The 288,358-nt window shown below is 34.2% G+C and overlaps 13 protein-coding genes and 2 long non-coding RNA genes across 16 annotated transcripts in view; 7 read left to right on the top strand and 8 right to left on the bottom strand.

Moving 5' to 3' along the window:
• LOC123658226 overlaps positions 1–1,770 on the top strand; it is a 1,905-nt gene extending 135 nt beyond the window's left edge. The window contains exon 1 of the mRNA XM_045593668.1: positions 1–1,770. This exon is cut by the window's left edge and continues 135 nt beyond it. Coding sequence (XP_045449624.1) covers positions 1–1,770 — 1,770 coding nt within the window.
• A 69,175-nt stretch (positions 1,771–70,945) lies between these two features.
• Positions 70,946–110,487, top strand: LOC123658489 (organic cation transporter protein-like). Its single transcript, XM_045593897.1, has 7 exons — positions 70,946–71,125; positions 98,937–99,115; positions 105,745–106,079; positions 107,693–108,013; positions 108,211–108,841; positions 110,024–110,136; positions 110,235–110,487. Exons 1-7 carry the CDS (start codon positions 71,053–71,055, stop codon positions 110,293–110,295), a joined length of 1,713 nt encoding a protein of 570 aa, XP_045449853.1. The 5' UTR covers positions 70,946–71,052; the 3' UTR covers positions 110,296–110,487.
• Positions 109,670–125,173, bottom strand: LOC123658495. The gene is made up of 2 exons (XR_006743891.1): positions 125,115–125,173; positions 109,670–110,129 (listed from the first exon to the last, which is right to left on the bottom strand). It is a non-coding gene; the product is annotated as an uncharacterized LOC123658495 (long non-coding RNA).
• Positions 125,174–125,193: 20 nt separating this feature from the next.
• On the top strand, positions 125,194–137,226 carry LOC123658490 (translation initiation factor IF-2). The gene is made up of 2 exons (XM_045593898.1): positions 125,194–125,258; positions 136,038–137,226. Exons 1-2 carry the CDS (start codon positions 125,244–125,246, stop codon positions 137,088–137,090), a joined length of 1,068 nt encoding a protein of 355 aa, XP_045449854.1. The 5' UTR covers positions 125,194–125,243; the 3' UTR covers positions 137,091–137,226.
• A 1,063-nt stretch (positions 137,227–138,289) lies between these two features.
• LOC123658494 lies at positions 138,290–153,393 on the bottom strand. The gene is made up of 3 exons (XR_006743890.1): positions 153,381–153,393; positions 142,312–142,316; positions 138,290–138,406 (listed from the first exon to the last, which is right to left on the bottom strand). It is a non-coding gene; the product is annotated as an uncharacterized LOC123658494 (long non-coding RNA).
• On the bottom strand, positions 139,747–140,543 carry LOC123658493 (histone deacetylase complex subunit SAP18). Its single transcript, XM_045593900.1, has 2 exons — positions 140,303–140,543; positions 139,747–140,221 (listed from the first exon to the last, which is right to left on the bottom strand). The coding sequence occupies exons 1-2, from the start codon at positions 140,375–140,377 to the stop codon at positions 139,817–139,819; spliced, it is 480 nt and encodes a 159-aa protein (XP_045449856.1). The 5' UTR covers positions 140,378–140,543; the 3' UTR covers positions 139,747–139,816.
• Positions 142,844–145,097, top strand: LOC123658491 (protein sarah). The gene has a single exon (XM_045593899.1). It carries the CDS (start codon positions 143,005–143,007, stop codon positions 143,680–143,682), a length of 678 nt encoding a protein of 225 aa, XP_045449855.1. The 5' UTR covers positions 142,844–143,004; the 3' UTR covers positions 143,683–145,097.
• A 4,038-nt stretch (positions 153,394–157,431) lies between the features above and the next one.
• On the bottom strand, positions 157,432–159,219 carry LOC123658225 (organic cation transporter protein-like). The gene has a single exon (XM_045593667.1). The coding sequence runs from the start codon at positions 159,217–159,219 to the stop codon at positions 157,690–157,692; it is 1,530 nt and encodes a 509-aa protein (XP_045449623.1). The 3' UTR covers positions 157,432–157,689.
• Positions 159,220–161,974: 2,755 nt separating this feature from the next.
• On the bottom strand, positions 161,975–184,446 carry LOC123658224 (organic cation transporter protein-like). The gene is made up of 3 exons (XM_045593666.1): positions 184,274–184,446; positions 166,751–166,862; positions 161,975–163,469 (listed from the first exon to the last, which is right to left on the bottom strand). The coding sequence occupies exons 1-3, from the start codon at positions 184,314–184,316 to the stop codon at positions 161,975–161,977; spliced, it is 1,650 nt and encodes a 549-aa protein (XP_045449622.1). The 5' UTR covers positions 184,317–184,446.
• A 19,977-nt stretch (positions 184,447–204,423) lies between these two features.
• On the top strand, positions 204,424–227,054 carry LOC123658406 (solute carrier family 22 member 4-like). Its single transcript, XM_045593833.1, has 9 exons — positions 204,424–204,431; positions 204,505–204,793; positions 207,094–207,197; positions 217,024–217,178; positions 220,293–220,461; positions 224,454–224,589; positions 225,330–225,641; positions 225,990–226,303; positions 226,743–227,054. Exons 1-9 carry the CDS (start codon positions 204,424–204,426, stop codon positions 226,963–226,965), a joined length of 1,710 nt encoding a protein of 569 aa, XP_045449789.1. The 3' UTR covers positions 226,966–227,054.
• A 21,188-nt stretch (positions 227,055–248,242) lies between these two features.
• LOC123658181 (monocarboxylate transporter 10) lies at positions 248,243–256,107 on the bottom strand. Its single transcript, XM_045593621.1, has 2 exons — positions 255,482–256,107; positions 248,243–249,800 (listed from the first exon to the last, which is right to left on the bottom strand). Exons 1-2 carry the CDS (start codon positions 255,744–255,746, stop codon positions 248,746–248,748), a joined length of 1,320 nt encoding a protein of 439 aa, XP_045449577.1. The 5' UTR covers positions 255,747–256,107; the 3' UTR covers positions 248,243–248,745.
• A 5,126-nt stretch (positions 256,108–261,233) lies between these two features.
• LOC123658180 (E3 UFM1-protein ligase 1 homolog) lies at positions 261,234–265,168 on the top strand. Its single transcript, XM_045593620.1, has 7 exons — positions 261,234–261,367; positions 261,531–261,615; positions 261,708–262,693; positions 263,137–263,575; positions 263,668–264,126; positions 264,198–264,409; positions 264,894–265,168. Exons 2-7 carry the CDS (start codon positions 261,533–261,535, stop codon positions 265,007–265,009), a joined length of 2,295 nt encoding a protein of 764 aa, XP_045449576.1. The 5' UTR covers positions 261,234–261,367; positions 261,531–261,532; the 3' UTR covers positions 265,010–265,168.
• Positions 265,169–269,135: 3,967 nt separating this feature from the next.
• LOC123658528 (prefoldin subunit 3) lies at positions 269,136–271,726 on the bottom strand. Of its 2 annotated transcripts, none has more exons than XM_045593922.1 (5): positions 271,620–271,726; positions 271,438–271,526; positions 270,960–271,202; positions 269,851–270,005; positions 269,136–269,471 (listed from the first exon to the last, which is right to left on the bottom strand). In XM_045593922.1, the coding sequence occupies exons 2-5, from the start codon at positions 271,498–271,500 to the stop codon at positions 269,384–269,386; spliced, it is 549 nt and encodes a 182-aa protein (XP_045449878.1). In that variant the 5' UTR covers positions 271,501–271,526; positions 271,620–271,726; the 3' UTR covers positions 269,136–269,383. The 2 variants fall into 2 exon arrangements, with proteins under 2 accessions (XP_045449878.1, XP_045449877.1); XM_045593921.1 differs by having other exon boundaries at positions 271,628–271,726.
• Positions 271,727–272,477: 751 nt separating this feature from the next.
• Positions 272,478–273,217, top strand: LOC123658529 (guanine nucleotide-binding protein subunit gamma-1). Its single transcript, XM_045593923.1, has 2 exons — positions 272,478–272,612; positions 272,685–273,217. The coding sequence occupies exon 2, from the start codon at positions 272,775–272,777 to the stop codon at positions 272,985–272,987; it is 213 nt and encodes a 70-aa protein (XP_045449879.1). The 5' UTR covers positions 272,478–272,612; positions 272,685–272,774; the 3' UTR covers positions 272,988–273,217.
• Positions 273,218–274,333: 1,116 nt separating this feature from the next.
• On the bottom strand, positions 274,334–277,065 carry LOC123658527 (DNA fragmentation factor subunit alpha-like). The gene is made up of 2 exons (XM_045593920.1): positions 276,442–277,065; positions 274,334–276,327 (listed from the first exon to the last, which is right to left on the bottom strand). The coding sequence occupies exons 1-2, from the start codon at positions 276,918–276,920 to the stop codon at positions 276,213–276,215; spliced, it is 594 nt and encodes a 197-aa protein (XP_045449876.1). The 5' UTR covers positions 276,921–277,065; the 3' UTR covers positions 274,334–276,212.
• Positions 277,066–288,358: the final 11,293 nt, after the last annotated feature.

Below are 288,358 nucleotides of genomic sequence, written 5' to 3'. Positions count from 1 at the left end.
ACCCTTCAAGAAAGGCTTAAGAGCAAGAACCAGGCGTTACCAGCTATGGGAAGAAATCCAGTCTTCACGAAAGAACAGGAAGCGGAAATGGCAGACCAAGTGAAGTTTCTCGGCAATATATTTTATGGCTGCACTGCCATTCAAATAAGGAAAATGGCTTATGAATACGCTGTTCATAATCACATAAAGCACAATTTTAACAATACTTTAAGAATGGCTGGGAAGGATTGGCTTACAGGATTTATGAAGCGAAATAAGTTGTCTGCTCGGAAAGCTGAGGGTACGAGCCTGAATAGAGCTAAAGCTTTTAACAAGCATGAAGTTTCTATATTTTTCAAATTACTTGAAGAGTTAATGGAGAAATATAAGTTTTTACCAAGGAACATATTTAATATGGACGAAACTGGCATCACATCAGTGCATTACCCGGGAAAAGTGATAACTGAGAAAGGCCAAAAACGTGTAGGCTCTATAACCTCTGGTGAAAGAGGGACGACAGTTACAGCTGTGTGTGCAGTAAGTGCTACTGGAAGTTACATTCCACCAATGCTTATATATCCTCGTCAGAGACATTCACTGGCACTGGAAAACGATGGTCCACGTGGTGCAGTATACCGGTACTCGAAAAATGGATGGATCAACGAAGACCTTTTCATAGATTGGTTGAAACACTTTGCTGCTGTCACAAAACCTTCTGAAACTGAGCCAATACTTCTCATTTTGGACAATCACAGCAGCCACATTTCTTTGAGAGCTTATGAATTTTGCAAGGAGAGTAACATAGTTATGCTGTCATTACCACCACACGGCTCCCACCGGATCCAGCCCTTGGATGTTTCCATTTATGGTACTCTCAAAACTGCCTATAAGCAGGAATGCAATATTTTGATGAAAACTGAATTAGGACGAAAAATCACACAAAACGACATTGCCTCGCTTTTTAGAAAAGCTTATCAAAAAATAGCAAGCATCCCAAAAGCTGAAGCAGGATTTGCTGCTACTGGAATATATCCCCTAAACCCAGACGTGTTCACGGATGAAGACTTCCTAGCTGCTGAAATTTTAAACAGCAGTGAATTAATGATATCCGTAGAAGAAAGGCGCAACCAGGATAATAAAACTCCAGAAGTTCAAACCATCTCACTGAACACAGAACCACACATGTCATCATCCAATTCACCATCACTTCTCATGGACCAAAACCAAATAGCACCAGAAACTAATATTGTGGAATCTACTCAAGTTCTGCTCCCTTTCATAGATAATGCCACTCCATCTACTTCAGCAGCTACCGCCAAAGATCTTCTACCAGTTCCAAAGAAATCCACAAACAGTAAGAAAGTGCAGGGAGCCTCTCGAAAACAACATGCAACAGTACTCACAAATACTCCTTTCAAGGAAGCTCTGATACAAAAAGAAGAAAGAAAATTGACGAAGGAAAAGAAGAAACAATGTGGCGTAAAAATGAAACTAGAAACAAAGACAAGGAAAAGACCAGCTAAACCTGCTACTGTCAGAAAGGTGAAAAAGAAGCTGCTTCAGGATAATAACAAGGATCAAAATTTATCAGACTCGCAAATCGATATGGCTGACGTACGCGATGATGATGACACCGATGTCGAAGATCTTGAGAACAAATGCATGTTATGCGACGATTATGGTCGCAACAACGAGCTTTGGTACAGGTGCGTACAGTGTGGCCTTTGGGCGCATGCCGAGTGCTCGGGTTATGAGTCACCCGAAGGCTACGTGTGCGATTTGTGCCGATAAAAAGCTTGACCGGCATTGCCAACCTGCCGACCGGGATTGCCCGCCATGTCGGTCAATACCGGTCAAAGTTCTTTTATTTTTAAGAGTTGATTATGGATTTTTTTTAATTAATATTGATCTCAATGGCTGTGATTTCGTAAGAAGAATACCTTAAGTTATGTTTTATAAAAGTTTTTTAGATAAATACTTATTTTTAACAGATTTATAGTTGTTTTCATTTAAGTGACCGGTAATACCCTTCTTTACCCTAATAGAAAAGAAACTTAGTAAAAACTTAATTGTAAAGAATTAGCATAATAAAAAAAAATATAAATGTTTGTCGGCATTAGCGCTGTCTTACGCAATTAGAAAGGAATTATTAAACAACAGATGCAACGATCGCGCCACCTAGCACATCGTTCGATAGTCACCTACCCTCATTTATTATATTACTCGAATTGTTCTGACGTGTATAAAACGAATAGTGCAACCGCCGAGGCAGTCTTGGCTCTGGCTTGGCACGATACATTTGTTGTATCCTGCTAGTAGCTTAACCTAGACTCATTCGATAATTAATTTGTGCATACGAATTAATTGTTACATATTATGGCAGATAACTCGAGCAGTGAAGGTGAGCGTTGATACGTATCTCAAAGGAGATCTCCTTAAACCTACACCTGGGTCGCAAGTCCTAGGCACTGCTCTGAGTTACTCCCTATGCCACACGATAGATTGGATCGGATCGCTGAAGAGCGCGCACGCATCCACGTGTTCGGTAGACCTTACAATTTTGTTATAATCTTTTTAAGTACTACCTACATAATATTGTAAAGAGTGCGAGTATAACCTACGCCCGCGCCCTGCAAATATAGAAAAGGAGCTTCCAATTTAGTCGAAAGACTACATGTTTAATGATAAAAGTAAAATAAAATAATTTCTATAATAATAATCATGTAAATAGTAATAATGTTTTACATTATAAATGAGTTAATATTCTAAACTAACTATTATATCCAATAGGAAATAGTAAACTTAAACATCGACGTTAGCTAATTTTACTTGATCGTAATGATGTTTAACGTGTCGTCGATTTATGAGTAGGGAAAGGGTATGGTTTCCATGGATTTTAACCACCTTATAGGGGCCTTTCCATATGGGAGACAGAGCTTTTCTTAATCTTAAGTGGGCTTTGAGATAGACCCAATCACCGACTTTGTAAGTGACAGGACGAGAGTGTTGATCATAATATCCCTTGGATCTTTCCTTAGATTTAGCAATGTTTTCGAGAGCTTTGTCACGTGAGAATTTGAGACGGTGATTCAGCATTTTGATATATTCAAGGTAAGTATTTGCGGGATTAGTTTCAAATACAGAATTAGGTAAGTAAGGTTTGTGTCCAAAAAGGAGTTCGTAAGGGGTAAATTTTGTCGTGGTGTGGACGTTGGTGTTGTACGCTAACATTGCGGTATAAACATAGGCTAAGATCTAGATTAGGTAAAACCGAATTTCGGGACCGTGGGGGGATGGGGGAGGAGAGGGTGGGAAACGTTACCCCTGGTACCACTGTCACACCTCGGAACCCCATGGTTATGGAGATATCCATGGTTAAAGTTTTGAGGTTAGAAGAAGAATTTCGAAAGTTAGAGGAACGCTTGGCTCCGGCGCTACGATAAGTGCAGCCCTTGCGTGCGAAAGCACGCTCACTCATGCTCCGTACAAAAAAAAAACGAATTATGGGGTTTTTGGGTGTGGAGGGTGGAGGGTGTAGGGGAATCTATACAAGGTAACACTGTCATACCTCAAAACCCCATGGTTATGGAGATATCCATGGTTAAAGTTTTGAGGTTAGAAGAAGAATTTAAAGCTATTATAATACCTTTGAGCTCGTACTGTTTGCATTGTGTGACAAATCGACACTTTTAAACAAAATAACGCGTCAGACATAATATTCTAATAAAATTAGTAACATTGCGTGCTAGAATATAGGTTTAGAAATTCGAAAAATACCCAAAACCGAATCGGAGCACCCCACTGTCCACGTGGTCTTGGTCTGTCCTACCCCTAGAGTGTTTTTTTTGTGCCGCGGAGGCGCGAAGGGAGGGCAGCCCTCGCCCGCCGTGCGAAAGCGCGCGAACGAATGCGTAGAGGAGCGGCGGAGGCTGGTCGCCGAAGGCGACCAGCCTCCGCTGCGGAACGGAGCATGAGTGAGCGTGCTTTCGCACGCAAGGGCGGAAGGGCTGCACTTCCCGTAGCGCCGGAGCCAAGCGTTCCTCTAACTTTCGAAATTCTTCTTCTAACCTCAAAACTTTAACCATGGATATCTCCATAACCATGGGGTTCCGAGGTGTGACAGTGGTACCAGGGGTAGCGTTCCCCACCCTCTCCCCCCCCCCCATCCCCCCACGGTCCCGAAATTCGGTTTTACCTAATCTAAAGCTTTACCTAAACATATTTATGCCAATTTGTTTGGTTATCGTTAACGTAGGATTTAAGATACTCCTTTAGAGTAGAATGACTTCTCTCTAGGGCACCTTGGGTTTGTGGATGATACGGTGATGACCACAACTGTTTTATTTTTAAAAATTCACATGTCTTTTTAAACAGGTCAGCTGTGAAATTTGTACCCTGGTCGGTTAAAATCGTTTTAGGGATTCCAAACAAAGAAATAAAGTGGACGAGGCATTCACAACATTCTTCTGCTGTTGCGTTAGAGATGGGATACGCTGTAGAATATTTAGTGAGATCATCTTGTAAGGTAAGTATGAATTTTAGATTTATTTGACCAGCATCAGGAAGAGGACCTACGATATCGAGACTAACTTTTTCGAAAGGAGCAGTGGAAGTGGATGTTATTTGCATCGGGGCTCGGTTTATCTGACGCAAAGCTTTGTTGGTTTGGCATTGAGAGCATTTTTTCACGTAATTTTCAACGTCGGTTCTCATATTTTTCCAGTGGTATCTTTCTTTGATTCTACTGTACATTCTGCTAGTGCCAACATGACCAGCGACGGGTATATCATGATTTTCCCTTAATATCTTGGGAATTTCACTCGGGGTTGGATAGATAATATTATTTCTATATATTTTAATAATGATGTCAGTGTTATGGAAAAGGAAATTGAGAATATTAAAGATTTTAATATACGAGAGTTTTACGAAAGGATCTCTAAAATCAGAAATAGCAATTTCCTTGCATGATTCATGCAAACCGATTAATAATTCATTGCGGAGTTGTTGCAAGGATTTGAATAGATCTGGGTATGCCACATCATCAAAATGATGAACTTTAGTAAAAAGGTAAGATTAGAAGGTAAGGTAAGATTTAGAACTTGTTTCTAGCCTTAAAAATGAATGTAATCTTCTTTCTCTATTCAGAAATTCTGTGGTATCACTTTGATTAGCTAGGACCTCTTCGATATAGGGATTTGTTTCATCGAGGTCAATGGAAGTTGGTAAGACAATGATCTTAGAATCTGTCGATAATAGGTTATTTGTATACTCGTGAATAGTGGTATTAAAGTTTGTTTTAGGATCTGAATTCTGTATAAGAATTATCAGAAATACTTGGACTTGGTATATCAATAGGTAAGTTATCATTAGGACTAGCAGAAGGGTTTAGAATGTCATCAGGAACAGGAGATGTATGAGTTGGAGTGTTAGGGTTAATTAAATTTTCATTTTCAGTAATCGCAGGAGGATTTAAAAGTTCATCCGGAGTTGGTGAATTGGTAGGTAAGTCAATATTTTCAAGGTTAGGAAGAGGAATCGGAGGTTCACCAAGTTGTTGTAGTGGATCTAAGAAAGGTAAGTTCCATTCGTCGAGACTCGGACTATTCAATTGATCTGTGTCGACGTATTCAGGATTCGGAGGATCTTGGGAGGTAGAAGGATTTTGCGTATTGGTTGGGTTAATAGTTGGATTAGAACCGGTTCCTATTATGTTCACAGGAGCAAAGGAATTAGGAGGATAGCGGGATAGGGCATCTGCAGCAGAATTAAGCTTGCCTTTTCTATATACGATTTCATACTCGTATTCTTCAAGTTTTAATCTCCATCTCTGGAGCTTGCTAGAGGGATCCTTGTGATTAAAGAGCCACCTTAGGGGACGGTGATCTGTTATTATTTGAAATTTTCGACCATATAAGTAAGGTCTGAAAGTTTTACAACCATAAATTATTGCTAAAAGTTCCTTTTCTGTTGTACTATAATTAGATTCGCTTCGATTTAAGGTACGGGATGCAAATGCTATAGGTTTATCTCTTCCGATAGCACCTTGAGATAGGACAGCACCGACGGCATGATTTGACGCATCACAAGTGAGTATAAAGGGTTTGGTGAAGTCGGGATAGCAAAGAATAGGAGCAGTGGTTAATTTGTTTTTTAATTCATCGAAGGCAACTTGTTGTTCGTTTTGCCATTCAAACGGGGTATCCTTTTTTAAAAGCTTAGTTAAAGGTTTGGCGACTTTGGAAAAATCTGAAATAAATCTACGGTAGTATGAAACTAGTCCTAGAAAGGATTTAATATCTTTAGGGGATTTGGGTTTTGGAAAGTCAGTTACTGCTTTAATTTTTTCTGGGTTAGGTTTTACGCCATCTTCCGTGATGACATGACCAAGGTAAGCGACTTCTCTTCTTAAGAACTCGCATTTTTCAGGTTGTAATTTTAGATTATATTCTCTTAATCTTTGAAAAACGGATCTTAGGTTGTTAATTGCAGAATTTAAATCGAAACCGTATAACACAATATCGTCAAGGTAAACGAAACAGCGGGTTCCTTGGAGACCTGATAAAGCAGTATTCATAAAGCGTTGGAAGGTGGAAGGAGCATTTTTGAGTCCAAATGGCATGCGAGTGAATTGATAGTGACCATGAGGAACAGAGAAAGCTGTCCTCACTTTATCTTCCTCTGCGACAGGGATTTGATGGAAGCCAGAAGAAAGATCTAGAGTGGAAAAATATTTACTTGTGCCTAACTGGTCAAGGATTTCATTAATTTGAGGAATAGGATATGTATCACCTATAGTGATGTCATTAAGCTGACGGAAGTCTATTACGATTCGCCATTTCTTTTCCCCGGAAGCATCTAGTTTCTTGGGTACCACCCAGATCGGTGCAGACCATGGTGATTTGGACGGTTCGATTATGCCTTGGTCTAGCATTGACTCTATTTGTTTCTGGACTTCGGCTTTATGGATTTCGGGAAAACGATAGGACTTTACTTGGATGGGATTTTCAGATGTAGTTTTGATGGAATGTTTTATAGCGTCAGTGTGAGTTAATTTTTCACCGGGAAGGTGAAATATATCTGAGTAATCAGAACACAAGTTAAAAAGAGCGTCAATCTCTTCTGAATTTAGGTGTGATACTCTCAGATGATTAAGGACTTCTTTAGTGCGTTTATAGGAATCATGGTGCTTAATATTATTAATGGGATATTGAGTTATAGGATCATGGGATATAGTAGGAGATTGATTAGTGTCGATTGGGATTAGAGTTATATTTAAGTTGGAATTTAGAGAAATAGGGGATTCCGAGGTATTCAATACAGAGACATTAACTCTTTTGTTATTTTTTACTTTTACTAAGCAATTAGCGATGAGAATATCCTTTATTTGAGTCTGATCTAAAATCAATCCTTCTTTGATTTCGGGATTAGAAACAGAGCATTCGATTATCATTTCAGATCGAGCAGGGATTGAGTATGTTGGTTCATGAAATTGTAACTTGATTTCTGATTTATTTATTCTTAGAAGATTATGAGTGTAGTCAATGTTGCATCCAAAAGAGTTTAGCATGTCAGTTCCAATTATGCCATCATATGGGAGATCAATTTCGTTTATGACATGAAATTTATGGCTTACAAATTTGCGAGGTGAATCGGTGATTTGTAATTTTAAAATAAAATGGCCTAGTGTTTTAGTTGAACATTTAACGGGATCTATACCTTTTAGACTTATTTTTTCTTTAATTAACTTGGGATGTTTCTCTATGCATGATGATTTAAGGATACTGACTGCGGATCCAGAGTCTATTAATAAAGATAATGGAGTCTGTGACACTGAAGAGTAGACAAGGATATGTGGAAGCAAGACTTTATCAGGGTTGGTAGTTATTTCGTAGATTTTGTTATCAATGTGGATTGATTTATTCGGATTAGTCTTAGATTCAAGGTCATTAGTACAGGAATCTGTGGATTTAGTATTTGATTCAGTGGATTTAGTATGTGATACAGTGGATACAGCGGATACAGCGGATTCAGCGGATACAGCGGATTTACGATTTGGTTCAACGAGGAGTTCGGAGTCACGGAAAACGGTGCCAGGTTTTGTATGGGATCTCGCACGACACCTATACGAGACGTCTACGAGTTTTTTGAATGGTTATAGTCAACTTCGTCGTGACCGTAATCGTCATCTTTCGAAATATTTGTTTCAACGAAATTTATTCGTGGTTTTGTGTAAGACGAAGGGTCACTATTACGAAACCGATTGTTGTTGAACTCCCGTTTTCGACAAACGTCTATCGAATGTCCTGGCGATTTACAGTACCTACATATTAATTGAGCCCTATTAAAAGGTTTAACGTTAGGGGTTTGACTATTTTCAGCGAAAGACTTTTTATACGGTTGGGCGTGATTTTTACTCGGCTTACCTTCTGTGAACGGAGTAGGAGCTTGTGATCTCCTATACATATTCTGTTGGATTGTCTCTTCACATACAGCAATGTTAATGGCTTCATTCAAGGTCGAAGGTGATTTACATCTTACAATCATAGATATTTGAGGTTTGAGACCCATTATAAAGTGATGGAGAGCAAGGTCTTCCATGGCGGCTGTGCGCCCAGGTATCTCAATGGCTTTGTGATTGAAATTTCGGTAAGAAGTTGTGAGAGGCAAGTTTCTATTTTAAGCGCAAACTGGCCTACTGTGAGCGACCCCTGCCTGCTTTCTTGTAGCTCCGTTAGGAGGTGAGAATAATGCTTACGTTCACCAAATTGAGTCTTTAAAAATTCTTTAAGTTGTTCCCATTTATCGAATTCTTTAATAGAACAGGCAAGTTGCGCCCTACCTTCTAACTGACTTAGTATATATTTTACAAGAATCGGCTTTTGAGCTTCCGACGCTAATTCTATGACGTTGTTACAATCTATTAGAAAAGAATTTAATGTTTCTCGGTTGCCATTATAAGGTTTAATAAACTTGAATAACACATTAAGATTCATTGTGATTTTAAGTTTTTTAGAGGTAATTATAGGTGAATTTACGAATTTCTTTTCTAAAGATTCGTAACTCTGTGACTTATACATAAGCAAAATTCGAGACAGTAAAAACAATGAGATACAATTACTATTAAATTAAATATGTATCACTTACAGGAACAAGACGTGGGCGAAAGCGATACGGTGCACCTGCATGTCTAGACGGCGAGACGCTAACGTTGCGGATTTCACGCGGGGACGATGGCGCAGTGGTTATCGGGCTCAGTAGGTTTCAACGGGTTCAGTGAGGTTCAATATAAGGACTCGGCGTTTAGTAGGATTAGTAATGAGGCTACTCGGACGGCGCAATCTGCAGCACTCTGTAGCTCGTAGGATGTAGTAGAAACAGCGGAAACACCGGGTGCGTCGTTGCAACACGGAGACAGTGGTTGTAATCAGGAGACAGTGGATGATTGCAACTTACACACGATTTAATGAACACAGTTTCTTGCAGATTTTTTCCCTCAGGATACAGTGAAAAGATAAGTTTATCGGCACAAATTTAGTCACTTCACTTAAGTTTTTCAGTTTTTTATTTCACGGAGACGGACCCGAGGATATTTTATATCCCTTTACGCTGCCACCAATGTTACACGGGTTCCGAATAAACAGTTTTTAAAAAAAAGATTTTTAAAAATTACAGAAATTATTTATTTGAATTGAACAATATTACTTTTAAAATAATAAAATGAAATACACGGAACTGGTATGGAAAAAGAAGTGTGACCGATATGAGGGATCCGAGCAGACTGACTGCGAGGTCCCGTCCCTACTGCTTCTTTAGAGACTCTTTTTTAACTGAGGTAGGGCACAGCAGGAATTTCCTGCTCAAAATACGGAGCAGCCCGACTGGGGTAGTACCTCGGCCTTACAGAAGATCACAGCAAAATAATACTGTTTTCAAGCAGTATTGTGTTCCTGTTGGTGAGTAAGGTGACCAGAGCTCCTGGGGGGATTGGGGATTGGGTCGGCAACGCGCTTGCGATGCTTCTGGTGTTGCAGGTGTCTATAGGCTACGGTAATCGCTTACCATCAGGTGAGCCGTAAGCTTGTTTGCCGACCTAGTGACATATAAAAAAAAAAAAAAGACAAAATGCTGATGCAGCATCTAAGGCTTGCACCACAGCGCAAAGGGGTGCATGTGCTAGCTATAACAGATCGCTATCAGGTATTTATGATAACAACCGTTACCGACGGCTTAACGTGCTCTCCGAGGCACGGTGGGGAGACCCACAAGGACAGAAATCCAAACCAGGGAGAAATAGTTGTACAAATACAAATATGTATCTATCCCGAGCGGGAATCAAACTCGCTAACCGGTATATAGGTGTGTACATTGCAAACGCACTACTCCACCAGACCGGTTGTTAATATAATATTTATATACTCTAAATACTTACATATAAATTAATGCGTAAATTCGTTTAAGTGGTAATTCGGTGTTTTAAGCGACTACACGCATCACTACACCAGAGCAATGAAATATAATATTCTTTTAGTGATATCTGTAAAATCGCATTTAAAAATGTATCTTGTTTATCACCTCTTTTGTTTACCTTGTCGAAAAGACAAATTGGCATGAGCCTACTTTACATATACATAAATAGATCCATTAATTTAAAAACGAAAAGACAATGCCTATTCTAAAAATAATAAAGGTATTGTAAGAATTTATTGTACGCAATTTATTACTAGGTATGCTCTAAGATTATTTTTGTTTAAGAAGTTGGTAACGTAAACGTTGCTAGTTCGGATTTTAACACGTTATTTGGTATCTATCAACATATCGGTGTTTTTTAAGCCCGATAAAACGTTAAATTGTTAAAATAACACAAGAAATTAAATGTTACCCAAGGGACTTTTTTTTTCAAAACATGAATAGGTACATAGCATTAAAATCTAAAGGTAATTTTGAGCATAAGAAAACCATGGCTGTTCTTGACGAAGCGCATTCAGGGCGTTGAATTTAAGGCCATTTTCGAGCATTGCGAGTCGTATGTCACGAATAACACGAAAGATATTGGTTGATTTATCATCGTAAGCTAGTGACTTCACGTAAAATGGTAAGAAAATTAAAAAGTAGGTATGTATAATTCATGGAAACCTTATTTATTTTTTAATAGAAATATGGTGTGTGTTATGTGGTCCGATTTAAATTTGATTGAGATTTGACATTTAATCGAAAGCTAATACTTGCTTTGTGGTTCCAGTATTTATTTTTTATAGGTATTATAATTAGACTAGAACACTTACTTATACTGTTAATTAACGCAGGTGAAACTATAACTAGCGTCATTGGATGTCCCTCGTGTTACGAGTAGGTTATAAAACAAACTTATGTATTATATGCTAAATTGAAAGATCTCTGTATCTTTACTTAACGACATAAACATTTTTGTTCAATAAAAACGTACTAACACATTAATATTAATAAGAACATTACGAACAAGTTCATATTTGGTTTACAAATATTTTTCACTTAGCATTAATTACGTTACTGTGCCATAGGAATTCCATGCTACTTTTTATTATGCCTAATTTTTAACTTTTAAAGAATATTTGATGAAATAAAATCGAAGAATCCGTTTGTTCGACTTAAAAACCGGTTATAAGAATTAAAGTTTAACCATAATAACTTCATACCGCCATTTATATTATTGGTGAATGTGTAGAGTTTTTTCATATTTTTTTACGGTCTACCTTGTCCTGGCACTTTATCGAATACAAAATAAAAGAATTATCCAATAAGGCGCTGTCGTTCCGAATTTATACGTTATAATTTTATTAATATAGATATATATATTCTACGAGTATATACCTACTTATAATTAATTCTAATCTACATTAGAAATCATATTTATATAGTTGTTTTAAAAAAATAGGCTAGTATTTAGGTTAAGCTTTGAAACTATAGTTACTAATTATAGCAGAGTCGTATGTATGTCAACTAATACAATCTTTATTACAACAAAACGCATATCGCTGTCCCCGGGCAATAAAGCAGTAATATCAAAAATCAAATTTTACAGGAGAAATAAAAGAAGCTAATTTGTTTATAGTGCAGTGTACAGTGATCCAAAACAGACGTTCAATATGTCAAATGAAAGCTATTTTTTTTACCAATTTAAGCTTTCAAAAATAATTTTCTTAAAAACAAATCGTATAATTTTTTAATGAAATAATTAAAAAAAATGAATACAATTCATAGATGACACTATTTTAATTGCAAGATCATTAACAATTACTGTTAAGATGTTCACCGGTTTTTTGTGTTACTTTTCTTAGAGTAATGCAATAATACATAGCTTAGTCGTAAGAGAATTATCCATGCAATAAAATGGTTATTGTCATTTATTCTAACGAAATATTAATAAAAAAAAACTGAAAAAAATAAGAGTGATAGATTGATACTCAGAGAAGCCAAAAATTAAATAACATTAAAAAGGGTGTAACCGGCGTATACCGCTTTATTGCCCGGGGCCAGCGATATGAAACTGCGTGGGATATCTAGTTATAGGTACGCGAAGTTTAAAAGCAAGACGTCGCAGATCGCCTTAGAATGAGGAAAGTTTTATTGGTTTTACTGTTCGAATTCATAGAATTCGACTGACGTAAAACGTTTACATGTTCTACACGTTTATAAATTTAAATTTATAAACAGATTTTACTGCACATTTTTAAGCCTTTCGAGGGTTTGATTAATGTCACAATATTGCGACAACTGCTTTTTAAACGACTTCAAAAGCATTCAAACATTATCAAATATTTTTTGTGTTACATAACATTTTACTAGGTGAACCAATTTTACGTTTCTTTTTTTTTAATATAAAGCTTTTGTTTTGTTATGTGGTCTCATTTAAATTAAAATACTACCATAAAATATATACACTAAAAACCGTCCAATAAATTCACTTACCTTGCAAGTTCAGAGACACGATTACAGAATTAACTATTTTACTGTTAAAATTAATAAAATTCGACGAGATAAATGCATAGATTTAATACAGTAGTGTAACGGGGGGTGGGGGTGACAGCGTGGGGTACATCATAACAAAAAATTGCTAGGTATTATATGTTTTTTTTATATATTTTATTACATAATTCTGTTTCGGGCTTTCAATCGCTTAATTTAATAAACGAAAAGTCTTTTATTATGAACACAATTTTTTATCATATTCATTAATATCATAATTGCTATACCCTACATTTACTGCGCGGCAGTAATGCACCTACGTGGGCGGCTCAAAACTAAATCGCATTGTATCACTATCGACACAAGACTTTTCCTTAAATAATTGTGTTTGCTCGCAAACGAAAAAAAACCGACTTGAATTACATCGACGAGTAATACAACGTAGATCGACGAAAAAATAGTCAAGTAACCACGCGTTATCAAAGATTACTCAAAAAGTAGTTATCAGATCTCAATAAAATTTATATGTGACCACATGACAAACATCAGCTTTCGATTAAATTAAAAATTATTAAAATCGGTACACCCAGTAAAAAGTTATTGCGGATTTTCAAGAGTTTCCCTCGATTTCTCTGGGATCCCATCATCAGATCCTGGTTACCTTATCATGGTACTAAACTAGGGATATCTCCTTTCCAACAAAAAAAGAATTATCAAAATCGGTACATCCAGTAGAAAGTTATGCGGTATAAATACAACGTAGATCGACGAAAAAAGCGTCAAGTAAAAACGTATTATTAGATATAACTCGAAAAGTAGTTGTTAGATCTCAAATAAATTTAAATGGTGGTCCCATTGACACTCACCACCTTTCGATTAAAAAAAAATTGTCGAAATCGGTCCAAACGGTCAAAAGTTCAGATGTAACATACATAAAAAAAATACAGTCGAATTGAGAACCTCCTCCTTTTTTGGAAGTCGGTTAAAAAAAGGTGCATATAATGGAAATTTTAAGTCACAAAATGACAAAATTATCGTACAACTAAAGAGCAAAGGTAAACAGGACAAACTAGTACCTAAAGCCGTCAGTAATAGAGACTTAATAGAATATTAGAAGTTTAAAGTTTCAATGTTTCAAAACAAAACTCAATTATCTAATTAATAATAAAATATATTGTTTCGTTTTTGGGATTGTCACTATTTAGCAAAATTACTTTTCAGAATTATTTTAAGAAGTTTGAATATATAGGAATTTCAACTCCTAACTGCGTTTCTTCAAATGGGGGTTTCTGTAAGTGTTATAGATCACGTTCCTTAAAAAAATTCTTAGCCCTTCTTAAAATTTTATTTTGTCTTAGAAACTTACGAGTATAATATAAGACCTACTCTGGCAACGTATTTACTTCTGCATAACCGCTGTGTTTTTTTTATATAACATGTTACTTCAGAACTTTTGATTTTGGGTTTATTGTTCGTGACAAAATAAATTTATCGAAAATTGATGCGTGTCCTCTGGTCTCATTTAAATTTAATTGATATCTAACAAGCTATTTTTTTATATACATCTAATTTTTTTGTTTGTGAGCAAACACAATTATATTTTGAAACTAGCTGTGCGACTACGTCCGCGTGGAATTTAATTTTTTTTTAAGTTCGCAATGTTACAAAATAAATAAATTTCTGAATTAAAAGTAGCCTAAGTTACTCCTTATTACATCCGCTATCCGCCAGTGAAAGTCCCGTTAAAATTGGTCCAGCCGTTTCGGAGATTAGCCGAAACAAACAGGCAAAAATTGTAAAAAATATTATTTTTGTATATGTACCGTGTATATATCCATATGCATTTAGTAAAAAGCGGTTAATTTAATATTACAAACAGACACTCCAATTTTATTTATTTGTATAGATGATTCAATTAACATCAAAAACGATAATATACTCGTATTTCTTATTGACATTATAAATATCTTACTTTATTCCGTTTTCCGTGATCGGAAACGCTTAAACAACTACATCGTAGGTGTTACGAGGTATGTACTTTCAATTACTTTACTTAATACAAGTTACGCAGACAGTAACCACAAAGTAACTTCAAATAACCACAAGCTCACCGTTTAACCTGTAATCGTTGGAACAAATATGTACAATTCTAAACCTTTGTTAATCAATTACACATATTTTTAGAATATAAAAAAAAGTATAAAATAAACGTTTATAAATCCAAGTTTTTAAAAAAAGTTTTCTTATCGAGAGAACGACCGGAATGTATTTCATTTGTATCTGATAAACTAGATAATTATTAGTAATTATTTTCGAGATTATGAGTTTACGATGTTTTAATTACGTAGTGGCGCAACTTTTTGTTTATTTTTTTTTATATTTAACTAAACTAGGTTAACAAAACGGCAAACAAGCGAACGGCTCATCTGATGGTAAGCGATCACCTTAGCTTATAGACGCCTGCAACACCAGAACCCCGGGAGCTCTAATCACCTTACCACAGAATCACAACACTGCTTGAAAGCGGTATTATTTTCCCGCGATCTTCTGTAAGGTCAAGGTACTTCCCCAGTCAGGCTGCTTATAATTTTGGGCAGGATATTTCATACTGTGCTTACCTCAGCTATACTTGCATCACAAAAATATTAACTTATTCAACAACTTTAAGGGTGTTAACTTTAGTTTAACAGTCTATTAAAAACTCATTCTCGGGCAGAGGCCTCTAATTAGGTAAAGTATCAACGTGACATTAAATTACTAACGATATAGGAAAAAAACTAGCGTGACGTTGAATAAACGATGTAAATCGTCGCAACAGTTTTATCAAACAACCAAAAAAATTACATACGATTTGAATAAACGTTAAGCTTAAAATATGTTCTCATATTGTTTAACGAATTATAAATAGCTTAGGTCTACAAAAGTAAGAAAACGTTAAAACAATGATTTTCTTTAACCAATCCACGTGGTTATGAACTTAACGGTTAGTAACTAGCACTAAGTTGTAAAAATTGAAGTAGGTATATATATTTAACTAAAATCTTGATATAAATGACACATCATCTAAATATTTTGTTGAAGATATAAATCGAACACGTGTTCATGATATACTAATTGATCATTGCATTCGTGAACCACAAATCACAAAGAGCTAGGGGTAGGCCGGACAGAAGTTGGACCGTGACCTCCATAATCCACGCTTACTATTCGAAAGGTCTATAACAAGTCACGCCTAAAATCTTTAGGGTATAATACCCCAGTCGAAAAGGCTTGTTTCAAGTTATGAATTACACACTTCAAGGCTCTACCATAATAAAAACAATCATCTACTTTTATTGCAAAAACTAACTGAAACATTGTACTATCGTGAACTTCAAACACTCTAAACGCTTTTTTCCATTAACTTTGTTCTCATTATTATTTTAAAGGATAATAGTACACGTAGATAGTATAATTTAGTCTATGATATACTTGTATGGAGACATCACATGCATTTAAACAAGGAATAGTAGTACCAACACCTACATAATTTATTTTTTATAACTAAAATAATATTAAATCAATTACCTTACTTATTCACTCCATTCCATTATTTGTATAAAAAATAAAGTAAAATATAAAACATAATATTTTATTAAATATTGTGTGTGATATTTTATTAAAAATAACAAAACAATAATTATTGCAAACAAAAAAAAAACATAAAAAATACGCGGTAATACGTCTCATTTCAATATGCAACTGTGAATAATTCACGTCGGTCAACCCCGTCTTAATAATAGTGACAAGTAAGTACGTTAACATTATTATGTATATACATACATATATATATATATATATATATATATATATATATATATATATATATATATATATATACATACATACATACATATATATATATATATATATATATATATATATATATATATATATCTGTGTTGGTCGAAATATTACAAAATTTGGACTTAACGAAATTAACAATCTCAGCATAAAGGGGTTGTTTCATTTTGGGCCAGGTCTTTGTACAGTATTCGAAAAAATAGTATAAAATCATAGAAATTAAAATAAAATATGCATTTAAGTAGTTTTACAGTGATTTAGAGGTAGTTTATAAAATTGATAATTGGGTACATACGTAGAATGGTAACTCTCGAAGTGCATCCACGCCATCTATCTATGTATTTTTGTTATCTATGTTAGATGAAATGTCACTATTTAAATAAATAAGACATTGAAATAGCCGTCTCAGCCCCTTTTCACAACCCATTACTAGACACAGGTCTCCTCAGAATCGACTTGTTGTTGGATGCGTAGGTACCAATTATTTTAGTTATTTATAATTATGTAAAATGTCATCATGACATTTGTGTACATGTCATTGTCAAAAAGGATGCCAAGTGGTTGCGATTTTAATTCTTAAAATAAAAACTACCTCGTAAAAAAGGCCTTTTAATGAGAAATAATGAAGAAATAATTACTATTTCATGAACCTGAACATTTTAAAATACTGTACAAATACCTAGCCCAGGCTCCATATAAATTTGAAACAACCCCTTTGAACCTGCAACTCCATGGTATCATAGAATGGATTCACATGTTGTAATCACTGAACCATAACTTTAAAATATGTAAATATTAAGATTTATGTCATTAATAGGTAAGATCAATGTAATTAATGTCCACAAGAACAATTTATGAATTACTGGGTTTGCTTTACAAATTGATCCAATTACACTACGTTAATTGACTAGACACTATTTGAGTGTGTGTCTTATGAAGTTGTTTCCAAGTTTGAAATATTTTGAGTAGAAATCGCAATTACGATTTTAAAATTTTGTTAAGGTTCTACCGTAGGAATCCAACCTTGAAATAAGAACAATTACAGTTGGTTATGTTTAACATAAAGGCAACAATTTGCTTAGGCTACTGGCGTTCAGTAAGGTGTGCGCTATACCCTTGACCGGAGCCAACGAGCTCAGTCGCTGCGCGGTTCGCTGTTGATATTCTCGTGTCAACTGTCAACAATACTGTTCAACTAAGCACCTGCTACAAAAGCACTCTACCCTCCCTTACACAGTCAGTTTGAAGTCGTGCGTCTCCAAATAAAAGACGCAGCCCGTTTCGTTTTTCAAAATAATTTTAGTTTTATCTAAGCAGTACAAATCTATGTGAAATATTAGTTTATAATAAGCTCACAGTAAATTAATTTGTGTGGAACTGTTCTTGAAGTGCTAACAACATGAACACATTACCTGAGTTGCAGGAGTTACTGCAAAAACCAGATAACAGGGCGCCGTTACTTACTGTTGAAAGAAAGGTTTCAAGTATGTCTTATTTTCTTTAACATTTTTACAGACAAATTTTTAAACTAAGTGACATTTGAATAGTAATATCCGTTACGGTAAATTGTAGTGTGTCAAAAATATGAATTATAATAGATATATGACGTTTTCAAAACGAAATAACTGCCTAATATAATAATAATAATAAAAACCAAATGTTTTGGAGTTTGAGTAAATTTCATTTTTATTAATGTTGTTTTAAATACAAGTAAATTCAATTGTTACTAAAACGCACCAAAAAAAAACGTACAAATACCATATTGTAAAATAAATAAATCTTTAAGCAAGCTTCAAAAACGAGACCGTATACCTCATTGTCTATATTTATTGTCGAATTTAGACGCGGTTGACGAAATAAATTCAATTTAATTGACTTTTCAAAACCAGACCAGAAAAAGACAAAAAAAAACTCCTGCGGTTACGTCTGCACTTAATGAAGATACCAGTCATATTTATAATCAATTATAACAAATGATAGCTAATATAATTATAATTATAATCAATTGTAAATATGAATAATGTTTAATAAAAAAAATATTATGACATATCCGCCGCAACATTTTGTAGAGCATTATTTTAGCATATGTATAGTCTGTATAATCTACTTGACCTCTCTCAATAAACAGGCTTTCTTAAACAAAATGATTTTGTGAGTCCGCCACTGGTAGATTTTAAAATGATCGGGGTTGAACAAACGAATTCCTTAAATCTATTATTTGTTAACGTTAAACATTGATAAGGAACTAACGAAAACTTGTTTTGTAATAAAAATATGTACAAGCATTCAAATAAGTCGAAGTAGCCATAAATACAACCAGTTTCTAAAGCACGAGACCAAATAATAAAATGTTTCAAATATCAAAATATTGTTGCATTTTTTATAAATTAATTGCGTCTTAAAAACGTCTCCAAATATACGTTAATAATTTGTAGCAATTATGTTTAATATAATAAGAATTTGTAGCAATTATCTATGCAAATAAATAAAAATTGAAGTGTCTGTTTGTAATAGGTATTAAAGTAGTCGCTTTTTACTAAATGCATATGAATATATACACGGTACATACACCAAAATAACATGTTTTTACAATTTTTGTCGGTCTGTCTATTTGTTCCGGCTAATCTCTAAAACGGCTTGGCCGATTTTGACGGAACTTTCACTGGCAGATAACTGAGGTAATAAAGAGGAACTTAGGCCAATTTAATTTCAAAAATTTATTTATTTTATAACTCTGCGAACTGAACAATAACTTTTCGTTAATTCCACGCGGGCGAAGTCGCTAGCACAGCTAGTCTATATAAATAAAAATGGATGTTGCTAAGCGAATAACTCGAGAATAGCTCGACCAATTCGGTATATTTTATTGTTTTGTATGTCCCTTAAGGCCCACGGAAGGTTTTAATAGTTTTAAAAAAATACTATTAACTTTTGACACAACGAAGTCTGTCCCTGCAACTAGTAGCTAATAATAATAATAATAATAAACCACTTTATTGCAACTAAAGATAGTATACATAGCAAACCTTAATTCTAGACACATATAGTGCAATGGGCGATCTTATCACTAAATAGCGATCTCTTCCAGATTACCCAACAGAAAAAAGCTAGCAGTGCAACGGGCTTGCGCAATAGTAATAACGTTTAATCAGAATACATATATAAATTTCTACAAACATACATACATATATACACATGCAACTAAAATACAATAAATAAATAAATAAATCATATAAATTTATATATATTTATATACACACATTCATACATATACACAAACACGGGTACATCAATACATACATACAAACACATACACATATACAAACACATATACATATATATACATATACATAAAAACAAACAAGTAAATACACATACATAAGCCAATGAATAAACGTACGCGATAGAGCGATGGGTATAAACAGTGGAAATAAGTATGCATAGAAATGCTATTTAAGTCATAGTGAGGTAGAAATGTAGCTAAGTAGCAGTGTAGCTAGTAGTGTTTAATATAATGACAATGACATAAAAATAATGTTTAAAATTAACAGCAATTCGTAAAACAAATTGTTTCTTGAGGTTATAACGCAATCAAAACAGGTGCATATGTCTGTTAATTAAAGTATGGTGGTAGGTATACAAGCACATATTTAGCCTATTTAGAAAGAGAAGGTAGTATATCTTAATTTTTTGTATTCCACATGAAAAATCCCAGTATCCCAAAAATCCCAGAAAAATTACCCGTATTAATCATCTTATACATTACGAGACTAATATACATAAACTATTAATAAATAAATAAAAGTTGTGAGGCCTTCGGGGCTTACCCAGAGTGTCCATCTCGTTAGGTAGGTATATACGTAAATAAAAATGTGATTCAGACACATACTGCTGTTTGCTTTTCATTATTATTCGTCATACGCATGTATTTAAATTTATTTAATCTATTATTTTTTTAAACTGACAAATGCGGATAAACAAAATATATTTTAATAAAATATTTAATCCTTGACTTAGACGAACAGATAAAATAGATACTAGTAAAAAATTAATAAAATATTAGTTTCACTCGCGTGGAAAATGCTGTTGCAAAATGTTTTAATCTATACTAATATTATAAAGCTGAAGAGTTTGTTTGTTTGTTTGTTTGAACGCGCTAATCTCAGAAACTACTGGTCCGATTTGAAAAATTCTCTTAGTGTTATATAGTCCATTTATCGAGGCTGGTTATAGGCTATATATCATCATGCTAAGACCAACAGGAGCGGAACACCAATGAAGAATGTTTCAAAATCGGGGGTTCTTTTTTCCTTTTGAGAGCTTCCGCTGCGTGCGCTGTGAACACAGTTAAAGTTTCGCAAAAATTATGTATGGAAAAATTGATCCTCTTTAAAAGTTCTAAAAAAGTCCACGACCACATATATATATATATATATATATATATATATATATATATATATATATATATATATATATATATCTATTAAGGTTGGCTGACTATAACCTTTTTATGCTAACCAAGTTTGTTCTAAAATAATGCATTATTTGCGAAGATGTTTTTATAAACATGATATTAATCCTTATCTAAATAAATACGTTATTCATCACAAGTATTTCATTTAAAACAAAATAGCGTTTTACATAATTCTATTTCAATGAGTATCTCAGGATATATCGCAATTTTAAAATAACATCGCAGCAAAATACTGATCAAGTATTGCGCGCGCCTCTGTTCCACGCGGACGAAGTCGCGCGCAGAAGCTAGTCATTTCATATACCACCAAATTTTACCCTCTTACGAATGAAACTAGAAAATAAAGTCATGGTATCTACGTTTCCTTCAAATTATAATGAATACCTATAATTATGTACATTTGTAACATCATTAATAAAATAATTCGGTGTCGCTTATCCTCAAATAACACACAATACATAGACGAAAAAATGTGTTAAGGACATTGACTGATTAAATCAATTTATTCCGAAGTAACTCTTCGTTTTATACAATTTCAATAAAATTGACAAATAAAAAATTTGTAAAAAACATAACAATTAAAATAATATGTAAACAATGTTTTAATTGTTTTCTCGTTTCATATAAATAGTTTATTTTTGACCGAAGAAATTATATATTAAAATTTGAAATAAAATTAAAATACTAAAATCATTTTTACCATGGAAAAACAATGTATTAACAATTATTAATATTTTCAAATTGAATTGATTTTAGTATTAAAGATGAAATTTAATATATCTATCTAATTGATAATACAAACTAATAAGTAAGCGTCGTGTGAATTCGTACAACTTCTTGTTTAAATGCAGTAAACGACAATGAAGGCAACGTACATTCAAACAAACCAGTATTAACGGACATTATGCAAGGTAAAGAGGAAGTAAAATAAAATTATTTTCTTAAACATAATTGAATCTAAGCGATACCAAACGAATGCGTGATTTTTTTAAATTGATTTCGTAATTGTGACAATAACATGTGTAATTAATAAAATAATCAGTCATTCTCGTAAGCGTTTATTTTAGTATTTAATTAGATTGAAATATACAACACTAAATTCCTACATTACAGGCGCAATATAGTGTCACAATAATGTGTTCATATTGTACAGTAACTACAAACAAACCAAGGTTGTATCTTAGGAAATATTTTAAAATATAATTAAAAAAGAAAAACATTTTTTTTTAATTAATTAAATGCTGAACGAAAAATGAATGAACGCGTCAAACATTTTTGTTTGATATGTCCTATATATCTAAAAAACATTTTTCTAATATACTATATAATATATACTTTCTAATAATACGACAATTTTCGTGAGAAAAAAACCTAAAATCTTAAAAGGTTTAAATTATAAAAAAAAAATTATAAAATAGAATATATAAATAGTAAACATATAGTTAGCAATCAATTGGGGCAACGGTCACAGCACTGGTTTGTGGCTGTTGCGCTGGTGGTTGTGGGCTCGACCCCCCCACATGATAAATTTTTCTATTGACCATACAGATGTTTGCCGTGGTCTGGATGTTTGTGCAATCCTGGTAGGTCTCCCCACCGTGCCTCGGAGAGCACGTTAAGCCGTCGGTCCCGGTTGTTATCATGTCCACCTGATAGCGATCGTTACTCATAGTAAATATATCCGCCAACCCGCATTAGAGCAGCGTGGTGGATTAAGCTCTGATCCTTCTCCTACATGGGGAAAGAGGCCTATGCCCAGCAGTAGGATATTACAGGCTGAAGCGTAAATAATCAAATAAAATTTAAATAACTACATTATGCGTACCAAAAAATTTACTTCGTATTGTGAAGTTTTTACACTTATTTTTTATTTACATGATAAATTTAAAACGTTTTTAAATGTTTATGACGAATTCACGGGTATCGCTAGTACACAATATACTTTGAAGTATGGTTTTTTATTTAATCGTACAAACGACTTACATTTGAAAATAGTTGTGTCCTCGCAAACGACACAAAACTTACTTCAGTTCACATCGACAAGTGATACAACGTACCTAAGTAGTCGAAAAAAATAACCAATAAAATACGCATTAATAGAGAATAGAGGTCGATCAAATTTTAATGAGACCATATGGAAAGCATCGGCTTTCTATTAAAAAAAGAATCATCGTAACTGATAACCCCGGTAAAAAAAATGAGGTGGCACGCATACAAAACACAGTCGAATTGAGAATCTCCTCCTTTTTGAAGCCGGTAAAAAATATTTTGAAGGACATTTTGTTTTCAAACTTATTCTAATGTCAAGGTTAATCCCACAAGAGAGTCGTAAATAGCATACTAATAGTAAATATACCTACTATAGATGCGGTCAAACCGCAAATCATGTCACATTATAAGTCTATGTCTTCCGCTGTCTGTCTGTCCTGTTCCGCTGTCTGTCTTTAAAATTATGCAACTGATTTTGATACGAATTTTTCAATAGATACAGTAATTCAAGAGGAAGGTTTGTATAATACATGCATAATATAGTAGAGAAACACTGATAATTTTCGAGGTTTCTAATGTGATGTCCGGCCGGGGGGGGCGGCGTTGCGTGCCTAAATAAATAATAATAAAAATAATAGTGCATCGAAGGCCGCGCTTCGCCCACCACACCGACTTTGTCCTAAGCCGAGGTGCGATCTCGCTAGAAGACACCCTTAGGACAAACGGACATCCCAAGGCCTTCTAAAGGGCTCCACTTTTTCCTTCACGGCTGGGTCTCAGTGCCCGGCCTCCCCACCTGCAGGAGGTTGGCTAATCATGCTTAACACAGATTACACTAATAATCCATATTGGATGATTAGCCTGAACTCAAATTTTGTATGTAATTAAACCCTTTGCATAAGTAAATTTTTGTAATTGTTACATTTCTTAAAAAAATGTTTATTTGAAATAAAGCTTATTATCATTATTATTATATAAAAATTATTTATAATAAATCCTTCTTTTCATCATTCATACTTTGCTTAAACATTACATCAATGACATGTTATTAATGTTAGAGTAAAAATTCACAGAACAACATTTTTCCGCGTCCACCTTGAAAGCGGAACTACGCTATGACGTTGTTATACTTGTGATTGGGACTGTTTGTGTGATTTCGATACTTATATTTGTATATGTATAAGCCATACGACTGTTTGTCATTGCCTAGGCGTTTATGTTGTAGTTGTGAATATGTTAAAACACAACACACACACAAACACATACCTACACACATATATATAGTTAAAATTCTCCTCCGAAACGGCTGGACCGATTTTTATGAAATTTTGTGCGCATATCGGGTAGGTCTGTGAATCGGCCAACATCTATTTTTCATACTACATAATAAATAAGTATTAGTAGTTAATAGTTACTAGTGTGTATAGTTGAGTCATGTCATATTTCACTGTAACCGTAGGCGTTAAAAACTATTTTTTATCAGGTGTAAAAAATTATCCGGTCAAATAAAAACTTGATTTTATGCCCACATTATAGATCATTTTTTCCGCATTCTTTGAATAAATCGCAAATATTTACTGATTAAATCTCAAATTTACGCCACAACAAGATAGTGTTCTATTAATCAACATTAATTAAGCACAATTGTTTACTTTCGAACCAAATATGACTGACCAAAACATAATATTGCATGCCCCTCCAAAAATCATCTTGACAAATGTATTTGTGAAAATATTGATTTAAGTAAGTAAGCAGTGTGGCCACGGCATCAAAGAATATAGCCACCCTCTCTCTTTCTGTGGGTGTCATAAGAGGCGACTAAGGGATATCACAGTTCTAATAGCAGCTTGGAACTTATAAAGCTGACCGAATGGCAGGATAACCATCCAACTGCTGGCTTTGAAATACACAGGCCGAAGACAGACAGCAGCGTCTTAGGTGCGACAAAGCCAGCCCTGCGGTCACCAACCCGCCTGCCCAGCGTGGTGACTATAGGCAACAAATGGCAGTGGACTGCAATAGGTTGAAATGATGATGATGATGAGTCACTTCTTAGAGTACAACGAAAAAAATTCTCGTTAGAAGTAAATTATCTTCAAACTTTGTAAACCTTCGCGTTATTTAAATATGTTATCCACAATGTGTAACAATTTCTACTTTATTACATGTTACTTAGTAATTATATTTATCATTAGTTTATTACCTCAGCCTTGAGCCATATTGATTAACTGAGATGATGAAGAAATGTATATAAACTAAATAAACTCTAATCCAAAACAGTTGAATATATACATATTTGAAAATATATGAAAAATATTTATATATAAATATACTTAATTGTTATCTTCAATATACGTTCATTGCTTACATACTTTATTAGTTTATAATAGAATTTATATATTATATTTCTATTCTTCTTTTTATTTATTTATGTATTTTTTATGATAGTGCTAATGATAATAATAAATTCTTTATTTTATTATAAGTATTTGAATGTAGACATTTGTATGTAAGTTTATTATACGTCTACACCACCTACCCAATTTAGATAATAAGTTTCCTTTCTATGTATGGGTTGTCTGGAAGAAATGGCTAATTAGCCATAAGTCCGCCCATTGTACTTCACTGTCTGTAACTATCTTTATGCTTTGTTTATAATATATTTGTGGTGTACAATAAAGTATGAAATAAAATAAAAATAAATAAAATAAAATATTTTTAAAAAATTATTACTTTATTTATTTATTTATTTATTTTATAGGCAATCCGACAGCGTTATGTTACAATAGTATGTTACAATATAATTTACAAATATGGCCAAAATAGGATCACACTGATATATAAAAATATTATTCTTTATAAATTACATAACTAGACACTATATTTAAAAAATAACAGAAAGTAATGAAAAGTAAACGGCTATGTTCCGTATCCTCCACTGCAGTTAGAGGTGAGTGTAAGACATGAGAAGGTGAATGCGTGTTCGTGTAGGTGTGTGCATGTAAGACGAAGGTGTGTTAGTGTGGGTTTGTGTATAAATCTGTAGGTGCTGGTTTTGAATATTTTTGATAATACTACGAAAAATGCATCATTTTGATTTCTTTTTTAAGTGCCGTCTTCGTTCTTAGGTAAAACAGGTCTAAGTTTGGATACTGCGTGTTATACGTATTGACAATACGGCAGAGGACCGAGTTACGTGCGTAATTAGTTCTTACTCGAGGTGTATGGAACAATGGTTTAATATGTCTAGAGCGTCTTGATGGTATTCGGAATTCAATCTGGGATAAAAGCTCACTGCAATCTATTTTCCCACTCACGATATCATGCAATAGGATAATATCGTACTGCTTACGACGTTGGGATAGTGATTCTATTTGGTAGTGTTTACATGAATCAACATAGGTGGGACAGATTCTGTAACTTTTGAAATTTAAAAGTTTTATAAATTTTTTCTGGAGTGATTCAATCCTGTCGATGTGTACATTGTATACAGGGGCCCATATACTACAAGCGTATTCCAGTATAGTTCGAACGAAGCAGAAGTATAAAATTTTGATACAACCTATATTTTTAAATGTGTTGCAAACTCGTGATATGAAACCTAGTTGACTATATGCTTTAGAAATTATTGTATCGATATGATTTACAAAAGTCATTTTGGAATCTAGTATCACCCCTAGGTCTCGAACAGAATCGACTCTTACGATGGGGACATTGTTTATAGCATAAGTATATAATATAGGATTCTTTTTACGAGTGAAAGTAATTTGATGACATTTAGCTGTGTTTACAGTGATACGATTAGTTAAATAATATATGTATAGATTATTTAGATCACATTGTATTTTGTGGCAATCAGTGATGTTATTAATTTTTAAATAAATCTTCTTGTCGTCAGCAAACATTATAAATTTAGAGTAAGTTAAACATGAACCAATATCGTAGAGATACGCATTGAAGAGTAATGGACCCAGTATAGACCCCTGAGGAACTCCAGAAATAACCGAAACGTAAGAACTTTGCACTCTTCCCAAGGTTATGGCTTGACTCCTATTTGTTACGTACGAGCTTATCCATCTAAAAAGGTCACCCCTTATACCCAGGGCATGCAACTTGTGTAACAGAATTACGTGATCAACCCTGTCGAACGCTTTTTCAAAATCTGTGTATATAGCGTCAACTTGAATACCACTATCCATTGAGCGAAAGATGTAATCTGTGAATACCATTAAATTGCTTACAGTAGAACGCTTCTTCATAAATCCATGTTGCTCATCCGGGATCGAAGAGAGAATTAACGGACTTATAGATTGGTATACTAATTTTTCGAAGATTTTACAAAATAAGTTTAATTTTGAGATTGGCCGATAATTCTCAATCCGACCACGGGAACCACTTTTATGAATGGGTATAACTAACGCTTCTTTCCAGATACTAGGAAAAGTGCCAAAAACGTTTAAAGAAAGATTAAAAATTAAGGTCAACGGCTTAGCTAGGCAAGAAGCACAGTTTTTTATAAACGTTGGAGGGATCTTATCACTACCTGGGCCCTTGTTAAGATCAATACTTTTTAGCAATTTTAAAACCACATCCTCAGAGAAGCTTAGCCTATGAATTGTATCAGTTGATTCCGCTAGTGGTTACATATCTTAATTTTCATATTTTTTTGTGAGAATAAAATTTTAAAACTTTAAGTGTAATTCACCTGAAGACTCATCGAAGTTAGTATACGTTACATTGAAACAATTAATTCCAGTCAAATTAATATTATTAAGACGCACTTAGATTTACTTTGGAATACATAATTCCAAAATGTTATTTCTCGCTGTTGGATTAAAGAAAAATTTATATAACCTTACGAAATCGTAAACATCCTTGCTTGTAAATTGCGTACAATAACAAATAAGACATATATAACGTAAACATACCATATGTGATCGACATTCTCGAGTGAGGGTATTGACCTGCGAACTGCAACTTGTTCATTACTGCATAAACACGTGCTTAACAACAAGTGGTAATGTTTTTTATTACTAATATTAACTTTGATTTTTTTACAGTAAAATAATAAATAACACAAGTATTTCGAGCACATTTCAGATAACAGGTAATTATTTAGTTATTTATTTATTAATACTTTATTGCACAATAAATTAAAGAATTGTACAAAAAGCGGGCTTAATGCTAACAGCATTCTCTACCAGCCAACCTTAGGACGTACAAGAGCAGACGTTTGTAGGTGTGCAAAATCAAGTATTAGTAAAATTCAGATAAAGAAGAAAAAAGGGAAGAAATATAAAGTAACGTTAGTGATTTTATAGTATACACATGAGCAAATAATTCATATATATATATACCATAAAAATATAAACATACTTATGTATACAGATACAAACTTGCATACATACATACACATATACATACATACATAAATACATAATTAATTAGTTTATTTTTTATTCTACGAAACTTACCGCGATTTTTATTTTAAAGCTCCCGATATTTCGGCATCGTAGCAGGCCATGCCCAAGTAGAACGCAGAAGATTTGTCTAGACCTGATCAGGATGAGATGAGATTTCCTGATCGGGTGTTACTTCACATAATTATTATTTTATTTATTTGCGTTTATTTTTTTCCAATGTATTATTTATTTTTATTTTTACTTTAAATATCAATCATTTTGATTTTTTTTATATTAATTATTTATTATAATTATTATTAAATTTTATTTATTAACTTCTATTAATTAACTACTTCCTACTACTTACGACTGGTTCACTGTGTAGAAATGGACTCCCCCTGCTAGACTGTCTTTTTTTTTCGAATTGTTGAGTACTGTTGGCCATAGCGGCCTTTACAGCGTCACCGGGGAGAGGGGCCGGGCACTTAAGGCGCCGGCCGCGAAGGAAGAAGGGGAGCCCTCTGGGAGGGCTCGGGGGGGAAAAACGCACGCCCTAAGGGTGTCTCCTAGCGAGATCGCACCTCGGCTTAGAGCGTCGTCGGAGTGGAGGAGGCGCTATGCGGAGCGCTGAGACGGCTTACGGACGGTCCGCTACGCGCCTAGGCGCGTGCGAGCCGTCAGAACGCGGGAACTCGCTCTCGCCGGCGGGGGCGGTGTGTGTGTGTTGTGTGTGGTGGTGTATATGGCGTTAAGCGCCGTGATCCTATCGTCAGGGTCGGTTAAGACGTGCATGGGACGTCTTTGTACGGTCTGTAAGTTTCCTCTACCTACGTATTTGCAAGCCTCTGCTACAAGAGGATTTGAGTGACTGTGCGCTCTCTCAAAATACACTGTAGCGAGTATTTTGAGGTGCTTCGCGATTGAATCGATCTTAAGGTCGCGATGTAAGTCGATATTACGCACGTACCACGGCGAGTACGTGGCAATGCGTAGAAACTTGTTCTGAATGATTTGGAGCCTATGGATGAGGGTTGGCTCCACATGAGCGAAGACAGGGCACGCGTAGGTCATAATAGGTCGTACGCAGGCCTTGTATAGTGTCGTCTTATTTCTAAGAGACATTTTACTCCTCCCGCATAGCAGCGTGTGCAATCGTGTGTTTCGGACCCGGTTGATGTGGGCTTTGAACGAAAGTTTACTGTCGAGAATGACGCCTAAGTACTTTGTTTCCTTTAGCCAAGGAATCGGAGTGCCGAACAGGGTTATGGTCCCGGGTCGACCTTTCGTCCAGAAGACGCGCCTGGTGTGCTTACCAAAGTGCACTGCTGCACTCTTTTCGGGATTTACTTCGATTCTCCATTTCCTAAACCACTCGCCGAGGGTGGTGGCCGCGGATTGGAGTCGAGAAGTTATAGCCTCGACGGAGGTACCGGTCGTGTAAATGGCCGTATCATCGGCGAATAGGGCCAGCTTGGTGGCTTTGTTCTTTGGAATCGGGATGTCATTCGTGTACAACGAATATAGAAGTGGCGAGAGCACCGAGCCCTGAGGGATTCCGGCGCGGATAGGACGGGGCGAAATCAGAGTGCCGTCGACCCGATATCGAAAGGTGCGATTAGACAAGAAGTCTCGTATGATGCGCACGAGATTATCTGGCAGTTCTAGTTGATAGAGCTTGTATATCAAGCCGTTATGTCGAATGCCTTAGCGACATCGAAGAATAGAGCCCCCGTAGTGTGAGTACGGGATGTGGCGAAACCTTTTAGGATGTGCTCCGTTAAGCGGTGCACCTGGTGAACCGAGGAGTGTTGAGCTCGGAACCCGAATTGTTCGTCATTGAGCGGAGATCGCATTTGTCGCGTGGCAGCCTTAAGGCGGGTGTTAATAATTTTCTCATACACCTTACCGAGTGTATTGAGAAGACTAATGGGTCGATAGCTCGAAGGGAGGTTCCTGGGTTTTCCAGGTTTGGGGATTCCTATCACGGTCGCCTCTTTCCACTGATCGGGAAACGAGTAACCGGCCAGAAAGGTGTTATAGATCATGACGAGCAGCATGATAAGCTGCTGAGGAAGACGTTTGAGCGTCTTGTTGGTGATTCGGTAGGGACCCGGGGCTTTTTTCGCGTGGAGTTCATTAATGATCGATTCTGCTTCTTCCGCCGTCGTCGGTGGAAGCGTATCGTTGGATGGCGGTGAAGCCGCCCTGCGTTCGACGAACCCATTCACCATTAAGACGAGAGGTGTATGTGATCGCACGGCTCAGTGCTTGGAGAGCATTGGCTCTCCAGACTACTCGCAAGGCACTCGGCCTTGTCCAGGTCATCGAGGGCTGGCGGGAGATTTGGCCTGATGAGGGGAGGTGTAGAAGCTACGGTGACGCCACGGAGTCTCTTCGCCCACGACCAGTAAGCGATGTGCGACGGGGTGAGTTCTCCTAGACGTCTACTGTAATAGTCATCCCTGAAGTCGGCGAAGCGAGCCTTCATCTCCCTCTGTAGGGCACGGAGTTTCCTCCGATTGTCGTCAGTCGGGTAAGAGTCATGGGCTCTGGTTTGTGCGTTTTTACGCCTAATAAGGTCTCATAACTCCTCTGGGAGATGCCAAAGCTCGCCCGGGCGGATTGGCATCTCCCGAGAGCAGTCATCGATCTTATTTTTAATGAAAGAAGTTAATTTTGACGCGGCCACTTTAGCTACATCTACCGAATCGATTGTGTCGGGTACCCCTTCGAGGTGAGATGAGTCTAGGGAGCTAATCTCTGATTCGAGCTTTTTCCAGTCTATGACTGTTTTGACGGGTTGGTGGAGATCCGAATCTGGTCCTAGCTGGATTAGGACGGGGCGATGGTCTGAGTCTAGCTCTGATAGTGTCTCGATAGAGCTTAACTGGAGTGTTACGCCCTTGACGATAGCTATGTCGAGCACGTCTGGTGAGTCGTTTGTTCCCCTATTTGGATAGCGAGTGGGTGTCATGGGCGCTAGAACATCTTTATCGAGAGTGGGGAGTGACGTCAGTCTGTCTAGTTCTGTTCCTCTGCTATTTCTCGTGCGGGAGTTTTAGCGGGGGTGTTTACCTATTGTTTAAGTCGCCGGCCAGAAGGACCGCGCTGCCTGTTGAGAGTAGCGACCTAATGTCGCTCTCTAGCAATCTTTTGGTGGGAGATAAATAAACTGACGCGATGGTGATGGCCTGGTGGCCCGTCATACTGAGTCGACACAATGATGCTTCGATTTCGCTAAGCGGCGGTGGGTCTAACGGCACGCAGTGCAACGACATTTTGTAATAGATAAGAGTGCCGCCGAGTGCGGTGACTCTGTCGTTTCTAACAAAATTGTAATTAGGCACATAAGGTGCTCTATGACCCGATTTGAGAAAAGTCTCTTGCACTAGCATGACGTCGACCGGGTGTTCCCTCAAAAATTGACATACTAAGTCAAGTTGTGGTCCAAGGCCGTTTTCATTGAAAGTAATGACACTGAGCGAACGTGGTTTAACTCTAGCTTTATCAGTCATTTAAATTTAAACATCAAATGATTCTAATACCGCAGCCATACGGTCTAATTGGAAACGGACTTCGGCTAGATAGGCCTTCATTCGTTTGACCTCTTCTCTAAGCTAGACTGTCTTGATAACTGTATAATATATACTAAGTACACTTAATAAAATCGATAGTGCGATTCAGGCTCAGTTCGCGTAATTTCTTTCAAGCTATCCTGATCTGGAGACCTGGTCCTGATGCAGTTATGCCTTACCATACTTGATAATATTTTACATCCGGCTATCCTTCTCTGGACTAGACTGGGTCCTGATCCAGTATGCCTAACCATACTTGATTATATTTTACATCAGGCTATTCTTGTCTGGACCAGACCTGGTCCTGATAGAGCTTGCCGGATCTGGCATGCCTCATTCCATCCTGATCCGGTCCAGATACATAATCTGGTTGAGCCTGACTTTTTTCCTAGTCGGGTGGTCACAGGTGACCAAAAAAAAAACACGGTAAGTCCCGTAGAATATAATGTTCATAGTGACCGTGAAAGTTTAAAAACTTCCAACTAATTAGTTACATTGTATACACATATGTAGATTGTTTTTACAGAATATCCTATTATAAACATTTAAAAATTTCTGTTCAGTGCCCTCTACGGTCGTCCGACTATGACATCATCAACTCGTCACTAATTTGTTCAAAGCAAATCGCTGTATCAGAAATATAATGTAATCTACTGCATCAAGATTTAAATACAAAGTACATTGTACTAATCCATTTACTAGAGTAACCACTTTAGAAGGCGAAGTGCATGAAACAAGTGTTTGTCCAAAACGGTTTTTAAAACCACACATCAGCAGTGGAATAAATAATTGTATTAAGCTCTAATGTTTACCTCTAAAGGTGAGCTCAGCGATTTAAAGAAAAGTTTGATTATTTACGTAATTATATGGTATTGATATGATGTTCTTAATCGTTCTATATTTTAAAGTGTTATATGTTGTTTCGAATTCTGTATAATTTTGTATTTATAGATGTTTTTTATATAAATTACAGAAGTAGTGTTTTATTACTGTTTTCTGCCCCTTTACATAGCATTTTATATGCCTACAGATTGTGTACAGAATATACCTAGACTCTTGTTTAACTGGTGTTCCGTCTTTGTTAAATGCATGTATATCGTAAAGTAGATGAAGTGAATTATACGAAAATCGTAGAACAATTTTAGTACCATGGTACAAATTTAAATATAATTTTTTTATCTCAATATAATTTTTATATTAAAGAGTCCTCTGTAAAACCGGCTTAAAAATTTATTGCTCTTTTATCGATGAGCTCATTTGCTATATCCCTTTTCTGTTTTATTTATGTCTGTAACTTTATTTTGGGTAAATTCTTAAAATTCGTCATTTCAGTTAAATTTTCATACAGTGATTCCTAAAATATTTTAGTGATAAATAGTGAACTTGTCTATATTATATAAATAATGTGTAGAAATACAGACGCGAAGCTTTAGTTCTATAAGTAAATACTGAAATCGTGAGGAAGTAGGTAAATTAAATCTATTAAATTTCTTCTCCATATAAAAGCCACATTTATATATCTACTCTATACAAATAAATAAAATTGAACTTGTCTGTTTGTAATATTAAAATAACCGCTTCTTACTAAATGCATACGGATGTATAAACGGTACATATACCAAAATAGCATCTTTTACAATTTTCGTCTGTCTGTCTGCCTGTCTGCCTGTTTGTTCCGGCTGATTTAAAACGGCTGGACCGATTTTGACGGGACTTTCAATGGCAGTTAGCTGGTGTAGTAAGGAGTAACTTAGGCTACTTTTATTTTAGAAATTTACTTATTTTATAATTCTGCGAACTGAACAATAAACTTTTTTGTTAAATTTCACGCGGACTAAGTCGCGGGCACAGCTACTACCTACATAAGTATGTAGCCCTATATAGAGCTCTCATAAACCCACTGTACTGATCTGTTATTTTTGTGTATGTGAATCTTACCCTTACAATAACGAGTTATTAACCGACTTCCAAAAAAGGAGGAGGTTCTTAATTCGATTGTTTTTCTTTATGTATGTTACTTCAGAACTTTTGACTCGCTGGACCGATTTCGATAAAAAAAATTAATCGAAAGGTGGTGCGTGTAATTTGATCCAATTTAAATTTATTTGAGATCTTACAACTACTTTCGAGTTATATCTAATAATGCGTTATAACTTGACTATTTTTTCGTCGACCTACGTTGTATTATACCGCACAACTTTTTACTGGGTGTACCGATATTGAATTTAATCGAAAGCTGACATTTATCATATGGTCACATTTAAATTTCATTGAGGCGTGATTACTATTACTTGTTGAATAATCTTTGATAATGCGTATTTACTTGACTATTTTTTCGGCTACCTACGCTGTTTCACTTGTCGATGTAATTGAAGTCGTTTTTTTTTCGTTTGCTAACAAACATAATTATTTTTAGAATAAGATTTGTATAAAATAACAAGTTTGCCGGATCAGATACTTTTATATAACAATATTTTGATTATTTTTATAATTATTTATTTATTTAATTAATTAAGCAATAGTACAATAAATGTACAACAATTTAAGTCAAACGTTTAAATCACTGTTACATACACTTTACGAGGCTAACAATCACCTATCAAAGTTTACAAAACTCATACTAGGTATTAGAAACTCGTAACAACATAAAATACTAAGTATGATAAGATAAACATATATTTTATTCTGACCTATTAATAGTAGAACCTTTGACAAGAAGGTAGATTAAAAATAAAAGAAATATCAAAAATATTTTGAATGCGACTTACCCTATATGTTTCCTGTCAATTAATATATAACCTTAAAGTAGATATAAACAATCTTAATATATTGAAAGACATTTACGTGAAACAGCGAGGAGCTGCAAGTACCTATTTACATACACAAAAAATTTCCTTACAAAAAAAATTAAACAGATATGACAATATACACACGTGTTGTTACACGCACATAAATATGCCAACCTAAACTTTCTATAACTTACTTACGTTATTTAAGCTTAGATAAAATGTCAACATGTTGTATTTAGTATACTAAAATATATTATATCAACTAGCTATACCTGTGCAAATAATTCGCACTCAAAAAGTATAATAATTATCACTTTGTAAAATAACAAAAAAGTATTTAAACGTGAGTTGATTTGAAATTGAACAAGGCTTTTCCCGGCCGTCAATCATGTTGACATTGTTTCAAAATTAAAGCAGTCATATACGAGTATATAATTTTAACAATTAATTAATTTACCAAAATAAAGCAATGCTAATTTTCTGTGGATGGCGGTAGAGCAAACAATTATCTATAAAATGATATATAATTTATGTTAATTAATTGTGAGTTTTTTTTTCTATAAAAAGGGAGACAAACATCTTAACCTTAGCTCATCTTGTTGTATGTATATAAAATTTTCGTGTCACAATACCCGAACGGATTCCTCCGAAACGGATAGACCGATTTTTATGGATTTTTATGTGCATATAGGGTAGGTCTGAAAATCGGCCAACATCTATTTTTCATACCGCTAAGTTATAGGGGGGGGGGGGGTAATGGGTTATTAACATATATGGCAAAACAACGTTTTGCGGGGTCAGCTAGTTAATATACATATATGATTTTTTAATTCTGTTTTGGTTTTATATGTGTGGATATGTGATATTGATAACATTGATAGATACTTAACCTTTCGGAATAAATATGAATTTTACAAACGTATTAACCGTATATGAGAAAGGCCAGCAGTAGGTGATTAAGACACTCTTAATATTAAATTTATTTATTTATTTATTTATTTATTTATACTTCACAACTTTGAGGTAATTTTAATCGTATTAAAGAGTTAATCTGGATTGAAAAATAGACATAAATTCGTTGTATTAATGTAAAAATACAAGACAGATCCAGTTACGATACTGGTTATAATATTTGGAGTTTATACTTTTTATAACTGAACACATACGCATGAAATTCAACAAATAACTATTTAAACTCTTACACAAAAACAATTTTAATGTCATTAGCTCTTCAGTACTCGCAAAAAAAAGAGCTTTTTAAGAGGAAAGGGTACCGGGTCTTTCTCCATACAAACGTAGTCGACTGTTTTCTCCCTGGATAATGACACTAGATCAAATATTTTTGTGACATAGAACTCTTTGCTGCCATGACCATGCCCCTATGTTTTGATTTTTTTCATATTCTTATTATCATAGGAATTAGGAGACTTCAAAAACTCGAAATATTGCATAATTTTTTGTACATTTTCAGACACTCATTAAAAAAAATATATGCATATTTTCAAAAAAATGAAAACATAGGGGCATAGCCGAAGTCTTCTTTTATTTTTTAAAAAAAAATTTTTAAAAAATTGCCATGTTCTGAGGAGAAAACAGTCGACTACGAAACACTGTTTTGGTCAAAAATTATATACCTAAAACGGTCTGAGCTGCAGTTGTCCCTTTCTTGCTTTTTGGAGGATAGGTCTGGGGGAGGGAAGGGTCAAAGCAATACGTATATACGCCAGCGAAGTGATGCCTCATAGTCGACAATTATATCGATACACTAGTGATGTTATTTTTAGTCGATATTTTCTAAAATTCGTATTAACAAAATTAAATAATTTCTCTTTTCATAACTACAATAAAACCGTATTTGTATATGCGGTTTTTATTGTAACACTGTGCAAACCTGGGCTAACGAAGGGTTTCGCTAACAAATAACAATGATAATTATGGTAAATAACTGTGTTGTTTGTTTTTGGTATCAAAAGGGCTCAATACAAGGATTTCAAAAAAGTATATTATGATTATTATTACCGTAATACTAATAAAAAATACAATAAGAAAGTTTAAAAAATTAGGAGTGCTCTTTCCCATGTCTATGCCAAGCAAGCTGCGAGCCGCGCTTCTTCCTCGCCTCCTAGGCGAAAAACAACTTCGGGGTTTACTCTTTCCAATATATTTTTTTATCAATTTCGGAATACTTTGTAAAAAGCTATGCATGGTCAAACATAAATAAATATAGGTACGTAGCGACTTTAGAACCTCCTCTGTTTTTTTTCATCGGTAAAAAATTGCTTAGTTGTTTTCTTGACATTACTGAGGAGCAGATTATTAAATTTGGTCGAATCTATGTACCTATGCGATTCGTATTTGGACTTCGCAAATAGAATCATATTTCTGAATTGCGTAAAAAACTCAAGTGGCCCCACTAGCGTAGCATTCCTTGGAACCCCGGGAACCTTGGGACCCTGTATCAAAATTAGTGGGGGGGCAGGCAAATGATGGGTAAAGATTTCTCACAAAAAATGCTTGCTCTCACTCACTCACTTCAGCCTATCGCAGTCCACTGCTGGACATAGGCCTCCCCAAGTTCGCGCCACACATCCCGGTCTTCCGCAATCCTCATCCAGCCTACACCGGCAATCTTACGTAGATCGTCGGTCCAACGGGCCGGAGGACGTCCTACACTGCGTTTGCCAAGACGCGGTCTCCACTCTAGGACCCGTCTACTCCAACGGCCATCGGTCCTGCGACACAGATGACCAGCCCACTGCCACTTCAACTTGCTAATTCTGTGGGCTATGTCGGTTACCTTCGTTCTCTCGCGGATAGTCTCATTTCTAATCCTGTCTTTGAGAGAGACCCCAAGCATAGCCCGTTCCATTGCACGTTGAGCGACTTTAAACTTGTGGACCAGTCCCTTGGTCAGTGTCCACGTCTCGGCTCCGTATGTTAAAACAGGCAGGACGCATTGCTCGAAAACTTTTGTCTTCAAGCATTGCGGAATCTTCGAATGCTTGCATTGAATTAAAATAAATGTTTATTGATTGTAAGTTATAACTTCCTCCTAGAATAGACAATAGTGAGTGTAGTCTGCTGTAGCTGTTCCTGTTCCATCGAAATCCTTAGGTAATTTTTTATCAGTTTTAGTTTTGAAAAACATCAAGTTAATACCTCCGGAAAATTGGATGCAAGGCTATTGAATTTTATCAGTAATAATTCCATGAGTTCTTTAATGAAATGAATGTTTTGAATTTCGGATTTTAAGCTAATTTAAAGAGCTTGTAGTTCCAAGCTGGAGAGTTATTAGCCTTGACCTGCAGCAATAGATGCGGGGGATCGTTCGCTTCAGCCTGTGAGGCCAATACTATTAGTGAATTCCTATGAATCTTCCGCATCTATATGGGGGATTCACAGGCGCATAACCTGAAGAAGAGATTCAACGCTGCCTCCAGGTCTTACAGGTAGTAAATCGCTAGGGCAAAGTTCAAACACAGCAGAATTGGCGAGAGACTATTGGACTTTCCAAATGGAACCCATGCCTTTTGTTTCTTACAAAAGCTGTCGAAGGTAACTTTCTTTAGTCTACACTTCCATCATTGCGCGAACCTGAAGGCTCTCTGGCATATTATGCGAAAAAGTAAGCGAAATTCTTTGCACTCTTTTTGCGTCGAATTCAACTCTTGACGATGAGGGAAAAGCACCACCGAACATTCCACGGTGCGAACACGCGATGCGTAATGTGCACTATGAGCAGTGTCGTTTGTCGTGTTCTGCATTATTTCGATGTCAAGAAGTCTAGTGGTGCTAATTGTATCCACCAGTGGTTTGCAACCAATGTGCGAGCTTCGTGCGCAATGTTTCCGCGTACATTCAAAGTGTGGAATGACCTTGCTAAAATTTGGGGGTTTTAAAGCGTCTAGTGTCTACATCTTTTCTCTAAAGGCCATGGGCGACGGTAGCCGTTATAAATCAGATGGCTTCGTCTGCTTGTGTGCCCCATTCTTATATAAAAAAGATTAATTCATTGTTCATAATGATTAACTGAATCCCGAAATAAACGATACAGAATGTTATCAACAATTGGGTGCACGCTTGACTCGGATAAAAGGGGACTGCTTTTCAGACTTCAGTCATTTCTGAAGTTAAAACTCTATAGGTATGTATGACAGTTTTTTTATTCTTTTTTCCAGGAAGCACAAGATTAAGGGACATTGTGGATAGCATTTTACTAATTTTTGCTTACACACCTTAGGGGCCCTGTAAATAGGGGGCCCCGTATCATTGATACGGCTGATACGGCAGTAGTTACGCCCTGAGTGGCACCCAATTCCCTACTTCGGGAATACGTATATTCTCAACTTACTTTACTCTATTCTTTTTAATCCTGTTGTACCTGCTTATCTAAAACGACGATTTAAGTTTCTTAGTGATTCCAATGAACGCAGTTTTCGTTCTGAGGAAAGCTTACTTCTTGAATTTCCCTCTCACTCCTCTTTTATTTATACTAAATCTTTCACTGTTCAAGCTTGTCGACTTAGGAATTCTATAGACGTGTAAAATCGGTTTCTATTTTTAACCCACTTCCAAAAAAGGAGGAAGCTCTCAATTTAACTGTATTTTTTATGTATGTTACTTCAGAACTTTTGAGTGAGTGGACCGATTTCTACAAATTTTTTTTTAATCGAAAGGTGGTGTGTGTCATTTGGTCTCACTTGAGTTTATTTGAGATCTAACAACAACTTTTCGAGTAATATAAATAATACGTTTTTACTTGACTATTTTCGTCGACCTACGTTGTATTATACCGCATAACTTTTTACCGATTTTGATGATTTTTAATTTAATCGAAAGCTGATGCTGATTTATCGTGTAGTCATATTTAAATTTCATCGAGATCTGATAACAAATTTTTGAGTAATCTTTAATAACGCGTATTTACTTGACTATATTTTCGTCTACCTTTGTTGTATTACATGTCGATGTAGTTGAAGTCGGCTTTTTTTCCTTTGCGTACAAGTCGAAGTCGGTCCACCCAGTCAAAAGTTCTGAAGTAACATATATACAAAAAAAAAAGAAAAATACAGTCGAATTAAGAACCTCCTCCTTTTTTGGAAGTCGGTTAAAAATCAATCTGATACGTATTATTATTTTCTGTTGGTGTTCAATAAAGTGTATTGTTATGTTATGTCATGTTAATCAACCACTCTTTAAAAAAATTCAATCGATTACGTAATTTGCCTAAATAAAAAAACATAAATAAAATAATAATTGAAAAAATCGCCTTCATGATTTTTGTAAGTGTACAGTACATAATTTTTTAAATTGGTGTAATTTATTTAGCTATCTTTGTGTAATTATTGAATTCTTATCTTGTTCCAGCTTTTTCAATTGACTTTCTAATAGTTGTTCTTCACGCAGGCGGCTTTTCTTGTTTTTTTTTTTATTTATAATATTATTTTTAACCATTGTTATATCGCCGCAATTATATGTTAATTAATATATATAACCTATACCCATGTATTGATAACTGCGACAAACATGAGACATTACAAATTATATAGGTACTAAGGCAAACATTTTATACTGTGTATGTACTATATTACATATATGTACTATACTTACACTTATACTATGTACTACATGTATACACTATAATTATGTGTGTATTTCATTACCCATTCTTACACACACCTCAACCATGTAATTACATACCTAATTCATAAATAAAGTACCTAAGTATTTCGATAATTACCCACAAAAATATAGACATGTATCAAGTCACAAAGAGTATCCAATTCAAAATAATAAAACATAAATAATAAGTAGTTTACGAAATTCAATAATAATAAGCCGAGTCACAGCAATACGATGCAGAACAAATTCAATAAAACAAGCCAAATTCAGAAAAATAGCACTATGCGCTATATGTACTCGTAGTCAATCACAAACGAAAGATGCGAATACTAAAATATCGTCAACAATTAATAGCTGAATAGCCGGCGCACGCACACTAACAAAACGACAGTCACACATAGAAAAAACGGGGCGGAGATGGCGCGGGGCGCGGTAGCGGCATGCAGCGCGACAGAAACATTTTATTCAAATACCTATTTTTGAAAAGTCTCTTCGGTACCCTTTCCTCTTAAGCTTTAAAATGGTATAAGCTGTTTATTATTATAAACTCCTAAATAAAATTAACTTTGACTTTTCAGTGTTTTAAATGAAATTTACGCGAGCTATAAGTTTATTCATTGGTGTGATTAGTGCAAGTTAAAAAAATATAAAATAATTTTTAACAAAAAAAAAACCGACTTCACACAGGAAACTAAAAAGTAAAAAATAAATTTACTTAGTACAAAGTAATTCGTATTTTGATTTAGTTAATCGGAAATGATTAAATAAATATTTTATAATTTTGAAGTCGGTGCCAAGTAAAACAATAACTACTCTAGTATCTACTCGTAAGTTGTATTCAGTTTTCTTTCATAATTTGTTTCATTGACTATTAGGTTGAATACTGTTATTATTCTGTTATTGGTTTGACATATCTAATAATATTGTTAGTTTGTTGTGTGTGTGTTGTTTGTATTTGTTATTGTAGCCAGGTTGTTGTAGTATTTCCTTGGCACCAACTTCAAAATTATAAAATATTTATTTAATCATTTCTGATTAACTAAATCAAAATACGAATTACTTTGTACTAAGTAAATTTATTTTTCACTTTTTAGTTTCCTGTGTTGTCGGTTTTTTTTTTGTTAAAAATTATTTTATTTTACAATTTTTAGTGATGGGTAGACCTAACAAGGATGCTTTTTCTCTTGTGTCGGGGGTCCGGAAACATACAAAATACACAAGCACAAACACTCAGACAATCACAAACATCTATATGGCCAATACAAATGTCTGTCGTGCGCGGAGATTGAACCCACTAACGCCAGAGCAACAGCCGGTGTTGTGACCGCTGCACTAAAGCGTCGACATACTATGAGTAAATTTCGCTATCAGGTGTACGTAATTACAACCGGGACTGACAACCTAACGTGTTCTCTGAGCTAGGTTGGGAGAACCACAAGAATTAACAACTAGACCGAAAATAAATATTTGTATAAACATAAATATCCACTCCGAGCGGGAATAGAACCCGCGACCGTCGGTGTTTAGGCGCCGCCGACACGGCACATGCACCATTATATCAAAGCGGACGTCAAACAGCAAAAGGTAACTGTTGTAAATTGTTGAGAAATTCCCTCGAGTGTTTATGGGCTCCATCATCAAACCTGGTCCTGCGACACAGATGATCACACAGCAGGTAATTGATATAAATCGTTGAAAAGTTCCCTCGACTATCTTTCGTCTCCATCATCAGACTGTAAAGGCACTTGTAACTCATATAGGTGCAAAGTTCTCATCAATAGAAACGAATAAAGTTCAAACAGCTGATAATTGCTATAAGTCGTTGAAGAGTTCCCTCGACTATCTTTCGTCTCCATCGTCAGACTGAAATGGCACTTATAACTCACACATATGCAAAGTTCTTATCAATAGAAACGAATTAAGTTCAAACAGCAGGTAATTGCTATAAATCGTTAAAGAGTTCCCTCGACTATCTTTTGTCTCCATCATCAGACTGTAATGGCACTTATAACTCATACATATGCAAAGTTCTCATCAATAGTAACGAATTAAGTTCAAAAACCAGGTAATTGCTATAAATTGTTGAAGAGCTCCCTCGACTATCTTTCTTATCCATCATCAGATCGACTTAACACTTAAATTTACTAGTCACCCTTACGATTTTTGAAAGTTTCCCTCGATTTCTCTGGGATCCCATCATCAGATCCTGGTTTCCTTATCATGGTACCAAACTATGGATATCTCCTTTCCAACAAAAAAAGAATTATCAAAATCGGTTCATAAACGAAGAAGTTATCTCCGAACATACATAATATATATATATATATATATATATATATATATATATACGGTCGAATTGAGTAACCTCCTCCTTTTTTTTGAAGTCGGTTAAAAAAACATAAAAATGACCATACATAGAATTAAAAACCAATTTTTGTTTTTATAGGCGTCACAAAATAAGAGGCCCGTTTGGACATTTGACAAATACCCTAGAACGGGACTGGGTACGAAACTGTAAGAAACTATAAAATAAATATTAATAACTTATGGTGTTTTTAAAACATACGTACGTTTTTTGGCGCGTTAAATAATATGATAGAATATATTGGGAGTATTATTTTCGCGCTTACTTAATATTACGAAACGTCTCAAAAACAGTTACGTTCTAAGTCTTTGTTTTAAACACTAGTGCTGTAACTAATTAATTACTGAATTTCACCAGCTTCATTCGATTTTAATCGTAATTAAATATTGTGTCGCGCTCTTTATTGAAAAAAAAAGAGCTTGACGCTCAAAGTCGTAAATAAAATTTTGACTTAGCTAATAAAGCGCGATAAAATCCGAAAAAAATGTTTCAGTATAATGATTAAAATTCGTGTAAACAATAGAAAACAATATAAAATAAAGACAAATCGACCTTTTGTACCGTTGTATTGTGTGTACCGTCAAATTACCTACAATATTAAAGCTTAAGTTAAATTTCTGATCAAAATTTTAATCAAATGCACTTTACATTACATAATCAAATCGATCAAATACTCATACAAACTTGAATCGATTTATCGTGAGTATCGAATACCAAGTTGTATAGTTACTTCGCTATTTACGTCCCGATGACATATGTCCAAATGGCCCTGTTATTTTGTGTGGACTATAAGTATCCTTAATTCCTTGTAACACGAGTAGAATGTCTTTTAACTTTATCCTTGCATTTGATAGATTCGAAAACATTTTTCATTCCTAATTTAGCTTAACCTAAAAACCAAAAAAAAACAGCATAATTCCTTAACAGTTTATGACAGAACTGTAAAAATAAGCTTATATTAATTATACTACAAACTTAATTAAATTGAATACTTTTGTTTATAAGTGACAAACACCAAGCAACCAACACCAAGGGATCCAAAGTATTTAACATATCTTTTTTATTATAACTATTTATCAATTTTTATAAAAATAATTTAGTTTTCGTCAAAGCTTATTTCATTATTTTTATCTAAATACTAATAACCAATATTATATTATTAATACCGTACCTGATATGAAGAGCGTTGTATCTCATTTTGTTAAGTTTTCAGGAGAGCGTTTTACAATTTTGTTGCATTTAAAAAGTAGCCAAGTGATGTTAAATAAAGCCGTATCCGTCCTCCCGAACCTCGGAGGACCCAGCGCCATCGCCATCACCGCGATGCTCGGCGATGACGAGTCCTGGAAGGCTATGGTCTCCTTTTGCGAGGCAGTTACGTCGCAGAAGGAGAACTACGAGCGGGTGAGAGAACAGGACGCCGACGAGGCCTCTCTCCGCAGGCGACGAACGGGGGTGTGTAGGAGGCGCTACTTAATGCGCCTCCAGTAATGCCCCTCTGCCCGGTTAGACACGGCGTCGTCGGGGTTGTTCAGAGGTGAGCCGGACAGTCCCCAGGAGGAGAAGTCTGGCCTTTTCGCCTAGGCCAGCCTGTCACTGGAGAGATCCTGTTGCCTACAGATCCGTGACCCTTCAATCAAAGCGGCTGAAGGCTCCCACAGGGGTTTGGTCGGTATTGCACGCCCAAGTGCTGAAGCCAACATACGGTCTAAGACTGCCTACTCGGGCGTCCTGGATATCACCCGTAAATGGGTTCCCCTGCGATAACAAAAAAAAGCCGTATCCGTAATGAAGTGAATTGTTCTACTATTAATTTACTTCATTGTGGATATATATTATTAAAGTTTTTTAGCATCAATCTGAATTAAGTATCTAATAATGACATTTTTTTTCACATGAAAATTGTTCTAGTGGTCGTATAAATACAGTTCATTGATATCTTTTTTCCCTCAGTATTTTGGTGGTATAGTTAGAAAACATTGTTTCATCAGTTACAATGTTCTTCATATCAGGTGTCGATATTTAATAAATAAATCCCTACAGATCATTTTGTCAACTCTTGTGATATTTGTAAAAAAACGAACTAACGATAAGTAGAATAGATATTACTTAGTGTTATCCACAGCTGGTGAAACAGGCCTCTCAATAAATACTATTTAACGGATGACGATAAAAATAGACTTTAAGAGCGGGAGGTAGAATCGGTCTGTAGGACCTGTTTCTCCTCTATTCTATATAAATACTAGCTGACCCCGCAAACGTTTCTTTGCCATATATGTTATTAACCCGCTTAATCCCCCCCCCCCCCTTAAAACTTAGGAGTATGAAAAATAGATGTTGGCCGAATTTCAGACCTACCCGATATGATAACAAAGTTTTATTAAAATCGGTTGAGCCGTTTCGGAGGAGTTTAATGTTTAACACCATGACACGAGAATTTTATATATTAGAGATAGAAGATATAACTATAACTTCAAGATTAATACATCCGAATAAAAATATCTCATAACTATAGTAAAATTCGATAGTAAAAAGGATTATGAATCAAAAACTTTTAACTGTAGGATACTGTCATCGGCCAAATAGCCAGTTACTGGTAAAAGTCCTAGTCCTAGTCCCTCAGTCTTGAAACTGAACAAAACTATGAATGTGTTTGATATTTTGATAATTTATCAATCAATTTCGTACCGAAATATTATCTTTAATTATATATCATATGTAATACATAATAGTGTATGCATCAATATTGTAAGCTATAAGAGATAATTATAATATTGTAAAGTTCAACATTAACTAACTTATTCATTAAAACCAAATCTTCATTTTATTAAACCAAGTGTTCGTCGTTTCGTCGTTATTATCTTAATTAGACTTTTATGTTAATAATAATATTCCAAGTACTAAAATAAACAAGATACTTAAAACATACATTACACAAACTATTAAAACCAAATAGTTTAGCTAAATAAAAATCTTATAGTTTTATAATGAAATGCGCATGTGAAAATAATTATAAAATAATAGAATTATTATTTTGGCTGAATTATTTTTACTAAGGGTTTAAAGCAGACAAACTAAAGAGCAAGAATTTGGTTAAATATATATCAAGCGTAAAATTTTGCAAGACACTATATTCCGAGGTCTTAAACACGTATTTTAGTCAATGCCTTCAAGTGATTGTACTTTTTTTTTATTTACCTACTAGTTACTGCACGCGACTTCGTCCGCGTTGAATAGTTACTTTAAAAAAAAAACTTGATTTTTAAACATTCTTCATTAGTGCTCGGCTCCTATTGATCTTAGCGTGATGATATACCTTCCTCGATAAATGGGCTATCTAACACTGAAAGAATTTTTCAAATCGGACCAGTAGTTCCTAAGATTAGCGCATTCAAACAAACAAACTCTGCAGCTTTATAATATTAGTATAGATTTCTTTGGCACGATTTACATCCATTAGAAGTTATGTCGTTTATAGGTTATGTTGTTCGATCTAAAACAATTAAAAAATAATTAAAAATAAATAAAGATTATAGTAGTATTGCGTAATCTCTATTTTAAAAATATCTTTACGAAATTTTAGTCGCATCTTTAATAAAACAAAATAATCGAATATTTTTCCTAGAAAATACTGTGTGGCAATAAATATTAATGTTACTTTTTGTATAAACAAATAATTATTAAAGTAGTAGATACTTATTGAACACAATAGATTTTTCCAGATCGAACTGAAGTTTTTATCAAGTAATCAAGTTAATTAAATTGGCCTCTATTTCGTTATTATACGCCCTTGCTGGTTCGGAAACACGCCTTTCTGTTAAAATGTTAGCATTTATCCCTTTACAAAAATATTATGAACACATATTATTTGTGTAATTTGAATGTAAATAGAGTATTTGATTACCTTTATATTACTAATAAACAACTTTCTTTGTTAGTATGATCTTATTATTATTACGTATATATTAAATAATATATTTTTAGAGGTATGGCACAGTAACATCCTGCTCAAAAGCTGGAGTAAGCCTGAGTGGGGTGGTACCTCGACCTTATAGAAGACTAAATAATACTGCTTTTAAGCACTGTTATGTTTCCGTGGTGAGAAAGGTGGAGGTAAAAGATCCAGTGTGGATTGGGGGTAAGGTCGGCACGCTTGCAATGCTTCTGGTGTTGCAGGCGTCTTCTAAGCTACGTTAATCGCCTACCATCAGGTGACCCGTACACTTGTTTGCTGAAATTTATAGCAGATTAACTGCGTGGTCCAGTCGATGTATAATTTAAATATATTTAACAACATATTTTAAAAACTTGATTATTTTGACGGTATGTTCAGCGGCATACGCATATGTATATAGCTAAAGTTATAAAAAATACTCTATTCATGTCTTTAGAAACGTAGTCAATATTCCGCAAAAACAAATATCAGAGTAACAGAGAAGAAACAGAGAGCATCTAGTTATAAAACTTCAAAATTTTCTACTCAAGGAGGCCTAATACTCAGTTACCTTAAAAGAGTAAAATCACGTGCCTAAAAATAATAATAGGGCCTAATCACGCTAATGGTGGGAAATTCGTGCAGGAAGTCCATGCCATCAGTTGACGACGATCGACTGATGAGGACTACAGTGACAACGACGAAAACCCAGTTAAGCCTGCTTGAAAGATCTTGTAACTTTTATATATTTACTATTTTTTATTTAGTCTAAATACCAAACATATCTAACGGTGATTTACCGAAAATGTGGTTAAAGACATTTATTTTGTGGAAAGAATTACAATGTGCGTGTATTTCTTGATAGACATTGATATTTTTTACGGTTAAGGTATAACGTGCTTTCAACATTCTTAAACATATCAGAATTAAATTTAATGTACCCACTAGGTTCTTTCGTAGTTTTGCCCCATTTTATATTCCACCTTATAATATTAATAATTATGGTCGAAATTCCTTTATTTGCAGATCTACTACACCATTTAATGACTTTTTGCGCGATCATCGTGATGTTGTTGTTTATCTGAATAAACCTTACTCTATTAGACGATTGGTGACCACCGAATATTTCTCTTCCGATAGCTTATAAAGTCTAACCAGTTTAATGATCCAGCTAAGTTCTCGAACCATCCTTAGTTTAATTTTGTTTTACTCTCAAACTGTTAAATAATATAGCACTCTTTACTTGTTAATTGTAAAAACTTCTAAATGGCTTTTAGTTTTTTTTTTGTATTTTTTTTTTTTTGTATTTCTAATTTGTTGTGTATAGTTGTAACTATTTCTGCATAAATAAAATATTATAAATATTATATTACTAAAATTGAACGTGATAAATATATACCGCGTGTAAGAATTTTTAAATACACTTTGTAATTATTATTTAATTTTGATAACAATTATTAAAATTAGATGTTTAAATTATTTAAAAATACGTAAATTACAAACGTAGACACAAATGCACGCACACATAATTACACTCTCACACACACACACACACACACACGCGCACACACACACACACACACACACACACACACACATTTATTATCCAAAATTATGAAAACTAAGATACGTTTCCGTTGAAGTTCATTTTATTATAATGGATTAAAAACAATTTTTAAAAAAAGTATATTAAAATACCTACTACGTATGGTGCGGTGGTTTTTTTGCTTCCAGTTTTATAATATATTCATAATCCACAAACCTGTTTAAAGCTTATAATTTTCCGGAAAGACAACGTCGAATAGGTATTTAAAATGTAAGAATGGCGTTCAAGTAAAGTTGTTTTGCATCAGTTCAAAGTTAGCTCATTAGGCATGGAACAATTATTGTGCGATAAAGTCAATGTCAGGGTGTGTCATGGAACACTCATTACACAATTTTAGCAATCCATGCGTGAGGTCGGATCGTAAATAACTACGTTGTTTTACTATTCCTCACCATCTTCTAAGCTTTAAATCTATTATGTACACATATTAACGACGAATAGTATCTCGCGTATTTCTCACGATGCACATGAGATCGTATCTTTATATGTATATACAAAAATACCTTATGCCCATAATAAAATAATATTAATTTTCATACCTACGAATACTACTACTACTACTACTACTACTACTACCCGATTTTACAGCAAAACATTTATGGATAATAAGTATATATTAGATTACCTGTGCCCGCGACTTCGTACGCGTGGAATTTAACAAAATAAATATTTTTTAGTTCGTGGAGTTATAAAATAAATAAATCTTTAAAATAAAATTAGCATAAGTTACTCCTTATTACCTCAGTGAACCTATACCTCAGTTTTAGAGATTAGGCGGAACAAACAGACAGACAAACAGACATATAGACGAAACTTATAAAAAATCTTATTTTGCTATATGTTGCATGTATATTTGTACATACATATGCATTTAGTAAAAAGCGGTTATTTTAAAATTAAAAGCAGACTCCAATTTTATTTATTTGTATAGATGTATAGATAAAATTATTTGATCATAAGTTAATCATATAATTTCTTAGCAGCGGAAATTACAATGCAACTGTGACCGTGTGATTTGTCAGTAAATAAAATAATTATTAAGATAAATAATTCATCGTTTTAAGACCCTGAAATACGATTCGTGGGCATCAATATGACACTGCGAATTGAATGCAAATGCTGGCCTATTATTAAATCTGTAGACATTGAGTACCTATCTGCTATTTTTCTAGAGCTTTATGTTTATTTTTTTCGTGGCCAAGGTTATATTTCGAAATAATGAATTCAATATCTTTATGTATCGAAATAAGACAGGTTTATCAGTCGTCTTCGTAAATTTATTGCTAATTATTTTCCACAAGTAAAAAACAATGACACATTCGAAGTTTGGTGTAAATCCTTTGGCAAAGGCACACATGTTTTGTTTAGGTTTTAACGTCTAAGTGCTATTTAACGGAAATAACGGAAAGTAGAGGAAAGGAGATCGACCAATCATAAATAAATGTCCGTCAGAAAGCATTATATAAGGGTTTTTTTTTATATAACTAGGTCGGAAAACAAGCAAACGGCTCACCTGATAGTAAGCAATTACCGTAGCGTCTGCAACTCCAGAAGCATCGCAAGCCCGTTGCCAACCCTATCCCCGATTTTCCCCAGGAGAACAGGTCATCTTACTCGCCAAGAGCCCACAACACAGCTTAAAAACAGTATTATTTAGCTGTGATCTTTTGAGAGGTCGAGGTACTACCACAGTCGGGCTGCTCCCATATTTTGAGCAGGAAATTTCCTGCTGTGCCCTACCCTCAGTTAAAACAAGATGGCGATACCATTAGTATTAAAGTGCCTAAATCTCCATGCTAGTACACACTAGATTCCTAGGTTATACTCCTTTAATTTTAACTACGTTGGTCTTTGAAATTTTTATTTCAATTTTATTTTATACTACTTTGGTTGATAAAAATATGAAATACCTATATATAATTGATATCGTTCTAGGTGACACTAATCGTAACTTCTCTGTGTACACTTCAATCGCTTTCACTACGCTGTGTCTTATATGACCAAAGGCTGTCTGGAAAAGATAGCTCTTCTAGCGATAATACCGCCTTTGTACACTGTTCTTTATTTGTAATATGTTATTGTGTTAATTTTTTTTTGTGTACAATAAAGAGTATTATTATTATTATTAAATACATTGACTTAGGCGCCACGTTGGCGCAACGGTCACAGTCATGGATTGTACCTGTTGCGCTGGCGGTTGCGGGTTCAATCCCTGCACATGACAAAAATTTGTATTGACTATGCAGGTGTTTGCCGTGGTCTGGGTGTTTGTGCAGTCCTTGTGGTTCTCCCCACCGTGCCTCGGAGAGCACGTTAAGCCGTCGGTCCCGGTTGTTATCATGTCCACCTGATAGCGATCGTTACTCATTGCAGGGAATATATCCGCCAACCCGCATCGGAGCAGCGTGGTGGATTCAGCTCTGATCCTTCTCCTACATGGGGAAAGAGGCCTATGCCCAATAGTGGGATATTTATTACAGGCTGAAACGTTACAACCGACATCTTCCTTCCTCGACGCCATCTTTACGAATTTCGAAGTGCCCTTTTTGTATTTTCTTTTTCAATAAGGAAATGGCGGTTGCACAGTGAAATATTAAAATTAAATAATATAAAAAATTATGAAATAATATTTTAACAAAACAAAAATAAATGTTAGTTTATTTTAATACAATAGTGTTATAATTATTCTTTTATTTTTATTTAATTAATCTTTTGTATCAAATGTATTGTCATGTACCTTATACAAAATTAAAAATCTCTATAAAAACTTTTCAAACTCGATACAGCTAAAACTATTACTACTACTAATTTACTAGCTATTATTGTTATCCATTACAGATTATTAAAAATAAGTAGGTAATTTAATTATTAAGCCTATGTCCAGACGTGGACTGCAACAGGCTGAAATGATGAAATATCATTTCATCATTTCAGCCTGTTGCAGTTTAATTATTCTTAATTTTATTGAAGTTTCTTTTGGCGCGTTAGGGAAAAATTATGAGAGTAAATATTTACGATGCGTGCGCACACCGTCACAAAAAACCAACAGCCTGAAGTTAGCTAGCCAATGAAGTATAGGTAACTTAGTGCGTACATAGTACATAGTACATATACATAGTAGTATAGTGCAAGCTGTTTTGCTATGGAACGACTTACCCGTGGCCTAAGACGAGCTAAAAGTTTGTTTCTGTTTAAGAAGCATTTGAAAGCATATTACCTCAGTCTATAATTATTTTAAACTCACTACATTCAATTGATAAAAGATCATTAAATTTGCCATGAATCTATATATTATACAATTACTGTATTTATATATTAGTGTGTATGTAAATGTTTTTATTTTTTTTTATTGCGTACGTATGTGTATAATGTATATGTATATATAATTGTTATATATTCTATTTTTTTTTCTTTTACTTATTTAAATCTGTATACCACCTGCCCATCTGAAAAGCAATATCCCTTTCATTATCAGGTTATCTGGAAGAGATTGCTTTTTAGCAATAAGATTGCCTGGTTGTACAATTTGTTACTATAATTGCTTGTAATTTTAATTTTTTTCTTTATTTAAATGTGCAATAAAGTATATTATTATTATTATTATTATTATTACATACACACTTTTTAACCGACTTCAAAAAAGGAGTTTACTCAATTCGACCGTAGAGATATCCCAAGGGTGGTACCATGATAAGAAAACCAGGATCTGATGATGGAATTCCAGAGAAATCGAGGGGAACCCTCGAAAATCGTAATAACGACTAGTGCGCTTTTTAATTTGTTTCGTCTAGTTACGTTGTATTCCTTGTCGATGTAATTGAAGTCGTTTTTTTCTTTCGTTTGCTAGCAAACACAATTACTTTACTTACTTAGTTTAGGTACTCAATGCTGTTTTTTAATTGTCAATGATACTAAAAAATTTAAAAAATGCTATATAAGATATTGCTATTTTGAAATACTGGAATGTCATAAAAGAAGTTGAATGAGAACTGGTTCCTTGACACGCCAAGGCGACCAGACAAATATAAATAGCACTCGTAAGAAGCTTGTGCGGGACACTAGTTTATCTTAGATTCGTCAGAGTTTTCAAAACTTCCGCTGCCTATTTAAATTATGTCAAGTTTGAATAGTATTAAATAATCAAAATTATAATTAATATAATCATTTCGAAGGCAACTAATTAAATAAGTATCCTATTTGAAGGTAAACAAAATTATAAATGGTCACTCCACGGCATTGATTGCATTAGTCACGTTCTTCTTTGGTTCTTATTTATGTCACCTCATTGATGCGCTTAACGTACGCTTCTATCTAGATGACTCTCCTGGTTTCATTCGAGTTGATATTTATGGAAACGATGGAATGTTGCAAATTTTTAACCCAATTGCAATAAATAAATCAAAGGCGCATTGCATTAATCCTGACAAAAGCATGCTCCAAACTCTTTAGTCGAATTATAGATTTGCTCACATTATACATATTCGTTATATAAGCTCGCTCAGGATGGATATTCGTGTTTGTACGAATATTTGCCTCCGATCTTGGTATCTGTACTTGTAGGTCTCTCTACCGTGCACACGAGAACACGCTAAGTGGTCGGTCTCAGTTGTTGTTTCCATGTAATAGCGATCGTTACTTATACTATATATATGTGGCCCTTCTCCTGTATGTGGAGATATAGGCCTACGCCTAGCAGTGGAACGATAAATGCTGAATCAATCAAAAATGTATCTAAATTAACTTATTTACTCACCCATCTTGTATGGAAAATGTTTTGATAGGAAGTAGGTTTGTACCTATTCTTGACACTTAATGTATAATTATTCTTTTTTGTCAGTGAGTATTTAATTAGCATTCAAGCATTGGAAGCTAAGTACCAGGTTATTATACTAACATCCAAAAAACATCAATTTTATACTGTGACTAGTTCATCAAATACCGGAAAATTTTCACAATGACGTAAAAACTTAAAATTTTGGAAGAAACCAGTAACAAAAAAATTACCTAAGTCTATTTTTTTTATTTTTATATATCATTAGGTCGGCAAACAAGCGTACGGCTCACCTGATGGTAAGAGATTACCATAGCTTATAGACACCTGCAACGCCAAAAGCATCGCAAACGCGTTGCCGACCCAATCCCTAATCCCCCCAGGAGCTCTGGTCACCTTACTCACCAACAGAAACACAATACTGCTTAAAAACAGTATTATTTTGCTGTGATCTTCTGTAAGGTCGAGGTACCAGCTACCCCAGTCGGGCTGCTCCATATTTTTTGCAGGAAATTCCTGCTGTGCCCTACCTCAGTTAGAGTCTCTCAGTATCTAACTAGATGGTCCAATTAAGTAAAACAATTCAAAAGTAATTTATAAATATCGATTAATTGAAAAACGTCTATTTTTTTAAAAACTCCTACAAAATTATAATAGCAAAAAGTTGGTTTCTATAATTTTCTCTTTAAAAATAAGCTTCAGCCTGTAATAACCCACAGCTGAGTATAGGCCTCATTCCCCGTGTAGGAGAAGGATCAGAGCTCAATCCACTACGCCATACTATGTGGGTTGGCGGATATATTCTCTACTATGAGTAACGATCGCTATTAGGTGTATTTGATAACAACCGGGACTGACAGCTTAAAGTACTCTCTGAGGCACGGTGGGGAGACCCACAAAGACTACACAAACACCCATACAACGGCAAACATCTGTCTGGGCAATACAAATGTTTGTCATGTGCGGGAATCGAACCTGCAACTGCCAGCGCAACAGCCACAAAAAAGTGCTGTGACCGTTGCGCCAACGCGTCGTCAAAATAAACGTCGTTGAAATTAAACACAACCAAATAGAAATAAAAATTTCAAAAATAGTCTAATGGAGAACCTCAACTTTTTTTGAAAGTTGGTTAGAAACAATTTCGTCAATTTTCGGTTTTTTTTAATTCAAATATCTGCCATGTACAGATATCGCGAGAATAAAATTATTTAACCGACTTCAAAAAAAGGAGGAGGACTCAATTCGACCGTATATATATATATATATATATATATATATATATATATATATATATATATATATATATATATATATATATATATATATATATATTATGTATGTTCGGGGATAACTCCGTCGTTTATGAACCGATTTTGATAATTCTTTATTTTTTGAAAATGAGATATCTCCAGTTTGGTACCATGGAACCAGGAAACCAGGATCTGATGATGGGATCCCAGAGAAACCGAGGGAAACTCTCGAAAATCCGCATAACTTTTTACTGGGTGTACCAATTTTAATGATTTTTATTTTAATCGAAAGCCGATGTTTAACATATGGTCACATTTAAATTTCATCGAGATCTGATTACAACTTTTGGTGTAATTTTTGATATTGCGTATTTACTTGACTATTTTTTCGTCTACCTACGTTGTATTACTTGTGGATATAATTGAAGTCGGTTTTTCTTCGTTTGCCTGCAAACACAATTATATACAATGAAATATATAAAATACAATGCAATTTGAAGTACCTAAAGAATGATTTTAATTCTTTTAGTCTCGAAAAATGCATTTGAAATTTAAAATCTAAATTGAACATATTATGGTACCTAGAAAATGCAACCATAGGAGATACAATAGATGATGTCATTGAAGATTTTGTTAACATTAGAAACGAGTTTGATAAAATTGACTTTAAATTAAATGTTTTGAAATGTTAGTATTTTTCACAAATCTACAAAATATTCTTGCACTGGGTCTTCGTGCAAGCTCAATTTGGACATCCAAAAAAATCGCACGGGTGAAATGCTAATACTAAATATACTACAGAATGTCTTTACATACAACGTTCACAGCTTTTTTTGTCATTAGACAATACAAATATATGTTTTTTTAAGAGGTTACTCTTGAATTGATAAATTATGGTTTAGTCTAATCCTATCCAACCTAATGTACTTAATATAAATGTGGTTTAAAAATTAACCTTAATACCGACTAAAGTACGAACATAGTAGGTACAGGTACCGCCGCAAACGTTAAGTCCCTGCATTTTAAATCTGTAATATTTTCGAAATTATTCATTTAAATTACATACTGAAAAGGGCCATATTAATCTATATTAAATGCACAATGTAATTAAGGTACTTCATTGTATAAGGATTAATGCTGTATTGCTTACAATCGCTTTGTTAATAAGCCATAATTTTTCGTAAAGGATAAAAAATGATTTTTGTAGGTTATTCCTAAGAGATAAACATATACCACCGCGGACTTTTTGTAGACCTTTTTAAGGTATACAATACTGTAGTACATTATTTTAATCTATTTCGTAGGTTTCAGCCAGCGTTTGCAATGTAAGCGCAAAAAAATGTGTTTATTTACAACATCACGTTAGAAACCTCTTCAATTATCAGTGTTTCTCTACAATATTGTGCATGTATTATATATATATATATTAACCTGCCTCTTGAATCACCCTATCTATTAAAAGAAAGCGTATCACCCTTGCGTAATTTTAAAGATCTAAGCATACATAGGGACAGACAGAAGCGACTTTGTTTTATACTATGTAGTGATGTAGTAAAAACAACGTTATTTTTTACCACTTATACTGAGAAGAAAACCCTAGTTCTCTAGCAGCAATAATATTATTATTTATCTTTATCATTATTTATATGATATTTTTTGTACATTTACAAAGCGAAAAATAATAAAAACTATAGTATATTTTTTAAATAAAATGATCTAGCGATGATAGAAATAATAGAACGCCTGCTATATTTTAATAGCAATGTTGCATACAATAGATATTTATTATTTTTTTCCATTTCCTCTTCTCTCGGTTATTTTAAGCAGTCCTTGAAATAAATCAGTTTTTTTTTTCTTGTAAAAGTTTTTAATGGGTGGTTACTGTTTACTGGGTAGACCGATTTCGATAATTTTTATTTTAATCGAAAAGTGGTGCGCGTCATATGGTACCATTTAAATTTAATTGAGATCTCACAGGAACTTTTCGAGTTATATCTATTAATGCGTAATTTACTTGACCATTTTTTCGTTGACCTATGTTGTATTATAACGTATAACTTTTCACTGAGTTTACCGCTTTTGATGATTCATACTTTTGTCGAAAGTTGATGCTTGTCATGTAGGTTCATTTAAATTTGATCGAGATTTGATTATTACTTTTTGAGTAATCTTGGATAACGCCGATATACTTGACTGTTTTGCGTCTACTTACGTTTTATTACTTGTTTATGTAATTGAAGTCGATTGTTTTTTTTTATTTGGGAGCAAACAAATATATTTAAACTCATATAAAGTATATAAGTGTGCAAGAAAACGAAAGCTATTTATTATGTGTATGTATTATTGTTATTATTTAATATGAGTATATATAGTTACTTATTATATTATAGTTATTTATTTATTATTGCTGTGTGGTTACGACAATAAAAAATATAGCCACCCCCTCTCTTACCGTGGGTGTCGTAAGAGGTCACTAAGGGATAATACAGTTCCACTACCATCTTGGAACTCAAAAAACCGACCGATGGCGGGATAGCCATCCAACTGCTGGCTTTGAAATACACAGACTGAAGACGGGTAGTTTTATTTATTTATTTATCATGCCATTTTTGTCGCGAACTTGTGGAAGCCTATCTCCAGCAGTGGCCTACGATAGGCGATAAAGTATGTTATTTATTATGAGTACCTCGTTATATTTAAAAAGAAATCAATAATTGGATTGGAATTGGATGGCTAAATAAAGTAATGAATGCATTTATTTCCGTTTCGATACTTTGAGCGTAGCCTCTCCCAAGTCGCTGATTACTCATTATATTTTACCGCGATGTTATATTCGAAGATGGTTGAATATACGACCAAACGTACCACCCATACTTGAAGACGACGCGTTGGCGCAACGGCTACAGGACTGGTTTGTGGCTGTTTGCGATGGCGGTTGCGGGTTCGATCCCCGCACGTGGTAAACATTTTTATTGGCTATACAGATTTTTACCGAGGTCTGGGCGTTGTGCTTGTGTATAGTGTGTTTTCGGATCCCCGACACAGGAAATAATCATACTGGGGGCCGTTAAGTGTGAAGCGTTTATTTATTAATTTATTTATTTATTCTTACCTCTTAACACATTAGTGCGTACTCGTCCTATTATCACATCCATGTCGTCACTACTTTCATAACTCGAAATAGTATTCTCCTCCTCCGAGTGCACCGAAACATGACCATCATTTTCTGAACAGCACTCATCATCCGAGCTAGCATCAGCAATACTTTGTAAGTTGCCTTGAATCTACTTATCTGAAATGGAAGCCATTTTTACCTAAAAAATCAAACAATTATTACAGTATTACAAGAGCAGAATAAATTGTGTGTTAAAAATAGACAAAAAAATACCATCTATATATTAATACTTTCATTAACGATTAGTATGGGGTTTCTTTATATATAAGTACCGTTATATCGTTTTTCCTAATACATCTCACAGGAGCGAAACAGTTATCTTAATTATTTATCAATCAACAAATGCTTACATTTTTTACAATGTTATCAACAAAACTAATTTTTAACAAAAAAAAAATGACAAAATTTCATAAGAAATGCAATCAATATGAAAACATATCTTATATATAAAATTCTCGAGTCACAATGTTAGTTACAATATTCCTCTGAAACGGCTGGACAAATTTTTATGAAACTTTGTGTGCATATCGGGTAGGTCTGAGAATCGGCCAACGTCTATTTTTCATATAAGTCATAAGGGGGGTTATAACATATATGGCAAAAGAACGTTTGCGGGGTCAGCTAGTATATATATGTTTATATACTGGTCTAAATCACTCACATTAAATATCAATATTGAAATCATAACTTATTTATCAACCTTAACAATAAAAAAGCTAATAATATTAACACTGTAAATATAATATAATATTGTAAAAAAAATAGTAACTTAAAATTAAATTTTATTTCCCTGTACATTATAAATTATTCAAATAGGGCGTTTAATTTTTATAGTTTAAGCAAGGTTAAAACAAAACTTAATTATAGATCCAAAATCGAAATGTATGCAAGTGACCTTTTGAAAGCACATGAAAAATGGTATACCCTCACGTCTTTGTATCATTAAAAATGCTTCAGATACCAAAATTCCTTAATTAACAGGAATTTGTTAACATAACCATTAAACATGGAATTAGGGTAAAAACTGGATAGTTGCCTTGATGGGATATATACCTCAGTATTGAATGCACTATGTTAGGTTTGTTTATTATGTTCGGGGCACTACCCGTGCAGTTCTCGATGCCACATATGCCACTGCACTAGGTGCTCGTGTTTTGTCCGTGTGAGCAAAAACTTTCACGGCTTTACTTTCACGAGCACTGAAATTATACTGGTGAATGCGTGACGAGAGCGTTACGAAAAGTGTGATCAAACGAGGCGAACGGAGAAAGAGAGAAAGAGAGGTGCGAACACACATTTTCTTACGCTTTCCTCTCATAGCCAGTTACATTTCGTATATCCAAAACACAGTGCAGGCCTATTGTGAAGGCCTATTGCTAAGGAAGTTTTACTTCGGTCGTGTGGTCTAAAGCCCAATCGTTTTTGGAGTGAAATTTTTTTAGACGCATGAGGGGTAAAATTTTAACGGATCATTATGCGTCACGCGCCACGAATTTTTAAAAGTCCATTGCACGTTGAATACTCCGGTTCTCGTCCTATTACCGAACCTGGGAACACCGCGTGACGTTGGCTTTTTGTTTTTTTTTTTACGATTCTTCTTTTTAATTAAATTGCCAAAGAAGTTTCACTTCTGACATGTATACTTTGTACACACGCCTTTTTTTTATTTTCTTTTCTGATTGAGATTTCAGTACAATTTCTGTTTCTTTGCAAGCATTGGAGCTTAAATTATACTGTTTATAACGTTGTATTGCTCAATAATTTTTTATTTATTTCGCAAATAGAAAGGATAAGTATCCACATCAAAAAGGATAGTTGCTCAATTGACTTGTGCAACTATACACAACTATAAATTCTTTAATGCGCAAAGACATATTCTTTCTGGTTTATTTTTTGTCACTTTTTTAACTTTAAGTAATCTTAAATAAAGTAAGAACTTCATATCAAAATGCCTCGTAATGCCACCGAACAGGAGATAGTTTAACACTTGCGTTCGAAGAACTTGATAAAAACCAAGGAATAAACGAAATTACCCGAATTTATAGCATATCCTCTTAAACCTTAAGAAGACGTAACGAAAGGAAAAACTTAGCAACTGGTAATCCGAACTATGTCATCGACTTAAAGTTGTATACTTAACTGTATAAATACAATATAATCTATTAGGTAACTCCTTATCTAATTGTATGTTTGACAATTTTAGGAAGGTCCTTGGCCTTAAAAATTAAATAAGACTAATAAGAAAATAACATAGACAGGCATCCTCACAAGTGACAAATATGGGGGATACTTTTTAAAAAATTTAAAAGTAATTATTTTTTACGTTAGGTTATTTATCTGGTACAGTAGGTAAGTATCCTTTCTTTAGAGGTTTAATAAAATAGGATTTACTCAAAACTACTATTATTTATATTTAAAAAACGGTCTATTATAAAAGATCAATGACCTATGTTACGATAAAAATTTTGAATACAAAAATAATAAGTAAGTACATATCTTTAATAACAGAGCGTTTTTGAAAACTGGCGCAACTATCCTGCTTTAACCCTTTTTCGAAGATTGCAAATATTTCTATGCGATATTATGACAGAAGCGAGCGAAAACATCGTCTCAAAACTAAAATTAGACTTTCCGAAAGCATTTTAATCTTATCTTTTCTTTTTATTGTAATACTTTGATGTCACAATTAGGTAGCATTCAGTAGTAATTTGGAAGACATTGTGAAGTGACAATACCCAATATTTGATATTCGCTCAACTTTCACAAATTTTTGTTAACGACTAGTTTTTTGCAAGGCGTCATAACGTTTGTTTTGCTTAAATTTACCGTACGATTTTTTTTTAAACCTTTTCTTTAAACCACGGAACATGTTTAGGTGTATAACATACCTTATATTAATAAACAATACCAGTAACGAAAAAAAACTAACAAACTCAAAACAATGAATAATTACCGTTATCTATAACATAATGTTACTCGTTCTTTAATTAAAATAAAAACAAAACGGGAAAAGGTAAAAGAAATGTATGTAGTTAGTCGTCATTTTTTAAATATACAATACATTTTATTTTCATTTACATTGATACTGTATACACAATAATTCATTATACTATACATATAATGTATTATACCTATATCTTTTATTTAAATAATCATCTCCTATTTGCTTGTATAAGTTTTTCGATAGTGTATGGATCAGGAAAAACATATTTCGGACTAAATGATGATTCTTCAGGTTCGTTTTCCAATAAAGTATCTTCCTTTGAATCAGTCTCGCCGACAAATTCGAAAACTCCATCAAATACAAAATGAAAAACATCGGAGATAGTATATTTTGCAAATCTTTTGAATAATTTGACTTTATAATCATGTAATATGCTCCTCAAAAATTTGATTACCTCTATTCCAATATCTATGATAATATCTCTGACTTGGGATTTCAAATAACTTATAACAGAAGGTATGTTGCCGAGACTGTCAACAAGTGATGAATTAAAATCTTGATTTCCAGAATCCAACCTCGGTGATCTGGCTTCTCTATTAACGTCCGCTTTTACTTCCACATTATAACAAACGATTAATATTGATACAGCAGATATGAGAGTTAGACGAAACATCTGAAAACAAGAAATAAAGTTAAGAAAAGAAGTGTAGAATAAATTTATTGTTTGTCAGTGTTTAAAGTAAAACCTAAATTAAACTTTTGTTCAATGCTAATTTGGTACGAAAGCAAAGATCCGAACTAGACATGATCTTCATCAATCTGCCTTGGGGATAATAATTATTTTATATCTACTTTATTATTTTAAAAATAAATCGCGAGCGGGTTGGCTGAAAAATTCCTGTCCAGGCTATATTATATTCGCGAATTGCCATTCAAACCAAATTTTAAAAGTAGACAACCCTATGTCGTCGTGTTCGCTAAGAAACAGCTCTCATTTTTATATAGGTACACATAAGGCAGATGGAAAGATCATGACTAGTTCGGATCTCCTACTATTACCAAACGTTACAAACAAAAGTAAAATTATCATAAAAATGAAGTTTATAAATATATTCAAATGAAGTATATTCTTATTTAGATATATTTTGTACCTTAATATTTACAAAAACATTAAAAAATAGCTCACCTTTTCCGTAGATTTTTCAAGGTCCGATGTGAATGGTCTTAAGGTACAATAAAATTTGATAAAAATATTGATGGGTAAAGTATTTTATACTTAATAAATGCTATTAATTAATTGATTATTTATGCAACTTTTTAAGTATTTCCAAAAGTTACATTAAGAAAATTTTTACATGAGCCCCATTAGCTAATTACACCTAATAATAATTTGTCATTGATTTGAACATCTTAATAAATAAGTTTTATTCAAATTCCGTACACGTAATGCAACAAACACGTGAATTGGTTACACCAGAAGAATTAAAAAACAGCTTGTTTTAGATATTTTTAACCGACTTCAAAAAAAGGAGGACGTTACTCAATTCGACCGTATATATATATATATATATATATATATATATATATATATATATATATATATATATATATGTATGTTCGGGGATAACTCCTTCATTTATGAACCGATTTTGATAATTCTTTTTTTGTTGGAAAGAAGATATCCCTAGTTTAGTATCATGATAAGGAAACCAGGATCTGATGATGGGATCCTAGAGAAATCGAAGGAAACTCTCGAAAATCCGCATAACTTTTTACTGGGTATACCGATTTTAATGATTTTTAATTTTTTTAATTTAATCGAAAGCTGATGTTTATCATGTGGTCACATTTAAATTTCATCGAGATCTGATTACAACTTTTTGAGTAATCTTTGATAATGCGTATTTACTTGACTATTTTTTCGTCTACCTACGTTGTAGTACTTGTCGATATAATTGAAGTCGGTTTTTCTTCATTTGCCTGCAAACACAATAATATTATGATTATTACACTAATTCATTATAACTTATGATCGTATCAATGTAATAGAATCATGATCAAATATAATAAAATAAAATATACATATACCTTTTTATGTCATTATTGTGAGTAATCCAAAACTGGTCAATTGTATTGATTGGTCACTGGTTCCACCTATACTCTTCAACAATGCTATACTCAACTTTAATGACAATGTAAAAGTCTAGGTATAACATTTGATAGATATCTCTCTTGATCGCCTCAGCCGGAAGTTATTTGTAGCCATCGGTTCAGTTCGTCGCCTTCAATACTTTCTTCCTTTGCCTACTAAAATTGCTTTAGCATAGTCACAACTTTTACCAATACTTGACAATTAATTATTATTTTTATTGATAATACACAAAATACCTAACTAAGGAAAAATCGTTATTAATTTAAAAAATTACTAAAAATATTCGATATTTTAAAATCCTGACTTCCTTATGAACGGTGTTTTTTTAGAATTAAAAATAGGACAACCTCACTCACGGTTTTGAGAAAAAAATACGTCAACACAAGTGAATGTTTACTTTCACTTTAACAAATATGGAAAAAAATCGTATAAACTATAAATATAAAACTTGTAACTATTTTAAACGTTTTGACGTTTATTTTATATTCATTTATTACAAAAAAAATCGAATGGTACTTTGTTGTAAAATTATCCTTGCGATTTCACTCTTGTGCGTGCATACTCTCGCTCTATACTTTTATTTTGTTTCATTTTTTAACAATTATATAGATATTATTGTTAATAGTTTATGAAAAGAAAATTCGAATGTTTACACGAATTTCACTCATAGCTGGAAGTATCCGAAACGTCGAACATCCAAAAAACACAATAAACCTCGATAACAGAGATAAGGAGGAAGTATAATCTTACGCAAAGACTCACCCTTTCATAAAAAAGAAAGTAAATAAATACATATTTTGTATGTAATTAAATCTAACTATCTAATACTTATCAAGAACCTTAAGCAAAACACTTTTACGGGCTTTTTGGACTTACCATTAATAATAATAAACGTCTCACAATCAACGGCCTCTACTAGGATTGTAATCCTGTGTTTGGTTGGAGGTCCGAAAACCCACAATATACATGCACAAACGTCCAGACCACGGCAAACATCTGTATGGCCAATACACATATGTTCCATGCGTGTTTATCGAACCCGCAACCGCCAGCGCAATAGTCACAGACCGTCCTGTGTCCGTTGCGCTAACCCGTCGTCACCCTTGACCCAGACGCAGCAACGTCGCCGAAATATCAGAAATTTTAAAATGACAAATGCAATCCCGCGTAAGTAAAAGGGTTAATAGTAGCCATGAAGTCATAAAAATATATATCCTTAAACAGTGTTCATAAAATAATGCGAATACAATCAGTTACAGTATTAGGATGTAAATAAATAAAGTGCCTTCTTTTCACTGCATCATTACAAAATTTCATGTCTGATTTAATTTGACCTCGACATAAAAATAAAGATAAGTAAATTATCTTTAGCAAGGATAAATATATTAAAGAGCTTATCTTTTCAACCATATCATTATGCTCTTATAGTTTTTAAACAAAAACGAAATAATACAAAATATCTGTGGCGACTTAGCGTTGATTATCCTAACAACTATGTATGTAGCTTTAAAATATCGCGAAAGTCGTAGACTGAAGACGAAGTAAGCATTCATTATAAATTCGAACAAATTGTAACTAACCTGGCCCTTCATAACAACATTAAAAACTACATAATTATGTAATTATGTCTGATGTGGATTTCATACAGATGCAAATAATAATAACAATAATACGCTTCGCTTCAGCCTGTAATATCCCACTACTATATAGGCCTCTTTCCCCGTGTAGGAGAAGGATCAGAGCTTAATCCACCACGCTGCTCCAATGCGGGTTGGCGGATATATTCCCTACTATGAGTAACGATCGCTATCACGTGTACATGATAACAACCGGGACCGACGGCTTAACGTGCTCTCCGAGGCAAGGTGGGGAGACCCACAAGGACTGCACAAACAGCCAGACCACGGCAAACACCTGTATGGCATTGGCCATCTAGCGGTCTGGCTATTTGTATTGACAAATGTTTGTCATGAGCGGGGATCGAACCCGCAACCGCCAGTGCAACGGGTACAATCCATGGCTGTAACCGTTGCGCCAACGCGGCGTCAATAACAATAATAAACTTAATTTATTTCCAAAAGTGCAAATACAAAAGATGTTGTTAAAAATATAGTAAATATTCTTAAAACATTATGCCGTATAAAACTATAATATTTTCAGTTGACAATGACATTTTGAACAAAAAACAATTAATGTAAATTTTATATTTCATTACTCTAACATCGTCATTACACTTTTGTTAATAGAAACAATATACCTATGTAGAATGCAAAAAAATGAATATACATATATATCATAGTCATTTGCTATGAAAATACAAAACAATGGGAACAGTTTATGGCAATTACATGAACAAATAAATTTTCTATTTCCATTACAAAATGAGTATTTAAAATACTACATTATCTGGACAACAATGCTTATTTCATATTTATATATAATAAAGAAGTTAATTTAAAAGATTTTAGGTTTGTCGGGACAAAACTAAGTTTTTTTCTGAAAAAGCTTGTACGAAGTCGGAAAAAAGCAGAATTGTCCTGTTTTATCTACTTACGTTGACGTTACGGTAAGTGATACGATATGTTCGTTAAAATTTAAAAGATAAAGCATCTAATCGTTTGACTAACAATCACATCATCATCGAAACCATTCTATGATAGGATAATTAAGAAAAAAAATATGACGCCCAGCTCACTTCGCTAGTCAGTCATACGGGTCAGCTTTCATTTATTATTCACTCACTCACTTCAGCCTATCGCAGTCCACTGCTGGATATAGGGATCCACAAGTTCGCGCCAAAAATGGACAATCCGCCTTCCCAGCGTGGTAACTATAGGCAAAACACATTTATTATTAGTTCTGTTCGAAACTTGAGGTGCTGTGGAATGCAATCCACCATACAAACATTGAAATTTTGCGTAATATTCATCATTATTACAGCCTATACAATCCACTGCTGGACATAGGCCTCCACAAGTTGACGCCAAAAATAACGTGAACTCATGTGTTTTGCCCATAGTCACCACGCTGGGCAGGCGGGTTGGTGACCGCAGTACTGGCTTTGTCGCACCGAAGACGCTGCTGCCCGTCTTCGGCCTGTGTATTTCAAAGCCAGCAGTTGGATGGTTATCCCGCCATCGGTCGGCTTCTTAAGTTCCAAGGTGGTTGTGGAACCTTGTTATCCCTTAGTCGCCTCTTACGACACCCACGGGAAGAGAGGGGGTGGCTAAATTCTTTAGTGCCGTAGCCACACAGCACGTAATATTATTTTATTAAATTTTTTTTTCGTAAATACACCTTTGTGTTGAGCATAATTAATTCAAAAATACTATAAAGTCTATGTTTTATTTGCGATATAAAAAATAGCGTAGTTTCAAATCTGACGTATATAGATTTTTCCTCAACATTTAGATCGTAGTGATCGAGCATACCAATAATATCGCTACCTAAACTTCTTATTATAGTACAATCTTGATGACATTTATAAAGAAGTGCTTATAAATCTCGCATTTAAAAAGTTTGACGTTTTGATTCCCTTTCAGAGACTTTGTTTTGGAGCAAATAGTGGTTGTTGCTCTATGTGTTTGTCCTTGTTCCATTGTCATTACACGGTGCCTTAAAAAAAAAACGCTAAGCCGTCACAATTGTTACCATAAATGTCTAATTTCGTGTATAAGAGCCCTTGTTCTCAGTGGAACATTTACATTACAAATTAAATCAGTACGGCTTTTACTGGCCGATATAATTCATATACTTACTTGGAACAAATCGATTTCGTTCGTGTAGTGTTCGGTTAGTATGGGTAAAACACATGAGTTCACGCCAAAAATGGCGTGAACTTGTGGAGCCCTATGTCCAGTAGTGGACTGCGAAAGGCTGCTGTGATGATGATGATGATGATGATGATGATGATGATGATGATGATGATGATGATGATGATGATGATGATGAGTGTTCAGTGCTAAAGTTGGCTGTGGTCATTCTTACTATCGCTAACTGAATATGTTTAAAAAACTCCAAATCTTAATGCACCGATATTTGATTACACATGCTTCGTTGCAAATTATATCTCACGCACTATTGTTTTTAGCCGTTACAAAGTTTATCTTATTCTAGCCTTTTCAGTTGATTTTCTATTGGTTGTTCTTCACGCAGGCGAGTTTTTTTTTTCAAATGATTATTTTATTGATTATAACAACATCATAACATAGTTTTAGCGTCATATCATACATGTTTTTATTTTATTTATTTATTATTTTAAAACTTTATTACACAACTTAAAATAATAAGGTTTTGAGATTATCGTTTCACCCAAAGACAGTCTTTACCCTAAAATTATGAAGTTTACATAAAGATATAGAGCGCCATCTAGCAGCGAATAGGGTGATTATTTCGTGATATATCATTACATAGTATAAAACAAAGTCGCTCCCCGCTGTCTCTATATGCTTAAAACTACGCAACGGATTTTGATGCGGTTTTTTTCAGTAAATAGAGTGATTCCAGAGGAAGGTTTTTATGTATAAGACATGCGTAATATAATAGAGGAACACTGATAGTTTTTGCAACCGTGCAAAGATGGGGCGGGTTACTAGTATATTTTTAAATAAGAAAAAAAAACATAATACTTCTTGAAAATTAACAAGAAAAATATAATTCATTTAAAATGTTGATTTGATATTTATTGATGCGATTAAACTGACTTGTTATTGTTAGTGTGTTTTATCACAAAAAAAAATGTAAAACTTTCTGACTGTGAGACAAAATTTATTTTTATTTAATTTAATTTGGGGCCTGTTTCACAAATTTTGGATAGCGCTGATTGACAGATAACAGGATCTGACAGTATTTTCTTTTTAATTAATTATTCTTTTTTACCGTCGAATTCTACTATATTTGTGAGATATTTCTATTCGCATATATTAAAATTGCATTTTATTAATTGAATTCAAAGTCTATTTGTATCGTCATTGTCAAATATCGCTATCAGCAACGGGTGAAACAGGCCCTGATCTAGTTTTCTACAAAAAATAATTAAATAATTTGGTGGACTACTTCAAGCGATTGTAACAAGGTTCGAAAATTTTTGCAGAAAAGAAAAAAACAAAGTAAGGACCAGTTTTCAAAAAATAAAATTTCAAGATTTGATAAAAATCATAACGTTTAATATATAATCGAAGATGCGAAGTCTTTGTCATAGATGAATAATTTAAATTGTTGTTCAAAATGTAAAAAGTATATATGCTATATCTACACGAATATTTTTTAAACTTTCAATTTTCTTATCAAAAACTAAAAATTATTTGTGTTCAAATATTGTTACCTATTTATTTAAGTCTATGAATATTACTTACATACTATTTTTTACAGATATATAAACCAAACTGTATCGATGTTTTACCAAACTGTTCCCCAGTTAGTGTCACTATGTTTTAATAATAAATAAATCATAATTTTAACATTGGCACAAATTTCTATTAATAATATATAAAAGATAGACGAAACTTATACATGTTACAAGTTTAGGATTAGTTCAAAGATATTTTATTGGAGACTGCAAAAGGATTTTCATCGTCTCTCTTTTTTTACACTTTTAGTAACTTATTATTTTTATGAACATATTTACATAATACTACGATTTTCTTATTCCTATCTAAAGAGACTATTTCCTAAATATTTTCCTTATTATCTGCATCTAATTTCCGCGGTAGATGCTCAATGTTCTGTTCAAGTGCAACAACCCGTGAGATATCATCCGAGGTTTTTAATTTACTACAACAACTTTATCGTGTTTTAGATTCGTCCTTATTTTTTGTTCATAACCCAACATAGGTAATTAATTATACTTCAAATAAAAAAGTAATAAGAACGTAACATATTAGTAGTTAGAGATATATAGAGTTTATTTCTAGAAACTCCAACAAAGCACTCCAATAAAGTGCATAAACGACATTTGTTTTTTGAATAAAATGTATTTATTTATAAGAGAAGTAGATATCTGTATGTGAAGTAATTGTTACTTCTCCTGAACTTTATAAATATTTTTATTGTATTGGCCACTGATTGCTTATCAATTGCATGATCACGGTTATGTTATAAAGCAAAACAATTGTTTGTTTTTCTTTTTATAAATATAACGGTGTATTTTTTGGATGTTTTTTTATTACTACGTATATTCAGTAAATTAGGTAGATAATACTCGTAAAACATGTAGTTTTGCAAATATTAAAAACAATTTGTAGGTACATACGTTGGAGAGCAGACATGTATTTTATTAGATACTTTTGTATATATTTTTCGTAAGATTAATTAATATGCTACTAATTTATGTTATTTATCGGTTGCGAGCGTTATCTCGAAAGTAGTAATGCCCATCTATTCTGTTGAGACTCTATTTTCATATTGTTAAAAATTCAAACTGAACTCACAACCCATTTCACACAGTTCTACCAAACCAGATCAGGTTTCATAAACTATTTTTAACCGACTTCCAAAAAAGGAGGAGTTTCTCAATTCGACTGTATTTTTTTTTTTATGTATGTTACATCAGAACTTTTGATCGTGTGGACCGATTTCGACAATTTTTTTTTTAATCGAAAGGTGGTGTGTGTCAATTGGTCCCATTTAAATTTATTTGAGATCTAACAACTACTTTTCGAGTTATATCTAATAATGCGTTTTTACTTGATGCTTTTTTCGTCGACCTACATTGTATTATACCGCATAACTTTCAACTGGATGTACCGATTTTGATAATTCTTTTTTTGTTGGAAAGGAGATATCCCTAGTTTAGTACCATGATAAGGAAACCAGGATCTGATGATGGAATCTCAGAGAAATCGAGGGAACTTCTTGAAAATCCGCAATAACTTTTTACTGGGTGTACCGATTTTGATAATTCTTTTTTTGTTGGAAAGGGGATCTCCCTAGTTTGGTACCGTGATAAAGAAACCAGGATCTGATGATGGGATCCCAGAGAAATCGAGGGAACTTCTTGAAAATCCGCAATGTCTTTTTACTGGGTGTACCGATTTAATAATTTTTAATTTAATCAAAAGCTGATGTTTGTCATGTGGTCACATATAAATTTTACTGAGATCTGATAACTACTTTTTGAGTAATCTTTGATAACGCGTAGTTACTTGACTATTTTTTCGTCGATCTAGGTTGTATTACTCGTCGATGTAATTGAAGTCGGTTTTTTTTTTCGTTTGCGAGCAAACACAATTATTTAACCATATTTAACACCTTAAAATTTAGTGATTCAATACTATCTATTTACAATATCAAACAGGTGACCTTTGATTAAGATCTACGTTATCAATTTACCAGGGTATTCCAATAAATAACCTTTAAAAGATAATGATGTTATTATCATCGATACAATTCTTAAATACTTTATGCGTGTTATTAAATAGGATACATGACGTGTCTTTGGTCAATAGTCAGTACTATATCATATTTAATTCAATGCATGCATTTTCATACTAATTATTACTATTAACAAGTCTACTACTCTACGAAAAGCATAAAATAGTATTTGGTAGTTTGTTGATATTACTTTTATTTATAAATTAATTACCACTACTAAGTCTTTTTTATAAATTGTTTCAGAAAATTATGTTTTTCCGAAAGCAACCGAAATATATTTTCTTGCATAAAGCTTGTTTTTAATTATTTTCAGAGATGTGTGATAAAAATGTAACTTCTTTTTTTAAAATAAAAAGTCTATGTTTAACTACAAATAAACAGAGTAATGAAAACTTGCTTAACAATTTAATTTTATCTCATTACACCTTTTTTTTTCTCAAACAATAAAACGAATAGCGTAATTATTACAAATAAAATAGTAAATTATTTTTTCTGACAAGTTATCATGAAATATTGTTTTGATATTACCTTCTGTTATCCTTTTATATCAAACTATAATTATACAATGGTCGGAAAGAAATATAATAATTTAAAAATAACTGTATTAACCACTACCAACAAGTAGTTATGTTTGTTTACATCGAAAGTGACGAAATTCTATTTTAATTGGATAATCCATGGATGCGGTTTCCATGTAGAGTGGCAATGAGCGAGGTCGCGAGTCCGGTGCCGTTTGCGTCTGCGCCGGTTCCTTCAGTCGCATGCTATAATTCGTAGCGATCCGGTGCTACACACACTTCAAACAATACTTACATCGTGTAAAGAACTATACCGCTCTTTAATATACGAAATTCGAGTGTTAATTATAAATGGGAGACGTTAATAAATTAAATACCTTCCCAGATATAATGAGAAAGTGTTTCAAAATGGGGCTCTTTAAAAGTAAGTACTTGTTTGTTTTTATACGTAATTTTTAGTTATAAATTCATCATTTACACTATTATATATAACTTTTGTTCCGTTATCTGGTTGAGAGAATTCACTCATCAAACGATTTTATTAGACATTTTTCTTTAAGATAACGTTTAAAGTCAAGCATATTTTTAGTGGGATAGAAAAATATTATTCTATATCAATATGGCAATATATTATTTAATCTTAATTACACTTTATCAATAAGAAAAAGGATATTGTTTCTCTCTGCAAGTGACACAGATTTTGTGCCAATCAGAACATTTATTTAATGTTAATTGCGTTAATAAAAGGTTGATACCAATATGCGTTGACCTCGAAGTGACTAGGGATAAGCGATTTCGTAAAATATTAAAGCGATATTATTAAACTGTAATAATACGAAACAAAGGGCAATACCGACATAAAAATTAGAAACCTACTTATTTTGTAATTTTTATGAGCGGCCTGGATCTTAATCTTTCGCTTAGACTCAAAACCGGGGTAACTGAAACTGAGAAATTATTTCACTTTCAATGTTAAGGAAAACGTTTTAAGAAAACGTACCGGAAATTCTTACACATGGATATACGTAAATTTACATTGGACCAGCGTAGAGCCCAACTGTGAATTAGAAAAATATACAAATAAGAAAATTTGTTTATTCTTAAAGATCTTAATTCGTGTTTTGTTGACGTAGCTAGTATACTATTTATTGCACAGCAAGGATTTTTTTTTAAAGTAAAACGTGAAATGGTATGCAAATTTAATAACACAATGGTAATTTTAAAAGATTTTTAACAATGAATTAATTGATAGATTAGTTAAATATTACTTTCATTAGATAAAATAATCAGTCCTTTGATTACATACATACATATTGCTATTAATCAAGTATTAGAAATATACATGTGTCAGTTATTTTCTGTTCTAAATTATACTCCACAACAACATGTGTCTTGTTAAAAGATGATAGTTTTATAAGTGACTAGCTGTGCCCGCGACTTCATCCGCGTGAAATTTAACAAAATAGTTATAGTTCAGTTCGCAGAGTTATAAAATAAAATAAAATTCTAAAGAAAAAAAAAATCTAAAATCTTAGCTACTCTTTATTACATAAGATATCTGCCAGTGAAAGTCCCGTCAAAATCGGTCCAGCTGTTTAAGAGAATAGCCGGAACAAACAGACAGATAGACAGACAAAAATTATACCACATGTTATTTTGGTATATGTACCGTGTAAACATACATATGAATTTACTAAAAAAGCGGTTATTTTAATATTACAAACAGACACTCCGATTTTATTTATTTGCATAGATATATCAACGTTTACCATAAAAAAGAATTTTTATTAATTGATTTATATAAAATAAGAAAAAATAAAATGGGATGCACAAGGATATAGAGAAAGAAACAATAATATATACTTAATAACAATAATTAAGGTAAAAAAAATAATAGTAGTATAATAGTTGGTTTAGTTAGTATAAATATAATATAATGAACCAAGGACATTTTATGACAATTGAATAAACCTCTGATATAATTTTAAATAACCAGGTTTTTACTAAATTGAATAAAACCAGGTTTTTGAATTATGTAATGGGGTAGTTAAATGTGATAATTTTCAGTTGATAAAATTATTAGTTACATTAAAATAATAGTTGTTTAAATAGTTTACATGAATATAATCTAAATTAACCAAGGACGTATGTGAATATAGATACATAAAATTGGCTTCAAAACCTTATTTTATTTTTAAACGCTTAAACAACATTATATCGAGACATTAATTATGTTTTTTTTTTTTTTTTTTTTTTTTAATTTATCACTATATATAAACTTTATTTATACAAAATATTATACATATTTACAATTCACAATTAAAATTATGTAATTAATTGTTTGATAAATATAAGAAATAGACCTAAACATATAGTGAGACTTCCAAAAAAGGAGGAGGTTCTCAGTTCGACTGTATTTTTTTATGTATGTTACTTCAGAACTTTTGACTGGGTGGAGCGTTCGTCGACTTACGTTGTATTATACCGCATAACTTTTTACTGAGTGTATTTTGATGATTTTTAATTTAATCGAAAGCTGGTGTTTATCATGTGTTTACATATAAATTTTATCGAGATCTGATAACTACTTTTTGATTAATCTTTGATAACGCGTAGTTACTTGACTATTTTTTCGTCTACCTACGTTGTATTACTTGTCGATGTAATTGAAGTCGTTTTTTTTCGTTTGCGAGCAAATACAATTATGTTTATATTAATAACACAACCAGAACGATTAAATGGCTGTTTTTTTTTTAAATATGGATTACTAGCTGTGCCCGCGACTTCGTCCGCGTGGAATAGTGACTTTAGACATCATTTTTTGGATACATCTTTTAGTTTATTTTGGATATCAGAATAGCTCTAATATTTTGTCTCTTCTCGTAAACTAATAAAACATTCACACCTTACATATTTCCATACAAACTTTCATCCTCTATTCCCTATTGTTATTTTACACCCTTGAGAGTAAAACTTTTACAAACACTGAATGTCATATTTATTTATATCGATTCAACAGCCTAAAAAATAAGTTTCAAGCTTCTCGCTCTAAGAACGGTGATACTTCGATACAACTTTTCATGCCCACCTTTCAACCTCTTACACCCCTTTAAAAAGTAGCCTTTCCCAAGCTCTAGACTGTGTACCAAATTTCATTTAAATCGGTTCAGTAGTTTTAGTGTGATAGACAGACAGACAGACAGAGTTACTTTTGCATTTATAATATTAATAAGGATTTAAATACAAATAGTTTCTTAAAATTAACGACGCGTTAGCGCAGCGGTCACAGCATACAAAGGATTTTTTTTTCTTTATTACTTATTATAACGTAATTTACAGTAAAAAAATAGTATTGTTTATAAATAGTTACTGTACTCAAAAGCCATTCCCACATTATTTAACACTTATTCTATAGATAATGCGGGAAAGGGGGGAAAAGGATTAATGGATGATGACGACCTTACTAAACTATGTTATACTAAATTTTCAATACAAATCTGCATTATACTTTACAATAAAGATTAGCTGTGGCCCGCAATTTGAAGAATAAATGTATTGATATTTTTATATTCCCTAATGGTATAATCTAACAAAAACAATTTTTCAATTCAAACAAACTTTTTTGCGTTATAATATTCGTATAAACTATGGATAGTTGCAATCAAACAAATAATATTTAAAAAAAAAAAACAAATTCTATTTCTATTTATGGATGTATGTATATGTAAAATTTTGTATATATATATATATATATATATACACAAATATACATATATATATATATATATATATATATATATATATAAAATTCTCGTGTCGCGGTGTTTGTAGTTAAACTCCTCCGATACGGCTTGACCGATTTCATGAAATTTCGTATGCATATTGGGTAGGTCTCAGAATCGAACAACATCAAGGGTAATCCACCCCTAATTTTTTTAATTTTTTTTAGAAAAATCATTTATGTTTATTTTATTATGATTTGGCGTTGAAAAATACATACAACCCTAAATTTTCACTCTTCTACCACAAACCCCTATTTTTTATTTTTAAATAGCATTTAGCGGCAAGACAACGTTTGCCGAGTCAGCTAATATAAATATAAACCTACATATAAATATAAATTTATATTTAGATAATTTAATTATTTAGATATATGTTCTGCATTAGTTTATGCCGTGTTTGTTATATATATATTATGTATTTAAAACTTGGTGAAAGGGTCGTTATATTAAAATAAAGGTTAAATTATTAAGCTAATATACTAAGTCGTGATTGTAATGTCAATTTTAAACTTATTTCGACATAACTGGTAAAACGAAATTTTCGCAAGAGACTGCATAAAACAACTTTTGCTTTACGATGTACCTCTCAAGAATGTTCGTGAGTAGAGTTTAAATCAATGTAAATACATACCTTCACATTGTATTTTATATGCAAGTATATCCTTATACACGCTTGGGCCTGTAATATCCCACTGCTGGGCGAAAGCCTCTTACCCCATGTAGGAGACGGATTAGAGCTTCATCTACCACGCTGTTCCAATACGGGTTGGCGAATACTATGAATAACAATCGCTATCAGGTTTATATGATAACAACGGGACCGACTGCTTAACATGCTCTCCGAGGCACGGTGGGAAGACCCATAAGGACTGCATATACACCCAGACCACGGCAAACTTCTGTATGGGCAATACGAATTTTTGTCATATGCAGGGATCAAACCCGCAACCGCCAGCGCAACAGCCACAAACCAGTGCTATAACCATTGCTCCAACGCGTCGCCATATATTCTTATAATTGTGAACATAAACAAAGGTAAAATTAAGAAAACAATTTCTAAACCAAACCTACAAAACTTACCATATACTAAGAGAATATTCCATAATCTGTCAAGGTAAATAGTTAATTTCCATTAAGTTATGGATTTAGTGAATATTTTAATATATGTGATGAAATGTATTAACTAAAAAACAACTTGAATTATAGGTTTATTTAACCTGAAGCAGCAGTCGATTTTACACGTACTTTGGTACGTTAATACGTGGTTTTTTAAAAATATTTCAATATTGTATAATTAATCTATATAAATAAAAATGAATGTTGCTAAGCGCGTAACTCGAGAATGGCTCAACTAATTCCACTGATTTTGTTTTTGTATGTTCCTTAAGGCCCGCGGAAGCTTTTAATACTAAAAAAAAAACTTTACTATTAACTTTTGACAGAACGAAGTCTGTCCGGGCAGCTAGTATATTAATAAGTGTATATATTTTAGATACTGATACAGTTGTATTTAATTTACAAATAAATGTATTTAAAGCTATTTAAAAAAGCATATTATTTCCGAAACAATAGGAACATTTTTCCGTTAAAGCGGAAATCCAATTCTCGCAAAATCCAATTAATAAAAAATATTGCGAAATTGTACAGTATTTAAATATTGTACGATACTGTCAATTTTGATTGAAATATTAGTATGTTTAAAATTAATTAACAGTAAAATTATTATTAGGTTAAGGTAAATTTAATAGAAGTGCAGCAAGAAAACATGTTAAGATACACGTCTATCAATACAGGTTTATACAGTCCACTACGCAACCACCACAATATAAATATATATTAACAAAATAGTATTTATTTTCTTGCTGAATTTCTGAAAGTACCTGACAATATCACACAACAAGGCAGAAGCTACTATATAATCCGCGTTGTTCCTTATCTAAGAAAAACAAAGAAGTAGGTACCTAATATTGTCAGAATAACGGAAGTCATTAAAAATTACAAACAGTACCATCCTTCTTAATTTATTCTTTCCTGTCCTATTAATGCTAGAGTTAGTCGTACTTTGTCAAAGTTCCAAACATCTTCAATGAAATCAAAACTGGTTCTAACATATATCCTTCCTACTTATTTGTTAACTATATATAAATTTGTTTAATGTGCTTTTAAATGTAAATAAAGCTATGGAGAGTAAACTTTTGTGAAATTATATTTCGTAAATATAATAAAGACAACTACTGTTCGCCCAAAACTCGAAATTTGACCATAATTAATTTAAATTATAAGTTTGAACATTATTAAGGTTCTGTTGTCAAAGACTATACTTCTATAATAATAAACAAATAAGTGTATATTACTGTGTTTCAAATACATGGTAATGTGTGTAATGATTGTTTTATTAAAATATACTGCATTCTGCACTCCTTCTCTAGATAAACTAATATAAGTGTGCGAAATTTCATACTCCTCCATCCGCGCAATTTTTTTAAAAACCCCTTTTTACTCTGAGCACTCTGAGCAAAAGTATATACTTTTTGCTTCATTCATGATTAATATGTAGATAATAATTATGTGAACAAACAGAAGCATTTATTTTTACACCGAATTTAGACAAGTCCTTATACGAGTACGAAACATAATTTAACGTTATACTTTTCACACAGATATAATAAACAATATTCATATGCAAGAATAATTATGTTTGCAGGCTAACGAAAAAAAACCGACTTCAATTACATCGACAAGTAATACGACATAGGTAGACGAAAAAATAGTCAGGTAAATACGCATTATCAAAGATTACTCAAAAAGTTTTAATCAAATCTCGATGAAATTATCATTTAAACGTGATCACACGATAAACACTAGCTTTCGATTAAATTAAAAATCATCAAAATCGGTACACCCAGTAAAAAGTTATGCGGTATAATACAACGTATTAGGTCGACGAAAAAATGGTCAAGTAAAAATGCAGTATTAGATATAGCTCGAAAAGTAGTTGTTAGATTTCAAATAAATTGAAATGGGACCAAATGACACGCACGTCCTTTCGATTTTTTTTTATCGAAATCAGTCCACCCAGTCAAAAGTTCTGAAATAACACACATAAAAAAATACAGTCGAATTGAGAACCTCCTACTTTTTTGGAAGTCGTTTAATTATAACTCTTTACAAACAAAACAGTCCTTGTAACCTGGACATAAAATCGTCATTTTTTTTTCATTTAGCCTAAACCTTTTTTATACAAAATCAACACCCATTCATAACGATAAATGAATGCAACAACAGTACTAGTGTCGTAAGTCAATAAATATGATTATATTATTACTACTATTACTAACAAATGACACTTTCTTTGTTGAAAGAACCGTCAAAATAATAATTTTTTAGCTACCGAACTTAACAAAATTAAAACGGTTTGTTTAGAAAAAGGTATGCGACCGATCCGACAGAAACTCGGGTCCTTTATTCTGAAAAGTTACTTTAAATGAAAAAAAATATATGGAAACCGAGTATTAGAGACATGACACGATATGTTTTAATCACATCACTGCGATATCGCATGTACTCACTCACAACATCACAATAACATGATCACGATTTACAAGAATAGTCGAAGTTACACTGTAGAAAGAATTCTTAAGTCATCTTAGGTATCTTAACTACTTTTAACTATTTATATATTTGCAAATATAATTTAATAGTCGAACCAATGTTTTTAACTATCTCACAATATTTTTATTAGATTTTTAAAGTGAATTTTAAATGCGTGCTGTGTAAAATTATCTACGTGAATTTAAATTTAATTTGCCTATAATTGCTTTAATTTTTGTGGTACAAAATTATGATTTTTTTTTTCATTTTTTGATTTTGGGTACGTTTATCATGAAGTTAACCGTATATTCTTTTTTATGAAGTTGTCTTCAACCGTAACTAATTTTGCTTATAATCTAAAAATGTGAAGAGTTTGAGACAATTTGAATCGTATCAAAATCAATCTGAACATATTTGATGGTGACATATTATATGCAAGTGTGTTGGTATACTTACACTAATGAATCTACATAGTGATTTGCCTTGTCTTGCATTGCTAACCTCGACAAAACTATGTTTGTAATACGTTCAAGATCAAGATATTTTAGTCTGGTACAAAAAAAGGAAAATTTACTTATAAAATAAAAATAACAGCCGATATTACAACAAATCTACCTAAAAAGGCGAAAAGAAATAAACGCAATAGATTTTAGAGGTTTATAGGTAGATGTAGCTGAAACAATCTTACTTTTTTTCTTGCGTATCGTAAATAGTACAATCACAATACTTAATTGCATTTTCATTTACTTATATATATTACATGCAGTTTGATTTAAAAATTGGTATTCTGATAAACTTTTTCTGACGAAGTTAATTCATTACCATTTGTTAGGTACTATTTATATAGTAAAAAATATGATAGATACATGCGACTTTGTATGTGTATAATATAAGTATAAAGAAAACAAATAAAACCGATAGTAAATTTTATCCCTAGAGCGTCATGGACAAAGTAAATTTTTAACATTAATTTATGGTAAACGTTTTGTTCGTTTAAACTGTAAAACAACAATTTTTAGCCTTCACCAATTAACGCAAAAAAATAAAAAAATAAAACAATTTAAACTAGTATGTCAAATTGTCAAACCCGAGATTGACATTTTCTTACGAGCCCCTTACCTTTGTTTTAGCATTTCTAATTACGATTGATATTGAACGATCGGTTATTAACTAGACTAACCGGTTGCACGGGATCAAGGTATATGTACAGTGTATGTACATGTCGGAAGCGGTATCGGACTTCCGGGGGCATAGTATTATTAGATTTTGATTTGACATAGGTGTAATTAAAAATAATATATTACTATTGTTATTAATTTTTAATAAGCTATATAAGAAATATTAAGACTACTACGTAATTTGATTAATGGACACTAGTACTAGTAAAAAACGTTACATGATAAACAGGCTTAAAAACTGACTTAAAAAAGGTATAAGGTACAGTCCGTGACCATGGTTGCTCTAAAGTATGAGCAACGAAAACGTCGGGCACCTAAAAAACTTAATAAACCGCGATAAAATCCGAAAAAGTTATTTTATTATAAGGGATGACATTCGCGTAAACATTAGAAGACAATAAGTACAAAGTATAATTAATTATTGTTTCTATATACTTACTTTTTATAAACTAATACAAAATAACCCACAATCATGGTACTTTTACGAACACAAACAAAAAATATTTTGTACTTAGTTATAATTACGACTCGTCCATCCGCTCTAGATTAGGTAGAACATAGGATACGTTACAATGTATAAGATTCATAGAATTAAGCAAGAGACGCAAACTCAGCGTCTGGTCGGCCCACCCTGACATCCGCTGGGCACAAGACTGTAGTAGTTAAGCAGAGATATTAAAGCCTCCAAATCGGTTACATGTCTTTCATTTTTTTTAATATAAATTAAGTTAGTTAATAGTAAATTAATATAAATTGTTTCCAAACGCTCCGAAACCAAAAGTGGCGCAGCCGGTGAGGATTCTCTTATAGACTCCGTAGTTTTCGTGTTTTTCGACGTCGAAATTCGTCTACAAAAATTACGCGAATATTCTACGTGAACAGAGATCCTTCGGACCAAATAAAAATTCTTTTGTGTCTCGAGAAGCAGAGAAGACAGAATATGGGAGTAGCGGTTAAGTTATTGTTATTCTTGAGATCAAACCTTGCTCATTATAACGTTGTGAAATTGATATCTCCGTATGAAATTATTCGGTCTTATCTTTCTTAGAATAGGAACATAGAGTAGTAAGGAACATAGATACTTCATTAAATTAAATATTAAAGTTCGAATTGTATTAAAGAAATTAAATAATATTAAATTTTTATAATATTAATGTTATCATATTTCATTTTATAAAATTAAATTTTGAATTGAATTAAATAAAAATTAATTAATAAATTGTTATAACTTTAGTGTTATGATATTTTTTTTTAAGAAAATAAAATTGAAATTGAATGAAATAAATTAAATTAATAAATTGTTATAATATTAAAGTGTTATGATATTTTATTTAAGAAAATAAATTTCAAATTGTTTTTAAGAAATTAAATTGTATTAAATTGTTATAATATTAAAGTGTTATGATATTTTGTTTAAGAAAATAAAATTAATATTGAATTGAATAAATCAAATTAATAAATTGTTATAATATTAAAGTGTTATGAAGTTATGACACATAATTTTCTAAAATTAAATTTTGATTGAATTAAATAAATTAAATAATAATTGTTAAATTGTTATATAATTAAACATATAATAAGTTTAAATTTATATTAAAGGCTTACATTTTATTAAATGATCTTACAATACATTATTTTATAAATTTACAAATTATATTTTACAATTTTTGTTTAATTTCTAAATTTGATTTTTATTACCATTTTATTTTATTGTATGTGTGATTTTTTTTTTCTCTTTTGAAAGTGTTTTATATTTAAGACAGTTGCATCCTCTGATCATTTCATTAATCTATAATCATGACAACCACAACCGTATCACTAATACCAAAAGAAATTTTAGATTTAATTCCGCTATATAGTGGTGATAAAAGACAGTTAAATCTTTATTTACAAAGATGTCAATACGTGATTGAACGTTATAATGGTAACGAGGAACAAAATCTTTACGTTTTTCATGCTTTAACGAGTAGACTAAGAGATGATGCAACTGCGCTTTTATCTGAACGAGAGGACATTGTAACATGGTCCACTTTAAAAACTCTGTTAATCCAACATTTTGGAGACCCTCGCAGTGAAGAGTGCATTAATATTGAGTTAGAATCTTTAAAAATTAATCCAGGTGAAACCTTTCTCGAATTTTGTAATAGAATACAAGGTGTTCGTTCATTATTAATGTCGAAGGTCAATTCAATCCATGATCCAGATTTAAAACTTGCGAAGTCGGTTATTTATAATAATACAGCTTTAAATGTGTTTTTATATAACCTCCCGGAAAATATGGTGCGTATAGTTAGGCTTAAATCACCCACAACTTTAGAAGCAGCTTTAAGTATTGTTCTCGAGGAAGTAAACTTCTTAGAGCAATATAAAATGCGTAATCATGTACATGGTAATAGCCAAATTATGGGTTCATGGCCACCGATTACACAACCATTTGGTCACAAGCCCAGCTTACCTTTTTATTCTAAATTTAATTTTAATAATTCTCAAAAGGCACCTCAAATTCAAAGTCAAGGTCCACTACCAAGGCCATCGTTCGGTTTTAGACCTCATTTAGGTTTCCGATCGCAACAAATTGGGTACAAACCCCCACAGCAGTTCGGGTATAAGCCCCCACAACAACTAGGGTACGAACCCCCTCAGCAATTTAGCTTCAAGCCACCACAACCTCAACAACAAACCAATGATGTATCCATGAGAACAGCTCAGCCAAAAATGCAACAAGAATTTAATTTAAATAAATTAACCATGACTAACTGTGAAGAGAATTTTCCATGTGATGAACATTATTATTACGACAATGAATGTTCAAATGATATCAATTACTGTTATGATGCTGATGCAAAAATCAACGCCTTAAATTCAGATGAAGAAAATCAGTCACAAGTAGTTAGTGTTGATCAAAGCCTAGATTGCGGTGATTCATCAGCAATGACTATATCAGATTTAAGTCAAACAGCAACAGCTAGTTCTATAGAAATTCCTAATGAAAATGTAAATAAAAATGGCTATCCTGTGCGATCAGAGTCTAGTAGATTGGAAAAGATTCATTCAGACTTGAATTCAGGGCTATCTGGAATACCAATTTTGAATGAGGCCATAGACACCAAACCTAACCAGATTTTAGTTTTTCCATGGCTCAAAAACGATATGCAAGTAACAGATCTATCGCGTGATAAACAGAAGGTCTTAAAAGTTTTCTTACCAACAGGCAAACCTGAGTTAGTAAAAGAATTATTAAAACAATACATAAAGCCGAAAACAAAGTATTTTATTTATTTTAAAGAAGAGGAACATCGGAAAATATTCAGTAATATAATTATTCAACTTTTTGAAAATGGTTTAGTTAATTTCTATGAATGCACAGAACGGGTAGAATATGTTGAAGATGAAGGAGAACAGAGAGCCATCATAAGTAAACATCATGAAGGAAAGACATGCCACCGGAGCATTAAGGAGACTTTAGTTCGGATTCGTAGAAATTACTATTGGAATAGAATGCAGGAGACAGTTACAGCAGTTATAAATAGTTGTGAAGCATGCCGGAAAATGAAATATGATAGAAAACCCATTAAACCTGTTCTGCAGCTGACAAAAACCCAGGATGCCCCGTTTCAGGAAATGGTTAAGGAACATGCAAAACGGATCAGAGTATTGTTAACGGGTAAGATGGTAGCAAAAAGGAAAACGGTTAGGAAAAAGACAAGTGGTGAAGCTAACATTGAGTTTCCTGAAGGAGAAATTGTTTTTGCAAAGGACGTTAATAAGCGTAAAAGCAAAGATAAACCAAGATATGTGAAGGCAAGAGTTATAGGACGTGCCGAGGGAAATATCTTACCCCTAAAGCTTGGAGACAGAAACACCAAAACTCCTATTAACGTTAAACGTCCTCCGCAGGTTCTGCTGCACCATGGTAAAGGAAGGGAAAGCAAACATTCAAACCGACCACTGGACTATAGTTAAGCTTGTAAGATTAGAACAAACTAGTAATGATTTAAATCACATTTTCATAAATTACCAACAAATGTGTGGGATAATTGATTTGAATGCATCATACTCTTAAGAACTAACAAGCACTAAGATCCATAGACTTTTTACGCGATATAACAATAGAAAAATACAGACAACTAGTACCATAGAAACATTCTAAGAGAGGTTTTATAAATCCTTTTGGTTCCGTAATAAAAATAATAATAATTACTAATCTGGATCATAATGATGCGGTTAAATACGATGAACTTATCTCAAATCTAAATACCTAACAACCAAATTATTATTTCAAAGAAACTGACAACAGTCTCTAAAATGTTTGATCGTTTTATTAATATAACTGAAAGATGTATCTGTGAAGCAGAATAATTGAATTTTTGTAACTTATCTTACGGAACTATGTATTGTATTTACAAGCAACTTTCGTACTATATTTGTTAGACTAAGTGAAATGGAAATAGCATTAGTATTAAGTCTCTATATTACATCAACCAATTACAGATAACTCCCATTATAATTATTTTAAGATTATTCATTACCAATTTTTCATGAACCACAAAACAAATCTGTAACCATTATTCCCAAATATCCTTACCTTTTGGCGAAAGGAATAAAGTACTTACCGCTTGTAAAACCGTGCTGTTCATTGTCGACCAGCGACCAATTCCTATGCACCAACGAGCTCTAATAGAATCAAATGTCGCTAAGAAGATACCAATTAAAATGCATATGACTCTATCTAGGGCATGTGTACTCAACATGAAAGGAATAAGTTTAGATGAAGTGAAATATATGGCCTTTTCGTTGAAACATAGTGCAGTGATTAAAAGTGTTTTGAATGATAAGAAAGACAATAACTTCAGTGAAATTTTAGGATATGTTACATTAGTTCTAGTAATTTTAAGTCTTTTGTTTTTTTTTTTTTATATATATAATATGGCTAAAATCGCCAAAATGTTTATTATTTAAGCAAAATCATCGGAATGAATCTCAAATCGATCCTTCCGATAATTTTCCTCTTAGGGATGGAGGAGTTATAATTACGACTCGTCCATCCGCTCTAGATTAGGTAGAACATAGGATACGTTACAATGTATAAGATTCATAGAATTAAGCAAGAGACGCAAACTCAGCGTCTGGTCGGCCCACCCTGACATCCGCTGGGCACAAGACTGTAGTAGTTAAGCAGAGATATTAAAGCCTCCAAATCGGTTACATGTCTTTCATTTTTTTTAATATAAATTAAGTTAGTTAATAGTAAATTAATATAAATTGTTTCCAAACGCTCCGAAACCAAAAGTACTTTTTTAAATGTTTAAGGTAGTTTAATGTATTTTTATAAATAAATCAGTAACCTTTGAATCACATTTTATAGAAAATATTTAATACTGCAATCTTGTAAGGAGCGGTAATGTTGAACAATTATGACTGAGTAGTAAAGATGACTACCTAGAGTTTATCATCAGATGCTTCAGCCTGTAGTATCCCACTACTGGGCATAGGCCTCTTTCCAAACCAAAAGATATACCCAAAAATACCGTCCAAAGTCACTATTCCACGCGGACGAAGTTACGGGCACAGCTAGTTAATAATACTTCAGAGAGAAATCGATATTTCGGAATAAAAATCACCATTCTTAATAAAGTGTTCTATATCTAGTAGATGTTAACAAACCCCCTTAAATTAGCACCACCTTTGCAATATATTAGTTAGTAGGACCTGGGTGACCGAGCTTAGCTCGGTATTTTTAGTAAATCGTGTTTTTTGAAAATCATATTTAAATACGAATTACATATTGATAAAATATGAATAATATTTTTCGATTTTATTTTTTTTAGAAAAAATAAAAGAAAAAAAACGATAATCGATGTGGAATACGTGAGGATTCGAACCATGATCTTTTCGGCCGAGCGCGATCGGCCGATTTCCCCGAGCTTATTACAACTTTATTGACAGATGCGAAATTTACCTTCTTATTCTAACGATATTGTAGCCATTTTTTCATTGCCTAAAAACAGGGATAAAACGACATTTTCTAAAAATGAATCCTAGCTAGATTTATTTATCTCCCCCGTAATCCCCTGTACACTAAATTTCATGAAAATCGTTGGAGCCGTTTCCGAGATTCAGATTATATATATATACAAGAATTGCTCGTTTAATAGTATAAGATGTAGTGTACGAGATACTTTCATACAAAAAAAAATATATGATAAAACCGAAGTAGATATCTGAGAACATACAATGTTCTCAGATATCTATTAACATACAATATCACTGTTTTTATTTAAAGTGAACAGGTTCTATTCTAAACTTTTTTGACGTCAAATAAAAACTATAACTTTACCATTCTAATTTTTTATGCTAATTTGCTTATTTTTTTTAAGGTTTTTACTTTTTACATTTAAATTAGAAAATAATAAATATAGGTTATATGCCACTAACTCTTTTAACTGAGGTAGGGCACAACAGGAATTTCCTGCTCAAAATATGGAGCAGCCCGACTGGGGTAGTACCTCGACCTTACAGAAGATCCCAGCAAAATAATACTGTTTTCAAGCAGTATTGTGTTCCTGTTGGTGAGTAAGGTGACCAGAGCTCCTGGGGGGATTGGGGATTGGGTCGGCAACGCGCTTGCGATGCTTCTGGTGTTGCAGGCGTCTCTAAGCTACGGTAATCGCTTACCATCAGGTGAGCCGTACGCTTGTTTGCTGACCTAGTGACATAAAAAAAACATACCAATAAAAGATAAAACAAACTAAAAATTTTAAGACTTAATTATCGAACCGCCAAAAAGTAATCTAAAAATAAAATTCATTTAATCTCTCGTGTTGTGTTGTACGTAAGTACTAACATATTGAGTTAATGTAATGTAATTCCTGTATTGCACTACATCATAATGTTTTATTACCAACATATCTACAGAATGTCTAATTGGCATTTGGTTGGTATACATTATTTGCTATTGCTATTTAATATTATCGTTATTAAATTTGCAATATCCGCTTGTTCCGTTTCTAGCAATATTGCCTAAGATAAATAAATTCAATATATAGAATACGTAAGAGTTAGTTAGACTTTATTTACAAATACTATAGTTTGTCATTCATGATATCAATGAAAATGTCAATAACTATATCCAAGGCAATTTTACTTAGATCACGAAATCCTGATAAGTTAATATAGATAGACTAGACGCCAAAAAAAAAATAATAATAATAAAGCGCAATAACATTTCACAATTCTAATACCAACTTAGGCTATCAAAGTAAAATAAAAATATATATTTTCTGTCTGTTATCTGTCGATTGTAATTTCCGTCCAGTATAAATATACTGCAAAAATAAATTAATATTAACCTTGAAAATCTCGAAACCTATGAGAGCTATTTTAAAAAATACATTTTTTTTTTTGCTAGATATCCTGTTTTTAAGACATATGTAAAGATAAGGAGACATAAATAAACTTAAATCTTAACGCTTTTGCAACCGCGTTGCTTGTGAAACAAAATTAATACTAACAGATATATGTACATATATACTGTTTTTATTGGATTCTCTTAAGCATAACTAACACAGTGTTAGTTTATCGCGCAATAACCCACAACGATAAGATAGTATAATTATTATAAGTATAATTCTGAATGAGTTTTCAGTTGGAATGATCAGTTCGCGTCTAATTTACTTGTCATTAGAAGATAAGATTTGTATTACGCGAAAACGTATCTAACATTATAACATAGTTTTCAATTTTCTACGTGTATAAAACGTATATCCAGCACAATAAGAAATACTCGTAGGTCGCTTTTTGCCTTGCGTTGAAAATTATCAACGAGAGCGTATTTTATAATTTTTGTTTCTTTTATTTCGACACCAGTAATTTATACTAAGGTATCTCATAAAAGTGGTCTTTACAATAGTGGCTTATAAAAGGAAAAAACGTGATACCTTTTATATTTATTAAGAAACTTATTTGAAATTAGGTATCTTTAATAGTTTATTTATTCATTGCAATTTCACAATTTTTAGTACACATTATATCAAGTTCGCATTAAAAAAAAACTTAACACTTATCTAAAATTCGAGTTGACGTAGTTTAAATTGTTGGTGTCGATTTGAACGTCAAATAAAAAGTTAGGTCGTAATTTTGTACCAAAAAAATAAATAAATACAAAAGGTTATGTTTTAAAGTCTAGGTTATATCTAATTAAAGACATGTTGTCCTTATATGAACTGTCTGTCCTCTTTACCAAACGATCTGCCAAAACATGTTTACAAATAAAATTTTAATACTTATAACCTAATGATGAAATTTCTAATAAAAATAAATACAATGATTAATTAATTATTAAAAACGATTGATTTACACTTGAAAATATTTGACTTTTCAACACCTCCATCGTTCTTCTTCGACATCATTAAAATATTAAGCATATAAATTATAATGAGCTATCAATTATTTACACATAATTAGCAATACGCTTAAACCGATCCGTAGAATCATAAATCCGTCTGTAGATAAATCAATTTTGAATTTAAACAATGTGACATGCCAAACTAATAAAGGCATCAATCACTGTGCATTTTAAATTAATGAATTAATGCAAATTAATTTTAAAATCGGTGATGAAGATCGAGATCAGTCACAGTAATTAATTTTTAGCAAAAGCGAGCTATATTCGATCACGAAATGAGTACCGTAAAGCAACTAATTTAATCGATTTTATTATAACGGTACTGTATATTGTTTATTTATTAAAAAAAAAAACATTCAATGGAAAATGCCATAAGTGCACACAAGTTTTTAACTTAACAAAAATTCTATCTCTTCGAAAGGATTTTGATTCAATACGACCTTTGTGGTGTTGCTTACATAAGGTTAAACAATATAATAGTCGATAATTATTATTGGTGCTGGATTTTACAAGCTTATATGAGACTAGCATTACGCTTTGACCTTGCACGGATATTTAACAAAAAATAAAAAAATAAATTGTATATGTGTAGCTTCCCAACAGTGAAAGAATTTTTCAAATCAGTTTAGTAGTTTTGAAGCCTATTCAATGCAAACAAACAATCAAATTTTCCTGTTTATAATATTAGTATAGATGAAATTTTTACCTGACTAGACCTAATAATTAACGCACAAATACTAGTCTATAAACAAAAGGACTTTTAATAACTTCTTTTGTGTTTTGCGTTTTACTTATTTTATACAAAGTGAGTTGAGGGTTAGATTCCCGCTCGTGATGGATATTTGATGAATATTATGTATTGACTTAATTATTTTATTATTGTAGTTGACTTGACTTGCAAAGTTGTGCAATTTGACGACAACTCTCGCAATGCTCGAAAATGGCCTTAGATTCAACGCCCTGAATGCACTTCGTCAAGAACAGCCGTGGTTTTCTTATGCCCAAAATTATCTTTAGATATTAATGCTATGTACCTATTCATGTTTTAAAAATATATCCTTTGGTTAACATTTAATTTCTTGTGTTATTTTAACAATTTAACGTTTGATCGGGCTTAAAAAACACCGATATGTTGATAGATACCAAATAACGTGTTAAAATCCGAACTAGTAACGTTAAGTTACCAACTTCTTAGACAAAAATAATCTTAGAGCATACCTAGTAATAAATTGCGTACAATAAATTCTTACAATACCTTTATTATTTTTAGAATAGGCATTGTCTTTTCGTTTTTAAATTAATGAGCCTATATTATGTAATGCAAATTTGTCTTCTCGACAAGGTAAACAAAAGAGGTGATAAACAAGACAGATTTTTAAATACGATTTTACAGATATCACTAAAAGAATATTATATTTCATTGCTCTGGAGTAGTGATGCGTGTAGTCGCTTAAAACACCGAATTACCACTTAAACGTTATCCGCTACGTAAATTGTTAGATTTTCATATTCAAAGCGTAACAAAATATGATTTTACGCATTATAGTCAATTTACGAGTATATAAAAATTATATTAACATATTTCGCACATAAATCTGTAATTGTAAGAATTATAGGCTGCCCAATACTAGTAAAATGACGATTTTCGAAAAGCCAGAAAAAAGTGCTAATTTAATTCGATTCATGAAATCGACCCCTAAACACCGGTTTTCGGGTTCGATTCGACATCCGCTCGGGATGGATATTTGTATTTGTACAAATATTTCTTTTCGGTTTTCATGTCTGTTCTTGTGTGTCTCCCGGCCGCGCCTCGGAGAGCACGTTAAGCCGTCGGTCCCCGTTGTTATCATAAATATCTGATAGCGATCGTTACTCATAGTAGGGAACATATCCGCCTACTCGCAATGAAGCAACGTGGTGGATTAAGCTCCAACCCTTCTCCTACATAGAGCAAGAGGTCGTTGCCGAGCAGTGGGATATTACAGGCTAAATGGAACAGAAAGTGGGTACATAAATATATGAAACATTCCACATTTTACTATTTACAATATTACAAAATATTTTAATGAAATAAAATAAAGCAATGCATCTATATTTGTCCGTCCGTCTGAATTTATGTATGTTTAATTATTCTTATTTGCAACAGGTAGAACAGATTTACATTTTACTGCAAAGTAAAGAATGCATGTATATTGTGCAACCAGTTACTGTGTCTCTGAATTCGTCCATATAAACTTTGAGTATATAGTATGTGGTTTTTTTCAATAGATTTCCTTTAATATTAAAAAACAAATAACCGTACTAACAGTTCCTAAATCCTTCACAATAGATACAGTATGTTTAAACAGATATTAATATCAACGCCTCAATAAATAAATTACGTAAAAAGAAAATTTTTATAGATTGTTTTTATAGTTATATTTTTTCTTTTAAGTCCGATGGCAGATTATTAAACGCTTGTATTCCATAAAAAATAGCATGTCTAGAGATTTGTAATGTTTGATTTTTAATATTTCTTGTTAGTTTATTACGTAGTAGATTTTAATAATAATGTATATTTTGTTTTAGTAAGTATTGGCATTATTTTGCAGTAGTTAAATAACATTAGAAACTCGTTTTGTATTTATCACAAACGTATATGCGTAAAATGCGTGTTTATTTCGCCCGTTGTCGATAGTCTCAGACTTCAAGGGTTGCGGATTGTAATATCTGTCAAGCGAAATTTCTTGTAATTAGCCGAATCTAGTGTCTGTTAGTCGTCATCTGAAAACTTAAAGATATTTCTTATATGATCTTGAATAATCTAGCAAAGTATTGTAACATTGCTATTACTCGTGAAAAAAATCGATAAAATCAAGAACAGATTTCTTGAGAACAAGACAGATTGTTTGAGGAAAATGTAAAACTAAAGAGGATACAAGTATATAATGAACGAATATTTTTTCACCGATAATATATACGTATACCGATAGATAAATGTAAGCGTTTTTATAACAACATCTCTAATAAAAATATCTCTTATTTAATAAAAGTATCTCTTATTTTAAGTTAGTATCTGCTTATTTTAACTTCCTAGAGTGTTGTCTGTTACGTACATTACCTACCTGACCTATCGGACTATCAGTATTCCCAATGAAAGATCTAAATGTGTAAGATCTCAGGCACACCAGACCTTTCTTATTTTTTTGAAGGACAAAATATATACAATAAATTGTATTCGTGTATGCAATAAATATTGTAAAATAATATGAAATTCATACTGTCAGACACTGCATAGATTATATTTTAAAACTGTTAGAGTAAAATACCTAAATAAAAAAAATTTGAGGTGAAGTTATTATGAAGGTAAAAACTTACTTTTATCGTTTATTGCACCTAATATTTCATAACTACAAAAATGTCATTTTAGGTGCATAAAACGACTGCTAAAATGGCTGGTGTGTGGGGAGTGGAAAATGATCCATAATTGCCAAATCCCTTTCGTTTTTAGATTCCGAGAAACTTGCACTGTTCCAACTTACCTTCATTTCAACACTTCTTCCCTACTTTATAAAAAAAAAATCTAAAACTATACCTAAAACTATACTAATAAACTAAATCTAAAACTATACCTAAACTATACCTAAAATCTAAACAATACCTTATAGTCGTTTAAAAACTCAGATGTATCCATCTATAGAAATATTGGAATGTTAAAATTGCAAGACTCTATTTTATCTGCACTTTAGCCTATCACAGTCTACTGCTGGACATACCTCCCCAAGTGCGCCAGACATCCCGGTTTTCCACAATCCTCATACAGCCTACATCGGCAACCTCAGCCGGGAATGGTGGCGCTGCCGGGAACTTAGGGCCGAAACTTCTGCCGCGAACTCATAAGGGTTTTGCCCATAGTCATCACGCTGGGCAGGCTAGATGGTGACCGCAGGGCTGGCTTTGTCGCGCCGAAACGCTGCTGCTCCTTTTCAGCCTGTGTATTTGAAAGTCAGCAGTTGGATGATTATTATTAGTGCCTTTGCATCGGTCGGCTTTATAAGTTCCAAGGTCGTAATTGAACTGTGTTATTGTTAGTCGCCTCTTACGACAGCCACGGGACGAGAAGGGGTAGCTATATAGCTATTCTTTTCTATCGTAACTACACAGCAAGCTATTTTATCCACTAAAATAAAGTTATGTAATTGATTTTCAATAACATCAATAATATCCGTCATATTGTCAAAGCATCAAGGTCAAAGTTGAGCCCTTGCTCTTTGTGATAAAACAAGTTTTAGCTACTATTTACGCATAAAATGAAGTAACAATGAAATAGGTAATATGTATATATTTTTGGTTAGTACAAGCTTGCTAACAAACGTTGTACGTATAATTCGTGAGTAACCAGCACAGTGACCGAGAGGGAATCAATTTCATTGAGCACATTTGCTTCCGGAGATGTCCCCCAACGCTAACGCCCGCCTCACACGCAACTATCTATCATCCACTTAATATAAGAATTACTACATAAATCTAGGAATTTTGCAACGTTTTAAAACTGTTTTGGTGCTGAAGAACTCCTAAATAAATTTCTTTCTCTTCTCTTATTCTTTCTCAGTATCGTGATAAATAAGAGTACAGGAAGACAAATCAAAATTTACCATTAACATTTTTTTCTGTACCAAAGTTCATCAAGTATCACTTCATACAAAAATACTTAGCATTTTTCTAATATCTTAAAACCAATTGGATTTTTTGCTTGTGTACTTTACGCCTATGATCATTTTTCTATAGTATACCGTCATTGTTAGGAGAAGTTGAAAATGACGAAAAAAGCAAATCAAAAGAATCTGAATTAAATCATTAGGAGTAGTTAAATTTTTAATGACTAATCGTGGTTTCAGCAAAAAAACATTTCCAAAAAAATGCGGTCTTGCTTTAAGCTAATGTAAAAGAGATCTTGTAGATAGAGCAATAAATAATTGTGATTGTTCAAAACAAACCTACTTCAAATTAGGCCAATACTTGTAAGTAATAAAATGAGACCAATAGATAATTAAAAAAATATTTAATTAATACGCAGTATTAGGGATAACTCAAAAACTACTCGAAATATCTAGTTCAAATTTAAAAGAAGACACATTACAAGCACCGACTTTCGAATAAAAAGGAATTATCAAAATCAGTACACTCCGCAAAAAATTATGAGGTACACACATAAAAAATAAGGGTTTTTTAAACTAATTCACTTACGTTGTACGTTATATATTTTTCTCTAAGAAAAGCCCTTTGTTACGTTTTATACGTGACTATAATATTATTAATGAAATTGCAAATAAAAATTCTCAATATGTGGTTATGTTTGGTATTTATAAGCAAATGTAATTTTCTATTAGGACTATGGTATTTATATTGTTGTTTATTGATTAACTGGTATTGCAAGCAATTGATAAAACCTCGTCAATAATAGTATGAAATTCCTTAAAAAAATATTCATAACGCAAATACTCGCAAGTATTAAAAAATTCTAGTACACGGAATAGTAAATAACAGAATTTAAGCTAATAAACATCGTACGTAGCAATTTATATGAATCAAACGGCTACTACTAAGATGAAAAACTGACTCACAGGTGTATTGTTACCACTATAATATATGACGATTTCAGTTAATACATCTCCGGCCTGCGTAGACATCGTAAAAATCAATTTGACGGAACACCAGTTGGGTTACGACACTTGTATATTGACGACGCACGAACCGTAACGCTTAGCCGTTTCTTTGTTTTTTGTTTTGTTTAAGGAAATTCATCAATGTATCTTACACAATTTAAATGTTTTTTTTTTAATTTAAATTGATTACATCAATCTCCGTGGTATTTAACTTGATGTTATCGGTAAAACTATTTCACACTAATAACAGTTATAATTGATAAGTGTTAAGCAATTTTTTTCATCATATCCAGTGTTGATATCAAAGTTATAGAAAGCGGGTCATTGTCAAACATAACTCTGATTATAACTATAGCAGTTAAGATGTTGGTTACTTTACGATTGCTGTTTTTGCTCATTGTAATGCTATTTTTACTGTTTATGTTGTAATACATGGTTTTAAAAAAATATGGAAATGTAATTAGTAATAACTTATAAAAACGGTTCGTAAAAACTCACATGACGAATAAAGATTTTTTTTATTTAATGTAATTTTGCACTATCTAATTACATACACGAATCCGTAAGCCTATATTTTAGAAGATGCGTTTAATATTGCTTATAATGTAAGCGATATGTCTCCTGACCTTGGCCCTAAATACACCCCGCTGTCCGTAGGATGAAGAATAATGTTACATTTGACCCCCCATATATGATCCTCTAGAATTAAAACAATATAAACAAACAACTGACTTGTTTTCTTCCTTGTACATATAATGAACTAAATCCGGATCTAATTAATTTTCACGTAGTAGTACCAGGTAATACCCGCGTACTTACCCATTTTCTTTTTCATTAAATTAGTCTTTCAATAATAACACTTGTACTCGTTTTCTTTTCATATATCTCACGTTATTATAACGATAGATATTTTATCTGTTCGTAAATTGTGATAAAATTTCAATGATGTAAATTGTGTATATTGGATATTTTCCAAAATAATAATTGTTCAAAGTAGATCTAATGTGATGCGTTGGCGAAATCAATAATTTTTTGAAATTTCATTATTCGCGTTGACACTAGTTTTATAATGTAAGCTGACGCTTATATGATAATTATTATTAACATTATCGGTCACTATAATGCCTATGTCCTTTATTAAACATCATGCATTAGAATTATGCTTATGCTACAGGTATCATTCAGGTCCTTTAACTACAGAACAACAGTCCTGTGACTACCACCTAATAAAGCTAGGACGTGGTCCGATACTTATGGAATTTTTCTTTTCAACCTCTTAATTTGTTTTTTGCAGATTACTCAAAATATCCGAAACGAATCAAATAACGCCATCTATCGGAACCCAATAGGCTTCTTATATGGTATTAATCTTTTTCTTAGACTAATAAGCCTTTTGTACCTATTTAGACAGTCGATCTGAAGGAGTAAACTCCAGTCATGCGTCGGAGCTGACACACACACTTTATATGTGTATACACATACACACTCACACTCCTACATCCACAAAGACATACATACACACGTACTTACACATATACATTTATATATATATATATATATATATATAATAATTTTTTATACTATAACGACGGGTTCTTATTGTTACTTCCTACCGATTTCGATTTTTTCAAAATGAATAATTTGCATTATCCGGAAATACAGTAAGCTATAAAATTCCGTATTAAGTTTTTTAGTAGCAGATAAGTAGCTATCAATATCACTACAAAAAACATCGAGTATATAATATAAATACAATAAAGTAATTATATAAGAAATGCATCTGACATTGTTATAATCACTTACATGTCCTCAACTTATTATAAGGTCAAAGGTAAATCGCTTAATGTAAAACAAAAGATATTAAAATGTGCAGTCTGCATCAAAATAACAAAATAACCTCGATAAAACAATAAGAAAAAGGTTTAAAGGATAACATATTTCTTTTTAGACGTATATACTTAAATGTAATAAATAAGTAGGTGATGGTTGCATGGTTGCAAACTTTGTCTCTTAGGAATAAAATAGCTTTGAATCGTTTCCATCGGGACGTGATTTCAAATCGATATAGTATTCGTATAAAATAACGCCTTAAATTAGTTTGACATTGAGTTACGAACTTATTATTATGGATCTACCCAACGCTTCGCAAAGATCGCACAAAGCCAATTATTATATTAGTTATTATTAGTATCTAAATTATTCCTCAATACCATTAAACTTTTACTTCAGCAATTGACTTCAGTTCAAATCCATATTAGACCTAGAGATTAGTACAACTTGTCAATAAATTCATCTCGTTCTTGAAGTAGTTTTAAAATATGTATAATGTGTTTACTTGCCAATGGAAAAATATGCGATAAAACTAGAATTTCGTTAGAATTACAGATTAATCGTAAATATTTGAAATCACTTACGCGTTTTCGTTGCTATATCTATTTTTAAAATAATCAGCAAGAAATTTTAAAAATTCGCTATGATTGCGGGTCATCGACATTAGGTAATATGTAAAATCATTGCCAAGCCATCGCAAACGTCCTTTGCTAATGATTTATAGTGTATTCGTGTGAATTATTCAGCTGCTCCGTAGTTGGTATGTGGCGTAACAAATGCATTGTGATCTGCGAACGCTTTCGATTGATTAGATCTGATTCGCTATAATTGTATGACTTGATGCAATGGTAATTGAGAATTCTTATTACACTTTATATGAAGTACGGTTAATTAGGCGAAGCTATTAATAGATAGTGACACTGAAACATCTCGAAGGTAGGATGGTATAATCGAGCGTTAAAATGCGCTATATGTAAATAGACAGTAAAAAAAATTACGTAAGCGAATAAGTAGGTGTACATACATCACAACATCAAAATGGGAGAAAGATAAGGAAAAAAAACGAGTCTGCTTTAGACCACACGAATGAAGTAAAACTGCTTTAGCTCTACCTAACTTATACCTTCCTCTCAACTTCCGTTCACACTTTTCGTAACGCTCTCGTCACACATTCACCAGCTTACTCCCCAAGTCAAGCTTGCTTAAAGAAGTTATACTTCATCAAGTTTCATTTTCAAGATTCGTTATCAAGTTTGTTTTAGGAAGACTTTTACTCTTGTAAAGCCTACCAAACGGTTATAAAGTTATCGTTCTGCCCAATGTTGCTCTACAAACGGTAACAGGGGCTTGGACACAACACAAAATTTATATATTAAATTAACTTTAAGTAAATTGTGTATATAAATCTTACATGTTAAATAAATAAATATTATATCTAATACTGTTAAACGAGCAATGCTTGTATATATATATAGAATCTGAATCTCGGAAACGGCTCCAACAATTTTCATAAAATTTAGTATATAGGAGGTTTCGGGGGAGATAAATCCATCTCGTTAGAATTTATTTTTAGAAAATGTCGTTTTATCCCTGTTTTTAGGGAGTGAAAAAATAGCTACAATATCGCTAGAATACATAGATCGCTAGAATACATAGCATCGCTAGATATATAGCTCGGTGATAAATCGGCCGGTCGAAATCAACCCAGGAGATCATGGTTCAAATCCCCATGTCCCTGATCAATTATTTTTTTCCTTTTTTTTTCTAATTGCACACGTGATTTTTTATTTAAATAACCAGTTCATATTTTTTTATATTATGTCGGTGAAATCGAAAAATGTTATTCTTATTTTTTAATTATTTTTTATTTTTGATTTCGTGTAGTCACATTTAAATTGCATTGAGATCTGATAACAACTTTTTAAGTAATCTTTGATAACACGTATTTAATTGACTATTTTTTCGTCTATATACGTTTTATTACTTGTCGATGTAATTGAAGTTGGTTTTTTTTCGTTTGCGAGCAAATACAATTATCATTGTCTAAAAACTGGGATAAAACGACATTTTCTAAAAATGAATCCTAGCTAGATTTATTTATCTCCCCCGAAATTCCCTGCATACTAAATTTCATGAAAATCGTTGGAGCCGTTTTCGAAATTCAGATTCTATATATGTTTACAAAAATTGCTCGTTTAATATTATAAGATAATGGCGTTTTTACTTGACAATTTTTTCGTCGACCTACGTTGTATCATACCGTATAACTTTTTACTGGGTGTACCAATTTTGATGATTTTTATTTAATCGAAAGTTGATGTTTATCATGTGGTCACATTGAAATTTCATCGAGACCTGATAACAACTTTTTAAGTAATCTTTGATAGCGCGTATTTAATTGACCATTTTTTCGTCTATCTACTTACGTTGTATTACTTGTCGACGTAATTGAAGTCGGTTATTTTTCATTTGCGAGCAAATGCAATTATTTTATTTATTATTGTCGGTAAAAAAAAAAATTATTCATATTTTATAAATATACAATTCGTATTTAAATATGATTTCCAAAAAACACGATGCACTAAATGATGCACGGTCACCCAGGTACTGTTTAATTTACACACAGCAACAACTTCATGCCATTGTTTTTGGTAGCACCGCGAATAATACATTTTTTTTAAATGTAAGTAGTAAGTAATCAACAAACGAAAGGCAGGGCATTGACAAAAGCGCAAACGAACCATTCAAATAACTATGACTTTTTTATTATAGATACATATCTGTCTGGTGCAACTAAAAGGTATTGCAATCAGCATTAAAAACATCAGCAGCTATGTACCTTACAAGTTTAAGAAATACGTACGCGTGTGTGCGTATTCTTCATTTTATGTGACGTTTTCGATATCACTACGTATCTGTATGTATCACTGCGCATATTGATATCAATTAAAAGCCTTCAAAATCAAATGTATTATTAAATTATCGGTTTTCAAAATACATATATATTCAAATTACAGTAATCGTATACCGGAACAAGATCAAATCTACTAATCAGATACAATTACATTGTCATATACGTCAGTGTACTAATTATCTAATAATAACATTAAGAAAAACTATATTTTTTATAAGGTCACTACGGTAACAAATAAAATCTTTTACTAAATCGTAATAACAAAGAAGCGAGAATGACATCAAAATCTTACACTCGTTTTCATTATCATGCCTTTTTTATACTTTGTTTTTTTTTTTTCACGCCTTAAACAGAAATATATTGAATAAGAACCTCGGTTCTTAATATATGGCCTAGTGTATAGAACACGTGAACTATAGCCAAATATAGTCGATGATTGTAATTGCTGCTAGCACAAAAATAAATCGTCAAATGTATCTATTACAAATTCACTTATTTCACGTATTTGCAGTGAAAGAATGTCGCGAAATAAAACTGCATTCTTAATAAGAATATCTAAGACGCGACTTTGACGACATCCTGCAGTAGAGCCACTAGGTTGACTAAGTCACAACTCTTTTCCTTTATAGAAAAAGATACCAACACCCAGGAGTATGACATTTATAGGCTATAATATTATTTTATTTTATATACAAGATTACACGAGATAGTAAAAGACAGTTATTTTCTAAAACTCATTAATACTAACTAGTTCTCGTATTCATTCTGTATACTATGTCTTTCTCGCATTCATCCACAATCTCTCTAGAGGTGGATTTGCCTGCCTTGGCTGTAATATTACTGCGTGCAATAAAATAATATCAACGTAATTTTTTTTCTATTTATTTACAGTTATACCAAGTCAAGGACTAAGCAAAGAAAAACCCTATGAGACCAGTGAAGACAAGAATGATAAGGACGTGGTGTCGTTAATAATTGGTGACTACGGCTGCTGGCAGCTTATGATGACCTTTCTTCTTTCACTTTTCTCTTTTCCCTGCACATTCCACATATATCTACCAACATTTACGGTAAGACTTCAATTTCAGTTTCAATTTAATTATTTGCTATTCTTGTTGTGCTCAAAGGTCTGTATATATTAACATTACAATGATTATGTTCAAACCAGAAACATGCAAGGGCAATGAAATTTTACATTTCAATACTCTAATATTAGATATTATGAACAACTTTTCTTCTAACTCAAACCTACAAAATTAGTTTATTTAATTATTCCTGTAACAACTTTTGAACTTTTAGTAATTAACTCTTTAAATCTACGTTCGGACCCGACCGTTTGTTAAGTTCTCTAAACAAGTTTTACCATTTACAGAATTAATTACTGCCGATCAGAAAAAAATGTTTTTAAAGCTTGAACTTGAACAAAGAATGTTTTTTTTTTCACCTAATTTGTTTTGTTAACAACAATGATCGATGAATGTGGTTAATAAACATCGACAATGGTGACATTTCGATATTTTTATATGTATATTGTATTGTTGTATTTTATTATATGTATTTGTCTCGATATATAAATAGTTATTTCGAAATTAACTGCTACTCAATTTTATAACTAGTCTGTATATACATATAAAGTAATCTCAAAAATTTATGTACGCACATAACTTACGAACTGCAACAAATTGTATTTTTTTTCTGTTCGTCATTGTAAGGAAAAGATTTATGTTGGATTTGTTGAATAAAAAAAAATTGAAGGGACAGCAACAGACGTCCGAACTACAGCAACAAACTTTTTTTTAATACACACACGGTCGTGTGTACCTATGTTAAGCAACATAATGCTTTGTTATATGTAACAGCCAGCTAATATAGCTAGCTACATATAGTTTTTTATTAAATACATATAAATAATACTTATAACTAAATAAATACATAAACAATGAATCTATATATTCGCGAAAAAAATACAAAAAATAAATCTACATATACATATATCGTGGTCTGGGTGTTTGTGTAGCCCTTGTGGGTCTCCCCACCGTGCCTCGAAAAGCACGTTAAGCCGTCGGTCCCGGTTGTTATCATGTACACCTGACAGCGATCGTTACTCACAGTAAGAATATATCCGCCAACCCGCATTGGAGCAGCGTGGTGGATTAAGAGGAAAGGGTACCGGGTCTTTCTCCATACAAACGTAGTCGACTGTTTTCTCCCTGGATAATGACACTAGATCAAATATTTTTGTGACATAGAACTCTTTGCTGCCATGACCATGCCCCTATGTTTTGATTTTTTTCATATTCTTATTATCATAGGAATTAGGAGACTTCAAAAACTCGAAATATTGCATAATTTTTTGTACATTTTCAGACACTCATTAAAAAAAATATATGCATATTTTCAAAAAAATGAAAACATAGGGGCATAGCCGAAGTCTTCTTTTATTTTCTAAAAAAAAAATTTTTAAAAAATTGCCATGTTCTGAGGAGAAAACAGTCGACTACGAAACACTGTTTTGGTCAAAAATTATATACCTAAAACGGTCTGAGCTGCAGTTGTCCCTTTCTTGTTTTTTGGGGGATAGGTCTGGGGGAGGGAAGGGTCAAAGCAATACGTATATACGCCAGCGAAGTGATGCCTCATAGTCGACAATTATATCGATACACTAGTGATGTTATTTTTAGTCGATATTTTCTAAAATTCGTATTAACAAAATTAAATAATTTCTCTTTTCATAACTACAATAAAACCGTATTTGTATATGCGGTTTTTATTGTAACACTGTGCAAACCTGGGCTAACGAAGGGTTTCGCTAACAAATAACAATGATAATTATGGTAAATAACTGTGTTGTTTGTTTTTGGTATCAAAAGGGCTCAATACAAGGATTTCAAAAAAGTATATTATGATTATTATTACCGTAATACTAATAAAAAATACAATAAGAAAGTTTAAAAAATTAGGACTGCTCTTTCCCATGCCTATGTCAAGCAAGCTGCGAGCCGCGCTTCTTCCTCGCCTCCTAGGCGAAAAACAACTTCGGGGTTTACTCTTTCCAATATATTTTTTTATCAATTTCGGAATACTTTGTAAAAAGCTATGCATGGTCAAACATAAATAAATATAGGTACGTAGCGACTTTAGAACCTCCTCTGTTTTTTTTCATCGGTAAAAAATTGCTTAGTTGTTTTCTTGACATTACTGAGGAGCAGATTATTAAATTTGGTCGAATCTATGTACCTATGCGATTCGTATTTGGACTTCGCAAATAGAATCATATTTCTGAATTGCGTAAAAAACTCAAGTGGCCCCACTAGCGTAGCATTCCTTGGAACCCCGGGAACCTTGGGACCCTGTATCAAAATTAGTGGGGGGGCAGGCAAATGATGGGTAAAGATTTCTCACAAAAAATGCTTGCATTGAATTAAAATAAATTTTTATTAATTATAAGTTATAACTTCCTCCTAGAATAGACAATAGTGAGTGTAGTCTGCTGTAGCTGTTCCTGTTCCATCGAAATCCTTAGGTAATTTTTTATCAGTTTTAGTTTTGAAAAACATCAAGTTAATACCTCCGGAAAATTGGATGCAAGGCTATTGAATTTTATCAGTAATAATTCCATGAGTTCTTTAATGGAATGAATGTTTTGAATTTCGGATTTTAAGCTAATTTAAAGAGCTTGTAGTTCCAAGCTGGAGAGTTATTAGCCTTGACCTGCAGCAATAGATGCGGGGGATCGTTCGCTTCAGCCTGTGAGGCCAATACTATTAGTGAATTCCTATGAATCTTCCGCATCTATATGGGGGATTCACAGGCGCATAACCTGAAGAAGAGATTCAACGCTGCCTCCAGGTCTTACAGGTAGTAAATCGCTAGGGCAAAGTTCAAACACAGCAGAATTGGCGAGAGACTATTGGGCTTTCCAAATGGAACCCATGCCTTTTGTTTCTTACAAAAGCTGTCGAAGGTAACTTTCTTTAGTCTACACTTCCATCATTGCGTGAACCTGAAGGCTCTCTGGCATATTATGCGAAAAAGTAAGCGAAATTCTTTGCACTCTTATTGCGTCGAATTCAACTCTTGACGATGAGGGAAAAGCACCACCGAGCATTCCACGGTGCGAACACGCGATGCGTAATGTGCACTATGAGCAGTGTCGTTTGTCGTGTTCTGCATTATTTCGATGTCAAGAAGTCTAGTGGTGCTAATTGTATCCACCAGTGGTTTGCAACCAATGTGCGAGCTTCGTGCGCAATGTTTCCGCGTACATTCAAAGTGTGGAATGACCTTGCTAAAATTTGGGGGTTTTAAAGCGTCTAGTGTCTACATCTTTTCTCTAAAGGCCATGGGCGACGGTAGCCGTTATAAATCAGATGGCTTCGTCTGCTTGTGTGCCCCATTCTTATATAAAAAAGATTAATTCATTGTTCATAATGATTAACTGAATCCCGAAATAAACGATACAGAATGTTATCAACAATTGGGCGCACGCTTGACTCGGATAAAAGGGGACTGCTTTTCAGACTTCAGTCATTTCTGAAGTTAAAACTCTATAGGTATGTATGACAGTTTTTTTATTCTTTTTTCCAGGAAGCACAAGATTAAGTGACATTGTGGATAGCATTTTACTAATTTTTGCTTACACACCTTAGGGGCTCTGTAAATAGGGGGCCCCGTATCATTGATACGGCTGATACGGCAGTAGTTACGCCCTGAGTGGCACCCAATTCCCTACTTCGGGAATACGTATATTCTCAACTTACTTTACTCTATTCTTTTTAATCCTGTTGTAACTGCTTATCTAAAACGACGATTTAAGTTTCTTAGTGATTCCAATGAACGCAGTTTTCGTTCTGAGGAAAGTTTACTTCTTGAATTTCCCTCTCACTCCTCTTTCGTTTATACTAAATCTTTCACTGTTCAAGCTTGTCGACTTAGGAATTCTATAGACGTGTAAAATCGGTTTCTATTTTTAACCCACTTCCAAAAAAGGAGGAAGCTCTCAATTTAACTGTATTTTTTATGTATGTTACTTCAGAACTTTTGACTGAGTAGACCGATTTCTACAATTTTTTTTTTTTAATCGAAAGGTGGTGTGTGTCATTTGGTCTCACTTGAGTTTATTTGAGATCTAACAACAACTTTTCGAGTAATATAAATAATACGTTTTTACTTGACTATTTTCGTCGACCTACGTTGTATTATACCGCATAACTTTTTACTAGGTGTACCGATTTTGATGATTTTTAATTTAATCGAAAGCTGATGTTTATCGTGTAGTCATATTTAAATTTCATCGAGATCTGTTAACAAATTTTTGAGTAATCTTTAATAACGCGTATTTACTTGACTATATTTTCGTCTACCTTTGTTGTATTACATGTCGATGTAATTGAAGTCGGCTTTTTTTCCTTTGCGTACAAGTCGAACTCGGTCCACCCAGTCAAAAGTTCTGAAGTAACATATATACAAAAAAAAAGAAAAATACAGTCGAATTAAGAACCTCCTCCTTTTTTGGAAGTCGGTTAAAAATCAATCTGATACGTATTATTATTTTCTGTTGGTGTTCAATAAAGTGTATTGTTATGTTATGTCATGTTAATCAACCACTCTTTAAAAAAATTCAATCGATTACGTAATTTGCCTAACTAAAAAAACATAAATAAAATAATAATTGAAAAAGTCGCCTTCATGATTTTTGTAAGTGTAATGTACATAATGTTTGAAATTGGTGTAATTTATTTAGCTATCTTTGTGTAATTATTGAATTTTTATCTTGTTCCAGCTTTTTCAATTGACTTTCTAATAGTTGTTCTTCACGCAGGCGGCTTTTCTTGTTTTTTTTTTTTATTTATAATATTATTTTTAACCATTGTTATATCGCCGCAATTATATGTTAATTAATATATATAATCTATTTTTCAATTGACTTTCTAATAGTTGTTCTTCACGCAGGCGGCTTTTCTTGTTTTTTTTTTTTATTTATAATATTATTTTTAACCATTGTTATATCGCCGCAATTATATGTTAATTAATATATATAATCTATTTTTCAATTGACTTTCTAATAGTTGTTCTTCACGCAGGCGGCTTTTCTTGTTTTTTTTTATTTATAATATTATTTTTAACCATTGTTATATCGCCGCAATTATATGTTAATTAATATATATAATCTATTTTTCAATTGACTTTCTAATAGTTGTTCTTCACGCAGGCGGCTTTTCTTGTTTTTTTTTATTTATAATATTATTTTTAACCATTGTTATATCGCCGCAATTATATGTTAATTAATATATATAACCTATACCCATGTATTAATAACTGCGACAAACATGAGACATTACAAATTATATAGGTACTAAGGCAAACATTTTATACTGTGTATGTACTATATTACATATATATACTATACTTACACTTATACTATGTACTACATGTATACACTATAATTATGTATGTATTTCATTACCCATTCTTACACACACCTCAACCATGTAATTACATACCTAATTCATAAATAAAGTACCTAAGTATTTCGATAATTACCCACAAAAATATAGACATGTATCAAGTCACAAAGAGTATCCAATTCAAAATAATAAAACATAAATAATAAGTAGTTTACGAAATTCAATAATAGTAAGCCGAGTCACAGCAATACGATGCAGAACAAATTCAATAAAACAAGCCAAATTCAGAAAAATAGCACTATGCGCTATATGTACTCGTAGTCAATCACAAACGAAAGATGCGAATACTAAAATATCGTCAACAATTAATAGCTGAATAGCCGGCGCACGCACACTAACAACACGACAGTCACACATAGAAAAAACGGGGCGGAGATGACGCGGGGCGCGGTAGCGGCATGCAGCGCGACAGAAACATTTTATTCAAATACCTATTTTTGAAAAGTCTCTTCGGTACCCTTTCCTCTTAAGCTCTGAACCTTCTCCTACATGGGGAACGAGACCTATGTTCAGCAGTGGGATATTACAGACAACAGACTCAAGCATATGGTTAAAAATTATGGTTATATGATGTCTGCCGGGTCAGCTAGTTTTATATAAAACTAATATTTCTGCCAGGGGTAGAGTCGATAACGTATTTGCGATGCTTCTGGTGTTGCAGTCATCTATAAGCTACGGCAATCGCTTACCATCAAGAGAGCCGTACGCTTATTTGCCGACATCATTTTATAAAAAAAAAATTACTAATATCTTTACTAGAAAATACAAACACTTTAGTTAGAAATGTATTATTATAATAAATAACTATATTATGTTACTAAAATCACAAAATATGTGCTTATAAGGTAAATTTAAACTAAACTACATTTGGTCATGTATCCGAATAAGGATGTATATTTAGACGAAAGAAGTAACAAGATGTGCTCAATCACTGCTATCTTAGCACTAGTGAAGATCATTCATTCTAAATAATAATATGGTAATATCATCAACTTACAAATGTACAACTGCTGGGTAAAACTTCATCGAAAATGAGTATTTTTTACAAAAACAATGTTTGCTACTATGTGAAGTTAGATTTTTAAGACGGAAAATAACTTCTAATTTTTATTTTATCGCAGAAGAAGAAAAATTAAATGAATTCATTTACTACTTACTGATTATTTATTTGACTCAAAGCGAGTCGTAAATAGATATACTTTAAAACGAATACACAAGTATTTTTTTTACAGGTAAAAGCCACAAAATTTTGGTGTCGAAGACCCGAAAATTTATCGAGTTTACCAATAGACTACTGGATCAACTACAGTCAACCGGTCGATGCGTGCTCTGTACGCGCGTTGCCACCTGGTATTACTGCCGAAAGTATTATGAACTATACTGCTCCAATTTTAGATTCATTCTTGAAATGTGATGAATGGGATTATGACCGATCAGAAGTTGGCAATACAATAATTTCGGAATGGAATCTCGTCTGTGATAGGGAAAGCCTCACTAATTTAGCCGAAGTGGTGTTTTTAGTCGGAGTTGGTGTTGGGGGTGTATTAGGGGGATGGATATCAGATAGGTAAGTTTAATTTCCATTCAAGATTCTTTATTTTTGTCTGAGGACTATATCAATTAAAACAAATAAATAATGTTCTTTAGAAGCTCACGAAGTAACGCATAATAATAGATAGCTCAGTGTGAGGCGTATACTTATTATTTATTTAAACACCGGTATAGCGTATATATAATATGTACTAACTGATCCCGCAAACGTTGTTTTGGCAGATATGTTATTAACCCCCTTAATCCCCCCCCCCCTTTAACTTAGGGGATGAAAAAAAGATGTTGGCCGATTTTCAGACCTACTCAATATGCACACAAAATTTCATAAAAATCGGTCCATCGTTTCGGAGGAGTATTGTAACTAACATTGTGACACGAGAATTTTATATACCACAATATTTACCACATATGTTATTAACCCCCTTAACCTCACCCCCTCCTCCTAAAACTTAGGGGTATGATAAATAGATGATGGCTGATTCTCAAACCTACCCGATATGCACACAAAGTTTCATAAAAATCGGTCCATCCGTTTGGAGGAGTATGGTAAGGAACATTGTGACACGAGAATTTTATATATAAGACTAACTGACCCCGCAAACGTTGTTTTGCCATAAAATAAAATTTCAAATATTTTTCTCAATTTGATCGCAGCACCAATTGTCGGGATAAACTGAAATTAAAATAGAATAATGTTTAATATTTGATGCTGCAATGGTAGCGCAGTCTACCGGTAATGTAAAACATTCCAAAATTAACAAAATCAAAATCAAAAATAGCTTTATTCAAATAGGCTCCAAGAGCACTTTCGAATCGTCATTTTACAAATTAAAACTTTAGAAATTAATTATTATTTTTGTAAAAGTGAAGCTACCACCGATTCGGAATGTAGATTCTGCAGAGAAGAATCGGCAAGAAACTCTGCAGTTACTCTTTTGAAAATAATATATAAACTGTGTTTTAGAACAAAATTAGAAACATGTTGCATGAAATACAGCGTCACTAAGTCCACACATCTTTATCAACTATGTAATCTTGCACCGAGTAATAAGCTTTATCTATTAATTTTTTTTTAATAAAAACTTTAAATTTATGTTGAGACAATTCCAAAATCGTTTGTGGTATTTTATTATACATGCGAATACCATGACCCAGAAAGGAAACGTTTACTTTGCGCAGTCGAAAACTTGGAGTTACAATTTTGTTATTCCGTCTCGTGTTTACAATGCGATTATTACTATTTATTTTAAAACAATGAATATTTTGGTGGATATACATAATATTGTTATAAATATATTGCGACGCGAACGTTAATATGTCCACCTTTTGGAAAACATCCCGTACTATAAATGAAAAACTAGTTAAATAAACATTTTCCAGTGGACCAAATTGTGAATCTAAACCATCCTCGAAACCTCTTTGAACTCACACAAAAAATTTCATCAAAGTCGGTCCCGCCGTCTAGGAGGAGTTCAGTGACATACACACGCACACAAGAAATATATATATAAAGATATACTCCTTTGTATTAAATAAGGTTAAATAAGACTTCAAAGCGCAGTGTAACTCAATACAATAAGAAAATAAAAAATGACATGAGGTGGCTAAATCATATATTAATCATTTCAGATTTGGCCGTAAGAAAATACTCATCGGCATGATCATTGCCCAAAGCTCATTGGCTATCTTATCTTTATTGGTGCAATCATTCACACAATACGTTTTGGTCAGGCTTGTCATGGGCCTTGTATCCGTGTCTGTAGTGTATGCAGCATTTGTACTCTCAGTAGAGTTGGTAGGTGGTGCCTGGGTGACGATTGCCGGAGTCTGCAATTTCTTTCCACTGCCATTAGCCTACATAATTGTATCGCTGCTTTCAATGCTTTTACCAAATTGGAGAGATTTACAACTGGCTGTATCTGTACCAGGATGTTTCCTGCTTCTTTTGTGGTAATTATAATACATTTTTTTCGCTTTCAAGAATCAAATAAATTTAAAATTAATTCTTACTTTCTGATATTATTGTGTATTGTGTCCTTAAAAAATAAAGGTAGAAGTTAAAAATTACATACATATGTAACATATTATATCTGTAAACATATATGTGTTATGTGTAATATACAAATGCACATTTTATGTCCTTTCAGGTTTGTTTTGCCTGAATCTCCGAGATGGTTACTAAGTGTCGGTAGAACGCAAGAAGCCAAAGTGATATTAGAAAAAGCAGCAAAATTCAATAAAAGAGAAAACATAGCAGATTTGGACAAATTACTAGTTTTACACAGACCAGAAGTTAGAACGGAGGAACCCAATGTACTTATGATATTTAAAGGATATCTATTAAAACGCACTTTTTGCTTATTTATTATATGGTTTTCAATGACCATCGCCTACTATGGATTATTATTAAACATTGGAAAATTCAATCTGGGTAACTTGCACGTAACTTCAATAATACTCGCTGTGGTAGAAGTACCTGCAATAGCACTCAGTATACCTATTTTATTCAAAGCCGGAAGACGGATACCAATTTTTATTACAATGGTAGTTTGTGGACTTGCGTGTGTAGCAAGTGAACTGTTTACGATATCTATCCAAGAAAACTGGGTCATAATATCTTGCCTTATGGTTGGAAAGTTTGCTATTGCGTCAACAAATATTATGCTACCAATATTTACGGCGGAACTATATCCTACCATAATAAGAAATCTGGGAGTCGGAGCAAGTCAAATATCATCGGGATTAGCACTTATCTGTATACCTTACTTATGGGAATTGGTACGTCTCAAATAATTTTAATTTCTTTTTATATTTTATTTTATCTCTTTTTGTCACTTTTTTTTTTAATTTAATCAATTAAGAAAATCTTAAATATTAAGTACGAACTATTCAGCTCTACGGCTGGGCATAGGCTTCATTCTCCGTGTAGAAGAAGGATTGGAGCTTAATCCACCACGCTGCTTCATTGCGGGTTAGCGAATATATTCTCTACTATGAGTAACGAGCTATCAAGAGTATATGATAACAACCGGGACCCACAGCTTAACGTGCTTTCCGAGGTACGGTGGGAAGATCCACAAGGATTTACATCCAAACCGGAGAGTAATATTTGTACGATGACAAATATATATCCCCAGCGGGAATCGAACCCGCAAACCTACCTCGTTGTTTAGACGCCTACATAGCAAACGCACCGCTACACCAAAGGCCAGAGCGAGCGATGTCTCTGTATTATATATAGTAGTGTAAAATTGTCGAAGTAGTATGTAAAAGAATAATTATGTTTACATTATACATATTTTTTTAATTCATCCTAGGAGTGTCTTACATACAATATAATAAATATATCTGAAAATTGCATTAAAGTTACATGAGAAAATTGCATTAAAGTTCCATGAGAAAATCTTTATAATTGGCGAGTGCTAGTAAAGTACAGTACGACATCGAAAGCATACGACATCGAAGCGATACCGATGTAGTTGAAATAATTATGAGCAAAAACATCGTAATTATAAACATAGTTATAGGGTTATAAATAAATGTTTTGTATTATTTAAGATACTTTTAGGGGATAAATAAAATTAAAGAAGCATTCAGCAGCTTGCGTACTATTGAAAAATATTTGTTGTTGAAGCTAGTTACACAATTAACAAAAATTACACAAATTGCCTCTTCAAGAGTCGAAGACAAAGATCTACGACATCGCTAAGCCTAATTGTTATATATATAGTTTTCTTTCCATTTCTAAAGACGAACAAAATATTTTGTTTTTTTTTGGGAATAGAAAGAAGTCTTTTAGAAATACAAGTTTCGTATAAGAAACTGCACAAAGCTGTCTTTTGATAACATATAAATTTTGACTTTTAATTAACAGACCCTGTGAAAGTGAAGCATTTTCGAATAATAATGATCTATGTGAGAATTAATATCATCATCATCATCATCAATATTTCTGTCCAGGCAAAACTGAATGACCACTTGCCAATGATGACTATAGCTGCACTTAGCGGGGCTGGAGGCGCCGTTGTTCTTCTACTGCCTGACACCATCTCTAAATCTAAAGAAACTAAAAAGTAATTTTAAAATTATGATATTTAGTGAAATCAATACGAAATAAAAATGGTGTGATATTAAATATAAATTTAAAAAAAAAAAAACAATTTTTTTCCAGGTCAGCAAATACTACATGCAATCATGAAACGTTTACTGTTACTGACGATAGAGGGCAGTAATAGTTTAAAGAAGGCTGAACTGAAGGTTAAAAAATTGTGATCGTGAAAAGTGATAGAAACTTAATTTGTGTTATTTGGAGTCACCAAATATTTATTTACACCGTTGTTTTAGTTGTTTAAGTATTCAGAATACAGATTTCGATAACGATAACGATATATTGTTGAACAATATATTAATAATATTAATAACTATAAATGTATATAAAAGCATTAAAAATAAAGTTCAGATATAATAATGTTATAAAATTACGCCTAAATATATATTAAAATTTTTCATCGTATTAAAACAAAATTAAAATTCGAATACTTCATATTTCGCAGGAGCATTCAATAGGTAATGTAAAATATTAAGTTTAAATATAAGTTAATTTGTAAATCTAATATGTTTTAGTGTATTTCAGTGTTGATTTTAAAACAGGAAGCACTGTTAAATTAAAGAAAATTAATTAATGATAGAAGATAACTTCTGTCGTCATTTTAGGCAGTTAACTATTTATAAATATCAATATTTGATTTTTTAAATATTAATAGATTTATTTAATCATCTTCGCGTGCTTCTATATGTATGTCATCCTGTATACCTGTATATAGATACTGTAACTTTTATATAAATACTGTTATCTTCTGTCTGTGACAATGATTCAAGCAGCCATATTCTACATTAAACTAAATAAAAATAATAAAAATTAATAGGTACGCCGTTCTTGTCTTTCTAAACAAAACAACAATCGTAGTAAACCTGTTCATTTTTCAGTGTCTTTTTTATGTAGTTTGATACTTTTAATAGTAATCGTTTGATGCTTTTAAGCACCAAATGGCTTCGATAATTGACCGGTAAATAACGTCATGACATATTGGTAGGTACCTACTGTAAGGATGTAACAAAAGTAATTTATAGGAACCGAAGTGGGAGACAGAGTTTTTATTGTTTTTTGTCTGTAAAGTAAATATCTATCAGGAACAGACGACCGTCTTCGTAACATAACACGTCGTCGTTCTAAAGTTAGCAAGTTAATGCTTGATTACAGTCAGCTGACATAGCTACATTTTTTTTTTTCATTAATATCGCTCCCATTTGATATTCATAAAGCAAATAACGCGCCTTCTTATATACTTATATATTTTTATTCACGTTGTAGAATTCAGTAACAAATTTTACCCAAAAATTTAATAGCAAAAAATGTTTATAATATTCATAATACCATTATAATATTACTGGTATTTAAAATTATAATACGTTAAAGTTTTAATTAGTGAACTATATCGTACAATATTTTTATTCCTACTCTACTTATCTTTAAGAATTTGGGCTTCTGTACTTACTTTTAATATAGTTACTATATTCATATTTTGGATTTTAAATTATATTATATCCAATGGAAAAATATCTGTATAAATTGACCCTGACCGTTATGTTAATGTAAAACTGCAGAAGTGCTTATTAAAGTAAATAACAATTATTGTAGGGCATGGGCGTATTTATCCTAGGGCCAAAAGGCCCATGGTCCGGGGCGGTATTCTACGAGGGAACGGCGCAAGCCAAGCATACGTACTAGTAATGTGAAAAAATAATCGAATTATACAAGAATCGATAATTGTTTACTGTAACCGATTTGCTCCTAAGAAAAAAAAAGGTAATCCGAAAAATTCCATAATATATCGATAATTTTATTAATCAGCCATATTTTTACGAGGCGGCAAACTTCATTTTTCGAGGGAGCTGAATCTTTAAATACGCCATGATGTGGGGTATTAAATTGTGATATTTAAGTGCAACCATTTAATAAGATTAATATAGTGATAAGCAGTGTTGAAATTGTGTATTACGACATTAAATGAAGATGCTTTTCAAATTAGTGATAACAAATAAAAAACTCTAGAAATAAGGTTGTTGTTTAATTTAGAACATTTTTTTTATTTAAGCAACAAAATGCAATTCTTTAAAAATTTTTTTTTATGTTCAGACTTCAATTGACTTTGTAAACGTCGTCCAACTTCATAACTTACATGACGTAGATAGTTGCAAGTATTTTGTATAGGCTATTCGACAAGAATTATTTCCATAAGTAATTAGTTGGAAAACCAATCGTCAGTAATAAATGTAATAACGAATTGTAAATTATTGTAAATAGCAATAAAAGCTTATTATTATTATTATTATTATTATTATTATTATGTATAACTGTCGGGGGTTACCTACAGGAATTAAGTAAACCAAGGTAGTTTACCCTATTCCACCTTAGAAGCAGACGACTGTATATTTAATGTATAAAAATACCTTTTGTGTGCTCTGTGTAAGTAAAAAAACTACCATATATATATATATATGTTGATATTTTGTGGAGCGCTGTCACAATATCCAGTTACTCTTCCTCGTTGCCAAAGACTGAGCACATAACATTTTTATTATAATAATTAGAAATATATTTATATTATTTTCTACAAAAAAAGCTACGTAATATTCATCAATTCTAATTATATAACATCAAAATTCGTAAATTTTAAAAAAATATTTACGCACCTTAAAGCTATTTTCATATCTTATGTGTATTAATATAACATAAATGTATATTAATTTTCCTTTATTTAAATAAGCCTTCTGTAATATTGTGTGAAGTAAGGCTGTGTAGGTATTTAGCAACTAAAATAAAAATAGGTAAAAAAACTTTTTAAGTTAAACGGTTTTATGTTAAACATACATTGCAATGTTTAAGATAAATGTACTAAAAACCAAAAAATAATAAAATAGATACAGTCGTGGGAATTATAAACATATGCATAGACTAGACTAAAATAAAACCGTGGGGCACGTCAATTGTCTACAATCGTTGATTAAAATGTTTGTTTTGTAATGTTACACTATAATTAGGCAGTTGTTCAACCGACAACGATGGACGTGTGATAAGTAGGGCTAGAATGTGGAAACAAGCTAGCAAGCTCGATTATAAGCGAGTTTTAGGGTTTCATAGTGGTGAGCGAGTAGTACTTTTATCATATGTTTTGTCGATTAAAGACAAACTACGAGCAGTGAAACGATTCCTCGCCAGCCAGCAGTGTGAATGTCCAACGATAAACTAGTTGAAACATCTCTTTTATTTACATGGAGTGTATAACTATTGGAATTTCCATGAGCAAGAAAATAGTATGTAATTTCCTCACCGTCTGCGGGCCAACTGCCTATTTTAACGACGAATTAAACGATTCTTCTATCGCACATTAAGTCGATAATTTGTAGACAATTGACGTGCCCCACGGTTTTATTTTAGTCTAGTCTATGCATATGTTTATAATTCCCACGACTGTATCTATTTTATTATTTTTTGGTTTTTAGTACATTTATCTTAAACATTGCAATGTATGTTTAACATAAAACCGTTTAACTTAAAAAGTTTTTTTACCTATTTTTATTTTCTAGTTTTTAGTTTTTATTTCGCATTCTGTTTAATTCATTTAGTGCTTCATTATTGCAAGGCCCATCTTAAATATTGAGGTTGTATAGTGCACTGTATTCTTCTTGTCAAGCCCTTTTATTTGATACCCATATTGGTGGGATTGATAAAAAATTGTTATCAGACATTTGGTAGCGGCGGCCAGCTTAGATTTCAATTTTTTATAGTATATTGTATTCTGCTTGTTGAGCCCTTTCATTTGATACCCATATTGATGGGATTGATAAAACCTACGTTATCCGCCATTTTGTAGCGACCGCCATCTTGGATTTCAATTTTTTATAGTATATTGTATTCTGCTTGTTGAGCCCTTTCATTTGATACCCATATTGATGGGATTAATAAAACATAAATTATCCGCCATTTTGTAGCGGCGGCCATCTTGAATTTATAATGATAATGAACATACATACAATATTACATACATACATAATTGTATTGTCACCAAAATCCAAAGTGTATACAAAATTTCAGATTAATCGGTTGACAGGAAGAGGGTGAAATTTGAATTACTAAATTTGACCCAAGAATAAAAAATAAAACAAACGGGGTGAGCTAAATAAAACCGTTTAAAAACTCCACGATTTACAATGACAGTGAAACAAGACATTACTCTCATTTCACCGATAAAGCGAACAGTTGCAAAATAGTCATTAGTTACATCGTTACCCTGTTATCCTAGCTTTTATTTAGTAAGAGCTACGCTATTTAATTTATCAATTACATACACTTGTTATTCACAGTTGGTACTTTGTAGAACGTTTCCAACGACAAATCGTCTCCGAATTATTTTTGTTATTTATTTATTTATTTATTTATGAACAGAAAAAGACTCAATTGATGTGTTGAGCAGTGCAATAAAGCAATTTACAGTTTAACAGCGCTGTTTCTAGAATAATATTAAAATGTAAAAGATGTACGCTTCAGCCTGTAATATCCCACTGCTGGGCATAGGCCTCTTTACCCATGTATGAAAAGGATCAGAGCTTAATCCACCACACTATTCCAATGCGGGTGCCTACCTGTGAGTGATCCCTACTGAAAGTAACGAATGTAAAATATGTAATTATAAACATATTCCATTAAAGTAAACAAATCATTGGTTATACATATGAATATATTTGCCAAAAAAAAATTAAACAAAAATGTTAAAAAAATAATAAATATTTTAGATATCCGATGTTTTTTATTTATATATTTACATTTTTGAATAAATATTCATATGCGGCCATTTCATTCACTCTGTAAACATTGGTCTAAAAAGATATTTTTCGAGTATCTTTTATACTTATTTCTTTTTTCTTTTAAATCCGACGGCAGATTATTTATTAATAAAGGTATTTTTAATAAAAAATTGTACCTATGTCTAAGGATTTGTAATGTTTATTTTATTTGAATATTTCAATTAAAATATTGTTCTAATAATAATATATTCTGTTATAGTAAGTAAATGTATTATTTTGCGGTAGTTAAATAATATCAAAGAGTCGTTTTTGTATTTATCACTGACGTATATGCATACAAATGTTTTAAAGATTCTTAATAGAAGATGGTAGATTCTATAGCGATGTGATTTAAATGTAAGACCATAGGTGCTTAATCCATAAGATATAATAGATAAAGATAGAGCAAAAATATTTCTATAACATTAAAAGCATTGAACAAGGAATTTTTAGTCTAATTGTGGTTAGTTTTCCTAAGAGGGCACGTAGTTTTTCGCACACATTGTTTATATGCTTTTTCCAACTAAGGTTAATATCCATAGAAATACCAAGGTAACGCTGCCTTTTAACATTCAGTAGTGCTACAGCGACACTGCTACAGGTAGAGAAGAAATTTAACAGTAGTTTTACAAAAGGTATGAGCGTTTTTGATATTCACAATTACATTAATGGTAGCAAGTTGTTATTGGTGTAGTAATGCTGTTTAATATATTTGTATATATTGTTACGTGTTAGGGTTCGAAGGATTTGGAGAGAAAGACCTGCTGACTCTTTTCAAGACTTTATTCACTAGCACTAGGTCCAACACAAAGCACTAGGTTCAAAACACTAAGCACTAATTTCAAACACTAAGCACTCACGATGTCCTCAGTCGTAGGATTCGCTGGTATCACTCTTGATCACTAATTTTCACTCTTGAAGTCGCCTCGAAGATCGCTCAAACTGAACTGCACTCGCTCGCCTACCTGCGGCTATTTATATCGGCCGACGCGAGGCCCAGACCATTCTGGAAAGTTCGCGCATGTGCCCGGTTTTCGAGACTATACTTCTATAAAGTTCCACAGTAGTTCCTCTAACGCCATCTGGTATTGAGTAGAGAGTTTCATGCGGTCTCTTTCTTTGCGTGGTTTTAATGGTTGCCGCTAGATGGCGCTAGTTTCTTTGTGTGTCCTTAACACTACTCCCCTCTTAGAGATGCTCGTCCCGAGCATCGTTGTTACTGCCATGGTATCGCGCCAGACGGTCTATGTGTACCACTTTGAATGTCCCTCTTGGTTGCTTTTGAATCCTGTAAGTCACATCATTCAGTCGGGTAACCACTTTGTATGGACCGTCCCACTTGGTCTGCAACTTTGGCGATTTCCCTTTCCGGCGGGTTGGGTTATGCAGCCACACCAGTGACCCTTCCTTGAAGCCGCTCGTGTTCGATTTCCGGTCGTATCTGGTTTTCATGTTCTCGCTTGACTGTAACCCATTTTCCCGAATCAAGGCGTGTATATAGCGCATTTTTTCCCTTAAATCGCTGACATAGTCTTGTACGGTATTTGGTTCCTCCGGTGACCCTCCAGTCAATAGGTCTACTAGTATACGTAATTCTCTACCGTAATTGACATACGCCGGGGTAGCTTTTATGCTCTCATGCTCGGCGGTTCGACACGACAGAAGGAAGAGTGGTATATACTTGTCCCAATCTTTTTGTTTTTCGTCTACCAATTTCGCCAAATGCCTCTCCAGGGTCTGGTTAAATCTCTCAACCATTCCATCAGACTGTGGATGGTACGCGGTGGTCTTCGTCTTATGCATGCCCAAAATTCTGCACACTTCCTGGAATACTTGCGATTCGAAGTTCCTGCCCTGATCGGAATGGATTTCTAGAGGCACGCCAAAGCGACATATCACTTCTTCGACTAACTTAGAAGCAACTGTTGTAGCTTCTTGGTTTGGTATGGCGAACACTTCGGGCCATTTGGTGAAGTAGTCCATGACGACCATAAAATACTTGTTTCCCGATTCCGTTACAGGAAATGGCCCCGCTACGTCAACTGCAATTCGTTCCCACGGTGCACCGACGTTATACAACCGCAGATTCCCACGGCTCCTGGTCTGTGGTCCTTTTACAGCAGCGCAAGTAGTACATTTGCGGCACCAATCCTGTACATCATCTCGACAATGCAACCAGTAGAACCGTTCTCGCACTTTTGTTAACGTCCTCTTGACACCTAGATGACCTCCTGATACGCCATCGTGTATTTCACGGAGAACATCTGGTACTCTCGTTCTTGGGACAATTATCTGAAGGTGGAACTCTCTGCCGTTAGTCTTCTCCCATTTCCGATAGAGTATTCCGTTTTGAAGTATCAGACTGTCCCATTGAGCCCAGTACGCCTTAGTAACAGCGCCAGTGGGTGCAACCTCACTCCAGGTTGGTTTTACGTCACCCCGTTTTTTCCATGTGATGATGTGCCGAAGGTCGTCATCTCTTTCTTGAGCTTCCCTCATAGCATCACTCTCCCAGATACCCAAAGGACTTGTTCTTGTTAGCTTTAATGTTACTTCATTAGATTCTTGCTTAACACGATGTTTGCAGTCTTCCGAACACGGCCTTCGCTCACGAATCATATACATCAATACATCGGCATTCCCATGCATCTTTCCACTGCGGTGTTTCGTCTTGAAGTCATATTCCTGATCCCGGGCAGGAGGCGAAGCCCTTTGCTTCTTCAGCTCCTCTATTCGTTCCTCGATCCTTTTCATCCTTGCTATCTGGGTCTTCTTTTGCGGACAGTTGAGCTGAAGATGGCCCCTCTCGCCGCACTTGTAGCACATGACTCCAGAACTTTTCTTCGTAGGAGCCTTAACTACCTTGACTTCCTCAGAGACCTCGCGGATCTTAGGGGTCTGCCGTATGTCAAGGCGAACAGCCTCGACCTCCAAAGCATGCGCCAATGCTTCCTTTAACGAGGTGTGGTGACGAAGCCTCACTGCAGCTCTGACCTCCAGGTCTTTGATTCCGTCGACAAATGCTTGAACAATATTCGTGTTTACCATCTTGGTGTCGGCTCCTGGGTATGACTTCCTGACGAGTTTTTCGATTTCCGACGCCCATTGTTGTAGTCCTTCTCCTGAGCGTTGGACTCTGTCACGTAGTTGGGCACGGAACACGTGCTCCAGGTGTCGATCCCCGTATCGGGATTCAAGTGCATCCATTAAGTCTTGGAACCCATTTCCTGTATGTGGCAGTGCTTCCAGAACCGACAAAGCTTGCCCTCTGAGCGCAACACTGAGAGCGGTCAGGCATTGTTCTTCCGTCCATCCGTTGGCAGTAGCAACAGCCTGGAATTGTCGACGATAAGCATTCCACGAAGTAGTGCCGTCGTATGGAGGCACTTTCACTCTTGGTCCTTGCGCCACTCCAGTACTTCCACTAGACATCGCGACTCCCGTGGTTTCAAGGCGCACTACTTTCTTCTGTAGTTCAGTGAGGCCGGTTTTCACATTTTCAACATCCAATCCTAACCCGGTAACTCGTTCTTCCACTACGTCGACATCTTTTCGAAGCTTAGTCACCGCGTCGCTAACATCTTTTATAGCCCAAAGCGTTTTTTCTTGGAGCTCTTTTTGTTGCTCTTGTAATTCTTGCAAAGCACCACGAATTTCAGCCTTTTGTTGCTCTTGTGATTCTTGCAAAGCACCACGAATTTCAGCCTTTTGTTGCTCTTGTGATTCTTGCAATTTGAAATTTGTTTGCTCTTGTAATTCTTGCAATTTAAAACTTGTTTGCTCTTGTGATTCTTGCAAAGCACTACGAATTTCAGCCCTTTGCAGCTCCATTAATTTAATTAAACTTCCTAATTGAAGAGCCACTTGAGGGTCTGTAGAAGTTACGGTGTCACTGGTGGGCGTAGTAAGGTGGACGGGTCCGGTGGGCGGGGCCTGATACAAAGTGGGCGGGGCCTGAGCCCGAGTGGGCGGGGCCTGAGCCTGAGAGGGCGGGGCCTGCGCCTGAGAGGGCGGAGCCTGACTCTGAGTGGGCGGGGCCTGTGTCCGAGTGGGCGGAGCCTGAGTCTGAGTGGGCGGAGCCTGAGTCTGAGTGGGCGGGGCCTGAGCCCGAGTGGGCGGGGCCTGGTGGGCGTGGTCAGTGGGCGGGGCATGATAGGCGGGGTCAGTGTGCGGGGCTTGATCCACGGTGGGCGGAGCTTGGTCCCCAGTAGGTGTGGCCTCCGCAGCTCGTTGTGCCCTTGTCCTGACGCCCTTGAAGTCTTCTCTCGGAGTCAATGGCATCTCCAAATCTCACTTCCGACACCAGTTGTTACGTGTTAGGGTTCGAAGGATTTGGAGAGAAAGACCTGCTGACTCTTTTCAAGACTTTATTCACTAGCACTAGGTCCAACACAAAGCACTAGGTTCAAAACACTAAGCACTAATTTCAAACACTAAGCACTCACGATGTCCTCAGTCGTAGGATTCGCTGGTATCACTCTTGATCACTAATTTTCACTCTTGAAGTCGCCTCGAAGATCGCTCAAACTGAACTGCACTCGCTCGCCTACCTGCGGCTATTTATATCGGCCGACGCGAGGCCCAGACCATTCTGGAAAGTTCGCGCATGTGCCCGGTTTTCGAGACTATACTTCTATAAAGTTCCACAGTAGTTCCTCTAACGCCATCTGGCATTGAGTAGAGAGTTTCATGCGGTCTCTGTCTTTGCGTGGTTTTAATGGTTGCCGCTAGATGGGGCTAGTTTCTTTGTGTGTCCTTAACAATATATAGGTACTTCGTTTATTTCTATAATTTGACATTGTAAGTTTTTTGAGGGTTAAACTGCTTTTAAAGTGCAACCTTAATATAACCTACTTAAATATAACGACTTCCTCGATTTAACAAATTCTTCGTAATCCCCTTGAATTGTCCATAAGAATCCATATAAAATATACCTTTACATTGCGAACATTTTTTGCAAACAACCTCTTTATAACGAATTTCCAACTATCAAGAAAAAGTATAAATACCTCTAATTAAACAATTTTGTCAACCCAAAACTTTTATGTAAAATTCCCACCAATATATAACTCTTATCTCATAGTATGTTATACATGTCGCGACATGTTTCGACACGCTTTTGTTCGTAAAACAATCATTGTTGTTTGATGGAAAGTAATGTAAATACTTCTGCTCGTCACTATTGTTAAAGATTGAAGTTAAAATGGGTCAGAAACGTAAAAGGTGTTCCCTATCGGTCGCAGAAAAGCGAAACATCATTAATTTACGGATTTTTTTCTTTTACGGATTTTACTGCTGTATTTAATTTTGATTATTAATGCAAGAAAAAAAATTGTTACCGACCTAATTGTTTTTAAATAGAAAATACATTCAATAATTTGATAAAAATGTGTTATCATTTATTAGTAGAAACTGTTCGCTATAACAAGATGAGTACCTACATAATGTTGAGGTAAATAAACTATTTTTTTACCTCTTTATAACGAATTTTAGGCCAACCTAACCTCAACATAACAAACCTCAATTCAACGAATTACTTGATAACGAATATTTTCTTGTTCCCTCCGATTTGTTAAATCGAGGTTGCACTGTCACCTTTTTTTCACAAATTTAGTAAACTATACATTGTCACCAAGCAATAGATAGTACTTAAGAAACAGATTTTGTTATGTAATTAGACTATTGACATGTGTAATATAGCATACATCTAAAACAAGATTTGAGCCAAAACTGACCCCTGTTCTGTGGTACGATTTTGGGTTTTGTTCACCTGTTTGTAGTTGGTCTCTAGAAATTTTTATCTAGTTCAAAAGGTTAATCCTTGAATTATTTCACAAAGATATGATGATTTTCATCATTTACAACATAATGATTCAGTTTTTAACCGACTTCTAAAAAAGGAGGAGGTTCTCAATTCGACTGTATTTTTTTTAATGTAAGTTACTTCAGAACTTTTGACTAGGTGGAGCGATTTCGACAAATTTTCTTTTAATCGAAAGGTGGTGTGTGTCATTTGGTCCCATTTAAATTTGTTTGAGATCTAACAACTACGTTTTGAGTTATATCTAATAATGCGTTTTTCCTTGACGCTTTTTTCGTCGACCTATGTTGTATTATACGGCATAACTTTCTACTGGATGTACCGATTTGATATCCCTAGTTTGGTACCATGACAAGGAAACCAGGATCTGATGATGGGATCCCAGAGAAATCGAAGGAAACTCTTGAAAATCCGCAATAACTTTTAACTGGGTGTACCGATTTGATAATTCTTTTTTTGTTGGAAAAAGGATATCCCTAGTTTGGTACCATGACAAGGAAACCAGGATCTGATGATGGGATCCCAGAGAAATCGAAGGAAACTCTTGAAAATCCGCAATAACTTTTTACTGGGTGTACCGATTTTGATAATTTTTTTGTCACATATAAATTTTATCGAGATCTGATAACTACTTTTTGAGTAATCTTTGATAACGCGTAGTTACTTGACTATTTTTTCGTCGATCTACGTTGTATTACTTGTCGATGTAATTGAAGTCGGTTTTTTTTCGTTTGTCTGCAAACACAATTATTATACTGTTGTGATACCACCTTTTGTATAACCGTATTTTATTATGACAAACAAAATTTAGGTACACTAAACTTAAAAGAAAATTTATGTATCTTTTTTTTTCTAAAATTACCTTAAAGAAGACAGTCTTAAAATTATTAGATCGTTTCTAGCATTGATTTAAGTTGCTTTTTGAAAGAAAAATTAACACTTAACTTAATTTCATACAGTCAGAAAATAAGCGCTTGCCTGAACATTCGCTTTACAATAGCATATTATTATATTTGAGAAAAGAAACATAGTTTAATAATTTTCTAAAAACATACTCATCTCATAAGTAGGTATCCCTTTCAGTTCTCAATATTTACGTCGGTTCAATGATTACCATTTGAGTACAATCCCTTATTCACCTTTGAAAATTTAGATAACACAGTAAATCTTCATTACCTATGTAATCTTGAATGCTAATTATACGGGACATTGACTTCGTCTACAGCGGCGCGAACGCATACCTACCTTGCAAAGACAATTACAAAATGTCGGTAACGGAGGCGATCGTGGTCCGCGGTGACACAGGATACGTGTTCCAACTACTAATGTCCATAATAATCACAGAATTTTAAATAGCCTTCTTTAGAAAGAACAGTTCGACACTTACAAATTATGACACAAAAAAATTAAAAAACATTAAATAATAATTAAAAAGAAGGTATAACATTTTTTTTAAATTAATATTTTAGTCTTAGTTATATCGGCCTTATCCGCTAGAAAAATTAATCATTTTTTTTTTATTGTAATCGAAATATGTTAATAGCTTAAAAAACGTAATTCACTTATGGTAGTCCACTATAATACCTGGTGTTATAAATAAAATTAAACTTAATACTGTATGTAGGTTAAATATATATAAAATATAAAATATATATTTAACCTACAAGCAGCAGTACATACAGTATATCATTTTACTCTTCTACAAGATTAGAGTAAAAAAAGAAACACTATACCTACAACATTTCACACTATATTTATATACGTTATGTTTAATGCGTCCTAATCACATATTTATACACAGTTTATAAAAAAAAATACTTACGAATAGATTGACAATTGTTTTAATGCATAATAAAGATTAATCTCAAAGGCAATATTTTCGACTAATGAATCATTGGATTTGTATGTGCTACTAAGCGTGTAAAGGTCATACATTCAATGTCACAAAATGTACAAACTTGTTTACCTATATTTTATCCCTGCTCATATTTAATTGCACTAATAGATACACATTTTATTTATGTATTAAAATTTTCATCATTAACTGGAAACTACAATATCACCGTGGTAAAGAAGAAAAATTTGCATATATATCTACTAATATGCCATAATTACAAAATACAATATCAGTCTGTCCGTCGATAAAAACATTTATTAAAATGTTTGCCTTATGTATATCCACCATGAGAAACAGACGAAGTATATTTAAAAAAGTGATTTATTTTCTCTATATGAAATTCCTTATGACTTGTGAAAATATCTAGTATTAAACGCATTTATAACAACTAGCTGCTGCCCGCGACGTCGTCTACGTGAACGCTATACAGCATCAAAAATACCTACGATTATACCTTTTCAAATAATTATACTTTTAAAATTCATTTACCCCGAACCCCAAGTATTCTTTTAAAAAAATATTCAATGTACAGTTTTGACTTTCCTACCTTTTTATTATATGTATAGATTGTGTACATAGAATCATGTATACAGAGAAAAACAAATTCGAAGCCATTTTTTCTATTTTTCCTAGTGTCTATGTATACGAATAGGTCATTAACCTCTTTCAACTCCTAACATAAATGCATTAAACAGTAATACTGAGGGACTACTAATATGACCCCGAAACAAGTTCCATTGTTACAAATAAAGTATGCGCCGTGTCGAATCAGAGACACCATTGAAAAAGGCGATACGGGACATGTAACGGTGCTCTCCTATTACTGTCCTTGTGGATAAGTCCGTAGTATCTACTGGGACTACTAAATTAAAATAAAACATAAACTTCATGTACGCCTAAATAAGAAACACCTTTTTGATATAAATATTGTACACATATAACGACTATATCTTTTACAAACCAAAGAAATTGTAGAATACACGCTTCTTTGAAATTATGTTAAAAAGAGAGTCGATGACGTAGCAGAGAATGAATTATTGTAGCTACCGAACTCTCACTTATGTTGTGATGCTGCCTATATACTTTCCGGTATTTGCGTGATTAAACTGCTGCTCACGCGCCACTGATGTAATACACTATATAAATCCTGACAGTCAAAGACAATACTATCTTCAGTGAAAGCTACCTAACCTCATAATCTCATTTTTTCCAAAAAAACTAGTTACCTAAAGTTAAATTAATTGCATACCCTACATTTAACATAAATTGTTTAAGCAATAAAAACAAGTGCAATAATCCCTTTTATGTTTCTTGCCCTTAAGCGAAGAATTTTTAATAAAATCTCCTTGAGAACCCCATTAAACTAAACTCCATTCATTAAAATATAATCATTAAAATCACGATTCATTATTATGTTTATCTATACAGGACAAAAGTTATGGTAAAGATTTTTTATTCAGAATCCTCGTAATCAAAATATTACCTTTAGAATCTTTCAAAAATGGTTTTAAACTGTTCAGTATTTATGATATTATGAAAATTTCGACAATTAGTATCATTATTTACTGACATTAATCAGCTATTTAAATTATCATGTTGACTTACCTACCATCCCTCAGTCAAATTTAAGATAGTTAATTAAAGACACGCGTGGCACCGGTCAAGGTCAAAAGAAAAAAGAAATGAGTAATGCCTTAAAAGCCCTAATCATAGATTCTTAGAGAAATTGGAAATGGTTTTATAGTCATGAATAATTATTAAAGTAATATTTAATTGATAACAATCAATTTCAATCCTACTAACCTTCAATCATTTATAAAATATTAGCTCTCATGTAAACGAATTTAAGTTGAAATAAAGTTATTTATATGAACGAATACGTTTACGAGTTACAATTCACTTACGATTCAGCTATTACCACACCTGACATATCGCCTGCTGTGAGCATTTCGATTGAATTACAAATTGAATACGAACAATACCCAACATTACGACGAGACAACTCGGATGTTTTACGTCGAAATGATACGGTATAATCATTGACGTGTCTAAAATAACAAGTATAATTATTCATTACTCACACTTAAATAAAATAAAGCTTCCGTCACCCGTTATATATATATATATATATATGTATATATATATATATATATATATATATATATATATATATATATATGTCGTAGACAAAACGTTAATACGAGGCACAGTTATTTTATTTGTAACACTTATTACATATTAGCGCAAATACTCGTAATTGTTTTGACGGGACGTAGAAATAAATTATGCAACGAAAAAGTAGAATATAAAACGTCGATGAAATTAATCAGCCCGTTTAGCGGTATCTTCGCGTTTAGTACAACCAAATTATATAGTAACGAATTTTATTGCAATAACTTTACGAACAGTGTACGTTCTCAGTTGGTTACCTTGCAATAAGGTATGGTGGTCGCGTCGGGCGCAGGGCAAGAGTGGGCGACCTCATATAACTTGCGCGGGTGGTGTTTCCTTTATTTGTTGATCAAACGCGGCGTGATAGTGTCGTGCTAGAGGACGTCATGAGGACATTACTGGTGAGTGTCAGTGTATACAAGGCCAACTTACTAGTTCATCATTACATCAATGTGTGTGTATTATATTATATATTTATATTATATATATATAATTTATTCAATTTTTTTATAAACAATGACTTTATTTATACAAAATATTATACATATTTACAATTCAATAATAATAATAAATAATATTTTGTATAAATAAAGTCATTGTTTAAAAAAATCTTAATATATATAAATCTCGTGTCACAATGTTTGTCCTCAATGGACTCCTAAACTACTTAACCGATTTTAGTCAAATTTGCACACCGTGTGCAGTTTGATCCAACTTAAAAGATAGGCTATATTTTATTTTGATATATTATGTTATTATTATATTTCAGAAAAAAATAAGGTGATACGAAGTTCGCCAGGTCAGCTAGTATATATATAATTTGATATGTTATGTTAAACAAATTAAATAAAATTATATTGCCTACATTAAAAAAAAGTAACATACGTACTATTATTTCAAATATTAAATATTTGATTGATTTAAAAAGTTGAAACTAATAAATTTAATGTAGGTCGATATCATACCTAGTACCTACGTAGTGCAGGTATTGATTTCACATTGAATCTGGCAACCTTGAATCTATTGAGAACTGAGAGGGCGGCAACTTTTGCATACAAAATGTTGCCCTTCTTAATTTGTAAAGCGGAACTAATTGTTAGCACGCGAGCAAAATTTTAAATTCAACCTGTCACATTAATAGCTCAATTACGTAAAACATGCTATATGGACAAATACTCCAATGGTTGCGTTACACTTTTCCACTCTTACTCCAACAGGCTTGACTAGAAGTAGATACGAAGCTGATACGCGTTCTATTTCAACGCCTCCAAGTTATACCATTCATTGCAAAACGTTAGATTTTATAATTTACCGCTGCCGCCAATCTAAACGATTATAATGATTATTAATCAAAATCGAAATGTTGCATTGACCTGCGTGAAAAATTTGTAAAAGCTTGCTTTGATTGTACACGCAATCAGTCGTCCAGTAGGTTTGCCTACTTATTAAATTTCATACGTTATTTGAAAAGTTCACTTAAATCCGATTTAGAAATATCATTTAATGCGTTTTTAATTACATAATTTTTGTTTTTGGCTAAGACTTCTTTACGCACGCTTGACTTGCGGAGTATGCCGGGTAATGCGTGATGTGAGCGATACGAAAAATGTGATCGGGTGAGGCGAACGACAGGAAGATATAAGTTAGGAAAGATAGAAAGAGACAAAGTTACGTTTCGTAAGTTTTACTTCAGCCGTGTCGTTTAAAGCACACTCGATTTTTTTACCTACTTTTTTTTGGTCTTTACAATTAAACAAACACAATAAGAAATGTAAAAATTAGAAACATAATAGTAAAAGAAGAATAATAATAATAGTAGAAATTTATTTTAAAACTATAATTCTAAATTTTATTTCTCTAAAACTAATTGGCCAAAATAAACTGGAAATATAAAATACTTAATAATTTTATCAAAACATAAATTATTAAATAAATATGTAAAACAGTTTCTTGATTAAAAAAATTACTCGTCCAATCTCAAAATTGCTATAAATATAAATTTTTGTTCGTTAAAAAGATATATATTGAAATGACCAAATAAAATCATATGTTATTTATAAGCAATCGTCAAGTTTATCATATTGTTTTTCTGTTTATTGCAATAAGCAATTACCAATGAATGTTTTAAATTAATGAATATTTTAAAATAATATTTTACATCCCAAAGCAACTGATATAACGAAACGGTACTTCAAATGGGTACACACATGTCACAATTGCAAAACGATATGAAATGTCATACAGACATGATTTCAATCGATGCGGGATCAAAGCAACATAAGCCCTTACGTACTTAGTACCTGTGTCTGAGATATCTTATACTTCACGATTACCTTGACAGCTCAAGTAACAAATAACTCGTAATTTATAGTTAAAATTACATTACATTTAAGACCAAACTCTTGGCATTTTAATTTGTAGCTCATTCAATTATGAACGGAAATCGTCTTGATATTAAATTTTGAATTCAACTATTGATAATAGTACAAATTACCAGTCAGCTGCGCTGCAAACTAGCTGAATAAATCTCTGAACAAAACTTTTTCGTTCTAGAGAGAAGATACTTAACTCTACGGTGTGACATTTAATATAATATAAAAACATAAAATTATGATTATAAATTTATATTATTAATATATATATATCATTTTTATATTATATTTCTATGAACTGGCTAACTCAATGTATATAGGTAAATAGGTAATTTTTTTATTGTAAATTATTTTATCTTTTTTAATTAAAGTAATGAAAATCGGTTGAAATTACATTCTATCCACCAAAGTGCAGTGGAGCAGCGTGTTAGATAAAGCTGAAAAAGGCCTTTGCCCAGCAATGTAGTAGACTAGAAAAGACATCAACGCGCAGTTTAACATACATTTGCAACACGGATGTTCCTATAACTCGAAACGTAAAACATTCTTTTTGAAATATATTTATTAGTTGTATTCATCGATACTTTAAAAATAAAATAATTCGATCCATTTCGATCCATTTTTTAATAAATATTTTTAGAAACCAAGTCTTTTATATCATAAGTCATAACATATCGGTGCACCTACTTGTCAACTTATTACGTCAGTAGTACAGTCTCTTTCCATTTATTTTTCTTAACCAACTTTCGAAAAAGGAGGAGGTTCTCAATTCGACTGCATTTTTTTCATGTATGTTACCTCAGAACTTTTTACTGGGCGGACCGACTTCGATTATTATTTTTTTAATCGATAGGTGGTGCGTGTCATGTAGTCCCAAATAAGCTATATTATCTACTGGAGGGCAGTAGCAGTTTATTTTTTATAAATAATTTTATGATTCTTATTTTAATCGAAAGCTGATGATTGTCTTGTAGTCCCATTTAAGTTTTATCGAGATCTCATGACTACTTTTTGAGTAATCTTTGATAACGCGGAACAACTTGACTATTTTTGGTGTACTTACGTTGTATTACTTGTCGGTCTAATTGAAGTCGGCTATTTTCAACAATTGACAACTATATTTTCGTTTTGCGATATATTTTTGCCCTGGACATAGTTATTTTACAACTCTGATATTGTTTGTTGATATCATATACTCTGTCCACCGATTTCAAAAAAGAAGGAGGTTATCTTTTTCATTGTTTTTTTTTCATATATGTCACCTCATAACTTTTTACTGGGTAGACCGACTTTAAATATTTTTTTTTAAATCTAAAGCTGGTGCTTGTCATGTGGATCCATTTAAATTTGATTTAAATCTGATGACTACTATTTGACTTATCTCCAATAATACGTATTTACTTGACTAATTTTTCGTCTACCTACGTTGTGTTACTGGTCGATATATTTGAGTTCGGTTTTTTTTTTCATTTGCGAGCATACACAATAAATTTTTATTCTCATTTTTTTTATGTATCAAGTAAAATATTTGTAATTCGACTCATAAAAAAGCTGTAGACTGTATTTATAACCTAAAATATTGAGCAGTCAGATTTTGTATAGCTATAATATCTCAATATTAATCTTAAATAAATCAGTATCACATAATGTGTGTAATACATCACAAGATGTATATTTTTGAATATCATATCAAAAATTGACCGCTCCAGCGGGGTTCGAACCCGCGTCTCCGACGTACCGTGTCGGCGCTCTAGCCAATTAAGCTATGGAACGATGCACCCGCTCGAGCGAAATTTTCGATATGATAATTTTTAATTTCGGTTTAAGCGAACCGTGGCGCCGTCTATAGTGAGCTCTTTACAGAAACCCGTAACTATTCAAAGTTTCATATTACAATGAAAATCTTTGACAGGAGACGACACCGTGCTATTTTTAATATCTAAGATTTTATTTTTGTGTTACCCACATTAGGAATTCTAAACATTTTTGAATATCATATCAAAAATTGACCGCTCCAGCGGGGTTCGAACCCGCGTCTCCGACGTACCGTGTCGGCGCTCTAGCCAATTAAGCTATGGAACGATGCACCCGCTCGAGCGAAATTTTCGATATGATAATTTTTAATTTCGGTTTAAGCGAACCGTGGCGCCGTCTATAGTGAGCTCTTTACAGAAACCCGTAACTATTCAAAGTTTCATATTACAATGAAAATCTTTGACAGGAGACGACACCGTGCTATTTTTAATATCTGAGATTTTATTTTTGTGTTACCCACATTAGGAATTCTAAACATTTTTGAATATCATATCAAAAATTGACCGCTCCAGCGAGGTTCGAACCCGCGTCTCCGACGTACCGTGTCGGCGCTCTAGCCAATTAAGCTATGGAACGATGCACCCGCTCGAGCGAAATTTTCGATATGATAATTTTTAATTTCGGTTTAAGCGAACCGTGGCGCCGTCTATAGTGAGCTCTTTACAGAAACCCGTAACTATTCAAAGTTTCATATTACAATGAAAATCTTTGACAGGAGACGACACCGTGCTATTTTTAATATCTAAGATTTTATTTTTGTGTTACCCACATTAGGAATTCTAAACATTTTTGAATATCATATCAAAAATTGACCGCTCCAGCGGGGTTCGAACCCGCGTCTCCGACGTACGTGGTTTCTGTAAAGAGCTCACTATAGACGGCGCCACGGTTCGCTTAAACCGAAATTAAAAATTATCATATCGAAAATTTCGCTCGAGCGGGTGCATCGTTCCATAGCTTAATTGGCTAGAGCGCCGACACGGTACGTCGGAGACGCGGGTTCGAACCCCGCTGGAGCGGTCAATTTTTGATATGATATTCAAAAATGTTTAGAATTCCTAATGTGGGTAACACAAAAATAAAATCTTAGATATTAAAAATAGCACGGTGTCGTCTCCTGTCAAAGATTTTCATTGTAATATGAAACTTTGAATAGTTACGGGTTTCTGTAAAGAGCTCACTATAGACGGCGCCACGGTTCGCTTAAACCGAAATTAAAAATTATCATATCGAAAATTTCGCTCGAGCGGGTGCATCGTTCCATAGCTTAATTGGCTAGAGCGCCGACACGGTACGTCGGAGACGCGGGTTCGAACCCCGCTGGAGCGGTCAATTTTTGATATGATATTCAAAAATGTTTAGAATTCCTAATGTGGGTAACACAAAAATAAAATCTTAGATATTAAGATGTATATTGCTAGTATTATATACATATACACAATATTAAACCGTACGAAACGATTAATCCTAATGATCACCTTCATGGAACAAACACTAATCGGTAGAGCATGCAGTTTATGTAAATATGGCTAGTTCAGTGATTATATAATTATAAAAATTATTCATGAAAATCGAATAGTTCACAATTAATTTTTTTTTTCATGTTTGCAATGAAAATTATGAAGTGTGTTGTATTTAAAAATCTGTAGTACCAAGTAATTTGTTGTACAAGGGTGTAAAATTCCAACTATGTTAAATTTTATGCAAGAAAATAACGATGATAATATCGATGATAATTATCCAACTTATTACATTATAGGTATACGTAATATAAACATCAACATCCTAGATAATTTATCTTAATGAATCTAGTTGACGCCGTGTTGGCGCAACGGTCACAGCTATGGATTGTGCCTGTTGCGCTGGCGGTTGCGGGTTCGATCCCCGCACATGACAAACATTTGTATTGGCCATACAGGTGTTTGCCGTGGTCTGGGTGTTTGTGCAGTCCTTGTGGATCTCCCCACCGTGCCTCGGAGAGCACGTTAGGCCGTCGGTCCCGGTTGTTATCATGTACACCTGATAGCGATCGTTACTCATAATAGGGAATATATCCGCCAACCCGCATTGGAGCAGCGTGGTGGATTAAGCACTGAACCTTCTCCTACATGGGGAAAGAGGCCTACGCCCAGTAGTGGGATATTACAGGCTGAAGCAAATCTAGTTTAGTGCTCCTCCGTAACTTAATGAGTCTTTAAAATAAAGTGGAAATTACTATTATTATGAAGCATAATTCAGTTTTGCAGGAAATAAAAACAACGTCTAATAAGATACTTAAGTATGATAATTTGTTTCCGGTTTTCTTTAGGTTACCGTACCTTACGTGTTGGAATAAAAAACCCTCGGTGCCTTTACATATTGGCTCTTCCTTAAGTCATTATAGACTGAATTTTTACCGCGCCATTTTTTTTATTCGGCGTTATTACGTTCTACTCATTTGCATGTAAGCCATTAATTTAAATGTAGATTAAAAAAAACATTGATTTTTATAATACCACTAGTCTCTCTCCACAAGAAAAATTTAGTAGGTAGATAAAATGCGCATATGCTGGTATCGTACAATATTTGTCAAGTTTTATCATCATAATAATAGCTAATCATTAAGTAGCCACTTATACACATTTTAATCGAAATGAAAAAAACATTGGTACGGTGAAAATTAGTTATTTATACCTGTAAAAATTATATTTCTACTGACATTTTAGAAAGAGGGTTTTTTTAACACCACGCGTATTTAGAGAAATTTAATTTCAATTTTCTGAAAATACAGGAAAGCCCACGCACTTGTCAAGCATGAAAAGTATCATCCGGAGACTACACTAGTCTAGTACTAAATCGTATGCTCTCCTAACGCAATACATAACGCGACCACAGGCTTATTGATAGGACCCCCTTCCCAAGGGGCGAGTTGTCGATCAGCGAATTGTGTCGCGTCGTCGTCTAGATTTAATTCTATAGATGTAATATTTGCAGAACTTCTAAGCCATTTTCATTCTTCAAAACTGCTAATAAAAAAAAAAATTGTACGATTATCACACTTTATACCCAATTTTACGTAAAATATTTTTTATTTAAATTTATTTTCACTTAAAATTAAGAAGGAAGCTTATATTTAGATTAAAATACGTAAAGCGGATACTTACAGTACCGGATTATTATTACTTACTGTTTAAATGTTAAATTATTTTAAAGAGAAATATTTCAACCATATTTCAGTTATTTTTAATTTCGTTCACCACATCTCATACATCTATCTGATTAATTTTGCCTTTTAACAAAAACAAAATACTCGTACTTATACAAAAACATGGTATTGTTTTGTAGTGCTAGCGTGTGTATCAAGTTAATTAACGTATAGATGATTATCCAAAGAAAACATTTTACTCACCTATTACTGCCTATAAACTATAAAAATAGAAAATATATTTGTAACTTTTAAGTAACATTAAGTCTAAAATATTTTATATATTCTTTCATGAAAATTGCACTACGAATCATGTCAGTAAAATAAGAGACATTTATGTCAAGGCGTGTGAAAATGCACGGAACGGACGATGATTCAGCCGGTAACATCCCACAGTTGGGTATCGGCCTCTATCTCAATGTAGAACATAGAAATAGTCTGTATAGTATCTTTAAATATTGGTCTACTTCTAGATTAAATTAAAATATAACGTATGACCGGTTCATGAATAAATCCCCTGAGCTGTGCGATAAAATTGCTGTGTGATTATGTCAGTAAAGAATGTAGCCACCCCCTCTCTTCCCATGGGTGTCGTAAGAGGCGACCAAGGGATAGCACAGGCCCACTACCACCTTAGAACTTAAAAAGCCGACTGATGTCGGGATAACCATCCAACTGCTGGCTCTGAAATACATAGGCCGAAGACGGGCAGCAGCGTCTTCGGTGCGATAAAGCCAACCCTGCGGTCACCAACCCGTCTGCCTAGCGTGGTGACTATGAGCAAAAACCTGAGTTCGAATGATGTTCATGAGTTCGATGATGCGAACTTGTGGAGGCCTATGTTCAGCAGTGGACTGCGATAGGCTGAAGTGATGCGATTAATGCGAAGCAATTTTATCAAAAGTAATTGTTTGTAGTCAGAATGCGCTATTTATTCGAAAAATTTAAACGTAACGGTTTTATTAAAGACATTAGACCCGTATTTTATAATATTTTATGCACGCAATGCACGATTTCAATAAACATGTCATTTTAAGTAGGTACTACGAAATCGTTTAGCAATAAAAAACCAGAATAATTTGCGGGTAATTATTTTATTTTTACTTATTATAATTCAAATTTTGAAACAGATGACGAAGGTAATAAAAAATAAGGTATACCTACACTAATGAGGTAGAGCAATGAATTTAAAAAAAAAAACATAAAATATACAATAGATTGAAAATATTATAGTACTGTATGTCGTATATTTAAAAATACTATTATAATATCCATACGTCGCTAAATACAAATTTTTATCCGTGTTCCTATTTTAGGACATGTGAATGCATATCGTTCTTGTCCTTGTGTGATTAAAATATGTTTTGTTTAATAAATTGATTTCAACGTTTTAAATCCAATTATTAAAACAATTAATTATTAATTATTGAAAAAAATATATATTAAACTTATGAGTATAAGTTTAATATAATATTTTTTTCCTACTCCTACTTTATTACTACTACTACTACTACCTACTTTGTTATACTATATCTACCTATGTATAATTACATAATTTGCTCTAAGCAGTATATAATTCGGATTATTAAGATATGCCTCCTATTATGTATGTATTAATAAATATTTAAAACTAAATTAGTCTTCGTCTAAGGCATGAAATGTTGCACTTAAGCAATTACAATTAACCTTGACTCCTATCTATGGACCTAAAAGGCGAAGTTATTTTATGTCTAACTTCTGTAACCTTTATATTTTTCCCGCCTTGCTCTTATAAATATTACGTTATGTATGAATCTGTGTAACTAAGAAACAACACATGAAAATAATTATAATCAAGCGCAAAAATATAGAGAAGATATATTATGTAATCACAAATAACCGTTTCACATAGTTTTACCTAAATAAATCCCGATCCCACCGGAATTTTAAGATAAACCCCTTGTATATAGCCCCTATAGTGTACCTCATATGATAATCTTGATATCTCGTTACATTCATGTTGTTTTTTTTTCGCAAACTATAATAATTTAAATTAAGAACTTTATATATTATAGTTTTTATATCATATCAAATAAAAAGTTAGCATTATAGGTTATGATTTCTTGTTGTATATTACTGTCTTAAGTTACGAGAACCTTGTCACCTTGACTTGCGGAAGAATGGTCGCCCGGGCGTCCTTACTACTTTCAGATCGAGGCTAAAGAATTCCAACCACATATACTATGAATGTTAAGCTATCTATTGACATGTACTATATGTAAACAAAATTGAAACAAACATGCATTGTAAACTTTCAATTCATTTAATAATTTTATATTTAGAAAGTAGTGTAGGAAGAGTAATAAATTTTGAATTTCCGCTATAAGTAGGTACTTACTGAATCCTTATACGCGAGCGATGTTACGGTTCTATGGTACGTATATTACATACATAATTGATTAACATTAAAAATATTTTGCCTCTTTTCGAAGTGTAATTATTAATAAATATATAGGTACCAATAAGTTCAAATATAAAAGGAAATATATAATTATTATACATAACCGAACCTTTTCGAACTAAGAAATGAAATCCATCGTACTCAAACCTTCTAATTACAATTAGTAGAAATCAAAAGTTATCTCTACAAAAACACTAAATGCGGATAATTGTTTATTTAATGAAACATAATTAATCTTAATTTCGAAGTTCAAATTATAATGATTACAAATCACTTAATTCGATTTGGCAGGAAATAAATTATAAACATAAAACATGATAGCAATAATAAGTTCCGGGTTTCTAAATGCTGAAACTTTACGTGTTGTCTTATAACTATGAGTTTATCCCTCGTTGCCTAGTTGTTTAAATGGAAATTGAATTATAATTACAAATGCATTTAATTTCTCGAATGAAATCAAATTCTGTAGTAGTATTACGTCACCTCTACCTATAGCAAAAACAAGATTTAGAATTTTGCCCCCTCGCACCCCCTCCCCCCTACTACGCCACTGAAGTCTACTAACATTTAAACAGAAACTTAAGCAGTTATCAACGTAGGTATATAGATTTTTTCAACTACACGCGATACGGTACTACAAGTAGACATTTTAGTCCACTTGTAATACATATCTACGAATTATCGAGACAACTAGTAGGCATTAATTTCAAAATAGATTAGGATTCCAGGTATGTCTAAAACAAAGCTAACTTTAAATATAGACTTTATTTAATAAGTATATTTTTTTCCCTTATTACCTATTTTTTTTATCTAAGTATAGGCTAGCTTTAGATAAATATAAAATTTAAGTATTCAGGATTCAGAATGGGTAATATACTGATATCCATAGTTATGTAACATTAAGTACTTAATACTTAAGGCACCTGAAATGATGAATAATTATCTAAAAACTAAAATGTTAATCTGAAAATTAAAAAGCGACTATGATATAAATTTTCTTATTAATATGCATTGGACCATTTTAAAATGTCGTAATGAAGTTTATTAAAAAATAAAACGAAAGGTATTTTTCTATCAATCTTTAATAAACATATAAAGTAGACCACGAAGTCTAACAAAACACGTCAAACGACTCGGTGTCAATAAGTATAGCAATGTTCGTGAGCTAGGCAAGGCCTAATATTACGGTCGAAAGTACGCCGCTATGTCGATTACTTACCTAGTTGCGTAGTACGAATTCTACTTCAACATTTAATAAATATTTACGGGATATTTTAGGCATTACTAAACAAAGAACCACAGTTTGACCGTGATAGCAATAATTATGTAATTAATAAATTAAAACATATGTTTTTTTATTACTTTTCAGATAAGTGTGCTGTGTGTTGTCACAGTTTATGCTCAATATGATTCCCCTACACCACCAAGGATTCAAATTCCTGGAGCCATTTTAGGAGCAGGAGGAGGTAGACAAGGTGGTTTTAGACAAAGTAGAGTACAAGCAGCTCCAGTCCCTGGAATAGTAGCAAGAATAAGAAGGCCTGGACTTTCTAGACCATCATTCAAATCAGTAGATGCTGCGCCCCGACCCAACCTACAGTCTCTTGACGATCAATCAAAACCGGTCACCGAAGAACCTGAAGATGAAATAGAAATAAACACGCCCACAGCTTATGTACCAAATGTGTTTTCAACTGCTGAACCACAAAACGATTTTTTCGATATAACAACAACATCTCAACCTAAGCCTCCAGCTGTTTTTAATTCTTCTCCATTTCAACAAACTACACCAAGTGCACCAAAACCCGAACCCATAAGGCCAACACAATACCGTCCATTATTACCCCAATCATTTAGCCCCGTAAGAAATGAACCCGCTGCAAGACCACAACCAGCTAGACTTCAGCCTTTATCAAGTAGGCCGCAAAGACCTGCGTTTAGACCCGAACCTAAACCTTTCATAAACGAGGACGATGACTACGTTCAACCCGTAAGGCAACACTCCCGCCCACAAGAACCCATTCGTGCACCCGCAAAAAGTTCACCCCAACAAAAATACACTTCTTCAAATTCCAGAGAGAAAAAGCCAGTAGCTCAAATTATACGTAAATATCGCGAAGAAAATGAAGATGGCAGTATAACATGGGGATTCGAAAATGACGATGGATCCTTTAAAGAGGAAACTATTGGTGTAGACTGTATTGTTCGTGGTAAATATGGATATGTTGACCCTGACGGGTTGAAACGAGAATACAACTATGATACTGGTATTCCCTGTGACAAGGCTAACGAAGACAAAGAACAGAAAGGTTTCATCGACTATCAAGAAAATAAGGCAGTCTTACCAAATGGTATAACAATTGATCTCAATGCAATGGGTAAAAAATCTAAGAGGCCATTAAGAACAACGACTAATCACTAGAAATTAAGTACTAACATATATTTATTTTAGGAGCTCTAATTTTAGGACACCTGTTTGTCATGTCATGTAGTGTTAACTAAGAAATAATTATATTTTGTTAAATGGTTTTAATAAGACAAATAAAATATCTATATAACTTTTCCTTTTTTTATACACACACGACCATCCGTAACAATAACTGATATTTTTTTTAAAATACATAAAAATATAGATGTATACGTTTCAGCCCGTACTATCCCACTGCTGGGCATAGGCCTCTTTCCCCGTGTAGGAGAAGGATCAGAGCTTAATCCACGAGTAACAATTGCTATGCACTCCGAGGCACGGTGGAGACCCACAAGGACTGCACAAACACCCAGACCACGGCAAACATCTGTATGGCCAATACAAATGTTTGCTATGTGCGGGGATCGAACCCTCAACCGCCAGCGTTCACCGTTGCGCCAACGCGTAGGTTTAAAAAATATAAATATTACGCCGAGACTCAGGCGGAAATCGAACCCACAACACCCGGAGCAGAAAGCAGGGCCACTACAAACTGCACCAACAGGTTATTCGAAATTTATTTAACTTTTAAGATTTTTAGGGTTCCGTACCTCAAAAGTAAAAAACGGAACCCTTATAGGATCACTTTGTTGTCCTCTGTCTGTCAAGACCCTTTTTCTCGGGAACGCGTGGAGTATCATGCTGAAATTCATATCAAATATTCAGGTCTACTGTCCCTTAGAGAAGTGAAAAAATCCAACTTCTAAGCCAACGCAATCAATAGATAAAGCCGTTTATGCTGCAAATTTTCGACATTCGCTAGGGAATCAAAACCTACTACTTCCCGTGAACTCAGAATCTTGAAATTTGGTACGAAGCAACGTCTTATAGCACAGATAAAGGATAAATAGCGGAAAGCATAAATTTTTAGTTACATCATATAATTAAAATATTTTTAATAATTTTTGTACGGAACCCTCGGTGCGCGTGTCCGACTCGCACTTGGCCGGTTTTTTATATTTGGATGGTTGGAAAGATTCTTCTTTTCTCTTACTGATAATAATTGATCCTAAGCCATTTACCGTTGCTGTACTCAAATCAATATTTTGTTAAGTGATTGACTGTAGTGTTATAAATTATAAAAAAGGTAACACAAAATAAAATTATAGGTGATATTATTTTGTCTTTTCCATAATAATTGATTTACTATTTTGCCTGTTTTCAAAATTAAATTGAGACTGTTATCTCAACTGCACTGATCAATCAATCTCCTACGTGTGTTCTTCACTCTACGTGACATTGGCGGAATCAACCGTGCTTCTCTGGCACAACTGAAAGCCATTAAACCAATCAATCAATAATAATTGATGTAAGTTGTCAGAGGTCAGTCTAAAAAAACACTAGTAAATAATTATAGAAATACTATGTTGCTATTATTTTTAACACAATAAGTAATTTGTAGGTCCTTAAAGATATGTTTATGATTTAAGAATATAAAAGAAATTTTATTTTCCAAAAATATATACCCTCTTACAAAACATGCATATACCTATAAGATAGAAGAATACCTACTCCTTAAACACTGACCACATGTGTGTACATTAAATGTTTGCTTTGTCAAAATTTCTAAAATGCTTAAACTCAATTAATAAATAATTTATGAAAAAACTTATCAAATTTTTGGCAGTTGAATAGCTGATTCTTGTCAAAATTCTATTGAGGTTGAACCGAACAACCTTCTATGTGTCTTCTCTATCTTATGATACATTGGAGAAATCATCTGTGCTATCATGGAACTAGTGAAAGCCATTAATTCCAAATTCTATCTATTTGTAAGAATAGTTGGATAGTTTTTTAAAGGAGGAAATATATTACTTTGATATTTTTTTACTTAAATGAACTCCCAAAAAATTAATAATGATCAAAGCAATCAATGAATATTACAACAATAATATTGACATTTTAATATTTTTAAAATAAAGACAGAGTTATTCTCCTGTTAAGATTTGATTGGACAGTAATGCATGTGTCGGCTATTACTATAATGTACATTGATAGGTAATACATGAACCAGAATTTATCTTAACGCATACATTTTTTTCCATAAAATTTATTCCGAGATAAAATTAAACATTAATTTATCACTACAAAATAACAAACACAATTTTACACTAGCAAAATACCAGGTAACACATTAGCTCTAATTAATACCTGTCACAAGTATTTAAGAACCACACATACCATCCACTGGCAAATTAATAACAATTAAAATTAACAAAAAAAACTGCACCATTTAATCTATAAGATATGAATTCTTGTCTACTGTAGGTGTTGTCGGAAATCTTTTTTTTTTACATAACTAGGTCAGCAGATAAGCGTACGGCTCACCTGATGGTAAGCAACTACCATTAGCTTATAGACATCTGCAACACCAGAACCATCGCAAGCATGTTACCGACCCTATCCCCAATTCCCCCAGGAGCTCTGGTCACCTTACTCACGAACAGGAACACAGAACTGCTTGAAATCTGTATTATAGATCTGTGATTTTCTGTAAGGTCGAGGTAATATCCCAGTCGGGTTGCTCCATATTTTGAGCAGGAAATTTCCTGCCGTGCCCTACCTCAGTATCTGCGCTATTTTGAGCTTAATGAAATTAAAAAACCATTGGTCATTTGAAATTGTTTATTAATTAATCTTACTTTTAAAAGTACCTATAAATAAAAATATTATTTTAATAGTTAATAAGGACGATTATTCATATATGGCTGTGGTCTACGCATAGGAGGCGGCATTCTGTTAGGTGGAGTGATTGAAATATCAAGATAATTCCCAATTTGAAATTTAACTTGGGCAAGTGTTTTGTTGTCGTCGCCGCCTCGTTGTCCAGAGCACGTAACACCAATTTCTCGCATACGGTATGTAGGAGACCTCATGTCTGGATAAACTATAGCAAAATCAAAGTAAGTGCCTTTACGCCGAGTCTCAGGGTTAACTTCTTTAACTAGCCCTGTTAATTCACGCAATGACGCATCCATCCATGTGTATATTTGCAGCTCATTTTGAGGAACATTGCCTCTCGCATAGTCACCAGGAGAATTGTGTCTTCCAGTTGAACAAAATACTCGCAGTAATAATGGACAAGTCTAAAAGAAAACATACACACATAAAACACAGTGTTTCTCTAAACATTAGGATTTAATTTAAAAATAAAATAAATTGTTTACCTTTTCTCTGTCTACAGGCTTTTCGGCGGGTCTAACCTCTTCAACAACCATCGACTCTAAACCTGCCATTTTCATAATTTGTTTGACTGATGATAATAAAATTAATTTTATATTATTTTTCTTAGTTTATTACAAAATGATATATATATTATTAAATAGTTTTTGCAACTTTTACAGCGTTATATTTATCAGTTTTTTTAAGAATAAATAAATCTGACAGCGTGACAACTCTATTCATAATGAATGAATTATGAATGAACAGATTATTAATAATGATCATAGAACAAGAATGTGATAAAAATTTAAAACTATAAAACAAATATGTAATTATAGATATACCTATATTTAGGTATATCTATAATTAGGTTTTTTTAACAAATTAATTTTTATAAATATTGTATTTTTTGTCTCTCCTTGGTAACATAATTTGCAAAAATATATCCGGTGGTTTATTCTAATTAACATTTCACAAATTATATAAATGTCCCAAATAAATGTTTTTAACGCAGGGTTACTAAAGTTACTTTTTAAAAATGAAAATATATAATAAAAGAAAGTAACTTACAAAGCTGTAAAAGTATAAAAGTGCTTACATAGAAATTAAACTAAAATGTATCTATATCATTACAATTGAAAATGAATGCACTAGTGTAGAGCTAATCTCTTTCTACGATACGAAATTAGTAATTGTAATTGGAAGTCTCTCTCACTATAATGCATCGGAACATTATTGCATTACCGTCCGTGATTACATCATTTGAAAAAAAGAATTATGTGGTTTTATGAAACCACGATGTATGTAAATCTTTAGTGAATAATAACAGTTTCATTAACACACAGATCAAAATACACAAATACCTCGGGATACTTACACGAATAAGTGAGAATATAAATGCCACACTGTCAGCTGATGCGAGCTAACAGTATAACTAGCGTATAACTTCAGCCTGTAATATCGCACTGCTCTGCTGGGCATAGGTGGATATATTCCTTACTATGAATAACGATCGCTATCAGATGTTTAAGATAACAACCGGGACCGACGGCTGGACGTGCTTTCCGAGGCACGGTGTAGAGACCCAAAAGGACTGCACAAACATTCAAACCACGGCAAACATCGGTACCCTATGGAAAAAAATCTCATAAAACATGGACAGAAGAACTTATGGAGAGCATGAGAGTTCTCGTAGACAAATGTTTATCATGTGCGTGGATCGAACCCGCAACCGCCAGCGCAACAGCCATAAACCAGTGATGTGGCCGTTGCGCTAACGCTTCTGGCCCTGGCTACCTTGCCATGCGCCTTCACTTTTTCCCTACTCCGCGGCCAGCTGCGAATGCGACATGCGACATGCGATAGATACATAGGACAGACAGAATTATCGTACAAATCGCGCACGATCCTAGGGTACAGATCGTATATCGTACGTAGGCTTGAATTATCGTACATGTACGATAATTATCGTACGTTTGGGATCACTGTTGTGGCTATCTCTTTCTCCGCGCGTGCCGCTGTCGATTACTCATGCGCTTCGTCGCGAGTCGGAGGCACGGTAGCGCGGAGCGATATCTATAAATAGAACATGTTCCCGCGGCTCGCTCTTTTCGGCGGCGATCGGCGCGGCGAACGGATCTCTGACGTGTACTTCACTCGGCGGCGGCGTGATTGTACTTCGTGAAGATATCCATGAAGAATACGTGCAAGTTAGCTTGAAGACTTCTGTGCATGTGATTGCTGGTGTATCCGCTTGCATGGTGTGCTGTGCTACTTTCCAACAGTTCTTTTCAGAGCTAACAATCTTGTTTCACGAACATTAAAACAGCTCTTTTCAGAGCTATGCGCTTTCTGTTTCACGAACACGTCAATGTATCTTGGTAACGGTAATGGTTAAGGTTATGAACGGTTAAGGTATTTTTAAGGTAAAGGTATCAGGTAAGTTATCTTGAAGCCTCATTGAATTACTATTACTACTTAAGTAATAATAGTTCGATGTGGTAGGTAGCCACACTGTCACTGCTTTCGATGTGTCATGTCGTGCGGTGCGCTCTGCACACGCCTGTTGGGTGACGCTTCATTGTAATTGGTTATATGGAGTGATGTTTCATTATAGTTGGTTATTATTATAAAACAAATGCGTTACATGTGATAGAAAAAGAGACAGAATCCTATTCTATCTTCGTTGCACAGCACACCCATCGATCGTCATGCCTCTGGCGGCCGTAAGCCATTAAGCCGACGTACTAATGTAGTTGCCAAGTAGTTGCATGACCTTTGTATAAGACCGTGGGTATAGGTCAAAGAGTAATATAAGTTATAAGCACACAGGAATATAGGTACTTTTCCTTTATCACTCTCGTCACTTTTTTAAATTAATTTTAATTTATACAAAAAGAAATCGAGACGTTTGGTTAATGCTGTGACTAAAGTATACTTTAAATATAATGTACTCGTATTTTTTTATCCATAAAATAAAACAAGAGAAATATAAAATATTAAGCTGTATAAGAAAGCATAATAAAAAGTAAAAAGAAAAACCATTAAAATGTCAAATTGTTGTCATTGACTACAACTGTGACATTTCGTATTTAATCGATTGAATATTGTATTATGAAAATAGTGTGGGCTGGCAGTGTTGTGATCAATAATTTAAGGTTCATAAGCAAATTCTATGCGGCCTCAGACTACAACGTAATAAAAAATAATGGCAAATAAAGAAGAGGATGAGACGTTTCAAGAAGGTGATGTCTATATTAACGCTGAAGATGGAATGCCTAATATTCATCCTAATATTGCTGACCTAGACCAAGGAAATGATACTCATGACGAGATGAGCGAATTTGATGACTTGCCTAAATCTGTGATCGTAACAAATATTCAAAGTAACGTTTTCGCCGATGAGAAATTGAAGAAAGAATTGGAAGACCTTTTTCGTACATTTTCAGATAATATAACGTTTCAGTGGTTAAGAAGTTTTAAGCGTTTACGTGTAAATTATGACAGTCCACTCGCTGCCGCTTCCGCTCGTGTTCGTCTTCATCAGTATCAGTTTTATAATTCGTGCATTAATTGCTACTTTGCACAGCCTGTGACACCAATATCTTTAAAGAACTTAAAACCTCCTGCTCCTGTAAAACAGTTTTTGATCTCCCCTCCAGCTAGTCCACCTATCGGATGGGAACCACGGGAGGAAGGTGAACCAATTTTGAACCCAGATTTGTTGGCGGCTATAGCCAGCCTAGCACCGGGAGAGAGCCACGAAGTACATGCACCCACACCTACTCAACCCGCTATAGTGGTACATACTGCTTTACCTTCTGAGACCAATGCTCCTACTCATGTTGGAGTTCCACTTCCGCATACTCGCTGTCCTGAATATTAATATGTCTAATTTAAAATTTAGGATATTTATTTTTAAAATAGATGTTTTATGTTATCATATGTCAATTTTTATGACCAGTGATGCCAAAGACAATTGCTATACATATTATTTTGTAGTTTTATCATAACATAGGCTGGTGTTTGTTAAACAGACAGGTTTTAACATTAAGATAGGCTTATGAAGTAACCGTTTATCAGTTTATTTTATTTCACCAAGTAAAATATTTAAAATTAAATTGGTGCTACTTTTTAATATTTATATCGCTTATGTTTGTGTCATAGAATGTAGAAAATTCACAAGTTATGTTGTGAAAATGAAAGCAAAATGTGTAATTACTAACAATATTTATTGTCACTACATGTTGCTTGTAATAAAATTATATTTATATAGATTATTGTAATTTATTTAGTCTTTCATAAAACATACAGGGTAATTTTATTTAGGAGCCAACTAAAAAATAATCACATTATTTAAGATTTAATTAAAGCAAACAAACTACACAACAAATTTTAAATGTTTAAAAGCAAAAATTGTTTTAAAATGTAGTGTCAATAACTGTTGAAATGCTTTGTGCATATAAAATTACATTAGAATTTTTCATTACTTATTAAAGTATTAAAATCACATATCAAAAAAACTTTACATGTTTGAATATATTTTAAATAAACTTGTCCAATATTTGTTTAATAACAGTGAGACATATGCTTTTAAGGATAATAAAAGGTCTAAAGAAGATTTTGACACCATAACAAAACGTGATTTGGCTTTAAGTATGACATCATAAATGTTACATAATAAAAGTGTAAATTTCTTTGTTTATTTTTTAAATTTTAATAATAAATTACTGACAGAAATCTAAAACACAACACATAGTCTTGATATACTCATTATTTGATTAGTTTATTTCGTGTGGTTGCTATTCTTTTTCATGAAAATGTAAATATTGATATAATATGTGTATTTTACTGTAACATGTGATGGTTTTGTCATATATTCATGGTTAACTAAGTAAATATGCTATATATTTTAAAATTACTTGTGTATGCAGTTAGCTTTGTATGTGTATCAAACCACTTATACTATCTAATTGTCCAAATCAAAGATATATCTATTTAAATGTTGTGCAAATGTTTTGTTTTAGTGTGTGGGTGCAATATTTAGAAACCAAGCCCTTATATAATTTTACTATATAAGTGTTATGGTGTATGTTAATGTATATATTTTGACTATGGCTCCATTAATTTCTTAACATAAATTTTGCAAAAGACACAACATTTATCAAAATTGTTCAAATAATGTTACTTATAATTATGTATCTACAATATAATACACGAATTTCATTGCATCGTGCATAGAAAGTTGTAAGCAATGTTAGTTATTAAATTATTATAATATTCTACTTAATAGTAAACTGACCTATTTTTTTATTTTCACTGAATACTGATTTAAAAGTGTAATTTTAAAATTGTCAACTTACACATATTCCTGCCGCCGATTATTGACGCCGCGTTGGCGCAATGGTCACAGCCATGGATTGTATCTGTTGCACTGGCGGTTGCGGGTTCGATCCCCGCACATGACAAACATTTGTATTGGCCATACAGGTGTTTGCCATGGTCTGGGTGTTTGTGCAGTTCTTGTGGGTCTCCCCACCGTGCCTCGGAGAGCACGTTAAGCCATCGGCCCCGGTTGTTATCATGTACACCTGATAGCGATCGTTACTCATAGTAGGGAATATATCTGCCAACCCGCATTGGAGCAGCGTGGTGGATTAAGCTCCGATCTTTCTCCTACATGGAGAAAGAGGCCTATACCCATTAGTGGGATATTACAGGCTGAAGCGTAAGCGTAAGCGTACATATTCCTGCTTACTCGGTATGAGAATTAGGTCTGCATTTGTCCATAATTACGAATTTTTTTCCTTAGGGATAGTGAGTTGATTTCTTTGCTGTTATAACAGTCTTTAGTATGTTCTCAACGTTTTAAGTTATACATAGCAATTTTTAAAGTAACCATTCTTATTTATGTCGTCTTTCGCAAGAAAATTATTACGCAAAGAAAGTATACTGTATATCCCTTTTCTCATATAATACCATCCATAATGATAATATAATGATAGTTGCCTAGTAATTATTATTCAAGAATTTGCTTAAAATATTTTACCAGGAACCGGTACCAGCAGAACTTAAGTATATTTTTGTAAGGTGTCTTCTAATATTTTATTATTATTTATGGTAGGAATCAAGTAAAATGTAGGTACAACATTCAGGGCTGATGTCCATCAAAGATTAGACTGATACTAATATTCAAAAACTTTCAATGTTTAAAAATAATAGTTAACTTATCAAAAATAAAGTAATAATTACGTGCTTATTATTACACTTGTATGTTTTTTTAATAAATATGTTTATGTGTGTTTAAATTACCAAAAAAGAAATTGTACATGTTAATTATTATGTACCTTACTTAAAATTCTAATATTTGTTACATGACAGTTTAGTGAAAGTGGTGTATTTTAAAGATTAAATTAAAAAGTGCTAGATATTAGATAAACTGTTGTGATTCAATCAAAACGAATTGGCAAAATTTATAAAAGTTAATAGATTCATATTTTTAAACGTACATAGGTACGTTTTAAGTTACTGTTACTTGAATTAGCACCAATCGTAGTAAATATATAAATGTTACTTTAATTTCTGTATGTTAATATTTGGTATTATTTAGACAAATTCGAAACAAGTACCTACTTATTTAAAAAAAAAAAACTTAATTTTACTAGAAGCGTATCTGGCGTATAAATAAAGGTCAAATTAAGTATTTCCTTAGCTGCAAGATTGTGACCACATACCGCATGTAATGCTTCACCGAACTAATCAAAAAATTTTAGCCAATTCAAATTTATTTTAATAACTTACCCTTTTTGACATTAGTTAGAATTTGTTATCTGCTTTTAAATAAGTGCTCTCTATAGTTTATCGATGTATTAAAAAATTTGCTTGTATAAGCGTTTGAAATGAATTATTTTTTGACCAGTTCGAAAAATTGTTAATATTTCTATACACTATTAGAAATTTTGATTCTTACTAACTACTTACCTACTGAACGTTCACTAGAATATCTTAATTGTCGTTTTAATCTCACTGTGATGTATATGTTAATTGTTGTAATGTAAATATTAAATTGCATTGAATTGTACTGTCTGTTATTTTATTTTTTTTTTGCTGTAAAAACACATATTAAAAATAATTATGTTAAACGGGATGGCATGCATAATACTTTGCTTAATTTTATAAGGTTCAAAAATTTGTTACGTTTGACATTGTTTAAATTATATCTTATGGTATGTTCAAAGTTTAAAATTTAGGAATAAAATGCTTATTATTAAAATGACGTTATTTGGGAATATTATAATATTTTTGAATTTTTTTTGTCGACAGTCAAAATTTTTGGTCAAACGTTTACAAAATTTTTGAAGAATTCTGAAATTATCACCCTAAAAGGAAGACCATCTCCTTTTCTCCATAATAAGTAACAAACTGTACTGTGTACTAGTACTGTGTGGCTACGGTACTAAAGAATATAGCCACCCCCTCTCTTTCCGTGGGTGTCGTAAGAGGCGACTAAGGGATAACACAGTTCACAGCTAACACCTTGGAACTTAAAAAGCCGACTGGCGGCGGGATAACCATCCAAATGCTGGCTTTGAAATACACAGGCCGAAGACGGGCAGCAGTGTTTTGGTGCGACAAAGCCAGTACTGCGGTCAGCCGCCTGCCCAGCGTGGTGACTATGGGCAAAACACATGAGTTCACGTTATTTTTGGCGTAAACTTGTGGAGGCATATGTCCAGCAGTGGACCGTATAGGATGTAATGATGATAATGATGTAGTAACAAACTTCGTAGTTTTGTTAACACTGATGAAGAAAATTATACTTCGAAGCAACCATCATAAAAATAATAGGTACTTCTTACATTTTTATTCAATAAGCAACACGTAACTCGTTTATGCTATGCATGATCAATTCTAAATTTTGATAGCTTTTCTTAAGTTTTATGTACGTGCAGATACACATATTTTGTTGTCATAATTTAAGTGGTGCATGCAAGTATTCCCATTACAAGCCTTTGAATTATCGGGCGGTGACACTGAGGAAGAAGAATGTCATTGCTGTGATCTTTACTTAAGAGTGTATGCTACCTCAAATTGCTATTTTCCACTCGGCAGGATGTCCATATCTTCCAAACTACTGAATATTTAAGTTTGAAATTTATGTATGGTAAAGTTCAGGACATATACTATCTTTCATATGTTTCGAAAACACGATTCCATAAAATTTTCTCGATACAAAAAAAAAACGCAAAGTTACCGCTATTTTTGTATTAAAACCTTAATATCTCAGTAAATATAGAAATTATGGACTTGAGATTAAGCATGGTAATTGAAATAAGTATGAAGAACATTTTATATGTTGCGTTTTTTAAAAATTAGCTATTGGTAATGTTTGTGGGGAGAAAATACATATAATTCGCGCGATGAACAACCAAGCGCTCTCAATTCTCATGTGTTTTTAGTATGGGTGAAATCTGAATTCGAGCTGAGGTAGTGTAGCCCCTTAAGGAACATTAATAGTTGAAAATATCAGATTCTGATAGAAAGTGTACGTAAACTTACTTCATATACCACTTCAGTCTATGAGTCTACCAAACAGTCTTTATGGACTATTGTAGTGTCGGAATGAAAGACTTGATCAGAAGGTGTCGATCGAATCTTTCATTCCGACACTACAATAGTCCCTAAAGTGGTGACCCGACGAAGAACACGAAGAATCCCTGCTCGTAAAGAAGAATCCCTGCTCGTGAAAAATGGATCAATCAAGAACCACCGAATCCCTGCCCGCCGCAGCCGCCACCGTCGACCAGCCATCAGATATGTGCTGCTGACTTCATATTAGGATTGGATAATGAAGTATTTGTTGCAAATTAACGCGTTAAGTTCTCTCAACTACCTACTTGAGTAATAGGTAGGTACTAGATTTAACAAAAGTGATAGATTATTTAAATAACATATTAGTTTGAGCAACGTTCCGTTTTGACATATTTATCAACAGTTTGCTTACCGAAAAGAATGCTCTATTAACAGTAGCAATTTCCTGAGAATTTACGTACTTTGATCTCCATTTACTTACCCTACCTTGTTTTAAGGTTTGGGACAGGAGTCAATTGACTTATGTGTCAAAATAATGATTTTAGCAAGTCCTGTAGATTCAAGTGTTCATATTATTCACCGTGAAAGTTTAAAAACTTATATCGTATATGTAATTTTATTAAGTCCGTGTACGATGTGCAAAGCGATCTACACGTCCTAATCGCCACTCTTTCGCCGAAGGCTCAAGATCCATGCCGATAACTGATAACATTTGGGTGTCCGTGATATGTGAATTATTTTAAACATGGCTTACTTCAATTAGGCGAAAAACTACTCATATGTAGAATAGTTGTAGTTGTAAACGTTTTTATTGGCGACATGGACGAAGAAATTTTTTCCTACGAAAGATCATCTTATTGATTGAGTTATATTTGACTTATAGTTGTCGACGCTACTGAGTGTCAGTCAGACTGTCAGGGTGTTACGTTCAACATCTAAATTTACCTTAAGCCCCTACCATACCCCAAAAACTTTGAGCACTCTGGCTTTTACCTTAGGTCTATACTTTCTCGTCTCTGTCCTCAAATAAATCGGACATTTTATGAACTATGAAATGGGCGTCCCATAAATCGTTTTGGTATTACCTTGTTATTTGTGTGCTTCTCACTAAAAAAGAAACAAAAAAACAATGTGAGCATGCGGTGAAAAGAAATAGAACCACCCCATACGAGCAGCCGTCTGCCACCCGGATCTCTCTAAGGCACCTCTTAGCTGATTTATGCAAAGGCATTTGTTTTTTACCGTAAAATAGCTAAGTTGGCGTAAACTTTGTCCATTAATTTCATTATTTATATAAGTTCACTTGTAGGTATTTGTGCCACGCTAAATATCTAATTTAACTTAAGAAACTATAAGGATTTAAGTACTTCGTGCGCCTTTTGCAAAATTGGACATCAATAAATTTCTCGTTCAACAAAAAATAAATACACGTGAAAAACCACCCCCTCGTTATGATGATTCGAGATGTTTCTCCGAACCCCCCTCCCGTTCTTCGAGATTCACGTGATTAACCTTTTGACCGCCGTAGTCACCTATACTTGACAAGGGCTCGCGAGTCCTGTGCGCCAGCGACGTCTATAGGTGACAAAAAACCCGGACCACAAAAATATTAAATAAAATTATTAAAAAAATATTTCTAGTATTTTAATTCAACATTTATGAAAATAGAATATCCCCGCAACATTTGAGTATAAAAAACAAGTCTTTTAGAGCTACACGTACTGAGAAACATTGAGATAAAAACATGCATTTTTATTCCACGTAAATGATATGTCCAGAACGCCGAAGTCGTCTATAGTTGACCGCTAGGGATGTGACGCAAGAGGTATAAATAAATAATAAATAAATAAATATTTACAACATACACACCCGGTCATCTGTTCCTAAAGTAAGCAAATTAATGCTTGTGTTATAACTTGGTAACAGCTGACTGGTATAGCTATTTTTTTTTTTTGATAAGCATACATATAAATATAAATAAATATATATTATACCCAGACTCGGGGTGGGAATCAAACCCATAACCTCCGGAGCAGAAAGCACCGCTGACCTGTAGTCACTACAAACTGCGCCAACGGGCTAGTCAAAATGGTATAGATGATTTATATATTCTTTATTGCACTTTAAAAAAATCATAATTACAAGTCATTTTTGCAATTAGCTATTCAAAATTCAACTCAAACGTGTTATATTTTCTATAAATAATTTAATATTTGAATAAAACAAAAGGTAAAAAACATAAAACTATCATCAGCTAACACATAAATAGCAAATGAATAAAAAATCAAATCAACTAAAATCAATCAAATCGCCATAATAAATCTGATATCTCAAATCTGGCGCATCTCTAGCGCGTAGTCATTAATCCGTTCTCTACACGCCGTTGTCAAGTATAGACGACACGCTGATGACGTCATAAGCGAATAGCGAGAAAACTAGTGAAGTGCAAGACGAGCGATACCTTAGAACATCGTCGTATTTTGGAAGGCGTCGATGATTTTAATAATATACAATAAAAAAAATATATTTTTAACCGACTTCCAAAAAAGGAGGAGGTTCTCAATTCGACTGTATTTTTTTTTTTTTTTTATGTATGTTACATTAGAACTTTTGATTGGGTGGAGCGATTTCGACAAATTTTCTTTTAATCGAAAGGTGGTGTGTGCCAATTGGTCCCATTTAAATTTATTTGAGATCTAACAACTACTTTTCGAGTTATATCTAATAATGCGTTTTTACTTGACGCTTTTTTCGTCGACCTACGTTGTATTATACCGCATAACTTTCTACTGGATGTACCGATTTTGATAATTCTTTTTTTGTTGGAAAGGGTATATTTCTAGTTTAGTACCATGATAAGGAAACCAGGATCTGATGATGGGATCCCAGAGAAATCGAGGGAAACTCTCGAAAATCCACAATAACTTTTTATTGGATGTTTCGATTTTGATAATTTTTAATTTAATCGAAAGCTGATGTTCATCATGTGGTCACATTTAAATTTTATCGAGATCTGATAACTACTTTTTGAGTAATCTTTGATAACGCGTAGTTACTTGACTATTTTGTCGTCGATCTACGTTGTATTACTCGTCGATGTAATTGAAGTTGGTTTTTTTTTTTCGTTTGCGAGCAAACACAATTATTTTCATTTTTTTTATCTAGGGTAAGAGCGAAATTACGATTTTCTTTCTCATTCTCAAAATCATCTGGCAGCATCAATATCATCTCTAACCCCCACTCTCATAAAAGCTTTTTTTCTAAGACCCATGTCGTGTCGTGTGTCGTGAAATATTTGATTTGAAATATTGCTACTTACTCAGTACTGTTTTAGTACTATTTGCTACCTAAGCAAAAAAATATTTAACGCATGTAAATATTTCTTTCAAACTAAGGCTGGCATCGACCGCACCGATTATATTAATTTGCTTCATCGGATCATATTTTTTCGTCGATCTACGTTGTATTCGAGCAAACACAATTATTCTTGTTCAAAAGTTGAGATTTCTTTTCAAAGTACTTTCTTTTTAGTAAAAAAGTTTAAAGAATAGGTAAATGATATTTTTTTTCATTAATTTTAATCATTTGAGACAATTGTGTGGAAAGTTCAAAAAATAACCTAAGTTTTTATAAACTCGTTTAAAACGTTGGCCTTATGGGGCACTATGGAACAGGGCACAGTGGAATACTGTTCTAATGAACCTTTAACCTTAAATAATAAACTATTATCTAATAAGATAATAATTGTGTTTGCAGGCAAACGAAAAAACTAACTTCAATTATATCGACAAGTAATACAACGTAGGTAGACGAAAAAATAGTCAAGTAAATACGCATTATCAAAGATCAATCAAAAAGTTGTAATCGGGTTTGGATGAAATTTAAATGTGACTACATGATAAACATCGGCTTTCGATTAAATTAAAAATCATCAAAATCGGTGCACCCAGTAAAAGTTATGCAGATTTTCGAGATCTCATTTTAAAAAACCTGGTTTCCTTAGCATGGTACTATACCGGGGTTATCTCCTTTCCAACAAAAAAAGAATTCTCAAAATCGTTTCATAAACGACAAAGTTATCCCCGAACATAAATAAAAAAAAAATATAAAATATATATCGAATCGGTCGAATTGAGTAACCTCCTCCTTTTTTAAAGTCGATTAAAAAATTACAAATTTGAATTCGGTTAATTTTTTTCTAAATTACTTTTCATGTATATATCGATTCGATTCGAAATCGATATATAGCCTGCGGCTTCCTTGCGTGCGACACAGGACGTCTCTAAAGAGACTTTCATAACCGTAGGTCAGCTGCGCCGTAGTCGTCCAGTCGTGACAATGACGTCATGGCGATAGAAAAGAGTGTTGTGCTTTACTACGATTATTTTTGTAATGTTTGTTTTTTATTTATGTTGTTGTAAGTATATATAACGAGTGCAAGATAACACAAGAAAAATATTAAAAAATAAACCTTCCTAGATTATATAAGTAGTCATTTATTGCATAAAAACCAACAAAAACAAGTCACTGTGTGGTACTCGATAACGACTCTTGGCAGCACTATTTTTTTCGTAGGTATTTTTGTTTATTTTATGCCTTGGCGTACAGGGCACGGGAATGGTTTTGAGGCGTGGCGGTCAAAAGGTTTAATGTAGGACCCCTAATTGAGTCAGGGACCTTTACAAATACATGTAAATGTTTCTTAAAGGAAATCAATAATTGAACAGCATAGTAATTGGTTTATTAAAAATATATTTAAAATATTTGCTCGCAAACGAAAAATAAATAATAATAATAAATTATAAATAAATAAATATTTATAAGAAAAAAAACCGACTTCAATTACATCGACAAGTAATACAACGTAACTTTCGATTAAATTACAAATCATCAAAATCGGTACACCCAGTAAAAAGTTATGCGATTTTCGAGAGATATCTTCTTTCCAGCAAAAAAGAATTATCAAAATCGGTTCATAAACGACGAAGTTACTACAAACGACGAAGTTATACAACGTAGGTCGACGAAAAACTAGTCAAGTAAAAACGCATTATTAGATATAACTCAAAAAGCAGTTGTTAGATCTCAAATAAATTTAAATAGGACCAAATGACACGATTAAAAAAAATGTCGAAATCGGTCCACCCAGTTAAAAGTTCTGAAGAATACATAATAAAAATACAGTCGAATTGAGAACCTCCTCCTTTTTTGGAAGTCGGTTAAAAAAACAATTAGTCAATTTTTTTTAATAATATTTATTTACAATTAAACTAAAAATAGTATACGAAACATCGCAATTTTATATATAGAAAAATAAGTTTCTTTCTTTGTATACATAATAACGTCAATGATACAATGCCTCATCCAATCGACAAAATAAAACTAGCTAATAGTATTATGCATTAAATTTACATAGAAGACATTCGTTTTTTATTCCTAAGAAATTTTAATTAAACCTCAACATTTTTATAAACAATTAGGTACTTCATTTACATTTAAGCATAATTCATCCTTATGTTTAAAATCACAATGATGCTGTACTGAACAACAAATATATAAAACTATTTCTATTCATTTGGCACTATTTGTATTTTATATAATGTTTTAACAATGATACTATTGGGATTTTATTTTGTTACCTTTTCTACTAAAATATTTTTTTTAAATAATGTTTGTTTCGTGTACCTACCTACCATATGTATAATCATAATTTTGTAACAATTAACTTATCAAAAATAGGAACTTATAATTTTGTAAAGACTAATATTTAAGTCGCTTACAATAAGTTAATAATATTGTAACAGACTGTATAATTGCTATTGAATCTAAAATAAAAGAGTTAAATAAATTAAATTCAGTGAATGTTTTGGCTGCTGACCTTGACCTGTCCTTTAGTAACAAAACGTGTGGTCTGGGAGCCAGTGACAGATTTTCATGACCAATTTCCTTCCAATCGAAACTTCGTAAAATGCATTAGAGATTTAATGGAGGAAATGACTAAAAAAACTTTTGTTTTCTCCATGCATGGGAGGCTGCCAGTGCCCGCTCCACTCGTGGAGTCGCAGCTGACGGTCGCGAATATTCATAATATAAATCCCTAATGCATTTTACGAAGTTTCGATTGAAAGGAAATAATTGACCAAATTTGTACTTGGCTCCCGGACCAGTTGGCTTTTTCTTATTACGGCAGTAAAAATATTGCTACATAAAATAAATGTACCTATTCCATTACTTCATCGATTTTAACACGTACCTCCTAATTTTCATACTTTTTATAAAACAATAAAAGTAGGTAGGTAAATATACCCATATTCTAAAAATATCACAAAAGTTCTCACTTCATAACTCCTAAAAAAATTTCAACATTTCTCATTTGTAAGTAAATTTTATATAGTTTGTTATGTTTGTACGGATATTAAGTACTATACCAGAAAACATTAATTTTATTATTTCAAACCAATTTTAGGTACCTATGGTCCCATTAAAAATTATTCAACGTAGAAGAAACTTGTCACCCTTCGTAAGTATCTAAGAAGCTAAGGATTGTCTTGTAGAAAAAAACTTTATATAAAATTTTAAAATACTAATGCCAAATAAGTTTATAATTTAAAAAAAATGTATAAGTAATAGTAGATAGAATGTAGCTAGAACAACTCCGTTAAAACATTCTATGATTTTCGTATTCGACACAACGGCAAGAAAGTGAAAATAAATAAATAATTAATGTCTTTAGATAAATTTGTTTACCACATTTGCAATCGAATTTGTAGTGGTGTCTGACAAGTAATTGTCAAAATTTGTATCAGTAACTTTTATATAGCGCCCGCTTTAAAAAAAATCGATGGACCTGAAATTCATTTTGTCCATATGCTATGGTCAAAATGAACTATTATACACGGACAAAATGACATTCGAGTATGCATAAGAGTTATACAATTACTGACACTAAAGTTCACAAATGAAACGTATTTTTTTTTTCTCTTTAAAAAATGTTTGGAAAAGGAACGTGAACCTAATGTAAACAATATCAGCATCAAAAAGTATCTTCCAGGCTTCGATCGAGAAAATCTATCGTTGCAATTTTTACTATATGGACAGTCCGTCTTTATCAGTTATATTTTCTTTCGAAGAATTATCTTCGTCACTGTTTTTTCAAATAACACTTTCACAGTACACACTTACAAAGTACACGTAACGTTAAAAACGTTACGTGTACTTTTCTCAGGTGACTCTAGATTTCCCTTGTCCATTAAACGTATTTTAACGATTGGGTCTTATTTCTTCGATTGGGACAATTCACTGATTACAATTGTGTTGCACATCACTATGTGCACGATGATAGATGTTCTTTTGCAACAAATGAATTTTTTAAGACGAGTTCTCGTAGAAGCGTTGTTTATAAGCTTCAAGTGATTTTAAATATTAAACTTTTCACAGTATGTAGATAATTAACTTTCTTACACATTCCCGTTTACTTGTATTCCGTTGATTGTGAAAGACAACATTATAAATTAAAATAAAACGAACTGCTTCTATTGCTTTAATTCTGCATTTCATAATTATCGAACACTTGTATCTTATAACAAGCGGCTTGTATGTTAATATCAGCCTAAACGATAGTTAAATGATGTTAATATACATCCACCCTGCCTCGGAAAACACTTTAAGCCATCGGTGTCAGTTGTTATCATGTACACCTGATAGCGACCGTCACTCTTAGTAGCGAATAAATCCGCCAACCCGCATTGGAGCAGCGTGGTGGTTTAAGTTCGATCCTTTTCCTACATGGGGAAAGAAGCTGAAGGGACAATCGTCGTCCAGACAGAACTAAAGATTGCAGGGTATTCGTTAGGTTTAGAAATCTCTTTACAGCCCCTCCATTTGGTATTTATTAATCCCCCCCCCCTTTTAGCCTCTCGGGATGAATGGAAGACTTCTAATTGGAATTATAACACCTGTGTCGTTTTGTCCATACATATATGGCGTTTTGTACGTATTTCTTACTATTTTTAGTTTAACAATATTTTTGGTTGTTTATTTATTAAGCCTTGCAATTTCATACTTTCTTAAAACATTGTAGGTGTCAATCACCCTAAACGAAAATTATAACGCACGTAACTGTTTCCAAATAAAGAGTTGATAAAAATTTAATAAAATTCTCGTGTCGCGGTGTTTGTTGCCAAATTAAACGATAAGGGGTAAGTATCCCTAAATATATTTTTAAATTTTTTGACAAAATTTTATATTTTTAATTTATTGTGATTTGGCATTGAAAAATACATCTCTAAATCCCTCCTACCACCAAACCTTATTTTTAATAGGGTTTAGCGGCAAGACAGCGTTTACCGAGCCAGCCTTCAACTGAGGTAGGGCACAGCAGGAATTTCCTGCTCAAAATATGGAGCAGCCCGACTGGGGTAGTACCTCGACCTTACAGAAGATCACAGCAAAATAATACTGTTTTCAAGCAGTATTGTGTTCCTGTTGGTGAGTAAGGTGACCAGAGCTCCTGGGGGGATTGGGGATTGGGTCGGCAACGCGCTTGCGATGCTTCTGGTGTTGCAGGTGTCTATAAGCTACGGTAATCGCTTACCATCAGGTGAGCCGTACGCTTGTTTGCCGACCTAGTGACATAAAAAAAAAATTAAAAAAAAAGCTAGTATTTTATAAAACACGTAGCGTATTACTCATGGTACTCAGTAAAAATATAATTCATATGAAAAACAAAGGGATATCACTTTCCACTAAGTAAGTAGTAAGTATTATTAGCAAAAGATTATTCTCATATTATAATAATACATAATACTTATCCTAAATACTAGTTTTTACCCGTGGCTTCGCTCACGTTGATTTTTTTTTTTTTAATAAAAATAATCCTATGCTACTTCTAATATCTCCGAGAATAGGTGTACAAAGTTTCATGATGATCGGTTTAGTCGTTTTTTCGTGAAAGTGTAACAAACAAACTTACATTTACATTTATAATATTTGTAGGGATTTGCTCTGGCTCTTAATTAACGTTACGTTTATTATGTAATAATTGTTAAAAATGTGTAAGATGTATTCATAAAAATACCTGTATATGTAATATATGATATTATCTTACTATATTAATGACAATTGTGCTTTAAAATATTTGTTATTGTCTTTTTAGTTCCATTACTAACACTTAAACCATTGCTACTGTAACCAGTGCGTCTGCATACTTGGCAGTTCTATCCATTGGACGGATTATTTTTTTACCTACCTAATTCTTCTCCTTTTTTTTATAACAACGTAAACGTAGTATATGTTACAACACTCAAACTTTTTTATTTATATCATCTAAAGGTACCATCGATTCAGCGGCAGCGGCTTTATCCTCATCGGTATAAGGTTCATCATTTTCTTTTTTGCCTAAACAACTCGTAAAGCATGTGTCCCCTTTACCATAATTTTCTCCATCAGATATAGATTGCGGCATCGGTTGATTCATAGTTTCGGGTAGAAAACAACATAAGAATCCGGATACAAGAGCCACTAATCCGAATATGACTGAGGGAATTTTAGGATCGAATGAATCAAGTAACGTAATTAAAGGTGTTAATGCTCCGGACAACCTGGCACACATTGCACCTAAACCAATTCCTGTGTTACGAACTACGGTAGGGAATAATTCTGCAGAATAGTTATATATTATAGCGAAAGAACCAGCAATAAATAGCTTCCCTGCTATAACGATTATCGTAGATATAATAGTTCCAGGTGGCATAAAAGCAGCTATAATACATGCGGTACCACCAACTATCATCATAGAGGTCATAAGTAGTCTCCGACCCCAAATGTCAAGAAAATACATAACAGCGGCATAACTAGGAAATTCTACTAAACCAAAGACAGCCGTAATGAGGTAAGGATTGCCTTCTAATTTACCGGTACTAAGTGTTAGTCCATAATAAACCAAAGAATTTGCGAAGTAACACAAACAAATATTAAGAGTTTTGTTTCGTAAATTAGGTGTTTTAAACAGATCTAAAGTGCTCACTGATGGCTCTTCAGTTGTTTTAGATGATTCAATTTTTCCTTTAGAAACAAGAACAGCTCTATCTAGTACTTCATCAGATTTGTTGAATTTTAAAGCTTTTTGGACAATATCTACCGCTTCTTTCGGCCTTCCTTGGGCCCATAGCCATCGCGGTGATTCGTCCATTATCCAAATATGAGGTATAAGAAGTAAACCGTGTAAGCCATAAACAGCTTGGAGGATTTTTCTGTCGTCTATTAGTGCTCCCCATCCAGCTACTAACATTATACCAACTGCAAAGGCACATTGAAAAGATATTCCGCAAGCGGTTCTCTTGCTTGGTCCGACAAGTTCCATAGTCAGAACAAATGCTGGAATATATGCACCGGCAGAACCAAAGATTGCATAAAAAAATGTCACAACTAAAAATGACCAATATTCGGGAATAAAGGAAACCGTTACTCCTAGAATTAACTGAAGAGCGCCTGACCAACAAAACACTGTTTTTCTGCCAACTTTATCTGCTAATCTTCCGAGATATACGGCTCCAGTGAATACACCTAACATATACACGGTTTGAGCTAAAGCTGCTTTCCATCTTTGGTTACATACAAGATTCCAATCAATTGCACGAGATGACGTCCTGTACGTTGTATCGAAAACCCATCTATCACATGTAGTTGTTTCGTTAAAATCATTATACATTAAACAATTGTGAAGACCGCCTGTGGCTGATTTAGGTATTGCTGCTAATATTTCTGAAGAATTCCAGGCAGCTGCAACTTCGTTGGTGTCAATTCCTTCTATCCAGCACCTGAAAAAGTTCATTTTATATGAAAAATAAGATAATTGGGAGATACAAATCGTCTCAAACTTAAAAATGTTTCAAAATGTTATGTACATGTAAAAACTTAGATTGAAGTCATTGTGTAAATGTTTAATCTTTTTTATTTGTAAAAACTTTAATCTTGAAAAAAATTTAATTCGAAAAAAGTTGTTGAAGAATAAAAAAGTCACTATTACCAACAATAAATAAAGAGTAAATAACTAAATTTATTAACTGATTTTATATTAGTTATTTATGCAACTGTTGTATAATAAGAGGTATTAAAACACGAATGTGGTGATAATAGTATCACGTGAGTATTTTAATACCTAATTATCAACAATTGGATAAGTATAAGACTAATATATTCACCCATAATATGAATTCTCTATAAAAGATTGTGAAACAGTTAATAAAAATATCGAAGAAAAATAGCGGAGATTCGAATAACCTACATTTTTTAAGGGATCGAAAAAAATAAAGGAGTGTTATTATAAAATTCAATACAACATTATATCATCCGTTTGGATGATATTATGGTTCATAGGACATTGGGTGTTTTAAAGTTGCCAATAAGCTAACTGTTTCAGAATCTTTTATAGAGTATTTAAAGCATGAAAGTAAACAAAGCTAATTAGGAAACAGAAATTTCACTGTAGTAATTTCTTACCTAATTTTTATAAACATTGGTAAATTTATTTGAAGATATTATTTCATTATATAAAACACCAATAAATATAAATATGTACAGGCTGAAATAAAAATCATATTTATATACTTAGCGTTATTTATTTTTAAATGGTATAAATTGTTTTCAGAAATGAAAGTTATGACAGTTTAGATTTTTTTATTTATTAAAAATAAACAATAACAAGTTTGTTTACAATATTCAAATAATTTCTACAGTAGTGTGGATTTGTAAAAATCGGGAATTACAGTGAACACTCGTATCTTCAATTTCTTATAAGTATTAATAGCGTTGTATTTATAAAGGAAAGACAGTGCGTACGTAACTATAACATAGAGTAAGTATTTACATACAAGTTTTTAGCTAAAACATCTGTAACGCTTAAGATATATGGCAGTGTAGTCTCATCAGCTTTTGGTTTTAAATATATCTATCTAGTACGTCATTTGACTAAACAATCAACTTAAACAAAAATTGTAGCATTGCTTTAGTTTCACATCCACAAACTAACGACTTGTTACTAATAATTAATTATCATAATATTATAGGACCATCCATAAAGTACGTAGGTACGTATTATTAACAACTTTTGATGTTTACCATCAAATGTCACAGAATAATAAGGTCGGCGTTAAACAAAAACGCAGTCATAAAATTAGTCCCAATTTATTCTTCTGAACTTTATACATAAATTCATATATAAATATGTTTCGTAAAGTCTAGGAAACATAAAACCCTACATCCTATATGATATATCCTACGTGGAAAAAGAGTATTTGCTGCAGTAGGGCGTTTCAGGCTGAATCTAATCAAATATAAAAAAGTACATATTTTAAGTAATTATGATACGTTAGAACTTGATAAAAGATTCTTACAAAGTATTGCAAGAAAGAAACTTACGAGAAAGAAACATACTTAATTACAATAATTACGATGTTCCCAAACAAGCTTTAGTAAAAATTAATGAACTGGTACACATTACATTACAGCACTAATTTATGAAATTTTTATTTTTTACATTTTTTTTCATTTCTTTCTTCCTTTTCTTTACTTCCTTTTGCTTATCTCACTAATAAGTATTAAAAAAAATAACAGAAATAACTTTAAAAGCGTAAACAGTATGTTAGCATACTGTTTATATATCTATTTTTTTTAACCGACTTCAAAAAAAGGAGGAGGTTACTCAATTCGAATGTTCGGGGATAACTCCGTCGTTTATGAACCGATTTTAATAATTATTTTTTTTTTGTTGGAAAGGTGATATCCCTAGTTTGGTACCATGATAAGGAAACCACGGTTTGATGATGGGATCTCAGAGAAATCGACGGAAACTCTCGAAAATCCGTAATAACTTTTTACTGGGTGTACGGATTTTGAAGATTTTTAATTTAGTCGAAAGCCGGTGTTTATCATGTGGTCACATTTAAATTTCATCGAGATTTGATTACAACTTTTGGAGTAATCTTTGATAATGCGTATTTACTTGACAATTTTTTTATCTACCTACGTTGTATTACTTGTCGATATAATTGAAGTCGGTTTTTCTTCGTTTGCCTGCAAACACAATTATTATACATATAATATATTTTTTTACCCAATTAACTACGACGATCTAAAAAATGTAATAAAACACCTACAAATATAACTTAAATTTAAAATCTTAGCATCCTTATACGAGTATAAATTAAACGTAGCAGTATTCAGTCTGATATTTTAAAACATAACATTTGACTAGTAATTTGTAGTGCTACGAGAACATATTTTGTGAAATGATATAACCTTCTTGTTGTATTTTAGTACACCTACACAGCATATTATTATATTTTTTGTTACACCATGTGCTCATCGATAACTTAAAATACACTACATACAATGTCTTATGTCTATATATGTATATTATTTTAATATATATTTAAAAAATATAGTTAAAAACAAAATGAATTGAGGTCCGCTTTGATTTTTTTTTGAAATGGTAACCTCAAAAGATATGTAAAAAACAGTGATAAAAATAAACCCAGTTTCCGTTCCGTTTGTGTACTATATATTTACAATTGCATGTGACAAAAAAATTAAGATTTTTTAACAATTCTTTCTAAGGGAACCATTGTCTCTGGTATATCTTCCATCACGTCGCTTATACGCCTGCCACTGCAATTTGTAAAACATGTATCGCCTACTCCGAATTTCTCACCATCTTCAAGAGATTGTGGCAATATACGTCCAATAGTCTCTGGTAAAAAAAATGTTGAAAACCCAGACAACAATGCCAAAAATCCAAAGATTAAAGTAGGTATTTTTGGATTAAGAGTATCGAGCAAACTAATAAGCGGTGTTAGTGCACCGGACACACTTGCGCACATACTACCTAATCCGACCCCGGAACTCCGTACCACAGTAGGAAATAGTTCTGCAGAATATTTATAAATTATAGAATATGAACCAGATATAAAAAGTTTGCCAACCATTACCACACCCGTAGCTGATGTGGAACCATGTGGAAGTGTAACCACAACTAAACAAGATATTCCACCCAATAACATCATCGTGCTGATAAGAGCTCTGTGGCCTATGCGGTCTAAACAATACATTATAATAATATAACTTGGCAACTCAACTACGCCCATAAGAAAGGTTATAAAATAAGGGTTGCCATTTAATTTACCTGTATTTAATGATAGACCATAATACACTACAGAATTGGCGAACCAGCACCCGCTTATAATAAGTGTTTTCTTCAACATATTTGGCGTTTTGAAAAGGTTACTAGTTCCGGAACTACTATCATCAGAATATTTTGCACGAGCTACCTTACATTGTGATATTAATACAGGTGTATCAATGTTTTCAGTAGACCCATTCATTTTTAAAGCTTTTTCTATTATTGCTACAGATTCACGAGCACGGTTTTGTGCCCAAAGCCACCTAGGAGATTCATCCATAAGAAACCAATGAGGTAGTAATACAACGGCATGTAGTGCGTATACGATTTGTAAATAAAACCTATTATCTATAAGATATCCATAAGCAGCTAGAAGCATTATTCCTAATGCAAACATTATTTGAAACGTTACCCCACATATTGTACGTCGACTTGGTCCAACTAGCTCCATTGTCAATACAAATCCGGCAATATATGAGCCAGAACCAAAAATTCCGTATATGAATCTAATTGCAATAAATGTATAGTAATCAGTAGAAAAAGCAACTGACATTCCAAAAAGAAGTTGAAGAACTCCAGCCCATACGAAAACAGTTTTTCTTCCAAACGAATCCCATAACCTGCCAAGAACAAATGAACCTAAAACAACACCAAACATATATGCCGTTTGAGCGATAGCTCCCATCCATCGTTGATTGCAAACAAAGTTCCATTCTATTCCACGTGACGACGTATAATACTGAGTATTATAAACCCAAGATTGACAATCTTCTAATGTTTTATTTAGACTGTATATCTTACAAGAATCCAATTTTCCATGAACGTTTAAGGGTATTGCTTCTGCAACTAAGGAAGAATTCCATGGCTCCGTAAAAGTCATATTATCTACTCCTTTTATGGCACATCTGGAACATAAGAATGATGAATATTATTAAATCATAGTCATAAGGTTTTGATTGTCAGTTAAGCACAGTGCTAAACGTTAACCATTTCACAAAAAAGCCTATAACTTTAAATGTGAAAGTACATGATGTGTATGTGATGATACGATATGTAGACTTTGTGTAGTGAAATTTGTGCAACTTTAAGTAAATAAGCTTATCGATATTATTACTCATTACAAAACTACAGATGCAATAATAAACAAATGGTAAAAATGTCCAATGAACTACCTTCATTACATAAGTAAATGTTTTGTTACTTAGATGTAAAAACATTGACTAATTTGTTGCCAAAACATGCATGACATTCCAATCCCTTTAATTGAAACCCAAACATGCTCATCACCACCCCCATACCGTTAATATAAGATTAATATTTCAGATGATGATGGTTACTATATACATATGATATGATAAAGCGTTAAAGTGAAAACTTATCTGGATATTTGTAATTTAGAAAAATGTACTCACTTCTGTTTTACCGTCAGCACCAAAAAGTCACTGGCTTTAAAGAGGACCAAAACATGAGACCCGTGAAAGCATACAATACAATTTTAATAAAAATCAATTTGGGACTTCTTGCTAAGTAAATAATTATGATTAGTTAAGCAATTCCTTGCATTTAAATATTGTTTAAACACTGTCAAAATTATTAACAGTATGTGTATATGTTCGTAAGTCAGTCTGTAAGTTAAGAGCAAATTAATAAAATTGTAGTAAAAAGATCTATTGTTTGTATTGTAATATGGTCAATTCTTCGTAGCCTTTAACCTTTTCACCCGACTGTGGTGAAGCCCATAGGAGGTTACGTTTTGAACCTGTATGTTTTTTAAATGTATAAATGTATTTGATTGGAATATTCTTATAAACAAAGACATACAAATACTTTATTTAATTTTAAACCTTAATAATGTAATAAACACTGTTATTAGGATTTAATCTCTTGACTGTAATATACTCATAATATACTTAAGTTGCAGCTTAGACTTTTTACCGGCTTTATAATTTATATTTTGCTTAAGAATTACAATTAAAAATATATTTAATCACATTAATTACATATTTGTAGTATGTCTACTTGTTTATTTAAAATACGTTTAATTATTGTGAACCATAATGGACTAGATGACGCGCAAGTTTCCATCCAAAATGACATCTGTTTCTGCCTCTGAATCGTAATGAAATGTCTGTAGTACCTTACAATATAGTAAAACAGATGAATATATTTGTTTAGTGGCATCTGGTAATCCCTTGACCGCCAAATTCAATTAAAAGCGTAAAAAAAACTTGATGTGGGTACAACACATAACATCACGACTCATAGAAATCAAAACAGTTACCGAAAACGTCAACGAGACTGACACGTGCTTTGTGAAACATTATATGTATTTTAATTTTCGTATTAAGAGACTCACCAATTATTCATCATAATCTGAATAACATGTAGGTAATTTTATGACCTCATGTGAAATGATCTATGTGGTCAAAAATGAACTCCATACGACTGTGTGTGATATTAAGACAAACTTTTTTTGTCCACGTGGTGTTTAAACATTTCCCTATATCTTGCATTTTATCTCTTTATCATGCACATGCATTTGTTCATAGATAGTTCTTAGATAAATCTATAAAATTAAAGAAAGCACGACGCCGCGTTGGCGCAACGGTCACATTAGCTATGGATTGTGCCTGTTGCGCTGGCGGTTGTGGGTTCCATCCCCGCACATGACTAACATTTGTATTGGCCATACAGGTGTTTGCCGTGGTATGGGTATTTGTGCAGTCACTGTGGGTCTCCCCACCGTGCATCGGAGATCACGTTAAGCCGTCGGTCCCGGTTGTTATCATGTACACCTGATAGCGATCGTTACTCATAGTAGGGAATATATCCGCCAAACCGCATTGGAGCAGCGTGGTGGATTAAGCTCTTATCCTTCTCCTACATGGGGAAAGAGGCCTATGCCCAGTAGTGGGATATTACAGGCTGAAGCGTAAAGAAAGCATAAAGAAGACATAAGAAGACTGATATTCGAATATCTTTTTGTAGTTCCAAATAAAACTAATTATTGTAAGAGTGCTTTATCGATCAATCTTTTGTTTATCTCTATCATCTTTTTTATCTAGGTCGCACAAAAGAATTGTGATTTTCATTAGCTATATACTATTTCGATAGAAAGAAAGATATTCCATAAAAGAAACCTGTTTCTTTGACGTTATAAAAATTCAATTAAAATATACATATAATCTGAATAACAAGATATTAAACGTTAGAAACCCTTCGTGCTTCGGACCCGCAAGGCAGTTTCCATACATTACAGTATAAAAAATATTCAAATGTCACAATAAAAATAAATCAGTATTCGTTATTTAATTTTTCTGCTACTTTTTTTTCAACTACAATGACATATTTTAAGCAATAACAAGATACGCGTTAGTTGTTACTCTTGTCTATATTTTCCATTTTTAAAATCTATAAAAAGATCGGCGTCACAAAGATTTGGCGTAACTCAGAATTATAAATTTTATTTGAAAACATACTATTCCTTGCAGTAGGTCAGTCAATACGTATTACGTATTACGTATATTATATTTGAATTTACTATTTTTTAATTAACTATATAGTTTAAAATTACAAAATAATTGATTTCAATTAAATGTAAATATTATGTTTTTTTTTTTACATCTTTAATGCGACAACGGTTTAGTCTATTATGCCATAGCATTTTGATTAGTCCAACTGCCGCTGTAGAACTAAATTTAACATAAGAATTCTTATTATTTGTGCGTAGTTTGACCTACTTAAAGATATTTTTAGTTTAGGTGGAGTTTTTTTTATTTGTTGTTGTTGCCCAATGTTATAAAATGAAATGATAAAAGTATATAGTGCGCGTTATATTAATTTTAATATTAAATCTTAAAACATTACGAATATGAAATATTTAATAATATTGTTAAAGTTTAGTTATTATTAGTATTTCATATTATTAATATTTTCCATTTTTCTGAATGTCTTGCGCGTATAGCGCTAAAAGGAGTACATTGATTTTAGTGAAATCCTTCATGTGAAGTATACTAAGAAATAAAAGTAAATTATGATTTTTTTCACGATATACTAGATATAATATCTCTTTGAAACAAATTCTAATAACTTTTTTTTAGTTATAATTTTATATTTAAAAATGGCTTACAATGCCTAAGAGTTCTTTAGAATTTCTTTATTAGTAATGAAATATATGACCACACACCTATGTTCTGGTACCGCTGCGACTGTTACCAAGGAGAGCATGTGTAAACCAGCTGTCATCGCAGCCAGGATATGGAGACAGAACTGGAAGGCTTGGTAACGACCGAAATCCCCTGAAATTAAAAACAGTTATTTATTATTATATGTGTACGAAATTATTAATATTCTATTTCATCATCATCATCACTTCAGCCTATCGCAGTCCACTGTTGGACATAGCCTCCACAATATCGCTCCGTAAATGGCGGGAACTCATGTGTGTTGCCTATAGCCACCACGCTGGGCAGACGAGTTGGTGACCGCAGGGCTGGCTTTGTCGCACCGAAGACGCTGCTGCCCATCTTCGGTCTGTGTATTTCAAAGCCAGCAGTTGGATAACCATCCCGCCATCGGTTGGCTTTTTAAGTTCCAAGGTGGTAGTGGAACTGTGTTATCCCTACGTCGCCTCTTACGACACCCACGGGAAGAGAGGGGGTGGCTATATTCTTTACTGCCGTAACCGCACATATAGTGGAACTGTGTTATCCCTACGTCGCCTCTTACGACACCCACGGGAAGAGAGGGGGTGGCTATATTCTTTACTGCCGTAACCGCACATATTATTATATTCTGTTTACTATCAATGAACTAATGTCTATTAAAGTTTAATTTTCTACTTTTGTAAATATGAATATATGTAATATATATTATGTTTTGTTAGTAATATTATAAGTTTTTATGTTAAACAAGTGAATTTGTGTCACCGGGTGCAGTACAGGTTTTTATTCTAAAATATTTGTAAAAATAAAGACTTATTAAACGTTTAAAGTAAAAGGGGTTTTAAATAGTCGGTGTTGTAAGGAAAGCAAGTAAAAATAACAAGGCAACATGCAAACAATAAAAATTCAGTTGTGTACGCATCTGCGTTAAATTTGGATAGTATCGACTGACGACACATTTATGGCTTCTGCTTTAAACACGTGAGCCGTATCATATTGTTTAATAGCCTACAATTTTCACAGTTAAATCGGATACAAAAGAATTTTCAAGTGACAATTCCTGACTATTGAACAGGCAAACAAATTCTTTAAGCTTAATATATGAATACTAGCTATACCCGTCCGAATAATAATTTGTACTAAATAAGTATAATAACAATAGTTTATTAAACGTTATACATATTTACAATTCACAACTTAAGTACTAAATATTTACAGATAGTTTTGGTATAAATCATGTCATAATAAGTATAATAATTATCAGTTTACAAAATTACAAAAAAGTATTTATACGTTGAATATACGTACGAGTTGTTTTGAAATTGAACAAAAAAATTATCGATGGTCAATCATATATAATTTGAATGTTTAATTAATTTACAAAAACAAAAGCATAATTTTTTTGTTGTTGATGTCCGTAGAGCAAGCAATTATCTATAAAATGATATATAAATTATGTGGAGTAATTGTGGAGTTTTTTTTCTAAAAAGGGAGGCAAACACCTTAACCTTAGCGTATTAATATAGGTATATATGATATATTGCATTCAATATTATATATTCTATATATTCGTTATTATGTTTTCTATATATAATTGCATATAATATTATAATATTAGTTATTATTTTCTAACAACCGAAACGTATCTAATGAAACCTAATAGGTATATCTATAAGCTGATTAGAGTTCCTATTTAACGTACCAAGGAAATTAACTTACTAATACTACAGTCATACACAGAAGAGTGTTGTATTAAAATAGCTTATTAGTAGTGCCTTGGGTTTTTTTTTCGTCAATAAATAAAAATAAACGTTTCATATTAAGCCGTCTATAATAGGATTAGAGACTGGGTCTGGAATCCAGAAACATGCAAAAAAATACAAATCTGTACTGATCTCACAACAGACATCTTTAAGTAAATCTTATAAAATATTATATACTTTATACATATATTTAGAGTCGAACCTGAAAACTACACCGCAATAGGCAAGTACTTTGACGTATCATAAAGCTACGAACATACAGGAATCTAATCGTTATTGGTTGACATTGTGTTTGTCTTATAAGAAATTATTATGGTAAAGTATTCTATATTTGCATACATTTCGTATGTTGGCGCAACAGTAATAGTACCTGTCACTCTATCTAAGAAGAGTATAAGCTGGTAAGAGGTACATTAGCTGAGTTGTCTGATCAATTTGAGAGCCATCGCTTCCATTACTTCCTTTGTTTCCCTATCTGTATCTCCCTATTATTGCTTTAGCCAACAATGCGTGAGTCTTCTGGTGCTGTATTTGATGTGTTATGAAGATTACTTAACATCAGATGCCCCTGCTCGTTAGTGATGATTTCTATAAATAGTGAAAACTACACGAGCGAGTTGCACTAGGTAAATTATAATTCGTATATATTTATATATATTTATGTGTCCCATGTTTTAAGCATAATTTATGATCAAACACTAGAATTTATTACAATACGACCATAAATCGTGAGACGCTCGATACGATCAGACTAAAGATAATGACCTCATTTACCTTTTTAAAACGTTTAAATTACAACTTCTGTGTCTATATCTGCGGAAAACATCAGAAGGATTATTTGAAATTTAATAACAATAATTTATTATCGCGATGATAACTTTATCACCATTATAAAATCCTGATAAGACTAATGTTTACTTTTAGACTTTATAGAGTGTGATGGATTTTAAACGAAAAATGCAAAATTATAGCTTCCACATTAATTGATTTTGTGTAGTTTTAATCTTAAAGTATTCATCTTTAAGCATTTCGAGTGATATAAATGCATTGAGGTCGCAAAAAGATTGGCAATTACAGTTAATGATTCGATTGTTTAACGCAAATCATAACTTTTTATCGTTAATTTTAATTTTCTATTTATTAGTAAGTATTTAGTATTAAGACCGTGTAATGAAGTGAATCAAGTATAAAATAGAGTAAAAATTTTGTCATTACTAATGTACGTATGTCATAAAAGTAGCTTAAATGACACCTACCTATGGTAACTATTAAATAATTGACTTTTTTTAACCTGATCATTATTAAATTAAGCAATTGTTGTGAAGTACGTTTTGTAGAATCTGTACTAGAACACGGAGTCAGTTACGAATGTTTTAGGTATTGATTATTATATCTTGTATTTCGATTGAAAGACAACTAGATCAATGCTTTCAACAGTCATATTTAATAATTTTTGGATTATTTGCAGCATTGTGCAAATGTATTGTTAGCCCTTCACTTTTAAACATATAAAAACCACTTCATAACTCTATTTACATCTACAGATAGTTGCACAAAATTCAGTCATGAAATATGAGATGACCCTATGAATCTCACGGCAGTCAAATGTGTACATATATATAGAAAACTTAAAAAAACAACATAAGTTACTAAGTACGTATTCAAATATACTTAACTAAAATTGATGTGACATACTTGATACATAATTATATATTGTACTAAGTAGGTATGTCACGTCAAAAAAAAAATACTCCATAATGTTTCTATTACTTCAACTCAGAAATCTAAGGTTAATTTATAAGTATATATTATAGTATTAATATTAAGGTAATTAATTACCTAGGGTTATGGACTTGAATTAACAAATTAAACTGTTCTACTACATAAAATACTTACGACGTCGCCAACAGAGCACAATTTTGCATGATAATTTTTTTATTCATCCGTTATTATACACCTTATTACATTACATATTTATATATATAAACTATATACTTTTTACATGTAAAGACAACTATATGTTACATCGAAACATTAATTAAGTAATGTTAGTTACATTCTCATGTGATTATAAGATGATTCCAATTCGGATTAAAATACGAATAATTGAAGAGTTTATTGGTATTGGAGCAATGTATATATAATGTTATAGAGCAACATAAAATAATAAACTTTGTGTTTTAAATGTTCGCAAGAACCAATACGTAAGCAAGCAATCCACTATGAACTATAACTGTTGCCTTAAAAAAAAAAAACTATATTATAAGATCATAGAGTTCTTCAAACGGTCAAAAGACGTGCTGACTCTACTTTTTCGATGCCAAAGTTATTGTCGATATATTCAATAGCGAAAATTAGCAATCTAGCAATATTTACATGATGATAAATGTTAAAAGTAGGTACATATAATTTATTTTCCATTCTCAATATGAATAGAAGTTATTTATTATATTTAGTTATTATATTATTTATTAATATATAGGTAAGAGTATAATACACAGTAAATCATAATGAATTAAGTTGTATTCTGTATATGAAAGTAAATAAATAATATGATACGTTACGCATTATATTATTGACACAAGTGTATACTACTGTATTATTATTTCTTTATGACGCGATTTTAACAATTTCTCGTACGAATCGTTTTTTTTTAGAGCAGAAAAAAAGAATTAGTCAATAATTATGATTTATTTTTAAAACGATTCAGAAATTACTGTTAAAAAACGAGATTACTTTCAATTTAATTCTAAGTGACTTACTAATCTTTCGTACTTCAGCCTATCGCAGTCCACAGCTGGACATAGGCCTCTCCAACTTCGCGCTAAATATCCTGGTTTTCTGAAATCCTCATTCAGGCATCATCGGAAATCTTACATAGATTATCTAAGTCATATTTATCTTTAGATGTATATTTTTATATTTTTAAAATCTAACACTCAAAATTAAGACTAGGTATGCCGTAAACCAAGAGCATAGATATTAAATCTGATCTATTTTGTATAATTGTTGCTGGCTTTGAAATACACAGGCCGAAGACGGCAGCAGTCGCAGCGTCTTCGGTGCGACAAAGCCAGCCCTGCGGTCACCAACCCGCCTGCCCAGCGTGGTGACTATGGGCAAAACATATGAGAACTTGTGGAGGCCTATGTCCAGTAGTGGACTGCAAAAAGTTGCTGTGATGAATTTGTATAAGTTGAGGTCATCGTTAAATTTTCAGTTCGTATTATAAACTTAAAGGCCTGTTTCACCGGTTACTGCACTTAATTTACGAATAGACTCTAACAGCAGGAAATAAAAAGGCCGTAAATTAATAAACTACAATTTTTAGATTCACATGTATAGAAAAAAGAATAATATATTACAAACTTTTATTTCTTTGATACTGTACAATGTCAGATAGCTTTAACGGCAACTCATGAAACTGACCCTAGGTGTAAGATAAGTGAACGATTAAAGAAGACAATAATAATTGTGGTTAGTAACTAGTGTCGTATCAATCGTAACGTCGTCGTATAATATGTCGTAAATGAGCCTTATCCACAAAACAAGAAGTAATGATAAACGGACGTGCGGCTACTTTACTACAATCAACCACTTAATACTTACACGTAGGTACGTTTATTTGTTAATACTGCAATTTCATGACAAGAAATTATCAACCTACTAGCTACTACTCCCATACGTAATAAGATACGTCTCAATGCCCCACTAACAGTTCTATTTTATTAAATGCTTATTTATGTTGCATTTTTATTTATAATAAACGTTAGTATTAGTTATAACTCTGTTTTAATATAATCTATAAAGCGTATAATGTATGGTGATTATCTCCGTATCAAACTATCTGGCGCTTGTGCTAAAAATGTAATCAAATATTGAAATCACCGTGTGATAAATTCCAATATACCGATGCTGCAGTTTATATTCTAATCGAGAACGTATAACCAGTCGTATAAGCTATTCTTGAATATTACAAAATAAATATTAAGAGGACTAAGAACAAAAACATCAACGAAGCTCTTTAGCCTCGCATATTTTCATTTATTGCATAGCAACTGTATTTACATAAGCTGTATGTACATAGCTACAAACTGAACATTAAAACTTTTTATAAATTTACCAATATAATATTTTATTGGTTCGAATTCGTTTTGGCGTTAAATTCTGTACTTGCCTTTGTACGCTGTTTTTTATTTGTAATATGTTATTGTGTTAATTGTTGTTGTGTACAATAAAGAGTATCTATCTATCTAGAATATCTATCTATTTTTTGACCGTTCGACTTTCTTACATACAGGTTTATTTATTTTATTTATTTACTCTTTATTGTACACCACAATATGCAAATACAAAATAATAATAATACAGACAACTTAAGAATGTGTAGTACAAGAGGCGGTCTTATGGCTAGTTAGCCATTTCTTCCAGACAACCCGAAATAGGATTGAATACTATTTATTTGAGGATCGGGTAGGTGGTGCAGTTATATTGTAATAAACTTACATACAAATATGTACACATTAATACTTACAAGCAATACATATATATATATATATATATACATTTGATTAATATAATAAAATAAACTAATAAATATAACAACAGTATCTCATAGCAGTTACAATCAATTTCGCCATAAATTAAAAAAAAAATAATAAAAATTAATAAATAAATAAATTTAATTGGAATCGCTCTCGGTATTAAGGTAATGTATTTTAACTAATCTTTAGAACGATGGGAGTGATTTGGCTTCTTTGATACATAATGGTAAATTATTCCATAGTTTAATTGCCCGAATGGTGAAAGACTGACTGAAAAATGTTGTTTTATGAACAGGCATTTTTAACATTAGTCTCCTCGAAGATCTTAGGGAAGAAGGGTCCCCGAGAAATTCGAACTTATCTTTTAAATAAGACGGAGCCTTAGGATCAAACAACGCACAGTACAGAAGAGATAAAGTATGCAGGTTTCGGCGAGAACGTATTGGAAGCCACTTGAGCAGAAACATGGTCATATTTGCGAAGGCAGAATATAAACCGTATAGCAAAATTTTGAAGACGCTCAAGCCTATTAAGTTGGTCCTCTGTTAGATTAATATAGCTTACATCTGCATAGTTGAGAATCGATAGGAGGAGAGAATTCGCCAACATAATTTTGGTAGGAATTGGTAAAAAAGACTTGAGGCGCCGTAGGGAGCTCAGCGCAGCGAAGGTTTTTCTTCTGACTTCTTTTAATTGTTCTGACCACGACAAAGTCCGATCGAGTTGTATACCAAGGTCCCTTACGGTGGCACAGTAAGGCAGACTAATACCATTATAAAAGATAGTAGGTAGTGTTGAGCTATCAACCCTTGCGATCAAGCTTGGACTACCAACCTGTGATTTGCTCGGGTTAACATTAAGTCCGTAGCGTCTGCTCCACTTAGAAATGTTGGCTAAATCTATGTTGATTAAATCAATTGTACTATGGAGATCTTGAAGCGTTGTGTGACGATAAATTTGGACATCGTCTGCATACATATGGTAGAGAGAAGAAATGGATTGAGTAATCGAATTTATGAAGATTGAGAAGAGCAATGGAGATAGAACGCCGCCTTGAGGTACGCCAGCTTGGACATCACACCATGAAGATGTGGCATCATCGTAGCGTATGCGCTGTCGTCGCCCTTTGAGGTAGCTCAGAAACCAATCTGTCACCGAGTGAGACATGTTAAAAGCGCGCAACACACTCAATAGAATGTCGTGGTCAACACAGTTGAACGCGTTACTAAAGTCCAAAAGTATCAAAACAGTAAGTTGTTTATTATCCATAGCCATTCGGATGTCGTCAGTAACCTTGACCAGAGCTGAAGCCGTACTATGACCAGAACGAAATCCAGATTGAAGAGGATTTAAGAGGGAATGTTTGTAAAGGAAACTATTTAATTGTTGGAAAACTAACTTTTCTAGGATTTTTGAGAGGAAAGGAAGAATAGAAATCGGCCGGAAATCGGGTATACAGGTAGCACTAGTTTTTTTAGGAATAGGGATAATATGTGCATCTTTCCAGGTTTTGGGAAACTTACTACACGTGAGAGAGTAATTAAGGATGTGTAACAAAATAGGAATAATTATATCTAGGATAGGGATGATCATATTACAGCTTAAGCAGTCGGCTCCGACGGCATTCGAAGCCACAGACAGCGCAACTCTTCTAACATCACTCTCGGCGACAGAGGAGAAAGTAAATGGTAAGATGTTAGAAGTTGATAGTGATGAAAGATAATTTAAGGTTTGTTGTTTATCAACAGGTTACTCATTATAATCAGCTATCTTTTGGTAAAATTCTTTTTAAATAGGTGATCTAGGAGATAAAATACTCTTATACTCGTATAAAATAAAAAAAAGGTATTAATCGGTATTATTACTGTGTAAATCAGTGGTAAGAACCACTGATTTACACAGTAACACCACACAGTTCCACGGACCACTGGTGCCCTTTGGAAGCCCCAGCATTGGTCCGCGATAGCGGTGTACAAAATTAGTGAGCCTCACTAGTCCGTAACTAAATACTCCATATTTTCCCCAAAAACAGTTCGTGGTCCGTACACCTGTGTATTTGAAAGCCAGCAGTTGAATGGTTAATCCGTCATCGGTCATGTCATCCTAGTCTCATTTTTTGATTAACATCTGATTACTGCTTTTTTAGTAATCTTTGATAAGCCTACGTATATATTTTACTGTTTTTTGTCACCCTACGAGTGCACAGATTTTGACGTTTCTTGTATAAATCAAAAGCTGATACTTGTCATGTGGTTCCATTTAAATATGATCAAGATATAATGAGTACTTTTTGAGTAATCTTTGATGACGCGTATTTACGAGAAATTGACGAAGCTTTGTCGCAAAGCCATCTGTCGGATCCAGTAAACCTACTTCGGTTCGGACTATCAATACACTGTAATGTAGTGAACAATAATATCCACGAGAGGGCAGTAGTAGTTTATTATTTATAAATAATTTTAATGATTCTTGTTTTAATCGAAAGGTGATAACTTGTATTATAGTCAAGTTTGTTGTTGTTGTTGTTGTTGAGAGGCGATATTGATATCTTTTCTTCTATTAATTGTAAAGAATTTGCTAAAAATTGTCTGTTTGCTTACAATTCGTTATTAATTTAAAACTGTAATCTTTTTATCTGTTGAAATTTTGTGTATGTTTATAGGACTTAACTCAGCTTTTATATTGTATTGATTCATACCTGTCAACTCTAAGAGCTCACTAACTATTGTATAATAATTGCTGTATACACCTTAAAAGACAAATCATACTGTATTGTACCTATGTCTAGCTTTGTATTTCTAATCGCAATGTTTTTATGATGTGTCGATGGTGTGTCTATTAAATAAATAAATAAATAAAATAAATAAGTTTAAATTTGACCGAGCTCCGATGACTACTTCTTGAGTAATCTTTAATAACGCGGATTTACTTGAGTATTTTGCGTCTACTTACTTGCGTTATATTACTTGTCAATGTAATTGAAATCAGTTTTATTTTTCGTTTGTGAGCAAACAAAATTATTGTAGACTTTATCAAATTACACTAACTGAGTGTACTCGTAATATAATATGGTTGCTTCAACTGATAACGTAAGGACTTTATCGAAAACCTATATACCTATGCGTTAGTACAATCATTAACGAACACATTTTTAATAGTAATTAGTATACTTATCATACCCATCTGAATAATGATATCTTTTATAAAATCTCAGTATCTAAAATAAATTACACAAAATAATAGACCAAATTTGTGTTATACTTTGCGTTGAAGTGTTTCGTAACATATTGAAATATTATTTGATGCAAGATATTTTTAATAACTTCTGCTAAATATTACACCGTAAACACGTTCGTCACAGCGTAAATATAACCGTTTTTTTTTTCTTCATAGCGGCGATTATGATAATGAACTTTTAAACGTAATATACTTATGACGTTTTTTGTTTATTTTATTTTAGGAGTTTTAGTCCATAAGGGCCATGCCATTCCATAGGAATATCACACATGTTACATACAAGAAAATTAATGAGGTCTTGTACAATAGTTTAGCCGGTTCTGAGACAGGATAAGCCCAAGCTCCAAGTTCTTTAAAAATTTTGGATTATTTACAGCATATCATTTCTGATATCTTCATTTCAGACACATTCCACCATAGTTCGAACTGTATCTTCAACCAGGCCGCATTCGGTATACAATGGAGATGGTACCTTTTTCATCAAACCTTGGTATCTTCCAAGGGTCATTCTGCATCGTTCTGTACCATATGCCATACTCTTCTCTACTGACCGATCATCAAAATAAATTTACCACGTATCAAAACAGTATATTCTTATTAGATGAAAACAATCAGTGAAGAAAGGCATAACACTTACAATAGCACCATCAGTACATGTTAGTTTTGCCAACATGTCTACTTCCTCATTTCCAATCAATCCCATATGAGAAGGAACCCATTATAGAATTAACTCCTTTGAACGATTAGTTAAATCTTCAATAGATTTTATAATCTCGTAAGCTATTGAAATACCTCTTAAATAAGAGTAACACCGAGCCACGTGTTGAAGAGCACTTCTGGAATCAGTTAAAATGACAAATTTGTTAATATTTATTAATTTAATATAAGATAGTGCCCTAGAAATAGCAATAAGTTTCAGATGAGCAATAGCCATACCGTGACAAATTTTAAAATTAAAGCCTATGTTAATTTGTGGATCAAAAAATGCGGCACCACTATTTGACATCATTTCTTTTGACCCGTCTCGTCTGTGAACACTTTATAATAATCACAATAATTATTTTCTAAAAATGAGGAACAATTTTGTTGAAGAGATGAAAGTTCGTACTTTCTTTATGTTGAGATATACTATATTTATTTTATATCTAAACAGACTTTTAAAATTATACCTTTTTTAAATTACCCATTTCTTTGATCCACTGCTTTTTTTGAAAATTGTATATCCGTGATGACTGTGGCTTTTTTACGTCTCCAATAACTATGTGATATAAAAGAATCATATAATCAATAAGAAAGAAGATCATTGATAATAACAATTGTGCTATTATCATGAAGAGAAATAGATTTTAATACGGACCTGTTTACCAGTTGTTGATATAATTTATCCTATCCATAAGTTACGAATTAACAGTAGGAAGTAAAATAGACTATCAGGGCCTTTGTCATATAAATTCATCATTTAAAAAATCAAGTTCAGGTACTAAAATCATAACATAAGAATAAAAATCTTCTTATAAATCTTGCTCACATCTCTTTTCTTATATTTTACAACATCGTCGAATTATCAGGGTATTTTATATTTAATTGTTATATTTACATTGTTCTGTTTAACTGATTGGGCATGTTTGCACTTCACTTGATTAAGTCATAATGGTGTTAGTCATATATCAATGTAAATAAACATTCAACAACTTAGTTAGTTCAGCCTATTGCAGTCCACTGCTGGACATAGGCCTCCCCAAGTTCGCGCCAGATATCCCGGTTTTCCGCAATCCTCATTCAGCCTACACCGGCAATCTTACGTAGGTCGTCAGTCCAACGGGCCGGAGGACGTCCCATACTGCGTTTGCCAAGACGCGGTCTCCACTCCAGGACCCGTCTGCTCCACCAGCCATCGGTCCTCCGACACAGATGACCAGCCCACTGTCACTTCAACTTCCTAATTCTGTGGACTATGTCGGTTACTTTCGTTCTCTCGCGGATAGTTTCATTTCTAATCCTATCTTTGAAAGAAACCCCAAGCATATCCCGTTCCACTCCACGTTGAGCGACTTTAAACTTGAGGACCAGTCCCTTCGTCAGTGTCCACGTTTCGGCTCCGTATGTTAACACAGGTAGGACGCATTGCTCGAAGACTTTTGTCTTCAAGCATTGCGGAATCTTCGAAGTGAAGACGAAGCCTGCCAAACGCCGCCCAGCTCAACCGAATCCTCCTATCTCTCCTCTCGAAACGGCCTCCTTTTCGAAGTTGTTGCGGCCTAGTTGGGTGGTATGGGCTAGGTAATATAATCCTGACGAACTTCGAGAAGGGTACCATCGACCGATACCGGTCTCGGTATGACTTGGTTGTTAAACATAACTTTCGTTTTGTTCAAATTCATACCGAGACACGTCGGGAGGACACGTTTAGGCCGGCCTAGCATTCGGTCTAACTCATCCAACGTCTCGAAACGAAGGTGAGAGATGTATTCGCCGTTGACGTTGATGCCTCGTTCCACATCAAACCAAGATCTTAAAGACATCCTCCAGCGCAGTGGTAAACAGTTTCGGTGATATTACATCTCCCTGTCTTACCCCACGCCGGAGGGAAATGAGTATTGTTCTCTGGTCCTGGACATGAACGGTCATGGATGCTTCGTCGTACATACATCTCACTACCTCGATCTCAGTACCAGTATCGCCAGTCGATATGATATCTCCACAGAGAGTCCAGGACAGCCCAGGTCTCGACAGAGTCGAAGGCTTTCTCGTAGTCCAAAAATGCCATACACAGCGGCTGGTTAGATATATTCTTATAAAAACTTGTATAATAAATTTACAGTTATTGAAAACAAACTGATACCTGAAATAGCATTGCGATACAGAAATCTTTTTTAATGCTTATTGCCTGATCATAAAAAAACTTCAATAATTTTAAAGATTTTAGCTTCACGTTATCTCCCGGTCTAATATTGATATAGGATATAGCTTTATCAAAATAACAAATAGACATTCTGACTCACTCTTCAGACACATATGTGCCAGTCGTATGTAATTTATCTTTTAAAAAGTTATAAATTATATATTTTTTAATATAATATAATTATATATCATACACTTCTTTCTTTTTCTTTTCAATTGATTAGTCATTTCATGTTATTAGTATGTTAAAGTTCAAGTAAGTTCAAAGTAAAAATTAAATAATTTTAATATTCGTAAAGACTCTTACATATTATTTGAGTAATATTAAGTGTATGTGAATAAAGACGATAACGAGTCAGCATTAATAAAAAATATGTCATCAGTGAAAATTATTGAGCCATCTGAGCATCTGACCTTATAAAAAGTTATCGCAGTTCGCAACATTTAGATATATTTGGTTTTATTTTACATAGAGACACAAACCACAAAATATTGATAACTAGATATTAAGTAAAGTTTTAAAATTAATTCACCTTTAGTAAGACTTTATTATCGTCTTTTTTAGTAACTAGGAAATTTCCCTAATTAATCTGCGTTGCCATTTCTAACTACCATCTTATTTTTATACGAACCACTAGCGCCACGCGGTTTCCCCCACGTTATTTCCGATGTCGGGATAAAAATTAGCCTATGTATCATTCTAGATCTCCAGCTATCTACGTAACACGTTTCATCCAAGTCGGTCCAGTTGTTTTTGTGTGTAAGAGAAACAAAAAACATACATAGTTTACATACATACATCCTCACAAACTTTCGCATTTATAATATTAATAGGATAATGTTTTAGAGATTATATCCATAATTTCGACTAAAATGAGGTAATCAAATACGAATCTTTTCTCTTTATGGTTTCTTATAAACACATGATCTTTCTGGCAAATTGTACCGAAGCCCAAATTGAAGGTTAAGTCATTAGCTTTGTAGTACTTTATAGTACCTACGTTGATAATGTACATCAATATCATTATTATCATTATTATTATTATTACTATCATCATTCATTTCTTGCAGAGAACAAACACTAACTACATTTTAAGTAATTTAGATTTCTTTATTTCGTATTTGACTTTCATTATAATTAACTCTGTCCTTTTAACATGCTGTGCCCCATCTGTTTAATATACAAATAAGTTTCGTTTACTTACTTCTACAATAATCAAACCTAATGCCATTGCATATCGTTAACAATTTTATGTAAATATATGATAAATATAATCAGTTTATACGTACGTATTTGTAAATAAAGTCATATATTTTTTCCAGTAACATAACAAGAAGTTGTATAAAAATTTTCAGTATCGCTAGTCCACACTATTGATATTGGTTTATATAATATAAGCCTTACAAGTATACCCGCGTAAAATCGATATAATTATGTAAGTCGAAAATATTTAGTGACTGCGTTGCTCGATGGTCAATGTTATTAGAAGATACCAAAGGTTTAGGTTTTAATTCCATTTTTCCACCTGTACTTGGAAAAGTTCACTTTGATAGCCCTAGTTATCAATTTCGTCGACTTTTTACTAACATTTTTTGGCTATTTATGAGGAGCTAATTCAACTCTAGTATGAATATTTTAACTAAAATTAATTAACATGTAGCATACGTATGCTCATAAATAAAGTTTTACCGGAAATAACTAAGGCGTAATATAATAAAATTTAATATTTTCATGGTAAAGGAAGCATAGAAAAACATTATCATTAGACATAATTAGCTTATAAGACATTTCACAGTTATTTATAATAACAGTATGCTTAATGTAAATACAGTGTATTATTACAATGTATAAATTATTACAGTGTATTATAGTTAGTAAAAGTCTTAACCACGGCCAGAAGATATACGACGCTCCTCTTCATTATACAAATAGGTATTATATGTACCGTATAAATAAATTATCCTATTGTCTTTTATGTCTTGATTCAAATTATTTACTCGATAATTTTTAATACATTAAATAATTTCTTACATAAGTATAAAAATTTAAATAAGTAAGTATCGTCATAACATCGGTTCACGGTACACGAACGAAATATTGAAATCGAAGACTTTTGTTTGTTTCACATTTTCTTAACCTTGAAATTTTCGATATAAAATCATATACATCTGCTATGGTGACGTCAACGTTCACTAAGAACAATATATGTTTCATCAACAATATATGTATCAATCGACAATTTTCTATTTTACTATAATGATATAGTCGATTATATATATTTAAATACACAAGACTAAAGGTAAATTATGAGGCTACACCAGTGTTGAGTTTCACCCAACCTTAATGTCTACATCGTTGGATGAGATCTACTTTGAAAATACTTTCTCAAAAGGCTGACGAAGAACCTCCGGCTAAAGTTCAGCATTTCAGTAGATTATTTACAGCAATGAATAAAACTAGCAATACCCGTGCGAATAATTCGCACTAAATATGTATAATAATCATCACTTTACAAAATTACAAAAAAGTATTTATACGTGAGTATTGATTTGAAATTGAACAAAAAATTGACTGACCGTCAATCATGTTGATTCAAAATTAAAGTCGTCATATACCTGTATTATTTTAATAATTTATTCATTTACAAAAACAAAAGCAACAATAATTTTTAGTAGTGGATGAAAGTAGAGCAAGCAATAATCTATAAAATGTATACCTATAATTTATTTGGAGTAATTATGAGGTTTTTTCTAAAAAGGGAGGCAAACATCTTAACCTTAGCGTATTAATATATATGATAATGTCGCAGATGACGTGTAGAAATAATTAAACAAATAATATTACATATTTGTGTTTCATCTTTTGTAAGGTATATATATATATATCCTAAACCAGTCCTCCCGTGACCATGGTTGCTGGAAAGTATCCAAAACGTCGGGCATCTAAAAACCTTAATAAACCGCGATAAAATCCGAAAAATTAGTTTCATAATAAGGATATAAACCTGTTGTGCCCTACCTAGATCTCATCATCATCATATCAGTAATGTTGTGAGTAAATTAGTGTTTAAAATTGTGCACCTCACAAGTCCATGTTTATTTATTTCGTACTATAAAATAATGTTGCCTTTCAAGGTAAAACATATCAATTAACTCGAAAATAAAATCGAATTGTTCTAATTTTTTTTTGTTCATACAAGTAGGTCGGCAAACAAACGGACGGCTCACCTGATGGTAATTAAGCGATGACCGTAGGTTATACACGTTCACGTAAGCTAGCACGTATTGCAATATAAAATAGTCATTTTTATACAACTAGCCGACCCTACTCCCAATCTCCAAATCCAGGAGCTCTGGTCACTTTACTCACCACACAATACTGGTTGAAAGCAGTATTATTTCGCTGTGATCTTCTGTAAGGTTGAGGCAATTCCCCAATCAGGCTGCTCCAGGCTTTGAGCAGGATATTCCTGCTGTGCCCTACCTTAGTTAAACCGGACCAATTGCGACAAAATCCATATGTCAGATGATCAGAACTGCAGATTTAGAAGAGCCTATAGCCTAATAAATTTAGAAAAATTTTACCTTTTATCCACATGTGTACGTAAATTATAGTGTAAATGCAATAATCAAGGTCAAAGAGATGCATGCATGTGATAAAAAACATTACTGCTATTTTTAACTGTAAAATTTTAACCGGACATTGACGCCATTGATGAAAGTTCGTAAAGAGTTTATATCGAAAAAAATTACACGTAATAAATTTTAATACATCAATTTCAGTCACACAGCATATAATATAATGTATATTTAGTGCTACGTTGACTCTAGCTAAATCTAAAATACAAGTAGAAACAAGAAGTTTATTATAAGATTGTGACTAAGTAACGCTTTGTCCGTCAGGTACTTAAAATATAAGAAATTACATTAGCTGTTGTTGAAATATCTTGCGACATAGTAATCTGAACATGAAATCACAAGAAAAATTTTACTGATAAATTTTCTCCACGCATCGAAACTTCTGACATCTGACAGCTGAAGAAATGTATGAATATCTAAACTGTTTCTTTTAATATTTAAAATAAAAAGTAAAATATCTGAGTACAACAGCCAATAATTTAATTAATAAAATGTTTTTGTATATATATATATATATATGATTCTTATTTTCATTCTCGTCACGCATAATCTCTCGGGATATTATTGTACATGTGAATAAAATAAATCATTTCCCTACTAAAACAACGTCTATATATGTAGTTGCTATTTATATTCATACTACGTACAATACTATTCAAGGTTGTCAATAATTCATATTTCCATAACAATATGAATTTTAATTAGTGCAAAGAATTACTTCTGAAAAATATAAAGATCTATATTATTGTCATCTGTTTTTATATTCAACTCATATATTTAAGTAGGTACTTTAAATTAGTTGAAATTGTTAAGTATTTGAATTGTCATACAAATGTTTTATATATTATTATCATCATAGTCCTTTAATATATTCCTATACATATGTTACTGCCGCAAATTTGTTAATATTCGTTACGAAGTGTTTAATAATGCAGCTCACATTTTGATGGATAAGCTCGTATTTGTAATTTTTATCAGCTGATTGAACTTACCATTAAAACGAATATAGTAACTACGAGTATAGTAAATTTTGTTTTTCTATGTTATACATAATTGCAACCTTTACTGACAAAAATATTTTAATTTTTTTATTGTATATTCAAGAAACCAAAACTATTTTTTTTTTCATAAAGTTACATGAAAATGGTGAAATTGGGGTAGCTTACACTATAACCTCTACGCTAGCCATATATAAGTAATGCTACAGACAAGAACTACTTCATTTAAAAAATGAAAGCTTCTTCGCGCTCATTTGGTCGCTCAATCACTCGTGCCCGCACGAAGCTTGCGACACGTGTTCGGCATTCTGACCGTAGGACCGGCTCCTCCAGAAACAGACCAACAGTAATTTCGCACACTCTAAAGAAGTTAACTTTTATACAATAATTGCAAGGTAACTCGGTAATTCCTTTTAAAAGATGATTTCGAAAATCACATGTTTTAAAACTTTCATATCACTCACCCAGCTTCCCCATCATTTCTTCTAAAGCGTGTTCCTTCTCCATGGTATAATTTTGGGACGTTTTCGGACGACTGAACGCGTGTTCCTCCTGTAAAAATGCACAAACACGATTGATATGTAAAATGCGCGCGCGGCGTGGTGCGGACGCCAGGCGAGTTTGCCGGCGGACGAGCAAATGGACGGTTATCGTCGCCGTCGTGGCGTCGACACCGTGGCGGTCTGTTACCGCAATCGAACGAAAAAACCTTTTCACTGAGCTAGCGCCGGCGCTGCATTTCTTGGTACATACACGGTACACAGTACATACACGGTACCATCTATCTAGTCGACAACTCTCATTGACGACACCTTATTTAAACGAGCTTTTTAATTATTTTTTTTTTGTTCCTATCAAGTGATAACATCTAACAGTCTAACCTTGACGTCCTTGAACTCAAGTTTTCCTTGTAATTCGAGCAGATACGTTAATGAACGGCACCCAGTGTAGACTCGATGTATTGTCACATTTATGTCGTTATATTTGTATTAGTTAGTTTAATTAGTTTATGACAGTTGTGTATAAACAAAATTCGTTATAGGTTTACTAGTAGCAACGCTGACAGTACCTAATTAATAAATTAATTTATTGTTTAACCTCTCTTATTGTTTCTTATGCATACAACAAAAAAAACTTGACTATCTTCTCCTTTTTAACCGACTTCCAAAAAAGGAGCCTCTTCCTTCACAATTCGATTGTTTTTTTTTTAATATATGTTCCCTAAAAACTTTTGACTAGGTGGACCGATTTCAATGACTTTTTTTTTAAATCGAAAGGTGATGCGTGTTATGTGGTCCCATTTAAATTTAATTGAGATTTGACAAGTACTTTTCGACTCATATCTCGTCGACCTACGTTGTATTATACCGCATAACTTTTCACTGGGTGTACCAATTTTGATGATTCTTGTTTTAATCACAAGCTGGTGCTTGTTCTGTGTTCAACTTAAACGAGACTTTTTGAGTATAATCTTTAATAACGCGTATTTACTTGACTATTTTTTCGTCTACCTTCGATGACTTGTTGATGTAAATGTTGTTTTTTTTTCGTTTGCGAGCTAACACAACTATAAAAGAGTATGTAACATAAAACTAAATCCAATGTGTAACATAATATATTACATATAATTTCCAATATTAAAAACAGTTAAATATTTAATGACTCGACAAAATGCGTGACAACGACAAGGTCATTTGATGACATATATCAATCTTTTTGATTAGTGCTTACCTTATAACTATAAAATAAATATTGTATCATAACTACATATAAAAGTATTAAGGTAAAAGAGCCGAGATTGCTCAGTTGATAAACACGGAGATCAATTCAAATTCTAATAATTGTTCAAAATTATTAATTCTTAAAAAAAATATTAATCAATTGTTTAAATATTAATCAAAATTTTAATCAATTGTTCAAAATTAATAATTATTAAAAAATATTTAAAAAATAATCTTATACTATTAAACGAGCAATTCTTGTATGTAATATATATATATATATATATATATATATATATATTCCTTTTCCGAGATTCAGATTATATGTATATATATAATCTGAATCTCGGAAACGGCTCCAACGATTTTCATAAAATTTAGTATATAGGAGGTTTCGGGGGAGATAAATCCATCTAGCTAGGATTCATTTTTAGAAAATGTCGTTTTATCCCTGTTTTTAGGGAGTGAATATCGTTAGAATACGAAGGTAAATTTCGCATCTGTCAATTTAGTTGCAATAGCTCGGTGGGAAATCGGCCGGTCGGGATCAACCGAGAAGATCAAATCTCCGTGTCCCTGATCAATATTTTTTTTAATTGCACTTGTTATTTTTTATTTATATAAGCAGTTCTTATTTTTTATTATTATGTCGGTAAAATCGAAAAATTTACCTTTTATTTTTGATTTTATATATTTATTTATATTTTTTATTTTTGTCGCTAAAAAAAATATTATTCATATTTTATAAATATGTAACATAACATAACATAACATAACATAATATAACAATACACTTTATTATACACCAAAACAGAAATAATACATATTATGGACTTAAACAGAGTATCATCAGGCACAAAGGGCGGCCTTATCGCTAAAAAGCGATTGCTTCCAGGCAACCTAGGGGCAGAGGAGATGTAATTCGTATTTAAATATGATTTTCAAAAAAAAACATGATTTGTTGGAGCGCCTATCAATTTTTGAGAAGCAATTACTCTCAATCTTTTAATTGTGTATTTTGTATCAATTTTTAATTTATCGTTATTTTTTATTTTTATTTTACGTTATTTCATTATTAATAATTGTGTTTGCAGGCAAACGAAAAAAAATCGACTTCAATTACATCGACAAGTAATACAATGTAGGTACACGAAAAAATAGTCAAGAAATACGCATTATCAAAGATTACTCCAAAAGTTGTAGTCAGATCTAGATGAAATATGACCACGGATAAACATCGGCTTTCGATTAAGTTAAAAAACATTAAAATCGGTCCACCCAGTAAAAATTTATGCGGCGTTTCCCTCGATTTCTCTGGGACACCGTCATCAGATCCTGGTTTCCTTATCATGGTACATATATACGCTGTTATATTTTAAAGGATTAATTAAATTTTGATTTGATTAATACTGGTGCCATGTGAAATTATTTACGTTAATAACGAATTATGTGCTTTATTACGATTATTGTATTTTGGAGTAGGTAAACACCGGATGGAGTTGTCAGTCAGGTATCAGTTCGGTCGCTGGTCAATTTTTGGATTGACAACGGACGTGTGACATGTACTCGCAAACCCATCAGCTCCAAATCAGTTTGTTTCTTTGTAATCTTTTCAAATTCAGTTTCTTAAATTATTTTGCCAATTAAAATTAGTTCGATAATATTTCGTGGTGGTATAATTATTTGTTTTAAAACCTTTGTAAACAACATCCATGATGGACGATTCTGAGAGAGCACCCGCTAAGAATAACCATGACGAAGAGAGTCCGGACTATCCTGAGAATTCGCTCGGCGCTCCTTCATATATATATAATAAGTTCAACAAATAAAGGCTGCTTCTTATCATCCCCAATGTTTTTGTTCGACCGTTATTTCAAGCCACGTGTTTTATTTTGTAGACAAACTTAAAAAAATTAAACATTGATTTACAACTCAATAACAATATATTTTTTAAACGAAATACATATTTAATTCGCGCATTAATATATATATATATATATATATATATATATATGTGTCAGCAATAGCACTGTCGTACGCAATTAGCAAGGAATTTATAAACAACACTTGCACATCGTTCGATAGTTAACTACCCTCATTCGTTATATTACTCGAGTTATTCTGACGTGTATAAAACGAATAGTGCAACCGCCGCTAAGGCAGTCTTGGCTCTGGCTTGGCACGATACATTTGTTGTATCCTGCTAGTAGCTTAACCTAGACTCATTCGATAATTAATTTGTGCATACGAATTAATTGTTACATATTATGGCGGATAACTCGAGCAGTGAAGGTGAGCGTTGATACGTATCTCAAAGGAGATCTCCTTAAACCTACACCTGGGTCGCATATATATATATATATATATATATGTGTGTGTGTGTGTGTGTGTGTGTGTGTGTGTGTATAGTATTACTAATACTACGCTCATGACGTTGGATAAACATCCAAATTATTACGATGTAAATAAACATCCTGCCATTTCAGCGCGCAACGCCTCGTTTTGAACATTTTAAAATGTTTTAACAAATTTAGCTTACATTCATAAATTTATTCTACCCATTAAAGACTATATAAAATATGTTTTTTTTCCTGTGACCGATTTAGACGTTATCATCGCATTATTCCAAAACAAAAACGTTTACATAAACAAACACTTATAAATTGAACTTTATCTGTTATACAATTTGTGTTATCGTTACGATATAATCATCATCATCGTTGGCCTTTGTCCGTTCCTCCGTCCTATTGCAGACGATTTAGACAGTGTCAGATAGACACTGTGTCGCCTAGGACACTCTTCAGGAAAACGCAGAGATGCCTAAACTCTGCGCCACCCTCTCGACCTCACTGGCTGGGCCCACAGGAACGACGAGTCGATACGTGTGGAGCCAGTTCGACTGCAGGAGTCTTTGGCATTTTAGAGCTACGCCATGAATACTTGACGGAGACCCCATTCCGGGTTTCAAATGAAGTTTTTCTTCTCCAGGACCCTGATGATTTTGAGCCAGGTTTATCCCTCGGTCGCCTTTTACGACCCCCACGGGAAAAAAGGAGGTGGTGCTATTCTACTCGGCCGACGGCATACGTTACGATATAATAAAAATCATAAATTCATTGAATTGATGAATTAATTTTTAACACCAAGCAAACTAAGTTTCCTCCTCTATGTTATAGTGCGAGTAACCCTAATATTTTTAAAAAATTGAATTGATTGAGGAACTAGCTGAGTTTGGGCACAGCAGAAAATTTCTTGCTCAAAATATGGAGCACTGGGGTACCGTACTCGACTGGGGTAGTACCTCGACCTTACAGAAGATCACAGCTAAATAATACTGTTTTTAAGCAGTGTTGTGTTCCTGTTGGTGAGTAAGGTGACCAGAGCTCCTGGATTCCTCCAAGGATTTCTGGTGTTATAGACGTCGGCTACGGTAAGCGCTTACCATCTAGTGAGCCGTACGCTTGTTTACCATTTTAGTTATATAAAAAAGATTACAGGTGATTTTTTAAACATCTAAATACACAGTGAAAAGATTAGAGGTGATTTTTTTAAACATCTAAAATCTAAATACACAGTTCCACTACTACGTTGGAACTTAAGAAGCAGACCAATGGCGGGAACCATCCAACTGCTGGTTTTGAAATACACAGACCGAAAACGGGCAGCAGCGTCTTCTGTGCGACAGAGCCAGCCCTGCGTTCACCAAACCGCCTGCCCAGCGTGGTGACTATGGGCAAAACACATGAGTTCATGCCATTTTTGTAGCGAACTTGTGGAGGCCTATGTCCAGTAGTGGACTGCGAAAGGCAGCTATGATGATGATGATAATGATGAAATACATAAATATATGTATACATATGTGTTAATAATTTTTACTGACAAATATTTGCGCTGAATTCCATACAACTTTTATCATCCTTGTTCACTTATTTAGGAATTGAATTTCGAAAAAAGGAACCTGTATTGTTTGTTCTGTACAAAATAGATACAATTTTATATTTTACCTTCAGTAGTTCTAGTAGTACGATGATTAATGAGTTAACTAACTCCCTTAAATACACAGATAACATAACTGTGCAAACAGAATGATAAATTAAACTGATAAAGAGATGAAGAATACAAGTACCAAAAGTTGTACTATTACATATACTCGTTTAGCTCGTCTCCAAATATGAACTTCTTAGTAAAATGATCATCGCATGTTTAAAATCTTTCGAAATAAAAAAAAAATAATTGCTTGAAAAAGGCTACCATGACCGATACCGAAGAATTAGTTTTTTGTTCGTTTGAAAGTTTTTGATGTCATTGGTCCTTTTTTAACCGAATGCAAAAAAGGAGGAGGTTACTCAATTCGACTGTATATATATATACTAGCTTCTGCGCGCGACTTCGTCCGCGTGGAACAGAGCCGCGCGCAATACTTGATCATTATTTTGCTGCGATGTTATTTTAAAACTGCGATATATCCTGAGATACTCATTGAAATTGAATTATGTAAAAGGCTATTATGTTTTAAATTAAATACTTATGATGAAATACTTATGATGATATAATGTATTGTTAGAAACTTTCCCACGACCCGGCTCCTCTACTCAGTGACGTCGTGCAACGGAGCGCGGAGGGCGGGACAATAACGCCGCGTGCGCCACGTCACATCATGCGGTGGCATCGCTCTCTTTGTTGATGTAAATGAATAAATCTTGTAAGGTTACTCCGTGTCTTATTATTTTTAAAATAAAATTCTCTTTCACTTCTGATTTCTAAGATCAGAAGTGGGATAGATACACGCGCGTTTCGACCGTTCGCCATTGTTATAAATCAACAATAGTGATTGTGTAACATTTCTTTTCTTCTTTCATACGAAAAAAAAAACCTCGTGTTGCTCGTTAAATGTGTGTCGAGTGTGGTATTTTGTTTAAAATCAACAATAGTGATTGCGTAATATTTTTTGTTTTATTAGGAAAGAAAGCTTTGTGTTGTTCGTTACGTTATTTGTGTCATGTGTGGTATTCAGCTATTTAGTTAGAAATGTCTGATCGTGAGTCTGGGTCTACGGGTTGACACACTCCGTCTGAAGAACGATATAAAAAGCAGAATTCTTGTAGACGTCGTGGTAATTCACGCAGTAGTAATTACGACCGTTTGGATAGACAAACTCGTTCCTGTCACAATCGTAGTAAATCTCCCTGTGAAAGTACGAGGGATAGGCGCCGCGATAGTTCGTATGGCCGTCGCGATAGTGTACGACGTGATGATCCTTTTAATCGAATACTCAAGTGGTTAAATGCACTAGAGAGTAGGCTGCCTACTACGGCGCCATTGACGTCAAGTCCGATACCGCATCCCAGCGCCGGGGCGTGTATCTCAACTTTCGCACCAGGAAACAACGAGGTCTCTGTTGACGATGCGGAGTCGCACGCGACAGGTCAAGCGTCCGAGGCGCTTCGCGACGACAGCGCAGGGACAGCGAACAGGATTGTTGACGCGTTTTTCATTCAAGTAAGATCTAAGCATTACTATATATCGAACTTCGACCCCAGTGTTCATGATTCTGACCTGTGGTGCGCAGAACTAGATCGCGGTCGGAAATTAAATAACTGGGACTCATGTCGAAAATGTCTGGGACACATAGGCGGTTGCTTACGTGTGATGCTAAATGCTAATGCATGGCTGGATGGCTGAACTGCACGTATACGAATTTTTAAACTGAATTTCGATTGTTGTGGCCATGTGAGGTGAATTAAAAACTGCTTCAGTGATCGGAGGCATTTCTGATCTTCAGATTAAAGCCGTGTCAACGAACGCTAGGTTACAGTTAAATAATATGGTCGAATTTCTGTCGGTATATGTAAAACCTAAGAGCGCGCCTTCAGCGAATAATCCTGTTCGTTCGTCAAGCGATAGTAGTACGTTAAATCCACGTAAACGTGGTGCTATTAGGTACGATTGATTGTCATGCTACAGACGTAGAAAAATAGGTGTAACGCCGTAACGATTTCCGAATCGGTGGTAGCTTTACTTTTAAAAATAATAATCACTTTAAAATTTTAATTGGAAAAATGACGATTCGATAGTGCTTTAAAAGGTTATTTGAATAAAGTTTTTTTGATAGACAGTGGTTTGGTAACTAATCCGAGTTTCAATATCAATCATTAGGAGTGCTTTTTTTTTAATCAACTGAGATAGTATTGAACGTGACATAAGTCAAGGTCAGGTATGACCGAGCGAACAAAAGACGATGCTTTTGTTGAGATTTCTCTTGAGTTAATACTTTCGTAATAAAAGCATTGCACTCATTTTGAAAAGAAAAATTAACTCAGACGTGTTATGTCTTAATCTAACAAAACTGTAACTGATGTTTTTATTTAAAAATGTGAGTTCTCTGTTTGGTTACTCCCATACGAATTGTAGTACACATCGACACTTGTTTTAGAGTCCAGAATTTTGAAAATAAGTTTTATGTTGTGCATCACATTGCAATACGTAATATCTGATATTGGACAAAAAAAAAGTTGAGCGTTACTGCTGGACAATATAAAACAGTGCTAACATACTGTTACCACCGACATGAGATGTGGTTTGCAGCTTAGCCTAAACATGACTACGCACGATTAGATGTTTGTTGCCTATTTTTAAATGTTACAGCTGTGACCACTAGCGACCAACTTCACGTGTAACATAGCGTGGCCAGAGGTGCGAAGAGTGTGTGCTGCCTGCCTGAGCTACGTTGAGTACTGCTGCACGTGACATACTCAGTTGTGCGTCGCACCGTACAGCCTGCTGATGAGCGGTGAATTGCTTGGCCTGTGCTGCAGTGCTGGGCCTGTGCTGCAGTGCTGGGCAGAGAAGAGTGAGCTGCGTGTGACGCTTCGCAGAGGGATTAATATTGTAGCCCCGACATTGTGGCTGTAGTTTGCCCCGACATTGTGGCAATTGTTTGCCCCGACATTGTGGCGTTTGTTAGCCCCGACATTGTGGCTATAGTTTGCCCTGACATTGTGGCAATTGTACGCCCCGACATTGTGGCGTTTGTTAGCCCCGACATTGTGGCTGTAGTTTGCCCCGACATTGTGGCAATTGTTCACCCCGACATTGTGGTGTTTGTTAGCGAGAATACGAGTTGTAGCTACCTATTTTAATCTGATCGCTTGAAATGCACACTTGTGATCATTTTACAATGGGTGGTTGTCAACGACAACAAAGTATGAAACAACAACCAAAAGATTTCTTTTGCTTTAGATGACGGTGATTTGACTCGGGTAAAAGTAAAATCAAGCCCGAGGAACTCCTGATGAAGAAGCGCAGAGCCAAGCCGAGGGGAATCAAGCTGACGAGGACGTTCAGCTGTCAGGAGAGGCCGTGTTAGAAACTTTCCCACGACCCGGCTCCTCTACTCAGTGACGTCGTGCAACGGAGCGCGGAGGGCGGGACAATAACGCCGCGTGCGCCACGTCACATCATGCGGTGGCATCGCTCTCTTTGCTTCGAGCTCGCGGCAGCGACGGACGTACTCTCTAGTGCTAATAGAACGCGTACTTGTACTTGTGTTGATAAACATTTAGTTGATGTAAATGAATAAATCTTGTAAGGTTACTCCGTGTCTTATTATTTTTAAAATAAAATTCTCTTTCACTTCTGATTTCTAAGAGTATTTATTTAGATAAGAATAAATATCATGTTTATAAAAACATCTTCGCAAATAATGCATTATTTTAGTACAAACTTGGTTAGCATAAAAAAGGTTACAGTGAGCCAACCTTAAAAGATAGATATATGCTGTCGCGGACTTTTTTTAGAACTTTTAAAGTGGATCAATTCTATCATACATGATTTTTGCGAAACTTTAACTGTTTTCACAGCGCACGCAGCGGAAGCTCTCAAAAGGAAAAAGGAACCCCCGATTTTGAAACATTCTTCATTGGTGCTCCGCTACTTTTGGTCTTAGCGTGATGATATATAGCCTATAGCCTTCCTCGATAAATGGGCTATCTAACACGAAAAAATTTTTGAAATCGGACCAGTAGTTTCTGAGATTAGCGCGTTCAAACAAACAAACAAACAAACAAACCCTTCAGCTTTATAATATTAGTATAGATATATATTTAATGTATGTTCGGGGATAACTTCGTCGTTTATGAACCGATTTTGATAATTCTTTTTTTGTTGGAAAGAAGATATCCCTGGTGAAGTACTATGATAAGGAAACCAGGATCTGATGATGGGATCCCAGAGAAATCGAGGGAAACTCGAAAATCCGCATAACTTTTTACTGGGTGTAACGATTTTGATGATTTTTAATTTAATCAAAAGCCGATGTTTATCATATGGTCATATTTAAATTTTATCGAAATCTGATTACTACTTTTGGAGTTATCTTTGATAATGTGTATTAACTTGACTAATTTGTCGTCTACCTACGTTGTATTACTTGTCAATATAATTGAAGTCGGTTTTTTTTCGTTTGCCTGCAAACACAATTATATACAAATATAATTACATGTCAGTGTTAAATGTCATTATTATTAATAAAATACACTGTTGTTTTTTTTCTTAAAGTACCTTAAATTATCACCAAAAATGTCGAGGCCAGAACTGTCTGCTGAGCTATCTTTGCATTTTTTATTCTTACGATTTGAATTGGAATTTTGTTGTGAAACGTGCTTAAAAAGTAATCTTACTTCTTGGTAAGTTTATCAGTTTAATGAAAATAAACGATTCGAGTTTTACACTTTGTTACAGCTAAGCACACTATATACTTCATGCCACCGTCCATTAAATCTACTCCACCGCTAACCGTTGGCGCAACGGTCACAGCCATGGATTGTATCTGTTGCGCTGGCGGTTGCGGGTTCAATCGTCGTTCATGACAAATCTTTGTATTGGCCATACAGGTGTTTGCCGTGGTCTGGGTGTTTATGCAGTTCTTGTGGGTCTTCCCACATTGCCTCGGAGTGAACTTTAAGCCGTCGGTCCCGGTTCCAATGAAAATAATTGTGTTTGCAGGCAAACGAAGAAAAATCGACTTCAATTAGATCGACAAGTAATACAACGTAGGTAGACGAAAAAATAGTCAAGTCCGATCTCCATGAAATTTAAATTTGACCACATCGGCTTTCGATTAAATTAAAAATCATTAAAATCGGTACACTCAGTAAAAAGTTATGCAGATTTTCGAGAGTTTCCCCTTGATTTCTCTGGGATCCCACCACCCACCCATTTCTAGAAAACGACGGAATTATCCCCGAACATATATCATATCATGTAGGTACACCTGATAGCGATCCTTACTCATACAAGGGAATATATTTGCCAACCCGTATTGGAGCACGTATTTGGTGGATTAAGCTCTGATCATTCTTCTACATGGGGAAAGAGATCTCTGTCCAGCAGTGGGATATTACAGGCTGAAGCGAAATCAATATTAAAAATTATTAACCTTAGTAGAATTCAAAAGTACTTTGTGTAAATGTAAATATTTTGTAACTAAAAAACTCTATAGAATATAGGCACCCCCTCTCTTCCCGTGGGTGTCGTAAGAGGCGACTAAGGGATAAAACAGTTCCACTACTACCTTGAAACTTAAAAAGCCGACCTATGGCGGGATAACCATTCAACTGCTGGCTTTAAAATACATAGGCCGAAGACGGGTAGCAGGACAGGATCAATACGTAGCGTTATTTTGTAATAAACCAAAACTCTTTTTATAAGAAAGTTGATACTCGTAGTATATTGTATTGTAGTGTTTTATCTTTAAATTTGTTACTTACGATCATAATAAGACTCGACGAATTCCAACCACCAGAGCAGGCTGGGTTTCGAAATGGCTACAGCACCGTGGACCACATCCATACTGTTCGGCAGATTGAGACTACGAGAAAGCCTTCGACTCTGTCGAGACCTGGGCTGTCCTGGACTCTCTGCAAAGATGTCATATCGACTGGCGATATATCGAGGTACTGAATTCTATGTACGACGCGGCGACGATGACCGTTCGTGTCAATGACCAAAGAACAAGACCTATTTCCCTTCGGCGTGGGGTAAGACAGGGGGATGTAATATCACCGAAACTGTTTACCACTGCGCTAGAGGATGTTTTTAAGACCTTGGATTGGGGGAACGAGGCATCAACGTCAGCGGTGAATTCATCTCTCACCTTCGTTTCGCCGACGATATTGTCATCTTTGCGGAGACGCTGGATGAGTAAGGCCAAATGCTGGCCGGCCTAAACGAGTCTCCCGATGTGTCGGTCTCTGTATGAGCTTGGATAAGACGAAAGTTATGTTTAACAACCAAGTCATACCGATACCGGTATCGGTCGATGGTACCCTTCTCGAAGTTGTTCAGGATTATATTTACTTAGGCCATACTATCCAACTAGGCCGCAACAGCTTCGAGAAGGAGGCCGATAGGAGGGTTCGGTTGGGCTGGGCGGCGTTTGGCAGACTCCGTCGAGTCTTCACTTCAAAGATTCCGCAATGCTTGAAGACAAAAGTTTTCGAGCAATACGTCCTGCCTGTGTTAACATACGGAGCCGAGACGTGGACACTGACGAAGGGACTGGTCCACAAGTTTAAAGTCGCTCAACGAGCAATGGAACGGGCTATGCTTAGGGTTTCTCTCAAAGTTAGTATTAAAGATGAGACTATTCGCGAGAGAACGAAAGTAACCGACATAGCCCACAGAATTAGCAAGTTGAAGTGACAGTGGGCTGGTCATCTGTGTCGCAGGACCGTTGGCCGTTGGAACAGACGGATCCTGGAGTGGAGACCGCGTCTTGGCAAACGCAGCGTGGGACGTCCTCCGGCCCGTTGGACCGACGATCTACGTAAGATTGCCGGAGTAGGCTGGATGAGAATTGCGGAAAACCGGGATGTCTGATACGAACTTGGGGAGGCCTATGTCCAGCAGTGGACTGCAATAGGCTGAGCTGACTGACTGACTGATCATAATAAAAAGTCATGATGTGGTTATAATATTTACTGTAAGAAAAAATTAGTCGAAATTGTAGTTAAAAAAAATGTAAGTCGTGACGAGACGGCTGGTAGATGTAAAACATTTAATAAACATTTATTTTCTTTATACGCAAAATTTTTTAATTCAAGAATTTCTTTATAAACGCGTCAACTCAATTATTAAGTATATAGTATAGTACATATTCCTGTCCTAGCCTGTATCGCCACACTAACCATCGCGTTTGCCCTTGCCTATAGATGTTTCATGCGTGGCGATGCGTCGCCACAGTTCGCCACCCAAACAATCAGGTCAAACTACTTTAACATTTTTATAAGATAATAAGCACTACCTTAAGAAATAGAACTAGAAAATCTACGCATTACAAACGTTACGTTACAATACGTTAAATTGTTTTCTGCTCTAGTAATATTATAAAGCTGAATAGTTTGTTTGTGTGTTTAATCGCGTTAATCTCAGGAACTGGTTCGAATTGAAAAATTATTTTTATGTCGAATCCATTTTCAAGGAAGGCATAGGCTGTATAAATTATGAGTTTGCCTTAGGAGACTTTTTTTTAGAATTTTTATTGGAGATCAATTCCGTCATGGATTGTTTTTGTGAAGATTTAACCGTTTGCGCAGTGTACGCGACGAAAGCTCTCAAAAAGAATTTTTTTTTTCGTTTTTGTAGCATTTCTTATGAACGCTCAGCTCCTATTGGTCGTAGCGTGATGTTTTTTTTTAATATAAATAATAAATAAATAAATAAATAAATATCTACACAATACACACACGGTCGTCTGTTCCTAAAGTAAGCAACTTAATGCTTGTGTTATAGGTAACAGCCGACTGGTATATAGCTACATATTTTTTTTTTCGATAAACATACTTATAAATAATACATATATAAATATATAAAGAAATATTTATATTACACCCAGACTCGGGGTGGGAATCGAACCCACAACCCTCGGAGCAGAAAGCAGGGTCACTACAAACTGCGCCAACGGGCTAGTCAAAAATATATAACTAGGTCGTCATACAAGCGTAAATGCCAGCAGATGGTAAGCTGTTACGTAGCCTATACACGCCTCCAACATCAAAGGCATCGCAATTACGTTGCCAATACTCCCCAGGAGCTCTGGCTACCTCACTCACCACTTGAAGACCGAGACCTTATTGAACAGAGATATTTAATATCATGTGCACACAAACCTATTATATATATATATATATATATATATATATATATATATATACTAGCTGTGCGTTGAAATCAGTGTGTCACAAAGTTTTCCCGGCAAACTTCCAGTGAAACTCTCATCAAAATCGGCTTAGCCGTTACGTAAACCTTCCTCTTAAACCGCATGAAAATCCGTTCAGTAGATTTTGAGGGAATCGATCACATACACTTTTGGAGACTTTGTTTTATAATACACTAACTGTTGCCCGCGACTACATCCGCGTGGTTATAAAGATATGCATTACTATTAAGATGTTTAACGCAAATTATTGTTTTATTTCAGTTACTTGAAATGCTTATCACACTGAGTAACTTTTTAAAAGGCACAATTTAGTATAATTTAATAGTTGTTTTTATAAAACCTCTCTATACACCACATTCTTAGTTTTATTTTCAGGCAGCAGTATAAATAACCTATCAGGCGAACTTATATGTTTCATACAAACTATCAACCCCAATTAAGCCCCTTAGCGGTGGAATATCGCAAAATCCGTTCTTAGCGGACGTCTACTAACTATAATCTTCCTCCCTGCCAAATTTCATCTTTGTCCATCCTGGATGGATGAACCCTCCAGCGGTTTTTGAGTTCTCGTGATGAGTGAGTCAGTGACCTTTCTGTTTTATATATATAGATTACGATGCATTATTTGGACACCATCTCATCATCTATAGAGCACACATTTTACATTTCAAGTCTCTTACTTCAAAAATATAGAACTTTCATACAAACTTCCAACCCCCGTTTTACCCCTTTAAGGGTTGAATTTCATAAAACCTTAGCAGATGTCTACACCCCATAAGGAAACTACCTGCCAAATTTCAAGTTTGTACCTGTTATAGTTTCGGAGATTTCGTTATGAGGGAGCCAACCTACCATCCCCCGGTTTAACCCCAAAAAGGAGTTGATCTCTAAAAATACATTATTTGGACACCTTTTCACCATCTATAGAGTTTACATTTTAAATGTCAAGTCTCTTACTTCAAAAACATAGGACTTTCATTCAAACTACCAACCCCCGTTTCACCCCCTTAGGGGTCGAGTTTCGTAAAATCGGTTCTTAGCAAATGTCTACGTCCTATAAGAAACCTACCTGTCAAATTTCAAGTTTGTGTCTGTTATAGTTTCGGAGATTTCGTAATGAGTGAGTCAACCTACCATCCCCCGTTTTAACCCCAAAAGGGAGTTGGTTTCTAAAGATACATTATTTAAACACCTTTTTATCATCTATAAAGCATACATTTTAAATTTCAAGTCTCTTACTTCTAAAACATAGGACTTTCATACAAACTTCCAACCCCCGTTTTACCCCCTGAGGGATCGAGTTTCGTAAAATTCATTCTTAGCGGTAGTTTACGCTGTATAAGGAACCTCCCTGCTAAATTTCAAGTTTGTAGGTGTTATAGTTTCGGAGATTTCGTGATCAGTGAGTCAACCTACGATCCCCCGTTTTAACCCCAAAAAGGGGTTGATTTCTAAATATTCATTATTTGGTCACCTTTTCACCATCTATAGAGCTTACATTTTAAATTTTAAGTCTCTTACTTCAAAAACATAGGACTTTCATACAAACTTCCAACCCCCGTTTCACCCCCTTAGGGGTCGAGTTTCGTAAAATCCGTTCTTAGCGGATGTCTACGACCTATAAGGAGTCTATCTGCCAAATTTCAAGTTTTTAGGTGTTATAGTTTCGGAGATTTCGTGATGAGTGAGTGACCTTTCGCTTTTATATATATTATTATTATTATTATAGATTGTTTTTATATGTGAAATATGATATTGTTGTTTATTTATATTTATGTAAGTGATACATCCACAGGCTTATAATGCCCGTGCTTTTGACGTTTCATTTTTTTTTTTTTGTTTAAACATGCATCGGTACTTCACTGCAACTTTAGAAAACTTAATAGCTAGCCTAATCTCTAAAAATTGACGTGAGTCCACTGACCAAGACTATTCTACATATTGTTTTTTTTTTTAATAGTTATTATTTTTATTATATTTACACTTATTTGCTATCTACAATATACGTACACTTATTTGCTACTTACAATGTACACTTAACCTATGTTATTGTTAGTAGGTACTTTTTTGTGTACTTAGAAAATCTTTTTATCCATTTTTTTTAAGTTTTATTAATATATTATACGACTAATCCTATCTTATTAAGTACATATATAAAACCTTATCATTACAATTACATTATCCTATACCTATACTATTACATTTATTGTTTATTATTTATTTTACATACATTACAATTTGATCTACGCACAATTTATACTTACAATATTATGATGTCTTCACACCACTACATTTTCCAACATTTCGAGCACATTCTCAATGACGGCTCCAAATCTCTACATACATACATACATACATACATACATACATATATACTAACATACATACATACATACATACATACATACATACATACATACATACATACATACATACATACATACATACATACATACATACATACATACATACATACATACATACATACATACATACATACATACATACATACATACATACATACATAATACTTAATAAGCTGACGACAATAATAACCAAAACACACAGTGTTTATTGCTTTCACCAAATTAGGTAAAATTTTGGCTAAGAAGAACCCCTTAACTTGCCTCATAAATGAGTCACGTGAAGGAGCTTTACGTATGGACTCGGGTAACGTATTCCAGAGACGAACAGCAGAAACAGCAAATGAATAAGACAAAAACCCAGACTGATGAATACGAGTAGAAAGAGATAGATTATTTGAAGAGCGGAGAAATCTTTCATGAGATTCGAAAAGGAAAGTGAACTTACATTTAAGGTAAGAAGGATGTAGGTAGTAGGATGGGATAGAATAGTGAAGAGTAAACAAAGAATTCTCAAGTTCCAACGCTCACGGATCGGTAGCCATTTAAATAGAGATCTGTAATGGGAAATATGAAAGGGTTCCGTACCAAGATCTATAAAAACGGCAAAAAATTACTATTGTTGTATGGGAGACCCCTTAAACAATTATTATATCTAATTTTTAGTATTTGTTTTCATTCGGTAATAGAAATACATCATTTGTGAAAATTTCAACTAACTATCATGGTTCCTGAGACTGACTGACAGACGGACGCACGGAAGGACGGACGTTTTACCCTCTGGGTACGGAACCCTAAAAACAAAACCTTTTGGTTAGAATGCGTTTATCGTTAAGTTTTTGTTATAGCATTAGCTTTTTTTCAAGTATATTCTATGAATAAATTATGATAATTTATTTAAATTTAAATAATCGAAAAGAAAATGTAAAATTCAAATGACTTTTTTTTAGTCATAACTATACTTTTAAATTAATCGCTTTTTAATGTTGACGCTATAACTGTCCGACAGCAAGAACTGTTGGAAATTTGTCTCGAAACATAGACTATGAAAATACCTTTAATTAATAAATACCGAACGTTAAGTTGACAACTTGTTGGCGCAAGACGACGCGTTGGCGCAAGACGACGCGTTGGCACAAGACGACGCGTTGACAAGGTAGTGAGTGCTTTGTATAGACTGCTACCCAATCTCGGGGGACCACGCGAGGAGGTTCGCTGTCTCTACGCCGGTGTCGTACGATCGATGGCCCTCTATGGGGCACCTATTTGGTCTCATCGATTTTCGGGCGTCCGCCGCTGTAGAGCTAAATTACAAAGCTTGCAACGGAGAGTGGCTATTCGTATAGTCCGGGGATATCGCACGATATCGTTTGAGGCTGTAACCCTACTGGCACGCTTTCCGTCGTTGGGCATTTTGGCGGAAATGGATAAGAGGGTCTATGACCGGAGTCTTATCCTCCGACAAAGCGGAGAAAGTCTTGCTGGTGTGCTCGAAGCCATTAAACGACAGGAGCATCGAAGATCTATCGCGATGTGGTACATCCGTCTCCACGAGGAGCGCTATGCGAACAAACGCGTTGTACGAGCAATCCTGCCAGTCTTCGAAGCCTGGATGAGATGAAAGCTTCGAGTAACCTTCCGATTTACACAGGTAATGACCGGTCATGGCTGTTTTGGCGAATACCTGTGTAAGATCGGACCATCCGGATACCAGTCGGCCACCACTGTGGCACGGATCAGGATTCTGCACAGCATACGCTAGAGTTGTGCCCAGCTTGGGAGCTTATAAGGAGCCTACCTGCCAAATTTCAAGTTTGTAGGTGTTATAGTTTCGGAGATTTCGTGATGAATGAGTGACCTTTCGCTTTTATATATATTATATAGATATATATATATATATATATATATATATATATATATATATATATATATATATATATATATGTCTGTGTGTGTATTATGTATGTGTGTGTGTGTGTGTGTGTATATATATGTTGTGTATGTATATATATATATACATCTATGTTAATGAATCTGTGTCTTGTTCCCTCTGTTCAGTGAGTTAACTCAATCCCAAGACGTTAGTCGTAGGGCTGGCAGAGGCGAAATGCAGATGCAGTACGCACGCGCACGCACGCAGGCATACACACACACTCACTCACGCTCACTTGCAGACAGGCATACATCACCAATCATCAACACTACTACTTTAGACGTCGGGGTATAAAATACAGGGTATAAATATATTATTTATTATTATATACAATGACACTGATGTACACACACACACACACACACAGACACACACACACACGCCCGCGCACACACGCACACACACACACACACTCACACACGCACACACAAACACACACACACTCACCATTTGTAGCCTTAGTTCTTGTATGTTCCAATCAAATAAACTTTAATTTTTTTTTCTATTTTTTTAAATTATAAATTTAAATGCATTGTTTTTGTATAAACTAACGGAATCGTATTAAGCTAATGGAAGGGACTGGACCCCACGACACAGGGAATCCTAGTGTGGGGACCAGAGACATACTGTTCTTTTTGTGACTAAATATAACTGTTGTAATATGTGTTAATGTTATGTACTAACGTTTGAAGAAATAAAGATTTATTATTATTATTATTATTATTAACGCATCACTATTTACAAGCAGTATTATTTAGCTGTTATATTTAAATACAAATTACAAAACAAACATTTTAATCAACGATTGTAGACAATTGACGTGCCCCACGGTTTTATTTTAGTCTAGTCTATGCATATGTTTATAATTCCCACGACTGTATCTATTTTATTATTTTTTGGTTTTTAGTACATTTATCTTAAACATTGCAATGTATGTTTAACATAAAACCGTTTAACTTAAAAAGTTTTTTTACCTATTTTTATTTTCTAGTTTTTAGTTTTTATTTTGCATTCTGTTTAATTCATTTAGTGCTTCATTATTGCAAGGCCCATCTTAAATATTGAGGTTGTATAGTGCACTGTATTCTTCTTGTCAAGCCCTTTTATTTGATACACATATTGGTGGGATTGATAAAAAATTGTTATCAGACATTTGGTAGCGGCGGCCAGCTTAGATTTTAATTTTTCATAGTAAATTGTATTCTACTTGTTGAGCACTTTCATTTGATACCCATATTGATGGGATCGATAAAACCTACGTTATCCGCCATTTTGTAGCGGCCGCCATCTTGTATTTCAATTTTTTATAGTATATTGTATTCTGCTTGTTGAGCCCTTTCATTTGATACCCATATTGATGGGATTGATAAAACCTACGTTATCCGCCATTTTGTAGCGGCCGCCATCTTGGATTTCAATTTTTTATAGTATATTGTATTCTGCTTGTTGAGCCCTTTCATTTGATACCCATATTGATGGGATTAATAAAACATAAATTATCTGCCATTTTGTAGCGGCGGCCATCTTGAATTTATAATGATAATGAATACACATAATTGTATTGTCACCAAAATCCAAAGTGTATACAAAATTTCAGATTAATCGGTTGACAGGAAGAGGGTGAAATTTGAATTACTAAATTTGACCCAAGAATAAAAAATAAAACAAACGGGGTGAGCTAAATAAAACCGTTTAATTATACCATCATCATCATCCTCATTTTAGCCTAATACAGTCCACTGCTGGACATAGGCCTCCATAAGTTCGCGCCATAAATGGCGTGAACTTATGTGTTTTCCCCTTAAAAATATATTTAAATTATATACATATATATATATTGTATGGGGTTAATATACTTCTCCAAAAGGGCAGCTCCAGATTTTGAGCAGGATATTTTCTACTGTGTATTCTACATCTACGAAAACAATAAATGAATGTAACATCATGAAAATATCCTCTGTAAGTCTTTAATCTACTAATTATACTATCTTGAAAAGCTTTTTATTCATATACGTTACGATGATTCATGAAACTTAGCGAAAACAATTATAATTAGGTACTTAAGTACGTACCACCATTTTCCAATGAAACGTGATTTTTCAAACCACAACAAATTAAGAAATACACAGAAATAATCTTCTATTGACTTTAACTGTATCTGCAATTATGTAACACTTTTCATCTAAGTATTATTAAACACATTTATCCTTATTACGTTTCTGATAATTATCTTTATGGAAGAATTCGTTACTAATTCATGTCTCTGTCTGACCAATAAACAGGTTATTTATAAATTACTAATTGAGAGATATATCCAGTTGGCTAAGGAAATGATATAAAACATTTACAGTTTGTACTCGTTTTTTATCCATTGTTCGGAATGTCAATGTAATTATTATACTTTCATTCTTCTGTAGACATTTAATAAACTTCTGCTAAAGATTACGTTTTGTCCTTTTAGAATTGGAACAGTTCATGAAGATGTTACAACGGAGGTTTTGGGACACATTGGGTGCTGGCAGTGGCTTGTGACATTGGTGTCTGCGGCACTTATGACACCTTCAATAATAAATGAATATGAGGACATGCTACTACTAGAACCTTCAACGGACGTGTATTGCGACCTTCCAGACACGTTTTCAATATCGAATTCTAGTTTATGCACATTCACTGTTTTAAATGATACGAAGGAAATTAAGTGCAGTAAGTGGAATGTCAGATTCGTGTGGGCAATATGGATAAAAAAAACGGTGACAAATGTTTTCAATATACTTTTTATTAATTATATAATTCTAAATAGTTGCAGTACTGTGTGGCTACGGTACTAAAGAATTTAGCCACCCCCTCTCTTCCCGTGGGTGTCGTAAGAGGCGACTAAGGGATATCACAGTTTCACTACCACCTTGGAACTTAAAAAGCCGACCGGTGGCGGGATAACCATCCAACTGCTGGCTTTGAAATACACAGGCCGAAAACGGGCAGCAGCGTCTTCGGTGCGACAAAGCCTGCTGCGGTCACTAACCCGCCTGCCCAGCGTGGTGACTATGGGCAAAACACATAAGTTCACGTTATTTTTGGCGTAAACTTGTGGAGGCCTATGTCCAGCAGTGGACTGTATAGGCTGTAATGATGAAATAGTTGCAGCGATAACCTAAAAAGAAGTACAAAGATCTTCAAAAGATCACACTTCATTTAAATATCGATATACCGCTCGCAGCATTGAACTACAACGGAATGAGTTATAAAATAAATAAATACGTAATGTAATACTGTAAATAAGCCATAAAAACTACACCCAAATTTTAATGAAAATAATTGTTTGCAGGCAAACGAAGAAAAACCGACTTCAATTATATCGACAAGTAATACAACGTAGGTAGACGAAAAAATAGTCACGTAAATACGCATTATCAAAGATTACTCCAAAAGTTGTAATCAGATCTCGATAAAATTTAAATGTGACCACATGATAAACATCGGCTTTCGATTAAATTAAAAATCATTAAAATCGGTACACCTAGTAAAAAGTTATGCGGATTTTCGAGAGTTTCCCTCGATTTATCTGGGATCCCACCACCCACCCATCTCTGGGAAACGACGGAGTTATCGCCGAACACACATTAAATATATATATATACGGTCGAATTGAGTAACCTCCTCCTTTTTTGAAATCGGTTAAATAGAGTATGTGCGCAGCTCATTAGTTGCACACGATTTCACTCCTATACTTTTTTTCACGCTGAGAGAGAGGCTTTACAGCGCTTTTAGCTGTTAGCACTAGCATTGAATGTAACGATAGGAATAGTAAACGTAATTTGCGTTTTGACTACAGAATTTTTATTACTTCAATTAATTATATTTTCATTCATTTAATAGAACTATTTAATTTTGAAATATCACGTCAATCGTTTTTAAAGAGTTAAGGCCAATCGCGTCTCGGAGCTAATGCACATACTTTTTGAAGTAAAATTTTTTGACTTGGGGGGTAAGCTAGTGAACGCGTGATGAGAGCGTTAAGAAAAGTGTGATCGGGCGATGCGAACGGAAGTTGAGAGGGAGATGTAAGTTAGTTGAAACTAAAGAACTTTTACTTCAGTCGTGTGGTCTAAAGCACATGTCATATTTCATTATGAAATTGTAGCATCTCTTTTTTCAACTAACCGATAAGTTTGTGTAGATAAATATTATTAAAAGTTATTAATGTCACAACTTAAGATAGTTTTCACTGTCGTGTAATGTAAAACTCGTTATATACTCTGTCGTGAGAGGGGATCGAACCCGCAACCGCCAGCGCAACAACCAGTGCTGTGACCGCTGCGTCAATGCGTCGTCAAGTAATAGTCAATATATAAACTATTTTTAACCGACTTCCAAAAAAGGAGGAGGTTCTCAATTCGACTGTATTTTTTTTTCTTTATGTATGTTACATCAGAACTTTTGACCGGGTGGACCGATTTCGACTTTTTTTTCTAATCGAAAGGTGGTGTGTGGTGGAATTGGTCCCATTTAAATTTATTTGAGATCTAACAATTACTTTTCGAGTTATATCTAATAATGCGTTTTTACTTGACGCTTTTTTCGTCGACCTACGTTGTATTATACCGCATAACTTTCTACTGGATGTACCGATTTTAATAATTCTTTTTTTGATGGAAAGAAGATATCCTTAGTTTAGTACCATGGTAAGGAAACCAGGATCTGATGATACGATCCTAGAGAAATCGAGGGAAACTCTCGAAAATCCGCAATAACTTTTTCTAGGTGTACCGATTTTGATAAATTTTAATTTTATCGAAAGCTGATATTTATCATGTGGTCACATTTAAATTTTATCGAGATCTGATAACTACTTTTTGAGTAATCTCTGATAACGCGTAGTTACTTAACTATTTTTCGTCGATCTACGCTGTATTACTAGTCGATGTAATTGAAGTCGGTTTTTTTTCGTTTGCGAGCAAACACAATTTATATTTGGCAATTTTTGGTTTTTTATTTTATACGTTTTGAATTTAAAAATAAAAAATTGTTATAAATTTTTTCTTTCAAACAGTGGTTCATCTTCTGCGACCAAAGGATCAAACTTTTATCAACAACAATTATATGTAGACTGGGCCTTATATTTGGCTGTATAATTTTTGGCCTTATATCCGATAAGTAAGTCAATAAATATATATATTGAATATTTTGTTAAAATTAGCAATTTGTAATTCAATTTGTTGTAACTGTTACATAGAACCTACTGATAAACTTACTGTTTTTACTAAACTACTACGCAGTTTGTGTGATTTGTCATAAAAAATGAGAGTCCAAGTGACTCTTATAATTTGTCTTCTACACCGAACAACTTGTAATTTTGTTAATTCGTTTTCATCAGCCTGTTAACGCAAATGACTGTGCTTTACGCTTTAGGGTTATGAATTCGATTTCCGTCCCTATCTAGGTGTGAAATTTACAAATGTTATGTATATATAATTTATTTAAGAAAACGTAGATATGTGTCTCAGTTGAGTTTTACATAAAACGCAGACACTGCCTACGTTAGAAACAGATGACACATATATTTTTTTTATTTAAATGGCGTTAACTTACACGCACTACTACACCAGAGCGGTGTCAATTATAAAATAATACGATATAGAATTATTTTCCTGCAATATAGTGTAGAAATTAACTAATATGCATAAATACCTACCTTATCTATACATATACAATGCTCACAAGTGTCACTCTTGCGCGTACAAGATTTTACAATAGTGTGCGTGTGCAACAGTAACAACATGGAATCTAGACGTTTATGGGTATGCGCTCAATGGTCTCAAGTTCCATGTTCGTTGCATTTCCAAACTGGTACTGCTAAGAATAACTTGTATAAACAAGTGTATAAAAAAAGACTAAGCTCGGGAATATTTCCAATGTTTTACAGACTACTAACTGAGTTAGGGCACAGCAGGAAATATCCTGCTCGAAATCTGATGCAACCGATCGGGGAAGTGACTCGACCTTACAGAAAATCATAGTTAAATAATACTGCTTCAAGTAGCTTCAAATTTGTTGTGTTCTTGTGGTGAGCAAGGTGACCAGATCTCCTGGGGGATTGGGAGTAGCGTCGGTAACGCGCTTGCGATGTTTCTGCCGTTGCAGGCTCTATACATCCATGAGGTTAGCCGTACTCTTGTTTACCGACCTACTTGTGTAAACATCTGACTAGATTAGGTGAATAAATAATAGTAAAACTTAACTTTATTATAATATCCTTATAATGTTTTTATTTCTCACATTGGCAATTTTTGACGAATAGAGAAATATCATGTTTTTTTTTAATGAGTTACACGGAAAATATTAGACTAACCGAATTCAATTAAATTTGCAATAATTTATTTTATTAGATATAATTAATGCAAAGAAGAAATAACTATGAAAATGCTGAAGCCAGCATAAACCTGGAAGGGAAAAGTTATAACTTAAATTTTTTTAAAGACTAGATATGCAGCTAACCTTTGCGTTATCGTCATTAACATGTTATTATTATATTCTAATTTGAATATTACCAGTGAAAACCAGACAGAAGATTGAATATATATATGGGTGACAAAATTAAAGTCACAGTTCTAAAACGATAAAGAATCTTAAAAGGAATTTAAGAAGGACCTTGCAATGAAAACATATACACGCAGACATTATAAGCAATGCCAAATATCTACTTTTTACACTAATCAACTGGATTCCTGCAGTACTCATTAAAACTAGGTTCACTTTCCAGAAGGCAAATTCGATAACCTAGAAGATGTTCGCCATTACTTTATAATCTGGGGACACGGTAGTGCCCCCGTCAAAACGAGCAAAAAAAAAACGAAAAGCACTACCTATCTTTTCTCGAAGCGCTTCGTCGTTTTTTTGAACCGTCATAACTTGGGTTTGGATTATACCAGATAAACAAAATTCTCGGGATATAATGTCAATAGTGGACTTATTAAACATATAAAGTTTCAATTTCATATCTCTTATACTTTAGATTTTATTGATATCTAAAAAACCCCGATTTCGTTACTCACTGATGATCATCAAAATTCTTAGAGTACTTCCTGAAGTCCCAGAAAGCAAAAATTTGGTATGTAAGCTAGTATTAGTACACAAACAACAAAAAAAATCTAAAACTTGGAACTTTTACCCCCCAACCCTTTAAACTAGGGGGTGGAAGTTTGTATGAGACTTCCGCAAATTTTGATGCTAGAGGTCTGATAATTGATATAGGGACTCCTTGTTTCTCCTTGTTATAAATAATAATAATAAAATACATAAAAAAATCGGTTATTAGTTTCAGTTTGTTTGTTACCGACTAGAAATATGGCTCAGCAACTAAATGATGTCATGTTGCAAGCTATTCCTTATCCGGAAATTACATTACTCGTAAAGCCACAGATAGTGTCGATTGTCTCCGATATCTTGTAAAAATAGCTCGCGAGTCCATTGAAAAGTATGAGGAGGATGCTTCTATGACAGCAGGCTTAGAAAAAACTATAGTTATTAAAAAAAGAGTGAAAGTAATGCTTAAACGAAATGTAGACGTTTCTTTGTGTCTTGTCAATGGTGCTATAGGCATTGTCGACAAAGTAGAATGGGATTCGAACGACAAGAATAAAGCAAGAAGAGTTGTAATAATTTTTAATAGCGGTCTTAGACACGAACCAGCACCTGTAAAATCGAAATTTGAAATAATCAATAGAGCATTCGTTCACCGTGAACAGATATTGTTAAGGAACGTCTCACATTTTTATTGAGTGGCAACTTTGCAACGGTTCACATTGTGTAGTCCGTACCTTATTCGTCGGTCATCGATGTGAAGTGTTTATATAAACTGTGAGTGCCATAGACAATACAGTGGTGTGACAGAACGTTCACTATAAAAGGCAGTGATTTTGACATTATAACTCTCTTTTCCCATTTTTCTTCTCGTCGTGCGAAGTGTTTGCAAATTATTGTAATCTTTGCAATACAGAATAATTTAGTCTACATCTTTCATTTATTTCCAAATCTTTTTCTTCAAACAACAACTAATCAGTTCAAGCAAGTTTAACAATGCAAAAGAACAGATATTTATATTATTTTAAGTTTTAGGGTGCCTCGGAACAGGAAGCAAGGATTGAAGATGAATTGGAGCCTAGACGATATTACAGGGCATTGAAACCTATCGCTGAGGCAATCAACCATCGCAACCAATAACAGAAGCAATGCGTTCTTCTGGTTTTTGAGGGTCGAAAATGAGATGATTTTCAACCCTCCAAGAATGACCGAAAATAAAAAGAACTCTGAATCACCATTCATATCACTGAATCACAATTTTTAAGAAAAAATCCAATCTTTACAAAGAAACAAGAAGCAGAAACAGCAGACCAAGTAATATTGTTACGTGTTAGGGTTCGAAGGATTTGGAGAGAAAGACCTGCTGACTCTTTTCAAGACTTTATTCACTAACACTAGGTCCAACACAAAGCACTAGGTTCAAACACTAAGCACTCACAATGTCCTCAGTCGTAGCCAATGTCGTAGGTATCGCTGGTACCACTCTTGATCACTAGTTTTCACTCTTGAAGTCGCCTCGAAGATCGCTCAAACTGAACTGTACTCGCTCGCCTACCTGCGGCTATTTATATCGGCCGACACGAGGCCCAGACCATTCTGGAAAGTTCGCGCATGTACCCGGTGTTCGAGACTATACTTCTACATAGTTCCACAGTAGTTCCTCTAACGCCATCTAGTATTGAGTAGAGTTTCATACGGTCTCTGTATTTGCGTGGTTTCAATGGTTGCCGCTAGATGGCGCTAGTTTCTTTGTGTGTCCTTAACACTACTCCCCTCTTAGAGATGCTCGTCCCGAGCATCGTTGTTACTGCCATGGTAACGCGCCAGACGGTCTATGTGTACCACTTTGAATGTCCCTCTTGGTTGCTTTTGAATCCTGTAAGTCACATCATTCAGTCGGGTAACCACTTTGTATGGACCGTCCCACTTGGTCTGCAACTTTGGCGATTTCCCTTTCCGGCGGGTTGGGGCACCAGTGACCCTTCCTTGAAGCCGCTCGTGTTCGATTTCCGGTCGTATCTGGTTTTCATGTTCTCGCTTGAATGTAACCCATTTTCCCGAACCAAGGCGTGTATATAGTGCAATTTTTCCCTCAAATCGCTGACATAGTCTTGTACGGTATTTGGTCCCTCCGGTGACCCTCCAGTCAATAGGTCTACTGGTATTCGTAATTCGTAACGGTAAACGTAAACGGTAGACGTAATTGACATACGCCGGGGTAGCTTTTATGCTCTCATGCACGGCGGTTCGGTACAACAGAAGGAAGAGTGGTATATACTTGTCCCAATCCTTTTGTTTTTCGTCTAACAATTTCGCCAAATGCCTCTCAAGGGTCTGGTTAAATCTCTCAACCATTCCATCAGACTGTGGATGGTACGCAGTGGTCCTCGTCTTATTCATGCCCAAAATTCTGCACACTTCCTGGAATACTTGCAATTCGAAGTTCCTGCCCTGATCAGAATGGATTTCTAGAGGCACACCAAAGAGACATATCACTTCTTCGACTAACTTAGAAGCGACTGTTGTAGCTTCTTGATTTGGTATGGCGAACACTACAGGATATTTGGTGAAGTAGTCCATGACGACCATAAAATACTTGTTTCCTGATTCCGTTACAGGAAATGGCCCCGCTACATCAACTGCAATTCGTTCCCACGGTGCACCGACGTTATACAACCGCAGATTCCCACGGCTCCTGGTCTGTGGTCCTTTTACAGCAGCGCAAGTAGTACATTTGCGGCACCTATCCTGTACATCATCTCGACAATGCAACCAGTAGAATCGTTCTCGCACTTTTGTTAACGTCCTCTTGACACCTAGATGACCTCCTGATACGCCATCATGTATTTCACGGAGAACATCTGGTACTCTCGTTCTTGGGACAATTATCTGAAGGTGGAACTCTCTGCCGTTAGTCTTCTCCCATTTCCGGTAGAGTATTCCGTTTTGAAGTATCAGACTGTCCCATTGAGCCCAGTACGCCTTAGTGACAGCGCCAGTGGGTGCAACCTCACTCCAGATTGGTTTTACGTCACCCCGTTTCTTCCATCTGATGATGTGCCGAAGGTCGTCATCTTTTTCTTGAGCTTCCCTCATAGCATCACTCTCCCAGATACCCAAAGGACTTGTTCTTGTTAGCTTTAATGTAACTTCATTAGATTCCTGCTTAACACAATGTTTGCAGACTTCCGAACACTGCCTTCGTGAGAGTGCGTCGGCATTCTCATGCAACTTTCCGCTGCGGTGTTTCGTCTTGAAGTCATACTCCTGATCCCGGGCAGGAGGCGAAGCCCTTTGCTTCTTCAGCTCCTCTATTTGTTCCTCGATCCTTTTCATCCTTGCTATCTGGGTCTTCTTTTGCGGACAGTTGAGCTGAAGATGGCCCCTCTCGCCGCACTTGTAGCACATGACTCCAGAACTTTTCTTCGTAGGAGCCTTAACTACTTTGACTTCCTCAGAGACCTCGCGGATCTTATGGGTCTGCCGTATGTCATGGCGAACAGCCTCGACCTCCAAAGCATGCGCCAATGCTTCCTTTAACGAGGTGTGGTGACGAAGCCTCACTGCAGCTCTGACCTCCAGGTCTTTGATTCCATCGACAAATGCTTGAACAATATTCGTGTTTACCATCTTGGTGTCGGCTCCTGGGTATGACTTCCTGACGAGTTTTTCGATTTCCAACGCCCATTGTTGTAGTCCTTCTCCTGGGCGTTGAACTCTGTCACGCAGTTGGGCACGGAACACGTGCTCCAGATGTCGATCCCCGTATCGGGATTCAAGTGCCTCCATCAAGTCTTGGAACCCGTTTCCTGTATGTGGCAGTGCTTCCAAAACCGACAAAGCTTGCCCTCTGAGCGCAACAGTGAGAGAGGTCAGGCATTGTTCTTCCGTCCATCCGTTGGCAGTGGCCACAGTCTGAAATTGTCGACGATAAGCGTTCCACGAAGTAGTGCCGTCGTAGGGAGGCACTTTCACTCTTGGTCCTTGCGCCACTCCGGTACTTCCACTAGACATCGCGACTCCCGTGGTTTCAAGGCGCACTACTTTCTTCTGTAGTTCAGTGAGGCCGGTTTTCACATTTTCAACATCCAATCCTAACCCGGTAACTCGTTCTTCCACTACGTCGACATCTTTTCGAAGCTTAGTCACCGCGTCACTAACATCTTTTATAGCCCAAAGTGTTTTTTCTTGGAGCTCTTTTTGTTGCTCTTGTGATTCTTGCAATTTGAAACTTGTTTGCTCTTGTAATTCTTGCAATTTGAAACTTGTTTGCTCTTGTGATTCTTGCAAAGCACTACGAATTTCAACCCTTTGCTGCTCTTGTGATTCTTGCAAAGCACGAATTTCAGCCCTTTGCAGCTCCATTAATTTAATTAAACTTGCTAATTGAAGAGCCACTTGAGAGTCTGTAGAAGCTACGGTGTCGCTGGTGGGCGTGGTAAGGTGGGCGGGTCCGGTGGGCGGGGCCTGAGCCCGAGTGGGCGGGGCCTGAGCCCGAGTGGGCGGGGCCTGAGCCCGAGTGGGCGGGGCCTGAGCCCGAGTGGGCGGGGCCTGAGCCCGAGTGGGCGGGGCCTGAGCCCGAGTGGGCGGGGCCTGAGCCCGAGTGGGTGGGGCCTGGGCCCCAGTGGGCGGGGCCTGGTGGGCGTGGTCAGTGGGCGGGGCATGATAGGCGGGTCAGTGGGCGGGGCTTGGTCCTCGGCAGCTCGTTGTGCCCTTGTCCTGACGCCCTTGAAGTCCTTGAAGTCTTCTCTCGGAGTCAATGGCATCTCCAAATCCCACTTCTGACACCAGTTGTTACGTGTTAGGGTTCGAAGGATTTGGAGAGAAAGACCTGCTGACTCTTTTCAAGACTTTATTCACTAACACTAGGTCCAACACAAAGCACTAGGTTTAAACACTAAGCACTAAGTTCAAACACTAAGCACTCACAATGTCCTCAGTCGTAGCCAATGTCGTAGGTATCGCTGGTACCACTCTTGATCACTAGTTTTCACTCTTGAAGTCGCCTCGAAGATCGCTCAAACTGAACTGTACTCGCTCGCCTACCTGCGGCTATTTATATCGGCCGACACGAGGCCCAGACCATTCTGGAAAGTTCGCGCATGTACCCGGTGTTCGAGACTATACTTCTACATAGTTCCACAGTAGTTCCTCTAACGCCATCTAGTATTGAGTAGAGTTTCATGCGGTCTCTGTATTTGCGTGGTTTCAATGGTTGCCGCTAGATGGCGCTAGTTTCTTTGTGTGTCCTTAACAATATTGATGATGGCTTACGATTAAGCTAATAAAAATAATTTGACGCACAACTTTAATAAAAATCTTGCCTTGGCCGGAAAAGATATAATGAGTTTTATGGAAAAAAAATTGTCTATCCGTAAAGTTGAACGCATAAGCTTAAATTGAGCAAATGCTTTTAACAAGGATAAAGGTTTATTTTTAAACTGCTTGATAGTTATTGGAAAAATATAATTTTTTACTAAAATATATCTACGATGCGGATGAAACCGGAATCTCCTCAATACAAGACCCAGGTAAAGCTGTAACTGGGAAAGGTAAAAAAGTCTGGGGAAAAAGGAGAAAATGTAACGGCTATATGAGCAGTAAGTCCTACTGGTCCTTCTATTTACCTTCCACCAATGTTGATATCGTCCCACCGGAGACATTCAGCAGCACTAGAAAACGATGGTCCACGTGATGCTATGTACCGGTGCTCAACCTTTATATAGCACCACGTGTCCACCGGAACCGATCCAAAAACAGATGGATAAATGAAGAGTTGTTTGTAGACTGATTAAAACATTTCGCTAATTTTACTAAACCGTCACAGAACGAACCCATACTGCTTATCTTAAACTAGCGACCCGCTCTGGCTTCGCACGGGTATAAAATATAGTTATAGTCTATGTCATTCACTGAAAAAATGATTAAAATCGATCCAGTAGTTTTGATTTATTTATTACTGCCCGTGGCCCGCACGCGTTTACTTTAGAATAAAAGCCGGCCAGAACCGCCGCAAACGCTACGTACCGCAATTTACAAATCTGTAATATCTTCGAAAATATTCATTTAAATCATATGCTGTAAAGGGCCATATAGACCTATATTAAATCAACAATGTATTTAAGGTATTTAATTAGATAAGGATTAATTCTGTATTGGTTAAAATCGCTTTGAAAATTAGCCATTATTTGTCGTAAAAAGTAAATGACAAAAAAATGTTATTGTGGGATATCCGAGATAGACATATACCATATCGGAGTTTTCTGTAGACCTTTTCAATGTGTACAATACTTCGTACATTATTTTGATCAATCTCGTAGAGTTCAGGCTGAATTTGCAATGTAAGTGGAAAAAATGTAATTATTTACGACATCACATTAGAAACCTCAAAAATAACAGTATTTCTCCACTATTTAATGGATGTTATATCCGTTGCGTAGTTTTAAAGATTTAAGCATACATAGAGACATAGGCACATAGAGACAGAGAAAGCGACTTTGTTTTATACTATGTAGTGATAATCACGGCAGTCATATCTCTTTGACTTGAATTTTGCAAAACCAACACAGTAACCAAAATAGTAATATTATCATTTCCCCCATACGGATTTCACAGAATTCAGCCTTTAGACGTTTCTATTTTTTTCCCACAACTTTTGGAGTAACTGCCAAAAATCTCTTATCAGTTTCGAAGAAACTCGCGAATAATAAGAAAGTTCTGGAAGCTTTTGGAAAACAGCATGCACAAACAGTCCTCACTAGCACTCCTAGTAAAAAAGTTTTAAAAGAAATAAAACAGAATAGCAATAAGAGAAAAGAAGAAAAATAAAATAAGAGGTGTTAAAAGAAATTTTGGAAAAAATACGGCAGAGAGAGAATACCAGCTAAACTTCGGTATTAAAGATAAAAAGAGAGTTCTTCAAGAAAATAATAATGAAAGTTCGTTGGACTCCGAAATTGACACGAGAAACGTACATGATGACGACAATGATATCGACATCGAAGATCTTCAAAATAAGTGTATGCTATCCAACGATTATAGCCATAATAATGAGCTTTGCTACAGGTGTGTTCAATGTGGGCTTTGGGTTCATGCTGAGTGCTCGGGTTGTGAATTACCCAAAGGTTACGTATGCGATTTATGTTGCTAAAAGTCTGACCGGTATTGTCATCCTCCATGTCGAGCAATGGTGGTAAAAGACACTTTTTATAAATGTTTATTGTGCCATATTTTTAATGACTATTAATTTCATAGCGTGTCATATCCTATAATAATATTTGAAGTTATACTCTCGTAATATTTTCTAAATAAAAGGTGACCGAAAAACCCTTTTTTAATCCACATAGTAAGTAATAAAATCAAATAATTCTGCCTAAAGACTAATTAATTGCATGTACCTATTATGGCTACATTAGGATAAAATTATCATATCAGACGTGGTCGTGAAAGTTTATCTAATATAAAAAAGATTTATTTTCATTTACTTTAGTGTGAAAGTACATTTTGATTATAGGTACGATATTTTATTATATTTTATTTAATGATAAAATAAATCCTCTCTAAATGACACAAGGCTTAAAAGTCTTTAATGAGTGCAAATTTTTACAGAAATATATATCTTATGTTGCAATAATTATCAACGGACTGTATGTACAAACGAATTAAACACATTTTTGATTCTTTTTTAAAAACTGGAAATTTTGACTTTTGACCTTGAATGACATTTTAGAACACATGGGATTGATGTAGACTCTTGCCATTTTATTCCTACTGGTGCACCCATGGTCTCTACCAAAAATCATCTCTGTATTTTGAACGGACTATATTATGACTTAAAACATGATTATTATTTGATAAAATTGCTTAAACATTTAAAAAAACGTAGACGATTAATTTTCAGTTTCGGAAGAAAACGAGCAATGACAATAGATATCATCGCAGAACTTGGATTTCGGCTCATACTAACATTTTGTGACACAGAAAGCTGGTTTAATTTGTTGATTTTCTTAAGATCACTATTTGCAAGTGCTAACATCTATATGGGCCTCGTGCTAGGTAAATATATATACATATTTTTAATAACAAACGTATCTACATATAAACGATACTTATCTATTTGGACATTTAAAACTGCTTATTAACCTCTTTATTTATTATTATTATAATAAATTTAAGATACCTATATAGTAAAATAACATTGAAAGAGCATCACGATAACTTATCTTTTTTCAATGCTAAAATTTAAAATATTATGTAACGCATATATGTACATGTTAAATAAAGTGAAGATAAGGCTATAAAACGTCAAAGGTTTCCTTGAACAAAAGACAAAATTTTAATTAGATTTGAGAGTTTCTAGCTTGTAGAAGGAACCCCTCATTAACCACATAGGTCAACCAGTTACAGATTCTATTGAGAAAATTATTCTGTATATAGTTTTATTGATTCTTATCTGTACCAAACATCACATTCAATGCCCAAAGCATGACTAGCTTTTTTAGTATCGTGTAAATAACTCACTATGTGCTAATGAGTAAACACCGTTATTTTGAAATCACAGGGGGATACTTCAATTTTATATTATTTATAGATTGGGTACCAATTGGTATCTGTTTTTAACTAAACTATATACCTATTGATTTTTTGGTGCCGACTCAAAATTACTTAGCTATACTTACATTAGTTTAAGGACTTAGTTAGGTATTAAGGTTAATTAAAAACTCAATCAAATTTTAATATTATCAAATTTTACGCGATCGAAGCCGTGGGCAACAGCTAGTTCTTTAATATAAATAGCTTCTCTACCTAACCTAACCTAATAATTTACTTGCTTAAATCCGATCAGCGACTTCGCATAACTAAATTAAATTTATCTATAATATTAAATGTAAAATAGTTATGCAAAAAAATTCAAGCTCGTTTTTTTTTAATTTTTTAACATGACCGACTAAGGTCAACATCTAATATGTAATGCATTAATGATACTTCATTAATAATGATAAATACTTCACTTATAATCCTTATATAGTATCACTGTCTTCTTATCACATTTTTGATATACTTTATAACGCATAAATTATCATATCTTTGTCACCTATTAAATTTATATGATATTTTCCAATACATATATAATAATATCGATAATAATTAATTAGAGAATTATCTAGAAAGAATAAGAAAATAGAATTTTGGTGTACGGTTTTCCTGGCCTGTCTCTGGATTTTCCTGTGAAAGCTAAATCTTGTGAATCAACTCAACTTCCGTTTGCCTCACCCGATTGCAATTTTCGTAAAGCTCTTGTCACGCCTTCACTAGCTTACTCCCCAACTCAAGCGTGCGTAAAGAAGTTTTGATTCAATGATCCAGAGTCTCGTGAAAAAGGTGGTAAACGTCATGCAAAACACGTCGCTTACGCGTTTTAAGCAGTAATGTGTTCTTTCTCATTCTCTCCTATACATGAATGTGTTTGTTTCTTAAACGTGACGCCTTTTCGTTGCATCGAGTTACAAATTCACAACGATTCTAAGGATTTTTACTTCGAAAACAATCATCATCATCATCATTTCAGCCTATTGCAGTCCACTGCTGGACATAGGCCTCCACAAGCTTGCGCCAAAAATGGCGTGAACTCATGTGTTTTGCCCTAGTCACCACGCTGGGCAGGCGGGTTGGTGACCGCAGGTCTGGCTTTGTCGCACCGAAAACGCTGCTGCCCGTCTTCGGTCTGTGTATTTCAAAGCCAGCAGTTGGATGATTATCCCGCCACCGGTCGGCTTTTTAAGTTCCAAGGTGGTAGTGGAACTGTGTTATCCCTTAGTCGCCTCTTACGACACCCACGGGAAGAGAAGGGGTGGCTATAATCTTACTGCCGTAACCACACAGCAAACAAATAGTAGCTCAATTAATTTATATTTATTACATTTACTTTGATATATTGTGTAATTGTTTTTAACCGATTTGAAAAAATGAGGTTTCTCAATTCGACCATGTATATATTTTTGTGTTCGCGGATAACTTCGTCGTTTATGAACCGATTTTGCTGAATATATTTTTGTTGCAAAGGAGATATCTCAAGTGTGGTACCAGGATAAGGAAATCAGAAATGATTATGGCATCCCAGATAAATCGAGGGGAACCTTCGAAAATCGTAGTGACGACTAGTGCGTTTGTTAATTTTTTTGTCTACTTACGATGTATTACTGGTCGATGTATTTGAAGATTGTTTTATTCGTTTTCTAGCAAACACAATTATTATTATTTTTTCTATAGTTATAAATGAGAAATATAACAAATTGGGTATTTTCTACATTTCGTTTAACTTCCAGTCTCGATAGTGACAACACTATATTAAACTTAATTAATCATAAATTAATGTCTCAATGGAAGAACTTTGAACTCTCTTATACATATTTATACATTACTAGCTGACCCCGCAAACGTTGTTTTGCCATATATGCTATGGACCCCCTTAATCCCCCCCTCCCTATAACTTAGGTGTATGAAAATTAGATGTTGGCTGATTCTCAGACCTACCCGACATGCACGCAAAATCATAAAAATCGGTCCAGCCGTTTCGGAGGAGTATTTTAACAAATATTGTGTGACACGAGAGTTTTATATATAAGAAGATATGTACTTGTCACATTTATTTAAATTTATCAGTATTGTAGCTGATATTTTAAATTTAATTGTAATGTATCCTTACTTAGGTCCTGCTTCACCAGTAAGTTTCTTATGACTTTAACAGCAGGAGCTACAATAGGCCATGATAAACTCCATTAGGACATGATAAACTACAATTTTTAGATTCACATTTGCAAATAGAAATATCCAATTAATAAACTTAAATTCGATGGGGAGAAAGAGAAATGTTTCATAAACTATAATCTGCTGGTTACCGTCATTTGTCAAATAGCGTTATTCACAACCGGTGAAATAGGCCCTTAGTAGGTATACTTATAAGATTTCGTGTTCTTTTATGTCGTAGGATGGTCGTAGGTACTAACTTCAATTTCTAACTGATACGTTAAAAAGTTTTTATTCCTAAAAAATGCTATTTATTAATAGTATATACACAAGTTTATCTTCAAGCTATGTCTTATAAAAACGTAATAGTCGTATTAAAACGTAAGCGGTGGTGGAATCGCAAATAATTGGAATTACTTTCAGTATGTGAAATTGCAAGCAGCACGTGGCGAACCACATTAAACATGATCGTGTCGACGCCACGAATGCTAGCGAGCGTATGTTTAGTACCCTTAGCGAACACAGCACCTAATCTAGAAACTTATAATTTCGTCGCGTGTATCTTCGATGTCTTACTGCTGATTCTTCTAAGGTAATCAGTAATCAATATTTTTACAATTACATTATGGCAAATAATATTATTACAATGGATAGTGGTCATGAGAGTCGTATTATATCGTTGCCAGAATTAAAGTTATAATGTTCTACAAAATAACGAATCATTACTTCAAGCTACTAGCTACTAGGATTATCTTTCTGAGGTAAAAATTTTTGCTAGCCTAAAGGGCCGCCAGATTATTGTCAGAATTACAGTGGCACCAATTGTACGATAGTTTATTCAGTAAAATTAAATATACTTGTGTCTATTACATGTGTATACATATAGTTAAAAAAACTACTTCACATTAAAAATCAATGTCTAACCAATAAAAAGCTATTTCCAACCTAATTAATAATATGAAAGAAATACAAAACATAAAAAACTAATAAATACGTAATAAATATATAATAAATAAAATAAAATCCACTGTAAACACAAGCAAAAAAAACTTTATGTATCACTTGTTACGATATTATTGAAATACACTTTTTACCTTTTTTATGATACACATAGAAATAACAGCAAACACCAGATCACTGCAAATATCCCTTCCCGCTATTCGTTAATTATACGAACTAAATACAGTGTCTTGTCACTCAATCATTAACAGCGATAGAACTTGCGATCTCTGATGTAAAATCCACTTTATTGATCGATGCGCCAACCGGTAATCCGGTTATCTTACTGCATTACTTTTACACGTATTATTTCTATTAATATACCAAGTCGCATATAATGTACTCTAAAATCATGTATACATATGTGTTCACTTCGCCGCTAGGTATATGTAACATATTCATTTTTCAATTTAATATTATTAACAATTATTAAATTGAAAAATGAATATGTATACATTTATAATTATTAATTTCTCAATTGGCCGCTAGGTATATGTATATGTTGCAGTCAAAACTCTTAACCAGTCAAAAGTACTATTGACTAGCAAAATCAGTCAGAAGTACTTTTGACCGTTTGCTTTAGTCAATAATACTTTTGACTAAAATAACAGTTAAAAGTACTTTTGCCCAATGGAGCTGGTTAAAAGTACTTTTGACTAAATGATTCCGTCAAGAGTGGTTTTGACTGGTTGTATCAGTCAAAACTCTTAAAAAGTTAAGGTGGTCGATAAAAATAACGACAAACGCAGATATAAACTTTTATATTACTCATTATTGGTGGAGAACGTGCTGATATTAGAACAAAAATGAGTGTCTACGAAAAGAAAGAAGGCTTTTTGCAAAGAATTTTAGCGATGGAAGATATGAAAGATAGTCATTTCAATGTGATGACAAAAGAAAAATTTAAAAAGTTTGCAATAGATGTGGAAGACGCGAAATTTAATGAAAAGGAAACACCATTACAGTACAGTAGACTACAACGCTTTAACACATTGAAGTTTTTGGTATAAAAAAAATTAGTTACAAACACAGAACCTGTCAAATATTTTTGCCGGCTAAGGAAATCTACGACATTATTGATGCTGCTCATATTTCTATAGGGCATGGTGGTCGCGATAGACTTAAGAATGAAACGGCAAAAAAGTACGCTAATGTTACAAAAGAAATGATTAATATATATTTATCAATGTGCGAAGTATGCCAAAGGAAGAAAAGCAAGAAAAGGATGGGTCAGGTTTAGAAACCGATCCTGCACACTGAAATGAACAGCCGCTGCCAAGTCGATCTGATTGACATGCAGTCGCAAGAAGATCGCGGGCATAAATTTATTATGGTTTATCATTGACTAAATTTATTCACATCTAAAGAGTTAATAGTGCTTTTGACTGACGCTTTTTTGCAGTTAAAACTACTTTTGACGGAGAGCGTCAGTCAAAAGTATTTTTAACCGCGAATTTGCAGTCAAAAGTACTAATAACCAATAATTTTCAGTCAAAACCACTTTTGACCAACTTGTCCAGTCAAAAGTACTTTTGACTGATTTCACTAGTCAATAGTACTTTTGACTGGTTAAGAGTTCTGACTGTAACATATACATAATATATTTTATATTATAATTGAAAAATTATAATAATAATTTAAAACAATGTTTTTAAATTATCGTATCTACGTATTCATACTATTGTTACCTACATGTAATTAGCTTACATTTAGATAGTTTAAACAAATGTGTTTTTCGCATGTATAAGTGTTATCTTGTTGATGGTCCAATAAATAAAAGAATGTAAATTAAACAAGTTTGCTTTAGACCACACGACTGAAGTAAAACTTACGAAACATAATTCTCTCTCTTTCTATCTTCACTAACTTATATCTACCTCTCAACTTCTGTTCGCCTCGCCCGATCACACTTTTCGTAATGTCAAGCGTGCGTAAAGAAGTTTTACTTCAATTATAGTTTACGCAGATGTTTTTACTTCAGAGGTTACAATATTATTCATCTTTCAATTATTTACTATGTCTGTGTTATGTTATAATGTAAGTTTCATGAAACATTATTCAACGTCTACCGACTACTGCTATTCGACCGAGCTATTGTATCTATATATATAAAAATTAAAATTTATCTGTATGTCCTTTATAGAATCGTAAACTATGCATTTTATCTTGTCATGATTTTCATCAAAGTGTTGTGCATGACCCCACAAAGGTTTCTGAGTTGGTTCGACAAAAAATAAATAAAAAACGCAGCAACGCGCGCAGGGTACAGCTAGTAAACATAATAAAACTGTCTTTCACGGACTTTTCTATCGACGCAGAGGCGAACTTAATATTAACCGGATTTCTAATATAAAAAGTAACCATTTAACATCATAGAAGAACACGTGCTTATACTATTTCAAGGTTCCCGAAGTCGATTCCAGGCAGACGCATTAATACGAAAATTACAATGTTTGTTATCTACACGCCCAAGAAGCTAGCCAAATAGAGACTAAATGTTACCTTAGATTAAGCTCTGATCCTTCTCCTATATATGGGAAAGGGCCTATGCCCAGTAGTGGAATATTATAGGCTGAAGCGTAAAATTTACTAAAAATCTATATATCAGTAAAAACCTTTTTTTTACGCGGGGATAATCCTCATGGACACCCTCTTGTCAGTCTCAGTCCTCAGTCTTGTGACACTATTATTGCCTAAAAACCATCCACGTGTGAGCAGACCTCCGCCTAAGTGGGGCGAGTTGGGGTCCCGTTAGCATACGCCACCCCGCTCCGGCGGTTGCCCGAATGAGAACACCAGGCACCGGCACCTAGAGGGGCGGCACCCACAAGACCACCTCTCCCGACGACGCGTGGTGTCTCAAGCCAGCCGAAGATCCCCTGACCACCAGCCGACCACCCCACTTAACGGACGCTCAACTGGACCAGTCTACCATCTGTAAAATGGGGACACATGTCCAGGAGCGTCCTACCTCCAAGCCAGACAGGCCTGATATCCAACATCCGGGTAAACGGCTTTGGGGGTCAGACTTGCTCGACCTCCAACGCCGGATCGCATCGGATAACCGAGCAAAGCTCCAGGGAGCCCAGCACGACCCAGCAACTATCCTACAGATTCGCCGGACTGCACCAACAATCGAGCAAAGCTCTAGTGATCCAGCACAGCCCGGCCCTCATGCATCAGATCTGCCGGATTGCACCAGCAACCGAGCAAAGCTCCAGGGAGCCAGTACAACCCGGCCGGCACACCGTGCTTTCGCGCCTCACCGCGCTTTTTGAGCATATTCTATTCAAACATAATTATGTATATGATTTTTGTTTGACGACCTAGTGACAGCTCACCTGATGACAAGCAATCCGGGAGTTCTAGTCACCTTACTCACCGCAGGAACACAACAAGTTCGAAGCTGCTTGATGCTGCTTGTCGCTGCTTGCAAGCAGTGTTATTTTTAGTTGTGATATTCTGTAAGATGGACGGTGGACTGAGCTTCCCTGGTCGGGCTGATCGAGATTTTGAGCTGGAAATATCCTGCTGTGACCTACCTAAGTTACATATTATTTCATTAAAAATCTAAATCATGTATAGGTGGACTCCTGAATCACCTCAATGGTTACTCTATAACAGAAAAATCAGTCGAGCTGAGGAGATATTAATTAAAGCTGCAAAAGTAAATAATATCAACATTTGCAGCAATTTCAAAATAAGACCAGTTAATCACAGAGTACGTCTGTAAGTCATAATTACTTTCCGATACCTAAAAATAACAAATCATGAGATGATAAGCTTAATAAGGGTCTCTGACCTTTGTACACTCCTTTAACAAAAGGATAGGGCAGAATATTATCAACGCCGCATGACATTAAAACCTCTTACATTATAATGATGAATCTATACCTATTTATAATAAACATATCTTTGTCCGTAATATTCCTAAAATATACTTCAACTATATTTTTATACTTTTGTTTCATGATTAATGTAAATAACCCTAGATCAGTATTTTGAAGCATTGTATCGAACAATTTGATTTAATGATGCTCACACATTGTGATTTATGGAGTTTGTGGAAAAAGCCGATCAGTTTAATTGACGGTATGGACATATGGTGCTACCATCACCTATCATACCATTTATATAAACAAAATAACTTATTATTACTCCCGCAATTTTACGCCTGAACGTCTTTTCGTAGCAGAGAAGTTTTGGCAGAGATTAATCATTTGCTCATTATATTTAAAACTAAGCTAAATCTTTTCGATCCCTTATTGTTGCTTATTAATTCATCTTCAGGGATATAATTATAAGATGTATAGCTAATATTCATGTATGCTTTTTGAAGTGAAACTTCTTTAGGCGCATGAGGGTAATTTTTTTTCGTTACTTAAATAATGCACTTCAGGAATAATTCACTTCAGGAAAACTATAACTATAATATATCATAAATTAATATTCTTTTTGCAGGCGTACAACTGCTTAGATGAAAGCCAAACATGCGTGGGTATTTTAACCACGCATAATATAAGAATACTATCAATATCGATTCTAGTATTTTGGAGTTTATACTATTTTCTTTGGAGCTCTTTATACATCAGATTCTATTCCAAACACGAACAATATACATTTACGAAATTGGTTACAATCATTATTTTGTTAATTTCGCTTAATTGGTGTCTGTGCAAAAAAATTACGTTAAAATCTTTACTCATAGTAAATATAGGCTTTCTAGGTGGATGCAACATCATACTAGTTTTAATGGAATGGTTTCAAGTTAATGTAAGAATCTAATTTTTTTAACCTATTTAACAAAAAACATTTGATCTCATGATCTCAATATTATCATTATTTCATTAACATTCATCATTTATTCTGTCATTTTCTCCTTAAAATCAGTATTTAGTAGCATATATTATATTATACGTTATTTACATATCATTAAACAATCTAGAAAACAATAAATACGAAGTTTGTAAATAGGTAAACCGACATGCAGTATAAAAAACAAGATGGAAGAAACATCAGGCGTTAAAATAGCTCATACACAATCATTTTTCCATGGAATTTGCTAGTCTGTTTACTCTTGATAAGTTAAAAAAAAACTAACAATGAATTTCGTATTTGCAGGAAGCAGTGTGTGATATTTTAACATCTATATCTTTAGGCACTGGCTTAATAATTCATGGCTTAATTTTAAACATAACACCGCGAGTACTTGCAATAAATATACGTTGTACGCTACTTGGATGCTGCCATTCCAGTGCACAGTTGGGTAGCATAATTTGCTACCTTATAGTAGCGTTTCATGCTTTCGAAACTATTATTTTGATTTTGATAGAAACTACAATAGCTATTGGACTGTTAATTCTATGCTACGTGCTTCCAGATGTAGATGGAAGAGAGCTGCCAGATGTTATAACAGATATGGATTACTTTTCAGAGTAATATTAATGAAATTAATTACAAGTATTGATCCATTTTTCAAATTGTTTTACTGAGTGGTCGTGTATTATAATTACCCAACATGCTATCAATAGCTATAATGTTAACCTACAACTACTGCCACTTAAATTATTAAATCTAGATCTTGTTTGTTTGAACGTACGAATCTCAGAAAACCGAATCGATCCGATTTGAAAAATCGTTTTCTTTTTTTGGGTTGGGAAGGTTATTTTTAGGATATTAATATCGTATTACGATTTATAAGAGCAAAACAACAATAAAAATTCTAATCGGAGCGTCACAGTAAATTTTTAATAAACTAAAGTCACCTGATCAAATTGTTTTGAAACTTAAAATAGATGGGGAGATAAAGATATTTAATGTATTGAATTAGAATAGAAAGCATTATCTATTAACACTTAACGTTTTATATTGTAGGCTATCAAAACCACTTCGCTGGGCAACACAGAAAACAAATTCGCCATCCCATGAAGAATTAGAGATTAGAGTATATTCATTTGGTAGTACAGGTCAAAACCCTTCCGTCAACAATACCTCAAATGAGAGACTACCTGCCCAAAAAATTGGATTTAGACAACTCATACGACGTTTAGTTCATAGTTTTATAAATAATATTAGTGATGTACTTCACAAGAAGTAATTTTATACTTGTCACTAACTGAACAATCTCATGAATATGCTATGTTTAAAATTATAATTAACAACAAATTACAACGACTTTTTTACTTCTCTGTTGCTTTATTCTTTTACCCGAATCCTACCAATGCCTGCATTGCAGACTATGTATAACTATGTACATACAGTAAACGATCACTAGGAATGAGTTGTGGAAACGTAAGTATTGAAAATAAACAAAAATATTTAGACCAAAACCACGGTAAACATGTGTATGGCTAGTTGTAATAATCAAATTTGAGACTATCAACGCAATAGCCGATAATATAATAATAATAATATTTATTTAATTCAATATTTGGTATAAACAATTTGTAACGATAATAACTACATTAGTATAAAACTGTGTCACAGTCATTAACGCCCTCCTCGCAAAGCGTCGTATCACAAAGATGACCAAATGTGACAAAATATAAACACAAACACAATGATCACCAGGAAAAAAAGATACAACAATGATAATAAAAAGGGATACATAATATGGAATCTAAAGACGTGTGTTGTGTGTAAGTACGAAATGTTTGTGTGTGTGTGTGTGTAATATAATCACTACACCATGATGCTTGTATCCTATTAAGTTACATTTACTACGCTTGTACCTAAAATGCAAAAGAGGTCATCTAAACACAATAACATCATACAATATTTATCACCATGTTTACATATAGTTATATAACACATGATAACTATTAAACAGGCAGACCAAAACCTAAATGTTACAGATAAACGACACGTACGTCGCGATTGGGAGCTAATATTCCAGAAATTATTATGTTATCATATTGCAAATTACTGTATATTAATTAAATTAGAAATACACAATATCGTCGAATAGTATTGGATGAAACCAAAGCAAAATTAAATAATCACATTGTATTGACAATGTTCCTCTCAAATTCAAGTCGGTATTGCATAATGTGACTTATAATTTAAAAATAATTCGGTATAATTATATAATATTTACCCTTTTGACAGTTGATTTCCAAGAACTGAATTGTTTTTATAATTTTTTCCTAGAGCCAACATTTGGTATCCAAAAATGTCTAAAATGTTTTTAGAGGTTTATTTTGTGAGCACCGTTTCATTTTGTATAATTATTGTATAAAAGTAAAAAGTTTGGAAAATCCAAAAGTGCACGCCTCATAATATCACTTTTTTACAATTAGATTGATTTAGATTGTTTTATTGCAAACTTATAAAACTATTGGGGGAGTCCGCAAGTGTTTGTAGCTACGTCCTCGTCGTCTCCCCTGGACCCTGTCCTGACCCCGGTAACGTAGGTGGCAGGCAGGTGACTGAACGCTATAAGCTATACTTGGCTGTAGATTGTTCTGTCCATGTGACTACGATTGTGAAGAGATGCTTCCTCTACGTGAGAGCAGAGGTGGAGTTGCCAAGGACCCTTCTCAGAGCCAACACAACGGCCTGTCTCAGGGCCAACCCAACGGTCCTTCTGAGGGCCAACCCAAAGGCCCTTCTCAGGGCCAATCACAAGGCGATATTGAGGTCTTGGAGGATATCTCCATCACCTCGTTTTCGGAGTCGGAGCTGGGGCGAAAGCGCCTGTACTCAGGGGGCTCAGCAAACTTCGGCACGGAGATAGAGATGGGAGCGACCGCGGGGGTAAGTCCCGGTAGGCCAGCGGGCCACGTGATGGGGGGCATAGTGTGCAAGCCCCCATCAACTCGCGGGAAGTTCCCCCGCAAATATCCCAAGGGGGTAACCGAGTGGTGTCGGCAGGCGCTGAGATGACTGAATAAATGCCCGGGCATCTCAGCGTCCTCCAGGCGAACGTCAACCACTCCGCTGGGGCCGAGGACCTTTTCCGGATCGGGATCGTCGCCAAACACACCGACACAACACACACACCGACAGACACCGAGGGCTTGGTGGCGCTTCTGGGGAAGCTGGTGAGGCAGCTAGATCCCCTTCAGGTGTTCGTAGCCGGCGACCTCAACACCAAGTTCACAGCTTAAAGTAACCCGGTTACGAACCCAAAAAGGAGGTGGAGGAGTGGGCGCTTGCTACCGGACTGTCCCTGCTCAATGTGGGGCAGTCCAGACGTGCGTGCGTTGGTCGGGAGATTCCGTGGTTGACGTCAAGTTCGCCACGCCGGCCATCGCACGCAGAGTGGAGGGGTGGAGGGTGGAGACGGAGGTGGAGACTCTTTCGGACCATCGATATATAAGGTTCGAGGTGCCTCCAGCTCCCGTCCGTCCTGCATCGTTGTCGTCGTCAAAGTCGTCCAGGGGCGTAGTCAGTTTCCGCGTTGAGCACTCTCCAAGCTAAACCGGGAACTGGCTGTGGAGGCCGCAATCATCAGCCACTGGAGTCTTCCGCCGCTTTTGAAGTTTGGGGTGGATGAGGCGGCTAACCGGCTCTGCGACGCATTCACTGCTGTCTGCAGAACGGCCATGTCGCTCGCGAAGCGTCCGCCCCTGCGGCGGGCGCTCTACTGGTGGTCGGCCGAGATAGCCGGCCACCGAGCCGCCAGCAACGGGACCAGGAGACAATATACTTGGAGCCCCCAGGGACGACAGGCTACGCAGGATCTACGTGGGGAAAAAGAAGATCTTGCAGCAGGCCATATGCCGAGCTAAAGAAGAAGCCTGGCTGGAGTTAGTTGGGGGTGGAGAGAGGCCCCTGGGGCCGACCGTATAATTGGGCGCGAAACAAGCTCCGCGCCCAGTCGGCCCCCATCAGCGAATCGCTCCAGCCGGAGCAACTGGGGAGGATCGTCGGGGAACTATTTATCGACTTTTCCGTTGGGCAGCGCTTCATCGCGATCTGACGACAGTCCTCGGAGGGGATTTGTCACTGCCGAGCTTCATCACCGCGATGCTCGGCGACGATGTGTCCTGGAAGGCGATGGTCTCCTTCTGCGAGACAGTAATATCCCAGAAGGAGAATGACGAGTGGATGAGAGAGGAGGCCACCGACGAGGCCTCCATTCGCAGGCGACGAACGGGAGTGCGTAGAAGGCGCTACTTAATGCACCTCCAGTAACGCCTCCGTGCCCGTGTCGGGCCGGGATGGGCACCCGGTCTTGCTAGACATGGCGTCGTTGGGACTGTTCAGAGGTGAGCCGGGAAGTCCCCATGGAGGAGAAGTCTGGCCTTTTTGCCGAGGCCAGCCTGTCACTGGAGGGATCCTGTTGCCTGCAGATCCGGAACCCTCCAATTAAAGCGGCTGAAGGCTCCCGCAGGGGTTTGGTCGGTATTGCACTCCCAAGTGCTGAAGCCGACATACGGTCTAGGACTGCTTACCCGGGCGTCCTGGGTATCACCCGTAAATGAGTTCCCCTGCGACACCAAAAAAAAACTAATCAAATTAAAAAAAATACTTTTAAATCTTTCGCGCCATTGTCCACCCAGAAAAGAAACAATGGTACTGAGCATGTATATTATAAACGAATCTTATTTACATAAATATAGATAAACATTATTTACATGAATATAGATAAACAAACAGTTAGTGGATTTTTTAGTTTATTAGTAATTATAAATAAACTACATTGAATTTGACCATGATCTTCGAAAGGACTTAGTTTTAAATCATACAGAAGCGTATAAAAAATAAATGGACTTGATCAGTTAAGTTTTTCGGCAGTTGGTCACGATGACCACGCCAGTTTTCATACATACAATTGACAGCCGGACGTCCACAAAAAAAAAATTTTAAACTTTTTTTTATTTATTTATTTAAAAAGCAAAATGTCTTTTAAAAATGTCATATGTGTTGAAACTAGTGTTTCTCCATTACATTTAGGTATATGTAAATATTGTTCTACAAGTGTGATAGGAAATAAATAGAGACAATTTTAGTTCAAGAAATCGTTTGATTTTTGTAAGGCGAGTGTAGACCACAACCTCATCCGCTTCGCTTATAGTCTCTCTTTCTGTGGGTTACGTAAGAGGTGGAATAACAAAGTTCAACTCCGAATTCTGAGCAGTAGAAGCCGATGCATGGCGGAATAACCATCTACCGGCTAGTTTATAAATACACCGCCCGGAGATGGGCAGCAGTGTCGTCGATGCGACAAATCCAGCCCTGCGGTCACCAACCCGGTTGCCCAGCGTGGTCACACATTTTTCATTATTATTTATGGGCATTACTCCCAATGATTTCGACGCAAGCACTTGCAGTCTCACTATCGCCGGTTGAACCTGGATGAGGACTTCGGAGAACTGGGATTTTTGGCACGAACTTGGGAAGGCCTATCCAGCAGTATTCTGCAAAAGGCTGAAATGATAAAAATGATGAATTTTAATTACGAACATTATTTTATGTTATTTGGATAGCTTATAACAACTTTGACTATTACGGAATAGAAAACTAAAAAACTAATAACAGGCTACCACATATTGAATTCATTTCAGTTAGAACATCTCATATTCTTCAGCTCTTGTTTGTGTTGTTGAATAGTAGGTCTATACATATTTTTCTGTACATATTTTTATTGTACCTAAATAAAAGCAACAAAAAAAAATATTGAATATTGATTACTTTTTATTTTTTGAATACTTAGTAGATTATTTTGTACTATACAGCTATAAACATATGTAGATATCGCCATTCATAAAACAGGTGACACAAATACATGGTCGTACCCAGAATTTTATAGCGGATGGGGCAAAAGAAATATTTTATTCTATTTTTATTTTATTATATATTGATATTGTTTTATATTATTGATACAATAATATAAAACAATATTTAAGTATGAATAAGGTCAAAATAGGACTAAACTGATATTCTCGTTGTCGAGCATCATCCGCTCCATGCTCGGCAGCGAGAGGTGCTGGTCAGCCGTGGCCTCCTTCTGGGAAGAGGTCATGGCGCTGAAGGAGGCTGCGGAGGAGCTCACGCACGAAGCAAACGCCTACGCTGATACGTTACGCAGGAGGCGACCGGCGGGAAGGAGACGCCGTCACGCACTCCTTAACCCTCCGCAACAGAGCTAATGCCCTTTTCTCTTCTTCCACGTGGACGATAGAACGCTCTCGCACTCCTTACCTCACTTGTTACTGAGAATCCTAAACCTAATTAATTATTTAGTTTACTAATGCTTATTTACATGTTTTAATGTTCATTTACGCTATAGTAATAAGATAATAGACGGTTAGACAAAGTTTTTTCATCAAAACAGATGTATTTTTGGAACGAGGTTCCTTATCGCGCGGTACATGCACTGGGCGATATGGGAGCGAGATAGAAAAAAAACAACGTAACATATCTTTTTCTGTACACTTCTTATAATATAAAATTGGATCTCTTACATATGTGTCATAGTTTATTTACTACAAACCAATTATTACTGTAATTTAAAATGATGATTAATATTGATAATTATTTGTTTATTTCTAAAATTAAAAAATCATAATTAATAAAATAGTTTGTATAATTCCCAAATTTTTATTTGTTATTAACTTAATAATCCTTCATATTTCAGTGTTTATTTTTAATTTACTTGGAACGAAGTTCCTTACGGCAGGCTCAACATTTGGCTGGGCAACCGAACTGAAAAAAATGTGATCCTAAAACCGTAAGAAAAATATATAACGGAAGTGACGTAATATCAGTCACACGACTGTATAATATGACGTTTGTAAAACTAAAATATTACTAGTAAACTTTTTTAAAATTATTTATGTAATTTTATACTGTCGACAAAAATAAATATAGACACACGTTTTTTTATTTCACTTAATAGTTTTAATTATTATTATAATCCTGAATGTCACTCCGCCCGCCCAATATATAATAGATACATAATAGATAAATATATTATAATAACTACTTATATAAATAATATAGTAAATTTACTTATACTTACATATATAAATATAAGCGGGTGGAGGAATACGCCCCGGCAGGGAGATCAAACGGCCGGGGGTTAGGGCTGTAGGCTGAGAAACCGGCGGACAATCCTAGCCGAGTCAAGTAACACCGCCTTCTGCATCCTGGCTGCGAGCGAACCGTCCCGGATCCCCAGTTGCCTCAGATGGTGAGCGAGGCTAACCGGGATCAAACCGTTGGCAGATATTACGATAGGGATTATTTCAGCAGACCCCACACCCCACATGTCGACAATCTCGTGCGCCAGATCCAGATATTTACGTTTTTTCTCAGTCTCGGCTTTCACGAGGTTCTCGTCATGCGGGACGGTGATGTCCACTAAAAATACCCTCGACCGTGCCCTGTCCATCACCACGATATCAGGCTTGTTCGCCAGTATCGTCCTGTCTGTGGCGATAGGTAGGTCCCAGTAGAGCCGGACTCCGTCGCGTTCGAGTACTGGCACCGGTGAGTATTGGTAATACGGCATCCTCTGTTCCAGGAGACCGTACATAAGAGCAAGCTCTTGGTGGAGAATCTTGGCCACTTGGTTGTGTCTGTGCAAGTACTCAGTATTAGCAAGCGCGGAACAACCCGAAAGCACATGCCTGAGTGACTCACCGGGATGACGACAGGCTCGACAGAAGTCGGGAGTGCCATCCTTCAGGACGTGCTTTCGGTAGTTGTTCGTCTTGACCACCTGATCTTGTATTGCACAGACAAAACCTTCGGTTTCCCCAAAGAGGTCGCCGAATCGCAGCCACTGCACGGAGGCCTTACTGTCCACGTGAGGCGCGTGAAGCGCCTTGTAGAACCGTCCATGCAATTCCTTCTCCATCCATACGGTCTCCCGGTCAGAGGTGCTCAGTACGACCGGTTTCTGCCAGTTCTCTTTGGCCAAGGCTAGGGGGGTTAGTCCTTTGTCACACATTGAAACGTCGCCATGCAAAGCGCTGTCCCGTCTCGTCTGAAAGTAGGCCCTGAGGCTGCACACCTCGCGGTTATGCATGGTCTTAGCGCTTAACATGCCTCGACCACCACACTTCCGCGGGATGTACAGTCTCATGACCGACGACTTAGGGTGATGCACGCGATGGTACGTCATAGTTGTGCGGACTCTTCTGTCCAGGGCGTCAAGTTCGGTCTGAGTCCATCTGAGTATGCCAAAGGTGTACAAGAGAGTGGGCATGACCCAAGCGTTATAGGCTCGGACCTTGTTGGCTCCAGACAAGTAGCTCCGAAGAACTTTTGTCAGCCGTCCAAAAAAGATTTCACAAACTGCCTGTTTCATGTCCACTTCCTTCACCCCTATGCATTGTGACATGCCCAGATACCGGTAAGATTCAGCTTCGGAAAGGGTCTTGAATGATGTTAATTCGAGACTAAGCTGCGACGATTGAGTCACCTGACCCCTGTCCACATGCACGACCGCACACTTATCCACTCCAAGCTGCATCCTGATGGAACTGCTGAACTCCGTAGTGATTTTCAGCAGTTCCTGCAGGCGTGCAGCGTTAGGTGCCAGCAATTTGAGGTCGTCCATGTAGAGAAGGTGGGAGACTTTAGTACCTCCTCTCCGAAACTGAAAGCCTGTTCCCGAACGCTCCAGCAGGGTGCTTAGAGGGTTCAAGGACAAGCAGAACCATAGCGGACTCAGGCAATCACCCTGGAAAATACCCCTCCGTATCCTGATTGGGTCACCCGCACCCGTCAGTCGCTCGCCCTGGAGACATAGGATCGTGCTCCATTGCCCCATACATACTCCGAGGAAGTCTCGAACTGCCTGGTCAATCTTGTACAGCTCGAGGACCCTCAGGAGCCATGAATGAGGCACCGAGTCGAAAGCCTTTTTGTAGTCGATCCAGGCGGCCGAAAAGTTCCGACGGTTGCGTCTGACAAGCTGGCCCGCCACAGAGTCGATGAGAAGGAGCTCCTTTGTACCGCGACCGCCTCCACGACATCCGTTCTGAGCTGCAGACAAGATATTAAACTCACCAATATGTCGTGAGATCTTACAGCTCAGAACGGACGTCAGTGTCTTGTAGATGGAGGTCAGACACGTTATGGGGCGGTAATTGGTGGGATCTGCGGTGTTGGTGGACTTAGGAGCTAAGTGAGTGATCCCGGTAGTGAAAAGGTTCGGGAGTGTCTTCCGATCTATTGCCTCTTGGTATTGTCGAGCCAAGGTCGCATGGCAGACCGAGAGCCCTTTCAGCCAGTAGTGATGCAGACCGTCGGCCCCCGGACTTTTCCAGTTCGGAGCCCGCCGGACCGCACCACTGACGTCCTCCGTAGAGATGGCGATTGGGTTCATCGGTTCGATTTTAGCACATGCGTCCTGAACCGCCGCAATCCAAGGGCCCTCCTCGTGCTCCACCTCCCCTGACCATATGTTGCGCCAGAAGGCGACGAGGTCAACCGTACTCGGTTTTAGGGAAGCAGAGCCCGATATCGGGTTCTCCAGCTTTCTATAGAACCTTTTCTGATCACTCAAGAAGAGGCGATTTTGTCGAAAGCGCTCAACTCTCTCAGAGTACCTGCGAATGCGCTTTCCCCATGCCGCGATTCTCTGCTTCAGGCCGTCGATGCGCTCCGTTAGTTTATCGGCTATGTCAGGCTGATCGAGGCTGATGCCTAGCCCGTTGAAGGCCATTCTAACAGAGCGCACAATCCTTGGCCTTGTGTTGCCCGACCTGAAAGCTAGCAGCCTACCAATGAGGGACCTGGCCAGGTTGATACGGCGTTCTATTCTCCTCTTCCAGGCTGGTACGTCGCTATTCTTATGAGTAGCGCGTCCAGACTCCTGGGTCTTGGCTCCGACAAGGCGGTGCACCGCTAGAGCGGCGCCGAAGAGAATAGAACCCGTATCCTCCAAGCTGAAGCTGGTTTCCAAATAGGGAGGCAACAGCCTGTTAGCTGCCTCAATGGCATGCCGCGTCGCGGCATTGAGGGGGAGGCGAGAAAGTCGCGGTCTCATTTCCAGAGGAGCGCCTCGAGTCTCGGAAATCGCCTCGTGCAAGATCCCTCTCATCTGTTCTACTTTTTGGGCGACTGCTCCCTCAGTGATCGCCTCCACAGGCGCTTCGCTACGAACGCCTTCTTGTTGCGTTGACACTTCGTTGCGCACCGTGGACACGGGTTCGACTTCAGGAGCAGCCTCACGTCGAAATCGTTCGAGCTCGGCGGCGTCAAATATGCCCTTTCGTTGGATGTACCGAGCTCGATCTGCCAGGTTCTGTTCCGTGACAGTTAGCGTAGGCTCAAGCAGTAGGAACTCGCGGTGCATTACTGCCCGGTAGCCAGTCCGCCCGGTCTCTCGTCCTACAGCCCTATAGTACGCACGCATGACATTCTCATTCATCTTCGGTGTCCATCTCATGCGACGTACTCCACCAGCGGCGGGCAACGAATGCTGAGTCCCTTGGGACTCTGTCGTCGCCAAGCCAACTGGTAGGGATGGTGGATAAGCCGACATGTCAGGTGGTGGTGCCGGTCGGCGGGGTTGGCTGGCGGCCCGCATGCTGCCACGTCCAGCGCCAGCTCCAGACGCGCCCTGGCGTCCCCCAGGCAGCGGCCCTATGCGCCTTTCTAAATTATCCTCCATCATAGTATTTTTTTGAGTGCTAATATACTCACTTGGAGAGGCACTCACGCTCTCCAAGGAGGCTGCGCGGGTGTTATGCAGCTTTTGTTGCCCTTAGTCGCCTTTTACGACACCCTAGGCGTAGGAAGGGGTGGTCCTATTCTACTCTGCCGGGAACCACACGGCTTTAATTATTATTATTATTATTATTATTATTTTGTTTGATTTATTTTATTTTACGGTATTTGTTATTTTCTAAAATTCTAAATTTTCTAAATACTTTTATGTACTTAATTAAAAACCAATAAACAAAATTTAAAAAAAATCAAGAAGTAGAAAATATATATAAAATTGTGTTATTTCTATACTATCCGAAGCACATAGGTAATTTCTTTATTAATTCTATGTACAGCTTTGTGCTTTTTACACATGTAAAAAATATTTCCTAATAAATATAATATAAGGGTTACCTTTATATTAAATATCCTTTACATTAAATAATTTTATAGAAATATATTTTACTGTGCCTCGAGGAGCACGTTAAGCCGTCGGTCCCGGTTGTTATTATGTACACCTGATAGCGATCTATTATTATCTTTGGAAAAATAAAAATCTTTTTAAAAAAATATTAATTAACACTCATTATTTTATATAATATAAAGTAAGACAACTTAGGGATGAGAAATTCGGCAAGTGTTAATGGTTCCGCGATCAGATCCGAACTGCCCTCGAACTTTACTATAGAATGAATCTACGGAGTTAAAGGTGCTGATGAAGCACTTAGTTATTATTAATCCCTAAAGTACAGGGATGTAACAGCCCCCCCGATAAGAGGAAACTTAGATTTTAATGCTAAGTTTCAGGCAATTATCCTGAGTCTTAGAACTGGTATTTCATCTGTTTCCTGACTGGGTCCGATTGTTGCATCGAGATTTGTAATAATAGCTTTTGATTTAAAGTTAAAACAATTGCCAAATTTCTGGTTAATTTTAAAACATATAAAAATTAAAATTAAAACAGTTATTTAGTATGTAAGTATAGGATAATGTGAATCGTATTTGACAAGTGGATTAGGCTCATTTATTATTTTATCGATATCTGTCATAAATTGGTCATTAGCGACATTTGTAAGTTTTTCCAAATTTGCCTCAATTCATTTTATTGGTTTCAATTTTGGTTCCAGGGATTTAAATTTCATTTCATCACAGCAAGGGTCATTAAGTAAGTGATTAAAAAGATTGTGTTAATACTATTAATGATATCCATATCTGTAACAAACTGAATGCATATTCAATTCAAAATATTCCTAGTTGTGAAACAGAAATTTTATGTTATGTGTTAGATAAATAACCTCAACAGTGTAAAACCAAAATAATTCATGGAAAAATCGATATCTGGCAGCAACTAACTCGTAATAGATGGTTATTTGTTGAGACCGATCCTATTAAACTCACTGTTGAATGTCAAGGGCAAATAACAGATTTTAAATTATTAGGTACTGGCATATTGAATTTACCGCCAAGCTGTAAAGCCTTCTGCAGAAATAAAGAATTTTCAACTAAAATATAACTGTAAAACCTCTAACGTCAGATTTTAACTTAATTATTTAACAGACAATTAATTATCAATTAATTATCAATTAATTCATTAACAGAAAAACAGACAGAAATTCTAAAAACTATATTTTTGGCTTCGGTATTGATTATAGATCACACCCCAGGTTTATTTTAAAAAAATATTCAACGTACTATTTTTTTTTTTAAACGTACAGTTTTGGCTTTCCTACCATTTTATTATATATATCTATAGATAATTATATTTTGATCGGGGTCTATCATTAAAATCGTTCCTTTTAGGGATTGTTTCATTAGGATTTTGTTTGAAATTATTACGAAAAGAGGACTGTTGGATTTTCTCTTCTGATATGGCACTGTTTATAGCATCATTTAGATTCTTCGGATCCCTACACCTTACAAGGTTGGAAATTCGGGGATGTAAACCCAGTGTGAAAGTATGAAGGGCAAGGTCCTCCATAGCTGCTAACCTACCCGCCAACTCCTTTTTTTAACCGACTTCCAAAAAAGGAGGAGGTTCTCAATTCGACTGTATTTTTTTTTTATGTATGTTACATCAGAACTTTTGACTGGGTGGAGCGATTTCGACAAATTTTCTTTTAATCGAAAGGTGGTGGGTGCCAATTGGTTCTATTTAAATTTATTTGAGATCTAACAACTACTTTTCGAGCTATATCTAATAATGCGTTTTTACTTGACGCTTTTTTCGTCGACCTACGTTGTATTATACCGCATAACTTTCTACTAGATGTACCGATTTTGATAATTCTTTTTTTGTTGGAAAGGGGATATCCTTAGTTTGGTACCGTGATAAGGAAACCAGGATCTGATGATGGGATCCCAGAGAAATCGAGGGAAACTCTCGAAAATCCGTAATAACTTTTTACTAGGTGTACCGATTTTGATAATTCTTTTTTTGTTGAAAAGAAGATATCCTTAGTTTAGTACCATGATAAGGAAACCAGGATCTGATAATGGGATCCCAGAGAAATCGAGGGAGCTTCTTGAAAATCCGCAATAACTTTTTACTGGGTGTACCGATTTTAATAATTTTTAATTTAATCGAAAGCTGATGTTTGTCAAGTGGTCACATATAAATTTCATTGAGATCTGATAACCACTTTTTGAGTAATCTTTGATAACGCGCAGTTACTTGAGTATTTTTTCGTCGATCTACGTTGTATTTACTCGTCGATGTAATTGAAGTCGGTTTTTTTTCGTTTGCGAGCAAACACAATTATTGGAATTAGAAACTGTGACCTCTGTTAATATTTTCTGTAAGCAAGTTTCTACTCTGAGGGAAACTGGCTAATAATTTCTAGATTGGCCTGCTTACAGTCTTGTAGTTCCGTGAGAAGGTGGGCGTAATGTTCACGCTCACCAAATTGGGTTTTAAGAAATTCGTTTAAAGGATGCCCAGGAATCGAAGTCTTTTATGGAACAAGCTGTCTCAGCTTTACCCTCTCATTGACTGAGTATGTATTTTAGGATTAATCTTCCTGTCGTGAAGATGCCACGGAGATTGCACTGTCGCAATTCCTCAAACAGGCAGTAACTTTATCTCGGTCACCGGTAAAAGGTTTTATAAATTTTAATATTGTATTTAATGGGAATTCTTCTTCTTTGCAAACATTTTGAACAAAATTATATAGAATGTAAAAAATATTTATGAAAAATAAAATTAAAAGTAGGCGAAACCTGTAAACAGTTGTATAGTATTCTAAGGTATTATAATACAAATGAAATCAATACGCTACGGATGCGATAATAGTTATGAGAAATAACTGATAAGAATGACGGCGGAATTACAATTAGGTTTCAATTTAATAAATATTAGCAAATTAAATTATGAAATGCCTTAATACTTCTATAAACTTGTAAATTGTGACTACACAGGTAAAAGGTTTTCCACTGGAAATTGTTCACGATAATTTCTGGATAAATAAAATGAAATAGTTCAACTCACAGGAATAATTTCACACACTTCATCTTTGATTTGACTGGGACCTGGGTTTAAATGCTGTACACGATGCGAGGATGCCTTCGAGATGTCACGTCGGTTAGGTTGGTGCTGGATACAAAGCTGCGTCAGGCGTGTAGGCGCCCCCACAGCTAGATACCGCTTGCTGCACAATGGACTCTCTCCGTGACTCAGAATACCGGGATACTTCCGGTTTAGAATGTTCAAATTGTATGATAAATAACCTAACCTAACCCAAGGTGGGTTGAGTTCGGATCGGGAACTTCTGGACTTAGACACTCACTCACTCACTTACACGTTTTTATTTTATTGGGATCCTGGTTTATTAGGCACTATGGAATGTTTTCGGGATCCCACCGCTGCCACCAAATCTTATCATCGGAAAAATTAAAATCTTTTTAAAAAAGAATTTATTTATTAACACCAATTATTTTATATAATATAAAGTAGGACAACTTAGAGATGAGAAATTCGGCAAGTGTTGATGGTTCCGCGATCAGATCCGAACTGCCCTCGAACTTTACTACAGAATGAATCTACGGAGTTAAAGGTGCTGATGAGCACTTCATCATTACATCATTACAGCCTATACAGTCCACTGCTGGACATAGGCCTCCACAAGTTTACGCCAAAAATAACGTGAACTCATGTGTTTTGCCCATAGTCACCACGCTGGGCAGGCGGGTTGGTGACCGCAGTACTGGCTTTGTCGCACCGAAGACGCTGATGAGCACTTACTCATTAATCCCTACAGTAGGTACAGTGATCTAACAGATCGTTACTCATAGTAGGGAATATATCCGCCAACCCGCATTGGAACAGCGTGGTGGATTAAGCTCTGAGAAGAAGGATCACATGGGGAAAGAGGCTTATGCCCAGCAGTGGAATATTACAGGCTAAAGCGTAAATACTTATATTTTATTAGAAATTTTTCGATTTATCTTTATAATTTATAACATAAATTATGACTGTATAGCAAACGTCTACCAAAAAGCGAAAGGAACTTTTTTTTTTTTTTATACATAGATAGGCTGGCGTTTGACCGCTATTTCACCTGATGATAAGTGAAAATGCGGTCTAAGATGGAGCACGCTTACCTAGAAGTAACCTATTCACTCGCGACTTAAAGATCCCCAGGTCATAGCTTTCAGGAAACACAGACGCTGGTAGAGAGTTCCATTCCTTGGCCGTACGGATCAAGAATGTACTAGCGAATCGCTTAGTGCGTATAGGGGGAATGTCAACCATATAAGGGTGACGAAACGCAGAGCGTCTGGTTGTACGATGATGGAAGGGGGAGGGAGGAATCAGGTCATGGAGTTCTTGCGCACACTCTCCGAAGTGTATCCGATAAAAAACCGACAGGCCGGCCACCCTACGCCGATGATGTAAGCTTTGCAGCTTTGTGGCGACCAGTGCATCGTCACCGATGAGCCTCCTGGCTCGTCTCTCAATTGATTCAAGAAGCTCCAGCTGGTACTTGGCTGAGCCATCCCAAAGATGAGAGCAGTACTCCATGCATGATCGAACTTGTGCTTGATATAAATTCAGAAGCTGTTCCGGAGTGAAGTACCGTCTCACCTTCGAGAGGACGCCCAGTTTTTTGGCAGCTGTTTGAGCTTTTGCCTCTATGTACGAGCCAAAATTGAGGGTGGATGTTAGAGTAACGCCAAGAAGCTCCAGGTGGTCGGATATGGGCACGGGCACACCTCGGAAAGAGGGAGTCAGTTGGAAAGGATTCCGTTTTGCCGAAAAGAGACACGCCTGGGTCTTAGAGGCGTTGAACTTGACCAGATTTGCGTCACCCCAATCAGAGACGGCTTTAAGGGACAAGTTCAGACGCTGAATCATGGCTTCCCTCAGCGACTGAATCTCAGACCCACTCGCTCGTGCGTCGGACATGTAACGCTCGACAACGGTGCTGTCATCTGCATACCCAAAGGTCCCGGGTTTGAGCAGGTCGTTGATGTGCAGCAAGAATAGCGTTGCCGAGAGTACAGACCCCTGAGGGACCCCGGCATTGATGACCAAACGATCGGACTCGCAACCGTCTATAACCACGCGAATTGATCGATCCCTCAGGAAGTCAGATATCCAAACACAGAGAGAAGCGGGTAGGCCGTATGAGGGAAGTTTGCTAATAAGGCCATCGTGCCAGACCCTGTCAAATGCCTTCGAGATGTCGAGCGAGACCGCTATGGCTTCCCCGTGTTTCTCGATAGCCTCACTCCAAATGTGTGTGGCATACGCGAGAAGATCACCCGTGGACCGCTTGCGGCGAAAACCGAACTGTCGGTCGCTAAGAAGATCGTTCTCCTCAAGGTGTGCCAGGAGCCGATTATTCAGTATACGTTCCATACTCTTACAGAGTATGGACGTTATGGAAATAGGTCTGTAGTTGACAGGGTCAGCTCGACTGCCCTTTTTGGGCACAGGCTGCACGTTAGCTTGCTTCCAGGCTTTCGGCACTTGTCCTGTCGCTAGAGAGAGACGAAACAGACGTGTCAGGATTGGAGACAACTCAGGTGCGCAAGTTTTAAGTACTATGGCAGGTATTCCGTCAGAACCACTAGCTTTATTCACGTCCAGATTGCGCAAGGTTTTAAGGACCTCTTTGACGAATTCGGACTTCAGACATCTCGCATCGAATCGAAGAAATTGGAGGTGTGGCGCTGCCTGAGTCTAAACATGAGGATTCCGCAAAGAGATTTGCAAATAGGTTTGCCTTCTCCTCTGCGGTGTGGGCTAGTGATCCATCGGGTTTCAGCAGTGGAGGTAGTGAGGGGCGACAGAAGTTCGACTCAACCGACTTAGCCAGGGACCAAAAGGCCTTACTACCAGGTGGGTATGACGAAAGCCTAGTCCCAATTCTGCCAATGTGGTCAAATCGCGCCTTCCGCAGAGCCTTCTTGCAGGACTTGGCAGCTCTATTATAGGCTTTCTTCCTCTGGCTCACGTCTGTTGTCTTGTGGTTATGAGCATCGACCCAGGCCAGGTAAGCAGTGTTCTTTTTTGCTTCAGCACGAAAACAGTCAGAGTTGAACCAGGGTCGAGCTGCCACGGAGGCTGAAGCGTCAGTGAATAGAATGTAATACTCCATTCCCTGACGCAGCACATCAGCCACAGCATTCGCACATGATGAAGGATCATCAGAGGAGAAGCAAATCTGCCGCCACGGGTACGATGCAAAGAAAGAACGCATCTCATCCCAATCTGCTGACTTGTATCGCCATATTCGCCGGGTGCCTCTGGGGCAGGGAAAGGGCGGCGAATAAACGGATACAGACTTCACCAGACAGTGGTCGGAGCTGCCTAAAGGCGATGAGACCGAAACCGAATAGCGGTCAGTTCCTGTTGTCAGCAGTAGGTCCAAACAGTTGGCAATATGCGTGTCAACATCGGGTACCTTAGTTGCTTCAACTACGTTCCGACCGGGATCCATAGACCCCTCACGCTGATTTTTTTCCAAGTCGCCGTTTTATTATATAACATTTCTAATTAGGTAGGTATGCCGCGACTGCCTCCTTGACGCCCCCTATTTGCCTTCGGATCAGCTACCACCGAAAACTCCATCGCCCACTAGGGATGGTACCGCCCCCGTTCGGAACCTATGCTTTAAGCAAAAGAGCGACTAGGGAACAAATTATTCCTATTGTTGTTGCCACATTAAGTACCTGTTCTTTTTTTTCGTTTCTTGAGGAGATGCAGATAAAATATACAAACTTTCAATGTTCAATAATAAATACTTGGTTTTCATAAGTGTTTTTTTTTTTAAATCGCTGTAATTTAGTATGCGATTACCTACCGAAGACTTTGCAATAACCATCCCTGACTCGAAGTTGAAAGTTCAGTAAGTTAACATTTCTCTTTTTAACAAAAATACAAAATATTTTCTCAACAGATAATATTAGAGAAAGACATTTTATTGTTATAAGACCTACACTATCTTTTGGTATACAAATGTCGTTCCTGATAGTGGCGGATTTACCAGTAGGTTGAGTAAGTGGCAAATTTTGGTTAAATTTTTGTAATATCATACATGTATATCCAGAAAATGAAGGGCATGCCCCCAACCACAACCAAAAAAAAATGTCAGCTAAAATAATCGCGAGTAGTACTTGGCCGTTTTTCAGGTGCCTATAACCCCAACTTTTTTGAGAGTTAGATCCGCGCCGGACTCTACTCCTATTAGGAATTATTTTATCGACTTTCAGAAGTCACTAGGGACGGCAAAAATTGACTAGCCTACTGGAAATTTGTAAATCCGCCACTGCTAACCAATGGGCTTTGGCGGATAAATGAAAATAAAAAAAATGTGATTTCCAACCCATTCCAGTCCATTCTACGTAAGCTCGTTGATGAAAACTCAATCGCTCTAGATAGTAACTACATAATAAGCAGAATTTGGATATCATCTCTCGCGAACTAAAGCCAATAACAAATCCCAAACACAAAGCAATAAATAAAAATAAAATTATACATTTTATGTTACCTACGTTCCGTCAGTTACCTTCCAATTCCAACATCAAATCCTCTTTACAAAAACCTAGTTAAGGCGAGCCTAATGTGCTCAAACTTGGTGGGTTACTAAGTTACGTAGACAATCCAGAGCTTCATCTCCTACTTTCGAGCTCCATCATCAGTGTAACTAAGTGGTACCAGCATACGTGATTGTTTTAATTGTTAGTCGCACACATGTTTGAAAGTGAAGTCTCTCCACGTTAAAAAATCTGATTAACTTGAAACATCTCGAAAAATCTTTCGTTCAATGCTTTCCAAATTAGAATTTGGTGAAATAGAGATATTTTCTTAGACCCATGCATTTGTTCTATTCATTATTAAACTTATTCTCGTTTTACCAATAGCTGAACTTCCTTAGATTCCCTGGTTACATCACATTAGGCACAATAAAATTTCTATCTTACGATGGAAAATTCCCTGTCTAGTCTAGGCACAGCAAAATCGTGATTAAATATCAATAATAGTTGTTTATTAAACTACATTTGTTTATTGTAACGATATCAGTTTCAATAATGACACAGCTATAAGGAGGCGTTCATAAAATACGTGAGATATATAAGGGGGGGGGGAGGGGGTCGAGTCAAATCTCATCTAATCTTACGTTGGAGAGAGGGCAATATCTAATAATATATAATAAGATCGGCAAATATCACGCAATTTTTTTCTGATTGAAACAAAAAAAAATTATACTATTTTGGTCCATTTAATCCAGATTGTACATGCTTATGATTTAATCTTAAGCGTAATCGTAATACGATTATGATCATTCACTAAATCGTTCGAAAGAAAATAATTTCAACAATAATCCAACGCGTTTACGTAAGAAACCCACATTCTGAAAAATCTCACGTGAGATTGGGGGATGGGGGAGGGGGTTGAATAATATCTCACGACATCTCACCAGGGGGGGGAGGGACAGAAAATTTAAAAAAACACCTCACGTAATTTATGGACGCCCCCTAATATAGACAATAACGTGTACCTAATAAAACAATTGTTTATTACAAAAATGACATTATTTTCTATATTACTTATTTAAAAGAGACAAACGAAATAAAAAATTCTTAGTTAGTAGCTTTTTAATATTATAATAAAAATAAGTTCAATATACCAATCACAATATTATTTTTGTAACAATTTTTTAAACTACTAATAAGCTATTAAAAACAGTTTATCAACACTGTAGGTAATAGCGAAATTTAAAATTTCGAATTGTTACAAAAATTAAATTTCGTGTAAAAATATAATATATATTATCGATAAAAATATATTTTTCTAGCATTATAAATTGACATTCAGTTATAGATTAATTACAGTTATTATATACAACAGTGTTATTTTCTTTTTATATAAAATTATGATTTTAAAAATATAACAAAGATTTATATTAGATTCTTACCTGTGCGGACTACGTCTAAAAATATATTGTCAAATGAAGAAACAGATGCATTCTTATTATAATTATCAAATACAATCATAATTACTCGTGTTTAAACTTAAAAACAAACTCCATTAGAATAGAGAACATTGTGAACGTGTTCACAAAATAATGAACTAAAACACTAAAAGAATTAAAAATAATTTTATTTTTAATATCCTAAGTTGTTTACTCTGGTGTAATATTAGCCTTACGTTTACATGATTATTTAAACTTTCTTTCTTTAAGTAACCTTAACAAATATAAAATTAAAATAACATTTTTATATATCAATAAGTAATCGATTTTTTTTTCTTTTTAAATACCTACACAGAACTCCGTTTTAATACAATTAATACAGAAATAGTTTGATATGTTAGATATTTATATATTGTATTTGTTAATATTTATTAATTAGTTGAAATAGAGATTTAATACAACAGTTAGTTGCCAGTGCAATTGTTGGGCTGGTTCGCGCGAAAATAAGCTCGTCTTTTAATCGTTTAATAATTAAATTGTTTAATAGAACGACTATTTAACAAATTAGGTGGGTCGTACATAATATTTCAAAAACACGTAAAATACTTAATTTGTATATAGGAACTTTTAAGGGTAACTATATTAAAAACGGAACAGTAAAAAGTTACATAATTATAGGTACTAAATGCAAATAAACGCTTCATACTCAGGATAGTTGATAATAGTTACTTTAGGTCTTTATTAAAATGATACGTAGCACCATACAATAATTGAATAGATAGGTTTAGATTTTCATTGAATATCAATATTAGATCAGCATAATGAGGATTGGCCTATTTAAATTTTAAACATCTAAAGGTATAAACTTAGTATTTTTCTTTTTACACTTTATTTACCGATAAACGTTGAATAATTAAAACTATTATTTTGTCTTTATTAGGAAAAAAAATGTAGCACATAATTATTCTTTCAAGTATTTCGAGCTAATAAGCACTAAAGCCGACAATGATTATAATGATACCTATCTCTTTATTTTATCTACGTCATTTATTTAAATATCCACCAACCTACAGAGAAATAGCGTTGTGGATTAAGCTCCAATCCTTCTCCTATATGGAGAAATAAGAATCGTGATATATTTTAATATTGTTTTTATAAATAACTTTTGCGTCAAAGTACGATGTCTAGTTTGATGGCTTTAAGTTTTCAGACAATAGTAAAAAAAAGTTAAAGAATCCAAACTAATTCTTAGTGAATTAATTTGATTCTTTGACATTATTAGTATTTTTGCTATAAAATTATATCGAAGAAGATTTGCACGAAAAGATAAAGCTTATTTCAAGTTTTAGGAAATACAAAAATATAAACATTGATACGAAACTTTTTGATGCAAAAAATGAGCGTATGAGCTTTTACATATTTCAACTATTAAATAACAAACTATTTATTACGAATATTTTGAGACGAAATAACTTTGTTTATAATTCATTGCACATTAAAATAAGTATAAAATGTATAACAATAAAATGAAAAGTAATATTTATATAATGAAGATAAAAAATTACATATAAAACATTGTATATCAAAAGCTAAATATTTAAGTTTTATTGAATAATGCGTAGAAGGAGCCTCTTTGGTACGTCATGTTTTTATTCCAGTAAGTTATGACGTTGTTACGGCAATTTATGTATTAACATATTTAAAAAAATTCTTCCAGACTAATCATTATCATCATCATTACAGCCTATACAATCCACTGCTGGATATAGGCCTCCACAAGTTTACGCCAAAAATAACGTGAACTCGTGTGTTTTGCCCATAGTCACCACGCTGGGCAGGCGGGTTGGTGACCGCAGTGCTGGCTTTGTCGCACCGAAGACGCTGCTGCCCGTCTTCGGCCTGTGTATTTCAAAGCTAGCAGTTGGATGGTTATCCCGCCACCGGTCGGCTTTTTAAGTTCCAATGTGGTAGTGGAACTGTGTTATCCCTTAGTCGCCTCTTACGACACCCACGGGAAGAGAGGGGGTGGCTAAATTCTTTAGTACCGTAGCCACACAGTACACCACAGTACAGTTCCAGACTAAAACAGACAGTAAATTTTACATAACAGTTTGTGCATTTTTATTAATATTGGATTATTGGTATAGTCTACCTACCGACTGAAAACTCTTCGCGTGTCAATTTCATTTAAATTACAATAGTGTTTTAATGATTGCTGTTATAATGCAAATGTGTGAAACACTATAATGAACAAAATGCTAATAAGCCCACGTAATTCAACAGCTGTAGTTTGCCTTTTAGATTTGTAATTCTAAAATAGTATTTAAAAGCAGTGTTTTTTTTTTTTTGTTGAACACGATAACGCCTGGTTTACTAGTTTAAATTTATTTAGAAATTAAATTCTATTTTTTAAATAGCATGTTCCTTGAGGTAGTATATAGGCTAATAAATATTAAACTACGACTTATATGAGCCGTAAATAGAAATAAACGCCAATGCAGAAAAATTTTGGATCGTCTAGTGATTAGTATATTTTTATAAGCTACTATTTCGTACTTTCAAACATCCACAAAATAATTGGAGAGCATTCAATTGTTGGTAAAAGGCTAGGAAACTTTTTCGCGTTTAAGCCTAATAGTAAATATTTAAAACTGTCTAGGATATTTCTTATAAATTGCATTATTTTATCATGAAACAATTAATTCTATCAACGACAGATAAATTTGAGATACTTTACATAACATAATTCCGTAAATTACTGCTAAATTTAAATGGTACAATGGGTGGCCTACATTCGTCATAAAAAACCCTCTGGTAGTAATAATGTTATTCTAATCTATTATAAATTTTTCTCACTTTTGAAACCTAATAGCAAACATTAAGGTGGCACCGACAAGAGGTGATACTCCTGCTAAAACAAATGGCAGTGTATATGATTGATACCAACTGTAAATAAGTCCAGCCATTGGCGGACCCAACGACAAAGGAAAAGCAGCTAATCCTAGCATACAACCGATACTCTGTGCGGCATATGCACTACCACAAAATTGTATGGCAACCGGACCAATCAAAGCAATAAATGCGCCGTCAAAAATTCCCATGCACAATGATACTACAACTAACAACGAAAAAGATTTAACGAAAGGTAATATAATTGTAAGAGTTCCAATAACATAGAAAGATATCTGTTGCAAGATTATTCTATTAACCCATTTTTTATCAGCTAATATTCCAAAGAGTAATCGTCCTACTCCAGAAGTTACTGCTATACATTGAAGTGGTAAATTGTCTTGAACGTTTGTAAAATTTAACTCGATAAACTTCTTTATATGAACATATGGAACAAAATATCCAAATAAAGCAACAGGCATAGACATCGCCCATAACCTGTACTTATTATTTTTCCAAATTTGAACGTTAATTATAGTTTTTAAAAGACCCTTAAAACCCTCTTCTCTCGGAGGTTTCTCTACCACCAAGACAGAAATTGGTTTGAATAACAACCCACAAAGCGCGATACCGACAGTAATAACAGACAAAAATCGAAACATTCCCGGTAATCCGTAATTTTGAATCATATATTCCATTACAGGAGGCATAATAACTGTAAAAATAGAACTTCCTATCGTAACAACTCCATTGACGAAACCTAAATGACGTTTAAAATAATGACCTAGAATTGCCAAAGATGGGGTATACGCAAGGGATGCTCCTAGTCCGTACATAACACCGTAAGTAAAACATAGCACATCTACATAATCTACTAAAAAAGAAGATATAAGTAATCCAAGAAATGCAATAGTTCCTCCCAATACAGCAGTACAACGTAATCCAAGGAGTCCAGTCAACACACCCGAGAGTGGAGACAGCAGAAAAGTTGTTCCCATTGTCAACGCGCCGACTAAAGCTGCAATAGAAAATAATAATCTTAGTATTATATAAATTATTTATATAAAAATACAGCACAAATATAATAATCAATTAAACATATTATGCAATATTGATAATTATTAAAATATAGGTAATCTGAGCTAATTAATAATCTAAAGAGAGCTAGTGCAGTAGACTCCCACGATAATTGTGTTTGCTCGCAAACGAAAAAAAACCGACTTCGATTACATCGACGAGTAATACAACGTAGATCGACGAAAAAATATTCAAGTAACTACGCGTTATCAAAGATTACTCAAAAAGTAGTTATCAGATCTCAATAAAATTTATATGTGACCACATGACAAACATCAGCTTTCGATTAAATTAGAAATTATTAAAATCGGTACACCCAGTAAAAAGTTATTGCGGATTTTCAAGAGTTTCCCTCGATTTCTCTGGGATACCATCATCAGATCCTGGTTTCCTTCATGGTACTAAATGGTATCATGGTACTAAACTAGAGATATCTACTTTCTAACAAAAAAAGAATTATCAATGTTTACGCGAATTTTACTCATTTAATAAAACACTTTTTTTCGGATTTTATCGCGGTTTATTGTTAACTTTTGATTCCCGACGTTTCGGATACTTTACAGCAACCATGGTCACGGGAGGACTGAGTCGGACGGGAGGAGTGAGGAGAAGTTAACAATAAACCGCGATAAAATCCGAAAAAAGTGTTTTATTAAAAGAGTTATCAAAATCGGTACATCCAGTAGAAAGTTATGCGGTATAATACAACGTAGGTCGACGAAAAAAACGTCAAGTAAAAACCCATTATTAGACATAACTCGAAAAGTAGTTGTTAGATCTCAAATAAATTTTAATGGGACCAATTGACACACACCACCTTTCGATTAAAAAAAAAATTGTCGAAATCGGTCCACACGGTGAAATGTTCTGATGTAACATACATTAAAAAAAAATAAAAAAATACAGTCGAATTGAGAACTTCCTCCTTTTTTGGAAGTCGGTTAAAAATTACATAGGTAATCTTAAATCTATATTTCTTTATATTACATACTATCCTAACATTACATTCTTTGCATGCTCCACTCCACTCCACTTCAGCCTATCGCATTTCACTGATAGACAAAGACCTCCCCAAGTTCGCGCCAAATACTATGGCGCGAACTTATGGGTTTTGCCCATAGTCAGCGCTGCGCTGGGCAGGCGGATTGGTGACCGCAGGGCTAGCTTCGTCGCACCGAAGACGCTGCTGCCCGTCATCGGCCTGTGTATTTGAAAGTCAGCAGTTGGATGGTTATCCCGCCATCGAAAAAAATCACATTTTTTTTCATATGTGATTGTATGCCTTTGATTATGCGTGCTAAAGGGATTTATTTACTGGGGTCAAGTGTTCTAAGAAATACGAATATATTATATACGATTCCCTGGTGATGAGAACTTAGTTTATCGTCATGTTTTCATATTGTATTGCATCACAGCTGCCAGAATAGTATCTCGATGATATTTCGCCGAAGACAGAATATAATTTGTCTGAATCTTTGTATTTGTGTAACTTTGCTATACGAGAAACATGATTGTGAATGTCATCTGTAGAGAGAGAATTGTTAATTCGTTCTGTAGTTGTATCACGCAGCTGCTGAGACTTTTGACTTTTATTTTATCGTTTTATTTTTGTTTTGTTTGTAGTTAGCGCCTGACATACAGTTACGATATTCCGTTATTCAATCTTTTATCATGTTTAACTGACAATAAGCTATGCTCAGTCTCAACATCGGCGTTACATTGCGTAATGGGTGTTAATTGTTGAGATTTTGAGTGGCTTTTTTCTGATTTGTTACATTCAAATATTTTGAATCATCGCAGACTACCTTAATATGTAGTCTGACGGATGCGTTGGTACTGTCACTTTTTCGAATCGCTTATTAGTTTTGTTTGCACACCCGATTTCATACTTAAACCAACACCTGTTGGACAGGTTTAAAGAAATTCTTTCGGTAGATTGTCTTTACATCCAGTTTTTTTTTTTTTCAAATAGAATAAAGTCACTATTTTTACATTTGTTATTCTACATTACATCTAATTTAAATAATTTAACGATAAAAAATAAAATATCGATAATAATAGAATAATCGAAAAAAAAATTACTAGTATAGACTGGACACTCGACTCCTCCAGTAATTAGGCAGTCAATACTATTACCTACTGCGCAACTCTTTATTACTTTTTTTGACGAATATCGGACAGAACTATATTTTGACTACAATCACTTTAACCTCGTTTATTATAAATAGAACAATAAAGATAATTACGAAACAGATAACAATAATATGTTTTTCAAAAGGTCTTTGAATAAATATAAATAATTTTTCTTCATTATACGGAGAAGAAAGATCCGTAAATAGAACGATAGTGCATCAACTAGAAATTAGAGGAAATGCTCACTCATAACAGTGTTAAGTGTTTCCTTATTACAAATTGCCTAGGAAAATTAACAGTTCAACAATGTTTGCGAAGCTAATAAGATCGGAGTCTTAAACTAGAAGAAAATACTGTCTTTAACATTTTAGCCACCGGCGTGCTTGTTCCCGACATTAATTTAACATGTTTAGGTATACAATATGAAGAACACAGTTCAAAAAGTTCAGCATTAAAGAGTTGGAGTTGATAAGTGGAACACAATGTACCGTAATCTAATCAGGTCACTTCAACCACGAGATAAACTCCTCTTGGAAGTATCAAATCATAATGATCGGTTAAAATGCATATGCAAAACCGGAATAGATTTCTCACGACTTCATGATATTTGTGTAACTTTGACCCAATCAGTTTTAATACCGAATAAATAATTTTTATTCGTTTTTAAAGCTTAAAATATCAATCTTATCTAAGTTTTCTTACGCTTCGAATTTGACTTTTTTACTAACATTAAATAAATTAGTCCATTATTTTAACATAATATGCCATATATGCCAAATTGACTAAATAAAAAAGAATAATTGTGTTTGCTGGCAAACGAAAAAAAACAGACTTCAATTACATCGACAAGTAAGTAATACAACGTGATTCCTCCAAAAGTTGTAATCAGATCTCGATGAAATTTAAATGTGACCTAATGATAATCATCGGCCTTCGATTAAATTAAAAATCATCAAAATCGGTACACCCAGTAAAAAGTTATGCGGATTTTCGACGGTTTCCTCAATTTCTCTGGGATCCCATCATGAGATCCTGGTTTCCTTATCACACTTAGAATATCTGTTTTCCAACAAAAAAAAAGAATTATCGAAATCGGTTCATAAACGACGAAGTTATCCCCGGATTATTTATGTATGCATAAATATATATATATATCGGTATACGGTCAAATTGAGTAACCTCATTCTTTTTTTAAGTCGGTTAAAATAACTCATTCGAAAAATTGCGTCGCAGTATATTTAAAAAGGAACCAAATTAAGAATAGCCTCAATTTTTTCGCAAGTTAAAAAACTAAGATTGCGATGCTTGCGATGCGATATCTTGCGATGGAATGGAATAAAGTGTGGAAATTCCGTCACCGTAAAAAAAGGTTATAATGGCGAATACGAATAGCATTCAATTAAAATAGCAACTTTTATCGCAGTTAATGCAAAAGAGTTAGTTTTGTTTAATAAACTTTAAGTCTCTCCAAAATTTATCTAAACCAACAATCTTTTGAATTATCTAAAAACTGTTATAATTATAATAAAACTAATGCTAGTTACATGTATAGGAACAATATTTTTCCCTCAAATTAAAGAAAAATAATTTTGGAATTTAAGTCGGTTTTATTTTGGTCGCGAGCATATTTCATAGTTTTATCAATCAAATGTATACCTACAGTTCTTTAAACCTTTATTTAGACACAGACAGTGATAAATATTGCGCGACAGAGTAATGAAATAGATACGATCAAGTGAATTGACCGCTTGATAGACAATGTTTTGACGCATTTAACGGCTACAAAAAAAAACACGTGCGCACCGTGACTGGCGCCAGTTTATCAAGTGACAATTAATAAATAAACAACAATTAGGGGTCATCCATAAATTACGTCACACGTTAAACGTGGCTAGGGGTCGACGAAGTGTGACATTATGTGACAAGGGGTGAGTAGGGATCCAAAATTTTGTGACATCAAATTTCAAAACATAATAAATTCTAAAAGTTAGTTAAATTGAAACAAAAATAATGTCGAAACTGATGTCTTAATTTAATAAATTAAAATTGATAAATGTAAAAATTACAAATATGTGATGTTATAATAGGTATTAATAGTCTCGTAAATTTGACAAGTTGAGATAAACACGGGGGTCCAAAAAACGTGAAATTCGTGTGACGATATTTATGGATGGCCCCATACTAATCTTTACTGAGTCCAGTCTCCATTTCCTATAATTAACATTGCATCACCCTACGCTTTTAGAACTATTAATATTTTTTAATATATTTTTAGTTTTGACCGACTTCGAACAAAGGAGGAGGTTTTTCAAATCGACAATACTTTTGTTGCTAGATGTACCAATTTTTATTATTCTTTTTTTTTTATTCAAAAGCTGGTGCTTGTCATGTGTTCTATGTAAATTTTGTGTATGTGGTAATGTGTATTAAATTTATTATTTTTCAACTACGTACATTGATTATGTTCACATTTTATTACAATATTGATGTAAATTAATATATATATATATATATATATATATATTTTTTTTTTTTTAATAACAAACAATTATCATTCATTTTATTGATAATTTACAGGAAACACCACTGAATGATATGATACAACTTTAAAAAGTCTCATACATTTTAGATAATAATTATTAATAAGTACTCAGTAAAAATTATTATAACTTATTATGATATAACATGTATGGCCTGTATAAATAAAATATTTTTGTGATATGTTCTGATTTTGGGAACAGTAAAATATACAATCAAACTTATATTTACATTCAACATTATAAATAAATTTCATGAGCTTGAATAATATGTATATATTGTTATAAAGAAAAAATATACATATAACAGAAGCTAAAAAAGATAAGATTTAATTTATGTCATTTATATTTCAGTCGCTGAAAATATATATTATTATTACATATTAAACTACTTTTATTTGGCTAAATATTTAAGTTTTTACTTTATTTAAGGGCTTTTACAAACAAGTACATGCCAGTCTCATCGTATCCTAATTTTAGCTATACAATCAAATGAGGCTTATGAGTTGGCTAAGGAAAAATGTTTCAAATCGGCTCATAAACTTTACCAACAATATAATCAATATCATAGGTATATTTAATTAATATACAAAGTCCTAATGTTTAGCTTATGTAAATGTTTTGCTGATGTATTCATAATTTAATATTTAATTTTATACAACAAACAATAATATATCATGCATTACATGCATAATATATCATGCAGCATGTGTAATTAAAATTACAATTTCATCATTACTTTTATAAACTTTTTAAAGCGTGTATTTTTAAATTTACAAAGTTACATTTTGCAAAGTTAAAATTTCTTTTTTATACCTCCATGTTTAAAATATTGTTTAGTAAATTTATTTAAACCTAAAAGACAATTTTAATATGCTAATAAAATTTTAATTCATTCTATAGTAATGAATTAGAAAAGTGCAAATAATATAATAAAAATAATTATACTCACCAGCTCTACTTTCAGAGTTTGGTACATTTTCATTTTCAAGTCTTTTTTGGAGTACAGTATAAATAACACTATAAGAATTGATAACTCCAAATATTAAGCCATTAGTGAGAAAGGAAGCAACAATTATCATATAAGCTCTGAAGCCCCCATCAGGGGGTTCTCTTGATGTTTCGCCATTCAACACTTGACCATTTCTCTCAAGTTTTATTACAACTTCATTATTTTTAAACAATAAATTTTTATTTTCCATCGGTAAAGATTCCATTTTTAAATATCTGTATATTATAAGAAAAGAATTTATGTATTTTGTCACCACTAAAGCACATGGCCTTCACATGGTCTCACCAGCGCTGTAAATGACTATTTTTAATAGTTCAGATTTTACGAGAAGTTTAGTAAATAAAAATATGAAACTTCAACAGTAAAGTGTGTATCTAATCCATGACAAATATATTCTTAACATAAAATAAAGCCTACTTGTATCTTTTTACTTATACAGTTTTGAAATGAGTATTTTTATCACCATCATTAATGCAGCGGCGAGCAAAGTTACGACACGACTTTCTGTATTTCGAAATTCGTAGAACTTTGAAGACGGTTCGTTCAATTATTAGTTTGACACAAGTTTGACTGACTATATAAAAATTATTCATTCATTCAAGAATTCCACAGATTAGTTAGAGACACTATGCAAAATGGTTCCGTATCTGTCATTCGCTTAATGACCTATGATGACGTCATAATTGTGACGTATCTAAAAAAATCTTCGTAAACTTTCCTTAACAATTACTAAACGTTGTCACAGTCAGTTTAAAAGTAAAAAAAAAACTAAACTACTTTTATAACATCAACAAAAAATCTATTATGTCTAGTACTATACAATTTACAAGGCCTCGGAAAAAAATATGTTTAATAATATTTTAATTTTTGTGACTTAGGTGTATCGAAATCAAAGTTTCTAGAACGTAATGAATAATGAATAATTTATTAAGCAAACATGGATATATATGCCGTGTGGTGTCGGTCGAGTAGAATAGCACCACCCCCTTTCTTCCCGTGGGGGTCGTAAAAGGTGGCCGAGGGATAACCTGGCTCAAAATCATCAGGGTCCTGGAGAAGAAAAACTTCATTTGAAACCCGGAATGGGGTCTCCGTCAAGCATTCGTGGCATAGCCCTAAAATGCGAAATACTCCTGCAATCGAACTGGCTCCACACGTATCGACTCGTCGTTCCTGTGGGCCTAGCCAGTGAGTTCGAGAGGGTGGCGCAGAGCTTAGGCAACTCTGCGTTTTCCTGAAAAGCGTCCTAGGCGACACAGTGTCTGTCTGACACTGTTTAAATCGTCTGCAATAGACGAACTAAGGCCAATGATATAAAGAAATATTTATTATGAAAAAGCGCATTGAACCATCAAAAAATTAGTATTTCGGCTCTGTGTCTCTTTCCCGTGTCCTCTCTGCCGCACAACGTCAGTAGCGCAGGGCAATGTGGTAAATATACATAGCAACAAATTAACAAAGTTAGCCCTATACGCCGAAGACACAGCAACAGATCTTGCATTCGAGACCGTTTTTTAAACGAGTTCAAAAAAGGAGGAGGTTACTCATTTCAACCGTATAAATAAATATATATATATATATATATATATATATATATATATATATATATATGTATGTTCAGGAATAACTCCGTCCTTTATGAACCGATTTTAATAATTCTTTTTTTGTTGACAAGGAAATATCCCTAGTTTGGTACCCCAGAGAAATCGAAGGAAACTCTCGAAAATCCGCATAACTTTTTACTGGGGGTACCGAATTTGATGATTTTTAATTTAATCGAAAGCTGATGATCATGTGGTCACATTTAAATTTCATCGAGATCTGATTACAACTTTTGGAGTAATCTTTGATAATGCATATTTCATCATCATCATCATTCCAGCCTATTGAGTCCACTGCTGGACATAGGCCTCCACAAGTTCGCGCCAAAAATGCGTGAACTCATGTGTGTTGCCCATAGTCACCACGCTGAGCAGGCGGGTTGGTGACCGCAGGGCTGGCTTTGTCGCACCTAAGACGCTGCGGCCCGTCTTAAGCTTGTGTGTTTCAAAGCCAGCGGTTAGATGGTTATCCCGCCATCGGTCGGCTTCTTAAGTTCCAAGGTGGTAGTGGAACCTTGTTATCCCTTAGTCGCCTCTTACGACACCTACGGGAAGAGAGGGGGTGGCTTTATTCTTTGGTGCCGTAGCCACACATCACAATGCATATTTACTTCACTATTTTTCGTCTACCTACGTTGTATTATTTGTCGATATAATTGAAGTCGGCTTTTCTTTGTTTGCTTGCTAATACAATTACACTTACTCCTGTTCGAAAATAACGTGTGAAAATTGCAAAACTCACTCCTCCCCCTTCTCCCCCACCTCACCCCCAAAACCAAAACCTCATAAATCGGCACCCAATTGTCTATAAAATAGCCATACACCCTTAGGACGAGCCCCCCTAAAGGATTCCCCTTTTTTCACGGCTGCGTCTCAGTACCCACCCGGCCACTACACTCGGTGACGCTGTCAAGGCCGCTAGGGCCACAATATTACACCCCGAAAAAAAATATTTCGTCTAATATGAACTTCGGACAATGCATAGAATCCAAGGCAAAAATTGCTGGTAAGAAACTTGGTATCCTCAATAAAGTCAGGCAGTACTTCACACCGGAACAGCTTCTTACTCTCTACCAAGCACAAGTTCGATCGTGTATGGAGTACTGCAGCCACTTATGGGATGGCTCTGCCAAGTACCAGCTCGCTGCTTTGGATTCTGTGGATCGACGCGCCAGAAGACTCATCGGTGACAAATCGCTGGTTCGCTCTAGACTTCAAAGTCTCGAACATCGGCGCAAGGTTGCCTGTTTGTCGGTATTTTACAGGTTATATTTCGGAGAGTGTGCTCTAGAACTATACAATTTGGTTCCACCATCACCTTTCTACCACCGAACCGCAAGGCATCGCATGAATCTGCACCGCTATGTGGTTGAAATCCCAAGATCTCGCACTAAACGATTTACTTCCTCGTTCCTAATACGCACCGCAAAAATTTAGAATGCCCTTCCGGCTTCCGTTTTTCCAACGAACTAGGCAACTAGGCAAGCGCGCACCACCTTAGGCTGCATCTTCACTTGCTATCAGGTGAGATCGCAGTCAAGCGCTAGTCTATATATTTAAAAAAAAAAAAAACCGGGCCCGTAACAGGGCAGCGTTCGTAACATGTCAAACGATAATATGTGGGAAGAGTAAAATGTCTCTTACAAATCAGTCGTATATAATCAAAGGCGGCTATCTACACTTTAACTAATTTTTGGTAAACTAAAAAAAATGATTTCTCCTAAACTGTGTGACTGATGAATAATGTATAAACTATAATTATAATCTATGGTTATTTTTCTTACATGTAAACACGCAGATAATGTGATGGAGTTCAAGAATAAGCTACTATTAACGTTTTTTTATTGAAAAAATAGCCGTATTTGATACCAACCTCCAGAAATGGCCGGATTTGATACCAACTTTCTTCACAGATAGCTATATTTGATACTAACATGTAAATACAGATGGCGATAAATCCTAGGGCTGCCCAAAAATATATCAACAATAATTAAATCTTTGGAAATCAATAATAGTTAATTCTTTGGAAATCAATAGGTAATAATTAAGTCTTTGAAAATCAATAAATTATTTAATCTTTGGAAATCAATAATATTTAAAACTTTGGAAATCAATAATTAAATGAAAAAAAAATTCCCTTCTAAAAATATGTCTTTTAACTTCAACATTAATAAATTTGAAATTTAAATTCGCAAATCATTTGATTCATCGAGCCTCTCTTCACAATATCTTCTGGACTGGATGTTGCCGTCAGTTGTTCTTGGACAAGTAATAAGTCTTTATAAAACAACAAAGTAGGCAATTCACGCCAGTCAGCTCCAAAATGCTTTCCGAGTAACTTATTAATATCAATTAGTTTATTGTTGTCGACTGCAACATTTGCGGTCATAGGGCTTGGGTTTATCAACCCAATATACTTTTTTTTTTCGGCAAACATTTGTAGGAGTTGCTAAGTCACTTTTATAAAATGGATCTCCACGAATAAGGACATTATTAAGATTCTTAGACCGCTGCAAAACAAATCTTTTGCACTCCTTAAATGCCATCGGCCAAGTTGTTGTCGGTTTAACAACATCCGTAACAGCTTGTCTCTAATCACTGACTAAACAGTCTACCCCTAACTTAACTAATGTGGAATTTTCACTTATAATATTTCTTATTTCATCGGGGTGCAGGAATACTTCATGCTTTTTTAGTTTTTTTTTTCAATTATACCCAACTATCTGCCGGCATAAATGAATGCCCGGTGACGGGAAATACTAATTCGATACTTTCGATGTTTTTGTTTAAGAGATTCCAATTTGAGCAAGCTCCAATCGAAATACAATTTTTATTTTGCCCTCCGCAGCCATCTGCCATCAGACGTACATTTTTTATACCAGTTATATCAGTATTAGACAGGCGATGGAATAGCGAAGAGGCAACTAAATTCGAGTCTTTATGATACTCATTTTCAGTGCAATAATAGGCAAAAACTCTGTCTTTTGATAGCGGTAAGAATGAAGATCCCTCCACCATAGTCAAATTATAAAAATATAATTGTCTAGTACAATAAGACATTTGATCCGGTAGCTTCGGAAGAGGTAAATTTTTTTGGCAATCAAACGATATTAATTTGGTCCCTTCGGGCACATAACGTAATTTTGCAAAAAAAGCCTTACTTCTGCGACTTCTTAACCTTTCTAAAAGTGGTCTAAATTATTATACAAAAGAGAACCACATGACTTTCCCCTTGGAAACAAGGTATACGAAAAGCAGAATGGAACCACCAGCAATAATGAACATTACATAAAAAGCAAAACGGAACCACAGTACCATGGGACACTTTTCTTCAAACTAAGAAACGATATTACTATCATGTCATTTTATACAAAACAGATCCACACACACTTGGTACCATTATACATTGAGTGAGTTTCGTAGTGATAGACGATTTTTTTTTTTTGTGTGGGAATTAGATAAAGTAAGCATGTGTGTAATTTCCCCCCGCAAAAAATGCCAGACAATTTTGTATCGGTAAAAAAGGCCAGGGCTAATCCCCTCCGTGTTGCTCTATGATTTTGGCTGACTAAAAACAAATAAAAAGTGGCGGGAAACACTTTTTATATTTTTTAATTTCATTTTTAAAATGTTACCTTTTTATCATATCAAAACCAGCCTGTTACAAACAGGCCAACTTGAAAGATTCTTTGGAACTTTTTATCCGAAAATACTAAAAGACTCCTCTACCTTTTACATCGAAACTTTCAGAATGAATTTTAATCACGGTCTTCTTACGCTAACTGTGATTTTAATCGATCTCAAGATGATGACAAAAATACCTCTTAACCTTTGCTCTTAACATTGAGAATACATCCCTAATGATCCCGGTTGACATTTTGGTACACCAGATAAAATTTGATGTAGGTAGTAGGTATAAATAAATCTATTCTCACCTCAATGTACCCATGTACCAAGTAGTACCAACTATTTTTATTTGTATGTACCACTCAAAGAGTAATATAAACATATAGTAACCACTACTGGTAGGTAACACTTAAGTACAATTTTATTAATAACCATAGTAGGTAACTAGGTACTTTATTATTCTCTTTGACAATATTGACAATTTGACACGTATGAAAATGAATAAGTTGAATAGTATCGAGTCGACAGAACTTATATAAAATATTTTTATTCGACGTATATTATTAGAGTTAAAATACGTTGTGTTCGTAAATTAGAAGTAAGTATATTGAAATGTTTTGTAATAAAATTAATGTGGTACCTATTATAATCTATATGTTATAAGTGACAATAAGTTTTACAAAAAGTAGATATTTCAAAATGTTTTCATTAAAACTTTTTACTTTAATTGCGATGTATAACACAAACAATTATACTTGCAGTAATGGCACCATCGACGGACTGGGATGAAATAAAGCGTCTAGCAGCTGACTTTCAGAAAGCGCAATTAAGCTCCACAGCACAAAGGTAACTTGAATAACATCTGTGATAAAAGTAACATATTGTTATTAATCAAAATTAAATAAACAATGCGAATATTCTTAACTTTTGCATTTCAGATTATCGGAGCGAAACTGTATTGAAATTGTATCTAAGTTAATAGAGCTTAAATTAATTGATGTGATTTTCACAACTGATGGTAAAGAGTACTTAACACCACAGCAACTTGTCAGGGAAATTAAAGATGAATTGTATGTCCGTGGTGGTCGTGTGAACACTGTTGATTTGGCTAAGGAGTTGAACGTAGATCTAAACCAAATTAACATTCATTTATCTGAAATTATAAAAGGAAAGGAGGTACAACTGGTTTCAGGATATTTAATTGCTCATTATTATTTAGAAAAAATTGCAAGAGAGATTAACGAAAAGTTGCAATTACAAGGACAAATATCAGTTGGAGATTTAACACTGCAATATGATTTACCAGCAGATCTATTACAACATGGTGTTTTGGAAAGATATATGGGAAAAATTATTCGAGCAAAACAAGATCCCTCAGATCCAAGAATTTTTTACACTGAAGAATACATAATGAGGACTAAAGCAAAGATTAGAGGAGCTTTAATGGGTCTGCTAAAGCCTACACCAGTTAGTTTAATCATCAGTCATTGTAACATAGCAGAGCGTTTATTTATGTATCTTTTTGATCAATTGAATACTCCCGGTGTGCTTACTGGGCGTCAATCTGGGGCTCAGTATGTACCATCTTGTTATACAAAATCTCAAAATGAGTGGGTAATCAATTTCTACAAACAAAATAATTACTTGGAATATGATGCATTAACCCGTTTAGGTATATCTGACCCAAAAGGTTATGTTAAAAGAGTTTTGGGAAATGAAGACTTGAATTTCTTGAACAGTTGTGTTATTGGTTCACAAATAAATCAACAGCTGGAGACTGCCTTAGAAGAATGCATTTCTTCAAAAAGTTATTTAGATGTTGTGTCACTACTGCCATCAGTTCTGTCAGACGAGGATATAGACAATTTGCTTGAACCATTGCTGAAGAAAAACTCAAGACAAACTATTTTGTTTGATAAAACAGGTATTCTACACTTATCACAAAATTATTAGTGAAAAGTACTGTTGTGTGTAAAGTTGAATAGTGGCAGAACCACTGTAACAATGGAATATTAATCTCATTTTCCTTAAACATATACTACTTTTTACTAAATTCATATGTACATGCTACATATACCAAAATAACATTTTTTTTATAATTATTGTCTGTCTCTCTGTTTGTTCCGACTAATCTCTGAAAAGACTGGACAGATTTTGACGGGACTTACACTGACAGATAACTGATGTAATAAGGAGTAACTTGGGCTACTTTTATTTTAGAATTTTTTATTTTTTTATTTTACTGCTTTTTAATTTTTTCATCAAATATTTAAAAAATATATTCTTTCAGGTGTATTTGATCTAAATAGTAGTTTCTGTTTTTATTTAACTAGCATTGATAAGTTAACTTTGGATTTTTGATTTCAGTGTTTAGCAACAATTTTATAGAAAATTTGAAGCAATCTTGCATGCCAGTCACTCAGAAAAATGCAGAAACTGTTGTTAAATCCGGCAAGTACCAACAGTTTTATCTTGAGAAGCAACTTGCCAAATCTGATGGTCAACAAGCAGTCCAATTTGATCATAAAGCTGAAAGGCGTGAAGAGCGTAGGAAAAAAGCAAGTTCTGGCAAAGGAGGTGGAGGTACACAGGGCAGAGAAACTAAAACAAAAGCTGTCAAGAAACATAGTAGATTTAAACAAGTTACTCACGACTCGGACTCTGATGACGCATCAAGTGTAGCTAAGAAAACCCCAACTAACTTAGAAATTATTAGTATTGAAGATATCGAAAATTGTATCAAAGAACAGTTGGAAGATGAAAGTCTTGATGACTTATTGACTCAGATAGCTGAATATCTTCAAGGGTAAGGCAAACGTTATTAAGTTTTAAATTAATTGGGGATAAAATATTTGCAATAAGAAATTTTTTTCTGAAAATTATCATATTTCTTTTCAGACATCTCAATCAAACTGCTTTGACTATAGCAAAGGAATTAGCTGAAAAATTGTTACAAGATGCTAATCAAAACAGAAAACAAACACATTCTTCTGCTCAAGATCGTATTAATGTTCTTGTAAATGACATGAAGTTATATGAAAAAGGTTTAAAACTATTTCTAAGTGATCAACAACCACAATTTGTTAAATATTTGTTGAAATCCTTCGGAGGAGATATTTTATCAGAATTTTGCAAATATGCAGCAAATCAGTGCAATCTTTCAGTTCAAGTAGATGATTTATCAGTAGAGCAAAGGAATAAAATTATAAATGATTTGTCAGATGAGTATAAGAAACCTTTAAAAAGTCTAAATTCAACAATATCTGAACAAAATATGGAACAATTTTACCAAGCTATAGATGTATGTTTATCAGAATGTGGCATGATACTGAAAAAAATTGATAAAAAAAAGGATAAGTATGTATGTTTTCCTTTAAAATCTAACTTAGTATTCCTCGACTAAATTTTTTTTTATTTTTATATTTCAGACTTTTGGTGCAAAATCACAGAGAGAAACTTATACATGAATTAGAAAATTGTGAAGAACCAGCTTTGGTTTTACATTTAGTAGTTCTTGCTTTGTTTACAATACTAAATCAGAATATGCTTCATGCATCTGGGAGACAAGTTCCAATTATTATAACATTTTTAAAATCACAATTAAAAGAAGAACATTTTGAACAACTTCAAAAGTATCATGGTAGGGCTATTTGTTTTTGAGAAAACATTATATAATCATAGAAAAAAACACACCCAATACCACGTTTATGGGTCCATTAACATTTTTATAGTTATCTTTAATGTGTTTCTTATATTATCTTTATTTTACTCCTTCCTTTTTCATATTAAATTTAATTTACACTGAGCAGTATAGCATGTAGTGACTGCCTATAAAAAGAAGTACAATGATCATTGTTTACCTATTAAGTATGTATTTAAACATTTATATTGTATCTTCTGTTGGTTGTCCTTAATAAATAAATAAATAACAAAATTGCTGCTTTAAATACAAAGAATTTAAAAACTTATAAATTATTTCTTATTAAAAATAATTGTGAAGTGTGACAGAGTTCTGCGGGTTTGTCTTAACTATGTACAAAATAATGTTATTAAATTACATATAGTTAAAATGAGCACTATTCTAGTAATATAACTATCATATTCATGTTTCATTTACATTCCAGAACTGGTTACCAAGTATTTGACGGCTCAGGAAGATGAAAAAGGAGGTATTGAAGAAATATTAAAAGAGGAGATGTCATCAATAAAAAATCTTGTGATTGAAGTAAAGAAATACTAAAAAGTATATGTTAATAGTGATAGGGGAAAGTAAACCAGTGAAGCTGCATTGTTACTTTTCAGTGGGTTTCAAACCTAACCTACACAGCTAAAATAAGTAGAATTGGATGTTATGTTTGTCTGTTTTGATATAATTCATTGAATAAATACAATAACACAAGTATTTAGTTTTATTTGGTTTACACTTTAGCAATTGTAAAAAAAAATTCAACAAGATAAATTAAATTGTGTATGGGGAATAAGTATAAAATTAGGTTGTGAAAAAAGTTAAAGATTTTACAAAATTAATTTACATTAATTTTATGACAGCTTACAACCAACATACGTCATTTGAGCGGGAAACAAAACATCGTCGCCAACGCTCTTAAAGTCAATAAATATATTTACCTATTTCATTTTCATTTGTATTATCAATATTTATGTCTCTGTCATAGCTTAAGCTTCCTTTATAAATTTTCGAGTTTTTTCTACCACTTTTGTCCAGTCTTCTTTAGTAATTTTCTTATTAACTGAATGATAAAATGCATTCAATATGAATCATTCATAATGATTATGCACTGTTGAGCGAGGTTTGTTAAAAAGTTAGTAAACCACTCTATGAATTTACTTGCGTCCAATTCTTTGTGATATTCTTTTGTACTATTTACGGTATCATTCACAAAAATCTCCTGGCTGATGCAGCGTGACAAATTATTAGACATCCACCTTTTCCAATTAGTGCTTTTGTGCAAGATGCCTTGGTATCGTCCGTCCACGACTGCGGCACCATATGATTTGAGTTCAGCCAAGTCTCATCGATAAATATAACACTGGCCCACTTTGTGATTTTGTTCATCTCTCTCTAAAGAATCGTTCCATCATAATTTTTCTCTTGTCGGTTTTCTTGTATTTGAATCTAATTGCTTCATAATTGTTACAAAAGACGTGGAACTGCCACTAAATAGACCATCCTCTCATACTGATATCAGCAATTTACCACGGTTGGGTATTAATTTTTTGTGTAATAAGCCTACACGTTCCGAATAAACTTTTACAGGTTTGCTTTTTTCGTCTTTTTAGGCGTACGTAATACATTTTTTTCAGTACCGGAAGGCCCATACTTTTCCTTCAAGATGGTTCGAATCCGAACAGTTTTTTTGCCGATTCCAAGTGCTTCTGCGACACGATTTTGCACTTGCGTTACGGGCAATAAAGGTCCACCATTCACCGAGCGTTCGAAGTAGTCGGTTAACTTCACAACAAATTCGCGCGAAATTTTTTTTTTTTTTTTTTTTTTTTTTTTTTTTTTTTTTTTTTTTTTTTTTTTTCCTTTATTTTAGGCCTGCGATCAGTCGCCTAGACTATAATCAGGTGTGTTGCAAGAGATTAGTGTTTCGAGAGATAGAGCCACTGCTCCATCTCCCCTTAGTAAAGCAGCACATCGGCTCTCTTGGGTCTTCTAATTGGATTTGGTTGCAGAAGCATACTGGATAACGGGTTAGGATGAGTTGTCAAGCGGTCCTTGTAATTGGCTGAATATCTTTTTGCTTCATCCAAGATGGTTGGGGTTTCTAGATACTCGTGAATTTCCGAGTTGCGAGCATACCAGGGCGCCGAGGAAAGTACCCTTAGAATATTGTTTTGGGCTCTCTGCAGGCACATAACGTTGGATTTGCTGGCTGTCGACCACAGTTGGATTCCATATGTCCAAATCGGTTTTATTATGGAACAATATACCCTGAGCTTGTTGGATAAGGATAAGGCAGACTGTCTACCGAGGAGCCAGAGCAAATTTTTAAATCTTAGATTGATTTCATTGCGCTTCGTTTTTATATGATCTTTCCATGTCATCCTCCGGTCCAGGTGAAACCCTAGGTATTTGACGCAGGTTGATTGCGGCAATGTGTCTGGGCCTAGGTTGACCGGGGGGCATGTTTCACGTCTTAGGGTAAATGTGATGTGGTGAGACTTTGGAGCGCTGCGCGAAATTTGGCGAAAAATTTGTTCAAACTATATTTATTTAAAACATTTTTGAATATCATATCAAAAATTGACCGCTCCAGCGGGGTTCGAACCCGCGTCTCCAACTAATCGTGTCGGCGCTCTAGCCAATTAAGCTATGGAACGATGTACCAGCTACATCGAAATTTTTTGATATGATGATTTTATTTTCGGTTTAAGCGAACCGTGGCGCCGTCTATAGTGAGTTCTTTACAGAAACCCGTAACTATTCAAAGTTTCATATTACAATGAAAACCTTTGACAGGAGACGACACCATGCTATTTTTAATATGCACATTTTATTTTTGTGTTACCCACACATTAGGAATTCTAAACATTTTTGAATATCATATCAAAAATTGACCGCTCCAGCGGGGGGACAGAGGGGAATGCCTGTGCATGGCTACTCCCATCCGTGTTGCGCTATGGTTTGGCCAATACAACCTAAATATTCAATATATTTATGATACAGATCGCTGTCATCTTCTGGGATATCTGTAAATTCGGTTTGCAATAAGTGATTTATCGAAGGTATTGGTTTTGTGCTTTAGCATGTTAAGATGTTCATCATTAATTTTTGTAGAGGTATACAGTACCCAAACGCTCCACCTTCTCTTATATCATCTCTTATGATTATTTCTAACCATTTTTTTTTTTTCATAACTTTATTTGTAGGAAATCTGTAAAATAAAGGTGATTTGTAAAAGTGTATTTTTGCCATGTAAAAAATTACTACGATTTAATTAAATCGTTAAAATTAAAATATCGTTATAGATTTTAGCTTAGTAGCACATCACTATTCAATGTTTGTAAACAAATGTCGGGTTCGATGTATAAAACTATAACTTTATAGCCTCAGTAGCATAATATTTCAGTGTCTTCGAAGATGTTATTTTGTAACCAAACACTGCATATTAAAGAACAAAATTGGAAAAAATTGTTACTAACCTATGAAAAGTCAATGTCGGTTGATTATTATGTTTTCTTGCACTGCACTGTTTTATACAACACGACGACATAATAATAGTCTTTAAGCAAAGCCCTAACACCAAATTAAAACTTCTTTCTATGCGTAGTTTCTGAAAAAACTTACAAAAACACCACGAGCGAACACCGAATGACAGCGCATCTACCCCAGAACGCGTACCTACTATACTATTAACTATACATGGCGGCACTGGCAAATTTAAGGATTAAGGCTTGGAGCTTGGAGAATAGTGTCCCGGAAATATTGACGAATTAGCGTAGCGCTGCGATCGCTAAATTGTGTCAATAAAAGCACGGGCTGTTATGAGCTAATTTGAAATGATCTATCAACGTTTAGTCCCATACAATATTTCACCATTTTTTTATGTTTCTTTTTGTCAAAAATTAAAAAATTACGGAGCACGATTATTTTCTCAACTAACTTCATCTACTTGTACTCATAAGCACATGGCATAAACACCTAACTTCACAGACACTATTTACCGACGGTAGCGCGACTGGTGGCTGAAAAATGAACTATTCATTCTATAATTATGTACAAATTTTTAAGGATAGGCGGGCTAATGCTTTCGATTGTTTTCTTTCTCTAGTTCTCTCCAAGCTCCATGGCTTTAAGAATAAGTCAGACGTCACAGAAAAATGTTGCCAAAATTCGAAAAGACAAAATATTATCTATCTCTTATATCTTTATTCAGTAATTGCACCGTTCGAACGAGACAGCATGATATGTCACGCTTATATGTCGATTTCATATATATATGCATTAATATCGTATCTAAAGTAGAATAGGGCCTCTCCATATATTTCTCACCTCAATGGACTTTTCATTGTAATTGGTTAGATTTTATAACAAAAATGCGTGACGTGTGATAGAAAAAGAGACAGAATGCTATTGTGTCTTCTTTGCACAGCAAACTATCGTAATGCCCACGAAGTATATAGGTATACGAGTCCAAATGATATAGGCTTTTCCTTAGTATTCATTGTATATGCAATAACAAAAACAGATCATAGTTTGTCCATCATATCATTATGGCTAAAAAATGACAATAGTCCTGATTTACACATACATTTGGACTAATTTAAAATACATATTATAAGAAATTATAAAAACTACCTAGTATAATGGCTTGTATCTTAATTAAATAATAATACATCTGCAGCGTTAAGGTATTAATTGTATTTAAAATATGCTAACATTAATAATTCTTATTTTACTGTGGATCTTACAAAAATTTCAGTTTACACAATTTTCATATTAATAACTGCATTGCCATATTGTGTTAGATTATACAAATAACCATAAAATTTTTAATTGAATAAAAGAAAATCCAAACTTAGAAATTATAATGCATAATGAGGGCAAACAATTGTTTGATTCATAAATAAAAGTTAAAGTTAAGTTACATTAACTACTGGCTTTCGCTGCTTGGCGCTTTTTTACATCCCAGTTATACACTCTAGCCATATTTACTTCTGTTGTAGTCCATTGATCTCTAGAAAAGAAATTTATTTATATATATTTGTATCTATAGAATTTTTGTTATAAAAATATATTTTGATATTTTGTAAATTGCCTTGAAATGTTTAATAGAACAAGCTGTTCTGTTCTGAACAGCTGTTTATGAAAAAAAAGGTTGTTTTTCTTTTAAATGGTTGAAGGTACTCAAAGTAAGCCTCTGCATGAATATTTATACAGAGGAATATCCTAATTCTAGTTAAAATCAGCACTTCAAACACTACTATAAAAAATGAAATAACTTTCTTGAAGATTAGAAATTATTTCATAGAAATAACTAGAAAAGTACTAAAGTTGTTTTAAGACTGTAAGCTTAAACAATGAAGTACTAAATAAAAACTGTATGAAAATATTACCTTAAAAAGTCTAAGTCGTGTTCAACACAAGATAGATTTTTCTTTGCAGTTGTCATATTGGTTGTTAGTAATTTTTCAGCATCTTCCAAGGAATACTCAAGCATGACATTTGCTCCCAGCCACAGGTATACAGTTTTTGTTGGCATCACATTAGCCTGTCGATATGATGATGACGATCATTGAGATAAATATATTCTTAACAGTAAATATTTTATTGATTTTCATTCTTATAGGCTTAAAGTGTAGCTAATATATATAGTAAGTTAAAAAGCTCCATGGATTCCAGTGGTCAAGAGGTATTAAAAATATATGCTTATATTTAAATATATTCTAAAATAACTGCATTATCACAGGTAAGTAATCACCTAAAAATTCTTACGAGACAAGAAAACCATAGTAAGAGAACATTATGTAAATTTTGTTATAATATTGTTTTTGGGTTTTTTATTAAATCTTTATTTATGCATTCACAGTATAGCAGATTAAGCTATACATAGCTTAATACTTTAATACTAAGTAGAACAAAAAAATTTTTTTTTTATTAGTTCTTAAAATATATAATATATATAAAAAAAAATCATTTCAATAATTCCTATTTTAGCTAATTTATTTTTGTGTAACCCACACATTAGGGAAAGGGGGGCTTTTGTGCAAAAATTGATTAAAAATTAATTTGCTGTTGGTAAAAAAATTATAACAATTATCTATTAATAAAAAGTAGTTGTTTGTGCACCTGAATCCTCTATGAGGTGAAGGCTTCTTCCAGATATTTTTGATATGATATTAAAAATTTTTAGAATTCTCTAATATGTGGGTAATGCAAAAATAAATTAGTACGAATTAAAATTAGCATGGTGTCGTCTCCTGTCAAGATTTTCATTGTAATCTGAAACTTTGAATTGTTACAGGTTTTGTAAAAGAACTCACTATAGACAGCACCATGGTTGCTTGGAACCAAATATAAAATCATCATATACATATAGGGAAATCGTTTTATAACTTAATCGGCTAGAGCAGCAACACAGTCAGTGGGAGATGCAGGTTCGATCCCCACGATGCAGGAACGATCAATTTTTAATATGATATTAAAAAATGTTCATTTCAATAACCTTTAAGAAAACTTGATCACTAAGAAGAAACTGGGTTTCCATTTCTTCCTTCTGGGTTTTCAATTTCTCAATTACATCTAATGATCTTGCAAGGTCTGGTATTTGTTGTCGCAAACGCCTTCTCTTTGTATTTAGTGTATATTCCATAAACTTATACTTTCCATGCTGCTCGTCTAATTGTCTCAAAACCTTGTCAACACCACCAGAATTTTCAGGTAAATTCATAAATTCATCGACATTGTCCTAAAAGAAAAATATTCAATTATCACATATACAAAACATATATTTTTATTGAAAACTAGTAATTTTCAGAACTATTAACAGTTTTTCAGTTAATATTAAGAATAATACAGAAATTAATATTAGCAGGTGTAGACTAACCTAAAAAAGTTTTTGATTTTTGAAATAAGCGTTTCGTTGTATTGTTTCGACACTTTATTTATTATTATAATTATTATAAAAACGAAATAGGACTTACTACAAAAACAGCTTCAGGGATTCCAGAAAAGGATTTTGTATTTTCAGCTCCGTCGCCTTCCATTTTAAAGTCTTTTAACTATACAGCACCTGTGAATACAAAATAATGTTTAGAATTATTAGAATTTGAATGAAATAGAAATAAACATTTCAACTGTAGTAACAATTATCTTAAAACTTTACTTTATTACCGCATAAATATATGAAATTTCGATTTAGTTAACTTAAAACTAAAATAAATTCAATTTTGGACAGCCTTCGTCAAGTGTTGCTAGGTGACAAAAGAGAAAAAGGCATTAAAATAAAATCTAATTTCAAACGACTGTAAAGTAGGAAAACATAATTATCTTTCCGTGATATTATTTGAGACATAATTAATTTATTATCAATTATTTGACTTTACGAAATACGATTCGACATTAACTGCCTGTTTCACTAGTTGTTGATAACTAGATTTATTATATCACTGGGATAACGCTATTTGAAGGATGACAGGCTACAGCATCCGACATTAAAAAGTTTTTGCTTCATTATTATTTTTTATCATCAAACTCTACTATATTTATGAGATATTTCTATTCGCGAATATTAATCTTAAAGTTATAGTTTATTAATTAAGAAGAACCAGCGTCCTATTGACCTATTCTACCTCCCGCTGTTAAAGTTTATTTGTATCGTCATCACGTCGTCATCCATCAAATAACGTTAATCACAACTAGTGAGAAGGCCTTAAACCTAAAAGTATTTATCGTGATATAAGGCTTTAAGCTATCAAGGTCACTATGAGTATGAACAATTTATTTAATAGGTGTAGAATAAAAAGTATTTATTGTGGTATTCGACAAATTATATAATAATTAATTTTTATATTTGAAGTGTGATTAAAAAAAGCTATCTTAAAAAAATTGAAATCTGGACCCTAAACTAAAACTATTGGTGAAGAGTCTAGTCAAAAAGTCCTTATGATTTTTTTTTCTACTGTTTATTTTGTTCAAAAACCATGTTATATAATGTGAATTTCTTCAACACTTTAAACTTTTTAATATTCATTGTTGCTAGTAACACTTCCTTTTACGTCATTTTCCTTTTCTCATTTCAAGTGATTGATTATTTGTGAAGCAACGGTGATAATAATTATAACAATTTAATCAAATCGATACTTATTCTTAATTACGTGTAAGTGAATATAGTGTCTTATATTATCATGATTTGGTAAACATGTTTACTATTACAGCTATTTGATTTCAGATTACAAATCAAACTCGGAGGCTACGCCCTTTAGTACGATATAAGTTGTTTATTTTAGCTTTCAACATAGGCCTATCAGACACTGCCGTTATGGACATGATGGTCTCGACTTTACAACAACAACGTGCTGTAACAGAACAGCTAAGAAGGGAAGCTTCTATAAAGCGTATACCTGTATCTGTTGCTGTTGCAGATATCGTGCGATATATAAATGAACACGAACAAGAAGATTGTCTTTTGGTAGGCTTCTCAAGTCAAAAAGTTAACCCTTTCCGAGAAAAAAGTTCTTGCACAGTCCTGTAAGCTTCCATACACTACTTACATGTCCTTCTTGTGTTAAAATTAATTAAATACTACATTGAATTATTAATTTCTTTAATTGAATAATTTTAAGCATATTAATGTATTTTGGATTGTAATAATTTTGTTTCGCAAAAAACCAATACTAAATATTGTTTTGATAAGATATTGTTCATGAAAACTGTGAATGTACACTCTACTATACTGTTTGTAATGAATTAAATTAAACTTTAGTTTTGTTTTATTTATATCTATTTCCTTAAAATAATCTAGCAACGATTATGTAATTAGAAAAAAAACAGTGATTCCTTGAGCTAATAAAGATCTACATGGGTTGTGTCGTTAAATAATCAACAGTTTAATATTCCAGAGAGGTTGTAAATGATAAACTTGTTTATGATCAATAACAGCAATATAGTGATTCATTATATTAAAAAAAAATGGACATGTTTCAGATCTCCGGGCTGTTGGTTTATCGTTTTTCTAATATCAAATAAGTAATAAAGCCCATATTTAACCGACTTCAAAAAAAGGAGGAGGTTACTCAATTCTACTGTATATATATATATATTTGTGTATGTTCGGGGGTAACTCCATCGTTTATGAACCGATTTTGATAATTCTTCCTAGTATGGTACCATGATAAGGAAACCAGGATCTGATGATGGAATCTCAGAGGAATCAAGGAAACTCGAAAATCCGCGAAATCGAACTTTTTACTGGGTGTACCGATTTTGATGATTTTTAATTTAATCGAAAGCTGATGTTAATCACGTGGTCACATTTTAATTTCATCGAGATCTGATAACAACTTTTGGAGTAATCTTGGATAATGCGTATTTACTTGAGTATTTTTTCATCTACCTACGTATTATTACTTGTCAATATAATTGAAGTCGGTTTTTCTTCGTTTGCCTGCAAACACAATTATTGTGTTTATGATTCCCCACCTTTTATGACAGTCTCTACTTAAGACTTAAGAATGTGTAGAGCGGTAGATGTCGTCAAGTCATATTTATGAATATAATTAACCAATAAGCATAGTTGTAAATAAATACAACACAACATACATTCACACAGTCATCTGTTCCTAAAGTAAGCCACTTATTGCTTGTAGGCGACAACAGACTGACTGCTATAGCAAATTTTTTGTTTTTGAAATTATATACATGGAATAAATAAATACAAATATTACACCCACACTCGGACAGAAATCTAACCCACAACCTGTCGAACAGAAAGCAGGGCCACATTTTCACAAGTTTCAATTTAATGACAAATTAATAAAAAATGTTACGAAATGCACACATCACTAATTGTAATGTGTACAAGACAAGAAAACGAAGTAGTTGTCCAGCTAAATGCTTTATTTGTGCACAACAACACAAGATATAATGGAATAAATGTACATTTCAATTCCATGTTAGGCTTAAGCTTGGAATTGTTTACAGAATTATGGTTTGTCATTTCTATATCTCTACTTTTATTACAGCCTTTATGTCTTTTCTATAACTAGTTGCACAAAATTATACTTGATTATTTGGTTGTGAAAAGTAATTACCGACAATATTCTATAAATAGAACATAATATCAGTTTGACATAATTTATATGATAATGTTTACAGAAATGTTATGTAGTATGTTTTATGTAATATTATTATTGACAAGTCTTATAAATTTTAAGTTCTTTTTAATGTCTAAATAAATCTTTTTAGCAATTACCAGAATACAATAAATTTACATGATCAATTTAATACATTCTAATTGTAGTCTTAAAACAAGAATTAAAAAGTAGTTAATGCGTGCTACAAAATGGACTTAATAAATATTTTTATAAATTTTTATTAAAGACGAGAGCTTTTTGTGTGGTGCAATATTTTTAAGAGTGCAATTGTTGTTTTCTTTTAATAAAAACGACCAATTCTAGATTTATACTAGATTTTAATAGTGCCAAAGCAAAATAAACTCATATTATTTTGTATAATGCAAGATAAATAAATATAAGTTCTATTCACAGCATACCTCAGTTGCAATTCCTATTCCTCACTACATGATTATGAGAAGGTGGTTATTTTTATGCAAGTGGAATTAAAATTAGAGAAACTTATTGAATAAGTACTTGTAAATTGTTGAGCAAATTTGGAATTAAATGAATTAATTACTTATTCTAGGGATAAAACTATATAAAAAAAATAAATTTACCAACTATCAGTCTTTTAAATTGATGTTGATTATCAACCTTGTAGCAATTTGTCTCTCAAAAGTTTACAAATGAGTAAAATCAATTAAAAGTAATAATACTAAATAGCAATGCTTAGATTCTAGCATACCTATTGTCCATACTTTATTGTATTTCTAGTTACATCAATCCTTATATGAAATGGTTACATTTATATTATGATTTGTTACTATACCATACAAATTTTACAATTACGAATTATATAAACAATACTATTGTATACTAGGAAACTAAAACATAATTGGTGACTGCAAATCAAAACTGGTTCAAACGTAACGTAAAGCTTCTTAAAATATCAGTTCCTAAGATAATATAATTTTTTAAGTTAAATTAAAAGTAATTAGTTCTTAATAACGTATGAAATAAAAAAAAAAAAAAACCTTTAAACAACATTAGTACACACTGCGGTTATCTAAAAGTGTTCTAAGTACAAACTTTAGAATATTGGTATGATTTATTCAATTTCAGCTCGTATTCATAAGATTAGATCCTTACAGTAAGGGTACAGCTACTCTCAATATGCACTCACTTAGCTTAAGAATTGTTATGACAACATGGAATGTAGATACAATCAAAGGCCTAGCCAAATATATTAAATGTGTATTTTACAGAACTACAAGTGAGCAATCATTGAAACAATTAATTAATAAATCTAATAAAAAGGAGTTTTTTCTTAAAAAAGGCCTCATTCAATTGGTGTTTTTATATTTTATTACTATGAATGTTAAGTTTATTCTTATACTTACAAATTATTTGAATTCTGAGTATAGCCAGCTGTAGTAAAATATTACAAAATGTCATTCGTTCGCTTCAATGGTTAGCAGCGCCAAAAGAGCACTAAAAATGTACTAAGCTATGTCACTTTCATTAAATTGAAACATAATTTTTTGTAACTCAAGATGTTTTGTAAACTTTTGAGATGTACCATCCCTAAAAATGAATAGATAAGGGTTAATTTAGTGGGACAGTGTAGACATCCATATATAAGTTTACACTCTTTCTTGGCTTGGTGGAGAAACATCTTCTGTGCCATTAGAAACACTCTGATGATATAATTTCAAGAGTTCCATTGCATCCTGTGCTTGACGTTTTTCTAGTAATATCCTGTAAAATTTAAAGTAAACTGCATTTAATAATATTTTACCATTATAAAATGCTAAATTTTATCAGCAGTATTTCAAATTAAAAAAAAGTTTAGGTTTATATAAAGTTGATTACCTTCCAGAAGCCTCCTTTATGTGTTCTAAAATTATCCTGTTGTCCCTGTCAGTTACGATGTCAGCTAGACTATCAGGGTCCATATCTGATAAAAGTTCAAGGTCTTGGCCTCCAAGCAATGAGATATGACACAAGTTATGCTGTAAGCGTCCCACTAAATTAGCTACCTGTGCTTTGTCTCCTAATGCTACATCGTCAGTTTGGTCTAGAGAGACTTGACATTTTGGCATATTTGGAGCCCATTTTTCATTTCCGTGTAATATCATCAAAGATGTGTCTGGATCCAATGTCGAAAAATATTCTTCATCATCAACTTCAGTACCGTCACACTCAAGAACAACAGTGAGGTTTTCCGATGGCAAACCTAACTTTTCTGGTACTTTTGCTATCAAATCTTCTAATGATGACGCCACAATGCCCTTTTTCTTCTCGCGATTCACGTCACATATCTTGTAGGGCTTATTAATATCGTCTTCCATGATCAGTTTTTAAGAAAAAAATATGTTATCAACGAACTTCTTTTAATTTTGCGCTAAACAGCAAAACATTAATAAATAATATTATAATATCGTAACTTACTTTGCGGTATTGAAAAATGAAGGAACAAATTGAAATTATTTTGAAAGTGACTTTTACATTAAAATAATTGCCATATCGGAAAACTAGCGAAGGTTACGTGAATGTAAACAAATCTATTTAAAAACAATAAAATTATTTTACTATGTTTTTAAAAACGAATATGACTTGAAATTTTTTGAGTTGGGAAAATAAGAAATTGGTATACGATTATTTACAAAACACATCGATCGCGTAGATACCGGCGAGACGACTGCCTTTCGCGCTAGCGGTTTACTAAATGTTAATTCACGACTCTGTTTCATTTTAGAGCCTGCATTAAGCACTAACGTTCTCGACAATGTTACTGGAAATATTGTATTATTTTTTATTTACTATCTTTTATTTTAAGGTATTTTTTGGATATTTTTTTCTATATAATAAATTAAAATTTTAAATTTTCAGTAAATAAAACTTATTAAGAGTATAGGTATAAAATATTTTTTTTTATTGAATTCTTCAGTAAATTTTTGTTCAGTAAATAAAACTTATTATGAGTAAAGGTATAATATTTTTTCTGCCTAATTAAAATTTAGAATAAGCTTTTAAGTTAATAGTTGTTGGTAATGTCGTTGAATTACAATTAAATTATATTCTAACGTATGAATATTATAATAGCAAAATGAGTTGGACAGAAAAATTGTCTAAACAAAAGTATACAAGATATGAAAACGAGCTGATGATAGTTCTTGTATTGAATACTTTTAAAGTTATTTTATTTCAAGAGAAAAACTAGAGTAGTAGTAGACTTTATTTTGCTTCTCGATTTAAAGTAAAAACAAAAATATGTAAAGTATTACAGCAACTACAAAAAATGACGAAACTGAAAATTAAAACTAAAATAGGCATAAGTACTTACCATACATATATACAATATCAAATTAAACAAATATTACAATGATTGGCAATGAGAATGCCAAAAATCTCAAATATGTCAATAAAATATGAATATTCTCCTTTTGAAAGATTCTCATGATAGTAGGTAGCTGTATAATAGGTAAAGGAATTTATAAATAATGCAATAAGCATACAGCTTTATAAAAATAGAAATAGAGTCAATATTAATGTAGTGATTTGTTTGTGAGAATTTTAGATTAAGATTAATAAATTGATGTCAGGTACCTACTTAATATCGGGGGTCATGTTCGGTCAAATGGTGGCGCGACGGGCGAGGATCAATATTCTCTCCACCCTGTCTACTCTCAGTGCTTCTAGAATGCATTTCAAGCTTACGTCTCACGAAGTCTTGTTTAATTTTATTATTAACGGTTTATGGTCTGCTTTTTACGTTTTTGTTATAAAGCAACAGGTTTCTCTAGCTACCTAGCTATACTTACTTAAAAACAGTTATGTTTCTTTAAAAAAATCAATAACAATTACGAAGGATCAATTTCTACGTCTATTGTACGTCATCTACGTTCTATATCAAAGAACAAGTATATAATTATAAAAAAAAACGAGTTAAAATTTTATTTTTTCGTTTATTTCCTACAATATTTTTTATTCTTATTTAGTTCTTAATTAATTCAACAAAATTGATACAGTCAATTCGAAATACATTGAATGTAACGGTGGAACAAACAAACACAGGATAATACTTAATAGCGTTATAGTTTTTGTTTATTTGTATTGAAGCTTTAAAGAATAAAAAAATGTATATTAATATGTCAAAATATTATTCTAATGAATTTAATAGCTCGTGAAAAAATTAACGAACAATTTTAATTCCACTGCGATTACCAAATTCATTTGAATTGTGAGTATGCACTTGTATGCAGTTTTATGAGAAAAACAAATTTTATTGAAAGCACTCTGTGGAATAAACTTTTATATTATTCAAGGCCAAGGACGATTCAGGTCAGAGTAAACGACATATAATATATGGCACAAACTCAAACACTTATTTCCCGGGACGGCTTTTAACATCCATTCAAATGAATAATTAAGTAGGATAAGCCATCCACCAAATAAACGGTTAAGAGAATTATCCATTTAAAAATATTTTTATTAAATGAATCTCAAATGAATAATCTGTCAACTAGACACGTCTTTAGTAACTACAGTTATTAAACAAGAAACTTTTATTATTTTTGCAACTAATAGTTTAGACTGACTTCAATATCTGGTAATTGAACACCCGATTAAATTTTTATTTATGACTATAAAAAGGTATTACAACGGAATTTCGGAAAGGTAGCGGCTTTGTCAGAGTGGTTAGGGGTAGGGGTACTAAGAATCTCCAGCAGAGATACGGATGTCGAGAAATAAACGATCTCATCACCACTGAGAACCGACGAGAAAATACATGAGCTGGAGAAGAGTCAGACAAGTTAAAGTTGAGTATTATAGGATTATCCAAAGTCTGAAGACAGTTAGGACACGGTAATCCTCAAGTCCGGTAACTAGCTTTATCAGCGGGAAGGCGAACATCTGTCTCAAGGTGGTGTCTGTCTCCAAGTTCTTTAAGACCCCTTTCAGTGGTAAACCTTAAGTACTCTCTGAACGTACCCTCGGTCTCATGAAGGGAAGACGCAAACTGTGTGTCCGATCCCCCGCTTCGATGTTAAACAACTCAACTCACGACAACTCACAACATGATGCACATCAAGAACCCAATTGAGCGGAACCAAGGCTTTAAAGTGTTCACAAGGGTTCTGAATATTGGGCAAAGCCAAGTGACGAAGTTGAGGCCGAGGTCTTGCACTATAGTTTTGTCTAAACCTGAAGTTCAGAGAGAAATTGAGAAGCGTATCATTTTATTTCCTACTATTTTAAACAAGAATGATTTTAAATATAAGAAAATATAGCTAATAGAATATATCTAAAAAATTGACAATAAAACGTACAGAGTATTAGAGCCTAATGTTATCAAATACTTACCATTTACCTATATCTATATATCTATATAATATATATAAAAGCGAAAGGTCACTCGCTCATCACGAAATCTCCGAAACTATAACACCTACAAACTTGAAATTTGGCAGGTAGGCTCCTTATAGGACGTAGACATCCGCTAAGAACGAATTTTACGAAACTCGACCCCTAAGGGGGTGAAATGGGGGTTGGAAGTTTGTATGAAAGTCCTATGTTTTTGAAGTAAGAGACCTGAAATTTAAAATGTATGCTCTATAGATGGTAAAAAAGTGTCCAAATAATGTATCTTTAGAAATCAACCCCTTTTTGGGGTTGAAACGGGGGATGGTACGTTGACTCACTGATCACGAAATCTCCGAAACTATAACACCTACAAACTTGAAATTTGGCAGGTAGGCTCCTTATAGGACGTAAACATCCGCTAAGAACGGATTTTACGAAACTCGACCCCTAAGGGGGTGAAATAGGGGTTGGAAGTTTGTATGAAAGTCCTATGTTTTTGAAGTAAGAGACCTGAAATTTAAAATGTATGCTCTATAGATGGTAAAAAAGTGTCCAAATAATGTATCTTTAGAAATCAACCCCTTTTTGGGGTTGAAACGGGGGATGGTACGTTGACTCACTGATCACGAAATCTCCGAAACTATAACACCTACAAACTTGAAATTTGGCAGAAAGGCTCCTTATAGGGCGTAGACATCCGCTAAGAACGGATTTTACGAAACTCGACCCCTAAGGGGGTAAAACGGGGGGTTGGAAGTTTGTATGAAAGTCCTATGTTTTAGAAGTAAAAGACTTGAAATTTAAAATGTATGCTCTATAGATGATGAGAAGGCGTCCAAATAATGTATCTTTAGAAATACACCCCTTTTTGGGGTTAAAACGGGGATGGTAGGTTGACTCACTGATCACGAAATCTCCGAAACTATAACACTTAAAAACTTGAAATTTGGCAGGTAGGCTCCTTATAAGACGTAGACATCCGCTAAGAACGGATTTTAAGAGAAACGACCCCTAAGGGGGTAAAACGGGGGTTGGAAGTTTATGTGAAAGTCCTATGTTTTTTGAAGTAAGAGACTTGAAATTTCAAATGTAAGTTCTATAGATGGTGAAAAGGTGTCCAAATAATGTATCTTTAGAAATCAACCCGTTTTTGGGGTTAAAACGGGGGATAGTAGGTTGGCTCACTGGTCACGAAATCTCCGAAACTATAACACCTACAAACTTGAAATTCGGCAGAAAGGCTCCTTATAGAGCGTAGACATCCGCTAAGAACGAATTTTATGAAATTCGACCCTTAAGGGGGTAAAACGGGGGTTGGAAGTTTGTGTGAAAATCCCATGTTTTTGAAGTAAGAGACTTGAAATTTAAAATGTATACCTTATAGATGATGAGAAGGTGTCCAAATAATGAATCTTTAGAAATCAACTCGCTTTTGGGGTTAAAACGGGGGATGGTAGGTTTACTCACTCATCACGAAATCTCCGAAACTATAACACCTACAAACTTGAAATTTGGCAGATAGGCTCCTTAGAAGGCGTAGACATTCGTTAAGAACGGGTTTTACAAAACTCGACCCCTAAGGGGGTAAAACGGGGGTTGGAAGTTTGTATGAAAGTCCTATGTTTTTGCAGTAAGAGACTTGAAATTTAAAATGTAAGCTCTATAGATGATGAAAAGGTGTCCAAATAATGTATCTTTAGAAATCAACTCCTTTTTGGGGCTAAAACGGGGGATAGTAGGTTGACTCACTTATCGCGAAACCTCCGAAACTATGACACCTAAAAACTTGAAATTTGGCAAATAGGCTCATTATAGGTCGTAGACATCCGCTAAGAACGGATTTTATGAAATTCGATCCCTAAGGGGATAAAACGGGGGTTGGAAATTTGTATGAAAGTCCCATGTTTTTGAAGTAAGAGACTTGAAATTTAAAACGTGTGCTCTATAGATGATGAGAAAGAGTCTAAATAATGTATCTTTAGAAATCAACTCCCTTATGGGGTTAAAACGGGGGATGATAGGTTGACTCGCTCATCACGAAATCTCCGGAACTATAACAGCTACAAACTTGAAATTTGATAGATAATTTCCTTATAGAGTGTAGACATCTTTTAAGAACGAATTTTACGAAACTCGACCCCTAAAGGGGTAAAACGGGGGTTGGAAGTTTGTATGAAAGTCCTATGTTTTTGAAGTAAGATACTTGAAATTTAAAATTTATGCTCTATAGATGGTAAAAAGGTGACCAAATAATGTATCTTTAGAAAGTAACTCCCTTTTGGGGTTAAAACGGGGGATGGTAGATTAACTCACTCATCACGAAATCTCGGGAACTATAACACCTACAAACTTGAAATTTGGCAGGTAGGTTTCTTATAGAGTGTAAACAGCTACGAATTACTTTTACGAAAATCGACCCCTAAGGGGGGATCGATCCAAAAAACGGGGGTCGAAAGTTTGTATGAAAGTCTTATGTTTTTGAAGTAAGAGACTTGAAATGTACAATATATGCTCTATAGATGGTGAGGAGGTGTCCAAAAAATGCATCGTAATCTATATATATATAAAAGAGAAAGGTCACTAACTCACTCATCACGAGAACTGAAAAACCGCTGGATGGTCTATCCATCCAGGTTGGACAAAGATAAAATTTGGCAGGGAGGTATAGTCAGCAGACGTCCGCTAAGAACGGATTTTACGATATTCCACCGCTAAGGAGGTTTAATTGGGGTTGATAGTTTGTATGAAACTTAAACAGCCTGAAAATAAAACTAAAAATGTGGTGTATAGAGGTTTTATAAAAATAACTATTAAATTATACTAAATTGTGCCTTTTAAAAAGTTACTCAGTTTGATAAGCGTTTCGATAAGTGACTGAAATAAAAAAATAATTTGCGTTAAACATTTTAATAGTAATGCATATCTTCATAACCACGCGGACGTAGTCGCGGGTAACAGTTAGTGTATTATAAAACAAAGTCCCCAAAAGTGTATGTGATCGATTCGCTCAAAATCTAGTAACGGATTTTCACGCGGTTTCACCATTCGAGAAAGGGCTCCACCATTGGCAAGAGGAAGGTTTACGGAACGGCTAAGCCGATTTTGATGAGAGTTTCACTGGAAGTTTGCCGGGAAAACTTTGTGATACACTAATTTCAACGCGGGCGAAGCCGCGGGCACAGCTAGTATATATATATAGATATAAATGGTAAGTATTTGATAACATTAGGCAGACAAACATTCATTTTATATATATATATAAAATGAATGTTTGTCTGTATGTCCTTTATAGAATCGTAAACTATGCATTTGATCATTTCATGATCTTTAGCAAAGTGTTGTAAATGACTGAGGTAGGGCACAGTAGGAATTTCCTGCTCAAAATATGGAGCAGCCCGACTGGGGTAGTACTTCGACCTTACATAACTGAGGTAGGGCACAGCAGGAATTTCCTGCTTAAAATATGGAGCAGCCCGACTGGGGTAGTACCTCGACCTTACAGAAGAGTTTTGTATTCCTGTTGGTGAGTAAGGTGACCAAAGCTCCTGGGGGGATTGGGGATTTGGTCGGCAACGCGCTTGCGATGCTTCTGGTATTGCAGGCGTCTATAAGCTACGGTAATCTCTTACCATCAGGTAAGCCGTACGCTTGTTTGCAGACCTAGTGATATAAAAAAAAGAATGAGCCCACAAAGGTTTCTGAGTGGGTACGACAAAAAAAAAGCTTAGCAACGCGTGCAGGGTGCAGCTAGTATATTATATATTAGGTTTTAAATTTAATTGTAAGGCAAATTGAAGTGTGCCCTGTGAGGCAACACGTATCTTTACTACACATGTTCACATACATGTAATATATATCTTCTAGTCGAGTAGGACATCACGTCACTAAGAGAAGCTGCCCATAAGCACACTTAACAAAAGAAATAGTTTTAGATAGAATCACGGCAATCCATGTTGATAAATTAAGTTACAATAAAAAAAAATCTTTCTAAAATGTTCCCTTCTAAATAAGAAATAACATCAAATTTCGTGATTCCTAATAGAAATAAGTAAATTAAAAAAAAAATTAAATCATTTGCTGTCATTCAAAAGAAATGCTACTAAACGAGATGTTTTGTAACAAGATGGTTCTTATTCCAAGAGAAAACTTTTTGAAGTAAAACTTCTTTACGCACGTTTGACTTGGGGAGTAAGCTGGTGCATGCGTGACGAGAGCGTTACGAAAAGTGTGATTGGGGGAGATATAAGTTAGTGAAGATAGAAATTTGTACTTCAGTCGTGTGGTCTAAAGCACTCTCATTTTTATTTAACGTGGGCTATTTATTTATTGAACGGTTAGTAGTTGGACTTTTATGACGTACTCAAAGACAGTCATAAAAGTTGTGATGTTGCGTGACATATTAGCACCCAAGAGTATGATAAAGAACTTCAGTTTTAAGTATAAATAGAAAAGGTTTAGTAATAAAAAAAAAAAAAAACGATAAAGTAATGAAAAAAAATCTAGTCTGCATTGAAAACTACAAGTAAATAAAAAATCCAAATTACATCTCTCAAATTCAATAAAATGTTTGTTCACCTGTATGATCGCCTTAACTTTGAAAGGCAGTTATTGAAATGTCTAGATAGGATTAGTCTTAGTACAGTCATGACCGGTAATAATAGAGTCTCGTTCTTGAGTTTTTTCAAGACAATATGTATTATAATGTCAATAAGTGTAATAATACAAAAGTAATACTGTAGTTATATTATTAGAAAGAGGTTAAGATAGACTAAGAATTACTAAGATTTAGAATTAGGAAGAGGCTAAGATTGACTAAGACAGTAAACGTTTAATTTCCAAATTTATATATAATATGTCTATTCTGCCCCACTCCGTATTTTGTAAAACTACTAGTTTTCTGGTTATTGGATTTTTTATGTAAATGAAATTCTTGTGTCCATATATATATATATATATATATATATATATATATATAAATGCTATAGTTATACCTGTCGGGCCGCCAGAGTCCTGCGTGTTCAATATAACAACATCTTTAGGATGCTACTGCGGCTGCCTCCACATTGTTCCGCGTAGCTTATGTTTGCCGAGGCTCATACGGATGCATATCAAGCACTAATTCGTAAAAAGGTTGGGTCATTATTAAGATGGTCGAGAGATAGCAGCAATGGCATCCTTAGGATGATTGCTTCACGCACGGATTGTCTGATCCAATACAATATGATGTGTACTATAATAGGTTAACAATAAGTTTTGCTCTATTATGATTAAAAAAACAAAAAATCAAAAAAATATATTCTATAAATTGTAAATATACAAGTTAGTTAGAGGGTAACCACCTCGCGTGGGACTGAGATATATGAAAGAAAGATAAAGTATGAGGAATGAAAGTACGAGAGTCATGAAAGCGAGAACTGGTATGAAAGAGTAAAGTCTCCATTCATGTTAACAGGAAATACTCAGACTCTATTAGTTTTACGTTTGCATAATTTTATTGGTAGTTTTATTTAATTATAATAACCATAAGTAACGTGGAAGTTCGAAATGTTCCATTTTTAACCGACTTCAAAAAAGGAGGAGGTTACTCAATTCGACCGTATATATATGTATAGGTATATTTTTATATTAATAAAGAACATTTATTAGCAACTTATAATATAATAATAATAATTAGATAAATTACATTAAACCAAATAACCTTAAGTATATATATATATATATATTTTTAGGAGAAACAAACTTATTTATTTAAAAAAAAAAGACAGAACACCGAACACTTAACTTCTATTTATTACTCATTTTTACAAATATAACAATTATCACAAAAATTAACCTTAACCACTAACTATACGAAAATAATGACCGAGAATTACAATTTAAATTAACCAAGCAAACAACCGTTACTTTGAGTATAAAAATGATCAACGCGCTCGTCATGAAACAACGACCTATCGTTCCGAAAGCCGAGAAGCAAAAGAGCCCTCGGAACGGGTAGGGACTGCTTTTATTGACGTTGTTGCATGACGTTACAAAACGTATTAGCGGGTAGGGAACTATTTTTATTAACACTGTTGCATGACGTCACGAAACGTATTAAAATAATCGAGATTATGCTAACACGGCCTCTCCTGACCGTGCGCCGTCCCCGGTGCACATTTTCACCACGAGCGCTGGCTAGTCGGTGGACGCTGATAAGGACTTGAGCTCGCCGTCTCCAGGGAGAACTCCTGGGGAAGCAGTAGCGGGAGCCGTCGAAGGCCCAAGCTGAGCATTGTCACATTCATCGTCTGTAGCAGACTTATGTGATCAACGGACAGAGGCAGCATTACACGATACCTACTATGTGATCAACGGACAGAGGCAGTATTACGCGATATCCACTATGTGATCAACGGACAGAGGCAGTATTGCGCGACATCCATCATGTGATCCAGGGACAGAGGCAGTATTACGCGATATCCACTATATGATCCAGGGACAGAGGCAGTATTACGCGATATCCACTATGTAATCAACGGAAAGAGGCAGTATTACGCGTTATCCATCATGTGATCCAGGGACAGAGTCAGTATTACGCGATATCCACTATGAGATCCAGGGACAGAGGCAGTATTACGCGATATCCACTATGTAATCAACGGACAGAGGCAGTATTACGCGATATCCATCAGGTGATCCAGGGACAGAGGCAGTATTACGCGATATCCCTTGGGCAGAGGCTGTATTACGCAATACCCATCACACAACATTTACTTTATCTTACGGGCAGAGGCAGTATTACGCGATACCCACATGTGATCCAGAGACAGAGGCAGTATTACGCGATATCCCTTGGGCAGAGGCTGTATTACGCAATACCCATCACACAACATTTACTTTACCTTACGGGCAGAGGCAGTATTACGCGATACCCACGATGTGACCAGGGACAGAGGCAGTATTACGCGATATCCCTTGGGCAGAGGCTGTATTACGCAATACCCATCACACAACATTTACTTTACCTTACGGGCAGAGGCAGTATTACGCGATACCCACGATGTGATCCAGGGACAGAGGCAGTATTACGCGATATCCCTTGGGCAGAGGCAGTATTACGCAATACCCATCACAGAAAGCAGACAGAGGCAGTATTACGCTTGTCTCAAATAACAAAACGGTCATTTTGTCACGTCGCGCCAGCAACGTGCAGGTGCCATCGCACGTGTACAGCTCCGCACCACACCGCACCCATATACGGAGCCACCACACGCGTGACTACGCCGACACGCGTGACCACACGTGAAGGCATCTCACATACCACACTATTCATGTACATTGCTGTAAAATACGGCAATTGGTTAGCTTGCTAATTCATGAAAAATATAGCAGTGTAAATATAGTACTGTGTGGCTACGGTACTAAGGAACATAGCCACCCTCTCTCTTCCCGCGGGTGTCGTAAGAGGCGATCAAGGGACAACACAGTTCCACCAGCACCGTGGAACCCAAAAAGCCAACCGGTGGCGGGACAACCATCCAACCACTGGCCCCGAAATACACAGGCCGAAGATGGGCAGCAGTGCCCCCGGCGTGACAAAGCCAGCCCCGCGGCCACGAACCCTGCCAGCGTGGCGACCACGAGCAAAACACGCGAGTTCACGCCACGCTTGGCGCAAACTTGTGGAGACCCATGTCCAGCAGTGGACCGTATAGGCTGTAATGATAATGATAGCAGAGGCTCCACGTTTGCTTACCCGTACTGCTACCATGGCGGTGTATACAAACCACTATCGAAGAATACGAAGCACGTGTCCGGCGTCCACTCGCCGAGCCACTGAACCATGTCTTCAGAAGCTGCTCGTATCGTCTTACCATAGAAGCCTGCCAGCAACTTAAACTCGTACCGATTATGCGGGAGTGCGCTAAGCACACTGTAAGTGCTTGCTAGATTTTAATCACAAAGACAAGGTCAACTACAGCAAAGATTCGCCGTTTCTTAATAATTTGGCAATACAGATATAGCCTGTAAGACCTAGAAATTGGTTAACCTGTCTTGCGTTGGTAGGCTTCGGTGACTGAATAAGTGCCTCAATTTTACTAAAGCTCGGCCTCACCTGACCTTGGTAAATTAATCAACCAAGATATTCTACGTGTTTCTAAAAAGATACTCGACTTAAAGCTACTTCACGTTCTATCCTGCATCACACAATCATTCAACCACGACTGCGCTTCATTCCGTAAACAACTACCCACACGACCTAAACTCGCGACAGAAATTGGACGACGAACGATCATTACTGGTCCATTCGTTTAATCAAGTCTTGGCATCGCCCTTAAAACAATTAGCGACTCGCGATAAGCCCTCAAAATCTTCTCTATAACACGTCAACTTCACTATACCACGCTCTTAAATTGTGTACAGCTGGATCAAAAATTGATGC

Source organism: Melitaea cinxia, chromosome 12 (genome assembly GCF_905220565.1).
Source record: "Melitaea cinxia chromosome 12, ilMelCinx1.1, whole genome shotgun sequence".
Classification (NCBI taxonomy): Eukaryota; Metazoa; Arthropoda; class Insecta; order Lepidoptera; family Nymphalidae; genus Melitaea; species Melitaea cinxia.
Note: the sequence above shows the minus strand (reverse complement) of the source record. Positions and strands in the feature narration are given on the sequence as shown.

Bases quoted from the DNA above. Each gene is read 5' to 3' on its own strand.
- LOC123658489 (XM_045593897.1), top strand. From the start codon at position 71,053: ATGGGAGACGTTAATAAATTAAATACCTTCCCAGATATAATGAGAAAG. The intron at 71,126-98,936 runs GTAAGTACTTGT...ATTTATTTACAG, and splicing joins CAAAATGGGGCTCTTTAAAA to TTATACCAAGTCAAGGACTA. The intron at 108,842-110,023 runs GTACGTCTCAAA...ATTTCTGTCCAG, and splicing joins TACCTTACTTATGGGAATTG to GCAAAACTGAATGACCACTT.
- LOC123658493 (XM_045593900.1), bottom strand. From the start codon at position 140,377: ATGAAAATGGCAGGTTTAGAGTCGATGGTTGTTGAAGAGGTTAGACCC. The intron at 140,222-140,302 runs GTAAACAATTTA...GTTTTCTTTTAG, and splicing joins AGCCTGTAGACAGAGAAAAG to ACTTGTCCATTATTACTGCG.
- LOC123658491 (XM_045593899.1), top strand. From the start codon at position 143,005: ATGGCAAATAAAGAAGAGGATGAGACGTTTCAAGAAGGTGATGTCTAT.
- LOC123658225 (XM_045593667.1), bottom strand. From the start codon at position 159,219: ATGAACTTTTTCAGGTGCTGGATAGAAGGAATTGACACCAACGAAGTT.
- LOC123658224 (XM_045593666.1), bottom strand. From the start codon at position 184,316: ATGGAGAAGGAACACGCTTTAGAAGAAATGATGGGGAAGCTGG. The intron at 166,863-184,273 runs GTGAGTGATATG...TTTTAATTTCAG, and splicing joins AGAAATGATGGGGAAGCTGG to GGGATTTCGGTCGTTACCAA. The intron at 163,470-166,750 runs GTGTGTGGTCAT...CTTATGTTCCAG, and splicing joins GCAGCGGTACCAGAACATAG to ATGTGCCATAAAAGGAGTAG.
- LOC123658406 (XM_045593833.1), top strand. The intron at 224,590-225,329 runs GTACGTCTGTAA...TTCTTTTTGCAG, and splicing joins TAAGACCAGTTAATCACAGA to GCGTACAACTGCTTAGATGA. The intron at 225,642-225,989 runs GTAAGAATCTAA...TCGTATTTGCAG, and splicing joins TGGAATGGTTTCAAGTTAAT to GAAGCAGTGTGTGATATTTT.
- LOC123658181 (XM_045593621.1), bottom strand. From the start codon at position 255,746: ATGGAATCTTTACCGATGGAAAATAAAAATTTATTGTTTAAAAATAAT. The intron at 249,801-255,481 runs GTGAGTATAATT...TTTCTATTGCAG, and splicing joins AAACTCTGAAAGTAGAGCTG to CTTTAGTCGGCGCGTTGACA.
- LOC123658180 (XM_045593620.1), top strand. From the start codon at position 261,533: ATGGCACCATCGACGGACTGGGATGAAATAAAGCGTCTAGCAGCTGAC. The intron at 261,616-261,707 runs GTAACTTGAATA...TTTGCATTTCAG, and splicing joins TTAAGCTCCACAGCACAAAG to ATTATCGGAGCGAAACTGTA. The intron at 264,410-264,893 runs GTAGGGCTATTT...TTTACATTCCAG, and splicing joins ACAACTTCAAAAGTATCATG to AACTGGTTACCAAGTATTTG.
- LOC123658528 (XM_045593922.1), bottom strand. From the start codon at position 271,500: ATGGAAGGCGACGGAGCTGAAAATACAAAATCCTTTTCTGGAATCCCT. The intron at 271,203-271,437 runs GTAAGTCCTATT...TTTTTCTTTTAG, and splicing joins TCCCTGAAGCTGTTTTTGTA to GACAATGTCGATGAATTTAT. The intron at 269,472-269,850 runs GTAATATTTTCA...TTTCTTTTCTAG, and splicing joins CACGACTTAGACTTTTTAAG to AGATCAATGGACTACAACAG.
- LOC123658529 (XM_045593923.1), top strand. From the start codon at position 272,775: ATGGACATGATGGTCTCGACTTTACAACAACAACGTGCTGTAACAGAA.
- LOC123658527 (XM_045593920.1), bottom strand. From the start codon at position 276,920: ATGGAAGACGATATTAATAAGCCCTACAAGATATGTGACGTGAATCGC. The intron at 276,328-276,441 runs GTAATCAACTTT...TAAATTTTACAG, and splicing joins ATAAAGGAGGCTTCTGGAAG to GATATTACTAGAAAAACGTC.